The sequence below is a fragment of the Tetrao urogallus genome (assembly GCF_951394365.1).
Source record: "Tetrao urogallus genome assembly, chromosome: 12".
Taxonomy (NCBI): Eukaryota; Metazoa; Chordata; class Aves; order Galliformes; family Phasianidae; genus Tetrao; species Tetrao urogallus.
In genome coordinates this window covers 6,906,709-7,195,066 of record NC_136825.1, presented here as the reverse complement: position 1 = coordinate 7,195,066, position 288,358 = coordinate 6,906,709, and the positions used below count along the sequence as shown (strand labels likewise).

General features: G+C 35.6%; 1 protein-coding gene across 1 annotated transcript; it reads left to right on the top strand.

The window, feature by feature from the left end:
- Nucleotides 1–122,871: 122,871 nt before the first annotated feature.
- On the top strand, nt 122,872–246,719 carry CDH8 (cadherin 8; the record flags this gene model as incomplete). The annotated part of the gene is made up of 12 exons (XM_079541374.1): nt 122,872–122,953; nt 123,047–123,309; nt 160,717–161,011; nt 176,565–176,684; nt 188,093–188,260; nt 192,553–192,740; nt 195,451–195,704; nt 199,233–199,369; nt 215,634–215,755; nt 221,861–221,978; nt 244,929–245,180; nt 246,226–246,719. 12 exons carry the CDS (start codon nt 122,872–122,874, stop codon nt 246,717–246,719), a joined length of 2,493 nt encoding a protein of 830 aa, XP_079397500.1.
- Between the last annotated feature and the right edge of the window lie 41,639 nt (nt 246,720–288,358).

Below are 288,358 nucleotides of genomic sequence, written 5' to 3'. Positions count from 1 at the left end.
AGGTTTAGATGATCAGATTTAGCTGATAGATGACACATCACTCCTAGAAGTTTAGTAATTTTGTATATAATTCCTTTTGAACTCTTTGGTTAGTGGTTTCTTGTGCGTTTAATCTTTGACTTATTTTATCTGCCTTTTTTCTGTCATTTCCTTCACTGACATGTCAGACTGGGGTGGATCCAGAACTCGCTGGTTTTGAAGAATAGCCCTCATGTAAAAAATCTCTCTAACCTCCTTCATAGTGGAAAGACTGTTTAGCTTTTCTGTTCTGGTCTTAACATTAATTGTTCTATTTTCACTCCTTGATCATCTGTCAGATCAACCAACTCTGGCAGGCTTTCTGCCTGTGTGTTTGAAAAAGCTTTTATTGTTAGGTTGTTTTTTTTTTTTTTTTTTTAAGCCTTAAGCAAGTTGTGCTTCAAACCTTTTTTGGCCTTCCTTGTTTGTGATTCTATATAGAACTTACTGGAGTTCAAATGGAAAAAAAAAAAATTTCAAAGTGATAACTATGTTGAAAGAAAAAAGTTTGCTTTTTCTACTTACTGTACAGTGATTTGCCTGTCCCTCAATTTTGTCTGATGGTGCTACACTTCTGTGAATAAGAAATGAAAACAGGCAGTTATACAAGATCCATGGACTTTCTTTTATAGTCAGCATTAAGTCATGAAGAATAAGATGCATCAGTGTCTGAGAGATGGAGTAACCTAGCCGGAGGGAAAGGTTTTCTTTAAAGCCTGTCATCTATTTTCCTTTTTTACTCCCTTTCCTCTTTCAAAAGAGATAGCTTAATGATTGGTCATGAGAGCTTTAACAGCTTACGACTGCAGAGACATAGTCACTCGTTTTTATATGGCTTGCAGATGTTCTGTAGAGACTAGGAAGCATTCGTATGATAATTAGATAAGCTGGGGTTGTAGAGATATGAATAATCAAGTTTGTAAATACCAATTTGAATTCATTTATTGAGCCTGAGTTTATAAGTTAAACGTTTTTTAGTGCTATATCTGAGTTACATTTTACATGTATCTTTTATTTCTGAGCGTAAAGCAAGTTCAGTTATAAACTAGGTCTTACAACCTATGCAATTGCTCATTGCATCCCCACAATCTTTTTTCCCTTTTTATATCTTAAAAATTTGGAGTGCCTCTGTTGCACATACATGGCACTCTGGCTTTAATATGCTTTTGTGCATCAGAGCAGTAGCAAAACTAAATTCTGACATTTTTTTTTAAAGATAAACTTCATGTAATATGTCAAGAGCTGCTGAAAACTTTGGAATGTTTCATGTGACAGGGTGAATATTTTGAGCTTTCAACTTGAACTTCACAATTCTTCGCACAGTGCTAATATTTGGAGCCACACATCTGTGCTCATTGTCACTCAGAGCAACACAACCTGGATTTGTTAGAACGTAGGGAAATTGAAGCACTCAGCCTGGCAGACATCCTTTCTCCACAGGGATAATTCATCACTTTGCCTATCCCAGTTTTTCATGTGGTTCCAAATCCATTTGTATCCTCCAGCAGGAGGAATCAGCACATGTAAGGTACAGTCAAATTTATGTGTTCCTTCAGTCAGTTGTTTCAATCAGGTTTGTTTCCTTGCAGTTCTCCATAGCAACTACTGCCAAATCTGCAGTGCTACTTCTACTGGAGGTCTTTATAGGCAGCAGCAATTTGTTTCTTTATCTTTTGCAGATAGCTGTCAGATCACAAAACTGACATGAAAAAAACTATGTGAATTTCTTAGAGAAATGCTGTGCAGAAACACTTTCCAAACAGAAGTACTTTCAGCTCACATTTTCTGCGTTAGAATGGACATCAAGATGTTCGTTTTCTGGTGCTTAAAAGTAATTGAGGAAATTATATCAAATCTTTTTCTTGTGTAGTAGTCCCAATGCATGGTATTTGATTTTTGAACTCTTACTATCTCCTGTTTGTCAAATTAAGTCCAGAGCATTCCCAAACCACTTTATTTACCGACGTTCCAAAACAGGTATTCTGTCATCTCTCTTTTGAGGTTTCTAAGCATTCAGTGTTGTTGTACTAGATGCTGATTTGGAAAATAATAATTTTTACTCCCTAGATGACTTAGGGACAGCTGAACAGTTGATCCATCAGCTATGAGTATCTCCTGTTTGAATGGCCATCAGACTTCTCTTTGTGAAAATAAGCTTAAGTAACCTCTCTGTGCAGTTTATAGTAGAGCTTTCTAATCATCTGTTGAGAAGAGGAATGCAAAGAAATACATAAAATTCAGATTGCTCTTGATGTTTCTTTAGCTCTGTTTAGATCTTTGTCTTTACATCATTCTGAATCATCTAGAAGGATCAAGGGGTTAATCCCTTTCATCTTCCAGTTTCTCCTAAGTTATGGCAACATAGATGGACAACCAATACTGGCACTTGGTGCAGTGGCAAAGTATGCAAATGAGAAATGCAAAATAAAAAATGCAAGTATATAACATCATGGTTTTGCATTTCACTCTTTGACTGAAACTGTTCCAAAGGGTAGCAAGGACTCCATACAGGATAGGTAGCTGTAACATGGCAGACAATGGCTGTAACCTGCCACAGCCAACCTAAAGTGGTCTCAGTGGCTGCTTGGGTCTTCCCAGAGTCAAAGAATCCTGAAATGGCTGAGGGTCTTCGGAGGTCATCTAGTCTGAAGACCCAGCAGAAGCAGGTCCACGTAGATCTGCTTGCTCAGGACTGTGTCCAGACGGCCTTTCCCAGAAGAAGCTGTGATATGAAGGTTATTTCAATTGGAAATTAGAAATAAGGTTTGTGATAGTTAAGAATGAACCAATAATAAATTAAAATGCCATCAAACGTAACGATACAGCAGAAGTTAGATTTCTAAGATGTATATGCGCATATGTGTACAGTTTTACTTATTTTTCTTTTGTTCCCTCATCCTCCCATCACTTACTCTTTCGACAGAGGTTAGCTTCATATGCTTAAATCACAACATAAGTCTATTAGAAATTCAGTCTTACTTCAGGCTGTCATTCCATTCAAATCCTTTACAGAAAATGGGTGACGTGGACCTGCCAGACCTTCTTCAAAAATCTGACTTTTTTGAAGGCCTGAGGCAAACACATGTGACCAGTCACTAAAGGATTTGGTAACATTCCTGCAGTGCACTAAGTCTCTACCCCAGCAGCTGTTGTTTAGTGATAGATCAGTGAAGCAAAAAATTATGCTGGTATAAAAAATAGATCTTGAACCACAGCTCTCATTCTTATGCCTTTGTTCTGCATTAGTGGCAAACCTCTGGGATTCATTTAGCTGTAATCATTTGTTACTGAGGGGCAGAGCGTCTTTCAGATAGCAGTGATGAAGTCACCTTTGAAACAAGTGCAAATGAGTAGAAATCATTTACCAATCTACCCTCCCAGGATTACACTTGATAACTGGCACATACTCCAAGAGCATGTTCGGAATGTGTAACTCAAACATAAATATCAAAAAAACATTTTACTTTTCTATGACTATTTTTTTTCTGAGACAGTTTAATTAGTTTACTGCCTGGATTTTTAATCCTTTATTCAAGAACAGCAGACATATAAAGCAAGCACCGGGAGATGAATTTTGTCTGTGTTTGCAAAGGAGAAACAGGCACAGTGTCTACACACAAGAGGATACTGCTATATGTATATTTTTTTTTCTTTCAGTTAAACCATTTGTTCATTCTTATTCATTTTCCACAATTGAGTTATAAAATATGACTTTATTCATTTGTGGTTCACAGAAGAAGATAAGAAAGCTTGTAAGGTAGCTGGAAAGCATTATTATTCGTGGGTACCTATAAATTTTTTGATGCTTTTCTGCGTTTTTCATACTGAATAAAAATATGCTCAGCACAAACTTGTGTATCTTTAAATGCCCATCTGTAACTTTAAATTCTTTATTCAAGAGAAAAATTTATCATTAATTTAAAGCAGGAGTGGGAAAAGATCAAACTACTATTTTCAACAAAAGATTCTATTACTGTGAGCTCACTAGTTTTTGCCGGAACAGTGTCGTAGTGCTTAGCAAAGAACATAACCTTCAAAGAGGCATTATCTTGTATGACAGGGTGGGGCCTGAGTTACAAAGGCTAATCTGCTTTTAAGGATGGCTTTGTTACACTGGTTATTTTTACTAGACAGCAGCTCCTGTGGTATGTGGCCATCTTTCTTTATTTGCAATCAAAGCACTCCTAAGAGAACAGCATCACTCAGAAAAGGCATTCTGCCCAAGTTCACTGTTCCTTATAGCTGCGTATAGTCTATATCTGTCATTTACTGGGCTAATAAAAATGAAGATTGTGTTTCTTGTGGTGTCACAGCTAAAGCCATAAAATCCACTTTTTTTTTTTTCTTGACTGCATTGAATTGTGCAGCAATGATATTAGTGGCACCTCTTAAAGTTTGCTTGACCCTTTCAGGATAAGATCCTTCGCCAGCAGAGTCATATATACTGAAGCTTTCTAGCTTAGTTTCTTTAGCTTTCTGCTCCAAAAGCTGATACAGGACTTTCATAGGAATTGATGGTAGCCAAACGGTCAGTGATATGTTTACCACACTGGAACTGTTTCTTTAGTACTCACAGGGCTCAGAGGGGACCAAGGAGACTTAGGACTGTGACTTAGGATTCAGTAGCCAGGGAATGAGTAATTTCATATTTATGTTAATTTTCTTGAGATGGTGTTTTTTACCGAATAACAGCCCCTTTCAGAACAAAGACTGGACAGCTCTGGGTAGTGAACTAAATGCTATTTTGTTGCTCCTTGTGTTCTGTGTTCTCCACTCCTCACTGCTGTGCACTGGTTTCCCTTTTTCTCGGAGAGCTCAGCTGTTTCCTGGGATGGGTCCATTCCAGAGATTGCAGTGTCCCAGTGTTCAGGACAGGCCAAGCCTGAAGCTTCCCTGCTACCAAAACGTTACCACAGGCACCCAATACATTGGCACAGAACTTCTGCTTTATGCTGCAAATGTTTAAAAAAAAAAAAAAAAAAAAAAAAAAAAACAAAAACAAAAAAACAAAAAAAACAAAAACAAAAAAAAAAACAAAAAAACAAAAAAAAAAAACCTACACATTTACATAAAAGTTTTCAGTAGAACTAAAATGTGCTCTTTTTTTTTTTTTCCCTAACAGCTGGATTTTCTGAAGTGCAATTTAATGCTTACAACTGCAACCGAAATCATGGCAACTGCTCTTTGAATATACTCATGGCTATAAAAAAGGTAAGTGCTTTGAGCACCTCATATTCTGAATATTTAAGTTGGCAATTAAAATTATTGAAAACCTCTGGCAAATTTAGCTTTTCTGTCATTGTAATACAGTGCTCAGCATTAAAGAGAGATAATTCTATAATATACCACTGCTGGTAGCTGTGAAGCAGCAGTTAATAAAGCTTTAGAAATACTGAGCTATAACTTCGTCAGAAGGAAATGGTCTCAAGGAAATTAATACTGTTGTGCTCAGCATAGTTCTGTCATTAACCTGTATACTACAGACCATTATGTGAATTACAAGACCTATGAATAACTTGCAATTTATTGAATAAGATGTGGGTCCTGTGGGAAAGAAAAAAAGAATACAGTTATGTAATAATGTAATAGTGCACAGAGAAAATAGAGCTGAATTAGGATAATGTGAATGCTATCATGTATTAGTCAGAGTTTGATTAATTAATTGACTTCTCAGTTTCATCTTTTATTGCATGTTGTAAAAACCTTTTGTAGACTGCAAGGACATATGGATATTTGGTCTGTGATTTAAAAAGCAACCTTCAGAGTCAGTATTCGGTTCATCAAAAAAGTAACTTCAGAAAGTTTGTTAGTTCAGAAATTTACACATATATACGCAAGGTAAAGAGCTTATAACATGCTGCTTTGTGAGATTTGCTGATTTACAATCAGATCTTCATCTAGGGGTTAGACTACATACAGCATGAAACAAAAGCTTTACACAGATTTTTCAGTCAGGTAAAACTGAGGGCCACACCTTTAGTTAAACTCCACTGAAGTCAGCGATAGTATAGTGATCAAATTGTAAGAGTAACAAACAAAGTCAAAATGAACCAGAATTAAAAAACGAGCAAAAACCACCACCAACAAAAACCAGTGTGATTACCTTTGCTAAATACTCTGTTTCCTAGCTTCTTAAAAAAAAAAAAAAAAAAAAGGCATTTTATTCCTGTTATGATGTGGCAGATCCTTGGTATCTTCTACAGGTCTTCTTGAATTCCCATCTTTTGATTAGGAACCTAATCCATTAGCTGTATCTCCTCTGCAGACTCTTCCCAGTGAACAGAGGGTAGTTATGCAAAACTGCTTCACTTAGCAGTCATTGCTGTGACACATACAGCTCCCAGACTATAGATAACAAAAAGTTTTGACTTCAGTCTGTGCTAGTTGCATACGCAATCTGTTTTATGACCTTCTTTGTAGACTTAATTCACTAATTCTGTCATTGTCATAGGGATAGTGGTAGGAGAGCCAGCACTCCTACACTGAATATGAAGCTATTATTTCTAGGAGGTATCTCACATTAATTAGGAGATAGGACTGAGTGGCAGGATAAAGAAATAGGAATGCGAAAAATGAAGAAGCTAGAGGTCCTGGTCAATTTATATAAAGAAAAAATTTAGAGCCATATAAATTTGCAATTTGTTTCATGCTTGTTATCTAATGAAGACTTTTACTCCAGAATGGGCGCAAGTATTTTTGATCAAGGAAACTCTTCTCACTGTAAGCACTGACTGTTCAGCCTGCCTGCTGATAATATGTGCTTCATAATCAAGGCTGTAGACAGTGAGAAGCAAAGGAGAATCTTAGGTCTTCCAGTCAACCAGATACACATAAATAGCTGTGCTGAACAGCAGAGGAGAGAGAGAATGTGAGGCATTTCTGTACTTCATTGTTTTCTTTGTTAGTCGGAAGCATAAAGCACAATATGTAGACCTATGTACTGACCATATTTTTGCTGTGCTTAAGAATACTTTTAGCAACTGCTTTAGCTGTCCATTGGTCTGTGCATATCCCATTCATTCTTTTGAGGCTTACTGCTTCAGGAAAATTGAATCATGTCCTGCCATTCACAGGAGGGGAGATTAAGGAGGTATGATCTGTGAAATGTTTGTTATTTTAAGGTCCATTATAATTGTTAGCCTGATCTTTTTCCTTTCAAATAGTCAAAAATCATAGAATCTTAGAATGGCTTGGGTTGGAAAGAACCTCCAAGATCATTTAGTTTCAATCCCCTTGCCTTGGGCAGAGGCACCAACCACTAAATGCAAACTGATTTTGAACACCTTCAGGGATGAGACATAAAATTTAAGAAGTATTATAAAAAAATTAAAAAAAAAAAGATACTGCTTAAATGCATCAGTGAAATAAAAATAATGTTATAGATTGAATGGAAAGGATTTCAGTCCATAGCTCTGCCTGGAGACAACAAATTTAGAGTGCTGATATTAGGTAGTACTCAACTGTATCTGCTACACAAAACAATTTGCTTTTATCACAGTTCTCCTCTTTAAATGTGCTTTAATATGTGTCCTGAGTGCATAAGTAGACTTTAATGGCCTTGTTCCACAGGAAGCTGGGGTGTCTACCAAGCCTCTGCCCGTGGGCACTGGGGCTCTGGTTAAGCTCAACCCTTACCATTCAGTCCTCATTTGATATGTATCAGAGCTGCCTCTGTCTCCTTTGTAGTGTTCACCTGCCACGGTATTTAATGCGTGCAACTGGGGTGGTTCCCATCAGCTGGAATCTCTAAATTCTTATTCATATTCTAAGCAAACACCTTGGTACAGCTTGGTCTAATTTCTTTCAAGCATGGATCAATATTTAATCTTTGTGCCCAGTGCTAATTAGAATTGGTAACATGATACTATTTTCTCGTTACCTGTCTGCTGCTCGACTGAAACAGCTGTGAGAAATATTCTAGTAAAATTTAGAAAAGCATTATTTACTATAAAATAAATGTTTTTTAGGTAAAATAATATTATTCAGATTGAGCAGCATTTTCTGTATCACAGTATTTATATATACTCTTTAGATGTGTTGTATAGGATTGCTTCAGGTGCTGAAAAAAAATTCCATGTTAAAATAAAGAAATGTGGAAAAAATAATTCATCCTAATTTGTGGATTTGAGTTTGTAGATTCTAGTTTAAAAAAAATCGTAACAGCAGTTGACTGGCACTCCTACAAAACTAGAAGAAATACAGTTTATGGAGACTGAATTTATGTTAAGAAGTTATTTAAATCAATACAAAATATTCAACTTTTACGGTTCTGTAAACTTTCTGAGTTTTCTAAGTCCTTTACTACTCATTCCAGATAAAATATGGAGGACAGTCAACTTAGCAGAAAGATGGAATGGTTGACATTTCTGAGTTATATTCTATAAATTCAAAAACCTTGTTGATGTGATGAAACATTCCAGATAGCAGGATTGTCCTTTTCTGGATTTAAAGGAATCATTATTACTCTCCATTGTACCTAAAATAAGGAGGAAAACAGTTTTTCTTTGAATCAGTGTATATTAGGAGTCATCACTTGTGACTTGTGTTTGTGTGAGCACATTAAGACAATTTGTGTTCTTCCAGGTCTCTCTTGTCCCTAAAGGATGAATTTTTCAAATGGCAAAAGAGATGAACTGCATTGTTAATTAAAAAGTAAGAAAATCATCATAGTGCTTGCTTTAAAACTAGTGGAAAATAGCTTGGTTTTGGTTGGGGTCTCGTGAATGCAGTTGAAGTGAAAATGTCAATGTTCATGGAAGATTTTTCTACCTGTGAGCTGTTTTCTGTGGGTTTAACCTGCAATCAAAGTATTCTGATCTTCACTTTCAAGAGCTATGTAATGGCAGTTGAATGTATTATGCTCCCAAACGATACCTATTTTCAATGTTCTGCAAAGCTCTGTTTACATCCTATGCTTTTGTCATTGTTTATTTATATCAGTACTATGAGGCTTAGGCAGACTGGTTCTTTATTCCAGTTATCAGTACCTTAAACTAGCTGAGCAGGATTAGTCAGCAAGATGATAAACAAGTCTCTTGTGTTAAGGCTGTACTAGTGATCACTGTGTTGCTACTGTTGATGAAAACAGTGTTGGAAATTACTCAGCAGAGCAGTAGGAACCACTTGATATCTTCAAAAGGATACGCCAGAGCTAATCTGCCCACCAATTTTAAAGGCCATTATCTGTAATAGTATATCATGTTTTGTGTGTAAAGAGAATTTATGAGTAAAAAGTAGTTTTGCATTTGCTTTTTATCATAAAAAGACAGTAATGCTAGCAGAAATAACTACACTTGCTATGCATTTGAATTCTATTTAACTAGTCAGCAAAGAACAATTTTGCTAAAACCCCAACAAAATATTCTGAAATGATCATTCTGAATAATCCAACATGGCTTTGCATTTTTACCAGCATCTCCATAAACTCAATATGGCATTGGTGACAATTTACCACAATATCAGCCACAAAGTGTCATTTACAATTATTCTTTTAGCAATTTACTGTAAGTAATGAAATAATTAATTAGAGATAAATCAGGTTAAATATCTCTAAATGGTAAAACTTGATTTATGATATCAGTGATTTTCACAGTGAATTCATTTCCTAAGGATGATATGGCTAATAGCTGGTCTTCATGAAATTTTGAAGTGGGTATGTAGTAAACCTGGTGTTTTGATAAGTTCCCCCTTATGGCTGCTTTCTGTAGCTCGCATACACAACAACAGATGCCAGATTTCTGGGCATATTTTAGTTGTGGCTGTTCCTTTATTAAAAAAAAAAAAAATATCCATAAACACTGTCTTCATTGGCTGAAAGGGCAAAGTTGTAGACTGGTGTTTTACTGGTTAAAGAAATTTTGCTTTATTTAGCTTTGGAAAGTGTCAAGGAAGAGAAAGTGACTAAGAAGTGTGTTGTGCTTCTTACAGAAAGTAGCCACAGTTATTTTCAAGGTGTAAACTGACACTTTGACAGCGGATTTTATCCTTCATTTCTTCTATATGATGTAATTAAAAGAGAAAATAACAAATCTACCAGAAGAGGTTTTTACTTAAGTTAAAGCAAAGAACCTTTCAAGCTGAAAATACTTAGGTGTTAAATTGATATCTAGTACTCTTTGTGAACACTTAGCTGTGGCACACAAATTTTAATGTTAATAGCTGCTATAAGTTTGAATGTGTTGACAGTTACAAGTGGTGCACAGGGAAGTGCTTGCCCAAGTCTATGACAGGGTAAGAAGCCAAGCCTACTGCTTCCCCAGTCCCAATTCTTAACTTTAAAAGCTCTTCTAGGTAAGAAGGCTAGCATTAATAATGTTGTAACTGTGTAAGTCAAGTGTTGTATAGAAACCAGGCCTGGATCAGATCCCTGCTTACAGCAAATGAAAACAAAAGTGCAACTCTATGCATACAGATGAAAAAAACTGTACGTGAATCAAGTGAGAAATAATGTAGTCAGTTTTCCTCATGGCAGCGATCCTTAAGTTCCAGGTATGAAAAAGCATTTATGGAGTTGAAAAGTGTTAGTTTACCACACAGCATTTCTTGGGAAAGCATGGAGTAAACATAATGGAGGTTAGTGTCGATAGGAGCTAAGAAAGGAGTGTCAACATTTAAAAACAGTTATTTGCTGGAGTAGGGCAAGTGGCAAATAACTTGTCTTCCAACTACTTCTAAGCATTCTGTTTCTTTGTTATTGCCACCGTGCTCCTTGTGGGTTAGATGCTTTCTCAGTGTTCACATATAACCAGTTTTTTCAGCACCCAGTTGCCCAAGCTTCTGAGCTTTGTTACTCCTCAGCATGGAAAAGTCTTCTCTGGTGGTACTGATTGTACTGACAGGAGGTCTCTGTGACACTGTGCCTACAGGTCTTTGAATTTGTTTTCATAAACAATGGGTAATATTGTTGTTACATTTAAATGAACTTCTAGTTTCTGCAAGTTGAGCACTCATCTATGGGTGGTAATTACTTTGCATTTCCTCACCAATACTCAAAAGTGTATTGTATCTTCAGAATATTTACACTGATAATGATGTTTGGTATTGTTAATAATTCTGTGATGTGAGATGGTGGGGAAAAGTAAGCAAGTGTCAGTGAGTGGCACCTGTTTAAGCTCTTCATCATAAAAAAAAAAAAAAAAATGTTTGTCTTAGGCAGTCAACTGTGCAGTGTGGTTAACTGTTTAACATGCATTGAGTGCTAGTCAACTTCTGTAGTAGGAGATTGCTTCTTAACTAAGAAGAGCAAGTTCTTACATTTACTGTGAAGGTAGTGCTCAAGTTGCACACAGACAGCGTTGATGCAGCTGTAACCACTGAGAAGGTCTTTCTCACAAATAAGATAATTAGTAGGTGGGAAGATGTAATTGTTTCTCAAGCGAATTAGAACATATGTGAGAAACTGGATGGAAAGTGATTGTGGCACTTGCTCCCAGTGTAGGTGTACAGAACTAGAAAATGGGAAGTAGTACTTAAAAATGAGTGTTCAGTGTGAGATAATAATGTCTCTGCAAGCATCATTTGTTTTACTGCAGAAAATACTTGGAGTCTACAAGTAAGCCTTTACCAGGAACTGTGCTTTTTTTGTTCAGTTGTTGATTTCATTTAGGACTAGATTTTGCAAAGAAGTAATAGGTGTAGGTTATATAAAACATTGACAGTCAGGGATTTCTTTAAATGGTCAAAACACTGATAGTGGAATTCTAATACCAAGTTATGTTCAAAACTTCAGCTTAATTAAGTGTTTATGTAGTTACTTTATCTTTTGAGACATGCTTTTTTCCTTCATATTACAGTCTAAGATTTTATGTCACAGAAAATGTAGGCAATGACATTAGAAGTCAAGACCTACATTTTGTAGCTCTCAGTGATAGCTTGAACCTAAGTAGTCAGTGAATTAGGAAATTCTATTATATGAGTTTTTTGTAGTTCTACTTTTGGTTGATGTATCACAGTAAAACTGAACCTGTACAGGAGCAAGTGAAGACTTGTGAAGCTATGCTTTACTGAAGAAGATTAACGTATTTACAAAGCAGTGTAAAAGGAATTACTAAAAGTTTCATCTTTATTTCTGTATCTATTCAAAGATACACACCAGAGAGAGAGAGGATTTCTGAATTCTTAGCGCAAATACTTGTTATTTTTAATTACTGCAGAAGTAAAAAATTACCATGAATTGTGGTGTTTTTTGTTTTGTTTTGTTTTTTACCAGGAATTACCAGGAATTCTGGTAAAATATTTCTAGTCAGAGGGCTTCTTTACTTTAAATTTACTTTGAAGTCTGTGAGTGAAAAGTCATTTTTAATCTATTGCTATACTTTAAATTCAACTGTACCTTTCAGATTACAAAGGTGTAAGCATATTTTTGTGCTCATTTCCATGGGCTACTGGACTAGATTGTGACATTTATGTCACATTCGTGAATGGCAGATGAAGAAGACATTTTAAGAACAGAGGTTGCGAGATTGAACAGGCTGAAATTGCTTTTGCTGGCATTACGTTTTTGGGGGCTATTTACTCTTTTCCAGCCATAAATAGAGTAGGGACCTATTGCATATCAGCATACATACATGAACTCAGATCATAAAATCAAGGGTCATGATTGACTCCTGTTTTATTATGTCCTATCATCCAAGTGTTATGGGATACCACTAGAGGACAATTTTTGGAGCAATTATGCAATTATGGAGTATCTACCTCCTCTTAACCGAAGACATATGAATAAATAGGCAGGGAATAGAGAGTAATGTTCCTTGCTGGTGTATAACCATATCTCTTAGTCAAAGGCTGTCTCCTTGTATAACAGCTTAGAAAGCTTAGAGCTTTCATTACCTCTTGTACTTCGAGGTCTGGCAGTAAGTGTTCTGCTGCATTTGGAAAGTGGAGAGAAAAATGAAAGGTACTAGAATAGTATCTGCCATATTTTGTATCATATGTCCTGGTTGTACTCTGCAATCTTAAGTCTTTCAAGACAAGAGAAAAAGGGAATCTAAGGTAATTCCAATACTTCGAAAACTACACAAGCTACTCCAAAGACTTTTGAAATACTTTTTTATATAACTCCTGCATCATTTCATACAATTTTAAAGTACTGTATTATTTCCGTGCTTTGATTGTGTATTTTGTTGTAGACAGTACATGTGGGGTCTTGCAGAAATTGCTTGGTGGTATCTTCCATGTTCTACGAGTCAAAGGTCAGCAAATTTCTGTATTCTAAGTATCAAACACTAGAATTGCATAGGAAGAAGTTTCAAATTAAATTAGTATGATTTTATTTAAATACATTAATGAAATAAGGAAAAATGTCACATGCATTCAGCATGTCAGTTGTATTGCCTATATTGTGTTTGTAATTGCCAAGTTAGCCTCTTCCTTATTCGTTTGTTAAAAAGCTGAAACACTCAGATCTGATTTGTATCATCTTCCTGCATTCTTACATTCAAGTATTAACAACAAATAGTTCAATTTTTTCACATAAATTGGAATTCCAGATATAAAATGTGATTATTTGTTTTTAATACTTCAGTGTAGTGACAACACAGTAAATTGGTGCTTTATGATGCAACATAAGAAGAGTAAAATGATTCTAATCCTTCATTTAAGAAGATAACAGTTGTGCTCCATTATCAAATAAGGAACAAGGAATCACTATGTTATGAATGTTTACTTTCTTAACCATTCTATGTAGAAAATGAGGACACTCACAAATAGGATTTCTCTGTACTGCTTTTTTTTTTTTTTTAAAGGAAATTTGACTCTTTGTGGAAGTAGCAGTATATTTCTTATGTTTTGGTTGCGTAACCAAAACAAGAGTATCAAAGACCTCACTTATCTGTATGATAAAGAAAGATGAAGTTACTATCCCGTGCAGAAGGGGCTGTCAATTCTGTGCTTTCTGTTCTGACATGAACTTGAGGTCACTAAGCGCAGATTTGCAATTGGAGAGACACAGTCAAAACATGTTCTTCACTGACACTTGTTTACTGAAAATTATATCCTTTAGCATGCTAGCACTACCTATAAAAAGTGAAGCAGTCTAAACTATATTACTCGGTTTCAAGCTCTTCCCGTGATTAGGTGGAAGATGGAAAGATGCATGCATGTCTCTTCTAGTTTTACTTTCTGTAATTTGTTTTAATTGTGGGAGAATAGACAGGTTAAATAACTTTTTCTTAGTGGGCACATATACAAATGAACATGTGAAAACTTGTGAATCTGTAGGGTCAGTATGTCTGTATGTAAGATGTGTCCGAATCAGGTGTTGGTGAATACAATTAATATGCTAGCAATTAATCAAGTTACTGGTTTTAATATACATTATATTTTATTATATCTCATTGTCTTCAGTGTGAGAGGATCTCTTCACCACCACCAAAACACTGTTGGAAGAATTATACGATCATTGTCTATTGTAAGAAATTTTTCTGTATTTCTCCTGCTTTAGAAATCAGTAATAAAACACCACTATGAAAATTGTCAGATAGCACAGTTTTCCTTTCAAAATTACAATAAGTCCTACTGCAGTCATCAAGGCTTCTTTATATTCATTGGTCTCTGAACATCCCTTCTGACTTTTTTTTCTTTTAGTCTGATAAGATGACATGCAAATAAGTCAATGAATGCAGAAAATCATCAGTATAGGTTGAGTAATATTGCATTTACTTTTATACAGCTCTCCATCCAGTGAGTATTTTCATGGTTTTAGCGCAGAAAAAGTACTGCATAGTCATGATCTGATTTTCAGTGTCTCATCTTGTTCATTTGATTTCTTGTTCTACTTTAATTCAGAGTTTATTTAGAATTCTTGAGATGAGTTTCTCCACAAAGCTTGCTTCCATGTTTATGGAAACTAAAGACTGAAAACTTAAGTGGCCAAGAGATGCATTTGCTTATTAATAAACTAGCTTCAAAGACTTTACTTCCTCAGAGGCATTTTAGGACTGTTACTTGCCTTGAATATTTATAAGATGTATTTGATTCTTATTCTTTATCAACGTGACATATGTATCTTATCAAAGAATGTGACAAGAGTATTTCTTGTAGCAGTTAGGCATAGCTGTGGGAAGAGGATTGACTCTCAGATTCTTATGAAGTCATGATCAGCAACAAAAACGCTAGTTTTAACCACAGCCATATCTTGCATTTCAACTGATAACATTTGGTAGAGAATTTTATCCCTTCAGTGCTTTTGTTCAGTATTAATTAATCTTCATATTTAAAAATAAGGTTAGATGAACATAAGCAGACAGTACTTTACTGGAAACAGTTACTGTTTTTCTTCCAGAACTATTTTTAATATTTATTGTGTGGAATATAAAGTGACCCACAACTTAAATCTTAAAGGTATATTAATGTTGCTGTTTTTTTTGTTGTTGTTGTTGTGTTTTGTTTTGTTTTGTTTTGTTTTGTTTTTTTTTAGTAAACGGTGTAGTATAGAACCAAATATATTCTATTTACTTCCACATTAAAATAGTTTTAAGCTCAGTTCAGGTGGCTATGCTTGTTTTCTCATATTTGATCTTTGTAATATCCAGTTTCTTAGTGCTTGCTTTTTGCTGTTTGGTTTTTCTTTTTTCTTATTTTAATGTGTCTCTCTTACAAGATTATTTATGTCAGGAAGATGTCCTTTACCACACTTTTCATCCTTATTCCCTGACATTTTATTTTTGATGCATTGTAGTTATAAGTTTCCTATTTAATCTTTTCCTGGACTGCAGTCTACATTTCACTGCTTCCTGTACTATAATCGTTTTTCAAATTTACAGATTCATTGTAGTTTTTTTCCTCCTAAGTGATGTGTCATATCTTACATTTGCATCTTTTTTACTTTTGATTATTTTTAATTCATTCTTCTCCATCTAAATCTCCTTCTTTATGAATCAAATTCTTCAGAATCAAGTTGTTTTTCTTCCATTTCCTCTGTCTTTCCACTTAAAAAAAAAAAAAAAAAAAAGTCACTTAGTGTACTTCTGTGAGTGCAGAAAAGAAATTATATCCAAAGAGAAATGATTTTCCATAATAATAAGCATGCAGAAACCACTAACAAGCAAACTGTATATAAAGTGACAAGATCCTGATTTATTTTCAATTCAGTGATTGGAAGATTTTATTTAAAAAGTGTGTATATATATATATATATATATATATATATATATATATATATAGTGTATATGTATATATAGTCATTTAAATAGTCTTCCCACTGTTGCCTGAAGAACCTGAAATATTTCAGTATTGATAAACTTACTCAGTATCACAGAAATTACAGTAAAATTCCAGGTTTGTTATTCAGAATAGTAAAATACAGTGATTTTATTTTGGTAATTTATAACAGAAGTAATGCAAAACAAATGAAAGTAGGAATCCAAGTAAATAAAAGATAAGTGGGGCTTGACTGAAAAAGGCAGAATGAACAGCATTCTTTTGATATCATTTTTCATTTTAATAGACATACATACATTTTAGAGAATTAAAATTTTATGTCAGTGATCAGGGCTGGATAGAGAAATGTTTACAGTTACTAACATGGATTTTAAAGCTTTGCTGAGGTTAAAAAAAAAAAAAAAAAAAAAAAAAAGCGTTAGAAAGTTTTTCAAAATTCCTGCCTTAGAAGTGGTGATTTAATCCCTCTAGCAGTAGTTTTTGAAACTGACATGATTCCCAGATCTGGGAGCCGGACTGAATACAGTGGCAAAAGAAAGAAACAGCTTCTCAAGAAGATGAGAATTGCTGTGGCCTTCATTCATGACTTTTGCAGTTTTTCAGGCATGTCCCTTCCTTTTTCCCCCACCTATTTTTTTTAGGCTTTTCTTTGGAGCAGGGCTAGACCACTGAAATTTCAAGTTCCTACCCTAATATTTCTAAGCACTTTATACTTTCTTATCATTAAAAAGCATCATGAGAAAAATTACTATTTCATAGACAATTGCACAGGTTGGATCAACTCTTGGCACCATAGACTTGAAACTGAAGATATAAGGAAATGCTGGGTTACCAAAGTAGGACAGCATGTGAAATGTACAACAGCACTGCAGGCTTATATTTCTTCTCAAAGGAAATCTTGAGACATACATTCCTTTTGGGTTTTGAATGAATTGCAGTGACTTGAAAGATGCTCTGAATAAGACTGCAGGCAAGGGATGGTTCAGGCAAGAGACCAAACTGAGTGCAAAGGACCAAATAGAGGGAAAGAGAAGACAGATCAAAACTGAACATGTGACAGACTTCTTGAAAGTATTCTAATATTAAAAAAAAAAAAAAAAAAAAAAAGAAAAAGAAAAAAAAAAACCTCAGTCATCAGAACTGTTTGTGAAATTGCCAGGAAGAAAGTAGTTATTATTGACACATAATTGATTATGTTAGTTTAGCACTTTTGTACATTTTTGGAATATTACTCAGATGTGTTGCAAGTTTTGGAAATGAAGGTTGTGTAGTGTGGCTGACATCTGTTCCACATGAACAATTAATTTTCCTTTGAAAGAAGTGGATGAGAGAAATAGATTGGGAGTATGAGACAAGCATAAGTGATCAGAATCAGATTATTTGCATTGATTGTTACGTGTTATTTTAGTTGTGCTATGGAGAGGGATTTGGAAATTTATTCCACAAGAAAGATTTAATCCATATTGAAGTTGATTAAACAAGCCATTGATTCCTATATGACAAAAATTAAAATAATCTTTACCAGTGCATTCAATATGAAAGTATTTCAACCAGTATTGTCCACAGTACTTCGGTTTAGCAGACAAGATCTATTTTTTGTTAAGAGAAAACATTATGCTGATAGTCCTCTCAGTTTTCATGATAATCATGTTCATGTAATCATGAACATTCTTAAAAAAACACATTCAAATAAAATGGTGCTTAGTATTTACATAATGCTCCTCTTTTCTTCTTTTATAAGCATTAACTAATGGGTATTTTAAGTCAAGAGCAAATGCTGTAGTTTCAGATGCAGCTACAGGGATTCTCTTAAATTGGAGATTCCAGAATACTAGCTGCAATATGGCAATTTAATGTTGTTGGCTGATAGTTGCTCAGACCGGAACCGTAGTGAATTAATCAGATTTCTCTCTCACTTCTGCCCATTTGCTTTAATTAAATTGTCAGCTGAAACCTGCTTTAGATAGTATACAGGTTATATAAATGTGTACTACACAATGAGGCATTACAAATCAGAGTCCTTTCGTGTAGGAAATAACAGAGGGTAAAACCTGCAGTCTGCAGGCATCTATTTGTGAGACAGGGAACCTGATTTCATGCAGAAATGTGGAGGATTCCCCTGCTTCCCTAAGTTTCATGCTTGTAGCTTTTGAAATACACAACAGACTGAAAAAGTCCTCAACCTGATGAATAGCGGTAAGATTTTTGCAACGAGTGAAGTCTTCATAGCATTTTCTTTTTCCCACTGGCATGCTGCCTGGTCCTAATTGGAAGAGACTGCCTTACTGTGCTGCTCTGAGGCAGAGAAGGCTACATCAGCCGTAAGCCACCCCTCAGAGAAGAATATCAAATCTTGCCTTGAACATGTTTCAACAATTACACGTATCACTGTGTATTTGTTTTTGTAAGAAAATGTCTTATCCCAGAAGTACTGTAAGTACTATGGTTTGCAGAGATAGCCACATTAAATACACAGTTTTCATAGAACAAATGAATAAACAGCTGCTTCCAGCAAGGGATCATAGCAGTTTTGTTGCTAGACTTCTATCCAAGGGCTTTTCTTTGTACATGTATATATTCAGGCACAAACACATACCTATTTTAAGAAACACATAAAATACATACATATACACATTTTTAATGTGTGTATTATGTGTTGTAAACGAGCTATTTTGTAAACAAAATAAAAACTTTTCAAACTGTTTGGAACTGCAGATTTCATCATTCAAGTTCTGAGTTCTGTGTTTATGAATGTGAGGGAAACAGTAGATCCCACAAATCATTCAAGATCATAGGCTAAGTTAAAAGTATTCTTTGGGGTACCTAGGAAGGTTGTATTTGAAATAACAGAGGAATTGCACACAAGTGTTTTAGGAGTTAAATATAACTATGAATACATATGTTTGTCAACTTGTGGTAATTCATATTCAAGTATAGTAGCTAACATGCAATAATACACTTTCCAAAAGAATTCACAACATTTAAGAAAAGCCAAAATTTTCTTCTTTTGTTAGTACTGCCATCGTTTTTCACATTATAGTTCATAAACTAGAACAAAAAGTTTTAAATAGCAGCAGCTGCCCTTAACTATCTCTTTAATACAAAAAATGTTTATCATACTTTCTCCCTAGGAGAGAAAATTTTATCACAGGAAACAGAAATAATTTTCACTTATCTCCTAATGTGTTTTAAACTTATTCAGCATTTTACACTGGAAGAACGTGTTCAGTGAAAAAGAACTGAAGTATAATTAAATACGAAGGAGATCAAGGAAAACAAGAAAGGAGAAATGCTGGTTGGAACATATCATGCCACAGAAGAAGCTCAGAGCAGACAGAATTTTAGTCTCAAATGTTATAGATGAGAGTATATAGATGAGAAATAATGTTTTAAGTTTGTTATATTTTGAACCAATATTATCTTCACTACTGTCATCTGTGCCATAGGCCTTGGGTCTCAGAGAGGCTTTATTTGTTATTGCTGTTCTGGTAAAATTACCCGCTACAAAAGCAGGTTTCCTTCTCTGGCAAATACTGTCTTTAGAATGCTTTCTGCAGAAGTAAGAATATAATTATTTGAACACCATAAATGAAAAATTTCTTGTTTCTTAGTAATCAGGAGCTCTTATTAGGTTCTTAAATAACTGGTATAAACCAAGATGTTCATTAACAACTTTCTAAAAATTCTGACATCTATGTCCCAGCTACTTCTAGCAATATAAATTAGTCTGGAGTGGTGGTCTATCTGTTGAACCTTTTTCAGTGGAAGAACTAGATTGTTTTTTCAATTATTAGTAAACCAAACTCAGCATGTCTTATCTATACACAGCACTTAAAAGGATTTAAAAAAAAAAAAAAAAAAAAAAAAAAAAAAAAAAACCACGTTCTGTTCAAATAGTGCTAAACCTAATTGATAACAGAAAAGCGTCTCTAATAAGATTTCTACTGAAAGGCAGAAGTCCCATCATTGCTATCCAATCATTGTTTTGATACTAGACTAGCTGTGTGTATGGCGATCTTCCAAGCGCGTCAACACAAAATTTTTGAAAACACATTCTTTATATTAATTAAGAAAAAATTGGGAGTGGAGGGTTGTACTAGATGTGACTGTGAATTATGCTATAGCATACATCAGCTAGGCCTTCCATTCATTTGTAGAAGTGAAACAGTGGTTTTACTGCCTGGTAGTTAGGATAGCTTCCTTGGACTTGAGAACAAAATGGAAATGTTTGTCTTTAGCCTACTGTTTCTGTGACTCAAAAGCACAGCTTTCAGATGGTTAGCATATATTCACAATTGCTTTAGTAAATATTCCATACAGTTGAAAAAAAATACTACAATATCCTTTCTACAAACTTTTTTTTCTTTTTGAATCCAATACCATGTTCATTAGACCTGAGACAAATTACTGATAGAAAAAGGAAGATTCATTTCAGCTTGCCCTAACTTATTTACTTTTTCTGCTATTTTCATCTGTGAAACAAAAGGAAAGTAGTTTTCACTCAGCTTTGAAAATCACTGTGCTTTGACAAGGTCCAAATTCGTGGTTTTTTTCCTTCAGATTGACTAAATTTTCTTTCTTGTAACAGCTGGAAGCAATTATGCTTTGTCATTTAGTTGGCTAAATGGTTATTGTTCAAAAAGTCTCTAAAGTAAGTAGAATTTTAATGGATGAAACTAAAAAAATCACCAGCCACTCATGGATTAAAAAAAAAAAATAAAATTGTATCTCATTTCCATAGTATGATACAGCTTAGCATGTCAAAAGTCTGAATAAGGAAGTAAGGAAACAAATAAAGCACCAAACTCTTTCCCTAGTTGAAATTACAAGATGAATATATATATATATATTTTTTTCCCTACTAACAAAAAATGGGTTGGGACCTGAACAACATTGCTGTCTTTACTTTGAAGTTTGAGAACTCTTTCCCATGCTTGTTCTCAAATTTCAAACATATGTTGTCTATTAAGCTTCAAGGACTGCATGTATTCACAGGTGAGATCACGTGATTTTGGATTGGGAGTATAAATCTTCTGCAGAAAGTCTTAATTAAATAGGATGCTTCTTGGTAGTTGGCTCAACCAGGTCTCTTGAAAGAGACATTTGAATTGTTGACATGTCTAGTTGTCAGAAAGTAAAATGGAGTGGGCACTGTGATTATACAGTTAATTACTGTAGAGTACTATTCCTTTTCATCAGGGAGTTTCTTAAACCTATTGATTTCTTAATTTCCAAGGAAAAATTACTTTAAGGTCCCAATCCAAGGATTTCACCAACTCCAATAGAAGGCCACCATAAATATTGAGTCATTACCTTTTTTTTTCTTAATGAGATGAATCAAGGAAAAATCCAGGTTAATGTTCCAGGGAGCTTAATTAGAATCAGGTGAGAACTTGAAAAGACAGCTAATGTGATTTCAGGCACAGCTTTCATGAAAAGCTTTAATTAAGAAGACTGATGGCCTTTTACTGAAGTCTCTTCAAGAGTGTACAGAGTCCCATTTAATTTCTCCATGTCTGGTAACAAAAAATACTGAAAATTCCAGTTTGTTGGTGAATAAAGCAATAACAGTGTCTTTGTGGCAAGAACAGACTATAGGGTGGCCTAGTTCTCAAGGGTATCTGCAGAAACCCAATATCACAGAAGGGCGTGGAATAAAATACAATTAGATAGCAATTCAGTAAGAAGTTTACTAATAATTGAAGTATTCAGAACGTTAAGAATATTTCAATAGAATTGCAGTGCAAAGTATTTTATAGCTAAAATTGTGATTTTTTTTTTTTTTTGATGCTTGGATTACACGATCTCACTTGGAATTCATTTAGTCGTGTTAAAAATCTGCATCACCTTTACGTTTATCACTTCAGTCAACTTTTTTGGGGGGAGGGCAGGAAAAATGGGGGAGATTTTTTTTATATTCCCCCTCCTGTAAGAACAATAATGTATACGAAGTATCTTAGCTGCAGGGTGTATATTTGGAGAAAGTGTTTCCTGCAGAGCTCTTCTGTCTTTCTTGTAAATTAACTGCAAAAAAACCGTGGTCAAGTTACAGTATGACATTTAGTTTTCTAATCTGTTTAATGCCATGGTTTGCACATGATGTGTTCTGGTGTGCTTTTATGTTTTTGATACTAAAAAAACGCATTAGAGTTGCAGTAGGGATTCTTTTCACAGACAATATAACTTGTAACAAATTATATACTTCAGAAGAAATACAACAAAAGACCTAACCTTTTATCATTTTCATTATACTAAAAATACAGTCCCTCCTATCTTTTTTGGTTAATATAGTGTATTAGCACCATTTTTAACACATATGCGTGCTCCATTTCATAGCAATTGCACTAATGCATATTTTAATGACTTCAGACTTCAAAAAAATTTTTTTGAATGATCTAAAGTAGTTACTTTAGAATTTTTGTAATCAATAATTATGTACATATGTACCTGTGTGTGTGTATATATATATACACTTGCACATTTCAACTCTTTTTTTTTCTAAGATTGAAGTATTGTCTCGTGTTTTGCACATATCAGAATACAATTAAGTCATAATATTTTTAAATCTTGCAGTAATTCATGTGAAAGACTTCATAAAAGAAAGGTAAATGACTTAATATGGTCCATCTTTATCAACTTTTACTACTTCAGACTACCCTTACCTCTGTAGCAATGCCAGATTTCTTGAAGCAGTACTAGTAGATTTTATCTAGCTTTATGTAGCAAGTGTTTAAAAACTAGTACAAAAGGTTTGTTTCTTGAAAGGAAGCTTGCATTTTTGCTGTAAAATAACTTCTTTCCTCTAATTTTACAGAGGGAAAACTCTTTCTTGGATTGTTTTATGTAGTTGTAAGTCCATGTGAATAAGAGCAGGTCCAGTGTAGAGCCACATGGATACTTAAGGGGCTGGAGCATATAATGTATGAAGGGAAGTGGAGGGAGCTGTGGCTTTTTAACTAAAAGGAAGAGTATTTCACTGCAGTAATTCAGATAAACAGAGTATGTGTTTCTTCAGTGAAGATTTTTATTGTCATTCTATGAAGTGTTTTGTGAGTTGTCTATTGCAGACATACAGAGATTTGCTGTTCCCTTTATGACATAAGCTTTGTATAAAAAAAAGCCTTCTTTTTTTAAAGTCTTTTATCTACTGCACATATTTTTCATCCCCCTCAATTGCGTTCTATGTGTATAGAGTATTCATCAACAAAAACTCTGTTTTTGCAATCTCCTTTCTCAAAATATAAATTCTATCTCCTTAATTTCTGACATCCGCAGCTGCCGTCCACATGGGACAACTCCCACCTACCAGTTTAAATTAGAACCAGTGAACTAAATTTAGAAATGACATAAGGCGTAAAATTTAGTTTAAGGAAAAGTAAAACCATAGATATCTACTTGAGGTGCTAAAATAATCAAAGATATGCATGCATTATTGAGTTGCAAAGTTGTTCTCCATGGCCTCTGGCAACCCAGCCTGGTATCAAGAGCACCTTGACAGTATTTCATCTACATGTTTTGCTATATTAATTTTATCTTCTGATAATTCAAAGATATCCAGAAAGGTAGCACTTGTGACACCGCTGTTTTTGGGAAATAAAAGATTTTGGTTTATATTCTGACGAGTTTTCTCTCTCTGGATAAGAAACTGTGAAATCTAAATAGACAATATAAATAGGTTAAATAAAATCTGAACTGTTAGGGTAAAATACTAAATGAATAAACTCTGCTAAAAGTGCCGAGAGGGAAAAACCTTTGGATATGACAACTGCTAGTGATAAGCACAGACTCCTTCTAGTGAGGAGACCTGTATATGAAAAGCCCTGACTCTAAAATAAAAAAAAAAATGTTGAGGCAGGTGGCTTTTAACTTTATTATTATTTGTTAATTACTAGTTAGATATGGTACTGTGAATTAAAGCCGATAATATTAAAAATGGCCATCACTTTACGTATTCCTTTTTCTTTTTCTATGATTAAAGAATTCCCCATATCTTCACAGTTTCCAAATCACTAATCAGCATAATTGTTTCTCCTAGAATTTCCCCTAATTAGGAGATTCATTAGTCAGATCTCGCCTAAATGAAAAGTTTATTTTGTCTGTGGCTTCTTTCAGTTTGTCAAGGCTGTGTTTTGCCTTGGCACTGCCCTTTTCAAAAGAGTTGGCCAAAGCAATGTTTGTGCCAGAGGCATAGCCTTATCTAGACTAATTTTGGATAATGAAAGGTCATAGCCACAAAGGAACAGCAGGTACAATTACTGCCTCAGTAGAAGGGTGCAACAAATACATAGGAATACCCAACAGAGTCCAGTATTCTTTTGAAGTGGTACACATAAAGTCCTGATCTAGGAACATAATGGAAAGCAATAATTATGGCCTTTAATTTATCACTGAAATGTTAAAGTAACTCTGACAGTAAACATTAATTCTGACAAAAAAAAAAAAAAAAAAAAAAAAAAAAAAAACGATGAAGCCTTGCAGGGAGTTATTCTTCCACTGCTGGCCAGAAGTCACATTGACAGCTCCAGGAGATATTATTGTTATTTCTTCACTTTTTTTCTCAGAGTTTTGGGAAAAATGAACACAATATTTTTTGTGACTGATTCTGGTAACTAACAGAGGACCTAAGCCTGTTAATAAAGCATTAGCAGAGCACGGTACTTCTTTTCCAGCCATTTCATTACTTATACTCCAAGAAGAGACATAATTGGCAGTACTAATTTAATTCAGGTAGCTTTTCTTTTCCGTTCTCGTTCTGTTAATGTTGTAAAATAGTGCCCAAAGAAGTAATGCCGGGATGCAGAACAAGGGTTTTCTTCAAACATAAAGCTTCAAAACCTCAGAAATCAAGTAACTTATCTTAGTACCCTTAATTAGTTTTCTTTTCCAAAATATCTCATCATGATCTCGTTTGATTCAAAATGACCTCCTCTCCTCTAGAGCCGTTCAGAGGACTGCCTTTCAGTAAAGCAGATCAGAGAATATTTTTTGCAGACGCTGTTGAAATTTTGCCACTGTTTCTTCCTCATTGAATACAAAACCTTGTGATTGTTTTTATGGAAACAAAATAGCTGAAGTGTTAATTTATGGATTAAAGGCTTTTTTTTTTTTTTTTTAATTTGGAAGGAGTGTTCATGTGTGATATCAGTGATAATGAGACATTCTATTTCCTTTCTAAAAACTATGCTGGTCATTAGTAACTGTCTTGGTTCCATTCCTTTCCAGTGCTATGTTGCTACCTTCTGTAAGGGTATACATTTTGTTTACTCGATTGATTTTACTAAAAGTTAAATCAGATTACTGAATTTCTTTATACACTAAGCATAATAACATCGAGGCAGTCACTTACATCTCTTCAGTCTTTCCTTAATAAGGATTTGTTCTTGTCTCTTTGATCAAGACAGGCTGTGGTGTTTTGTTAATTTATTTGGGCTACTCATAACCACAGTTTAGTACGGGCACTTTATTTCCTTTTTTTCCACCTTGTATTCTGTCATTACTCTGAAGGAATTGGAAGAGTTTCGGTGCAAAGCTTTTTCTGTATTGTTCTACAGAAAAAGAGATTTTGCATCTGTATTTGTCTGTAATATCTTAGTTGAAATGACAGAATAAGTACAATCACTTTGGTAAATGTGCCAAATAATACAGAATCTATGGTTGTGAGAGAAGACTGGCTACTTGTGACACTTAATGGACCCCAGGCACCTGAAGTGGAGCTTTACCAGTTCGTTTAAAGTCGCAGTGTATTGACTGTGCTGGGTATGTCAGCAAAACTTTATGGCTTCTTTGTAGTATTTAGACAATAAAAAGTCCCAGTAGTTAATGCAGATTGAAGTATTTGCAGATTTGTTAAGCTCAATATGCAGTGCTATACCTATTGAGACCTGTCAAAACTGCAGTGTTGGATAAATAGAAATGTTGCAGTTTAAAGATTTTGCATACCCTTGGTCTCCAAACTTAGTACAGAGTATTTCTTAGGTGAGAAAGAGAAATCCAGCTACAAATGAAAGCATTTTTTAAAAATTAGGTCACTAAAAATGAAATGTAAAACAGCTGCAAGATTTGTGCTTTTTCTGAACCCATGCCCTGTGGGATGAATTTGACTGCCAACAGTATATTTGTTAATTGCTGCTGCTGTGATCCAAAGAGCTTCTCAGACCTTGACACTTATATGGAACATCTGAATTAAATTCCCTCTTGATGATCAATATCCAAAGATGTCTCAGAATAGCTTTTTAAATGTTCCGAGAATGGTTTCCGGTCCATAGGTATGTAGCAAGCTTTCTCCTTACTCATCTTGCTGCAGAGAGATGCACTGTCTATGGAGCTAGTGACAGCACTTTACAAAGTAACTGTATTCCAAATTCATTTCTGTCATCACTGAGATTTCACGTTAGTTTATAAATTTAGATGTTAGTGTAAGTTAGGTCAGTTTTTATTTATGCGGAAAACAGCAAGTGGAATATAAAAACGTAATTTATGTATCAGTAAATTAACTTGCAAAAAGGTTTCTGTTTCAATTAAATGAGATCATCTTTTCCCTTCTATATATTAATTGCGGTAGCTATGTAAAAACTCCCTGGATCTCTCAGGATATTGCTTAATAAATTATGGAAGTCCGAGAGAAAGAAATTACAGACATGACCTAACAACAACTGTGTCAGCCACAACGTCTGTTTCTTGCCCATTGTATTAATGTGTGTTTGCTACTTGCCTCTGAGGCCACAAGGTGAAAGTAAAAAATAACAAGAGAAAAGCCCAGACCTGAATTTCTGCCAGATATACAAGCTTTACAATAGAAAGAATTCTGCACTTTGTATTCCACATACATATGCATTGCCTTTTAGCAGGGTCAGCTTCAGCAAATTGCAGCCTATTCCATTGTGACTGTGTGCCTGGATGGAAAACACCTGTAGTTAGTGCTGTCTGCCATTTGTGAGGGAGTCCTAAATGCAGATTGAAGCATTATCTGCTTCAAGTAAATGTGAGATTTGTGGACAGCTTTGTAAGAAAGTTCTCACTGACATTTTGGGTAGCCATTTGTTCCCAAACATCAGTTAAGTTTCTTTGTTTCAATATATCTATTTCCAAGAGCAGAAACCTCTGTTCAGAATGAGAATACTGGTTTTAGAAACCATGGCACATTCATTAAAAAGAGAGGGGGACATATATTGTCTTTTTAAATAAACTCAGATGTTAAGAATGTTGAAAATGCAACATAATAAATTTACTCTTTTTTCTCTTGTTGAGTTAGCCTTCTATCTTTTCCTTTGTCCATTTCTGTAAGAGATCAGAGACCTTCTAAGCTTGTGGCTTACATACTCTATATCTAATAGGTATTTAAAATATAAGAAGCTTACTGAAGAGAGGTGCCATTAGAGTTGATTAATTTGTGTTTGGAACCTGCAAATAACTAGCTGTGCATATTGTGTAAATAAGAACACTATTGGCATTCTGAGCACAAGACTGATTTGGGGAAGGGATTGTTTGATTTTACAAATTTGGCAATTTCAGTACCATACAGTGATCAGTAGAAGGTGATAAGGACTCCTCTAAATGTAAGTTATTAACTGAACATAGCAGTGTGAGGAAAGACTGCAGTTTCACTTCAGCTTGCTAATACTTTAATACACAGCCAGTGTTCCTTTGGTGATTTTTTTTTTTCAATTTTCCTCATTTTATCATTTCTCTTCTCAAATTCTAGAAGAACTAGCTAAGTGCTAGTAGAATTTTTACTTTTAGGAATTCAGATACTGAAGTCTTACTTATTCTCACTCTTCCATGCTTCCAGCATAAGCATGCACACACCAACATACACACATGCAGTCAGAGCTAATCATGTGATTGTATGTGGTGTTTCTTTGCTGCCCAAATGCTGTTCTCCAAGAAGAAGGACATCAGAGAGCTCCCATGCTCTGCAGAGCAGCTAAGAATTTTTGGCTGTGCTCAGCAGTTTCAGTATTTATACGATGTCCAGAGTATTTGCCCAAGATGATCTTTCCCATGAACTGCAGTGACGGTAAGAACCTTCTGTTGCTTGCTCCAGAGCAAATTGGTCTCTCAGCTGTAAGAGTAACACTTGCGTGGCACCAAGGTCTCAGATAAAACCAACAGTAACAATAAGCATCTCTGTAATCCCTCAAACAGCAATGAAGAGAATAATTTTCTACAGTTCTTATTTTTTGGGAAGCTACAGACTAGTGCAATGTTTAGTATTAATTTCTGTGAGATAGTGTCCTATTGTAGACAGAACGTGGGTCAACACAAACAGCTTTTAACAGAGAATTACTTCCCTGGCTCAGTGTCAGCGAGGCAGCAAATGAGAGTGCAGCTCTACTAGGGCAAGTGAGCTGAGAGCTGCTGGTCACGCAGAGATCACCACCAAGAGGCTCAGTCCCACAGTAACCAACAAAGAGGAGCATGGCAGGTCTGCTACCAAGGTCAGCCAACAGCCCAGTGATTGCCAGATGTGTCTGTTGCAGTGAGGTGGATCTGCAGTCAAATCAGCAGGTGTGCAGCAGAATCAGCACTGTGCATGGCCAGACACAGACATGCTGCTACTGTAACTCAGTCAAGGTCCAGGTCAGAGGCCTGAGATTAAATATGGACCCTCAGCAAGATTTCTTACAGGTTTTTCTCAGGCTGCCTTCTTCCCTCCCCTCCCCTCCCCTCCCCTCCCCTCCCCTCCCCTCCCCTCCCTCCCTCCCTCCCTCCCTCCCTCCCTCCCTTCCTCCCTCCCTCCCTCCCTCCCTCCCTCCCTCCCTCCCTTCCTTCCTTCCTTCCTTCCTTCCTTCCTTCCTTCCTTCCTTCCTTCCTTCCTTCCTTCCTTCCTTCCTTCCTTCCTTCCTTCCTTCCTTCCTTCCTTCCTTCCTTCCTTCCTTCCTTCCTTCCTTCCTTCCTTCCTTCCTTCCTTCCTTCCTTCCTTCCTTCCTTCCTTCCTTCCTTCCTTCCTTCCTTCCTTCCTTCCTTCCTTCCTTCCTTCCTTCCTTCCTTCCTTCCTTCCTTCCTTCCTTCCTTCCTTCCTTTTTTTGTTTTGTTAACAAAAATATTATCAAAATGTATGTTCTACATCAGGGCTGTCCTGAAACACAGAAGTTAGTTGTCTTTGCACCTTTTTTGGTCCCTGATAGCAATGACCAGACATTAATGAGGATTCAATTGTACTTAATATAGCCTGATCAGAAGATTTGTATGCAACTGACACTCTTGGCTTCAGTTTTAGTCATTTTCAAGATTTCATAAATAGTGCTAGCACCTTGCATGGGACAAAATAGTTCTGGTCTATTATTTTTCAAATATAAACAACAGTTTCCTTCATTGTAGTTATTTTAACCTTCAGTTTCAAATTACTGCTTTTGCAGTAATTCTAGGAATCTTGTGACCACTCAGAACTAGTGCTCGTTGCTCACTAATAAACACAATTGGTTTTTGTAAGACTTCAGGATTGCTTTGGAAATTTTTACAATCAAGTTATTTTTGTAGTGTGAATTTGTCTAGAGAAATTCACTTACATCAAAGCCAGTCAAAAAAAAGAAAAAATCCCACAAAAAACCATTAGTAGACTGCCATAGCTGTGGGAGAAATTTAAAAATAATCTTTTTATGGATTTATCCTTCCTTTTCCTACCTTTTTTAGGTTGCTCTTAACATTGCCAAAAAATGTACCAAGAAATAAAGTTAATTGAAATAGACTTTCAGGCTCACTTGTAAATACAGCTAGGTACCTATCAGAGCTTGCACCATATTCCAGAAAATTTCAAGAATTCTCTGTGTCCAAATCCAAGTGGTCTTTCGTCCAAATGACTGAGTAACAGACACACTTCTGTTCTCTCCTCTTTTTTATCTCATTGTTTTACTTTTGTAATACATAAGCTCACTTGGAAAGTTACCTCAATGTACTCTTCTGCACAACTGATATCTTGTGTAATAACTTTACCTGAAGTCTTATTTCTCTGGAATGTTATTCTACGTGGATCTCACTGTTGCCTAAACACAGTATGCATGTATAATCATCAAAGTTCTTTCCCTGGCCTGTCACTGAAGGGATTTGATAGCTATTATGTGTAAAAACACGTTATGGCGTAAGTTGGAGTATTTGTTCTGAAGCTTGTGTTGGTAAATAAGGTCTCATATATTAGCATTACACAAATCCATATAAAAATATCATTTTGTCAGCAGCAGACTGCCAGCACTCCCTCGGAATGTTCATTTTTACTTCATTTCCTGAAGTGTTACTAATTCTCAGAACAGTTGCTTTTAACCACGTTTTCTCTTTTTATTTTTCACTGTGATTATTAATTAGAAGTACCAACAAATCACCTTTACAACTAAGTCTCAAACTCTGGATAGTTGTGTTGTATTATTGATGTTCTTTGGTTTCTCTTTTATTTAGCTCATGTGTTCCAAGCCTGTCTTGAAAAGTTTAGTGCCCTCCTTCTTTGTCTTGGTTCTTCCTCAGCTTTTACCATTTTTTCCTTCAGGTGGTATGCTTATAGCCTTAAGTTATCTCTGGAAATACATGCTGGTAATTCTTTAAGAGAATAATTTGGAAATTGTGCTAAAGGATCAATAATAATCAGAACTTCTGTCTTTATAGCTCTCTCTGTAACACTCAGACATTGGTTGTAATATCTCGATACATGGAAAACCTGGAGATTACCTGGATTGGAATCTCAGTCCCTGTGTTTGAAGATTCATTTAAGAGAACATTGGAACAAGACTTAAGAATGTCTTTAGATGAATAAGAATGCTACAAGGAAAAGTAATTATGTTATTTATCAGTACTATGCTGGGAAAAGTTTTCACCTTTTCATTATTTTCAGTGTCAGACCCATTGCCAAATTTTCTGTGAATTTTGGAGATTATATTCTTGAACAAACCACAGAGAACTCTAAAGTCACAAATCAAATAAGTAGGAAAATCAATTCATTTAAGTGAGGAAAATTGTATGAACAAGTAATCCTAATTGCATTTTTTTCTTGCAACCTTCCATCAGAATATTGTATACTGACATAAAAAGAGATTACAGTATCTCTAAAATTAAAAATGGATCTGTGTATATATATTTCCCAAGATAGCCTCATATTGCACAGTATTTGATCAATTCTTACCATCTTTCATAACTATTGATGAAACAACAAATTATCCAGAAATAACTGATCAATGTTAGAATCTGTTTCTAGGGTTTTTTTATTATCTGTATATGTTATTACTTTCTAGTTTGTGACTGTATTTCATTATTTAGGGTTTGAAGATGAATTTATATACTAAATCCATCAGTAAATTTTTTAACCACTGTTTCCTCTAAAAGTCTGCACGAACTCACTTAAATGTATGCACCGTAGCAACAGTAGTACTTCATTGTCTCTGTTCTCATCCATTTCTCCTAGGCAAATTCTCAACTTGTGTTTTCATCCACAGATTTTGAAACTAAAATGAAATAGTCCAAGTCAGCTGTATTAGAGGATGGGAAATAAAAAATTAGTCTGCCAGAAAATGTCTTCTCATTCTCTTAGTTGGTATGAAGCAAGTAAGTTGTCAGTATAAGGCTGTAGGGATAAATATGAAGGTTGTTTATAAGCATGATACCAAACTATCTTTCAGTGGAAAAGTGTGCTACAGTACTTATTTACATAATGTATACAGAAGTCCATCCACACGCCATTTTTAGAAATAGGACAAGTGTGTTTACTGGATACAGAATCACCAGCTGTGTATTGTGAAGCCTCGCATTAAACAGATTTTTTGAAGTGTACATCTACAACCAAAGCTCTTTCATTATAACATTTATTTTTAAGTAGGCTATGGCTTAGCATAGCACTTTCCATATTAAAGTTTTGAGAACAAGGGCATACCATTATAGATATTAATCCATTTGTGTTCAGAGAGGGATTTTCCAGGAAAAAAAAATAAAAATTGTTGGCACAAGAGTTACGGGAATTAATATTTTTATAGTCCAATTCCAGTTTCAGACTTAATATTTGGTGATCTAAATATTTGTATTTGTTGAAATGGAGGTATGAAGGCTAGACTGCTTTTCTGCAGCCTTTGAAAGGCATCTCAGTGGATTTTGTATGTGTGTGTGTGACCCTGCTGACATATATCATGTCCAAAAGGTTATGCAGTTCACAGCTGTTTAAATCCTCCTAAATTAGCAGATAAATGAGCCTTCCCTTTCTGTGTAATACTGTGCTACCTTAAAGTGTGGGCTGTGCAATGTAAAAACTGTCATCTAAGTTTCACAAGTGTCGCTCCTAGAAACATGAAAGAATGAGTGTTTTTGGAAGTACTTGTTCTAATCCAGAAAACATGACCCTGTCCAATATATTAGAGGAAAGCTAAGGTTTCAAAGACAGTCAAGAGTTCAGAAGTGCTGGAATTAAAGTTGTCTGAAAAGCTCTTTTAATATAATTCCATTAATGAAAAGCTGAACATTAGGGTTAAAGTTTTCTCCATTTTCAAAAAGCAGAAATTCTTTCACATACCACCTTGCCAACCGCTGTGTGATTCAGCAGACATTTGCTCCTTGAGCAGTTGGAGTAGTAATAAGGAGCCTGCATACCATGGTAGGTTGTAATCAAATACAGACCGACCACTTGACAATGTTGAAGTACTCAGCATAGGTACATTTTTCAGCTACTTATTGACCACAGAGGAGTATGGAGTCCTCAGTGCTATGTGGAGTGGTGAGGAGTCATCAGGTGTAGACACTCAGTTGCTACAGACTGCATAAAATTGACTTCTGGTAGGTCAGGTGGTAGGACACAGTCTTGAGGAATTAAGGAGCAAACAAGGCTTCATGGAACTCACAGAGTACCTGAAATGTGTATTTTCCTTCATTTCAATAATTAAACATTGGATTTCAACTCCTTGGTTAGAAAATGTTGTTTGTTCTATAGCTTATGTGATGCACAATGGCTCTATACTAAAATGTATCCTGTTAAAATGCTGATTTATATTGGGATAAACCATTTAGTTTCAGAGAAAGCCTGTCATTTTAAGAACTTGGAGAGAGAGGCAACAGCTATACTTACGTAGGAGTGTACTGCTTTAAGACTGACATTCTGATGGAACTGTAGCAGTAATATTTTCTATTTTCTAAATATAAGTAAAAGGTGACCAAAAGTTAGGAGAACAATGAACTTAATAGCTTTACTCAACAAATAGCTTCTAATTTTTTGAATTAGTCATAAAACCAGAAAAGTGGGTCTGAAGTGTTCTGCTTTCAGCAAATAGTTATTTACCATTGTTAATCCTGGAATTCCATCAACTGAAGATGTCAGCAAAACAGTGTGTAAAGGAGAACCACCTGACCTTTTAAACTCCTTAGGGCCGAATGACAGCGTCACAGAAGTTACTGAAAAGCTATGACTGGGTATTGTAAGACAGCATTTTCACAAATCAATAACAGCTTAGGGGAAAAAAAAAGAGTGGAAAGAAATGGCCACTTTATTTTTCACAGGAAGAAGATTTTATACTGAAGTTAAGTTCCAGTTTGAACCTGTACCTTCTGTATTGTGGGGAAAGGCAACTGAATAGAAAGCAAATCTATTTAGGATCATCTTGTCCAGGAAAGCATATCAAGTGGTCTTAACCATGCAAAATAGGGCAATATGATTAACATCAGTGTTAATAAATGCACCATTACAAGCTTATGAATATGAATCTTCCATAAAAATACTGATAAATAATAGAATATTTAAGAAATGGAGATGATGGAAAAAATGAAGTTGCTGTTCCAACTGCAATATAAGAACAACATCAGTAAGGTTTGCCTCATATTGTTTGGTTTGCCTCTTATAGTTGTTGCCACAGTAGCAATAAAAACTAATTTTAGTGTCTGCTTGAGTTTTAGATGGATCTCTTTATATTTGATATATTTGAATTTTTTTTTTTTTTTTTTTTTTTAAGTCTAGTATACATTTTAAATACACTGAGATAAAACCTGTGTAATACGTGTTCTCATTAGGTCTCTTGAAACTAAAACTGTTCTCACAACAGCTAAATAAAGTGCACATTATGTTGTCATGTGTTTTTAAAGTGAACAGAAGCAATCATCTTTAAAGATGTGCTAGTATAATTATATTTCTATTTTTAATCCATTTTTAATATATGATCCAATTTACATTTATCTATAGATAAGTGAATTTACATTCTACCCACCAAGATTACAGGAGGTAATTGTAGTGCTCCAGGAATTGTGCTGTGCAGATGTACAAAGAACATAAATGTTAAAGTTTAAATACTCCTTACACAATTTGGAATCAGAAGAAACTGAGGAAAACCTCCTCCCATTTTCATGAAATATTTAGAAATGAAGTGTCTAAAAGTGTAATACAGAATTCTTACAGATTCTGCATCTGTGTGTGTTATAGTAAGAAAATCCAGCAAAGTGCAAGACATTTCCCCTGATTTCCAGAAGAACAGACCTAACAATTCAGTGTACATAGTTCTTATCTGATTTTCACACAAAGCTGCAACTTGAACTTGAAAGCACTATTAAGTATCAAATAATGATAATAGTAATAACTGAGTAAAATGAGCGGGTGTTGGTAGTCAGCCAGGATCAAAATGGAGTACCCTCAGTTGTTTGTGTTCAGTTTTGAACCAAATGTGGATTGCAAAATTATATCCCCATTGAAAACAGGCCTGCTTTCTTCTACATTTTACATTATGATCTCTGATGTAAAGAAGTAACCTCCAATTTTTGACTGTTCTTAATGTAGCCATTGAACATAACTATATTTTTGCTGGTTATTCTTTTAGGTGTATGCAGTAAATTCAATATATTTGAAAAATAAATGTTAGTTTCAAATAATTGGGTAGTGCAGTGGCTTACACAAGGACACCTAAAAGAGTTTCTTCTTTCATGAACACAGGTAAAGGTCTCTGACACAAACACTGAATGTCCTTCTGCTCTTTAGTGTACTGACATTACTCACGTCATCATTTCTAGGTTAGATGAAACATAAGCCGAAAAGGTATGCTAGCACTAAAATTGAACACATTGTAGCCTTGTTCATTGATTTCATACCAGAGAGAGTTAATTCAGGTAAAAGTTCAGCAGAAACATACTTCATGAGATTCATTGATTAGATATGCAGCTAAGAATTTTGTGTTAAAGATTTAATGAAATATCTAGAGTCTTAATATTTATTCTAAAACTGTCTTAAAGTGTTAGTTATTGATGTAACTTGACTTAATCCACTTTGTTTTTTTTTTTTCTGCAGATACTTTAAAGTAAAAATTCCAAAGGAGTGCATCTCCTCTCTGTTTTTAAGTCAATAAAAATTCTGCTTCACAATATACTAAACATATTTTTTGCAGGCTTGTAAGCAAGCTTTGCCAGAAAATCTGAGTTAAACAGAAAAGGATAGATGGGCCTAAAATTTGAAGATAAAACTTCTGTTAGCTGGTATACAGAGGAAAAAAAGAAGTAATCTTTGCCATTCATATTTGCATTTTAAAGAATTCAAATATTTTTTTTCTGGCAAAGCCAACAGATTAACATAAGTGTTTGCACTAAGGAAAATATCTTGGAAGCTTGAGATTTGCAGGCCATGCTACATCAACACTTCATCTAAACTCCTAATTACTTTATCTAAACTGATATAGTTGCCAAACTGATGAAAGAACATACATTAACTAAGTAACTTTTACATTAATTAAAAAACATTTGTCCTTACTCTTCTCATTTGGTATTCATCGTCATGTTGACTCATTTACTTGAAAACATAGCTCTTGTGCAGTTTAAACCCAATATATTTATGGATGCAGCATTGACTGGCTGTACAAAAACAGCCTATCTTAGAAATTGTTAATCTTAGATCTAAATTTACACTTCAAACTCTTAGTTTATCAGATACGAGCATGTGGTGAGGCCATTAAGAAACTGCTCTTAAGGAAGTAAAACAGAAGAATAAGAGCAGTAGATAGTAAATAGAACTGCAAACCACAGCTGATAAATAAGCAAAATCATGAAACAAAGATTTCATATTTTTTAAGAAGATTCATTAGTCAGACATTTGAATAGAATTTATGTAGATATTCAGGATTAAGAATATGAATACATCAACTATAAATCTGAACTTTACAGTAAGTTTTACGATGAGCTGACAAGAAGGTCTCTAAATGGCAGTGCATAAAGGAAATGAAAAACCATAATACAGATAGCTCTTTTTAAAGTAAGCAGAAAAATCACAGTAATCCATATGATAGAGCATAATAGCAATGCTACAGAGGATTGGAAAACACTAGGGAAATTTAATTCAACTACTTTTTTCTTCAGGAGAGAAACAGTAGTGATTCATGATATTAATTCCTCTGACATCTTAGAATGTTAAAGGCTTAGGAAGTGAGATCAACATCTCTAGATGCTACTGTAAGTATTGGTTGTCTGTCAGGCTTAGATCTACAACCATTTTTAATGGCTGGATCCAAAGATCACTGGGGTGATACCATGTACTGATTAGACATTATATGATTATAATATAGTTTGCCCGGAGTAGGAGCATTTCATCTATGCTAGTGTCTTTAGGGAATGTTAGAATAGAGATAACAAAAAATATTTAACTGTCTACAGAAACACATTAAAATGTAACTTTGAATTGGAATTACAAGTATCCTAAACTATTATAGACAGACATAAAAATCATTAAGTGATAAAGAAGAAAAGAATGTGAAATTAACAAGGCTTACATTTTCAAGATGAAAGAATGTTTACTTATATGTTAAAAGAAGAAAGTTGTCAGTCAACTTCAAATTACAGAAGTTTCAGAAATAGAATAGTGAGACACACACAGTTTTGTAGACTACATTCTGCTTTCTTAATTAACTTCAGAAACATTTTCCATTTTAATTACTCAAATTTTAATTTATAAATTTGCTAACATGGTATATTGTCTTGATTAATTTTATTTAACTAATTAAGGTTACACTATATATTTTTGCAGTCCACATAGTTGCAGTTATTCCATTATTTTTTCTCTATGATATTTTGAAAGGGAACTTGAGAGAACATTTTTTTAAAACTTTGAGACCCTGTGCTACACTGTCATGCTCGTCATCATCAAAATGAAGTGTTTTCTAAAAAAAAAAAAAAAAAAAAAAAGTGAATATCCAGCACAAAAACATCATTGGTGATCTCCAGTTACCACTGTGATTCACATTTGAATAACTGGCTTGTCTTGGGTAGGAGCCATCTCTTTGTTCATTTAAATTAATGCTCAGCAGTGGTTTATGACTCTGTTCTGTGCCAGACAGAAATGTTTCCAGTCATAGGGTTTTATCTTTCCACAGAGTTGAAAACAGCTCTGGTGTATATCAAGAAAGTTATGTTATCTGAACTGTGCCCAGAGTGTTTTCTTAAATTTACTTGTCCCTGGATTTTATGAACCACATCACTGAATGGAGCATCACAAATAACAAATGATACTATTCACCAACATTTAGTCATTTTCAAGTGGGCTTCTGCCTTGAACCAGATTGCTACCTTCTTTATTTACATTTGGTTTGAATTCATAAGTACTGTTCATTTGAATGTTGACTAAAACAGACATTTTGCTGTAACTTAACTGTGGAACAAAAATTTTTTGGGACATCACAAAAAAATGAACATAGAATTAAAACCGATAATTTAAGTAATTTTTAAGGTCATCACTCCCTAAACAAAAACAATGGACTATGAATCAAGGAAGTGTTTGTGCAGCTCAGTTTGAAGTGTGATGTCTGGGTATTCTCAGTGCAAAAAAATTGAGTTCACTGTTTGGTAGCTATGCCTCCACAGTCACCAAATACTTCAGTAAAACTCTAGGATGTGTCTACAGGTCTATATTAAAAGTCTGCCTTTGCACAATCCAGATTTTCCATGAATCTCTCTGTGCGCAGCTTGAGCAAAGACATCAGCCCAGAAAGGCTGTTATTTTGACCATCCAAATTTGGATGTTCTGCATTGAAATCTATATAGACCATGCATAGTTATCTCATATTTGTATTATTTTCTGTTGTCTAAGTTACATTCTGAGAGAGAAGAGCAAAAGGATAGATAAACATGCCAATAAAAGGAGGCAAATATGCTATTATCTATCCCTTTGACAGTTCACATTGAATAAAATAGGAATTAGTATTCCAGGCTTGTGACTCTACCTCTTGGCTCTTAGACTTTTAAATGCAGATGCTAATAATCTCTATGCATTCATGCATGCTGACAGATATGCCACAACACTTTAATCAGCATTGGCTACAAGACTAATAAAGGTTAGTAATAAAATAAAATTCTGTAGGGGCTCCCTCTTTACAGGCAATATCAAGCCCTATGAACTTTTAATGCCTACTCTGTTTACGTAGATAGTCATGGCTCAAAGCCTGTATTAGAAATAGCAAGGAATGCTTATTCTGTAGCTTTTGAAAATACTGCAAATTACACTGTAGTATTGGCTTACTCCAAACTAATCTTATCCTTTACTGACCTTCGCAGAAACACTTCTCTTTCATTTGGCAGCTTCATTTCCTTTCTTTCCTTCTGTCTTATTCCCCTGTCTTTCTACCTGGAGTTTATTTAGTCATCAGGAATTGTTGTGATGGGGCTGCTGCTCTTTAACTATGTAGCTGATAGGTTTGTTGTGCTCACCCAGAAGCAAATACCTATTTCTCATTCCATTTCCATTGCAGCTTCATTTTCATCTCAATATTGTATTCCTCAGGAGCTGCACAATACATTTCTTTTGAGGAAAGCAATGAATCTATTTACTCTTTGCTTTACCTCTGTCTAAAGTACTGTGGATTTTCTGGTCTTTTATTTCCCTGTGCATATTATGAAAAAGCTAAATTCGTTGGGAAGCTAAAAATAGATGTGACAATGAGTCAAGGAAATAAATGTGTGCATATGCATTTGCAGTCAAGGCCTTTTGTTAACATTACTTATTAGAAATAGATAGAATACATTACAGAAGCAGTGAAAAAATTAATAAGCCTAGAGGAAAGCAAAAATCTTACAATGAAAGATGGATAAATCTTGTACTCTTTAAAATTGTGAGGCTCCTACAAGGTATAATTCTGTCCTGATAGGTGATATAAGCATCTGTACTTTGTAGTGAAATTTGAATCTTTTCAAAATGAAGGAAAAATTATACCTGGAGTAGTCTTAACAGAATGAGCGTGCGTAACCGTGGAACCTCTATTTTATTTCAACCCCCACAAAATATTCTGACATTGTTCTGTGCCATGTAGTTGTTTTTAGATCTGAGTCTCCCCCCATAGGACTAGGACACTGGATTCCTCTCTGCAGGCTCCCATCCCAATCCAGGAGCTGATGAGCCTGCCAAACTCATAAACCATGTCTAAAGCAGTCTAGCATTGATGAGTCTATTGCAACTATTGTTATTTAGGTAGTTTCTGAGTTTATAGATCTATTGCTTCATCCATCTGTAACTTCATTGTAATTGTATTGCGATACATAATGTAACACATTCCAGCTGTGCTAGAGCCAATGATGGGACACAGAGTTTTACCCAGTGCTCATAATCACTGTAGGAACCTTAGAATCCTAAAGGATATCAGTGAGTTCTGTTCTAGACATCTCCAGTTCCCATGAATGAGCACATAGAGGCATATCCATATCAACCTCTTCAATTTTATGTTCAAAATGCCTGGGAAAGAGCGTGCACTCAAAGGACAAACATATCTTCAGCACAGGGGTCAGAGGGTAGCTTTGTTGAAGCCTGCTTCACACTTTTTTACTAGATCCTGAATTTTTACCCTTGGCATTTCAGCTGAAGTGTTCTCAAGATAGTTCCAGAGCATCCTTGTATTGACCATATTGCAGGCTTGCTCACCCTGATTCTTAACTAGGGATGCTCTTACATCTGTGAGGCTGACAAATATCAAGCAGTTCTAGGAATGTCAGTAGTAAGAACAGAAAGACTAGGTGTTAAAAAACTGTTTTAGAAATATAACCAAAATAACAATAAATAATCCAAAACAAGAGGTCTTAATTTCATTTTGAAATTTGAGATCAACTACTTCGTATTATTTCATCAAGCGTAATTTTCATTCTCTTTCAATCAGTGTTCCCTAGTCAGGCCACAGACACTGAGTAATCACATCTAAGCATGAAATATCAAAACTCTAAAATCAGAACAAGACTAGCCGGCCACAAAATAAATGCTTATTTTGAAATGCGTAATCAAGATGCTTTAAAGAGTAAATCCATGATGTATTTAGGGACTTCTGAAAGAAAAACAAGACCGGATTTGTTTACAGTGTTTGTTCAGTCTTTGTTCGTTCACGTTAAATACTAATTCTCTTCCTTTCATTTAAGATTAGGAAAAAAAAACTTGATGAAATGAATGTCTGTGTGGAGGACCAGCAAAATGACTACTCTACTTACGTCTTATTTTCAGGGCTGAAGGATTTAATTCATGCCTAAGATTTTGTGATTGTTCTTAGTATGAGATTTTTCCAGCAGAATAATGCAAGAAAGAAAGGCAAATTTTCTTATCCATATATTAAAAATGGTTAAAAATGTTAATAGAACTACTTGCAGACACAAGGTTGTGACTTTTTTCCTTTCTGTTTTTAAATTGCTTCTATATTCATAATAGCTTTTCCACTTTCTTCATAAAAGAAAATCACATACCATCAGAGTTATCCTTACAGAGAAAGTCTTATGTTTTCTAATAATATTTATTTTTTGTACTATTTTTTTCAGTTTCTCTAGTTTTTAAGGCTTCACTATTCATCACAAAGTCAAATCAAATTCTCTCACTGCTTGATTTCTTCACTAGTACTACAATTAGCATGTCCTTCGTCCCATTCTTCTGTGTCTTTCTTTTTATCAACATCTGGCAAGCCCATAGCTTTTGTGTACTACAGTTCTGCAGACATTTACAATGGAATATTTTAAGCATATCTAGCTTGCAGCTCTGCATTCTAAAATACAAAGCCATTTCTCTGGCCAGGTTGAAGTCACTGGCTCTGGAGCAAAGGACCACACAAACACATTAGAACAGAAGAAATATGTCCCTAAATGTTTTTCTTTCCATGGTTACACTTGCCACACACCCTGCCATAGAGATGTCTAAAGAACTGTCTGACAAGTCCATCCACTCATTGATTATTGCAGCTTGGCAGGGAGGGTAATCAGTCACTAACAGGATGGTTTTTGTCAGGCTGATGTTAGCAAGGCAGGGTCTCAAAGCCAGTGTGTCTTGCAGATAAGCTTAAAAAAAAAAAGCAGAAGAAAACACAGCAGTAATCATGTCAGCCTGTCAGATACCCAGCTCTCACATAAAAACAAGATCCAAGATGGTCAAAGCTGAGTGACCCAAAAAACTCTTTCTGAAATTGTTGTACGTAGCCTGACAGTTATGGACAAGTCCTTCTTTAATGGAATAAAGCCACTGCAGAGGGGAGAGTAATATGAAGAGAAAATTACTATGTGAAGAATTTATATTTAATTCTAACACCTTCTTTCTTTCGTGTAATTATTAATGTGTTTTTTTTAAGTGCATTAAAATTTCATTCAGATTAAGATGAACTGTAAGAGCAGGAGTAAGAGTAATGCAATGAATGATCCTGTGTTGACAATCAGTTTTAGGCAGTAAAGGTTAGTCAAGGTTAATGTCATTTCACTGCCTCATCTCAGATCCTCATTTTGTGTCTTTGGCAAGCTGGCATTTTTCCTTCTTTTTCTGAGTAATCTTTTTTATACATGATATGTGCTGTAGACTAATTATTCAGGCTTATCATATGTTTAAATAGCATCTGTGGTAGAACTTCATAAAATATTTATTAATAAATGTAAGGTACCCAAGATCTAAAAATATTTTTGCATGATTTTATTTAAATGCAACAGTATTTTATGTAGACCTTCTTACCAAATTTTCAGTAATTTAAGTATGTTAGTTTCTTACTCCTACTGTTGAAAAATGTATGGAAAGTAATTCTGCTAGGAACTGTAACAAATAATTAATGTTTTTTTTACCTCTGCAATAAATGTGTACCTTACATTGTATTAATTGTAACTCATAAGGAGTATTTTACTAAAGCATGGTTTCCAATATAAGCCTCCTGATTCAGCTGCATCATACACTCTACTTAGATTATCTATACAACTGTCACATTGATATGCCCTGTTGACATTATGTAGTCTTAAATCCTTAATACTTTCAGCTGGCCACTGATATTTTCCCTAATGAAGAAGCAAAACAAATATGGATTATTTGATCCTTCAAGTAGGGAGAGGATGCTTATGAAAGTTCTCAAATATTTCAGTGGTTGATGATCAGAGTCTAAATTTGCAGTCTCCTTTCCTAGCAAAAAAGTCTAATCTTCCATTCAAAATGCTGATCTGCCAAATGTTGCTAGATGAGTCATCCTAATTATGTAAGTGACCTTACTTGTGTCACATGGCTGTGTGATTTTAAAAAAGATTAAAAGGTCTGGTCACCCACTGGAAGAGAGTAAATAATTTGGTGCATTTACTTCAAAATGTGAAATAGACTGGAACAACAGAACATTCTATCTTTTGTGTAGAATTAGCATTGTACTTACAGCTCACTGTGATTGAATTATACTGGTAATTACCATGAATGCTTGAGTACTGTCCAAGAGCATTCATGATTGAACTGGCCAGACCAATTATAGATTTGATATCAGATAATTCACATTTAACAAAGTTTTACTTCATGGAGAAGGTGATTTTTGCTAGGTGATGTAGTGCAGACAATTGGAATGCTCAATTTCCTAGATATTCCCTTTTTTGACTACATATTAATGTTGATCAATCGTTTTTGGATCTGCATGTTTTACTGAATGGAAGTTACTCAACAAAGTTGAAATGGGATGTATTCTTGGCAAATATGTTGGGGATCAGATCTTTGGGGCCTTAAGGAAGAGTAGGAGTAGCCTGTAAGGCAAAAATACACAGATGGTCATAATCTCCTATATCCATCTGACTTATTCTTTTTTAATCACAGTACATTCTGATTATAGGTTTGACTTTGCTCTGTCTTTGCTAGTTTTCTACTGCACATCAAAAAGTTTTTCTATTCTAAAAATACTGAACGATGGTCTAAGCTGCTCATCTGCTAAAAGCAACCCATATTTATCTACCTCTGTTGTTTACTGTCATTAATACCAATTGCATTTCACAATCTGACTTGGAAATGACAGTTTATGTGCAAAAATTCTCCCTCCCTCCAACACACATATAAATACATAGTGTTCATGAACACAAACATGAAGTCAAAAATATCTAATACTTAGGAGTGCAAGAAAAGTGAACTAAAATGCATGGGAGAGAGTAATGTAGAAACGTCTTTTTATTTTAACTTTACAAAAATAATTTTACATTATTTGTCTTTTTTTTTCTTTTTTTTTTAACAAAAAAAAACAGCAAGTGCAACTGCACAGTTATAACAGTGGCATTGTGTGATTGTGCAGCTGTTTCATACAAAGAATGGTAGAATAAACACTAGGAATTTTGTTTTCTAATAAAAACAAATACCCAGTTGGCTCACATATAGAAATTATCTGGAGACCACTTGATGCAAAACTGTTGTGCCTCCCACTTGGTAGTTAATTTTAGAAGTATATTCTATGTAAAGGTCTGTGTTCAATTCAAAACCTGTTTTCTGTTTCCCTCCTCCTCTGTGGGAGAGTTACAGTGTTGTGGATGGAAAAAAGATGCTTTGTCCATCCCACAGGCAGCTGTGTTTTTTGGGATAAGTGAAGTTAACCAGGGATACTACTCATTAAAACACCTAGGAATCCTTCAAGATAAAAAGCAGTATAGATTATCTTATGTGAGAATTTTGTAGTATGTTTAAGTCTGCATTTTCTAAGGAGTGTTGATAATGTTTCTCATTACAGTGAGCACATTAGATCTCCTAACTTTATATTCAGGTACCAGTGTGAAAGAAACAAAAGTAAACAAAGCTTATAAGTACTCAGATCCTCTTCTACCAGCTTTCTCTCGGGGCAAATGCATTTTCCTTACTATAATGAGGCTCATAAAGAAGAAAAATGGTGGGGTCTATTATAGATAGGGAGTCACATTACAGTAACTTTTCATTAGAATTAGAGCAGTTAGAGACTACTACATTACAGTAGTAGTGGGTAACTCTGCTATTGTTAAGGGCCAGCTGTCAACATTCATGTTATAAACCCCATTTTTCAGAGGTTTATGACACCTTTGGAAATTCCACTTGGAGTGAAGCTTAGTTTAGAAAGACTAAGTAAGAGAACGATCTTTTTAAGATGAAATAAAGGGGCAAATAAAATAAACCTGAAATCCATGCATTTTGGCTGTTTTCCTATTTCCTTTCCTTTCCTTTCTGTTTCTAGTATGGTTTCAGTTCTAGTCAGTAGGATTCACTGGAAATAATGTTCTTCAAACCATTTTACTGCTGATACAAGTAATTACTATATAGTTAGAAAACAGCCTCAGCTCCAATAAAGAGCTTTATCTTGTAGGTTGTTGTAGAAACTTTTTGCACCCCCAATACAATGTTTCCAAAAGACTTAGTCTTTCTGACCCAGTCAGCTTTTCCTGGCTTACCTCAGCTCCAACCTGTTTTCATGCAGAACTCCACTACACAATGAGTTTCTCTGGAGAATAGAAAGTGGCACAGACCATCTCTAAGACGCTTGTTTCATCATTGCCAAACAGAAGTTGAAATCTGGACAGTCATTAAGTAGACCACAGAAAATCAGAAAGGTATTTCAATAAGTGCCATTTTTTCTTCAGAACAGTGTCTTACTCTGGCATATAGAGAGCAATGAAGGCACTGCCTTTCCAACATGATATTAAATAGCCACTTGTAGGCTCTGGAGTTTCCATTGATCTCTTCTTTTAAGAGCCTGACCATTAACCTTGGTGTAGTAGCCAAGTCAAGTGATTGTTAGCACTAATAAATAATTAGTGACTGAACTGGGCAATAATAAAGTGGTGAGATCTCATTTAAATTTCAAAGCAAATGTATCACTATTTTTAGTAAGTTTTTTTAATAGATCTCAAGAAGTATCCTTGTACTCAAACTTTACCAGAATGCCCATTATGTGTCCAACTTTAAACTTAAATGTTTTGTAAGAACTAATGTCAATTTGCAGTGTATCTTTTGGTATAACCTGAAAAGATTGGTGAATTTTTGTAAAACAGTGAAAAGTACTAAGCTTGAAAATAGGTTAAATTTGCCTAGGTAATTATTTCTTTCAAATTACTCACCAGCTCTAGGGGTTGCCTCCTTACCCAGAATCTCTCCAGCAATTATTTTATGTGATGTCTTCTGTCATACAGACAGCTGCTATGTTCCACTCCGGAGGAGGAAATGTGGCAATGGTGAAAGAAGGTCCTCAGTTCCTCAAGGGCATTGTAACCCAATTTTACATGCTTAACTAATCATCACTATTACAGTAAGAGAAATAGGATAATATGTAAATGCAGGAAAAAAATTCTACATCCTTTATTCTCATGCAGTATTAACAATGGGAAAAGTATCTCCAAGATGGTAATCTTTCTTGTGCTGTTGAACATTCCTGATCTCATGACTTTTGGCATTTTATATTTCCATCTGTCAAATATTGACATGTTTTTTCTTGCCAGATACATAGGTGAATGTTGGGTCCATATGAAATTCATGGAAGCAGGCTTCTGGTGGGAAGTTATTTCAGGAAAGGCTGAAATAACTAATTGAATTTTGTATTTATTTATCTGAGCATTGCAAATCAGATCTTCCAGTACAGGATGACATAATGCTTGCTGAAGAGAAGAGGAAGCTTCCATAGAAGATTTTTTGCTTGATTTTTCTATTGATAATCTTCTAGAAGCATCACAATGATGTTACTGTAGTCTGGTTTTCATCCCAAACTCTTATGACCTTCACATTGGAGATCTGATTCAAGGTCTATCAATTTCTCTCTGTATAAAAACCATATAGAATGCCTGCCTTTTTCAGACTGTAGTTTCTTTGCTATTCCTTGAACTGAATTTGATTCTTTCCACTGTACCAGGAAGATATTTTTAATTATTTTCTATGTATTCAAATTAAATTTAATATAAAATAAATAATTGTTAATTTAATAGTTAAATATAGTAGTTAAATTTGTCACATGTAGTGACAAAGCCGTCAATAACTTTTGCACTGTTGTTTTATGTATATATGCCACTTGTTGACTGTGTGTTGAGTCAAGATACAGATGAACCATCATCTCCTATTTTTCTTCTCCTCACCTTTTATGATTCTTTGTTCTTTCCAGAACAGTAAGTAGGAATAAATACTGGGCCAGGTTTTTTTTTTGCTGGATATGCAAATAATTACGATATACCTGGCAGAACAAATATCTTATTATCACTTTTTTTTTTTTTTTTTTTTTTTTTATAATGCTCATAATAGGTAGAGAGCCATAAAAGGATAAGTAATTTTTTTTTTAATTTTTATCACTCACCTTGATTTTGACACAAAGAATGTGAAATGTTGGGCAGATTATCTTCTCTGCAGCATAGGGAGATACGCATATTTTGTAATGATCAAAGTCATGTTTTATTCTTCCTTGCTGCTGTGACTACATAAGATAATTGTTCCTTCTTATTCAAGGGTCAGAAAATGTATTTACAATCTCTTCCTTAGTTTCCTTCCATAAACTAAAAATCTTATTTTCTGAAACAGTCATTTAGTAATTACCATTAATGCAGTAATTTCAGTCTCCATTTTGATAAGGATTTTGTATTGCTAAAGTTCTGAAGAAAAAAAAAAAAAAAAAAAAAAAAAAAACACCAAACAACTAAGCAGCATTATACTAGTTGAAAAAGCTTTTGATAAAATTCTTCTCACAAATGGGGGAGTTCTTAAATATGCCTTTAATCAAATCAGAATCAACAGTAATTTTTATAATGACATTTTTGGTTTAAGTGATATATCAAACCATATAAAGCAGCAGGAATCTGTGACATGGCTAATAACTTAGGGAGATGAATTTACATTCTTCTGAGAAATGTGTATAAAATCAAGTGGTATAATCTACAGAACAATTAACCAAACAGGTTGTACAAGCATATCAGATAATCGGTATGAGAGAAATATGTGCTTTCAAAGATAATTATATCTATTAAAAAAACCCTTTTTGTTTGATTTATAATGGAAATATATTATGGATTGAATGCAAAAGTACATTTATAGGGATATGTTTAAATACTCTTTCTCCAGTTCTACATTCTAACCTTATGTTTTAATGCTGGGAGACTGAGAAACTGCCAGAACTAAAGTTTTATTTTCCTATTTCTGCTAATCCTGAACAGGGTAATGTAATCAGTAGAGATAATAATGCCTTAAATGACTTGGAATTTATTTGGTTCACAAAATCATACGGAAGACTGACAGCATCTTAAACAGCAGCAGTGAGGATGTGGCTTGAGTATTGACAGAAGTGATTTTTCAAGTAATGAAGAAGGTTATATGATTAAGTTTCCTGAAGCATACATTGCCTGCCGTGTGCTCTTACTGTATATTGTCACCCTTCTGAGTCATAGAAAAGCTTCACTTTTTTCAGAAGCAGGATCAATAGGATTAGGGGATTTGTGCTCAAAGCTTGCCTGTGGCTTCTTGTTAAGCATGTTGTATGCTTTATAGCTGCCTTTTTTTTTGCACTGTTCCGTGGCATTAATCATCCAAATTATATCCCTACATTGTGATATTTTGGCCAGGTTTTTTTTTTTTTTTTTTTTTTTGTATGTGTGTGTTTTTTAAATTAACACTCTAAAAAAATGTGTTTAAAAAGAACACATAAGTCATACTGAAATTTGTGCTTAGAATTTTTAAAATGGCCTTCTCCTCAGAAATGATTAATGTTCTTCAAATTTCATAGCAACTGATGATGATCACTATTTATTTACTTATTTTATTACAAAAGTTGTTTGTTTGTAACTGGTCCACAGAAGACCTTTTTTGTGTTACACAACATGCACACAAAGGTCAGCAAAACCAGATGAATAATGTTGTTTGGCAGACAAATCAAGTCAGATTTGCAGAGCATAGTTTAGCTGGTCCCATGCCTGTTTGCTAGCAGCACATCAGATCTCCTTGGTAAGCTGATGAATGTGCAATCCACAAGTATTTTGCGAGACATGATTTACATGAAATGGTGAAGTTTACTAGTACTCTGCAGTTTGATGGGATCAGTATGTTACCTACTTTAATCCAATATATAACTTTTATTCAGTGGCTAAAATCTGCCACTTTTTGGTAGATAAAGGCTGTTGAGACATACAGCCAGGTACTGGAGAAAAATTGCCAGAAGTTTAAGAGGAGAAAGTGTCAACTAAACCTGGAACAATGCGTATTTGTAGGCTCCCATCCCTACAGATAGTGGGAGAGAAAAGAAAGACAAATCTTGTTACTTGTGTGCTGTATTCTTAAAAGATTTGCTACTGAAGAGTTTAGAGAAAAGATGCAGCGTACCTGTAGCTTTGCAATTGAGTAGTTCATTAGAGAGCTAATTAGATGAAGTGCTTGATCAGTGATGGGTAAAATGTGTCAGAACTTATCTGAGGACTGATTTAAGAATAGGCTTATTCTTTTTCTAGGGTGAAACAGAAATAGACTTGAAAAGCAGAAAGCTTTTTCTCAGGAGAATTTGGCTTAAGAAATTCAATATTAAGGAAAGTCAGTTAACTCAAGTTTATTGTCTTGGAGTTGAATTAGTAGATATAAATTAAGCATTGTCGTACTATTGAGAGAAAAGGAGAAAGTGCATAATTGTGTGTAGAAGAGTTCAGGAGGATATGGATCCCACGTCAGACAGTTCTGTTGAAATTCAGTATGTAGACTTGAATATTTGACATTAGAAAACCAACAGGTAAAAGTGACTGAAACTGCAATAAAAATGGATATTGGTGCTAGTTCACTGAAAACAAATGTACTGGAAAAACTGGGCAGAACAAAAATCATAGTTATGTACATTCTCAAATACTTTAGAAAGGACAAAGGGACGTAGCAGACATTGAGAAAAGTAAGGTACCTATCTTCTAGAGGATTAAACTTTCTCTGATGCTCATAGTCTAGCAAACTGGAACGACTTCTGCAATGATACTATTCAACTGAAAAAAATGGTCAGCTAGAGAGTGAAGAAGAAACATCTTTTCTGCAGTTTTCTTACTAGCTTTTAATGAGAATGTTTGAGGTATTGTGCCATTACTTTTTTAATGATTTAATCAAAGGTTTAGGAAAGATGAGACCATTTTTGAAAGAAAGTAAATATATGTATTTATATTGCATGAACATTTTACAACTGAGTTTACTTCATTGATATCCTCCCAGGAAATTGCAGGCTAGATAGCACATAGTAATTACTTCTGTGTTAGCTATCTGATACCTAAACTGAATGGATTACTTCAGCTGTAGTAGTGATACAGTAGCAGCAGTGCCAGTCACAATGAAGTAAAGCTGCATGAGAGGAGTAATACTAATCAGAAAGTGTAAACAGGCAGCAGATCTGATAATATCTTTTTTTTTTTTTTTTTTTTTTTTTTTTTTTTAACTGTTGTGATTATAATCTTTGGGAAGACAAATGAAGTTGGGTGATGGTGATATTCTGTCCACCTCTGTGTTCAGTGCAGGTAAACTTAGATAAGTAATGAGGACCAATGTATATAGTTGAATTCCTGTTGCAGTAGTTTTCAGCTGCCTTTTCCCTTATTTTTTTATAGAATTTTAACTTTATATTTTTCACATTTACAGTATTTTCAGAGCACATTTGTATTATCTCTGGAGATAATAAAAACAGGGGTAGTCTGATCACAGTCATGGTTATACTTCAGATTATCAACTTTAAAATCCATTTTTTGAGGTCACACAGTAAATTCAGATAGGCCAATGAGTCAAGATTGCTTTGACTACTGGGTTGGCCGATTAATATGACTGCTGTGTTATCTGTCATAACTTGTTCATCATAAATGCAGGATTGTTATTCATAGTTGATGGCACAAAGTTGGTAGTGAGTTTGCCTTGAGCAAAAACACTATTGAAGTGCTTCTCTACTCTTGTATTTCAGTAGGCATCAGAAATTCTTCCTGTGTGAAATCACGTATTTTGGAAGAGAATGACAGCAAGCAGCAAAGAGCTAACAAATGCAACGAGTGTTTTAAAGGTTCTTTATGTACTAGGCCACCCTCAAGAAGACTGGAGAAGATTCACAGTATCAAGGCTTCAGGAGACTAGGAACATTAACAAAATTCTGTGTTAGCTTTGCAGATGTTAGTGTGAAGGGAAAGCGTATGTCTCAGAACAAGCTGCAGATTCTTCATTTCCTAAAGAAAATGCATAATTTATTACTGGAAAAATAACATATCAGGATTACCTTGTCTGACTGAGGGGTTATCTTACAGAATCATTAAGGTTGGGAAAGACCTCTAGGATCATCTAGTCCAACTACCACCAATACTGTACATTAAACCATTTTCCTTAGTACCATATCTACACATTTCTTCTACTGTATTTTTATATATTTCTACCCTATCTTTACATTTCAACGCCTCCAGGGATGGTACCTCAACTACCTCCCTGGGCAAACTCTTTCAGAGAAGTTTTTCTGGTATTCAGCATGAACCTCCTTGGCACAACCTGAGGCCATTCCCTCTCACCCTATTGCTAGTTACTCAGGAGAAGAGACCGGCCCCAGCCTTGCCAGAACTTCCCTTCCGGTAGTTATAAAGGGCAGTGAAGTCTCCCCTGAATCTCCTCTTCTCCAGACTAAACAATCCCAGTTCCCTCAGCTGCTCCTGTTAAAACTTGTGCTCCAGACCCAGCTTCTCTGCCCTTCTTGGACACGCTTCAGGGTCTCAATGCCTGTCTTGTAGTGAGAGGCTTGAAACTGAGCACAGTACTCAAGGTGCAAACTCACCAGAGCTGTGTAAAGGAAGTGATCAGTTCCCTGCTCCTGCTGGCAACACTGTTTCTGATACAAGCCAGGATGCATTGGCCTTCTTGATCACCTGGGCTCACTGCTTGTTGATGTTTATCTGAGTGTTGATCAACACCCCCAGGTCCTTTTCCTCTACACAGTCTTCCAGCCACTCTGTCCCAAGCCTATATAGCATTTTATAAGGTTTTTGTGACCAATGTGCAGGACCTGGCTCTTGGTCTTGTTAATCTTCCTCCCATTGACCTCAGCCCAGCTATCCAGCCTGTCCAAACCCCACTTCCTACTGTCAGGCACTTCCTCCCAACTTGGTGACATCTGCAAACTTACTCAGGGCACGCTCAATCCCATCTCTAGATCATCAATGAAGATATTGAGTAATATCTTGATAAATACAATATCTAAGTATATTATCAATGTTTATATAAATCTGGAGGGTAGGAATCAAGTGAATGCGGCCAGGCACTTATCAGAGGTTCCCAGTGACAGAACAAGGGGCAATGGACACAAACTGGAACATGGAAAGTTCCATACAAACATGAGAAAATTTTTTCTTGAGGGTTACAGAGCAATGGAACAAGGTGTCCAGAGAGGTGTTTCTTTTCTGTTTTCTTTTCTGGAGTTATACAACATCTGCCTGGATGCTTTCCTGTTTATCCTGCTCTTGGAAGCCTGCTTTAGCAGAGGTGTTGAGCTGGATGGTTGCCAGAAGTCTCTTCAACCCCTACAAATCTGTGATTAATCTTTGAGAACTGCTCCAAAAGTGCTGCCTCGTATTTTATTATGTTGGCACGTGATGTCAGTGGCAGGTGTTGGTGCTATAGCAGAAGAGGTTGAACCTTCCTGACAACATTCTATGACATTTTGTTGCCCTGTGACAGATGGCAGCAGAGGGGCAGTCTGACAAAATGGCATCTGACATTGAAGTGTGTATGAAGCAAAGATGTGGAATTAAATTCATTCCTCCACACAGAAAAAAAAATTTAAAAAAAAATGACATGCATTGACACTTGCTGAATGTTTATGGAGACCAAACAGTGAATGTGAGCACAGTGAGGCAGTGGGTGGTCTGTTTCAGCAGTGGTGACAGTGGGACAACTCCACTGGTACAGATTTTTACAAGCATAGCATGCGGGCACCTATTCATCACTGCCAAAAATGCATAGCTAATGATGATGATTTTCTCTATAGTGTTATGGTGCTTTTTGAATCAGTTGCAGTTTCCATGGAAATAAATTGGAGGCATGACTTTCAGAGCAACCTACGTAGATTGCCTAACCAAATCATGGTCTCCTATCAAGAATCAGTGGAAGTTTGCATTGCTATAGAACTTGATCAAGATTTATTCCTAGGCCCAGGTATGAGTAAAGGGAGCTATAACATTTCACCTTTGAAGTGTTTAAAAAAAACCAACAATGTTTCTTATTTAATACATCAAGGCCCAAATTATAAAGCTGTAGTTTGGATACAATGAAGAGTAGAATGGCTGTTTTGGTTCTAGAGGCTACGGAAAGTTATTATTTGATTATGGATCAAAGAGAAATCACTGTAACTCATTTTATAAATTCTTCTGAAAAGCAGTGAGTGGGAGAATCCTAGCTGCATTTTGCTAGGGCATTTAAGAAATCATTTGTTATACACAGTGGACATATTCAAAAGACTAATGTATCTAAATCAACCTAAAAATATAAAAGACTAATCCACAAGATCATTAAGTTACAATGATGAGCTACTGAAATAGGTACAGAATTTGATTGGATCTCAGTGACACAGAGGGCAAACAGGAAGGACAAGACTTCAGGAATTGAACATATAAATGCAGGTGCACAAAAGATCAGGTTCATAGCCTGTTTGAAAATATATTGGCTGATATACATGATAAATGCTTTGGAAGAAATATATAATAAGGTAAAGAAACTTTCTGAGGGAACAAATCCAAGGGAGGATGGTCAATACAAAGGGCAGTGCAGTAAGAGGAGGATGCTACTGGAGATGTTTTGTCTTGGACATGCTGGTTATTGATGAACTAATGTTGAAAGATTTGTTTTAGTTGAACAAAGACTGGAAAAGTTGAGCTGATAGCCCAATATTTAACCTTGTTATGAAATCCTAATCTGAAAAATCTGAAATCTGAAAAAGACAAACCTTCCGTGAATTTAATAAGCACTTTTTATTCTCTGCAGGAATTTGAAATTTTGCTGTTAGCTACCATGTAACTTTTAGCTTTGCTCTACTGTGTCCATCCAAGATGGGGAAAGATTTGAGAGGTATGATTGAAAGTCAATACCCTATATTCCACATACTTGAAAATCCATTTTCTGAGTTGTGATTCTTGCACTACATTATGACCAGAATATCAAGAATAAAATCAGATTTCATTTAAGTATTTCCTCTTGTTAATCCTTACCTAAGTTAATTTAAATGAAAATAAACATCATTACTCGTCAGCGGGATGAAAAATCGAGTCAAGTAAAAATGAAGAATTGTTTGTAAGATGAAGGCAAAATATAGCAGCTCCAATCTTCTTTATTCTTAAATCCTTTTATGATTTTGAGTCATTAATTATTACCCATATGGAATGACAGGCTGAAATGCATTTCAAGTAGTTACTTAGATCCAGTCATTTATGTAGGTATCCAGTACCATTTTCTTAGTAGATACAAAGAAGGAATGCAGTGGGAGGTAACTATCAACTTGTAATTCACTGTTCTCAATCAGACTAATGTTTTTGCTGTTGTTACCCTCATATTCCCTGTTCCAGTAGGTTTTACTTTTCCTTTTGTCTATGTCTGGAAGGTTTTGTTCCCATAATGTGCTGTCAGAAATATGAAAAATCAGAAAACTTTACTAATTCTTAGATTTGTGTTAGTTCTGTCCCCTGTGTTGTGGAACAGCAATCCAGCACTGACTTGCACTGAATCACTTGTGGACAGTTACTCACTTTATAAACAAAGTAATTAAAAAAAAACAAACAAAAAACCCACACACAAAAACCCTCAAACAACTTTGTTTAATCTTACTAGAGTGATGATCTTTTGAATTTTCCAGATATTTTCTGCTTAACATTTGAGTGGAAGCACCCAAAATCCTTTCTCAGTACTTTATAAAATGCATATATTATGATATTTATTTCCTTATCTGTCACCTGTTTTCCTACTAATTCTACTACACTGTTAAAATTCCACAAAAAAAACCAAAAAACAAACAAACAAACAAAAAAAAAGCACCCTAAAGAAATTAATATTCCTAAGAGATGATCCTGGAAAACAAAAGGAACAAAAAACTATTTAAAGATTAATTCAGTTTCTTTGAAACCTTGTCTTGAGATTCTGTGCATTTTTCTTCATACTTCCAACAGCAGGCAGTTAACATATCAGTGGAGTAGGCAGCTTTTGCAAAGAGCCATTTTGCTGCTTTAAATGACTGCGTTTCTAAAACCTCCATAAATAAATAAAATGTTCTAGCTAGATGTCAGTATACAAGTAAATTGAGAGCTGTTTCAACCACTTCCATATAACCTGTTTTAAAAACTAGGATTTGTCAGCTTTATGCCCAGTCATTCTACTGAAAGCTCCTTATCTAAATCTTATTATTAAATGTTTCTGCAGTACTGTTTTCTGTCAGCCTAACTGCATTTTCTCTCCATAGTCATCATTTTTTTTTCCACTCTTCCTGGGACAGATTTTAAAATGCATTGAGGACTTTGTACTGTGAAGGTTTTGTTCACATTTTCAGTAAAAGTAATGTTCATCAAACAGAAAAAAATCCTTAAATACCATGAAAGAGTTGTATGCACATTCCTTAGAAATCATTATTCTGTACTTTTAAGCACTTATTATTCTAGGGGAGGATGTGAATCTTAGAACTTTTAGAATTATAATTACAGTAGCAGCCCTGAAAGCACCTTCTTTTTGATTAGACTCTTATATTGTATTTAATGTGCACAACAGTTTTTTTGTGAAGATGAGAACCACCATCTATCATATGCAAACAAACAAGCTTCATATCATATCATTTTATTTTATGTTGTAATTATTTTGAAGCAACAACAAACAGGAGGATTTCTTCCTCACAGAAAAAATCACAGCATTAATCATGATGTAGAAATTCCTACAAGGTAGTGTGACATCTGCTAATAAAAGAGGAAATGCAGCATGCAGCTTTGTAGAAACCCATCAAAGCTTTATTTCTAAAGTCCTTTGTTTCAATTCTGACAGAATTTAAGCATGTATATATACATATTTAATCACGCACAAATGCACACGCTGCAAAGATTATTTTCAGAAAGGAGCATTTCTGTCATCAAATGCTTGAAATACACCCGAGTTCCAGAGTGCCAGTAGAAAAGTACAAATAAATCACCATGCTAACCCTCTGCTGAGGTGATTAGCAGAACAGGAATGACTCATTAAAAATAAGGAGAATTTTTTATTTGAGGCAGGGATTTTTGTACAGAGCATAAGTATCATTGTAGCTGAGTGGATGGACTCAGAGCACACCTATTGCTCATCTAAGAGTTCTACAGTGTGAAGTAAAATTATATATTTAATAAATGGCAGTCCTCTGGCAGCCTTTTGTTTTCCAGCTTTCTCTTTTCATAGCGATTATGATATTAAAACTTTAAAACAAATTTCAGCCTGTGTAGTAGTCTATTGTGATGTTTTCTACAAGTCAGTGCAAAATCAACTTATTGTGTAAATTGTGTGGGGTAGGCCTCTATGTTGTGGGGCCCTATGGTTGCTTTAATATAAAAAAATAATTCTCTTTCTTTGTATGTGTCTACCTCCGTTCTACCCACACACCCAGCAGAAGCTCAAAACAGCAAACAAATCGGATTTGGGTTTTTAAAAAAAGTCCTATTGGAGTCCAACACAGCTATAGAATAACTTACGGTAAAGGGAGAAGATAAGATTTTCAAATGTATTTGAAGTAGCTAATTATCAGTTATGTGTAAAACTTGAAAACACTTTCCATTTGAAATTATTTAGCTTCATGAAGTCATGTGTTTAAATGAGATCAAACGTAGTACTTGTCCATTTTTTTCTTGTCAGTATTTAATATCTGGGTATTTGTGTACTGATCAAAGCTAGAGATAGTTAAATTCTACTAATTCCCTATAGAAGGCTGCTAACAGCATCAGACATTTATCTATACCATATGTTAGACAAACAGAAAACTGTTGCAATATATTTATTTCTTCCCTGAGGGAAGCCATTTTAAAGATTTATCCTCCACCTCCCACTCATTTTCTTGTATTCATACTAAAAAAACACTTCCTGCTACTTTCTTCCTACTGTGTTTGACCTAAACACCCGTGGGCCTCATATCTTAAGCTCTCAAAACCAGTGCAAGATAAATATAGAGTCTGTTATATCTTAGCTAAGAGAATATCAAACATTAAGTACACAAACATTAATATCTAGTCTTAACTATTTAGAGAGGGAAGTTGGGGAAAGTACCTTTTTTTCACTTGGATCTCAAATACAGTCCCTGGAAGATAAAAGCAATATCTGAAAACTTTCTAAATAATGCAAAATAGCTTCTCACAGAAATAGAGCACTTAATTTTTGTTATCTGTACTTAATTTGCACACAGAAATTGCTATTGCAAGTGCTGATTAGCCCTGTTATTACGGGGTACTCCATGGAGTGCTGCAGCTCCACTGTAGTCCTTTTCACAGACCCACTGCAACACTTCCTGTTTTTTTCTTCACTACCTTCTACATTCACAAGTTCATTCCTCCTACTCTTGCCCCTACATTGAAAGCATTTTGCTCTCTCATAAGAACATTTTCTTCTGTTCAGCCTTGGGAAGAGAAGACTGAGAGGGGACCTGATCCAGGTCTATAAATATCTAAGGTGTGGGGGGCAGAATGGCGAGGCCAGACTGTTTTCAGTGGTGAGTGGAGACAGGACAAGGGGAAACGGCTGGAAACTGCAGCATAGGAAGTTCCGCACAAACATGCGCAAGAACTTCTTTACAGTGAGGTGACGGAGCACTGGAACAGGCTGCCCAGGGAGGTGGTGGAGTCTCCTTCTCTGGAGATGTTCAAGACCTGCCTGGATGCCTACCTGTGCGACCTGCTGTAGGGAACCTGCTTTGGCAGGGGGGTTGGACTCGATGATCTCTGGAGGTCCCTTCCAACCCCTACAATTCTGTGATTCTGTGATTCTGTGATTTTTACAGAGGTACCACCACCTGCTGTGTCACACCCCAAGATGTGACCATGGGAACCAGTCCCCTCACAAACCCAGGTGTATTAATCGGTTACATGCCTCAGCTGAGGCCAGGCTTGGCTGCAGTAGGTTAATGGAGCTGCACTCAAATCTATAAAACTATGCTAGGAGAAAATTTACAGCTATTTTGCTTTTATGATGGATGAAACAGAAGCAGGGAGTTCAGTTCCAGACAACACTTGGGAGTGCTAGAGAACTTCAGACTGCCTTCAAAGCAGAGGTGTGTCCAATGTAGTCCTTGTTTGCTTTTCAACCAATAATGTGTTAAAGATAATGTTTTCCAAGGTGGTAGGAGGGATTTATTTCTCCTGGAAGCTTTTTGAAATCATGCTGGGAAGCTGGAAGTTGTTCTATTCTTAGATATGTTAAGTTGAAAGTTCTTGGAAGTTATGAAGATTATGAGGTGGACTAAGTACAGAAACTGTGGCCTTCTAGCTTTGTGTAACTCCTTGTGTAACTGTAGTAATTTTGGTCTGTGCTGGTTTTGCTCTTTGGTGGTGTAAATCTTGGAGGCATCCATTTTGTTTCATAAGTAGTATAGTTAAGTTTGACTTTTAAAAATGCACCTATTTTTAAAATCAGTGCTTGAAGAAGCACTGAAGAAGATATCTTATTGCTGTATTTAATTAAATGCTATTCCTTAGTAGCATTTTTGTATGAATGCTGACTTTGTTTTGGTATTCAAATGAAGGAATAGTAGCTAGATTTTGGTGGTGAGTAAATCAACCATGGGAGCCTTTTTTTATACAAGTCACCACTGAAGGGCTTGTGCCTTGTTGTCAAAGTGTATGCTTTCCTCTTTTCAGAAAATAATTTTTTGGAAATTTATTGGAACTAAAATCACTTTCATTTCATTGTTTCAATTATTAGCCTTTAACTTTGTGTAATAATGCTGTTTTCCACAAAACACATGCATTGCCATTCCCTTCCTCGGTTACAAAACTCATCAGTGGCCTTAATTGCCTCATGGTACTTTTGTGTTGCTGTTGTGGACTTTAACGCATTCCTATAGACAGCATGGCTCATAAACCTTAATGAGAGTAAGCGCGTTAAATTAATCCCAGTAATTAACAAACTTGCTGCTTACTTCTCAGAAGTCTAATTTGTGACACAATCCTGGCAATTGGCTTCCACTGAAAGCAGGCCTTGCATCCAAAAAGGCCATTTAGGAGAACAGTAAATTAATCTTCATTAGGATTAGATTATTGAATTTAAAATCTGTTGCTGATACCTATTGACTTACACAGAGTTTTTCACCTAGGAAGAGTAATAAGAGGGAAGTTCATTCAAGTCACTTTTATTTCTGCGCACTCATGTCTAAAATGTATTTGGATAATGTAAGTATTCTACAGTTGAGTTCCTTCTGAATTCAGAGAATAAATCTGTGGTCTCTGCAAAGACCAAATAGAGCAAGTGGCTAAATGGCTAGGCTCTTTTAGAAAATGCCATATATAAAGAAAAGATGATGGATCTTCTTCACTAGCATTCTAATCTTAATAACAGGCTGATTGGGAAGGTGCTAAATATGCTTCTATTTTTATTTTTCTCCAATTGACTTTAATAAAATTGCTTGATTTATTCATGTTCCTGTGTTGGAAGCTAGAATTGGAACTTTGAGGGATGTAGTTTTGCTATTACTGTTAGTTGCTAAAATGTTTTATCCCTGAGATGAATTTTATCCTTTATTAGAACTATCTGCATGTTGATATGGGAGGAAAAAAAAGTATATCAGTCTTCTTTCTTTCTCCAAAAATGTCTTTAATGATTTAATTAATTAAAGCAACAAATTTCAGTTTGTGATATATATAAGGTTTTGCAATTTATATCTACTTGTGTTTTTTGTGATTGTTATTTGAAATAGTAAAAATAATAATAATAATAATAATAATAAAAATTGAGCTATATATAATGTGCATGGGAAGAGAATAGAAAACTTCATATTACTTTGGGCTTTTTAGTACCTGGAGCACTGTGCAAACTGTGGCTCAGGCTGTTGGTTGATGAGAGCCTGGTGCTATGATACTGAGCAGCCTGGGAATGGGGCATGCCAGCAGCATCAGGACAAGGGCTGACCTAAGGGAGGGTTCTGGTTGGGAGCCTTCTTCCTGATTGCTTCTGGTGGACAGTACCTATGTTACACTATGGAACAGGCCAGCAGCTAGCCAAAGAGAGTTGTGCATCTCAACTCTGTTTTCTGGAGCCTGGATATTAGACTGATAACAGATCTGTAACTTTCTAACAGTAAATGCCTGAAAGACATCTGAAAGAACTGAACATGATTTTCTGTCTTAAATTATAGCAATCTCATCTTTTATGTAATACCATACTCAATGTAATATCATATTCGTTAGACTACTTGCTGTGAAAGTAGGATTCCTGCTGCTAAAGTTAGTTCCTGACACTAAAGGCATTCAGAGATAGGTTTTCTTTCTAACTTATGGACCCCAAATGCAATCTGCTGAGGTACCCTGAACAGCTGTTTCTGAAGATGTGTGACTATTTAGCAATTATAAGTTCATGGGAGAAGAAGACAGTAGGGAATATGAGCATGTTAGCCATGGCTGCACTATTGAGGGAGTTAATGATGTAGAGGCATAGGATGCCCTTTCCAGGGCATCAGACAAGACGAGCATCTGTGATAATTTGAGTTGAAAATTTAAAAAACAAAAAACAAAAAACAAAAAACAAAAAACAAAAAAAAAAAAAAAAAAAAAACCAACTTTGTTTAAAATACTTTTTTCAAAGTTTAGATGCCTAAATGTGAGCCATTTGACTGATAGCCTGGTTCCAAAATGAAAAATTAACTTTAATTGCATTCAGTGGGGGTAAGAAGATTCATCCCTTTTTTAGAATGGCAGAGAAGTGATGACAACATCTATTGCACATGTGAATTTATTTTTAATTTTGCAGATGGGTGACTGGTTAGCTATTTTGGCTGTCCTAGTGTTCTTACAATTAGTTATTTTTATAGGCATTTGTCCACTGACTAGATTTATGGTGCTTTGAGGCAGGTTACTGATGGAAAAAATCTTCAGAAGTGACTTTCTTAACTTTTTTCATCAGCTTTATGGGTTTACAAATCAGTGGTATGCATGTGAAGGGAAATAATGATTTTCTTTTTTATCCTGATATAATTTGACTTTCCCAAGGTGATTTTTCTAATGATAATCTAACTCAAACTAGAATATTTGGTTCTAAGACTGGCAGAAACACTTATGGCATCATGTATCACACTTAAAACTTTTTTAAGAGCAATGATTCTCCTGAGATTATTAAAAACTAATAATTCAACAGAATATCTGAGATACTGACATAAAATGTCTCCTTTCTTCCTTGTCTGTTGATAAGAAGGTTCTGGTTTGTAAAGCACTACAATCTGGCTTGCTCTTGCTATCTGAAACTGTTAGTCTGTGAGAACTCAGAACATGGTGTACCATGTACAATAATTCAACAAATGTAATCATATTGTGGTGTTTCCCAGCTGATTTAGCAGAAATATCCATTTGATTACTAAGACTGTATGCATGTATGGACACTGAAACTGATTATCAATCAGCAGTATTTTATTTTCTTTCTCTTAAAGAAAATAAGTCTATTAAGTCTGTTAAGTCTAGTTTAATCTTGTTTTCTTGTTTCCCTGTAGACTGAGATAAAACATTAAAGGTGAAATAGTGATGAAGTGACAATGACAAAAAAGCTTGGTTTTTTTGCTGATTTCTATTTTTTTTTTTTTTTTCCTGTGCAGAATTTCAGGTTGAGGCATGTTATCCTAGCCCAACTTCTCTTTTGAGTGTTAGTGTAAGGTCATCATTTTATGTTGTCATCAAACCTTTCTTAAAGGCAAATCTTTCAGCATGTTTGAGAAAGAGGAACAGAACAAAACAATACAAGCTATTGTCAAAGTTGTAAATGGATCTACCTGCCAAAACACATCTGATAGAAAAATTGAAGCAGTCAAGAAAACAAGGAGTGTAAGAAACTGCAAAACTGTCTCAGAAGTGAGTGAGTTACTTTTAGTTCCTGGGAGGTGCATTGAAATACAGTATGCTCCTTGTTTCTGATATAATTACTCTGAAAATTCAGTGGACCACTTTCCACTTAGTTTTGTAGTTAAATGGACTGCTTATAGAGAGTGGACAAAATGGCCACGCGCCTTTTCCTTTGACTGTTTTCAAGTCTTATGGAAGTATGGATGAAGCTAAGGTGTGTCATTGAATTCCTCCATGCAGAAAAAAATGGCAACCATTGATCCTTATTAACTGCTGAATGTTTATGGCGACCAAACAGTGGGTGTGAGCACAGTGAGGCAGTAGGTGCTGAGTTTCAGCAGTGGTGACAGCAACAGGGGATCATGTCCACTGGTGAGGGTTTTTACAGGCGTGGCATGCAGGCTCAAACTCATTGCTGTGAAAAATACATAGCTAATGGTGGTGACTACAGTGAAAAATAGTGCTTTGTAGCTGAGAATTTATTCTTTCAAATAGTGCTGTTGTGCTGCTTGCATCAGATGTAGATTTCACAGAAATAAATAGGAGTCATTAATTGCAGAGCAACCTACATATGACATTATTGTTAGTTCTGTCTTTCTATTTTGGCAATGCTTATGCAGTACTTTGGTATACACTGAAAGAGCAGTGCCAGTAACAGCTATTCCATAGGCACGGCTTCAGACCCTAAATACGGAATTTCTGTGGTCTAGATATTTTAGTAAGAGAGAATATTCCCACTCTTCTACATAGCTTTTGTTCTTTGAAGAGTGCATCCTCTAGCCTGTTACCTTATGAGAGTGAATGTGATTTATCCATCCAGCAACCAGTGGTTGCTTTCAGCTCTACAGAACAACTCTTTTGAAGTGGTCGAGGTTATTTACGTCTTGTTGCAATAGAACTGCTTATATCTCTGCCTGGTGACTTCTACTTCAATTTATGTCACTGAGGAAAGCAGCTGGTTCTTCCTTCAGTACCCTGACAGTTCAGGTTTTTGTTTCACACTCTGCTCCTACTGTTTTCACATTTCTGCCTTCTTTGGCTGGCTGTTGTTATAAATCAATGTTTGGTCAATTTGCCTTCCATTCTATCTCAAGGCTCCCCTAGTTGCTGTTGATAGTCTGAAGTTGTTTCTTCATGCTAACTGAAATGGTTACTGTTTGCATGCAGAATGACTCGCCTTCCTTCCAGTATGAGGAAAAATGTGAATGAAGAAATTAAGCCTAAAGAGAATTCATTAGATAAACAGTATTGAAGTCTCTGGGATTCTTACACTACTTTAATATCACTCTGTATAAGCTGTATACTGTATAAACTCAGAAAATCAGTCTGTGGTACAGCTCTACAAATTCAGCAAACTGTTTTTAGGGCTGCATAGGAAAGATATAAGAAATGTTCACGAAAATTTTTATAAACTTAAATTAAAAATAATGGGAGTGAAACATTGTTTTATCCCATATGGCAGGAGACAAGTCTGGGAGATGAAAAACAAGCATTATTAGCAGCAGAAGCCTCTGGTGCATTATTTTATTTCATTTTAACTTGTAACTTGTCTATTTTGTGAAGATTTTTATCTCTTGCCTCTTGAATACAGTAATTCTCAGAGGAATAATCTTACCTCCTACACTGCTGATGTAGGAATATGCTGTATTTGATGATCAACAATAGTATACTGCAGAAAGTGCTTTAAGCCAGTTGTGCTTAGAGGAAACAGATCTTCTAACACTTGCAAATCAATACTTTCTTTTTTATTTGAGAAACATACACATTTGTGCTAGATAAGCACAGCACTGCTTATGTCTTTAGCTTAGTTATTTGCAGAACTTCCAGAGATCATATTTGTTTTGGTCATTATAATCTTGAAAATATTCAAATTGCTAGATTTGGCCCAGTTCTGTGACTAGTGGGGTGGAGGGACCCACATGATGTTATGATGTGGAGTACTGATAACCAAAAATCATAAAACCACAACATATTAAAAAAACACTTTTAACATACACTTTATGAGCATAAATGTAAACAGTCTGAAGAATAGTTCAGAACTAGTGGTAAACAAAATTGCCTTCTGTTAAGGCAGCTAATGTTGGAATTTAAGATGAAAAATAAATATATGTTAGAGCAGGAATTTAGCAATTTAAGTGGGATACCTCATAGATTATTGCTTTAAGCAAGAACAGCAAAGTAAATGCTATGTAATTCAAACCTGCAGCATTGCAATTCAAAATGAAAAAAATACAAAGTATGAAAATGAAAGAATGATGATCAAGTGCAAATTACATATCCGGTTTCACCTGTTTTGATGATTGTAGTTGCTTGACCAAGTCTATGTACTTAGAGCAATGTGTGAGGCAATTTACAAAAGAAGAGAGGGATCAGCAAGTTCAGTAGCTGTCCCAGTCTCACATCAGTTCAGCATCATGTTCCTTAGAAGTGTGGGTAACCGCAACACATACTGTGCATCCTGAAACTAAAAATTGCAGCTCAGAACTGCTTAGTGGATAAGTATGGTTTTGAGAAATAAGTACTATGTATGTTACAGGTGCTGCAAAAAGCAAATACCTTGAGCTAGAGGAACTGGAAGGAATGGAATGCTGAGTCCAGAAGATGTGGAGATCATTTTTTTAGATTTGTTTTAAGGGCATTGTGGACTGCAGAAGAAAAAGGGAGCATTTTGGTTGTACAGCATAGCTGTCAAGGGTCTTTTGTTCTGCTCCATTTCCAGAGCAGTGCCAGTATTTTCTCTAAACAGGATTCTGTCTAAAGGCATTGCTGATGATGTACAGGCAACAGGAGACTTTTGAACTTAAATGAAGCAACGGGGGGAGCATAGCTACTTGCTCTACAAAGGGGCATCTGAGAAGGAGGTGTGTTGTAGGATTACCAATTTTTCTACTGCTTATGTCCTAACAATGGGTTATTAATTGGAATGTTATTGATCTCCTTGCAAATGCTTGAGATAGGATACCGTTTGCATCCTAGGAATCTTGAAGTTAAAAAATTCATTTAGTATAAGGTAGGGAAATGCTAAAAATGTGAAGACATCTTTGTCTAAAATGTAATTCTTGAGGATTCCATATGTTGTATTCTAGATTTTGTCATGAATGTTGTGTCTAGTCTGCCTTAGAAATGTTACAACTTCAGCTGAATTAAGTGAATGGTGTCTGCATTCTGTGATTGGATTGAAAATGGTTAGATTCTGGCTTTGTCTGAAACTGAGAAAAAGGAGGGCTTCTTTTTGAGATAGCTGTCTAACTGTATAGTCCTTTTGAGATAAGGCATCAATAACTTTCTCATAATCTTAGTTGAGCTTAATCAAACGCCTCCCTTATCAGCTTTCACTGCTCTCAGGTAAAAGCCTCCTTATCTTGCATTCGCAGGATTTCACAGGAAGTTAGTTAACATCAAAAAGCACAGATTTTTAGCATGACAAAGTCACCTCTACTCCGTAGAATATAAGCAATCATGCTGTTCGCATCCATGAAAAGTAGTTAAATCTGAAATCTTGTGAGGTTCCAGTCACAATTGGTAAGAAAGTCTTTATTAACAGAATGGTTTAGTTTCCTTCTTTGGAAGGTAACATTGTTTTTGAAGTGAATAACGTGCTACATGTGCATACCAGATGGAATTTGCTTCAGAAAATGAAATCAAGGGGGCAGTGAAAAAGAAGAGGAAAAAAAAAATTCATCGTTGAAGGTATATTTTATAATTCAATACATCAGTGGGAGATACTCAAGGGCCTATATTACCAAAGCAAGCTATATTTAGCAAACCTACTGTTAATTTGAGTTTATGCATTTTATCTATGAATTTTCACTTAGTGTACTTACCAGCCCATTAAGCATAGGAAGGTTGCCTTCAATATCTGATTCTGGTAATTTAATTTAGAACAATGCCTCTTTTTCTGAGTCAATACAAAGGGGAGATTCAAAGGACAGATTTTGTTTTTTGTTTGCAAAACGGTAAAAGAGATGCTGGAGGACATGTACTACAGAAAGGGAATACATTTGAAACTGATGTAGGGTGATAAGGATGATAAAAAAGTCTAAGAAAAATGTTTCCTTTCAAAAGATGAAAAGCATTATGAAGACTTCAGAGTGCTACTGAACTAGATCTGGTGAAAGAGGACTGTGAAGCATTTGAAATGTTTTGTTCATATGGGAATTCATTTAAAATTGTTGATTTTTATTATGCAGTTCATGTTAATGGATTTTTGACTGTAAGGTTGATTAATAATGAAGGACAAATGAAATCTACACTTAATGTTATGCCATATCATATCACCTTGAAACTTCAATTGTAAATATGCAGTAGGACCAGACTTGATCAGTATTTCAACTGAAAGCCATGAGATGCGTGAAGTACTGCTGCCAACAGGCCTTGTGTTGGCTTAGTATGAACTCATACAGCTTTTAGAGAGACTATGAATTACTGTAGCTTTTGTTATCTCATTATTTTGAGGTGGGGGAACAGAATTCCTGGAAAGCTTGGTTGCCTACCGGTTGATAAAACCCGTGTAAACCTTCCCATAAATACAAATTTCTGATAAATATGTAGTTTCTGGCTTTTGCAGTCTTAACTAGCTGAAGTATTTTTTAAAAATTGTTCTGTAAATGTTAAGTGATTTGTTTATCACATGACTTTCAAGTGCAGATTTGCTTCAGAATTCAAGGTCTGCTTGTGGAGTGTTCTGCCATGATCCTGAAATACTCATGAAAGCGAGCCAAGAATGTTTCATGTCACTTGCTGATGTTGAAGGTGAAGCTGTTTCATTTCTTTGTTTCTGGTAGAAAGTATAAATTTGTCAAAAGTGAAGTCTTTCACCAAATATAAGATGTTGGATGATGAATTTTTTTCAGAGCTAAAGAAAAACTACCTTTATTCCCTTTCCACAGTCCCAGCTCCATATCCCAATAGCTTTTGTCAGTAACCTAGCACTACATAGCACCTTTGCTTTTAGAAACATTCATATAAAATGAGAACCCAGGAGACTAGATTATGAGCCTGGCAGTGTCAATGATCACCAATAATGCAGACTGATGGAAACAGAACTGTAGAACAAAATAGTTGTTTTAGAGAACTTATCATCCCCCCTATGTGCTTTTCTGTGTTTCTTTTTTTCCATTTTCTGTCATCTGGCTCTAAGGAAATAAGTGCACATTTGCAGTTGGAATGCTACACTGCCACGCTGTGGTTACTTTTAAGATCGATCATCAGCAAGATGCTCATCTCTGGACCCCTAAAACCACAGTGCAGAGCTTTGGTCCTTGTTACTCTCACTCAGATGACAAGTTTGAATAAGGTTGATACCTACAGGGATGTCAGCATGACTACTTTTTTCTCCTGGTTTTGTTTTGTTTCATTGAATCTAGCTCTTGTATTTGGGAAACTTTCATATTCTTGTGAATAACTTGATCTGAAAAGCAGTGGGTAATACAAGAACCAACATATTTAGTATCTTTATTCTTTTCAATTTTTTCCAAAGAAAAATAAAGTTCAATAGCCGGTTCTTTCACTCAGGCTTCATATGTAACCTGTACATTTAATTGAATCCAATATTCACGCAGCCTGTGGCTGTTCAGCAGCATGTGGTTTGTGGTCAATGCAGTGCTGTTGTGATGCTGTGCTCCCATGTTTGTATCTCCCTGTTCCTGATACAGTGGCGTAGTGGGATCACTTACAGAAGCTGTAACTTATGCTACTTGAGTGCAGGTGTCCCTTGACCAAGGGCTATGTAATACAGAGCATATCTTTACCACATGAAGACATTTTTTGGTACATGGCAAGTAAATGAGAGCCTGGTCACATCCTATCCAAAATAAAACAAGAGAGCCACATATTTGAAACATGGCCTTTGGTGAGCACTCATTAATTTGTCTTTTGCCTATTGAATCTGGGAGCAGTTCTCACAAGCATGTCCAAACTGCTGATTTATCTCAGCAGGAAAGGAGATACGCAAGCAATTATCAATCTATTTAAGCTTCTGTATCTCAAAACTGATTTCTTCAGCTGTGACTAGGAAGCAATGGAAAGCAAGTGTAGATCATTACTTTGTTATATTATTTAGTTCTCTCTTACAGGGCCTAGGGATGCTAATCGGACAAATTTCAAATCTTTTGAATGCTGGCAATTTGCAGATGGCTAAAGGCATAAAGAATAAAAGAAGCATAGTTATACAGTGGCTATATCAGAGCTAGAAAGAAATTAGGAGTTATTATTCTCTCTTCTCCAGCTTTAAACATTTGAGAGTATCCTATTATTATATCAGGTCTCAATTTTTGTTACTGAAATGAGGAAATCAATTTATTGCTCAAATTGATCAGAAATGTAAATGCTTTAAAATTAACGAATGAGTGTTTCTTTCTGTGATGTGGAATACCACTGGGACCTTTAGAACTGAGATGGATGGCCCTAGCCTATGCTAAGTAATTTGAGTGTAATTAACATTAGAGAAGTTTTCTCAAACTGTAATCGCAATTCCCTGTTTCAGATGGAGTCTTTCTCCATTCCTTGCTACCAGCAGCACACGTGTGACTTGGCACTTTAACCATATGGATTGTTCACCTTATATTGCATTAATAAGGTCAGTGCACATGTGGTAGAAGAACGCATTACACAGATATTTTTCCCCATCTCTGCTCCAGCAGGTGTCATAATACAGGCTCTGTGGGTCGTTGTGTTGGTATCTCTGGGCTTTTTTTCCACCAGATGGTTGGAATGTAAGTGTGAGGTTTCAGTCTTGTTCTGTGTTGTTTTTGTGTGTGTATGTGTGGTTTTTTTATTGTTGTTGTTGTTTTTTTTTTTTCCTCCTTCCTTTGGTATATCTTTAATTCTGAAGAGTTTGTTAAATCTGAGTACAGCATGTATAATTTTCTCATTAAGTCAATGGACAAGGTCATTATATGTTAAAGGGAGGAAATAACTAGTTCACACATGTTATCTTCACAAAAATATGAGCTGAGCAATTCTGTACTGACCTTTCAATATCATTCAAAATTAAATTTCATATGCACTCTGCTACTATTCCATTCTGATGCTGCTAGGATGTTCAAAATGGCTTTTAGAGGAAAGCTATATAATGTTCTGTTGCATTTGCTTGTCACTTTTGTTTGCCTACATTTAAGTTCATAATTTAACGTGCATTACTATGTTCCTGTATTGACCATTGAGCGTCAGGTGGTTGCTTATTAGAATAAAAATTGCTACAAACTTTGCATGTTCTACTGTCTCCGTAAATACAGGCATTGATATGGGAGGGCTTGCATCTTCAGATACTACAAAAAAGGCATTAATAAAGATTTCTAGTCATGAAATGAATTGGTCTGTCTCAGTGACAGGGAGAATGATTTCTTCAGGGTGTAATTCAGAACACAATAGAAGATTGCTATAGAGGTGCTGTAAAGATATAGAAGAGTAACAGATAAGCCCCTGGAGTACACATATTTATTGGAGGAATAGGGAGTGATGTGAGAATGAAGCAATGGAACAGTAACTTATAAGGCTGTAGTGTGGATGTGCTTAATTGTTTCATTTCAGTGCTCTAAATGCAGATCTTGACAAACAGAAATGTAAAATGTTTCCTTATTAGGATTTCACCAGAAGTCTTAGGACAGAAGCATTTGTCTTCGCTGGTGGGAAATTTCTGTGTTAGTTATTAGTGTATGAAAATGAATGGATACCATTCAAGGGGAATCGGATACTCCAAGGATACCTTTGTCTTGCTCTGTTCAGAGTGTAGTTCATTTAGCTTTTAATATTGCTGTGATTGTAGAAGAAAAAAAAAAAATTGGGGCATAGCTGACTGATAGAATCGAAAGGTAGAGCAAAGGATTTATTGATAGTTTTTTTTAAATGTTGGATATTAGTTTCTGTAACTAAACATTTTTGTGCATAACCAAAAGCAAAAATTATGTAAGAAAAACAGCCCTTTATACTGATGTAAACTCATGGTCTAAATATGTGCATGGAGTTCTGTAAACTTTCATTTGTATCATATAGCTAAGTATTGGAGATGACTTCCACTAAGAACTTGCAACACCTAAAAATGAAGCCTTGAGGCCAGGGACTGTGCTGAATAAATGTGTGCTATTTTACAGAGGAATCAGATTTTTGTTGACTGAGACTTGATCTCATGATGATGAAATTAGAGCTGGATAAGAGGTATTTCATCTTAATGCAGCTGCTTTCAAACTCAGATTTGCACAGGGAGAGAGTAAAACTTTGCCAAGGTTGAAGGGAAAATGTTAAGCAGCAGCAGCAGGTTATTCAGCAGCCAGACATGCTTCTGCCAAGATGCAAGAGTGCCATGTTCAGTCACTTCTGCTCTAGACAAGATTAATGTCCTGACCTTTGTATTCGTTAGCCTAGGATGTCTCCTTGTCTTCCCAGTTTTAACCAGAGACATCTTCTAGTGTTGCTGAAGCTGGTCTGTTCTCAATCTTTCATCTATTACGACTAAAAATAATTTAGTTGAGGTAGTCAAGAATTTGGCTGTTTTGAGTAAAGTCAAATAGGGTGAATTGCCAAACCAGAAGGAGCACAATGGAATGGTTTCAGTTTGAAGTTGAGTTCATGCCTTTGCTTTAGAGATAAGAAATTCGTGAAGCGAGAAAGCAGATACAACTTCCACTTTGAGAAAGGACACTGGGAAAGGTCAAAACAATTTAGAAGAGATTTGTCTCTTCAAATAAAGCAAGTAGTTATGTTGTTTTAAAAAAGGAAATGAAATCTTCATTGTGGAGGACTTATTCATGTAAAACAGATTAAAATATGCATTCATAATATGTAAATATAGAGTCAATTAACATGATGCTTTTTTACAGTATAAATGATTGTAACCTGCCAGTGTCCTCTGGGACGACTTTGAAACTGAAATGCTTCTCCTCTATAGTCCCAGTTAACAAAAATCAATAAACAGTAAACATAGAGCAGTCTCTTGCCAAGTGAGCAATGTCTGAATAGGACAGTTTAATTTTCAGCAGATGAGCAGAATTCACCCGGCTCCGGGGTCCCCAGTGCTGTGTGCATTCCAGGAGTAAAATTAAGAAAGAGAATTAAACCTTTTGAGTCTGGGCTGACTGCTGTCTGTTTTGCCCTCGATTTAATCACTCTTGCATAGTCAATATCAAGAGGTACAAAAGAAGAAGCATTTACCCAATTTGTTTGATCTTTTTTGAACCTGGAAAGAGTCTGCCAGAGGAGGATGATCTGGATATGTCAGGTGGTCTGCTAGTGAAGAAGGTCACGGTGTGTCTATTTGACAAAGTGACATTTCCCTCTGCCGGTGCTTTTGCTAGGAGTCTGAGAAGAGTTAGGGAGGCAAGAGGCCAAATTCCTATGAGCTCTTCACATTGCCACAGTTCTCTGTAAAAATGGTGCTATCAGGAACAATCAAGTAATAATAAAGAGATCACAGATTATACTTAAAGTTATGCAGGTGGATGCCTGACATTTTCTCCTTGAACAATTGCAGTAGTTCTAGAAATTCTACAATGTAACACTAGCATCTCAGTAACTCTTATATCTAGAATGCAATCTTTCTGAAGTATTCACATATGAAAACATATAGCATTTTGTACGTGAGGTTTGCACACGTACAAGTTCCTAATTATATGTAAAATGAAAATAGATTTTGATCCTTGGAATATTTATTACTGCATCTTTAATTGCATTAATTCAAGTTGCAAATAGCTTGCATGTTTCTGACAGTGCAGAGGTTGGCTCAACTAAGTACAAAACTCTTAAAATGAGGTAGATTGAGGGTTTTGCACATTTGCTATGTTCAGCATTTGAAAACAGTTTCTGTTGAAAGTCTGTCTACTTAAAATTCAAGCACTCTGCAACTAAGGAACTCCAAAAAGAGGTAATGAACCATAAATTATTGCCGTTAGATATTTAATACTCAATCAGTATGTGCTCTCTCATGCATATCCCACTGGCACTGCATTTATTCTGACAGTGTGGTACTGGTTCAATTACTTTGCTCATTTACAATAAAAGATTAATGAAAAGAGGTATATTTTAGTTCACAGAGATTAATTGCATCCCTTACTTTCCCTACACTAGAAATATTCAACCCATAATCCTGATAGCTTTTTCGTCAACAAGTACATGGAAAATTAATAGACTTACTTCTGCTGGAATCCTCAGTAGGCTTGCAGATACAAACATCCAGGGAAAAGCTGACTGAAAGTTGGCTTTCTCGTATGGAGGAATTAATTTACCTTCTCTCTTGCTTTTTCTCTTTCCTTCTCTTAAATCCACTCTGATGACATTTTGTATTAGCCAGAATAAAAATGCTTGTGGAGTAAGAGTCTGAAACCAGTGTGCTTTTTTTCTTATAGGCCAACTGACACAGGTTATGTGTTTCCCCAGTGAGGTACCACCAAACGCAGTTAGTCATTGGGAGGGTGGATAGATGTTTCAAGCACTTCCTAAGGTGGTGCTGCCTTGTAAAATTTAACAGCCTTTATAATCACAGAGTTAAGGCTACTAATAAATTATTTTTCATGTTGGTACAAATGTAGTTGATATTTCTGTAGTGGTACAATGGTTTTCATGTAAAGACTGAATAAACTCTTGGTCACTTTAACCTGTTTTTACTTCAGTGTATGAGTACGATAGGAAAAAAATAACAATGGATGTATTCATTTATGTTGCTGATGCAAGGAGAAGAAAATGATCTGTATTTCACAAAGTCTTACCTTTCTCTCCAGGAAAGCTAAGAGAACATAAAAACACAAATTGCGATATCAGGACAAAACCCACTGGTGTCAGTTATTTAAAAAAAAAATATGAAGTTGGAGTATCCATGTAGGGGCTACATGATCCTAGCGGTCTTATCCAGCCTCAATGATTCTGTGATAATCCTCTAACTACTGTAAAAGGAGTAAAAACTACCTTAAAGTCTATATGCACCTCAGCTTCAAAATGTAGTTTTAAGTATTAGATCCCTTTTAATTCTGTACTATTTTCCATCTCATTAAGGCTCATCATTAATTCAGGGTAAGCCTTGCTGACTTTGAGAGCAGAATGAAAACTGCACTGGTTTATGACTAGGTAGTACGATTTATGGGGCATTTTAGACTAAGGTAAATGAAGAAGCATGACTTAAGGGAGTCCAAGTCCTCAGTGGTCGTTACACAGCCAGATTTTTCTCTTGTGGGCTGAATGAAGATTTGGATAAAATGTTGTAATGTTGTAGCTGCTATCTTAATAGGGAAGACTTTACCGACCAATTCAATCCATCTGGGGTAGGACATACATCTGTAGAGTCACTTTGTCAGTACATTTGGACAGTATGAAGGGTTCTGGGTTTTCAGCTTAAAAAAGAGGACATATATCAGACAGATACAAATCTGAAGAGCAGAGGTTAGGGTGATATTGCTTATTGTGCTGTGCTCTCACTGTGTCTCACTGTTTGTTTTCCTTGTCTTACTAGGAGTAGGATCTTTTTGGAAATATTTTCCCTGGGGGAGGAGGAAAAAGAAGTTATATTCTGGCTGCTCTCCAGGATAAACTGGGTTTTCTTCTTTATTCATATAAATGAGAGCTGAATAGTTTGCTGGTAACTACATCTGATGTAGAAAACTGCAGCAGCATGCTATTGATGCATATAATTTTTCTGTGTGAAAATTGCTTTCTGGTATTTTAAATCTGAATAATTTAGTTTATTTCACTTCTTCATTTTCTTCTTATTTCAATTCTGTCTATGCTGACTATTTCTTTGAATACTGGATGTTTTTATATTTAATTTCTGATCTTTCTACTAGTGGATTTTTTTTTTTTAATTTAATAATACAATAATATACTTTAGAGCTGCCTGTAATTACTTGGAAGATATGACTTCTTTGTGAAAATTATATGCTTATAATTAAAGGCTCTTCAATATGTATCTCGAGTTAATAATACTCATGATAATAAAAAAAACTTACGTAGATTTTAATGGGAACAACTTTTTTTATTTGCTTTTTAAAATTCTGTATACATTAGCACAGAACTATTTATACACTATAGAATTGTAGAGCGTGTCTTAAGGAGTGGATTTGAGAAAAAGGCATTTTTGAACACTGTATATTAGATCCTGGTTTGAATGCCTTTGTAGGATGTCATGTGAAGCTGCACCTCACCATGAGATTTCTTTGCAGATACACGATGCAGCATCCTAAACCTGAAGTAGTTTCCAAGTCAAAACTTGTCATGCTGAAAATCACGGGTTGCTTAACTCTTCTGCATGCTGACATTGCATTCTCAACCTTGCAAAAGCCTTGAGTTCAAACTTTAATATTTGTTACTGTTTCACTCTCAGCAGCATGATAGCTCAGCCTTTGGAGTAGGACTGAAATGGAGTTTAAGTCCCTTGTAGCAGAACAAAGCTGGAGGAAGGTTTTAGTTGCTGAGTGCTGCGTGACAGCAGTCACTGCCAGAAGAAAAGGAGAAGTGGAAGCTTTTTTCCTCTTACACCACTCGTTTTCTTGACTAATGCTTTAGGAATACTCTTCTACCTTGTAGCCTATAGGACAGTCTGAGGGGAAAATAAACTGATGAAAGTCCGTTTTGTGGGCTTCTACACTATGAAGTGGTGATAAGATTACCTGCCCCAATATCCTTGGAGCGATACTACAGTTCATTCAACTGTCATTGCTCTTCTTATGCTTCTATCTGAAAGTGTTATGGCTGCATTGCTTACAGGAGTTCTTGATCTGGAAGGTAACTGTAATCTTTGCACTCCTTGCCTTCGTCTCAGTCTTCCAATGTGATTGCACAGCTTGTTGCTAATATTCTGAATGAATGTTTGTAAATCTATGCTTGCATTTCATGCCGGTCTTGTCACTTTTTCTGTGCTTTATGTTCTGCCTCCTCCAACATTACAACTGTCAAATATGACTATCTTTTATTTATACACACACACACTGAAAACATACACTCTGTTCTTCACTCATTTTTAATTTGAGCTAACTCAATGTAAAATTTTGGATGGATCATTTTCCACAACAGTCATTGAATAAATTGGAGCATCTGTTTCTATAGTAATTGATTTTTCTTTCTGGTACAATCAGGGCAGGACCAACCAAGAGACAAAAGAAGAACATTGATTTCTTTTCTGCTTGACTGTATGGATCTGTGGTGGTTTTTGCTTCTAGGATCTATTTCAAAGTTGAAGGAAATCACAAGTCTTTCCGTTCACTTCAGGTGAGTGAATAAGGCTCATAGTGGATGATTACACCTTTTATTTTATGTGTGTATATAAATACAAAATTTAAAAACAATGTTTGTATGGGATCAGCTTGTTTAATTAAAAATCAGGTTATACAGGTATTGATTGCAAAAATAAGGCAAAGAGCCAAACGATGAGAAATCCTGGGGGGAAAAAAACAGCATCGTGCTAAATCAAAGTGAGTAAATAGTGCTATGGAATGTTGAATTCTTTGTGTGATCTATGGAGTACGCAGGGTTGTGCATTTCTTTTTTTTGGGTGGAGGAGGAGGAAATGAGAGAGAATCACCCCACTGTTAAACAGTGCAATCAAATAACCAATCAGGTTGTGCTCATCTTTCAAGGAGGTAAGATGAGATTAATTTAAGTCATTTTACTTTATAACTCGGCCTTGCTAAAGCTTGGAGTTTTCAATTGCCTAATTAGTTGGTCTGCCTTAAAAAAAAAGCAGGAAAAACATCCCAGTAAATGAATGTTCCTATTGTTGGATGATTCTTAATGTATTCTCAGAACCATTGTCCTTATACAAAGATCACTTTTTTCCTTGGAACTGGATTAGGATGGTGGGAAAGGGAGAGCTTATATATATCCTTATTGAGTGTTGTCTGATTTTTTTTTTTTTTCCCTGAGTATGTCATTTGTTCTTCTTCCTCCTTTTCCCGATACTGCTTAACTCCATTATGAATTTAGAACTATATTATGGATTAAAGTGAATTGTGTGCTCAGGAAATTATTTCTACCTGTATATACCATGAATAGGAGAAAACAACAGTCAATTTGAATTTTAATGCGTAAGTAATTTTAAGCCTTATAAATCACACAAGCAGGGAGAACGCGTGATTAGGTGTCTTGTTCCAAAACTGTACTGCAGCATTTTCACTGATCACTCCTTCCATGGCTGAGATCCTGCAGTTCTTGAAATTGGTTTTTGTTGTTTTCCTATAGTTTCAATTAAAAAGAAATTATGGGTTTTGTCCTCCAAAAGAATTACTTCAGGCATGGTAAAAGTTGTTGCTGTTGGGAGGATTCATAGAAGTGAATTTAATCATCACATTGACTCGTTTGCATGTTTGCAAACAGTACATCTGAATCTGTCTCTTTTCAGAGATTGTTGTGTTCAATTTCATCTTCCCTTACCTGAATCTTCTGTATAAAAATGTTACTGCAAAACAATATATATTCAGATTCCATTGTATTTTGTTATATACATCAAATTCCAGTGTATTTTGTTATATTCTAATAGTTATTAATCAATATTTGTATTGGTTGACAGATGGACTACATTAATAAAATAATAAGAAACAAGTCTTTCTCACTTTCAAACCAGGTGACAAGAAAGAGAATTAGGGATCAAGCCTTTTGCCCTTTTTCCAAAGTAATGAAATACTGTTAAATACAGAATTGTGTGAACAAAGCTGAATGGCATTTTAGCTGAGTATACTAGGGAAGGAAAAAAAGGTAATTCACACTGTTGGGATAACTTGTTCTCTTTAGTAGCAATTCCCTGTAACATATTTAATGTTACTTAAAGAGATGCTGTTAACTGTGGTGGAAAAACAGAAAAATTCAGCAGCAGCATTCTTACAGCTTAGAAACTTGCCTGCCGCAGAAGGAGAAGGAAGCAAAATGGAGATAATAGGACAATGTGATTTAAGGGATGATAGTGTTGATGATGATAATATCTGTCTTAAGCAAAGAAAGGACATGAACTCTTAAGTGTTACTGAGATTTAAAGGACCATAAGACATAAGAATGGTTTTAGAAATAATTGGCATATATTAGCTGAACTGTTTGTTTTTCTGTGGCTGCTAGAAAAAAAATGTGAGTATTTGAAAGGAAACACTGCACTATTAGATGGAGAGTGGTTGCCCCTTCTCACAGTTTGAATTGTAACAGGGAAATACATCTGTGCTGCAGTCTTGTTGTTGTACTCTGCCCTGCATTTGTGTCAAACACAGTAATTAAAGTGAGGGATAGAAAGTAAATATCTGCATTCAAAATGAAAATAGTGGTGGAACTGACCCATCTGAGGTAAGACTGGTGAATCAAAATTAGTTTTAATGAACTAGTATAGATGATAGCTTTCATCAGCCAGCTGCATTCAGAGTGTGAACATTCTGCATATTGAAATCAAATGCTCCATGAGGTAAGGAGCCAAGCCCTGATGTGAATGAGTGCAGTTCTTTTGTTGACCTTTGAAATGTGACTTGTCTGTTAAAGGTGTGATACACCATACTTAAATCCTTTTAAACTTTAAACTGCAGGATTTGTATGATCACTATTCAGCAGGGGTCAATAGCTTTGTTATGGGAATAAAGAAAAAGGGGGAAAAAAAGAGTGAAGGGAAAACCTTTTACACCTCTTACATGTATCCCCTTGCAGTTAAGGCAGTGTTGCTTCTACAAAGTTGACTTGAACAGAGCCTAGCTTGAAAGAAATATGGTCATAAATGGAACAGCTCGCTGTAAATCTATAGATCCTGTGACAGTTGTAAAGTATTTTGTTACTAGTTCTGTTGGGGTGGCAAGGACAAGAAAACAAAATTCTTGGGCTGCCTTTTTTTTCTGTGTGGTCTTTGGCATAGCATTATTTCATTTAATCTTACTTTTAAATCAGGTCTTTGCACTTACTTGACTCCACAGGAGATTTACCATGTTAGTTTCTGTGCCTACTGAATATCTTGTTTATCATGTTGTCACTTAAGTGTGTGTGAGAGAGGAATCTTTAGAAGGCTTATGATTTATCCCTCCAGAGGAGATCTGTGCATTTCTTGTACAATTCTTGCATTTTTTGAGGTGACTTTTACACAGCAAAAGACAGTCGTAAGGAAAACCCATCTTTACGATGACTTGGAGGAGTTAACTGCTCAAAAGTAAAGAAAATGGTCCTACTTGAAAAGAAGACAATAATAGCTTCCAGGTGGTGATGGTGTAGTGGCTTTTCCTCAAAAAACAAAAACAAAAACAAAAAAACCCAGAGAGCCATTGTAGAGGAGAGTGGAGTCGGCCTCTTGCAGAGTGGATGGTGTGCTTGTGAGAAAAAGCCTCAGTAGGGTATAGCAGCCAGATTCAGACCCAGAGAGAAGCAAAAAAAAAAAACCAAAAAAACAAAACAAAACAAACAAACAAACAAACAAAACCCTATGAAAGCTAATGACATTCTTGACAAACTTTTGAAATGTAGTTAGAAACAAAGCTTTGTGTGAATACAACTGAAATGACCAGTTGGTGCATTTGTAATCACTGAACCTGTCAGTTTTATCCTCTTCCAAACTCTGTTGTGATTTGTGTTCTCTGAATTGTTTTTCTTTGCAATCTCTATCTCACTATAGGGTTCTCTATTCAGAACAGAAAATGAAAGGGGGAAGAAAGAGGAAACCAAACCATTTCACAAGAAATTTATTGCAGATAGCAATTTAGAAGACTCATTATCCCAGCATGAGAAAAATACAGTCGAGTCCTAAGAAAGCCAACAAAATACACATGCATTGAATTTATTTAGCAATTGAATACACAATATCATATTTTTTTCTGGTTAAATTAATAAGAATCCTTATTTGTGTTGTTTGTTTGTTTGTTTTGTAGTAGAATGTATTAAGTAAATATTAAGTGCTAATTATACGCAGCTTTTGAAAGAGAAGCAAATGTAGCATATGAGGATTTCTACCAGTTTTAACTAATCTCAAGTTACTGTTAATTGGGAATGGTGTAACTAATTTGTGGGGAAAAAGCCTGAGTAGAGGTTCAAGAATGCTTATAATAATTTTCTAGGGATTTCCAGAAATTTTTGGCTGGATGAAACTCAAATGTTTTGTAGTGGAAAGGTAGCTCCAGCATTGTGGGTTCTATTCACACTCCGTTCTTAATTGCAGCAGCTTCAGTGTACACTGATCTCTGATGGATTCCTTCTGGTCTCCCACTAAATACTTTTTTGAAATGCAAAGACTCTTGTAAATGGATTCAGTAGTGCTGGTCCCAAACAGTAAGAACAGCAGTTTTGTTGAACATATTCTGACTGGCTATAGAAATCAATAACACTTCAGACACTGCATTTAGATATATGTTCATCGCAGTGGTATACCTCAGCTTCAGCTTTTGCCTCAATAGGAGGTATTTTGTGCTGTGGAGGTGAAAGTCATGTAATAAACTCCAGTGTTTTGGAATGAATTGTATGTCAGCAAGCTTTGGCACTCAACTTTGCCTATCTTTGTAGAAACAGTAATTTTAATGTAGAAAGGTAAAGCACTGTAAACGTGCATAAGTTTGTACGAAATTTCAAATCAGTGTTACACCAATTACATGCACTAATACGATAATTTTGTTTGTGTAACCTGTAGTATACAAACTAGAGTGCTTTTCCTGCTGAGTAAACAGAATCCAACTTTGTCTGCTGACTCATGATGAATTAACGCATAAGTAATAAAAAATACTCCTGCTGTTACTGAAGTTCAGAAGATGCCTGTCACATAAAAATTGCATAACAGTAGTTCAAGTGGATTCAGCCTGGTAAGGGATAGTTCCCTAATGAAGCTGTAAAACGAAGATACCTGGGAACTGTGTAGCACATATCCTGAAAGCCATTATAGTTGACCTTTCCATCAGCTCAAGGCCCATTTTAGTTTGTGCTCTTTTAACTGCAGTGTATGTACATAGTGCAAGTATAATAGCAAGTGTTAGTGGAAGGGAAATACTGCCTAAAGTACTCCCTCATTTGTCCACTGGCTATAAATAGGATAAACTTGTAGTATGTGGCATGGCATGCTGAATGTGTCTGTTTCCTGCTTTTAAATTTACCTTCTTACCTTGGGGGTCCACTCATTGGCAAAGAAAAATACCTTCATCTCTAGGTTCCACGGTTACATATACACACTGCTACCGCTTTAAAGGTTTTCTTGTCACTTATCCTGACTAATAGTACAAAAACATGGGTATTCACTGCTTCCTGAGGGGTAGCACCTGTTAATAAAACTGTTACTGGCCATTCAGGGATCATTACGTCAGTTCTCTAAAAGCTATGTGCATATTTTCTGTGAAGCTATTGGGTTTGTCTGATCTTTATCAGTCTTTGAATGGCCTGAAGACTGTAAGAATAGATATATTAGCAGCATAGAGCAAACTGTAGAAATGCAGTCTGATGTCACATGTGGCTGCTTTGAATAATTTAAAATTGACAAGATAGACAAAAAATGTATGTTCTTATTAAATTTCATATAAAAAGAGAACAGATGAGCTTAATCCTGTCTCTGTCTGAATGAAAAATGTGGTTTTATAATTAGTTTTGTTAACTACTTGCCAAAGTCACTTTGTTCTATCCAAAGATCTTGTAAACCTGTAATAAATTGAGCAATTGTAATACGATTTTGGATAGGTTTCCTGGAATGGGTTTGAATTTATATTGCAATGCATTCAAGAAAAGTTACTGAGTCCTTCTGTTCCTCTTCATCCATTCATAAAACTAGTGCCCATAGAAAGTGTTTTCCAGTGCTAATACTATATTTTATGTGAATATACTTTTATGAACTTGTTAAAATGACATTTTATGTGAATATCTTTGCATGAAATTACAAGTATTCTGCTTCAGAATAAATCAAGTCTGTGTTGCAGTGCACGAGAGTTGCTTGGCTCTTTAGAGTACCATGCAGATGATATACATGAGGAACACCTATCTTGTACTGTAGTAAACACTTGGATATTCAAGTTGGGGGCTCTGTATGTAATGCAAACATTGGAGAAGAGTGTTGGTGCTGTACTGTTGCAAAATTGAGCATATGATTTTCATTGAGTTTCAATGTTATGATGAATTCAACAGTAATTTACAGACTTGAATTAAAATACTTCACAGCTAATCTTTGAACATTATCCATTTAATTATAAAAGACATCTGTTATATTAATAGCCTCTGAGACTACCTTATTTGCTTTAAAATGTAGGTGCATGTACAATTAAACTTTTGCCATGTTTCACTGTTCTGGATAGGATCAGTGACCATTATGTGTTACAAGGCTTACAGAGCTGTGATAATGAAGCAAATTTGTGCTGAAAACCTGTATTTCAAGGAAGTGTTAAACCTCATTAATTTAATTAGCTAAATGTATCTTTTTCAACACAACTTTAGAGAAATATTGCGGCGCCGTGTACAAGTGTTGTGGCACTGCAGCATAGACCAACTTGTTTAATAACTATAGCAGATAAACATTTTTGCATGATTAGTTTAATAGCATGCAAAAACAGAGTTTTTCTTTCCAAGTTAAGCATTCTCTTTTGCATATTTCTTAACTGCATTCAGTGGTCACACATCATATTCCACATCATTAGGACCTAGTAGAGCCTCAAGAAATGTCATTGGTTTGTACAGAACAAGTGAAGCTAGGAGTTATCCTGCACAGGCTCAAGGCATAAGCAAAGTTAGACAGTAGGATGGAAGGACAAATTAATTTGATATTTTAGGAGATTTGAATTGACTGCTTCCAGCTCAGATCTTCTAGCACTTACAACTGTTAGAACTCTTACTACTCCTTCAAACTTCAGCAGCTCCTTTGCTACAGTTACAAATCAACCTTATGGGACTGCTGCTCTGGTTGTGTACATCTTTCTTCATGAAGTAAAGAGCCGGAAAGAAAAAGTAGGTTGTAGATCTTACTCCATTCTTTTTGGTGTGAGCTGGGAAGGGTACATGGTGTGGAGAAAACAGGGAAGAAAAGCTGTTTCTTTTGTAGAGGCTGGAGAAGGCTTGAAGGTGCATAGCTGTAGTATAAGGGCAGACTGGAAGAGTCAGAGAGGATTTTGTGATCCCCAGGTGAAGTGGTGGGGAATATCAGGAGAGAAGTCAACTGATTAAGAAGGGAAAGATTGTTTCAATCCCTGATTTCTTCTGTCTTCTCTAAAATGCTGTTAAACTTGCCTTTTCTTCCTCTACCCACAACTGTCTTTAATTTGGGGTGGAATAGAAGGGTTGGGAATGGTTTTGTTTTTTTCCTTACCTGTGAATCTCTAAGTAGAAAAAGTTGTGGTTGTTTTTGTTTGTTTGTTTTAGACTTAAATCTCTAGGAAGCTTTGAGTTGGTTGTGTTCCTGTTCTGTGCAGTACCACAAAGAGGACACAGTTTTGCTTGGAGAGTAAAAAGATCCTTCCAGTGCAAAGGACATGCTGATGTGGCTGAAGCTGCAAGCAAGCAGGATCTGAGAAGGGCTCAGTTCTCTTCACAGAGATCTGAGAAAGAAGATAATCGTCTTGTTTGCCTAGTTCGTTCAAATCTATATCAAATCTAGGGGAGCTTTAAAAAAACGAACAAACAAACAAAAAAAACCTCTGATGATCTACTGAGACAGTTTTTCATTTAAAAAGGAAATGATAGGGACTATTTACACTGGACCTGTATACTAGACAACCATATATGTCATTCTGGTTTTGGTCAGCTACTGCATTGCATCTGTAAGGCCCCCCCAAACAGGGACTAAAAGAAAAACAAAACACAAAGCAACAACAACAAACGTGCTAAAGTCAGATCAGATGCAAAATAAGGTATCATATAATGACAACACAATGCAAAGATTCGTTGCTTTACTTTTTTAGCTGCTCAGCGTCAGCTACAGAAAGGGCAGGAGTTTTGACATGCAAGTAAGGATGCAGTAAGAGGTGCAGTAAGAGGAAACCAAAGCTGATCAGTGGGAAGAGACTTCCTACAAAATTACAGTAACTGCTGTTGTTGACCCAGAAGGCTATTCTGTGTTTGTTTCCTGCTCTAATTGCTGCCATGTGACATGAAGTTTTTGGTGTAAATCTCATCTCCAGGGTGGAAGAGTGTGTGTTTCAGTACCTTTTTATTGAACGGAATTGCTTGCCAGCCCCTGATTATTTTTTTTATTTCTTCCTACGAATCCATACCTGACTGATTTATGTGCTCTAGCCCAACATGTAGCATCTTCTCTAATTTAAAACTAAGAGAAACACTCAATTAGAAACCAGTTGTCATTAATGAGCATTACAGTGCCATGAAGACAAGTTCTTGAGTCTTTCTTTTGAAAAGTCGACTTTATTGTAATGTCCCTGCAGACTGCTTTCTCTGTCAAGTTTAGTAACATTAATGATAGTGAAGTCATTTGTGATTACTGTGATACAACTTTGGTTAACACAAGCTAACAAGAGAATAGACTTAGAATAGAGTTAGAAAATAGTGATCTTCTCCCTGTTCAGTAGTTGCTGTTACTAATGTATATTAGTGGAGAGTACATATGAGTTGTTATGCGGTAATAAGTTCACATGTTTAACTAAAATCAACATCGGTCATCTGAGTTTTCTGACATGGACTGTTTTTCAGTATGGTACAATCTTGGGCCATGTTCTCTGCTTGAGTTAGTTTTATTTCATCTTGCTGGAGTTGGAAAACTAACATTAGCTATGCAACTTCCAAAGTGACCTTAATGTATCCTTACTGAGAAAGGAAATACTTGAAGACCTGACTTGCTTTGTATAGCAACCCACTTTGCGGAAGAGAGGTCGTGCACCACCTACATTGTCATGTTGTCTTAACTTTTTTCTGAGAATATAACACTGCTTCCATTAGTGTTTCCAGTTTCACAATTCTTGTTAAAAGTAGCCTATGTTTTGAAGGGAAAAAGGTTTAAAATACCAGGCAGCAAATGTTATTTTTGATTTATTTATTTTTACAAATACATAAATCTAGTTACAGAATGGAGGGAGGTTTTCAGAACAATGTTGGTATTTGCAGGAATAATGTTACCTGTACTTATTTTGATAGAGGACTTAAAGTAAAAGGCTCTGAGGAATGGAAATAAGAGTTTTTGATCATCTTGCAAAGCATTGCTAACATTACCCATGGTTATACTGCTTCTCCTTCAATCTTGGTATTAAAGTGGTAGTTGTGTAGTACTGTGGCAAGTTGCTCTTGTGTCCAGTGAAGTGCTACTAGGTCCTGGTAATGGTCTTTTCTGTATTATCTGTTCTGACAATTCCAGAGGTCTTTTCAAGTCTGAATTAGAAGTGAACAGAATTATTCTGTTATGCTGTACTTCGCCACGTGTGTTTATTAACATGCACTGCATGTTTAAGTAATTTGTGGCTGACTTCTGATCGTCTCAGTTGCTCTTTGTGCCAGAAAGTCCTAGCAAAACATTTTTCTTAGCAGCACTTGCAGTTGAGATAGCAGATCAAATAATGCATTTGTCTGAAAAGTGAAAGAATTCATGCAATCTTAAAAGTATTTTAAGTTTTTTTTTGTTGTTTCTGACCTATGGCTGTTTTTGTGATTGTCATTTTGCTTTCTAGCTTGAGGATAAAAATACTGACATCGTTGGTATTTTCAGGGGTTTTAATTTAAAAATATCAGTCATACTAAAGTTATTACATCAGATGTCTTAATCTGAAGAGTCATTAGTTTCATCTAAAAAAGTAAGTGCCACTTTTCCTTTTATGAGCTAATTTAAATTGTGAAGGAGTGTGGTAGTCTGGTGTCAGCTTTGGCTGTGCTGTACTCTTTTTATTGCTGATAAAGCAGCTGACCTCCCTGAGCTGGAGGGAAGGATGTGCAGAAGTCTCCAAAGAAAGGCAGGAATGTAGCAAAGGAAAGATCAACGACTCTGTATAGTTCACTGAGCTGTTCTGTGACAGAGCAATTACATTTGCATATATAAGGACTTAGGAAGCATTAAGTACTTTGTAGTTCAAAAGTAACTTTAAGAAGTATTTCTAACAGTTAATATGAACTACTCTGAGGTAGCACATAGGCCTTTTCTTTTGCAGTCTGAGAAGTCGAAAGGACTGCTTTTCAAGGGCATTATCACTGTTGTTTAGTGTTCTTAGTTAAATATTGTTACTTGTCAAGACAGCTTGTATTCATTATAATTTAGTTAATTAATCAAGACTTTTAATTTTGTAGTGACTTAACATCCAGTACTCAATAGTAAACATTCAGTAGTTTGAAAATGGAGATTTTCTGTTAAGGTTCTGTTTGTTTGTTTTCTCAAAAGTAACAAATATGGGGATGCTGAAAGGCGAATCAAGGCTAATCCTAAGAGTACTAATGATAGTTGAGTAGCTTGTAGGAGGAGCCTTTCTTTGCATGCACTTTTATTGCTGTGACCCTGAAGCCCAAAAGCTGCATAGGATCTATATCCTTGATCCCACACTTGTGTTGGTAAAGTCAAGAACTTACAGTAAGTTTGGGACAGTTGGTTCTGGAGCAAGCACTCAGAGGCCAAGACAGATATTCTGCAAAGATATGTCTCAAGCATCCTGTAACAGTACCATACTATGCTTTGAATTTGCTATGTGATCTGATCGCTTTTGTTTCTGGACAAAAATCCAGCAAGGCCTTTAAAATAACTTGTCAACTATTCTGAGTTGGATAAATATTTGATGATTTGAAGTCCTGTGGGCATTGCAGTAATTATACAAATTGTGATGCCAATTGGTATCAATAAGGCCTTTGGAACAAATAGCATTATATACCTCTCTCGCAGAGAATAATAACAATATTAACGCAGTGCTGACACTTGGCAGCCTATGTTCACCTGGCAATTGGAATTGCAAAGAAGCATAGAAAGCACACATTTCTGGCTGTAGTTCTGCTTCTAGAGTGGGAAAAAGAATTTGGCATTTAATGATATGCAAAGTGTTGTTCCTGTTTGATTGTAGTATACTATACATGCCTTGGAGCATGACTTAAAGTAATTTAACAACTGGAATAACAGGCATTTGGGAAGAAACTAATTTCATACGAAAGCGGATCACAGACACTAGGCTTGTTCACAAAAGTGTTACCTTGTCATGCTGCACGCAGTTGTTTATCTAGCTAGCAAGACGATGTAAGGGCAGCATCCTTCGGTTCAGACTGGATGAGATCCACTTGACAAAATAACATAATTAGCAAAATATTGCAGCTAACTTGCTTTACAAATCCATAGTAAAGGTGGATTAAGTGTGGTTTTTATTCTTAAAAATTTCACTGAGGAGATGAGTTTGGACTTAGCATAATTGAAAATTCCCAAATTATTTTAGTTTTTTTCTTCCAGGTGACAATAAAAGCAGTGTAGCAAGGTAAATGGCCTTATAAGGATAACATGTATAGTATGGACTCTCCACTGCTTTGTGGCTGCCTGTTGCTGCCTGCTTTCTTGTTTTTATTAACTTGAAGAAGGATACATCTCACTTAATGAGAAGGGATTTTGGTTTTAGAGTCCATTTGTTTCTCAGCTGTTTTGCTGGTGGAGTTGTCAAATTGAATAATCATCAATAACTGTTGTCCACATATACTGGAAACAGTTGAATGTGTCAGTGTGTTCAAATAGTTGAAAGTGAATGTGGAAGTACAGGAGAAAAAATAAACAGGAGTAACAGCCTGTATTACTACCTCTCAATTTGTCATTCCCCTTGCCACAGCTGGATCTGCAGAGCTAATGGCTTATAGTTCAGCTCTCATGTCTTCATACTAGAATGGAGAATAGGGGCTGAGAAGCTCTGGGCTTTTTATTTATTTACTTAATGAATACTTAAATTCTTTCATTTATGGCCCTTCCTTCCACTCTCTTTCCAAAATAGTCTGACAGTTCATTTTATGCCAGTAAAAGTGAGGAGTACATTGGAAGTAGTGTGATGTTGTAAGAGAGCTTGGATGGAGATGACTGTTGAAACTGTTAGTGCTGTTCTTGCTCTTGCCATCAACGTGATTCAGGATTCTGCATTTGGGTGATTACCAAAACTGATTTATTTATTTATTTATTTATTTATTTATTTATTTACACCTGTGGCACTAATTAAGGCAGAACTGCAAACTTCCCTTTCAATAAATACCATGCATACATCCAAAATCTTAGTCTTCCATATTCATTAAGATTGTCACAAGAGCACTGTGAGATTTTTGAAGTACAACTCTGAGCTTAATCTTGTTTTTAAAATAGAAATTATTTGCACTTCTTTAGCAGCTTTTATTCAATAAATCAAATGTAATCTAGTGGTGAAGTAAGAAGGTGATGCAGCTCTTCTTGCTGTGGAAAAAAAAAAAATGGCATGGCAAAAATTGCAGAGTCCAACCTTTCGAGGAACAACCTCAAATTTGTTCTACTTCTACCTTCTGATGCAGCCCTATCATATAAATAGCTCTGAGATACATATGTGTATGTCTTTGAATACATACAGGATAACAATATGAAATAAGATTTATAAAAAGTATATATATAACCTAGCCATTGAACAGTGAACTTTACAATTTCTTGATATGTTTAAACATGAGCTATACACCATGGATGTTGTATAATGCCTGCTGTATATAGAGATAACTACTGTTTAATAGGAAAAAAGTGTGATGACTGATACAGTAATGATGTGTTAATTCCATAGTCCTTTAAATGGAATCTTAGGAAGTTGCATCCCATTTCTGTGTCCTTGTGATGACTGTTGTTTCTTTCGATGTGATGACTTTGTGTTGAGATGTTTTGCTTTTAAAAGCAAAACAAAACCTAAAAATTTAGGAAATGCAGAATTAAGATGGGAAGTGGTATTTTTTGACGTTTCTGTGTTGCTTTTCATATTCTGGAGCAGTAAAAGACAGGTGTTATGTCCTATTCTGAATTTTGTTGCAGTTACCATTTTTTGGTGAATATTAATTAAGTTCTAAGTGACACCTCTCCCAAAACATTAGAATTCACTGGCATAATGAAATTCATAGTAGAGCATGCCAGTGCTCATTTGAGACCTGTTTATCATATTCCCTTCAGTTAAATAAAAAAAGATCATTTAGGAAATGTTTTAGGTGAAATTATATATTAGTCTTCTACTTATTCATGCTTAAAATTGAGTTCTATTCCAGCTGTGGTGGCCAATAAATTATGTATTTGGGGCGTAGGGGGGTCAGGTACGGTTTCCACTGTAGTTCTTGAAGATCATTGTGTATCAGTAAGTGATCCTTTTTTCTGCATTTTTAGTAACTAATCTCTGATCAAAGGAGTACAAAAACCTAAACATCAAAGGTGCTGCTTAAAGGTTTAAAAAACTCTGCTTTTCTCTCCATCAGAAAACACGGGTGCTACTTTTAAGGATACTGCATTTTATCTGTCTGGGGGAAAAATCTTCAGTACTTAAACAATATCAGATCTACTGGTAATTTCATCTTTGTGTGTATTATATTAGCTTTTCCATTTCTTCAGCAAAGCCATCTGGATGATAGGCTGCAATAAAGGAGTGCATTGAATGTAATTACTATAACTCAGACCCAAAAAAGTGTTATTTCACCAAAAATTAACATTGTTAAAATTCTACTATGACTTTCAATTACTGAAAAATGCAGAAAAGTTGACTAGAATAAAGCGTATGAAAACAAGTAAAGCAGAGAAATCCATAAAAAGAATGGATTCCCTTTTGCTTATTCTTCCTCTATCACCCAAAGCATCAGGTTTCTATTTCTTCACTTTCTACAAGAGATTCTCACTTGTATTGTGCTTATTGGGATTTGAATTTATTCCCATTTAGTTTTCACCTCCCTGGTTTCTTCTCACCATGTGAGTGGTCCCTTTTCATAAGCATAAGGAAGAGTCATGATTACTTCCAACGTTTTCAAGTAGTTTGGCTGCCTGTGTGTTTGTAGCTTTTTGGGGGCGGTACCCTTGTGCTACTTCTTTGTGCAGTAGTAAACTGCATGCAGGAGAACATTGCCTTAGACCAGAACTGTGACAGGCCACATAGAAAAATTATTAAGGAGGATAAAGTACTAATGATCAATAGACAGGGAGAGGATCTGCAGCCAGAAAATACTGATGAGGGGCCTATGGCAAATTGCAATCCAATTGTATCAGCTGTTGGCAAGAAACTTCTTCCTGTGCTTCTGAATGTAACCGTAGTTTGATCTAGCACAAACCGTAGTTTGTGCCAGCCATAGGGCTTTTAGGAGCACTATAGCATCCTCATAACAATCTATTGTAAAGGCACATAATTCTGTATGAAGAGGCTGCATGGTTCTTTCCTTCTAACTGCTGCTGACATTAAAGGTGGTGTTAAACCCTCTGTTGATCTATATGGAACCTTAGCTGGACTAGCTCCAAATGCTTTTGAAAGTCCTGTTGGTTTTCCCTACAGTATGAGGATTTATCCACTCAATTTTAAAGGACAATTGCAATCTCTAAGGGATGCCATTGGTATTTTCAAATGAGGTACCTTTTAAAATGTAGAAATAGTGCTGAGAATAATTCCTAATAAAGTAAATGTTGAGTGCTAGCTTTCTGTTTTTGCTTGCAGAAAAATACAGTTTTGCCTGGGGTCGATAAGAGATTGAAAAAGTGTGGTTAATAATAAAAGCTGAAGTGGGAGTTACTTTAATAATGGGATGTCATGTGTAAGGCTATGAAATAAATAGTAATTATCGCATTTGAGAAACTACTCTGTTAGAATTTCTATTGCTCTTGACAGCTTCATCTGTACATCAAGCTCTTCTGGTTTATGCACTTTCTTGTTCTTAATGAGCAAACAAATGAAACAGGATTTCTTAGCCTGATAGAAGGTGTTGATTTCAACAAAACCTAAACAAAAATAGATAAAAGAGCCAGTACAGCAGACTGCAGGATTATTTTTTGTTGATGCATTTTCCTTTTACAAAAGAAGATGAAAAACACAGCAATAGTTTCATTATTTACATTTTCCCTCTGCCTTCCATATCGTTTATTTTTAAGGAAGTAGATTGTGCATTCTGTGGTTCAAAGCAGTATTACGAGCAGTAGTGAATTCAAAACAAACTGTAGGTTTTACTAAGAAATAGTCATATCTTAGTTTATAGATCCAGAAATCCAGTGTATCTAATTTAGAGGAGATTGAAAGAATGGTGTTTTGTTGCTCTGCTGTTGTCCTTCCAACCTTCCCATTGAGGATTCCAACCATATTGGGGAACATTTTTTGTGTACCATAGTATGCTGTTAAAACTATATTTTCAAGCACTCATCTGCAGTAAATACATCCAAGAAAATGTTTGTCCTGATCCTTTTTGATGACTTTTATCTAAATATCTATTTTTATTCACTTCTGCTGGGTGTTGTTCTATGTATGTTGTTAGGAGGAATGCACATTGAGTCTTCCTAAGTAAAACGTGCTTTATCTTATCTAAAAGAGCTTTATCAGCAAGTCATAAGAACATGCTTCAAAATATACTTTGGTACTAAATATCACATACTTGGTTCCTTTAAGGAGTAAGATAAAACTAACCATTAGCTACTTAAAGATAGATGGTTTATCTTCTACACATCGCTTCTGAGCCTTAGAGTCATAGTTAGTATTTGTCAAGGAACAGGAAAGTAAGTCAAATCAAGCAAAGAAAGCAGCAGAAATTAAATTATTGAATCACACTGTGCAGCCCTTCGGCAGAGTTTTTTTATGCTTTTTGTGGTGTTCTGCTATATGGGGCAACAAGTTCCTGTAAATAAGTCTGTGACATAGTATTGTTATGTGTAAAAGAGGATGCAGGACGCATACAGGTATATATGTGTTACCAAAATTGAATCACTACATCAGGTGTGATTGAGGATATGTGTTTTCAGTACAAGTTATGTGATGGGCAGTGTTTGTAAGCCTCTAACGAGTGCAGGAGTTGCTTTGGCAGCACTTAGGTAGCAGCAGTATTGCAGAAGCCTCCACTTCCTTGGTAATCCCATTACAGCCTGTGTCTGCTGCAGCAGAACCCCTCTGGGGATAAAGGTAGTGTGAGCTAAACTCCTAGTGCAAACCTATAAAATGAGAAGTATTTTATTTAAACAGCCAAGGCCCAAGTGCCAGTGTAGCAGGGCTGTTGGCTGTGTGCAGCTGTAATCCAGCTGTAGTACCCAGCTGTTTGTTTGTCATCATGATACTGGCCCTTAGCTCCTGGTTTAAATAAGGTGCAGTCAGATGTTTGCAGGCTTGGGAATGGAGCTTATGCCTCTCATGCTGAGGAGGGAGTCGGGACAAGGCAATACAGGTGGCATGAGCCTGAGAAACCCTGGTTACACATCATTGGTGTGGCAGTTGAGCAGTAAGTCTCTAGAGAGAAGCTATACCTGAAGCATGCAATCCAGTAGATAGAAGCTGAGGAATTTAAGTCCAGTTGTTCTTAACTACTCAGAGGGAAATTGGGTAATTGTGCCTCTATAGTGCCTGATCTTTAAGGCTCCTCTGGTTTTCTGGTGGCCCTGTTGCACTTGTCCTGCACTGGTATAGTATGCTGCATGCAATTTGTTAGTTGTATTTCAAGCAGTTAAGAGTTTTCACCTACTTGATGCATGTGTAAATCATTGTCTTTATGACAGTCCTATTTGTGATTATGATGCAAAAGCACAACTATAGTCAAGAAGGTGCAGATAACACAAAGAATAAAGAGATGTATGAGATTGATGGACTGCAGTAGTCTGGAAGAAATAATGTAGAATTAAAAAAAAAAACACCCTAAATTGACTGATGTGATTGATTTTTTTGTTATCCCTCCACTCCTGTAAGACAAAAATGAGAAAAACAAGGGGAAAATTTGGCTGTGTTTTTTAAAAGAGAATGAATGTTAGCTGATATTATGTGTGCTGTTCTGAGTACTGGATTTAGAAAATGTTCATGAAGGCAGAACTTTGAGCTAATCGTGGGGCCTATATCTTGTGCTCATTTTGTGCAGGTATACTGTTGTCCCCAAGTTATTGCACTTTAGTAGTTACTAAATCTCTCCAAAATTTTCTACAAAAATGTAGTAAGTGTAGTGAAAGACAGCGCAGTAATGAGAAATATGTTGCCAATCTACATAAACCATGTTACACAGATATGGATCTTCATGATCCATTCTGTTTGCATGTAAGCTTCTGTTTCAGCTCTTGTCTATAGTGACTTGGATCGCAGAGTGGGGAAAATTACGCCATTGGAAGTAACAAATGTAGCACTAAAAGTTAGGACAGGCTCACATTTGAGATATACACCTACAGCTAGCATTGATGCATCTGTATTTGGATATAAAAGTTATATTTGTGCTATAAAAGCCAAACACACACTTGCCTCAAAGTACAGATTTGTTCCAACAAAGATTAGCTGTCATCCTTAACTTACTGAATGCTCAGAGGTGATCTTTCTTCAAAACTCAAAAGCAAAGTAAGGTTTTGGTTCTCGTGTCACAGCTCTGTTCATTGTCTCGGAGCAGCTATGTTCTCTGCAGAGGCCTCCACACTGTGAGGGCACACGATAAGCGTTGTTATCGTAATTGCACTGCATTGATAATTGCAGTGAGAAGACACTTGCTTTACAAGTATCTCCTTTCAGTTATGGAGACCCAAAAAATGAAGACAACTTTCTGTAGCGTGCCTTTTTATTTTTGGTTAATGTAATAAGCGTTCTTTACTTCAGTCTTTTAAAAAGAAAATCTCACCCTTATGTGGTGGTGCTATACAGTGCTGCAGTAAACTGTAGCAGAACTCAAACACACAGGAGTTGGTGTGTGTTTGAAGTAAGGGCTAGGTTTTGCTTTAAAAATTAACATTCGTAGCTATAATTCTTATTTACCAGTGTCCTACTGTGATGAGAATAGCATTAACATACTACATAGCTTCAACTAAGCTAGATTTCCATTTTGTAATTGCATTTTTTATTTCCACATGAATTTTTCTGTCCCTCACTGTGAAAATGCTTTGTATTATACAGTAATGTTTTAAAAGCCTCAAACTGATCTGGATTTGCAGTCCATAATTTCTAGTCATTTTTATGTATATTAACACTAAATCATGTTTTTGATTTCCATAAATGGCCCACATAACATGCCAAACTTCTTCCACGTTTTAAACAGTCCTAGGCTTTGATGAACAAAATTGATGGGTATGAGATGAACAAAATAATACAGATGACATATAATGTAAGGCTTGATCAAAAATTGTGAACTTGTCAGATGGTCTCTGGAAAATGGATTAAAATTTGAAATATGGCTGAAATGCATGCTGGCCATTATTTGAAGCCTTTAATTTTTAACATTGATGCCGTTAGACAAGTGATAATCATAGGTTTTAATTTCTGCAGAATTGTGCAGAATTGTTAAATGCTTTATGTAATGTAATAAGAGAAAAGAACTTACATCCTTGTCATCATAGTTTGTCTAACTTGACAAATAGGTATTAATAGTTTAAATAAAATTGGAGTTTTCTTAGTTTTGTGGTATATTTCAGAGTTCATTATACTTACATTCAAAAAAATCTGTATTCAGTTCTGTGAACATGTTTTAGCTATATACAACTGCAGTACTTTGAATGTTCTTCTATATTTTGTTCTGACTTCATAACAGTCTTGTTCCATCTTTGCTCAGTTGTTGAAATCTCTGGTGGATTTTTTTAGTACATCATAGGCTCTTTTTCTCTTGTCTTTTTCTGCCGGTTAATAATAAAACATAGTACGTATTACAAATGTAACCTAGATTACTGTTTAGCTATGTATATTTTTTATACCCTTTAAGGTTCTGTACATTTTTGTTTTTGCAAAGAATAATAAAGCACAAGTTAGTTTACGAACAGTTTAGCTTAAAAAAAAAAAAGGGGGGAGGGGGGGTGACGACAAGGGCAAAACAAAGAAACAACCCAAACATAGATGTCTTTCATCACATTCTCTTCCAAAAAAAACCTGGTTCCATCAGGAAAAAGTTTTGTAGCTAACAGGCAATCTTACAAAACCATAGTGCGTTCAGCAGGGCTCACTGAACCACAGTGAGCATCCGATTTCCTAGCTGTCGGTGCAGCCCCCTTCTCATGGTCTGCGTTCTGCAGGCAGCTGTCCATGAGGCAGTGTGGAGCTGAGGTCAGGGATCTTGCTCAGTGTTAGATTATTCTGGAGATGAAATCCCTAATGAAATCACAAAGTCAGTGGCATAGGACTGATTAGACAAAGTAGAAAAGCCAATTGGCAAAGCACAGTGGAGAACCTGAGGTCCCCAGGGCATGCCTCTCTGCTCCCTTCTGGAGCAGCTGGATGAAATTGATATTCTCTGGGACTTAAAATATAAATTTTAATAAGTTACATGTACGATTCCAAAAGTTTTCAAAGAGCTTTTAGTTAAGTGTTGTTGTTTTTTTAAAAAAAAATTCTACAAAATAGTGTAAGTTTTGGCCAGTTTGACTCTACCTTATCTCAGAGCAGCTTGTTATATCTGCACAGACATAAGGATGCTTAACAAACACTACCAATCACACTTCCACAGACTTTAATTTGCTACTTGAGAATCTGACACAGTATTCTAGCAGGTAAAACATGTTTAGCATTTTTTGGGTTGGACTAACTACATATAAGGATCGTGGTGTAGAGGCAGAAAAGAACAGATTATATCTATTTGTAAGTTAAAAGCTAATGTTTTGCATTTTAACAGGGAAGGAAATGAACAGTGGCAGTAAAAACACATCTGCCGGAGCAGAGCCTAGTGGAAAAAGCTCTCTCTTGTTAGTGCAATGACAGTATCCAGATGTCACACAGTTAGGGGCGCTTGCTGAAATCCTTTTGAAGTATGCATGTCTGTGTCCGTCAAAAGTGATAAATATTAGATAATAAACTACAGTCCTGGTAGGTGTACTGTATAACCACTGTAGTTACTGACAAATTACAGTCAAATTGCCCACACTTTCAATCAAAACATTTGCTTCTATCTGTTTATTCCTGTTTTTACAGTACTTTCCCCTGGCCTGAATATTTGAGGGTCTCTTGATCTGTGTTCTTTGTAGGTATTACCTATATCTAATGTATACTATTGCATTGTTTCCAGGTGTTTTTCTGTGCTTTAGGCTGAAATTCTGCAAGTCTGAACTTGAAATGTATAGGACTTGAGATCTGGTTAACCACTGGGACTTTGGAGTTGATTTTTTGTACATTCGAGCACTTGCTTGGTGCAGTGCTGCCTCACTGCAAACAAAGAAATAATATGCAACGAACACATTGTCATAAGCTGTGCTTAAGCATGAATGTTTGAAGTATCATTCTATGGTCTTTGTTTTCCCCGGTTACAGTGACTTTGAAATAAAGTCTTATGCTTTTGTGCTAACCAATCCAGCAACAACTTTACTCGCTTGAGCTTGGTGTATTGCCTCACCTAAAACGCACGCACACAAAAAAGTAACATCCAACCATCTCAAGCTCATGTGCTTTGCAGTAGAGCATAAATGTTTAACTACTTACATTGTTCCCTCTTTTAGAAAGCTGGTGGGTGCTATTCCTAACTTCAAAATGCCTTGCTTTCTCTCTGCAACTTTAAAATTGTTTCCAACTCTTTCTGCTCTCCCCCCAAAAAGATGGGTGGCAAAATATTATCATATTGCCATAGAATAAGAATATTGTTTTCTATAACCAGACTGCTGTCAAATATGACTTTGCCTATTTTCACTTTTGAAAGAATATTGAGATATTCTGCGAGTATCTGTTTGTAAGTAGAGACAGATCCAGTTCTGTATTTCAGGAAAATTAATAATTGCTTTTAATTTTTGAATAAAAATTAAATAGCAGAGTTCTTTGTTATATCAAAATCTACTGCTTCTATTTGCATCTGTACTGACCTCTGGGGTTGTTTTGTTCTGCTTCTCAAGGGATTGTCTCCAGTACTATTTTGGCTGAACTCCAGGTTTGGATGACAATTTCAAGGTTACTCTTTTTTTTTTTTTTTCTTTCGTTAAAGCAGAGATGGGGAGATCAATCCTAATCTACAGACTGAATCACAAATACTGAAGTGCCAAAGGCTTGACCCTCAGAAGTACTCAGAAGTGCTGAGTACTCTGTGCTTGTAGGCTACCATGTGGCATTCCAGCATCAAACTTAATGTTGTTATTCCCTGCTTTGCCCTGGGAACTGTTGTGGTCTTATTTTGCGTTCATACTAGAGGATTTTCTTCCAATTTATATCATTAAGTAAAGTGGTTAGCAGTGTTGTTTAATTTCATTCTTGCAAGTAATATTCAATACTTACTGGATGTTTTTCTTTTTGCTTTGCTTTCCACAAGCCTTTTTTTGGACTTGCATCTTGTTTTCTGTGTTTTCTCAGAAATGTAAGAGAAGTAGGCCATGTGACTGGTTCAGTCAGCAGCATCTCTTTTATAGGAACTGACCTTTGGTCTTCAACAGACTTGAGACAAAGCTAAATAATGAAAGGCATGACTGTTCTAATGTTGTCAACAACTACAAAGAGAAACAGAAAAAACTTTGGTTTTCTCCATCACATCAGTTCTGAACATTTTTTTCCTAATGTTCTCTTAAATAAAGGTATCCCCTCATGCCCTATTGCTCTGTGACCTTTAGCAGTGCCGAAAGGAAGCTCAGTTCTGGTGACAGTAGGGAGATATCAACAGACTTCAGAGCCTGAGTAAAAACATCCAAGCACAGCCTTTCTCTGGAATGAATGCAATCCTATTTTTGTAGAAGAAAACATCATAACCTTTTAGTTTTCCTTTCACTCTTTTCTGGGTGACAGATGGACAAGACCAGAGAATGAAGTTGTCTATTCATACAACAGGTTTAGTGTGGGCAGTAGCACCAATTGCTTCCCATGTTAACCTGCCAGCATTTCTCAAACCTGACCTCAGGAGGCTGCTCCTGAGAATCCGTTTGGCCACCAGTCCAGAGTCCTCTCTACTGAGACTGCCAAGATGACTAATGTTCAGTGCCAGTGCAAAAGTGGTTATGTAAAGAGTGCTCTGCTAGCATTTGCGTTGATCGCAGAACTGCTGAGTTGTTCATAGCTTTCAGTCTCTAACAGCCGCCTCATTTCCTAGCCCCACCCACAGCCAATTCTTTCTGTTGTCTCCAACCTGCTGTGTTTATAACTACTACTACATGTCAGATGCTGTAGCTAAAATCTTGTAGCTGAACATCAGCCTGCTCTAGTGTACAGTTATTTTCAGTATTACTATTATAGTAAAACAAATTGACAAGAAAATGTGAAATTAGCTAGAAAGTTCTCTTTTATTTAACATGTATTTACTAAACACAGTAGACAATAACACAGTCTAAGAAAGACTGCCAAAGATTAATCTTCTAAGTTATCTTTTTACCCATTGCTAAGTCATTTTCTCAGTGTTGCTGTCACAATCATCTACATTTATTGTATGCGGAAGATACCACCTTCTGATTGAGCAGGTATTAATCATACAGTTAGCAGAATTGCTGCTTTTCAGTGGTTTATTAAAAAAAAAACAAAAAAAACTGGGGACTCTTGCAGCAAGGGGACAAAAGAATGTGCATGTTCCCAAGGAGGATGACTGCTGTCTCTGATCCTGCTCATGGGGATTGTCATCTATGGGCTTGCAGAACTAATAGCAGTAAAGAATGTCCAAAACCATGCTAGGATAATATCCAATAATTTCCTGCAAGGGAAAACCCTAAAGGAATATTTAGGATGGCGTTTGATGATATTACTATTAATTTGAATAATATGATATTTATACTAATTTAGAATCCTCAGCTTCTAAATGTTCTTAACCTCTGCTCTGAGCTCACACAAAACTGGTAAGTGAAAGTATCATTCTGGGCAAGAAAGAGCCATCAGTCAGCAGCACACAGTGTTTATCAGACATCACAGTTCCAGAAGTATCATTCATACATATACAGTAGAGAGTGCTCTGCAGCTTTTAATACCTCATCTAAAAGAAAGCCACAGTAAATCGCACTTTGCCTAGCTAAGGAGGAGGAAGAGAATCATGTGCTCTAAGATTTCTCGAGGATGACCACAATTTATGTCTGTTCAGACAGTGTTACTTGAGTTTATATTTGCTTATGGATCACTCTAGTTATTCCTTTAGGAAACAAAGCATTATACTGTCAGTCTTCAAAAATATGTATTGTTAACATTAGCTTTACTTTGCATTAAACATTTAAATTATATATGAGACAACTCAGTAAGGGTGTGCAGTGAACTGTGGTGTGGAGACTAAAAGTCTGTCTGAAAGCACTTTAACAGAAAGCTTTATGTGAAAACCATACACTCATCTAAACATGTCTGGGCTGAACTATAAAAAGCAAGTGGTAAATCCTATCTTATTCAATGACAGTAGTTGCTGGCTTTTCAGAAGTGATCTTACAATATACTGAGCAATTGTAAGCCTCTACAATGTAAGCAGTCTATATGTGCATTTGTGTACTCGTGCCCCTAGTTTTGGCAGTTACAAGGCTGGTGTATGGGAGGAAAAAGCATGGGGCATGCTGCTGAGAATCTTCCACTTTAGCTCTAGTCAAAGGGAAAGGCAGAATTACTATAGGAAAGCATCTTCGATGCAATTTCCATCATTCTTTTCTGCACTGGCAGTATCTTCACTCTTTCTTCTCCAGCTTAACCCATGTAGAGGCTAGATATGGCAGTGGAGCCTTTTACACACTGTTGTGTATAGCTGAGACATATTCCCAGGTGAAATTTTAGTGGCATGATGATAAGCACTCGCCAGGGGTTTTTCATACTTGGTTTAACTATGTTGGTTTGTAGGTACGTTAAGGAAGACTTCTATACCTTGTATTTCCGCAGTGATCCATTTTACCCATAGTAGATGCTGTATTCCTTATTTGTTCTACAGATTAGCCTTTTTAATCTTAAGTACCATGTAACTTGATTCTCTTGACAGTTGGAAACAGGTGCCTTATTTGTGAAAACTTTAAAGCAAAGCTAAACAACTCTTAAAAAAATAAATAGAATCTCTAATGGAAGCCTACTTATTATGTCTGCTGCTTCTTGAGTCTTAGTTTAATAAAGTAATATAATGTGGTGCTGCTCAAAAAAGATACTGCTCATTTTGGTAGGTATTCCAAGTAATGTCATGCTTTGTTTTCAGGAAGATACTGAAGTGAAGGCTCAGTGCTTGTTTGCTTTTTAACCCTGTTTTCCACTTGTTCATTGAAAGGAAAAAAACAGCTGTAACAATGTGATGTGACTCTCAACTATACGTACTGAAAGATGTCTACACCTGTTTATATTTGCAGTACCATGCATGTTAACTAAAAGACTTTGTATCTCCAGTGCACTTGGAGCTGCCAGATTGAAATAAATTTTACTTGGTTTTAGATGACAGTTGTCCAATGTGTAAACAAGAACCAGACTTAGTTCAGTGTTTGTTTTGGTAACTTGCAGAATACTCTTAGTAAAATTTAATTCCTATGATTCTTTAATATTCTGTACATTATTTGCACTGAATAATGGCAGTACTTCTGCCAGCATCCCTATGCATCTGTCTACCAGCAAATAACATTTCTGTAATTACAGTATGGATGATGACAGATATGTGAGTGGGAAATGGTGAGGGATAGTGGGAAGACAATTGTAGCAACAAAACACATAATCTACAGAAGACAAATCAAAAGAATATTACAAAAATAAACAGAATTTGTAGGGATGAAATCAGAAACAGCATTACTGTAGTAAACAGAAAAGAATGACTTAGCTGGAAAAAAGCAAAACAGCTGCATGGATAGGGCCTCATATTTGTGGGATTGTAAATGAAGAGAATTTCCACTAAAAGACCATTACGTTGTAGCCTTAGTGTGATAAATCTGTGATGTTGATATGGTAGATCTGATCTGTTAGAGTTTGCAGTTGATTTTAATCAATGTTTCTGCAAATACATGTAGCGCATAGCTTTCAACTGGAAAACTGGGGCTACCTGGATATGCAGCATAGACAAGGCACAAAGAACAGTGTGCTCAAGAAATGCTGCATTGAAATTCTGTAAGTATAGGAAGACATCAAAAGTTATGGAGGTGTGCTAGAGAAAAAAATTCTTCCAGGACCTTTGGCTTGTCTGGTGTGAGTTGAATAATTGCCTGGTGTTTGCTTTGATTTTCGCTGCAACTTAGGTTTTGTCTTTGAAGAGCACTAGCAATTTCTGGAGAAATAAGCCGAGATAAACTAATATAAGGAAAAGAACTTGTGACGTGGGCACAAGGATACTGGAGTCAGTTGTTTCCTTGCAAAGCTCGTGCCTTCCAGTTTTTGCAAACAGAGCAACCCTTTCTGTATCTTTCAAGATGCTAACTTCACTGAAGGTCTCCTTATCATTTCCTACTGTTGCTTTTACACCAGCTATTTGTCTGCAGTAGTAAGGGAGAACTTACCCATGCAGAATAGAAGCTGGTGTTTGAACGCTGTCCTCCATATTCTTTTTGTAATGTTACATGGTAAGAGCAAGACTAGAAACTTAATGATGAGCTTTACATGTATTATTTTAAGTAATTATTGTGGATAGAGCCAACCTAGTCTTAGAAAAACGAGGCATTACTGGAGGGAAGAGGGAAGCTTGAAGATGCAACCCCTCACCAGCCCTTCCAGGCCAGCAGTGGAGGCTTGCAGAAGTAAAGGTTGTTCTGTCCTGAAAGCTGACCTTGAAGACACGTGGCTCCTTTCTTCTCTCCTATCCTATTGCATGGATATCAAAAAAAGAAAGCTCTGCTGGCTTTTGTTTCCATCTCAAAGGCATTTTACTAAAGTAATAGATAAAAAAGAAATATGTTAAATAAAAACAACATTTATTAGAGGACATAATTTTAAATATTTTATGATATAATTAAGTCTTATTAATGTAATGGTCTTTATTCTTCAGCTAAAAAATTCACAAGCTTAATTTCCCTTTCATCTTTATTATGCAATGTTTGCCACAATTATTTGTTATATATTCTTATAAATATTAGATGAATATTAGAGGTTTTAATTTAAATAAAAATATGGGTCGCTTTTTACCAGTGTTACTCCAGTATTAAGCTAGAATTAGTGGAATTAACAAAACAGTGTATCAGGCCTTGCTATTTCTGAGTTCTGCCACAGCTGGCTTATTTGACTTGAGTAATTCATGAAATTCTGCCTTTTGCTTTTGTCTCTTTATTTAAATGGCCTGCAAAATAGCTGAGGGTCAACAAATAAAGAAAGTACTGGCCAAATTATTTTCATGGTGCTTCCTGTGGGAGACATTCTGAGACTGAAGTACTAGAAATATACTTATTTGCTCGATTTTACTATTACTTGGCAATAAAAACAACCTACCAATGATCTAAAATGACTGCAGAATACTTATTTCAGGAGGTATTTACTCGATTCCCTAAATTACTGGAATTAAAACTAGTTCTTTTCAGTAAAATGATTCTTTGTCTGTGTGCTCTTCTGCTTTTTTAGCTACTTACTGAAAAAGTAATTCAGCATTAAGTCCTGGGGATTTAAATGATTTATTTTCTCCTTCATTAGTGATATTTGTTGCATATGCATCAGGAAATATTTTTTAGGGGAAATGGATGTTTTATTTTACCACAGCATTGCTACTTAATCTTTTTAAGATCAATTTGCCAAATTATGTTGTCAGTAGTCGTTGAAAAAAAATGACTTTATGGGCAATATGCTGACTTACCTTCATAATTCTATAAAGAAACAAAGCAAATTTCTGGAGGACTACTCTCAGAAGTAAGCATATACTTATAACCTCCCTGTATTCAAAATGAAGAAACATATATGGTATGGACTAGCAGTCAAATTTCAGCATGTGTTGTGATTACATTTGGGCTCAGGGTGTATGCAAAACTTCCTATCTGGGAGTTTCTTCAGCACCTGGCATGTGCTGTTTTTTTTTTACTTCTGCTTTTGTTAGTAATCACACCTGCCTTTAATTTCATATAACTGCTCCCATTTGTTACCACCAAACGAACTTGTGGACCAATAATATGTGATTTCTACTCTAGTTAAGGAAGGTACATTTATGATGAGTTGGTCTGAACCTGGAGATCTCCTGTTCAGAACAGAAGGAGTAGTGCTGTTAATTTTTTAAAACCTGTCCAATTTACAGCAAGGAGATATCCTTGCCAGTGACTGTTTTTTTTGTTTTTGCTGTTTCCTTTTGTTATGTTTTAGAAGTAGTAGCCATAGCAGGCACGTTCTGCTGCTGCTGTAGTAACAGGTCATCCATGTATTTCTGCACTGCAAAGACAAGCTGAATGAAGTCTGTATTAACTTTATAAAAATCTGATGGAAATGAATGCAGTTCATTTTCCTAAACCACTCTACCCACGTAGTCACTACAAAGATATACATTAGGTCTTTACTTGTTCCAAAGTCTGAAAGTGACTTTACTGGTCTTGTTAATGGAATAAATGTAGTTGTTTTCATTACTACCACCATGCCTGGTTTCAGTGCTGGCCATAAGGTAAATTAAAACAGGCCACTAAGTGTGCCAAGCATACTGGCATGCTGTGTTGTTTAGCTTTCTATTGTATTAGTGCCATAGGAATGCCAAAACAGTGTTAGCAAACAGTTAACTATCCCTCATGCAATCCATAGAGAATTTGCAAAAAGAAGGCATTCAAAAGAGTCAACATGCTAAGCAAGGAAGAGTCTGAGCTGTTGAACTGGAAACAATCCTGTTTGCTTTTCTCAGTCCCTCACTTAGAAACCACAGCCCTAGCTCAGACACAGGGATGATAACTCTCTGTCTATATAAAGTCCTACTGATTTCAGAACTTTCAAAAGGTTCAATTCCCTCACCAGCTAGCATATCTCTAATACATGCAAGCATTGTGTTTCTTCTGGGATCCACCTGTCCTTTTTACATCAGCTCTCAGAAGTCCATTAAAAATCTGTTTTATTTAGAGAGCTTAAGCTTGCTATTATCATGGAACTTTATGGTAAGTCCTCCTTGAAAGTGAATAGTTGGCACTGAAGTCAGACCACAGTGAAATCAGAAAATACTTCTTGCATCAGTGGTTTCCCCCAGAATTAACTTGTACAGTAGAGAAAAGAGGGTACTTCATGTATTGTCTATTTTTTTTAAAATACAGGGCAGCTATTTAGAAATACAGTTAGATAAGTGAAATTACCTTAGCAGGTACTTTCATACTTTTTCTCTCAAGTCCTCTTAACATCCTCTCTCCTCCTTTCCTCCTTGTCTTCTTTTAGTTGTCAGGCATCCTTCTCCCTGTCCTGCTGATGTGGCAGTTACACAGCTAAAACTGCTTGGCTGCACACGTTGCCTCCTGCAGCGAGAAAAGCAGCACTGTGCAGAACTTCTGTCGCTGACAGGCGTGACACAGTTTGTCCAGCCAGGGAACTGCAACGTTTCCACCACGCACATCAGTGTAGCAGAAGGGCAGAGCAATGACACTGTTAGGAAGAGATGAGAACACGCAGAACTTGTAACACATTTCAGCAATTTTTGTTTGGATTGATATAGAATTACTTATGCTGTAAACTGGTGACCTGAAGTTCTCTCATTCTGGCCTTATTTAGCCACTTGCCAATGAAGAATGGGATATATGCATCTATAAAGAAGTACTTCAATTTCTCACAAATTAGTAGATATATTTTTAGTGGATAATTTGTTTGCCAAGAATAGCTAAAAATAATTTTCAGAGCTAGGATTATCAGTGGTGTCCAGCATTGGGGAAAAAAATATGTATAGATGCATAATTGGGAGATTTGCATTAAATCTTGTTGTAGGGTCATGTTTTGCTGATGAATATGTTAATTTCCTGTTTTGATTCTGATAACATTGAAAGCTGTTTGTATATCAACAACACTTGCACAATGGACAAAAGAATTATTGAGCTGTATTTATATAATACCCACCAGAATAAAAAAATTAACAATAAAGGCAGTGATTTGATTTCGCATAAAGGAGATAATTCATCTACATCCACACAATTAAAGCAGTGAATGTTTAATTTCTTTCCTCTGAGGAAAAAAAGCAGTGTCACACATTTCTTTGGTATTTAGAAGAATGTTAGCAAAGAGAGAAAGGAGGAGAAAAAGCAGTAATTGTAACCTTCTTAGTTACTGCACACTAGAGGGCACTTGAGGTAGAGCAAAAAATGTTTCCAGAGCTACCTAAAGTGATCCAGTTACCTGTATTGGCAAAGCATATTGAAAACTAAAAGCAAACACTATACATTAAAATTGCATTCAGAACATTACTATACAAAAGCACTTTGTTGATTGTCTTTCTTGATATAATTTGTTTTGTCTTTATCTTAGTATTTGATAGATAAAACAAAGATTACTTTTTTCTGATATTCCACTTGATAGTAACTGATAAAAATTGCAAATAATTCAACTTGATGGTTATTGTTATTTTGGTGCACTCCATAATATCATTGGTGTGTATGGCACACAAATTAGAAGCCAGGAGATTTATATTTCAAAACATCTAGATAATGAAGGAGTCTCAGAACGAGTTGTGTTTTGTTTTACAGAGTGGAGTAATTTGGGGATGGGAGAAGTACCACAGCCGTTGTGTTAATGACACGAAGGCCCTGTTGCTGCTGTTGGATTAAACCTTTGTTTCTCTTCTGCAGTCCATGGTCTGGAAATATAATTTGCGTGGATATAATTCATCTGACCAACCAAAGCAAAAGAAACTTAGTCACAATCAATGCATTTTTTTCATGAAGTGGGTTCAAGAGAAATTCAAGAAGGAGAATTTCAAGAGAATGGACTTTGATTATATGTTTGGCAGAAGTCTGGACTGGCAAGTAGAAATTGTATGTGATTAAGAATAATTTTTACCACATGTGTGAGTGTTGCTGATATGTGATCTGTTCCTTCTTCCATGGGATTTTTTCATGCTTTCTATTTTACTACTGGGTATTTCAACAATTTTTCATTTCTGTAAAGACATAGTAGGCACTCCACTGCAGCAAATTCCTCATGTAAGATTCTGCTTCTAGTTAGTCTTAGTTAAAATAAAACCATGAATTTCTACCAATACAAAATTAAACAACAACAAAACAGCAAACAACAGGACAACACAAAACCTAACCCAAACCATGCTTCTTCTCTTATGAACCTTTTGTACGATTGCCTTTGTTTTAATCTTATAGCATCAATTGTAAACATTATATAGCGGAACTTCTATGTCTTCAGTGACTTCACAAACACAGGGGATCATTATTTTTCATGATAACCAATTTGTGATAACTGTATACAAGCAGGCTTTGAAAGTGGCAAGAGAGTGATAAGAACCAATATTCTAAAGGTAATTACTTATCTGTGCTGGCATAGTGAACTGATAAGTGATATCTTACTCAGAAATGCTCTGGACTTATTTCTTTCTTGGTTTATGGGGTGTGAATTCTAGCTTTTTGAAGCAAACAAAATTTAGAAATAATCCCTCAAATAACATGTGGAAAAACTACAAACTAGACAGAGTGTTTGGATATTGTATGCATCAGATTGATCTAAAGTTTTAATGAAACAATTATAGGGTATGCCTATTGTGTAAACCCACTTCAGAAGGTTCAAATCAGTTATTAATTTTATATTAGTATTATTACTTTGAAGTGGCATGAAAATCCTTGTAAGCAAAAGTTGCTTGCTGTAAACTTATAATTTATCACAGCAGACTGATTAACCTCAGGTTATTTTGGATCAGGCCCTAAAAAGGGTATTAAAAACTGAAATCAGCTACTTTGAGGGAAGTAGCTCATTACTACTTGAGTATGAGGAATTACCACAATGGTTTCTTTTCCAAGCATGCTTTTCTCCAGTCTCCTCCCCATTGCCTTCAGGTTCCTGATTTTCTCATTGTTAGGTAGGTAAGATGACGATAAACATCTATATCAGTAGCAGCAACCCTTGTAAGGCTCTTGTGTGACTGAGTCGCACCTTAAAAAGCTAATTTCAAGTCATTTTTATTGAATATTTTTAAGCAGTAGGGTCTGAGCTCTCTGTCTGCAGAAAACAGTTTATTATACTGCTTTGCAGTGCTGAGGAACTATGTAGTACAATCACAACTGTTTCTGCAAAAATATGAAAGAGTGAAAATATACTTGTTTCATTATGTTCCAAACATTTTTAGACAGTAAACAGACATTGTCTGTATGTGAATGAGAAGGCACACTAAGCTTGTAATCCTTCTTAAGATGGAAGAAAATTTCCAAATTCTCTTTCAAGCAGAGGTTATTTTTTTGTCCTTATCAGTCACAGTTGCTCAAAAATTATGTACGAATATATATAATTTTAAAGACTGAATTCCAGTTAGATGCAGGTTGTATTCAGTCATGTACATTTTGTAGCTAATTTCCTTTCTTCTCTGCAATTTAACTGAAAATCTTTGCCTGTTTCAACTGGAGTCAGAGATGCTTTCTGCTTGCAGAATAAAACGACCATTCAAGAGATAAATATATATTATGAGGAAGATGATTTGTTTAAGGTATTTAAGGAAACCGTTTTTAGCCAGCATAATCATCAGTGCTCTATGATATTACGTGTGTGTGTGTGTATATATATATATATATATATATATCATTCTGATAAACATACATTAAGTCATTAAATTTGGATAGGATGCAGAAAGCTGTAAATATTTTGTTCTGAGATTATTTTAAATTTATGATGAATTCACATACTTTTCCTGTCAAGACTTATGCATCATTTTAAAGGCTTTCCATTAGGTGCATCCATGGATGACATAATCCATTTTAACAAGAGATTGACCACCTTTCTGTACAACTGAGGATGAAAGAGCATAGCATTTCCCCAGCCTTTCCTAATTGCAAGAAATTGAATAGAATATCACGACTCAAAGAATAAAATCAGAACAAAATCTTATGCTTGGAGGCACAACCTCTACCATTAGCTTTTGTCCCCCATACAACTTGCTTAGCAGAGACACATAAGAAATTTAACTTATTCTCATTAATTATACTTTTATTGGTTGCTTTCATGGAGTCTCTTTCAATGGGAAAGAAAACATGGTGTGCAACTACTTTTAGTGAAACTTTATTTAAAAAACAAAAAACAAAAAACAAAACTTTGCAAACTTATTAATTCCAATGTGTAAAACAAGACTAAAGCATCCTCATCTTTCTTTGCTCTACCATCTATATTCTCTTTGTGTTGTTCCATTCCTAAAAGAATAGGAGAGAAAAAATACCCTTTGTTTCAGTGGAACCCCAGGAAAAGGGAAGCCACATTTCTGATGTTGTCTATACGCTGCAAAATGTTATGTATTTCCCTCAAGGCTCTGTGCCTGCTTCGTCAAGTACTGTATATTTTGTATCTGTACTTCTCCAAGGAATCATCCCAGGTTCACAGCTTGGAAAGCAAATTCTTGGGCTGAGGGAAGAAATATGTAGGTCTCTCCTTATTGCCCTTGAAAAATGTCAAATTCCAGGTACATTTTCTTGTGCTGAGACTTTGCAGAATGAACACTTGTACAAGAAATGTACCTGTTATCTGTGATAACTTACTGGAGAATACAAGATTATTAAAAAAAAAAAAAAAAAAAAAGCATATAATGGACCTTCAAATGCAGGTGCTTCTGCTGTTTAGTCTCATGTGAAAGCACGTGTAGTATCAGCATGAAAAATAAGACTAACTTTAATGAAACTGAATTATACTGTATTTTTACTATATAGAGGAATATTAAGGTACACTTTCTGTAGGCCTTGGTGCATCTTCACATGTTAAAGGATTTTCAAGTGAATGAGTTGAAGATGATACTTCACCTGCGGTTGAACAACAAACCAGTTTGTGTAAGGCAAAACCACACTCAGTGCTTGTCTTAAACACAACAAAATGCAGCTGGTCAGGGAAAGGTGTAAAGTGCTCAGGGAAGTGAGTGTAATTCAGTTACCATGATGATATTAGTTGAGTGCCGAACCATATAAGACAGTTTATACGTGACTACGTCTATTCCTTCTGCTTTAGCACACTACTGACCCCTTCTCTATTAGTAAACATGAAATGTGGGAGGAAAAAAAGGGGTGGTGTCAACAGTAGAGTCATGATGTATGTAATGATTATATAAAAAAGCACTTCATCTGCTAATAGCTTATAAAAAAGGGAGAGGACTCTTAAGCTCAAAGTGGGCACAGGGGTCACTGCTGCTGCCTGGTGTGGCTCCTCAGCATTGCCTAGAGCCACCTTCAGCTTTTTGCAGGCACCTGGCGCTGAGTGTGCTTCTTGTCCCCTAACCTCTTTGCAGTACTTCACATGGTCGGACCTTCGGAGGTGGAAGCAGGGTGATGGTGACCACCCGTCTGTGTTGGGGTTGCCCTCCAGCTCCTTCTGTATGGAGACGTGTTGGCTGCGTTCTGCTTTTATGCGGCTTCAGGCTCCTGCTGTAACATTTCATTGCTACCCTTGCCTCGAAAGCAGTACAGGAGAGAATTTAAATGCCTGCAGTTCTCAGGGGTTTGTTTGGAGAAGGTGTTTAAATAATGCCCTCCCCATCCCCAGTGCGTCCGCCTGTCTCTCCCGCAGGCTCTGTGGCGGAGATGAACACCTGCCTCCCGTCCCACCCCGCTGCTCCCCTTCCGTAGCCCGGCGTCCTTTCCCCCCTCGCCTTCCCGCGCCGCAGCCCCGGGAATCACCTCAGCGCCGTGGGGCTCGCGCCCGCTGTCCCCCCGGGGCGTTTACCCTGGCTGGTCTTCCATCCCGGCGCTTCGCGCAAGTCCCGGCTCTGCCGTGCTGCTCGGTCGCACCGGTTCCCGGCGGACTCCTCCCCGGTGGCCTCGGCGAGCAGCACCCCCCCCCCCCTTCTCCCGCTTCCCTGCCGCCGGGTGCCGCCTGCCGCCCGCCCTCTCGCCCTGCCTGAGGGAGATGCCTGGGCGCGCGGTGAGCGCGCTCCCGAGCAGCGCGGGGCTCGGCGGTGTGTGGAAAAGTTGTGCGCTTACCGCCTGAACGGCTGGGTAGGGGGGTGCGAAGGAGAAGGGGAGGGAAAAAAAAAAAAAAAAAAAAAAAAAAAAAAAGGCAACAAAACAAAAAACCGCCCCAAACTGCTTACATGAATTTCCAAGCGCTAGACCTGCCTCCGAGATCAGCCCAATAAGAGCTGTCAGGGGAGGCTCCCAGCTCACTTTTCCACATCACTTCACAGTTACATTTGGCAGGCAGGCACGTTGGAGCGCTCAGACCCGGAATTAGTGGATTTATGTGGAATATCCCCGCTTTCACGGAGACGTGCTGCTGCCGCTGGCTTGTGCAAAGGGAGAAATTAATAACTGCACTTGAGCATGCAGCCACAGAAACCCGAGAAGCGAAATAACCAGCATCTCCTCCAGCATCAAAAAGCATGAGAAGAAAATCAGGAGAATCCTGCCTGTTCACAGGGACTGGCAAATGGTTGTTTTACCTCACCCTTTCTATCCGCGTGTGAAGAGGCTGCCAGCAGGCTGTTTCCTTGGTCCTTGAAAGAGTGAGTATTCATTTTATTAGTATTATTTATGTCTGGTTGGCAGAGGGCTGTCTCTCCATAGATTTCTTTTTGACTTAGTGCCTGTCTGTGTCCCTGCAAGGTGCGCTGTGCGAGTGCCTTCCTCCTTAGTAGGTGCGATCCTGGGCTGAGCGGGAGTGACTCATTAACTCTAATCTTTTGAATCATAAAAATGTCATAGGATGCTAGTTGGGATTTGTTCTATTTTTTTTTTTTTTTTTTTCCCTTGGGAGGAGGAATGGTGGTGTGGCTATTTCTCCTTTTTTTTTTTTTTTTTTTTTTTTTTTTTTTAATTATTCTTTTTTTCCTATGAAAGATGGAGAAGGCTTTGCATCACAGAGGTTTGCTTCTAATGCTAGAGAACCTGTTTCTTCTCCTTGGTTTCTTATTTAGTACCATAAATCTTTGGGCTATTTCACTGTGTTGAATAGATGCAGGGTTGCATTCATGCATTGAAATTGCAGTTTTCGTGCTGAGAATAAAAATCACCCACCAGCTATATATGTAAATGAGGAAGGAGGAGGTTTGAAGAGTCAAAAGGGGGGAAATCCCCATGGTTTATCACCGCTGTCTCCCCCAAAGCTTTGCACCCCTCAAATAAATAAATAAATAGAAACAGTATGACACCTTCCTTTCCTACTTTCAGAAAGGAAGGTGTCTCAGAAACACTACTTTTCCTCCTAAAAGCTGAGAGGAGAATGAATCTTTAGCTCTAACTAGCCAAGAGTCATTTCTGTCCCACAAGTTGTTTTCCTTCCCTTTCTTTGGTTGACTAAACAGATAATGTAGCCAGCTGAAACTTCGGAGAGGAAGAAAACCCCTTAGCTCCAGCAGCTCATTAGTTGCATCACTGCCAAGGCTCCCAGAGAAGAGATGCAGGCATCTGTCGACCCCTGAAACTGACAGTTCCACTAAATGCTTCATCTTCTCTTTGAGTAAGGCAGAAGAGTAATGCATCCTTAGATTCCGTTTGGCTACAGTATCTGCTGGGTGGCAGCATCCCAGTTGGGAGAGCAGATCTGTCAGACAGTATCCCTGCTAGACAGCATCAGACCTGTGTGCAGTGCTTGGCTGGGGAACCTGGGAGTTGCTGGATCAGGGTATAGTGCTGCAAAGCTTCTGCATGGAAAACCGATGGCAGTTTCTCTGTGGATATTATAGAAGAGATTAACTCAGATCCTTATTCAGACAGTGCCTACCGCCATGAAGGTGACACCACTTAACAGAGGCAGGAATTCCTTTGTGGTTCATTGCTGTTCAGTCATGCCTGGAATCTGTCTCAATTCAAACAGTTTATGTTTAGTACCAGACTAAATAGAGTGGAATCTATCCAACCTGGCACATAACGGCATTGAACAGACCTGCTTGTGTTGCCAACAGGTATCAAACTCCATGCACTCACTTCTCTCTCCCTCTTGCTCTCTTTCAGACAGGCACAAACACACATGCTCTGTTTCATGCAAATGGTTCTGTCTTTCTTTGCTCTGAATGTAGGAATAAATATTCATACAGTTTTCATAAAAGCTGATGCTTTTAGACAGCCAATTGATCGCTTAAATGTCTAGCTATTTGTCTCTGAGTATTGCAGCCAGATGTTTTTTGGGGGGCAGCTGAGTGTAAGAAATCAAACAGCATTAACTGTTTATTGTTTTGAATCTACCACATTAGTGATTAATAAAAGGGAAGCTAACAGCTGCTCCCTTCAGTTTCAATAAAAGAATAGAGCTGATAAGTACAATGGCTATAGATAAAGAATTTTCTTAACTTCACTCCTTATCTCTGGCAAATTCTTGGAGAGTTTCTGTGCAATGAGGATGAAGAGAAGTATAAGCAGTACTTATGTATGAGTGGTATACCTCATCTACGTTCAATACCAGACTGGTAGGAACAAGAGGAGACTTCATAATAGGCTTCTCAGTAAATATAAATAAATAAATACATTTGGAAGGTGGAAAAATTACCCCACTGTGCATTTTATCAGCCTTAAGTAAAATGATTAAGCAGCTAGAAGAAGTTAGTGTTTTACGTACTTGTGAAATTATCAAATTTCACACCCATAAAATGTAATAAGATCAAAAACCAAAGGCTTTCTGTACCGTCACCTCCCCAGCCTAACTGTCTGTATATTTGTGACAAGAAAACCCCAGGAAGGGAGCTGATTATTATGTAATATTCTAGTCTAAGGTTTTCATCCACTCCACCTTATTGTTCTACCTCACTGCATACACATTGAGCGCAACCTTCTGCTAACATTCTCCTAAGCTTGCTGTTTATTAGCTCTCCCTCCTTGTAAAACTTGCATCCTGGCTGCAAAGAACTTCCATTTGCATGCGTGGTTGTAAGCTGATGGTCTTCACTATACTCAGAAGTTGAAGTATTTCATGAAAGTTGGTTCTTAGAGTATGCAGGTGAGCAGTTTTTGAAAATGAGCAGACCACTAGCCAAAAGAATAACTTTTATTAATTTGCTTGCAATATTAAAAAAATCAATAAAAATGTGTGTCTTCTTAACAAATACATCCGCTTTGATAAGTACCTCTATGTAGGATATATAGTCATTTTTTACCTTTCATTAAAGAGAAGTCTTTATCTTTGTGGAAGATGAAGTCCTCCTTAGACAGTCACTTTGTGATTTTTCAGTATACCTCACTTGTTCACACCGGCACCTGCTGTTGAAGTACAAAACAGAGTTGCAAATGGGGAAGTAGTCCCATAATCAGATTTAAATTTACTTTCTTTGTCAGCTGCTTTCTTTAAATGCTTTCTGATAATATTGCACTTTAAAAAAAAATTAATCCCTTAAATGATATTTAGACATTTGCATCACTGTTAACGTATGCTGCAATCTTCTTTGCTAGGAAAAAAATACATCTAAATCCTTTCTTCATTATACAGAACTATTACAGGTAAAAGCACAGTCAACTGTGAATATATATTTAAGTCTATTACTCCTTGAAGTACTCCCTGAATTTTTACTTGGTTTCTTCAAATGCAGTTGCAGATTCTGTCTTTGAAAATACTCATTTTGGAAGACCTGAGTGTTCTACAGAATTTAGCTGGGACTTTTTCAGCCAGTTACTGAGATGAGGGGCCTGAAACCTTCCCACTTGACCCTTGATACAGATAATTTCATATTCAAAAGTTGAGAGAATTTCAAGGGGAAAAAAAATTCTGAACATGAAAGAGATGTGAATGCATGCTGTAATCTCTTGGTGTTGCACATCTCCAAGCGATGATTATGAATGCTCTGCAACAGAAAGCTGCTGTCAATGCCATGTAGTATAAACAGGTATTTTCATCACATATTGAATAACCATTGAGAAGCAGCATTCCTTTTGTATTCCTTTGTTTTCCTTGATGATATCATTAGAATCTGAGCTTTGAGTTATTAATAATGACAAGTTTATCTTTACATTATACACTGGAGTTGCATCTGCATTCCTGAAAATCATAGAAGCGTCTTTCAACTATGAGTTTAAAATAATGCAAACCAAATTCTTTCAGTGGGAGGGAAATGATATAGCATTTTGAGCTTGGAACACTTTAAGCATCATCGCAACCATAAAATCACATCAATAGGATTAAATTAGATGATGAAACTCAACATTTTTCTTAGTGTTGTTGCCATAGAAAAGGTAGCTTACTTCATAGCTGTCTGAACATAACTGTTTGAGCAGTAGATAGAAATAGAACAGTCAAGTCCAATTCAGTCTAAGATTTCAACTGATACATACATCTTTGTCCCCCCCTCAGATATACCCCATATTCCTTTTGTTCTGGAATCTGCTCAGCATGTTTCTCGTTTTGTCAGCTAAGTAAATGCTGACACAAAATGCAACACAGTGGCATTTTGGCTTTATAAATACAATTTTCTTCCCAAAAAAACACTGGGAACTGAAGTATTACACGCAAGCAGAAATGGAAAGGTAGCTTCTGAACCAGTTTAGTAACAATAGATAGAATTTAGAGTGCTTGACTCCAGGCAACAGAGTGATTTCTACTTTCCAGCCATGAGAGTAACCTTTATCCATGAGTTGCAACTATAATTCATGTAGAATCGATTCTCCAAGGTGTTGGGCATGATATGTCTTGTGAAAATCGTTTGAAATTGAGGATGATCAGCACTTTGGCTTGGACTTTAAATTAGTAATGTGAACCAATCTTAGATCCAAAGAAGCAAAACCACCCATGAGAAGTGTCTGCTGAGCCCCGTGGTGCTTAAGTTATAGACCTGCTCAGAAGGGTGTTTCTTCCCAGGGTACCTTGCTCAGGTCTTTGCAACCTACAAGTGGGAGTTCTGACTGTCCCAAAAGCAGTCAGTCTTTGCAGTCTCCAGTTCACAGCTTCAACATTTTTATGTATTATATGTTCACCTGAAGTATCTTAGGAAACAATGCTTAGCCTAGTTTGATGAACACAGGTAACTATTTAAATCCACTTCCTTTGCAGTCACTGATTATTGTAATCATATATGTGTCTCTATTATTATATATAAATATAACTTCAGTAATCATATATATGTATAAAACCATTAAAGACCCTAAATGCTAATGCAAATGGACTGTATGCATTGAGGTAATGATGTTTGTTATTTGTACTTTGCAGCTGACCCATCACTTCAGCTGTGAACCCATCTTATGGATGGAGTGTAGCAGTTACAATTGCATTTTGAGAACAAACCATCAGAACTTACTTCCTAAGGCCACTGAAATTTTTGTTTAGGTCTGTATTACACAGGCTATAATTTTTATGCTTCTCTAAAAGTGAGATTTAAAACAAACAAATAAAACCCAAGCAAACAAAGCCACAAAAAGCTGAACCACAACTGCAAAAGAAAAAAAAAAAAGTTTCATAGTTTCATTTCCTAAGCCTCTGTTCTTCCCAATACAATTCATCGAAGCTGATGCAAATTTAAAAACCTTTGCATCTTACTTATATGTTTCATCAAAAAGATTAGAGCTGGCTTCATGCAGCAGTGCCTTATGTAGTTAGAAAAGTCCAGTTATGTTCACACTTTTCCTTTTTTAACTTTTTTTTTAATCTATGCACACATTTGCGTACATGGCTGCCAAGTTTATATAGCTTCACTAAATCACGAGGAGCAGTCATGGTTTTATATTTTTAGTTTGATCAGATTACTTGTCAGGAAAAACTTTTGGGCTTTTCCTTAATTACTGTATTTTGCTTAATTATGTAGAGAATATCTGACATTCTTTAAAGTAAACCAGTGAAAATGAAAGCTTCAAAATCTATCTGTATATATATATAAAAACAAAACTGGAAAGGAAGCTTAGAAAGCAAGATATTTATGTCCTCCATTAATATTTAAACATTTTTCAGCAAGTACAGAATAAGCACATCCCAGCTGCTGAAATTCTCATGATAAACGATGCCCTAGGCAGAGCATGGTTAACACCTAATTCTCAGTCACAGGCCAATCTGTTTGCCTTTTTATGAGCTGTCTTCATGTTGTGCACAACTTGCCTTTTTTCCCCCTCTCTCTTTCTTAAGTGTTATAGGTCTTCAAATTATGTAATACACCCTCATAAAAATGAGCATTTGTTTGAGAGATGAGGTTGGCATGAGCTGAAGCTATTAAATCTATACGTAATTCAGTTCTATTTTAGTCAAGGAAAATCACTTTAATCAGTAGATAAAGAGTAGAGATGAAAATGTCTTTGTTTCTTTATCTTTACTACAGAATGAAAACAATGCAGATATGACTATTTTTGATATGTTTAAGTTTCTGGACCACCTTGGCTGTTCAAACGGATTTTGACTTTCTTCTCACTCTCTGTTTTGAGCAAGAACTGTGAGCTTCTCAGCATGATGGCGTAAGGTGAACTGATGTTCTGACACAGATCAGTAGGGCATCTACTTCCGAACACCCAAAAAGAAGTCTTTTTCTTTTTTTCTAAGCATGAGAGAATGAACAGCAAGTTCACAAGTACCTTTAGTTCTACAGTGGACCTAAAATAGCTATATTGTCATTTTAATGCCTGTTCTTTTGGTGTCATCTGCCATTTAAAAGGAAAAAAAACCAGACAAACAAAGAGACGCATCCACCTGAAGCATTACAGAAACTCATATCATTGATGCGGAAAAGCAATCAAACTAGTCGTATTACTTCAATTACAAACTCTGTGGAGCACTTAGTGCCTCTTTGTCCTCTATCTGCACAATGAGTTGCACAGTTGGATTCATGACTGGAATTCCTGAGCTCTACACAATGCAAGTAATAAAAAAATGTAGTAGAAAAGTAGTCAGAACTGTAGCAGTACAGGGTGTGTTTTTTTGTTTTGTTATGTTACTTTAATTTCAAGGCATTCTGATCCTCTAAAGTAGTGAACACTTTTGCATAGACTGAGAGGTGTATATCCAAAGTATCAGAGCTTTGGCAGCTTTAAGGTTGGCCTCTACTGGTTCTGCTATCAAAGCATAACAAAAATATCCCTGATAAGAAGTTCTGTTGATTCCATTAAAAGTTAAGCACTCTTTAATAAAAAGGGGAATTTCCTAAAAGTAAATATTTGCCAAACAATATAAATGAGATTTAGCTATGATAAAGAGTCATGTTAAGAAATCAGAGAATAATGTACGATGAGTTACAAAATTATTATTTGGTTGAAGGAGATGCATTTCAGTGTGATGTACATGCCATTTTCTCCAAATGCATTAGTCTAGTTGTGTAGCTTCCTCTCCAGAACACTGGTTATGGTGTTTTCTCGTTAAGGGAGAAAAATAAGGAAACTAAAAACTTCCTTCTCTCTGCCTCTGAAATGTACCCCTAAAACTGAAGTAATCCAATTTTACTAGTAATAAACTAATAATAAATTCCAGTGTATTCCTGCACTTGTTTTGTGTATGTCTGTGTCTCTATAGCCTTGGTGCAAGCACCTGTGTTCCATCAGCTGTTTGCTATGTGTAAGGATGAGAAATGCTGCTTGGAACATTGCCTAAACATTTGACAGAAGAATAAAAACTCCCCTAATAACCCGAAGAAGTGTTCAAATGTCTTAAACTTTAAAGAGCAACAATGCATGACTAAGCTTAGAAAATTAGGTGATATGTCTTTGCACAGTGAATTCCTCTGTGTGTACGTGCCTCTGTGTGTAAGACAGCCTCTAAGACCAAAAGAAAGAGAGAGGAAGTCTGCTACCATTGTTGCTGAAATAAGTAGTTCTTTGGATAATTGTGTTTGATTCTCTGAGTGACCGTAAGCAAATTGCCACACAATACTTAAAAATAAACTCAGACATTTGATTTGCACCAATAGGATTCTTTCCTGCGTATTTCTAACAACATAAAATACAATTCAAGTGTATGTCACCCTGAACAGTAGGATGGACTTAGCATCGTATTTCCCATCTCATTTTCTTTCCTTTGAAATTTCAGGTGCTTGACCAAGGGAAAGGATGTGTGAATAATGCTTTTGTGTGTTACATTTAACTCCAGGTGACATAACAGTCCCTTAAAATCACTGTGAGCCGGTGAAATTTAGAGCAACTACAAAGTATAATTATGATTTGGGGCCATGCCTAGAACATGCATGGCCCAGAGTCTGGCAGCTGACTCTCTGCCACTTTCTGCCCTTTCTGGCTGTGCATGGCCACCAGGAGCTCCCCTCCAAATGGAGGCCAACAAAACAGCACATCTGGCTGTGGGAAGTCAATGGGAAAGATTTCTGTCCCTAAACCTGCCTGCGTCAGACTGCCATGGGTATATCCTAGGAGTCTGTTGGAGTTTTCAGTAGTTTCTCTATCCCTAGCTTTTTGTTTCCTCCTTTTTCCAGAAGTTACCTTCTGCTCGGTTTTGTTGATTCAACTGTTTGTCTCACTGCTCTCTAAAGTACATAGGCAGCACAGCTGTTTTCAAAACTTTGTCATTGTCCTGTAGTTTATGGGCTCTTCAGTTGTGCTGATGCAACAGCTTGAGCAGCCGGGCTGTAAACTAGATTCGTGCAAGGATCTGGGTTATAAACTTAAAGGAAAAGACTTCTTGAAATGGGGCTTTGTTGTAATTTTTTTTTTTCTCACTCTCATCATTTCACTGCTCTGGCTTTCAGTGTTGTCTGACAAATAGTGCAACTGAGAGGACAGTGAATTGCAATGAAGAAAAAATTGAGAATGGCAAAGGATGACTGGAAACAAGCAGCTAGCATGTTGGGGGGGGGCCCTGTAAGAGCCTCTTAAATCGAAATTGTGGTTGGTGGAAGAATAGCGTGAGCAATGGCCTAACCCAGCTCTGTCAAAATAATTTGGTTTATAAGACACTTTCCTATTAAAAGTGTTTAAGTTAACGAGATGATTTTGACAGAACTGGGTTAGGGAGTGACTACACATGTAGTTACGCTGGCAGCACAAAGAGGCAGTAAGGTCTAGCCAGGGCATACGCCCTGGGCACCACAAGCACAACCTTAGCTACTGCCAAAATAGCATGTCTGGTGTCTGCCTCAGTCTCCCTTCACTTTACTGTGAGATGGAGAACCATTTTTTAATATTTTATTTTATTTTATTTTTGCATGGGAATAGTCTTTATGCAAACTGAAATAAAAAATAATAGTTATTTAGCAAAAAGTGTTTGTTTTTTTGCAAGATAAATATGGGACAGCTGCAGTTTAAAATCAAATTCAGGTATGATGTAGTGAGTATGTGCTAGAAACAGGATGGGTATGTAGCAAGTTTAGGGGACAAAGACAATTTGTTGTTTGTGGCATCTTAATCTATTCTGATGGACTTGGGTTTTGTTCTGCTTTTATGACAAGTTAAAGTGTTCTTTGAAGTTCTCTCATGAGTAGGAATTATTAATCCTACAAGGCTTTAGCTTTTGTAGGGACAGAAACATAGAAAGTAGAGAAATAATAAAAAAAGAAGGAGGGGGGAAAGATCGCTTGGATGCTAACAATGGAAATGCTAAAAAGTACAAAATATCTATGCCTGTGTACAGCTCCTGAGCATCCCAAGTTTGCAGCCCTATTGAGAGGGGAATGCAATACCTGGTCACAACCTGTGGGAATACTTAATGAATTCCAAACAAAGGAAGTCATGAGATGTACGTTTTTGTCCAAGAGCACATTATTAACCTTCCTATTTTATTCTCTTTTTCTGTATGAAAGCTATTACCCACAGCTTGAATTATTTTGCAAGAATAGCAATCCTTATTTTTGTTAGAAATTAAATTTATTCTTTTGGACACAAAAGCCCGCGTGGGTCAGATGGAATTTCAAGGCTCCAAAGAAGCATGCAAAATGTAAAGGCTGTCTGCCTGCTGTCCCGTAGTATAATGCTAGCTGGAACTCTCCAGGTGATCAGTAAATGAACACCTCTCATCAGCTACGGGAGGCTGCTTCAGTTGTGATGCTCGTACTGAATAAGCATCAAAGGTAGAGATAATGGATAAGGAGATCTAAAACATTTCCACTAGAACTCCATTGAATTTATGTATCATTTACCTTATGATTTTGTGGCACTTTCATACTAACCTTCTGAATGAACTTTGAAGGAGTCATTTAATGTCCAAAATGTAGAAGATTCTGTAAACTCTACAAGAAAGTTGCTTTAGGCAAAGATCATCAATTTTTGACTGGCATCCCTCCTGTAATTTCTGTGGTTAAAGTACTGCTTCTAAGATTTGTTTGCCGTAAATTTTGTAACAGCTGCTTTGCAATTGTCAAAATCTACCCTAATGAAACAGTGAGGTTGAATGACCTGGCTGTTACTTATTATCAGAATGAATACTCAGATAAATGCAAAATTAAATAAAGAAAAAAACTTGATTGCTAATCATAAAATAATCCCCTTTTACATGAAGAAATATAGGAATGGCTAAATCTCTTCTGCTAGGATCATGGTGTAAATCAATGCACTAGCCTGTTGATAAAGTGGTTTACATGACAAGACAGATATTCTGTGGTCTGAAATCTAAAAATAAATTGACTTTTTTTTAGAGCTTTTTGTGATCTTGCCCTGCTTCTTTTTCAGTGAGCAGTTTATGTATTAAACGACTTTTAAAACTTTATTCATCTTTTAAACGTTTCCTGCATTCCAGTGTCCACTTTGTAGCACTACAAGATGATTTTAAAATAGCTGTAATGAAATTACTTGTTTCACATATTCTAAAATTAGTTGTTGCAAATACACCAGCAACCATATAATTTCCCACTCCGCATTACACAAAATGAGAACTGTCGTCAATTTGAATATCTGCTATAACTGCCTGCTGTCGTACCTGATTCTGACTTTGTAGAGGCAACTTATACAAGTAATCTGCATAGAGTTTAGTTCCAAAGGAGGTGGCAGTGTGTATTATGGTAATTTCAGAAGTCAGTAGGCTGGACTTGTGTTGCAGTGTTAGCTTATGAACTTAATGGTAGTCATTTTATGTTTGTTCTTTTGTAAAACTTGTACAGTATTAGGCATGAGTTGTGCTCCATCGTGCATTTTCCTTCAATAGAATAATCTTTTCCTAAAAGTTCATCAGCACAGAGAATAAGTGGAAAACAAACTGCTTGGCTTTATCCTTGTTTTCCCCCTACGTTATGCGTGGAGAACCAAATTCACAAATACAGTCTTATGTTTTTGAAATGAGACATTTCTCTGACTTTGCTATCTGACATGGTGTTAACATTCTTTCATCTTTTTGATGCATTCTTTAAGTTTTATATAGCATTTTCACTTGTCAGAGATGCATGGTTGACAAAGGCTGTTTTGTATACAGTTTTGCAGGATTAGAGTTGTATCTGTGGTTCTACATATCATACACTTTGCTGGGAAATCACTTAAAAGAATTATGAACTTTTATTAAAGAAAACAGCCCAGAGGCATTTGAATACCTGAAAATTCAAAGTGAAAATTATGCTTCTATCAAAAGCAACAGAATTTTATGAGGATGAAAAGACTTACTTGACTGTCGTCTGGTGCTGGTCCTCTTCTGTTTGCTTAGCACAAGGCAGCTTTGGCCTTACTGCAGTAACTTCGCTGTCATTCCGGTCATTGCTCCTCTAGACCCCAGTGTAATAGCAGAAGGGAAAACAGTCCTGTTAGCTATCCCTGACTGCAAAATCTCCTTTTACAAGTGGCTATTTAGAATGTTACACTAGCCTGGTTCAGAAACCATATCACTTGCTCCTACACATCTAATCCAGCGGATTATAACTGAGCTACTCGGTACTTCTTGCTTCTTGTAATAACCTATATGAAAATGCAGGAATAAGCATTTAATGGAGAAGAAAAATCATTTCCAAATTTGTTGAAGACATTTGAGGACAGTACAGTCTTCATGCACTGCACCAAGTAAATGCCATGATTGACTGACAGAGCAGTGAAGCCCAAATAAATCTCTTTCTCAAATTAATCTCTAAAGGCTCCAACAGTCTAGGTCCAGTTGTAGAGGTATTCATACCCAGCTATACTGCTAAACACTGGTCATAATCCCCTGCATTACACAGATGCATGCCAAAGCCCCATCAGATTACCTACTTTATTTACCCTGCACTGCCTAGCATTGCCTATTTTCCTGCTGGTACCTGAGAATTTCTTGCAGTTCCATGTTCATTCACTTGTATTTACGTGCTTGCATAATGGTATTCTTTGCTGGATTATGTCATTTAGTGAGGTTCAGTGACGTGGTGTGTGCATTATTGTGTACTTTCAGTTCAGTTGCCTTAAGGTATTTCTCAATAGGGAACTACTGTGAGGATGATCCAGTCACAGTGAATTTTGATGGGTTATTGCTAGTGGCTACAACCTAAATGTGATTGGAGTAAGTGAAGAGTAATAAGAAGTCTGGGGAGGAGGGGAATGAGAGAGGTGTGCTGAAGTGAACATAGTGCTTGCCAGAGATTCAGAGAGGCAGCTTGAAAAACAAATATCCTGTTCTTGCTTCAAACAGAAGTGTTTCTGTGAGCATCATAGTGTTTTATCTCATTTGTTTCATCTCTTTTAGAAAAGAGAGCCTGTGCAGATTAATTAGGAAATGTTTTCAAAAAGCCTTTTGAATATGAAAAAGGTGTTTTAATTTATTATTATTTGGTCTTGTGAATACAAAGAAAATCTTCAGCAGTTTCAACTATTGCTAGTAAGAAGGTGACCCACTTTGGTCCATTGTAAGGCTTTCTGGAATTACAGAATAACATTCTGGCTGTTTCCTATGGGCCTTCATTTCTGGCGTAAGCATTGCTTTGGATATTAACACCAAAAATGCTCAGCTATAGAAAGGCTGTTGTGTTTTCAGTTTATGTCCCCAGTTTTGAATTTAATCCTGCATACTCATTGAAGACGACAGCTGTTGCTCTGTTTTACTGAGGTTCTATTTCTCCTCTGTTTCAAATCTTGCTCTACTGAAAAAATGATTTTTCTCGTTCTTGGTACATGTATGCACATGCAAGGCCACTCACATGCACAAGAACCCCACACAAACAAAGTATTTAGTGCTGTCATTGCAAGTTTGTCTGCTTCTCTCTTCTGATGCTTTCTACCACTGCCCCTGGAAAATGGCATTGTAACACCTGGCAGAAAGTGGCAGCAACAGCCTCCCTTCAGTTCCCTGGCCTGGGGCATTTCCAGAGGGTGTGTTGGCAGACCCTTCCTGCTGAGCGATTTGACTGTTGTTCCTTGTTCTCCCCTCTGGGATTTAAAGAAGTCTGAAAGATGGAAAGTCTTTCTTTCTTCTCTCACGTTTCCCTCGCAAAAGCACTTTGTATTCTCCATTTCCTTTCTTTCCATCTCAGTTAGCAATGAGGCCTAAACGGTGTTTCTAAGCTGCGTGGTTACTTCTGTAATGAGTATTCTCCTCATTCTTGATGCGTTGTCAAAGTGCTGCACTATTAGGTTACTGTTCTTCCATGGCACTTGAGATATTGAGTTTTAGTTTGATAACAACTCTTCTCCCGTTTTAACAAGACAAGTTTCTCACAGTTTCAGATTTTCATGCAGTAGATTTCACAGCTGCTTTGGCAATTACTCAAGTTTAAAAAACTATCTTCTTCCTTTGTTTGCTTTTAAAAAAACAGCTAACATGTATTGACGTTATTCACATTTTCAAATTTTTTCCTCCATGAGTTTGCCTGAATCCAAAAAATATAAACTGCAACACACACAGTGCCAAAAATAACAACCCCCTCCCCCCCCCCCAATATTTTGGTAGTCCTACAAAAATCCACTAGAAACTCATTTTAAAGGAAAAAACAGCCTAAGGTACAGTGTAAGGTTGTGAATACGCAGTTCTACCTACTTTGTAAACAGTGGTTTCTCTTGAGATTGCTCGGATATGAATCAGTCAATGAAAATGTATCAGGAATCTTTTTACAAAACTCCACTCTCATTAGAGTAGCTGTAATGTAGCCCTTCTCCCTGAGCTACCCTGCATTTATCTTGCTAAGTGATCTATGGCTGCCTTTCATGTTTTGCCTATCAGCATGGCATTAGCAAGCCCTGCTATGTTAACCCGCTTGTCCATTTCAGGGAATATTTACACTGAGCTAAAACCTGATGTGGACTTCTAATATGTGAAGGGGTGTGTGGGGAAAGGAAGACAAAGGGCTCCCAAGTGCCTATGAAGGAGAATGTCTTTGAGATAAAATCTGAGTGTGTATTTTGTCTGAAAGTGAGAGAGACGCTGAAGATCCTGGACTGCAGATGTGTGTAAATCAGCTTACTGGGGCTTTGGTAGAGATGTGGTTTGGGATTCGTGCATTTCACAATGGAATTTCCACCTTGTTCCTCTGTTGAATTGTGAAGGTTTGCTGAGCTGTTGTGCTGCTGCAGGTTCATGGTTGCTGATATAAAAACATAGTACCAGAGCTTTATACATTTACCAGGAGTAAATCTTTTTTTCTTGTGGAGGAAAAGAAGATAACTCCATATACAAGAACATTATTCAAATTTTTGTTACTTGACACACTAAATGTTTGAAATTTAACTATGTAAAAAGTATAGGATAGTAAGAGGGCCAAGAGCTGCATCAGGTGCCAATACAGACTGGAAGTAAAATGCATTCCTGAGTGTTTGTAAGCACTCACCTGAGTCTTCTTTGGCTATTGCAGGCAGTGGAGGAATTCAGAGTCACTTCATTTTCTTTTTAACCTGTTTAATGCACTCTAGTATGCATATTACAAATTTAAATCCTAGCAAGTTTTGTTTGTGATATTAAAGTAAGTAAGATTTTTTAAAACGTTTTTCCTAAGCTCCTTAGTCACTGATTTGACCTTTGTTTTTTCTCCCCCCACCAGGAATCCTTAATGACTGGAAAACTCAATGGATCATGTTTTTATAATCTAAGCTACTTTTACGTTGACTGTGCTGTAAACACATGGAGGAGCTGTAAGTAAATGTTCTGTACTGCATGATGAATTGGATTGCTACAGTCTGGAGGAAAGCAAAATAATAATTTCATTTCTGTGGTGATTTGCGTAGCTTGTGGTACAATGCCAGAAAGACTAACGGAAATGCTTATGGATACATGGACTCCATTAATAATACTATGGATTACTGTACTTCCTTCCATTTATATGGCTCCAATGAATCAATCTCAAGTACTACCAAGTGGATCCAGTACAGGACTAAAAAGGCTAACTGAAGAGCAAAGACTTTTGAACCGTTCCAAGAGAGGCTGGGTTTGGAATCAAATGTTTGTATTAGAAGAATTTTCTGGACCTGAACCAATACTAGTTGGCCGGGTAAGGCAAGATTCTTTTTATTTATTTGTTTATTTATTTATTTATTCTGAATATGTAAGTGTATGTCATGTGAAGGTCTGCTGTCATTTCATTCTGCTAAGAAATTCAAATTTGAAGTGGTCTATTATTCTAAAATTCTTCTCTAATACTCATAAATTTCTGCTTTAAATATACTGCTGTTTAAATATATGTTTTTTTTTCTGGTTAACTAACTTGCTGTTTACTACAAAATTACATTTTATTTCATTTTTATGAATTTTGTTTTTAGGACAGAAATACATGAATGTGTGCACATCTTTCTTTGGTATCAGTAGTCAACGCTTTCTATCTTTGTTACCTGAAGACTTTTCTCTAACATAGCTTTTTAGTACGTTCCTTTAATTCCAAACATGTTCCTATTTGTTCATTCAAAAAGCTTACTCCACTTATAGGTCATTTGCTACCTCCAGCTTTGCTAGAATTTCAGCAAAACAAAGAATCAAAATTATAAAAACGAAGGTGTGGTATAAACAGCAAATCGTAGGGTTCTAGTTTACAGAGAAGTCCTGATATACATGCTTGTTTATTATTATTGACACAGATTGCATAATCTAGTTTCAAAATTAGAAAGATGAAAAGATCAGAAGGAACGTTAATGTTTTTCCTTGTGTTCTTGTTTGAGTGTTGCCTTAAACTTTTGATTTTTACCACGCATTAGCTTATTTGTATCACTGTGTATTGCCACTGATTCTGTGAATCAGATTTGCACTTTCTCTGAAACAAGATTACGTTCCATCTGCATTCATGAGGAGTGAATTACCTTAGAATTACAGTTAGAAAATTATACAGTTAGAAAATACAGTTAGAAAATGCTTCTAAATTCATCTGGCCTATAGTGAGCAATTAAAAATACCATGTGTGTTTATTGCAAAAAATCAGTTCCTTTTGAAGAACTAAATATATTGTCATTGCGTTTCCCAGCCACTAAAATTGCGTAAAACAAACTAGCAAACAGAAATGATTGATGTCAATTAATCTCATGATAATTTTGGAAAAATGAACAGCATGTAGTATAACCTAGGGAGTATCAGTTGCTGTAGCAATCGTCAAAGAATCTACATATCAAGTGTATTCCTGAATTTTTCCTAATGTAGCCACTTCTTATCTAAATGCAGGGTCAGCCAGAATAATAAACTGTAGATTCAGTGCCTTTTGAGGGCTATGTTAGTTTACATGTAGATCAGGTGTTGTATGTCTGTTTTCATTTGTTTTTCTGTAGTTGGTCCCTCAATTTCAGAGGAACAGCACTATGTTTATTACAAATGTTAAATTTATTTCTTATTTTCTCCAACATATTATTTTCACAATGTTTTGTTATCTATCTGCAAATGATTTTTAGTTGCTTTTAACTGGCTGCAGAAAGTCCCAAGTTTGTACTTTGTAGCAGTTTGATTTTCAGAATATATCCAAGTCTTGAGATTTCTGCAATATAAAGTTTTGTTTTATTTAGTTTTGGTTGAGGAGAAGTTGGTTGTTTTATTTGGTTTGTTTGTTTTTGTGGATATAATGTCCTGAGTTGTTCACTTCATCAGTGAACAGAAGAGGTGGGTTAAACTAAGCCAAACCAATGAAGACATTATCCCATCTTCTGCTGGCAGTTAGAATAGAATTTGATAGTCTGAAATGCTGTGACAATCTATTTGTTGAGACTGCTGTGTAATTAAAACACTGCATGATTTAGATGGAAAAGAGCAAAAAATGAAATTCACTCTTACAGGAAGAAATCCATGGTTTACTCCAGAAAATAGCTTAAAATATTTTTGTAAATCTTGCCTGAGTTTATCACTCTATCCAGATAAATGCAGAAAGTATCTACACATAACAGCTTGCTGTTAAACAGGCAGTGCCAGCTAAAGCAGAGGTCCATATTTGGATCATCTTGAGCACAAGAAGCAGCATCTGGGTATAGATGTGGTTCTGTGCCATTACAGAGACAGTGCAGCCTGTATGCTATTTTTACATGTTCAAAGTACTCCAAATAAATACGTTCCTCGATAGTTCAGTACTTCAAAGAAAATGTTCTTGAAGCAAATCTCATTATGTAGGTTTAGGTTACTCATTTTTGTTTCCTTCTACAGTCTTATGGCATGTACATAGGAGTTTTCGTAGTCACATACAATTGGTATGGGCAGGTCATTAGCTGCTCTAGTTAAATAAAAACAGAAATAAATGTTTTTACCCTACCAGAAATAGTGTATGCACAAGTATAACTTGATATATCTTTTCAAATACGCCTTCAAAGCCCACTCAGAATTCAGCACTAGGGAAATGCTAAGGATAAAATTGATACTTAAGTAATGTTTTTTTGAGTCAGTGTTCTGAAAGGTGGGGACTAGAAGCATGTGATTAGCAACTAGTATCATCAAATTAAAACTGAAAATTTAAATTAATTAAATCTAAACACAATGCAGATCACATATTCAGGCTTCCATTTAAAATAAATTCTATGTTTTCATTGTATGAGTTATAAAGCTCACATACCCAAATTTCTGAAAACAGAGAAAGTTTGGTAAGACAGAGAGCGAGGTGGCATCTCTCCTAAGGCTGATAGGTTTTTCCAGGAGAAGCAGCTTCTAGATGGGAAGACACTTCTTCAAAATCTTAAGTGTTTCAGTACAGCCAGTGTCTTCAAAGTCACATATTAGTTTCTATTCTGCATGAGTACGTGTTAATAAATGCATTCCCAATTTATTTGCTCTAGTAAATGCAGTAATCTGGGGTGAGACTAATATGAGAATTTTATATGAATTCTTCTGTAAATGTATGTAAAGCATGGTACCATGTAAAGCATGGTAGTTTCCTACAGTGACAAGTAAAGGATGGGAAAAAAACTTTTGCTTTTATTCTTGAACTTCTTATAAGTTTTTAATGTCACTTTTCACCATTAGTTTGAGTACGGTCAAACTTAAACTCATGCAGCTCTACTTGAGTTCTCACATCTGTTTAAAAAAAAAAAAAAGTATATGAATCCATGCTTCCTCTGTGATTTCAGAATCTGAGGTTTCTTGTTTCCCTTTTTTGTCAGAATTAATATTGCATTGCATTTTGACAGATGGTATCGTAATAAATTCCATATTGTTTTGATCTATGCATGAAAAAAAGTAGACGTGCATTTTTGAGAAACCTACAAAGTAACCTTTTTCATGTTCCTGTGACATACTCAGATGAGTTTGGTTTTGTTCACAGCACTACAGCATAGAAAGGTAGATTTACAAATATCCTTTTTACTTCTCTTTCTTTTTTTTTTGCTTCTTCTGTAGAAGCAGATATGAACTTTCCAAAGCTATTCGATCTACTTTAGAAGACTCCACATACTGCATATTGCTGTCAGCAGTTTGCAGGCCTCCCAGTGGCTGACAACCTCATTCAACTGTAGAGTGATATGTTTTGTGACACTGCATGCTGTCCCTGTGGACTTGATTAGTTAGAAAGAACTTTTACTTGATATACACTGCTGCATTTTCTCAGTCTCCTCTGCATGCATTTACAGCACCATGGCAGATGTGCTATGAAATCTGTGGTGTAGCAAATGCTGCTGTTCTTTCACTGGAAACAGCCACTGAATTCACAATGAAATAGATAATATCATTAAGAAGCTTTAGGAAAGTAGGATTGACGTATAGGATTTTAGTTTCTTCTTTTTATGGTACATGAGGGTTTTTTTGTGATGTTTTAAATGGCATTGGACCCAATTTAATAGATGTTTTCAAGAAAAATCTCAGGCCAGTGAATGAGTTAACTGTTATGCTTTGTAAGTACAATGTACATAAAAGGGAATGAAGGTGACAGAAATCATCCCTAAATCATCATCAACACTAAATGAATTGGCACTTAAATTCAGACGTGGAAGAACAGAGCTTGTCAGTCAGATCAGTGCTGTTTCTGTGGTATCACTTCTGGTGCACTTCCCAGTTTCTCCTAGAACCTTCCTGAGACCTTTTCATTTACCTATTTCCAGTCTCAGGGTAACATTTGGCATATTTTGCATGCTTCCTTTTATGAGAGATTCATAAAATGACCTGATCAGATGAGGCCAGCTCCTCTGTCACAGGCACAGCTGCTGTGTTGCATCTGCAGCATGTAGTCGGTGGCAGAGCTGTGTTAGCTCTTGTGAAATTGCTCTGAAAACTCTGCAAAGGGGTAGAAACAAACCAGAAATTAGTGAGACACAGAAAGAATGTGGCCTGATCAGCTCTTACCCCCAGTGGAGTTTCACTTAGTTGTTTCTAATCTGTAGCCGGGGGGCTTTTCTTCCTTTCTTCCGTCTTAAATAGTATGTGTTTTTTCACTTTGCTAAATGCAAAACTTTTTTTCTTTATGGTCTGTAGAATTAGGGAGCCAGGCAGCTCTTTCCATTCAGAGCAATGAAGCTTTTTCCCTTGATATATGGGGCTTAGGTTCAGGCCTTTACAGAAGTAATTTTCCTGTAGGAGGAGCAGTAGAGAGGCATGATGATGTTTTTACAGTTAAGTGCTTCAGGCTGTGCTACTGTAAAAATCAAACCTGGAAATGTGGAGAGCACTTATAAATAGCTTCAAGCTGTATGTTCTACATTATAAATGTTTTATGCAATCTTTGATTTCATTGCCAACATACATTATATCTCTTAACAAGAAAATGGTAAAGTTTTACTGTTAAAAAATTTGAAATTGTTCTGTTGAAGTCCAGGCAATACATATATGCACAGTAGACAAGGTTTTAATTAAACAAATTCCTTTCATATGTTTTTCCTTTTGATTCCTGCATAAAGTTTGAGATCATGACTGCCTGAAAATGTTGTAGTATTCAAGATACAGAATAGAAATGTATGTAACTAAGAATCTCATTACATCAGGGTATAAATTATGTGTTGTTTCCCTGAATGGAAGGAATCATTGTGAAATATAGGTGTAGTAAAACTCTAGTGTAGTTTTCATGGGGTATTATATGGTTCTAAGTTAATGGACTTTGTCAGTTCTCATACTTAGGTACCTCAGTATAATACCTTAGATATTCTCACTCACAGCATCAGAACACCATAAAGATTCTATTCTAATTTACACTTGTATCTTTACTAGCTATGATTTAAATATGTGCTATAAAATATTGAATATCTGAAATGTTGCAAAGTCAACATTGCTTTCTAAGCTCTAGATTTTTGTTCTTTTGCAACTGTAATTATACACTAATTTGCCTACTTATGTTTAATAAACTCCCGGAAGTCGAAATGTATCACTTACTTTTCTACAGTATTCCTTATAGAAAATACTAATTCTGCGTGCCTTTTTTTTTGTGCTTCTGAAGGAGAAGAGATGACTGTATACTTCATAGAACCCTCCTGTTTCCATACTGTAAATCAGCTTAGTCAGCAGGAGTATAAGTAGCTTGGAAAAAAGCACGTCATAATTAAATATTGCTACAAAGCCAATAAATATAGTATGCAACATTTTAGGTAAGCTTGGTGAAAGTAGTATTTTTTATTAAATATATATATATTCCTGAGTATGCACAAGTTTCATGTGTGTTTTTTTTTTACTAGCTTCAAGCTCTGAGAATTTTGTTATTAAAAAGTAATAAATTTAAACAAGGACAAATAGTTTGAATCTCATTTCAGTATGTTTCAGGGAGTACCACTGACTAAGGCTGAACACTTTCATGCTCCCCCCATCTCCAATCTTGGGACTTATAAGCGCAATTTAAGTGGAATTACAACTTAGAACACTTGCTAACATAACTGGACTGGTAATAATTTCAAAGAGGCATTTTATCAGGTGGCTCCTGTGTTTCTGCTTTTTTGCTGGTAGAGCAGTAGTGTACGAAAGTGGCAAATATCAGTATGTGAAAAGCAGTTAAGGAGTGTTTGAAGTTTTTTATGAATATCAGGTCGCTTATGAATCCTGCACAGTAGTGTTCACCTATGAAACACCAGTCACCTTCTGAGCCATCTGTATTTTTCTCTAATAAAGTGAGAACATCTCTGTGATGTGATTTGCATCTTGAATTTTAAACAATAATTATAGGATAACTTTAAAGAGTTGTTTCGGTTTTGTTTTTATTTTAAACAATGAAGATAAGAACGATATATATAATGTATATAATTTGGGTCTCCTGATGTTACTTCAGCATTATCATCACTTTCCTTGTCATATTGTTCTGATGTCAGAAAGGTATCTTCTGAGGAAAAAAAAAAAAAAAGAAAAAAAAAATTGAGAATTGTTTTTGTTTATGAAGAATTAGAATCTTGTTAAGTTTTGCTCAATATATTGATCTAAACATCTTATCTTTCTCTCTATGAATTGAAATATTTTCCAAGCACTCAAAGAAAATGCAGAAGTTTCAGCATGAAAAATTAAGCAGAGCGTTCCATGTGATATTCTGCAGATGCCCTATAATTGTTTGGTCTTTCCAACATTGGTTTTGTAAACTGTTTTCAATTTCTACCTATAGGGCCCACCCCTGGTGCTGTCAGGGTGCTTCCGTTCCAGTTGTCAATTTAACTGCCAATTAGTGCCAATTGTGGTGGTGTTTCTTTGATAAAAGTTTGTCCTTTTTCAACTGGGCAAACAAATTTCCTATGAGTCACTGAAAAGCTATCAAATAGGAATGACTTCCGCAAAGTGACTGGACACATTTTTGATCAGTAAGGATGTATTTATTATTAGCAGATAGTGATAATAGTAAATTTTTCAAGGCTTCATATAATGAAAACCCCCAAAGGAATTTTACATTAAGGTGAGAAATACTTTGGGACTAATTAATTTAGTGTCTGTAGGCTTCCAGACAGATCTCTGGAACCTAAGTGCATAGCATCTCATGGGCTGAATTACGTGGGAATGGTTGGTCTTTTAGGTGGTGGGCAGCTCTGCCTGTTTAGTTTGTAATAAATACACATTCACAGTCATGACAAGAAAATACAGTTTGTGCGTGAAAATATCAGAAATGAGTTTGCATAATTTTTTTTTTTTCTTGAAAGCTCTGTTTTTAAAGTTTTTCTTTAGTAAAGTGAGAGGAGATATAAGAGGGAATAGCACACACTGAGCAACCAGCAGAGGACTTCCAGCTGAAGGTATTTTGTTTGGACAAACTCAGACCTGCCAGAGCTGTGTGACCTAATGTGGATGTGAAGCAATCAGCTTAATTGCAGAGATAATTTGCTGGAATAAGTATTTAAGGCAATGTTTAAAGGTAACTATTATTTAAAAGTAATGTGTAGAGCATTTGGCATTGAAAATAGATGTAGACTATTTTCCTGAAGATCCTTCAGCAAATATTTATGTATCTGAATAGCCTCTTGGTGATCCTTGAGGAACACCTGTGGTGACGCAGTATGAAATAAAGCTTTCTTTTTTTCCTGAGGAAACTCTATTAGTGTAAAGATTCCCTATCCATAATTTCTTTCAAAGCCTTTATTTTACAGCACTTGTGCCAGCAGCTAAGAAAAAGTATGTGCAGCTCTCCCTGGAGACTGTGTCACCCCTGAATTAAGTGGAGGAATCATTAGGAGCAACATAAGGAATGCCTTTTCTTGTTTCAGGTTCTGAGCTCAGGAACTGTTACACACCCAGCCCCTGATGAATAGAAGCCAAGCCGAGCGTTTGCGTTTCATCTTGATGGGCTGTGCATTGCTCTTAGATTGCCTCTATGAGACGGAATGTACAAAATAAAAGACTCAGAGACAATCAGGCAAGGAGCTCAGTTATAGGTAGACTCCAAAAATATATTTCTTAGCAGTTCAGAATGCTCTAGTCGTCTGCTGGTTTAAATCCACGAACCACCTTATCTCATTTTCTTCTCCCTCGCTGGGAGAGAATGACTTACATAGAACGGAGGTGTTGTCACCAAGTAAGGAAAGGTAGATTTTATTATATGTAGAATTGATGGGAGGCATCTAGGCATGAAGAATCAAGATTAGGGAAGCTTTCTGAGGGAAGGAGTGAAGGGCATTCAAACAAACCATAGCTGTTTTGTCACATTTTTTTCTAAGATCATCAAACTACAAACATCATTTAGAGCTATGCATGTTTTACATTCAACCTTAAGAAATCAGAAAATTAAATTTAATGGAAAATGAAACTCATTTTTTTTGTTAATTTGGGATTGTCTACAAAGTAATCGTGCATCATGATCCTGTATGCCATACCAGGATGCAGAATGCCTAGCTGTGATATTACTCAACTCCAACAACTAAATGAAGATCTACCATATTTTTATACAAAAACTTTTCTAAATATATTTACCAACATATTTACTATTAATTTTTCACTCCTTTTTTTTCTCTCTCTTTTTTTTTTTTTTAAATGTTATTTTCTAGGCAACTTGTTCTCTAATTACTATGTAGTCTAAAGCATTTAAAGGCGACCACTGGCACACTTTCCAAGTCCTATTGTTGCCTTGTCACACAGACAAGAAAAGAGGTAAAATGTTTGTGTTTCTTCCTTCATGAGAAATCATCGGAAGCAAGACTTAATGCCAATACAATATTTCAAATTATTAGGTTATTTCTGCTAATTAATGGGTCTTGATTAATTCACCCACATAATTGCTAGAATATTTGATAAACTGAGAGCAGGTGCTGAGCTAAATACACACAGACTATTACTTTTTATTGATTTATCCTACAACTAAATGACAGTACAAAAGTGGTTTAACACATATACCAGGAATTTACCTGTCAGAAAAAGATTTACAGACATAATTGAAATTTAAGCCCTGTGTATTTTTTAAAGAATCTCAATGTGGACTTGAGTGAATTTTGAAAACATTGTACATGCGCTCAAAGAACTCGCGGGGGTATTTTTATAAAGTGAACTACTGCACATGAGGAATGGCGCACTGTGTCAGTAAATGTGAAAGCTGTTAATGCTGCCATTTGTATTACAAAACCTTAGCCACAATTTTTCTCCTTTTTGTTGGGTAGGAGCCAATTCCTGTCTCAGAGCTGTTCCTGCAATGAATAGGATATGCAGATTGCAACTGAGGAGGAAAACATACATACAGAAAACTATGGGCAGAGAAGTGATTTTGAATGTCTGCAATTGGGTCTTAATACCTTGGTGTTGCTGTGGAAAAAGCTTTCTAATCCTCTGCCATTTCCTTAGATGTTGCTGTCTCCTACGAGCCAGTGGCAGTGTTACAGAGTGTACATCATTTGGAAGGCTGAGAAACCACATAATTACTTTTCAACTGTGTGGGGCATTCTGGAAGAGATGTATACTATGCAATTTAATAAAAAATTAAACTGTTAAGTTTAAATTCACTTTTTTTTTTTTTTTTTTTTTTTTTTTTTTAGTATATTGTATGTGAAATTCACTGACACCGTCTTAAAGTAAAGAAAGAAAATGCCTAAAACTCTGAAGGGTTAGGCAGAATTAGGCTTCTTGCTCTGTGCAGAAAGCAACAGCATCGATCATCCCATTAGGTAATCATTTAGTAATTGAACTAAATTCTGCCTCTCCAGAAGACCACCTGCTTGTTATTGCAAATTACAGATAAGCAAGGGAATGCTAGGAATCAAGCAGTATAAAAATATATATAAATAAATCTTGGGATTTTTAGGGAAACATTTTGTAGGTGAATATTTCAATCTACATCCAATGAGTGATGCACAAACACTGCAATGAACAATTCTCCATGGAACAAAATCTGACAGAAGCAAAGCAAAAAGTTGCTCTGCTAGCAGGACGGGAGGCCTTTTCTGAGGCAGTTGGCTCACTGCAGACATTTTAATGTGTTACTGAGATTTACACTTTCATACTGTAAGGTGAAAAAATAGTAATACAGTTGAGTCAATAATACAAGATATGTCAACAGACATGTCACGTGAGCACTTAGAAGCATGTTTGTAAATTCTGCAAAGTGCAGAAAGATTGGGAAACATTAGAGATGCTTTCTCAAGCCTGAAGCAAGCCAGTGTGGCTTCACTTTTTTGTAAGACTCAAAGTGGTGTCTCTGAGAGAGAAAACCTCTGATGTCCCTTTGGTTGAGGCAGGTTGGAAGTCTGTAAGAATATAAATCCCAGTTTCTCTGGTAGTCCGTGCTGTATGCAGGGCTCTGAGAATCGCTGTCACACAGGAGAGTTGAGACTCCTGTGGGACAAAGTAACCGACCTCCAGAGTCTATTCCCTTCATAACCTTCCCACTGCTATAACCTTGGTGCAGTCTTAGGGAACTGGCATCTTTCATTGTCCCCATGAGACACCATCAAAAGAAATCTGTCAGGATTGTTTGAGAATTCTCAGGAAGACCAAAAGACCAGCAGTAGTTAAACCTTAATTTATTCTTTTCTCAGCTGCTTACTTTATCTTGTATCTTGTCCTTTTTATACATTTTCTTATGCCATATGTTTTACATTATGTTATAGGGCTTGAATTTCTGCTTTGTGAAGCTGTATGCTTTACAGTACTGATTTTAATTGATAAAAAATTGTCTTGGGAGGGGTGAGGGAAAATCCAACCTTCCAGATACATTGTGTTCTTTCAGATCTAATAGACCAAATTCATTCCAGATTTGGATAGGAAAGTCACTAGGCAGTACATCTGTCTTAATGCACTTATTGCAAAACCTTTTATACAGTTTGTGCAGCATCTGGTGGAGGCTGGGAGTTGGCGGAGAGGGGGGGGAAAACAGAACAATTAGACCGAGATGAAAACTGGTGTACATATGTGCAGGTTGGTATGTATAGCTAAGGCAGTATTAAAAGATTTCCTGCTAAAAAGGGCCAATAATAATAATCGGTACAGAGAATGCTCTGTGTTACTGAAACTGTTGCTCTTCCCTAAAGGATAAGCATAAGAAAGCAATAGCGTTCAGCTTCCTGCCCACATACTCTGATCCCCGCAATTTCCATACCCTTTGTCATTCTTTTAGAAATACTGCTAACCTTTTCTGTTGTGACTGTGCCTTCACACTTGATACAGCAGTACTGGGAGCTGAAATTGCAAAAGTAGTGCACCAAAGGTAATTTTGCATGGTGTACCACATTCTGCTGTGCATCAGGAAAAGAGCTGCCACTGCTTGAAATCCTTTTAAAAATCTTCCCAATTGATGACACCTGTGATGAAATACTGCATGTAGGAGCTCAGATATTCCTTGCTAGAGCTTCTCAGGAATAATAATTATTTCTTAGTAGAATTGGAAAGTGGTTAGGAGACATAGTTTAATGAAATACTTTCAAGAAATTACAATTTATATCATTATATACCTTACCTTTCTAACATTAGACAGAATTCTTTCAGAAGTGCATATTGCTCATTAGAAATGAGTGAATTTTTTTTTAATGGGGAAACATTTATTCTTCATATTTCTAAATCACTATTTTCAATTGTCTCTTAATATGAAAATTTCTGATCAAGCTTGTTTTGAAAGGCATAAGGTTTTTTGGATGTCAAATAAAAGTTGATGCGGTTTCATGTGTAGCAATTAATGTAAGTAGGAAAGGTATTCTTGTGTATAATGTGTCACACTAAGATTGTAGAAAGATTCGTCCTTGGTACTGTCATTTATTATGAAGTGCAGGAAAAGCAGTCAATAACCACTTATTAATGTTTTTTGGTTCTTTTTTTCTTTCATTTATTGTAGATTTAGGTACATTAGGCTTTTATAATTATCTCATTCATAATCCTCTGTCACAAGTAATGTTTTCTGCATCTTGAGAAGCATAATTGGAAAATATTTTATTTGTATGGACACTTTCTGTTCTCTCTTTAATACAACTTTACCCAGGAGTATCTTGCCTAGGAAAAATGAGCAAGCATAATTTTATAGAGGTAATCAAATCTCTCAAATGTTGGCACATTTTCCTTTATCTCCATGGGACTAAAAGGTAACCTTCAAACGGGCCTAAGCATTAAAAGAGAGAATTTCAGCTCTCAATTAGAACTCAAATAAGCTTGTACAAGGCAACTTGAACAGAAGTGCTATATTGAGCTACTTAGTACTGTATTTCTTCTACAGGGTATTCTATTTGATTAATACAGAACTGCAAGGGAATATATATATATTAGGCTAAGTGTATGCATGTGTGTGTGTGTATAGATCTGTCTGGCATAGTCAGCACTGGTTATAGCAGGAGTTTTACTCCCTTTTTTAATAATTCTTTGTTGTTGTTTTATTCCCACGTAGAGCTCAAAACCACATCTCTATACAGATTTTTGTCTTATTATCAAGAACAAGATAATTGTTTAGGGAAAAAAAAGGAAAGAAATGGGATTTCTTTAGAATTATCTTTATTGCAGCACATTGTAGAACAGTTAATATGTTGTATATCTTCTGGCATAAATCACACTGAAGTGAGAGAAAGTGAAAGCCATGTAGATACAAAGCTAAGGAATGGTTTCAGGGAAAGAGATCTATTAATGGGACAGTTTCAAGGCCAGTATGTAGTAGACCTACAACCAAAGTTTTCAGACTATTTTTGTTGTGGAGCTGAACATTTTCATTTCTATTCTCACTCATTTCAGTACAAAGGACCTTTCTAATTACAAAACACAGGAAAAGACGACACAACTTTTTAGCTGTAAATAATTTATGGCTGTGGTGGTGTCTAATCCAGCAAAGCAGCTGCCATTTTTACAGTGTGTGTTTTAAAGGAGCCACTAGGTCCTTCACAGTGAAACTTCTTATCTTTCTGTTCTAGTTTAAAAGTTTGGCTTGATGCTAGTTGCAACTTTAAATGCAACATTCAGCTTATGTTGGTCATTTAGATCTTAATTAAAGGAATATTCTTGGCCATGGAATATTCAGCAATTTTCTTTTTAAATCTGGTGTAAATATGGTGGGAGAAAAAAAAAACAAAAACAAAAACAAAACCAAAAACAAACAAACAAACAAAAAACCCTACTAACCTCAATACAAAAGTTATGATTTTAACTTCAGTAAAAATCAGTGGAGATTAGCTAACTTGACTAATAGTTCTGCTAATTTGTTGGATATGTATGTATCCAATGATAGATCAAACCACCTGGCTATGCCTGGAACTTCAGCCCAGGCAGAAAGTACCCCTGGCACAGAGGCAGCATAGGGCCTTGATTGCAGTAGGCTCTTAGCTCAGGCTGGTACTCTTCCTCCAAAAGAGAGGAGGCCGTACTTTGGGGAGTCTTGATTGGTTGATATGGGTCATCTTTAAAGTTCTTCCTTTCATAAAAAATTCAGCATCGGTGAACATAGTAAAAATCAAGCAAAAGGAGAAATGGTGTAACTGTGAGGAAGGGAATTTAAAAGGGTAAAAAAATGTGCTTTGCTGTTCTGATCTTAGGTGCAGAACATTTTGAAATACCTGCCTAATAGTGTGAGTAAAATGTGGGATGAGGAAATTGGCAGTATGTTTCCCGTGCTCTCTGCAAGTCGGCTGCAGGATCCTGTCAGCTGGGCTTCTGTGAGAGGGTGTCTATTTTTATATCCTAAGTGATGTGGAAGGCTGAAACCTGTGAAAACGGAGGATTGTCAGCTTTTATACAGACCTGAGAAAAGGCACTTAGTTGTTTCAAGGCTACAGATACAGTTTAGATACAGTTGCCTAAAGCTGTGGATAGATTGCTAAGCCTCTTTGGCAATCTAAGAAGTCATCGCTAACTTCTGTGTTAATGCTGGACCTGAAATGATCCTGTACGTAATTGACTCTTAAGAAATAAAATTTTCTAATCCTCTTCTGGCACTTCTTTGTAGGTTATGTGACCTCTGACATTCCCTATTTTCCTCTCCGTGTTCCCTAAACCATACTTCATTCCATTTTGCGTGTAGTTGCTTTTAATGTTATTCAGTGTTTCAATTGCTCTTGCTAAGCTTATATATACTTCAGATTGTGCCTGTAAATCAGGCCTTTCAGGTAAGGGAGTGCATGTTGGTACAATTTGTCAAGCCGTAGGGCTTGATGATGCATTCATTTTTAAAAATACAGTTTAAGAATAAAGAAAAAGCAGCCTTAGAGTGCACCTCTAAATGCCACAGCAGTAGAGTTGGAGGTGTGGCATACACTTGCCAGAACATATGCCATACCATCTCTCTCAAGAGCTTCCCCACAAACTTGTACAGGCACACTGTATCATTTGCTGATAGAGAAATGGTTCTATATATCTCTTCCAATTTTATCGTGCTTCACTCTTGCTGAAATGAACTTCCACAAACTTCAGTTCAATATATTTGACATTTCTATTATGGTAGGATTTTTTTTTTTCCGTCATATGGAAGCGTCTTTCTGCACATTGTATTCATTATTCACTCGATCATCTTCAAAAGGTTCATGAACTTAACAGCTGTACTTCTGCTATAAGAATACACAACCTTTTTTCTTCAGACTTACTTTTCACTCATTTTGTATTCATTTATGCTGATAAGGAATCTGAAGTTTGAGAGATTTGAATAAGTAAACAGATAAAAATTCTTCTTTTTACCACTTGCTTTCAGTTGGTTCTAGTACAGTGTTTGTGTTGACCTCTTCTATTACAGTATTCTCATTCGTACTGGTTAGGCAATGGGAAGAAGGAATTATAAAAATCTCAAAAAAGGAAGACTCCAAAATTTTTCTTACTTACTTAAATGTATTTTTAAAAGTTGTCCATCTAATCGATGCTATTTCAGATGTTAATGAATCTCATGAATTAATGAGATTTTTACTGTTGGAGATAGGAATTTCTGAAAACTAGATTCTTTTTAAATTCAGGAGATTCATATTTGTGGTGAAAATAGGCTATGTGCTATTTTATTTATTTCACTAGAAAAGTGCATTGTTCTTGAAGAGCTATTTGAGTCAGTAAAGCTTGTGCATTATAACACATACGGTTTTTTCATATAGCTGTGCATGTTTCTGGCAGGGAACTTTCTGCTTCTCTATTTCTCTTAGTATTTATCTTAATTCATTATGTTGAGCTTATGTAGCATAGAAGTGTGATACTTCCCTGAAAAATTGGGAATATATGCTCAGAAATATATGGTTGTATGTACCCTGAGATGAGAGTGTCATCATCAGTATCTAGATTGGCTTTTCAAGCAGCAGTAATGCAAACTCAGTGAAAATAACTGAACGCTGGTGACTTGCAGATACAGCCAGAATATATTCCAGTTCTGAACTGCAGGGTGGACACCATGGGAGGCTGGCTCATTTCTGATGAAAACAATTCCTAACAGTGTGAATTTATGAATCTTCTCAGTGCAAATGAGAGTTCATTATGCTGAGAGTCTAAAAATGATGCTTCATTTATTAAATAATACAAAAATTATATTCAGATACTGTTGGAGATTTTTGTTAGACCTTTCTGAATGTCACAGCTGAGGCTGAAAACATTTAACTTCGGTTATGGGAGGCGACAGTGAGAACGGGACATACTGCCAAAAAATTCCAATTTTTTGCTTGATTTGAAATGAATGTGTTCTTGGAACAGCACCTGTCACTGTTTCCCAATCTTTGTACCAGAAAAAAATGATCCTTTCCCCATTTTGAAAATACTGAGATCATTTAATAAAAACTTTCGTGATTTTTTTTGCCTGACGAAAAAAGCCTTTGCACTTAACATTGTGCCTCCACAGCATGGGTCTGCTACATCCACTTGTTGTAACAGTGGAAGCAGCAATGGCATTTATGGTAGAATGTGAAGTAACTTCAAATTTACACTAAAACAGTATAAATTGTCACAGAAAATTCAGGAAAAATTGATACATAGTGACACATAATTCTAAGGCTTATTGCCAGATTTTGATATCCAGTTTGCCAGCTGTACTGTGCACTGCCCAGCTGATTCAAACCATATGCCTTGAACAAACAATCAGTTAAGTGTGTTAAAAGCCCTGAAAAGTACCATATTAGCAGCAAGTCAACCAGCTGCATGCACTGCACTATAAATTTGGATAAAAGCTACAGAAAAACTGTTGGTTTTTGTTGTGTTTTTTTTTTTACTTCTTTGTTCTAAAAATATGGCTTAAATCTAATCTGAGCATCTGCAGTTAGTGTTAGAGCAACAATTTCATACTAGCTGAAAAATATAATTGAAATTCTGCTTAGGCTTTAAAAGTTCCCCTAGAGACAGAAAAGTCCATTACAAGTTTCTCTATAGCTCAAAAGGAAGCTGTCATTCATAGAGCAGCCTAAAGCCTTTGTAGCATGTATTCTTCATACTCTTGAAAGAGCCTTGGTCAGAATAGACTTTGTTCTTGTGCTGTGGACAAAATGTGCATGCATCATTTTCATTCTGTGGTTGGATGTGGATGATGCTAACCTCGATGGAGTCACTGTCCTCTGGCTATTTGCAAGATCAAGTCAAGCTTTCACTGATAGTATGAAAGATATAAACTTGAAGCTGTATATGTATGTGTATGAGTTCTGTGTGTCTACAGTTCTATACATTTTTTATGTGTCCGGATTAACATGAATTCTCTGGTATTTATATTCATGTATGTATGGATCATTGTTATCTGCATATTAAAATAAAGGATGTGAAAATGAGGAGATAGTGCTGCCATTGTGGCTGATAGAAAATCATACCTTCTCAGCTACAGTCATATTCTAGAATCCAGAGTAATATTGTTTCAGACTGAATTTTTGGAAAGTTTGGAAAGGAAGAATACATATAAATAAAAATTTTAGCAGTATCTCTGAGCTGGAATGAAATGCTCCAGGCGATCTTGGCTAAATAAAAAGGGGTAGTATTTTATGAATGAAATATTTTCATTGCTTCTTCCAACCTCAGTCTTCTACTTTTATCTTCTGAAATATATTTTAAAGATAAACCAATGTTTCAGCTGACAACCCAGAATAGAAGTGTACCATACTGGGATTAGTCACCTGTTCTTTGTACTGCATATGGTTAGGACAAGGTGAGGCATAATTTTGCAAGCGAATTCCATCTTTTTTCATAGGATGGCTTTGGTTGGAAGAGACTTGAAAGATCATGCGGTTCCAATGCCTTTGCAGTTGGTAGGGTTGCCACCCACATCAGGCTGCCCAGGGCTCCATCCAGTCTGGTGTTGAATGCCTGCAGGGATAGGGCATCCACACCTTCTCTAGGAATTTCTTGCAGTCAAACTAAACTTTCACCATTATTTATATCATTCTAAAATGTTAGAATAAAATATTTCAATTTTAGGATAGTGAGAAACCTGGTAGACATTTATTGTTGTCTTATTTATCTGTTGACTCATGTACAAGAGTTCTCACTGAAATACCAACTAATTAAAAGCGGATAGTTCCACTCAGGGCTTAGAGCATATGCAACAGATGTTACTGTTCATCACATCACAGACCTATAGTGACTTTATTATAAAGTTTATTGACTCATCTTCCAGTTTTCTTTGACCTTTTATTCCATGAAATTGCAGATGGAATTTATCTTGGATAAATGTGCAAGATATTTTACTATTCTATTTATCTTAAAAAATACTTAAGTTCTTTTTCATCCTTGCAGCAGTTTTGAATTATTGCTGTCCTCCAGGTTCTGTTCCTCAGTACTGACAAATTTCTAGGACAGTGACATTCTCTTAGACTTATAGAAGTCTCTGGAAGTCAGAAGACATTTGTCAGGTGTTGACTTTTGGGTAGTAAGTTCTAGGACTTGGGTCTGCAGAGGCATACTGATATAAATACATGTTCATAATGTTCACATCAAAGTTCAGGATGTGCCTCCCTGGGAAGTATTCCTCCAGTGTTAAACAGATACTATGCTGGATGAGAGCCAACAGGTTCTTCACTTGCTTTTGAAAAACTGAATCTGGAAAGCTTTTCAGAAAATACATCTGTATTTCTAATTTGCACCTTGAAAGATGAAATTGACTGGAGGGATGGTGAGAATGAATAAATTGATTCACAGTGTGTTGACAACTCCCTGTGTCTCACTTTCTGTGAAACATCTGTGGGTGATGCCACCACAATATCTGACTGCTGGCTTGCAAGCTGGTCTACTAGTAATACGTGATTAAAAGCCTGATACTCAGATAAACGGAACTGAACTCGATGGCACTGCTTTCCAGATTATTTTGCGTGACTTTGAGTGGGTGATAAGAGGGCTGGAGCACAGCAAAGAAAGACCAGTTTCTACAAAAAATGTCATCTCTGCTCTGTTAACTTTCTCAGATGCGTAAGTGGAATAATGCAGTGGAAAATCCAGCTCAGCATTGAAAGTAATGATTTGTGAAGAAAATATTATTATGTTTTGAAAGCAGTTTCTTGTGATTATTTTTTTAACATCTTTAAGATGAAAAACAATGAAGACTAAGGCTTAGCAAATATTACAGGATACAAATTCTAACAGCCAAAGCAGTAGATGCATTCATTTCTAAATATAAGTGATGGAGATGACAAGCTGTATAGACTTCAGTTTCCCTCTTCTTGTCATGGGAAGTAGTAATTTGTTACTTGAGTTCTCACGCAACACAGGACAAAATTTAAGTTCCCCAAGAAAAAGATATACAGTACTTGTGAATGCATTACCATTTTAGTAGTTTTAAGAATTATAAACTCAGAAGAAGTCATCAGTTCGTAATATGTAATTAATGCATGTGCACTGAATGTAGCTATTGTATAAAATAGATTGGTAGACCTGTGCACAAATGCTCTTGCACATCATATAATAACTAATTCTGTTATTCTGTGATGAAGATGCAGAATGCACTCTATCAGAAAACATCCTTATGTTGAGCACGCTTGATAAATAGAATTGTGCTATTTGGCTTTCTTTCACCCCGTGAATGTTCAATTTCATGTAAAGATGAAATGAGACGAGACTCAGATGTCCAAACAGTCTGCACTTGGTGCTAAAAGATGAATTAATTAAATATGTAAAATTCTTAACCACTATCTTTTTACATGGGAAAACATAAAATTATATAATTATACAATATTAGCATTTAAACTCTTAACTCTTGTAGAATTTGCCCATGGTTTCCCCACCCTCCAAAACTGACATTATTGTAGCTTTATTGTAAGGAGCAATTTTCTGTATCACAGCTGGCCGTGAGAGGCATTGTAGAGTTAATTCCATAGTTGGCCTTCAGTTAGACATTGTATGATTCATTCTGAGAGAAATAGTGCCAGGACACATACTTGCTTACTAAAACAATGAGAAGCATTTCATATGTATGAGTGTTTGTGTGTGAGCTCATGCTGTAAGTTTATTTTTTCAGGCTAAAGGGAAGGACTATTAACCACAGGCTCTAGAGCCTCTGATTTTATAATTAGAAATCAATTGGGCAGAGCCTAGTTTTGCATATGTGACCTCTTCCCATAACTATCCCAGAAAGGCTTTCTGCTGAAATGATTTGCTTAACAATTTTACATTAACAACTAATCTATTTGCAAAATCAGTTTGAAAAACTAAATTACCTGTGTGCTTTTGGTGGCTGCATAGAAAAACTCTAACCAAGATGGAATTACTAGATTTTTTAAAAGTTTTTAATTTTTTTTTTTTTTTTTTTTTGTAATTTACATTTTAATCTCATTGTTTATTTGTTTTAATTAAAAGATGTCACATAGCTTTTTGGCACTGTGGAGTAGCATTGACTTTGGTAAGGGCACAGCAGGACCAGTCGTATCTAGAGTTTATGTTCATTTTTATCCACAGGGAGAGAAAGATGAAGCTGAACTGAGTTATGCCAGACATTGCTGAAAAACATTTACTCAATAGGTTTGGTCACTGTGGGCAAGCATGATGGTGTAGATTCATTTCTGTCTTGATTGTCCTGGTATTTGAGAATACTCAAGTGGGATAGATGTAGCATTTCCTATTCCACTTCTTTTGTGGTACCATGCACAAGGCAGTTTTAACTATTAAAAAGGAAGTGTTTGACCAGTGTCTTTCATTCCAATCATCTTCAAATTCAGAGCAGGGGGACCAGCAATCTATTTTTTTTCCAGGAAAGTATGCCAAACTATGCTGTAACTTAAAGTAGCTCACATCCTGTATTTCATCTCAGTTCCTAGCTTAGAGAGAACTTAATGCAGGGTAGTGCCACTGCTTATCTTTTCCCTTATGTGCAGTGTAAGCCAGCCACATTTCTTGATCTTAGCCAAATGTGCATAGGTCGCTCCAAAAATAATGCCTTGTATTTGCTTCCATGGAAACCACAACAGATATAAAGAACACAATAACTTTATTTAATAGAGCAAATTCTCAGCTAGAAAACAGTGTATTTCAATAAAGCCATCACCATTAGCTGTCCGTTTTCAATAGTGATGAACAAGAGCCTGCATTCCATACTAACATCCACTGTTTGGTCTCCATAAAAATTCAGCAAGTGTTGATGAATGTCAATGAGTGCCATTTTTTCCACATGGAGAAATTCAGTGAGACACCTTTGCTTCACCACCACTTCCTTGTTAGACATCATTTTGTCAGACTGCTGCCACCTTTTTCATGACAGCAACATTTAACTTAAGGTTCAGCCTCTACTGTCAAAGCACCAACATGTACCTCTGATGATGTGGGCCAACAGAGTAAAACAGGAGGCATTATTTTCAGAGCAGCCCTTGTGAATGTAATGGTGATGTAATGTATGAAAGACGTTGTTCCTCTCTTCACATTACTTTTGTGTTGATAATTGGGAAGAACTTCCCCTGTTCTATGGGAAAATTCTACACAGCAAAATGGGGATTTTTATTTCACAATGATGAATTTATTGTGGTAGCAACAATTCTAGGGGACAAGAGACTGGGAAACACTGTTCTGGGTGTTTCTTTTTGTTTTTTTGCTCTGAGATCTCATTATTCCTGCAGTCTTACTATTTACTACCCCACAGTAATACTGTTTTAAAATGCACAAGAACATCTGAAATATGTTGTGTGATTGGACTGAATGGAACCTAAGTAACTGGAGATGTGGCTGGTTTCATCTTATCAGTCTCAGCTTTTGATCTTAAAGGCTTCAACCAAGCACAGGCACTGCTTGGCTGAACAGTTAAATTGTGGTTGCACTTCTTGGCATTTCAAAGATAATGCTAACTTAATTCAAACTCAAATACTACAGAACTTGAAGGAATCTATATTTGAATCAAGTAAAAATTCCTTTCCACTTTTACAATGCAATGAAGCATCAAAAATAACTGCCATATCAAAGTCCTTCAAGTTTAATTTTAGTTTTGCAAAAAAATGCTTTTTTATTCCACGGATATAAATATGCTTTATGTTCCTCCCTAATCCTCTGCTTAAAATAAAGAAACTACCAAAATAAAAATCAAAACTTAGCATCAGAGAGAAATTCTGTCAGCACAGACATTTGTAAAGATTCTTAGAATGTTGGAATAATTATAAAATTGGATTTCTGTTCAGCATAGGCATGGACAAAAATTTACCACACATACCATAAATGAGATATTCTGTGTTTTCTATATTTGAAATGATGAGCCTTTTTTTTTATTTTATTTTTTTAAACTTTTAATCTTTTGTTGTTGTTGTTTTATCTCTGTTTTTGATAGTTTGCAAGTCAGCTAGAAGTTATTTCATATTCAGAGTTGAGCTGATACCCTTTTTTTGATTGCACTATTGAAAGGGCAAAAATATAGTCTGCTTCACAAACGTGTCATTTCAAAACAGCCTCAAAAATTAGAACTGGAGACTTTCAATAGCAAGAGCAAACTCAGCTCAATACATTTGCTTGCAAAATGTTTCCAAACTACTGACGAGATGTGCTGTGCACATGATTGTATTCGTACACCTGAATGTATATTCCAAAATACTTGGGCCAAGCTAGAATCTGTGCGAGGTAAGCTGGAAAAAAGTTTAGGAAGGGACCTTTGAAGAACTAAGAAGATATCATGTCTGAGCCTGTATTTTTGCTTTCTGAAACTCAGTCCATCAGCTTTCAGGCATGCACCATTTGGCTCAGGTTAGCTTTTCTGTGCTCTCTTATAGTACTCGATATTTACCAAAATTTGGCTTTCCTTATAACAGTGTGCCATGTAAGACGAGAGTGTGTTTTGAAAATAATATTTCTCCATTCCTGAAGAAAATTGCAAATGGTTTCTCAGCCTTCACTGAATTAGAGTGGAAGAAAAAGATCCAGCTGAAGGAAGTGCCTGTACTGCCTCACAGATCACTCTGATGGAGCCAGTGGTGCTCGTGTCCAAGAGATCATTGGTCTAGGATGGCCTCTGATATTGGTACAGAGGGGAAATCTGACCTTGGGAATGAGAGGCAACTAATGCAGAAGAATGTAGTATAGGGATGTTTATCAACCACTGATAAAGTTCAGTGACTTTCCTTGTATACTACAAAAGGATACTTAAATTAAAGGTCTTTCTAAAACCTACACAAGTTGATGAGTACTCTCCGCAGGTATTATAAATGTGGATTTTACTCCAGCCTTAATTCATCCTGCTCTGATTACTTACTCAAATTGTACGGACAGCTGTCAAATTATAGATGTGATGTCCTTTATCACAGAAGCAAGATACTTAATTCAGTTGGTTAAGATATACTAATCAGAGTTATCTTGATCTGTGTAAAATTCTAAAGCACAATCTAAGTTCTTATTTTAGAGATATCAGTGTGTACTAGATGAACGATTACAACAGTTGCTTAGATTTTGTTAATTTGAAGTGTTTCAAGCATTCGATAAAATAGTTGCTTGCTGTCCACCCCTGAGTGGAATGTCAATTCTTGTTTATAATGATATGAAGTTAAAAAGAAAGTCCAATAATTGTCTCCAGCAGGCTCATTTGCATTATTTCTTCATAGTAATTATGTGAACAATAAGGAATGTATACCTAAGAGCAAAATATATGGTGATCTGTATGCTGAAATATAATCACTGTAAATATGCTTTAATTGTGTTTGTGTTGCTTTTTAAGTAAAGGCATGACATAAAGTTCTCCTGGTATCTACAGAATGAGTCATAGCACTGAACACTGAAAAAGCCAAATAAAGCTGATAGTAATAAGAAAAATAATTCAATTATGCTAAACAAAATGAATTAAATTGCTTTATATCTGTTGGAAGAAATGATTAAACTGTAGAGTTTGTGTAGGCAGCAGGAATGATTTTGCTGATTTTGCTTTTAAAGTGAATAAGAAATTCTCCTAGATCGTGACTATTTCTTCTAAGGTAAGTAACATTTCGTGCTGGGGAGAAAAGTTAGTTCTGTGTCAATATGAACTTTTAGAATATCAAAAAATGTTTTGGGATTGGTATAACATATTTGTTATATCCAAACAAAATTCTAAATATGGTACAGAGTAGAATGAATTCAAAAGGCAACATTTGCTTCACATAATTTTAGCATATTAAAATGTAAATTGTTTTTAAAAATGAAATCAATGCCTGTGCAGGTATAAATGTTGAATGTAGAATAACTTAAGAGGCATTTGGGTTAGGAAAGATTCAGGAAAAAATGCATCACTATTCTTTTCCTCATCCTGTATTTGTTTCCTAAATGAACTTTGCAGTAATCTGCAGGTGCAGTGGCTGAGTTTCACTGAATCTTAACTCCTGTCCAAAAAATACAGGCAGAATTTTGGCCGGGCCTCAGTGATCTTGAGCACTTGTCCTGAGAACTTTCAAATATTTGGTTTGCTTTGTATATTGGAACCCTTCATTTCTCTGACTGTGTTCCACCACAGGCAGAGAATTAAAACTAAGTTCTGCTTAACAAGGGTGTGGCAATGCCAATTTAATTAATATGGTAATATCCTGAGGTGGTGAAGTAACTTACGTATCTCCATGCATCAGTACTAAGATGCCAATAGCATTACGTTGACTGAGGAAGACAAAAGAAAGGCCATCATTGTTATGTGCAAAAGCTCCAAGTGAATTGCTGGATGCATGACCGTTTCCAGCATTGCCTCCTGGGCTGGAAGACATGGCCAGTTTGATGATGATTCTTTGCTTGGTCTAACATTCTCTAGAAGAGAATCAGACCAGAAGAGAGCATTAGCAATGAGAAGTGAGGAGAAAGGAACTCAGCATTTCAGTGAGAAGAAATGAATTCCAGGCAGAATAAATGAGGTTTGGAAGTATTCTTATCAAAAGGCACACTTGCTATTGGGTGCTGTGAGATCCAAATCAGACAGCACTTACGGAAACAAAACAAAACCAAGAAACAACAGCAGCAAAAAATACACTCTTTTAGGCTTTCTGTTGATCTCATATTCTGTATCCATTCATTAGCTCTCATCTTCAACCAGTGAAAATGTTGAAATCTGTGTTATCTTTGCAAACATCTTGTAGCCCACCTTTTAGGAGTATATGCTAATGTCCTCATTCAGATTTCTTGCATGAGCTTCTTTGCATCAAGCAATCTCCTACCCTTTTGGTGGTGAGGGACTGATTCTCTAGTGTTTCTCCACACAGGCTTAAAAATTCAGTTACTGTCAAATCTCATTTATTCTGCCTCTTCACCCAGTCCCTCCTTTATATGTAGGTAAGAACAGGAAAAAGAAAGGAACAATATTTAGCAAGCGAATGAAGAATGAATAAAGTTAATATTATCACAAGCACATAGAGTTGTTCCTCAACGTTGTAGGTTTTTTCCTGGCTTCTGAATGAAAAAAAAACACCCATCTTGTAATCAGTAAAACGACATCTGGAAGTTCAGTTTCATTTTCTATGATAAAATTCAAATTGCTAACTGTCATATAACTTTCTGGTATGTGGTTTGTATGAACCTTACACTGGGCATTTGCATACTTCTGTTTCCTCTCTGCTTTCACATTTACATCTATTGTAGATTAATTTCTATGTCATGTTTTGTTTCATTTTGTTCCCTCCAAACTGGTTTGGTTATTATCTTTCTCTACCTATGTCCTTCTGGGACTGTATCCAACAGATAGAAGAAAGTTGAAATATGAGGTTTTTTTTATTGTAACAGCATAGCATGCTTTAGATGACAGTTCTTGCAAATTTTTCACATTTTCTTTTTTATCATCGACCACCTAATCTGCATAACTTCATTGATCAGATTTTTAATTATTTAACTCTTATATTGAAGTTCTTCCGTATATATACAACTTCTCCACTATCTTTCATTGCTTTGCATATTCTGTTCAGGTGTAGAGATGGTTAAAATTAATACAGTAATCACCTAAACTGTTAGCATGGGATTTAGTAGGGGCTGACCACACTAGCAAAAAGAGTACAAAGACTTAAAGTAACAGGTTAATTTTAAGAAGCACAAAGACTTGAAATAACAGGTTAGTTTTATGAAATTCATGGTGTTCACAAGTAAAGAAGTGGAACTAATATTTAAATGCTGATTTCTAGCAATACTTATGCATACTGAAGTCTCTGCAAATGCAGCTCATCTGTAAGGGACTGCTCAGGATCTGTGTTTTCACAACAATTGACAAACATAAGAATTTTTCAATCATTCTGGATTTCTTCCAACTTTTGAAACTGATTCTTAAACCTGCACATCAATAATATATGAACCAAAAGCAGAGCTTATAGCTCTCTCAGGGACTCTGTTTTTCCTAGGAGTTCCTGTTCTATTATAGGAAATGTAAGAATTGCATCCCCCTGGAAGTGCTGTTCTCTTTATTTCTGTTCTCTCTGTCAGGTTGAGATTCCTTGATTTTTGTGCTGGTTAAAAGAATGGGGTTATATTCAGATTAATTTTTTTTTCTTGAAAACAGTGTTTGGCCTATTCTACCACAACGTCATACTTTCTCAGAGCACATAATGAAAAAGGAAAGTGCAGAGCCTTTGAGGTTTTCCTGTTTTGCCTCATTGCTGACATGATGCTGTACAATCAAAAGCAGATAGGCACCACATTAGAGAAGATTATGGCTTCCAGCATTTCCCTTCCTGTGAGCTTCTGTCTCTTTTTGAGAAAAGTTACCTATTAGTGAAACTGGCACAGCTGAGACAGGGGACTATAGCATACCTGATATGAGTATACAAACTAAGAAACCAATTGTGATCTGTAATGAGATATTTAACGTGGTTTCAAAGTTTCAGTATGGGGAGGAGGAAAAGGTTTGGCTTAATCATGCTGTGGTTGCTATTTGATTGCCCATGATCTCAGCTTGTTTCAGAAAAAAATAGAAACATTTTCTAAGGCAAGACATGCTGGTTACCTGTATCAGTTTTAGCGTCAAAATATCTGTAAAGGAACTGAGCAGTAGTACATTTATACTTCTAATATTTTGCTGAAGAATGTAGTACAGAAGCTTATCTTTCCAGTTAACTTTGTCATTAGTGTTCATTTACATGCCCAATGATCTCATCTCCAAAGGCAAACAAAATATTCTATTTCCTATATCTTGGGTAAATGTGAAAAGGCAGCTTTACTGGCTTGATAAATAATTTCAAATATTTTACTTTACTTCAAGGTCTTGCTATTTTCAGTGCTTTATTATCTCACAGTCAGATAATTGTTAATCTTATTATTTATCTAGTTTATATTAAAGTCAGTTACACCTGATGTATTAGTTATCAGAAAAGTATTTAAAAGTATGCTAGTGGTAAGCTCTGATTGTAATTAACTATGGATTATGGAGTTATAATACGAATGAAAAACCACATATCATAAACAGCATGCCATAAGAATCTCACCAGCTGAAAATTCAGCAGATGTTATTTAAAGCTGGTCAGGCAAAGTTTAGATAAATTTTTAAGTGGAATTTGTTAACTTGGAAAATCAGAAGTGATTTTCGCTGAGAAGTGATTGATTTAGGTTCTCACCTAGGACAACATACAGGAGACAAGGCTTCCTGTTTCTGTGCTTCTAGGCTATCAAGTGGAAAAATGTTTCCAAGCATTAGTCAGGCAGAGCATCTCAGGTGTATAATTTCTGTCCCAGTCATCAGGAAGGCCAACCCATAACCAGTCTCTGCTCCATTCCCTAGAAAGCTTCAAAATTTTTACTTTTCACTGTTATTTTTGGGACAGGCCATACAAATGTTTAGACAATGGAGAAGAAGCATGGGGAAGCCATGTAAAGTGGATCTGGTTAAGATCTTGGGAAGCTAATCAAATACCTGAAGATAAGTGTGGAGGTTACTGGAAGCTGGATGAAGGCAAGGTTGAACTCAGCAGCCTTAATTTTCTCATTTCACAACCTGTGCTGCATTTTTTATTTTTTTTTTAAGTGGAACTCTTTGGTGTTGTCTTTCTCTGCAGCTCCATATATGTTTCAAATACAGAGTTTTGTCCAGTGTACGTGGAAATTTCAGACAGAGGACTCCTACTGAGTTGCTATTCCTTAGAACAGCTTCTAAAACCATTCAAATTAAAAAAAAAAAAAAAAAAAAAAAGCACTATTTTAAATATTTTTAGTATTCAGAATTCACTCTTATTTTTCCATATATTTTGAACCATACTGAATCTGTAGGTAGTAATTGCAGAAACTAGACAGTGTCTCAGAAACTCATTTCTGAAATGATGGGTTCTGGGTCCATTCTTCCTCACTGCTTTTACAGAAAAAATGGGGAGAGGAACAAAAGGTATTGATCTTTCTCCAATGTATGCTGTAGCAAGCTCTAGAACAGACTGGTACTGCCAACGAGAATCTCTGTGTGCTATTGTAATACAAGCAATTAATAAGCATTATTTGTAAATGACTACTGACTCCTCAAGCAGTCAGTTGTGCAGTTAACTAGATGTCATTTGGTTTTTCTCTCAGTTTAGTAAAGTTCTTTAAGATAAATAGCAAGGAGTGTATGTAAGATAGCAGGATTCTGTGTCATTTTTTGTATCTATGTTATCATGTGGATCATTTATAAACCTCAGTTCTCAATATTATAACTCTTTCTCAGGTCTTTGAAGGATTTTTGTGTGTATTCTTCATTACAATAAGTACCTCCACAGAGTCCTTGGAGTTCTTCAAGGATCTGCCTTATGCAACTGTTTCTCTTTTTTGATATTCCTTTTCCAGGCATTGTGTTCTCTAGGTGGATGTCTATAAGCAGCTCTTTGAGTGTGAGGGAATCCATTCATCAGCTGAAAAGAGGTCCTGAGAAATCATAATATGTTCTTCTACCTGTTAACTTCAATTAACTGAGCATTGTGCATCTTCTCCGCCATTGACCCCTAAAGGTATTAACACAGGATAGCTGGTCAACTATCCTTTGATAGAATGCCCCGTTGGAGAAATGCAAAGGACAGCTGTGTGGGGAGACAGTTATATAGTTTTTGGCTGTTCTGTGCCCACAGAGTGATATGAGTACTATAAGCTTGTGTGGGTAGAGAAATCCAACAGCGATTCAACTGTCATTAAATTAGTACAGATGACTTCTGCAGCCTCCAACTGTAATCTTCACTGTGAGCATGGACAATTTGGATGAAGGTCTAGCCTGAATCACTGCTAAGCCTGTATGGATTTGGGATGTTTTGAGAATGACATATGTTACATATGTACAGATTTTGTGATACTGGTTTGTATACAATTTATCTGTATTCATCATGAGCCAGCATTTCTTTTTTGATAATTCACAGGACCCCAGTGAATTACAAGCAGGTTAGATGTTTACAGCAAATGATATGAACACTCCAAAACCTGCCCACACTTATAATCCTAGCACTGCTATTATTTCACTTGTTGTAAACAGTTCAGGTTATCTGATGTGCCAAAAAAAAAAAAAAGTGATAAATGTTACTGATACTTTAGTCTCCACATGTACTGAGAAAAGGAACTGCAGGGCTCATTAAAAGTTGCTAGAGAATCAGATACATTACCATAAAAAACCCTACTGCAGTGACTGCAGTTGATGATTTCTGCATATCAAGAGGAATGTTTTCTATTCTCCACTCTTCTGTCAGTTCTTCCAGAAAAAAACATTAACGTAGGCATAAGCTGTGATCTATCTCTATTGGTTTACAGAATATTTCTAATTTAATGGTGTTACAAATTGTTTGCATCAGACAGATAACGTTAATAAGTCAGTCTGTAAGACAATCACACGAATGCATGACTTGGTGGAAACATAGGAGAAATTACATTAGGAAACTTTGGAGGCAACACAAGTGATGTGACAATTTTTTGTGAAAATGCATGAAATCATAGTAACTGCTTTCAAACAAATTCTTCCGAATAACATATAATTCTGCATGAGTTATCTCTAATGAACATCTAGCTGTGAGAGAACGTGGAGAAATAATCCAATTATCCACATCTTATATCTGTTAATTCTTGTAAACAATGCTCTGATGATAGTAAGTAACTAGAAACATAGCATCTCTGAAGAACTATCATTTGGTTTGGCATCTTTTAAGAAACTTGCTTTGTAGCATTTCCTAGCAGTGTTTCTTTTCACACTCCAAATAACCTGATTTCTTTGTTTGTGTGTTTGTTTGTTGAGAAAAAGCTCATACTTTACCCAGGTGCACAGGTCACAGGTTATTGTAAGTGCACTGAAAAGATAAGTACATTATCACATGGAAGCAGATAATTTGTAAGAATCAATATGTAGGTACTCACAATTTAATTTTTCAGTTCTCATCATTTCACTCTGTTACCTTCTCAACAGTTTTCAATTTTAGCTCAAAGCTGGCTGCATAGCTATGTTTGTATTTCTGCTCTGTGGATGTTTGACAGCCAATTGCTAGAAAAGAGCTTTCTATTTGCACTGCCAGCTTTACACATCATGTGGTTTTAGACAGAGTACTTACTTCCTTATGTTCAGATGCTGAAGTATTCTAAGCAGTCTTAAGTTTGAAAAATAACCTTCAAAATGATATTTTAATGCTTTCCAGTTTTTTTATGATGTTATTAAATAAGATAATGTATTCTGCATGAATTTGAAATTTTGCATTAAAAAGGAAGACAGGTTAAACGTATTATCTCTGGGACCCTGCTAATCATTGTGTGCTGAGCATGTTCAAAAGGCAGTGTGGTCAAAGCAGCTGATAGCAAAGTCTTGAAAGATTATAAAATCGTGACGACTTAAATATGCACAAATAAATAGAAATATTAATTCACCTTTGACCAAACTTTCCTACTGTAGTTTGTTCTTCTTTCACTGATCTAGGATATAGCTTGTCTAATGTGATGTATTTTGTAAGCAGGCTTCAAATTACTGCTGTGGGTGTGTAGTGATTAACTTTTTTATTCGTCTCCTGCAATCCTAAGAGTAAGTACTTATTATAAGATATCGTTCTACCAGTCACTTGAGAAGATCATTTGAAAAACACAAAGAGGTCTTAGTGCTCAAGTGCAACGTACTCTGCCTGAGAATGTAGCCTAGCAAGGTATAATAAGCTTTTAAAGAGGAAAGAAAAAATACAGCTCAAACAACATGGAAGAAAAGCTTAGAACAGTGTGAATAAGAGGATGATTATTGCAGGAATGAAAGAGAAGGATTTGGTATATAGGAACTGACCAACTTCTGGCTATCACTTTGAATGGGAAATTCCCACAGATCGTTATTTTTATAGCCTTCCTTATCTTTTGTCTGTATGGAGAAAAGGGAACCAAGACAGGATATACTGGCAATAGGAATTAGCAACCAAAATGGAACAGCTTTCTGAAGTCTTGTTTGGAGACCTCACACCATCTTAGAGGAAGCAGAAACTGCAGCAGGACTTGTAAGAACTTCAGTCTGGGACTGGCAAGCTGGAGAAGGGAATAAAAGGTTTTACTGCCATGTCATTGAGGTGAGGAAAGAGTGTCAAGCATAGGTAGCACTATTAATTATAATGCCTGAAATATTGGAATTGTTAATAAGTGTGCTTGACCCCCAAGAGTAGGAAATGACAGAGAGGTAATATTTTTCCTTGTAAAGATGCAGAAGAGAAACTGTTTTACATGACCAAAACTGCATGCAATATTTGTATTTGGCAGTATGATATAATATCATTGTATGATTCCATCTATCAGAAACACTTGGGCTAAAAAGTCAAGGCCTGTTTACTGGAGGCATGTCTGCTGGAGAACTCAAGAAAGGAACAGCAGCCTGGGTTCAGAAATAGTTACACGAACTCTAGGCAGAAAGCCAACTACAAAAAGGTGCCAAGCATCTAAGGCCACTTGACATGGGACATTTGGGCATTAAATTGCAGCAGAAAGCATCAAGGAAAGGCAACAGTCCAAGCTGTAATGGGACACAGGTCATATGTGGTGCCTGTGTTCTCAGGACAGAAGGGGAGGCAGATGGTATCCCCAAATGGAAAGGACCAAGGCCAGAGCAAAGGAAACAGAAGGCCTTCGTTATCATCTGGCTTAACATAAGGATTCGGAAGAAACAAGGTATGTAATAAATACAGAAAAATCAATCTAAGACCATGCACTGGTATGAAGATAGCAAAGAGAAGAAACAGATTATCTTGTCTTTGTTGCCATCACAACCACTGAAGAAAAATATTTGACTGGGGAAGACTGTGTGTCTGAGGGCACAGTTTCCTCCCTCTTAGGGAGTTTCCCTGTCAGGATTCTTCTGTTAAACAGCATCAGTACTACATAACTGTTTTAATTAAAAATTAGTACTTTGGTGAAGTGGAGATAAATATGTAGAGCTCTTTAGGAATGGCTTGGGCAGTTCTATGGTCTTGGTGTTTTTTTTCCTGATATGACTTTTAGTGAGACTGAAGGTGGGTATGTTTCTTCTGTTTTTATCTTTTGTAAAAGCAAGGGGAACTGTCATTTTTCTACCAAAATGTTGAGTGAAAATATTTATTAAAGATCATGAATTCAGCCTGATGAAGAAGATAATACATGACAGATGTATGGAAAGGATCAGTGGTGCTCTAACGAGGAAAGACTAGGATCAGATTCCTCAACTCTTTTCTGGAATCAGTTGGTCACAGTCACTGAACTAGAGCAAACAGTTTCTTAGATCTCAGTTTTGTCTCCAGATTATAAACAGTAGTTCACTCTAGTGTATTTTAAGATAATAATGAAAGATAAGCAGTAAAAAGCAGTTTGTGCTCAGTTGCAGTGTGAATATAAACAGAGACAAAATTAACAAATCAGTAGAATAAAAAAAAAAACCAACAGTAACAAAGAATAAACCAAAATGTAAACGAAGCCATATGGAGTCAAAGATTCTCAGATGACACAGTAGGAAACTGAGGCAGACAAAAGCAGTTATTTCACTCTTAAATGAAAGTGTTAGGAATATTATTGCTTTAATTCTCTTTGAATTTGGTTATGAAACTGCAGCTGAGATGTGTGAGCAGCAATGTATTTTGACAGTTACTCTAGAGGCTTCAAGTTACATGATTCTCATATCTTAAATGAAACCTTCATCATCTATGGACATGTCTGTCTCCTTTCTGAAACTGTTCCAAGTACTGACATTATGTCAGGTACATCAAGCCTGTGCTCCAATTTGTCATTACCCTGAATAATAATGCAGAATATTTTGGTTTTCCTCATCCCCATTGTGCAGCTATAATTCCCATTACTAAATATGGGACCAGCCCATCCTTGGAGAGAATGGAAGATTCTGTTAAGTTTACATCATGTCCAATTTATTAATTCTGCATTTTATGAAACTGAATTGATGGTATCTATAATAGTTTAATTACGATTGATTATTTATTTATTTATTTATTTTTAAATCAGAGTCATCAGTGAATGTCCTGATTGTCTGTTATGAGTCAGAACTTGTCAACACACAAAAACCTTCTGGAACACCTGATGATGTTCACATTTTTAGAAAATTTTAGTCAGATGCAGAAAGAAGTACATAATTTGTAAAGTGCATTACAGTTGTTGAAAGCTTTAATATTTATAAATGATTGTAAAATCCACTAAAATAGTTCTGTGCTCTTATGGAATGAGGTGGAGTTGCTCATAATTCAGTGGTTTTGGATAAGAGTGATAAAAACCAAAAAGTATGTTTCCTAAATGGGTCCTACTTCAGAAATAAGGAATTTTATTGCAAGGAACAGAGGAATAACATTAGGATAGTGTAGGTGTGTTGTATGCATATCTGTGTTACATCTGGTGAAAATCAGTGATTCTCTAATTATACCCTTAAAAACATCTCCTGAGTTAGGAACAAGAAAAATGATGCAAATTCTAAAATGAAGTTCTATAGATAGATTATGCCTTTTCTCCTGGAACAAGGAAGAGATAATTCTCTTGTAATTATATGAGGATAAATTAATTACTTTCTAACAAACTCAAATAAAAACTTGACTACATAGTACTGCCTTCTCTTTTTTTAGTTAAAAACATGCAGGTGCATTTTTATAGCATATAGATTTCTCCTACTTGTGTGAATTTTTGATGTATTTGAACTTTTCTATTAATATAAGAAAATAGGGGATACAAGTCTCTCTGTTGATGGTGCATCTCTGCACGGGCATCACTTCTCCAAATGCCCAGTCCCACCACAGAGGCCAGTCAGCCATGTTCTGCTCATTCTGGATATGGACCAGACCCAAGAGTGTTGTGTACTTTCCTGATGGTGAGCACATGGCTTGAATATGTGCTGAGCGAGCTGTTGTTTTGACTACTGTTGATTTGCCAGGTAGCTGACGGAGAGCAGGTGAGACATTTTCCATCTGCAGAAGGCACTCAAACCTCACTGTGTGCCCAGAACTGTGAAAGATCTTCATGAACCTTGCTTGAAGATTCTGTAGTTTTGGTCTGCGCATTAAGGTCTTGGCTGTGTGCCTGGTTTTAAACAGCATCTTTCTTAAGAAAATGTGGTTGAAAATAAAATGATTACCTGTAGAAAAAGAGGATTTAATATGAGTAATATTCTAAGGTGTTTTTGTGTTTTTGTTTTGTTGCAGAGTAGTCTAACGATTATAAAGACTCTCCGAGTGAGTTTCATCTCTGCAGTTCTCTTGCATTAATTGTGATTATGTATGCCTTTAATGTACGTGCATGGGAGACTATAAAGACATTATATATTTGAATAGTGTGTTGTCAGTACTTTCAGATATGCATTCAATGTTAGTGAAAATAATGTTAGTTTTGTGGGTATTCTGGTGTGCTGTTGCCATTAATACTGACTTCATTATCTGTGTTATAACACAGAATGACAAAGGAAGTAATAGCGATTAGAAATTGTGTCTGTAGGGCTCATTCTGAGTGAAGTTCATATTTTAGGAGAGAGCCTGTGCTGAGGCTACATGGTAGCCATTAGTTGGGTATTAATACAGTGCATCTGCATAACCATTAACACTAGGAGAGGGTCTAAAACCTCTCTTGTTGCCATAAATCAATGCAGAATTTGGGTGATGGGGTTCCATCTGCTACTTTAAGGGAAAGATGTTTGATTTTTGTAGTCCCACAGTCAGGGCAGCAATGGAGGTAGAAGGTACTGCTTCTTTTGAAGTCTAATTAACTGAATTTCGCATAAAGGAATTGAATTTGACTCACTCTGAACATACTGAATTTTTTCGGTAAACATAATTTTCTCTTCATTTTGGGATACTAGTGAGTAGTGAAACATAGGGATTAGCTGTAGATTTCCCTTTTTATTTTAAATAGAAATTCTTGTTAATTTCTCAGTATTGCTCAGATAAACAGGAGGTCAACTTTCAAGCACAGACACAACAAATAAAGCTAGAGTGTGGAAAAGCAGCTTCACATTTGCTGCATTTGTGAGGCTTTTTCTACAGAAACTGATATTCATTTATCATATTCATTATGTCTCTGTATCATTCACCTTAACCTCATATAATTATGTGTTTAATGATCTTTAACCTTTGCATGAACGCAGCTTGCTGAAGCTTGACAATGCCTGTAAATTATCATTCCCAATGGGTAGAAGATTGAAAATGTTACTTGTTAAAATATATTATGCTTTCTGCCTTAAATCACAGAACTCAATTGAAATTCTAACTTTTGACGAAGACGATGACATTTTAATCTTAAATCTAAATAATGAAATTGTTTTGAAAATATGGATTTTCTAGAGGTCATTTATTAGAATATTTTATTAGTAAGGGTGTAAGACCTTCAAAACTTGGAAAAGATCTTTTAATATATCGTCCCAGGTACTCACCACAAGTGCATGTGGTTTCAGTAAATGCCATGTGTATGGCTCATTTTTTATTACAGAACTGAAACTTTTTAACTGCTATTAATCTTTGGGTAAAAAACTGATTTTCACTGATCAGACTCAGGTTCAACTTTAACATTATGAAATGTTTCTAGCACTTCCACTTTCTGTTTAATTCTTAATTTTGTTTAGTTCATAATTTTGTAGTGTTTCAAAAAGCAATATGTATTTCTTTCTTTTGATTGAAAGGACTTTAACTTACTAGAAGAAGCAGTTAATACTAATCATATACCTTTTTTTTTTTTTTTTTTCTCTCATTTTAACAACTAGTACCTTGCTATCGCTGCAAAGGTTTTATTGCTTTACATTCATTTATCCCAGAACTGGTTTATGAACCATAACTTCTGTTGGATAATATGAGTAAAACTTACACTGGAGATTATACTGACAGCCTCTCCTACTTACTAGCAGATAGTAAATTGCAGGATCTTTGTGCATTCTCAAATATTGATGTGGAATATCTATTTTATCCAGCCAGTGCTGCCTTAGAAATTCGGAATACAGTTTTTCATTGTAACACTTTATATACTTGGGTGAACTGGAGGTGTTCCCAATTGCTTTGCTGAACTGCGTGTGTCCTGACAATGTTGTTACATGACATCACTGTAATTCAGCTAAGAATATTCTGCCAAAACTCTCATATGCAATGTTAATAACATATAGATTTTATCCAGGGATCAGACAGATGCTTAAAGTATAAACAACCTGTTTAAAACACAGATTCTGGATTGCTTCTTGACAGGTTCTGGAACCCTGGAAATAAATGTTTATGTTACCTAGATCAAGCGTTATCCCTCCCATAAGGACAATAACCTTCAAGACTTTTTTAATAAATATATCTCACTTAGCAGACAGAACTGCAGTACCAGTCTGCAGGAGAGTGTGTTAACTTTGGTTAACTTTGATTCTGTTGATTGTTGTCAAGTAAAAGTTGATTGCAACTACAGTAGGAAAGAAAAAACAACAGAGGACTCAGCTGTCATGTGACATCCGTGTGTACATTCATGTGGAGTGAGTAGAAAGAGTGAACTGGATTGAGTCATTCATATTCGCTGCTTAAAAATTCCTTTTTGAAATACTGATGTGGTAATAATGTGTTAAATTTAGCTCTTGGTGCTAAACAATTGTCAGGTATGATTTTATATGAGCACCTATCTGCAGAGCCTGCTTGTGGTATAACATAGAATCTACTTGTTGCTTGGCTGTAGCCAAGTCTACAAGTCTTATTTTCACACCAATTTTAGTATCTCCATGCTAGTTCGTGTAGCAAGTGACAACACTTCCAGGTCCAACCTGGAACAGCAACCAGCGTTTTCCATTTAAGAGTAAAATACACGGCCAGCAACAACTTCTGCTGAGCTATCTGCACAAAAATAGGCAAACAGGAACAAGTCTAGTGGTAGTTCTAAGTCACATTGAAACCATCCTAAAAAGGTGGTATGTATTTCCTTTAGAATACTTTTTGTGAGGTACAGAGAAGTAATGATAAAACAATGTATATATGTAATGCTATATTATTCACTTGTTCTTATTTTTCATGTTACGTGTGTTAAACAGTAAATAGTAGTTAAACATTATTATTGTGTATTTAAATTATTATCGTATTTTTAAATGTATTTACATGAAAACATTCGGTCTACCATTTAGTGCACTTGCCCTTGCAAATTAAAAATTATTGGAGATAATCTGATATTTAGGCCTTGGCTTTGAAGCTACAGAAAATCGATGGAAGTCTTTTCTCTAGTGTTCCTCACTTTAGGTTTTGAACTAACAACAACAGCAAAAATCAAAGAAAAATACCTGCTTTTCTTATGCTATTTTAGGTTGTTTTAATCCTACCTTGTTTTTTGAAAAGCTCAGTAATGGTATTATTTCTTCTAATGTTTTGAGGAAAATGGGTAGATATATGTTGGGCTTTTTCTTATATTTCTGGAAACCTACTTTAAAAGTATTTCAGATGAAGCAATAGGACCCTTTAAGTTAAGCTACCATCTGACCTGTGATACAGTTCTAAAATTCTGGAATGCTGTCCTTCAAAACATTTGCATAGATGACAGTGTTCAGCCATTTTAAGTCCCTTGAAAACAAAATGAAAGCAATACCTTAGAGTAACCAACTAGATTAAACTACGTATTATTTTTAATCCTTCATTCACCCTTTGATCTAAGGTTGATCTGAGGTTGAGGACATTTTGTGCTTGTTCATTTTAGCTGATAATAGTTTTGAAGACATTTAAATTTTAGAATGGAGATTTAAAATATATATAACAGCTGCTTTTTAAATAGAAAGTCTAATTATGCCTGTGATTGCATTCACATTTGATTAGTATGCATACAAATCCCTACTCTCCCTGTATATTCAAGCTGAGATATGGATCACTGGAGCTAAGATTAAAGTACAAAAGAATAGCTTGAGAAAATGTATGGCTAAACCAATGGGGGGGGGAAAAAAAAAAAAACTAAAAAGAAAAAGAAAATCAGATGTAATTTCTATCTCTAAAATGCTTATTTTACCTTTTAGTTGCATACAGACTTGGATCCTGGCAGCAGCAAAATCAAGTATATCCTATCAGGAGATGGTGCTGGAACTATCTTTGTGATCAATGACAAGACTGGCGACATTCATGCAATGAAAAGGCTTGACCGCGAGGAAAAAGCTGAGTACACTCTAACAGCTCAAGCAGTCGACAGGGACACAAACAAACCTCTGGAACCTCCTTCGGAATTCATTATAAAGGTTCAAGACATCAATGACAATGCCCCGGAGTTTGTTGATGGTCCTTATCATGCCACAGTTCCAGAGATGTCTGTTGTTGGTATGTATGTCTAAATATCAACCCATTTTGATTCCTTGCAATTAAAATATGCCAGTATATCATTGAGTTTTTGATGGATATTTATTATGTTGATAGCGTTAATTTGCATGTTTTCAAATCTCTTTTTAGCCAAAGCTTTCATCTGTAGCACAATAGAAGAATCCCTTAGTAGTAAGAAAAATGCCTAACGGATATATTAATGTGTCTTTATTTGTTCAACAGCACTTTAATGATCTAAATTTATGTTCCCCTTATGATGTTGTGGTTAGAGTATTGCTATTGAGAATGATTTATCAAGATTTGTTCCAACTTGACATTTTAATCCTATTGATATTTTGTTGATGTTTAATTATCTGTTTGTGTATTTTTGTACACAGATTTAGAAGTTGCAGTATGTTGATAAATACTTACTTGTTTTCCTCTAAGTGCAATTGCAATCATCCAAAAACAATGAGTTGAAAGATGCTGTGTCTGGGAATTGATGGTTAGACTCTAGAGTGGACTTAACCAAATATCTATATGATTTGCTGGAAAAGAATAAAGACTGCTATGTAAAAAGTTGATGAAAAGGGAAATTAAGCCTGTGCAGACATTGTGAGGAGAGAAAAAGGAGTAGGAAATAATCTTAGTGCATTTTACTTGTATTTATTTATGTTGTGGGATTAGTGTGCATCTATTTCTTGATGGATTAATATATTAGTTCCTTTTTTTTTTTTTTTTCTTGTGTAGTTACTCCTTCTCACATATTTGTTTACTCAGGTTTTTACTCCCTGCTGATATGTATGTATATCCAGTGCAGTATCTTTAGCTATCACAAAAGTAAAAGGGAAGTAAATCCATCAACCAGAAGAGTCAATTTCAGGGTAATACAAAAATTCACTGTAGGCAAAGATATCAAAATCTGACCATGAATGTTTAAGTAACTGCTAATATTTTTTAATGTTTGGTTGAGGATAATATGATTTTCAGCCATTTGAATGCATCTGTGAAAGCACAGTAATTGAAGGGCTGCCAAGTCTCTTTAGAAAACAAAATGGCAACCAAAATTTTGCAAACACCTCTCAGTTTTACCGTGGTTAAAAAGTGGAGCAATATGAGGAGTCAGAATTATCCTCTTTCTCGTGTACAGTACAATGTGTTGTACATGACCATTTTCAAATGAAAGCATGGTGTGCTGATTAGACTAGTAGTGGAGTTTTCATATTTTTATCTACATTTGTCCTCCAAATCTTCATATCCTGGTTGTATTAAATTACTTGTGGCAAAACTGATATGTGGATTTTCAAGTATGATGTCAGTTCTTTTACCAAAACACAGTATTAATTTCTGAAGTCACTTTTAATTATATAGCAACTCAAACAGAATGCAGACCTGCTTTCAGAAGATATTTTTGCCAAGCTAAAGACTGTTAATCCTTCATGGAAATAATTTGTTTGGTATTTTAGGAAGAAAAGAAAACAAAATAAATGCAGACACAGAAAGAAGGTTTCTGATCAGAAAGGCTATAATAAAAATAATTTATATCTGTACATATGAGCAATATTTTATAATGGCTAGCAAAAACAAGACCCTTCTCCTAGGAATATTCACTATCAAGAAGGTAAGAAAAAAAAACTTGACAGGAAACTGAACAGAAGATCAGACAAATTAAAATGTAATAAATTTGTTAACATAAGTTTTAAAAGGCGGTGCAAAGAAAGGAAGAAATTAAAAGAAGAAATCAACATTAATGCAAGAGATGGCAAGAGTAAGACCTCTGAGGTCATCTATCACAAATTTCTGCCTCTGTTTGTGTTGTTAATGTGAAAAGGTTTTGGACCATGTTTTCCAGGCTGCATAGGAATATGCACAAATATGAAAGTACAGAGTTTCAGATGTAGTTCAGTGATGAGCCGTATCTTTCCTGTTTTCTTCCATGTTGAGGGGAACTGCCAAGATAAATCCTGTCTTTAAATCCTCCAAAAGTCATCCCCATTCACTATCCCCTAAGCTAACAAGCTTTGCTAAATGTTAGGACCAAGCATTAGTCATTTCCTCTGCAATCTCCTACTATCAAGTTTTCCCAGATTTAATCTTTGTCTTTTACTTCTGCTCTTATGATTTCCTCTATTACTGAAACGACGCTAATTTTGCATGCTTATGCTTGATCCTTCTATGGTCTTTGTATGATATTCCTAGAGATGTATGTTTTCAAGCTGCCTCAGTGAATATGAACAAAAAATATTTATATATTTTTGCTCATTCATAGAAAAATGACACAAATTCTGAACTATCACTTCAAAACTCAGAGAACGTGCACATTACTGGACTTAGGAATAACTGTAAAATCTGTGCAGTCAGGCCTGCCTTGTACTTGCTGATGGAAGCAAATTTCAAGGCTGGAAAGCTGAACATGAGAAGGTTAAACCTTTACCAGTTTTGCTGTTAAAATTCTCTTCAGCCTTCTTCAGCTCACAGACAGAATCTGTCTTAAAAGCTGTACTAAATGGTTCTCTGTAAATTATTTCAACTTTCGTTACATTTTGTTAGTCCTCTTCAAATTAATTTGGGATTGCTTATGAGTAATCTGTCTCCTTTCAGAATTCAAGGATTGTTTCTTTTTTTTTTTTTTTTTTTCACAATAAGAGTATTTCACTCCATTATCCACTTACTTAATTCCCCTTAAAGAGATCTCCACCCACTGCCAATTTCAGCCTTGACATTTATACAACACAGTCATTACTAGGCACTGTTCTTATTCAGGGTATAACAAAGTTCTGCTAAACCTTTTTTTCCTCAAAATGGTGTACAAGTAATGACTTATCTGAAGTAAAAGTGGAAATCATGTGCTATATAAAAAGTATTTATGTAATGAGAATGCAGTACAATATATTTTATTTTTGGATCTCTATGGAAAAAAATAATACATAAAATACACATGAACAAATAAGAATTTCATTATTTTGTTGTATATTGTTGAGCTTCTAGCAAAATATGCTTTTTCTAGTAGGTATGTTCTCTGTAGTGTAGCAGCTGCTGGTCTTATGTTCCTTGCTAGAAGAGATGAATGTGTCAGTGGTATTTTTGCATGGATATCTAGTACATGAATGATATACTAAAGAGAGGGGATGTGAAAACCACGATATAATGCAGATCTTCTTACGTGATGAGCATGTGTGTATTTGTATTCCTACATGAAAGGTTATCACACTGATTTGGCCATGATCCAGCCTCCTTGTTTCTTATAGTATCTGTTAGTGATATCTGGAAAATTTTGCTTCTCTGCTAAGACAAAAGAAATGAATTTGCATGTCTTATTCCCACTACTTGGTGCAAAGACGATTAGCATCACACTGTGTTATCTCCAGTAGGAATGATGCTCACTTTTCAGCTGTCTTCACAGAACATACACCCACACACCTTCTGAATGATGTGTATCATCAGTGTATTCAGAGTTATTTTGAAATAACTTATTTCTCTCTTTGAAGAGCAAGAGGGACACATTCCAAAAAACATTTTGAGAAGAAAATTGAATATTCCCTTATTACAGCCACATATTCTTTTTTTTTTTTTTTTTTTTTTTTTTTTTTTAAGTAACTCCTAAGTAATCCAGCATTTTAAATCTGTATCCCAATTCCAAAATGATGAGTTTACTTGTGACAGCTAATGATGTATTTGGGGAATTTGTTCTCTGTTGAAATTGAACATTTTAATCTTTTAATTCTGATATTTCTTAGGGAATTAAAGGGCAAAAACCAGAATGTACGGAATCACCTCATTGTAACAGTACTGGATTTTACAAACAGGAAATAATTTGTCAACAAATCTTGTTTAATCACTTCCAGATATGAAAGGACACACAGGGAATGAAACCCAGTTAAAAACCCTTTAGAAATTGATTCAGCTAAGCTTCTAGGAGGAGGAATCCTGTAACATTTGCATATTATGTAAATAAGTGAGCAATCTTAAAAGATAAGATTCACAAGGGTAAGTGGAACTGGTCCTGTAGCCTGTTTAAAGAAAAGAAGAAAAAAGAAAGAACAACAGCAAAAAACAGTATGTTCTGTTTTTGTGTTGTCCTCTCAAGGATTAATGAAATCCCTTAAAACACCGCAGAGGTGATATGGGAGCAAAAGCAGATATTGTCTCCCAACAGGATAGCTTCAGGATCTTTTTTTCCTCAGGAATTAAGAATGAAATGAGGAAGAGAGAACAGAGGAATGAGAAGTGAAATTTCTTGATTTTGTTCTTGGTGAAGACAAGAATGTTTAGACAGCTGGTGTCATGTTAAATGATGGGAAGACAGAAGTAGAGTGACAAACGTGTTAGTGAAATCAGAGAGGGCACAGATGGAAAAAGAACAAAAGCCATAAGCATAGAGAATTATGTCTTGGATGCCTGAATTAAGGTAAACAGGCAAATTTTAAAAATTTCCAAATATTAAGAATTTCCCTGCCAGTCAGAAGAAAAGGTAATAACATGGAGTGGCATTGTGTGCCAGTGCTCTGGAAATGCCCCTTTAACACTTGAAAATATTAAAAAAGTGAAAAAGCTGGAACAATATCTCCGTCCTTAAGTGCTTCCATGAAAACTGTTCACCCTGGGAGGATGTCTTTATGAGAAAGAGTTCAGAGTTTTGGTTGAGTCAGGATATCAATTTCCAGTTTGGAATGAGCACATCTACTTAGTAACTTTTTTTTTTTTTTTTTTTTTTTTTTTTGGGCCTTTGCCCTTGATTACACTGCTGTATAGAAGAAACCATTCAATCATTTTTAATTATTTTTTCGACAGCAGAATGGTGATTTTGGATTGCTTTGCACAATAGAAGCACAAGTACATAGCACAGTTTTTCTTTTCCATTCTCCCAAACATGTTATTTCTCTTACAAAATGCTGGCAAAAGAACAGAATCTGCTGAATACTATGATATCAACGTGCAGTGTCTGGTATGAATAGTGATAAAGTAACTTGTAAATCAGAGTGTTGTGATAAAAATCTGACCTGAAATGTTATCGAAGTCCACCACACTCCTACTGTGTTCATTTTTTCCCTCCTATGTATTCATTGATTTTTAAGGCACTGAGCATGACTGTTAAATCAATGATAGTTTGTCACAAAATTGTAGAGTAAAAGGACTGTATTAGTGGGGTCAATTACAAATTAGCCCAAAGGGTAAATGTAAAAGGGTGTGCAAAAGCTAAGGAGGAAAGCAGCAGATGTTGTAAAATATGGCAACAATGTAACAGCTGTTGGAAAATGTATATTCTCCTGTAGTCTTGTTCCTCTGCTTGTTTCTCTTGTGCATAATCAGCTTCACGAGCTGTGTTCCTGAAGAACGTTTTACATTAGAGATTTCTTTAGGGATTGTGCATGTGTTTAAAATTTTCTGTACGTTCTGTGTGGTTGAGACAGTTGCCAAGGTACAATCACAAATAACCTTAGGAAATTGGTTAGGATATATTCAGTACCAGGGCTGTCTTCTCCCAGGTTTGACTGGTTATTGAGGCTTATAAAAACTTATTTCCAAGTATTTGCTTTTGTTTGTGTGCTCTCCGTTTCTCATGAGATCTGATTGAATACATCATTATCTTTTTATTGGTTTTAAATTACCATTATGAGCATGGAGCTATGATATTTCTCTTTGGGGATTTGTAATATTACCCTTTACTTTTACCAAACTATATAGTCCTCAACACATCAGACTCTTTCACTGACTTCATACATTGGTTTCTTTGACAGAACTTGCCTCTGTCTTTCCATCAACTCATCAGGAAAAAGCCATTTAAATCATATCAATGTCATAGCTCCTTCTGGCATTCCCTGTAGGGGAATCTGTCTTCCTGTAGTGCTCTGGTTACACAGAATGAGGAAAGACAGACAGACATAGCTGTACATTGATCATATGATGCCAGAGCAGAGAGAATTTTGGCAGTCTTAGGTACGTCCCTCTCCAGTTCTCTGTAATCTACAAGAATCTGTTCTACAATCTTTTTTTTTTTCAGAAGATTCTTGTATTCACACAGTCAGAGTTTGTTCTTAGTGTTCTGCATCTGAAATTCCATCCTTGTGGTTGCTTTCATTTCTACATGCTTGAATTTCTGCTCTGTGACAATGCAAAAATAAATCCTTGACTCAGATTTCTGATTCATTCTCTTTTGGCTACAACTTTAAATCCATACTTTGCAACAATTTTTTTCAAATTCCAAATCTTAATTAAAAAAAAAATGTTTAAAGAGGTAATGGGGTTCTTATTTTGTTGATTTTGAAAGTTTGCCATTCCATTTTCTGGACAGGTATGCTTGTGACATGAGCCCATTTGCTGGCCAATGGATAATGCTTGAGTGGAAAACAGACAGATGAGAGGAAGCAGACCAGTGCAGATTTCTGCCATACTGAGGTTCTTTTAAATGCCACAGAACTAAGGGCTGGAATTTGTTCTCTTAGTTTTTTGATTGCAGGAAAGTAGTCTAACTACAGGGTAGAAAGTTCTGTCAGAAAATTATGTTCAGTGTGGTACTATTCTCATAGAAACTTTCATTAGGATTACTTACGTCATTCTATTAATGTGAAAGATTTAGCTTTACAGCACTGAAATCCAGTACTCCTCTAGCACTGCTAATTCAGATGACCTGAGTTTTTTAGGCATCTCTTTGATGGACACCCTTGACATTTGGGAAAATGGGATTCAGATGCAATTTAGAGTCCATTTTTTTCTGTCACCCCTCCCCTGAACTGGTACTTCTTTCTTTGTTTAGCTGCTGAATCTGCAGTACTTAATGTTTCTTCTTGAATACAGATAAGCAATTGCCTGTGGATCTGATGTCACTATGGCTTTCTCATGAATTGCCCAGTAGAGTACTGCTGGGCAGCTGATTCAACTGCACCCTTTCCCAGGGGCAGTGGTTTCTGCTGCCATGTGCTTGCTTCACAATGACCTGAGGAACCAATAGTTCAGACTCTGCTGTTGCAACCTGGGTTATCATTGCTGGCATTTTGGGCTACACTCTACCAAACAAAGCAAGCACGTCATCAAAAAGCTGCAAGATTATACCAGTCGCTTGCTCTTTCCACAACAGAAAGATATAAATGAAAGAATTTCTGCTGTAAACAGCCAGGACTGCTTTTTAATTTATTTCTATTTTTTTATATAATACACCTGAGCATAACCTGAAACTTCCATTGAAATCAGCAAGCCTTATGGTACATTTTTTCTGCTTGGAAATAAAGTGTACAGTGATTGTCCAATTTTACTGTCTTCGCTTGGGGACCTCACACAGACTGAATGCTGATGAAACAGCCAATTGATTAGAGACAAACAATCTTTCCAAAAGTCCTGAACAAAAGAACAACTGTTTCCCACATCTTTTGCGAATTTCAATTAATATTCCATAGTGAAGGTGATATCTTAACGGAGAATAAATAGTAACTGAAAAGAAAACATAACTCTAATAGTTGAATATAGAATGTATTTTACACTTCTGCTGTTACTGGTGTTACAAACTTTATTCTAATCCTTACAGTTACCCAGGGGAATTTATAAAGGAATACCTGCAGGCTCTAATAGCACCATTTTATAAGTTGCAACAGGAACAAGCTGTCAATCCTAAAACTGAAAATAGTGTCCTTTCTTATTAGATATATGTGAGGTAAATCCAAGCAGTAAGTAACATTAGTAAGGATAATTGCCAAAGAATTATTTGTATCGTTAGATCTAAAAATGTGTTTTCAGTGTAAAACAATTTTATTTCCCAGAAGGTACTGTTAAAAAGGCAACATCAGAGTTCTCAAAACAATTAATTTATGCATAAAAACATTGTAAAATATGCAGCTTATTAGATTTTACAGTCATGCTTCCTACAGTCCTCATTATACAGCCACAAAATGCTGAAGGCTGCCAGTTTGTTCCATTGTCTGTGGGATGTACAGAAGGGATTTTTCTCCTATGCTTAGTAATTATCTTTCATACCTCTACACTTACGTATTTACATACAGTATATTATTCATAATTTGCCTTGCATGATCAAACATCCTTAAAATCGTATATGAGCAATCTAGAAAGTTTCTAACATGTTGAAAGGTATTCAGTTTTCCAGAGATCTTGACTTACACATGAGCTGCACATTAACATTTTAAAAACATTTCATTAGCTTTGTAAGCAATCTAGAGGAAGCGAACAACTTGGATTCCTCTCCTCATTAAGAATCTAATCCTGACTTGGTTTCCACACTCGTGAAAAAGTTTTCCCAGTGGAAACAGTTTATTTAATTTGCCTTCGTGTTATTTCATAGTTTATCATAGTGATAATTTTGGCTAGTGACCAAGCTGATCCTGTTTGATCCAGGTCTCTTTGTTAATCGAGGCTGTGGATGTACTCAGACTTCTGCTTTAAACTCTCTTTTCTTTTCTTAAACTCTTAAACTTGCTTTTTTTTTTTTTTTTTTGTATCTACCATTGTCTGTAGGTCTGTGGTGTACTGATTTCTCAAATCTCAAAACGAGGAAACAGTACTTTGTTGCTTGAATGCTTAAGATTAGTTTTTAATTGATTATTAAATATATCAAATGCAGTCCATTTCAGAAAATATATGTGTTTGTATTAGTATGTAAATTCCCATAGGTATGTATATATGGAATATAATGTAAATGAAACTATTGCAATATCTGCACTTGCATGTTGGTGTGACAGCATACTTGAATGAAGTTCTGGTTATGGACTGGTATGATCTATGTTGATATATATGCATATAAAAGAGTAGACATACAACTCAAACTTAGTCATTTGTGTTATCTGAGCAGTAATTTTGGTTTATATATGGTCAACCAAGAAAATTCTTTCTCCCTCCCTTGGATATAGAAGAAGCTGAGTACAACCAGATGTCTAATTTAGCCAGTTGAGCCTAAACTGCGTTGTATGAATAATGCTCTTTTCCTCCTTTCTTTCCTTAATCATCATAAACAAGTTCATGACAGCATCACAGTATTTCACTACTTAGAGTCAAATAAATTATAGCCAGGAAAGACAAATTACTCTATTAGTTAATTTTCCTGTCTTTCCAGGGTTTTCCTTTAGAACACATTCTCTAGCATCCTGTGCAATAAAGTGAACTTTTCAGTGAGTTGTGAGAAGGATTCTGTTATTTCCCTTGGGGAGTTATTTCTCCTTGTACAATATCTCATTGTAGGGAAGATTTTGCTGTTGTTTTTCTCTTTGCAGAAGATTAAGTGAATGCTTGTATCTATCTATGTATTTATATGGTTCTCATCACCCACATAACACCATTGTGTCTGTAAAGTACACAAATTTTCCTTCTCGTTTCTCCCTCTAAGGGTGGCTGTGTACAGGATTCTACTATAGATATAATAGTACAGATTTTTGATCTTTGCCTCCATTCTTTCTAGCATGACAAGCATACATTGTCCTTTGTTTGTTTGTTTCTTGTGGACCATTCTGGCCCATAACTCTACTCCTTACCACCTCTCAGAGTGCCCTCTTCCACCAGCATTAAAGTCTCCAGCACTGCAAAGTGTCTGCTGGACACTTGAAAAGCAAATACCTTTCTATTTATTTGCTCTAACTGTGCAGTGATCTCCTGAAAAACTTATAGAAGGGTTCTGTCTTTTGCTTTCAAAGCAATCCTTAAAAATCTTCCATAATGCCTACGTATCGGCAGCTCTACCTGAGAGGTAGGTCAAGCAGCACCATAGTGTGCTGGCAGCATTGCTTCCCTGAGTGATTTGCATCTTCTTGTCATCTCTTTGTCTCTCTTCTGCCGTCTCAGTTAGCCTTTCCTGGTACTCAGCTCACAGAATGTTTGGGAGAGGACTTGCACTGTGAGATCTGATGCATGTGTTGGGACCTTTGAAATGAAAAAGCCCTTAATAATAAGAAAAATAAGTTAAAGGACTGATTTAGAAGGTAGAATTGAAATAACATACAAAAGAGCCCTTAAACACTCGTACAGTGTACCTGCATAATATGCATGTTTACATAGTTTGTGCTTCAAATATGCGTATGTATCTGCATACGCACCAAGATATGCAATTTAAAATATCAGTCATAATATTATGTGTGTATTTTGCATATGTTAGGAAGTGCTGAAGTGCATTATGCAGATTTCTATTCCATATGTAAACTGTTTATTTGGCTAGTGAAAATTCTAATTCATAGATTTTGTGTTTAAGAAATGGCCTCCTGCAGAATCACATAGGACAATAAAGCTTAAAACTATGGTTTTATATTTTAAAAAAATCAGTGACAGCAAAAAAAACAAATAAGAATAACTTTCTCCAGCTTTGAGGCAGTAATAATTTACATGTCAAGAAGTTATACAGGTTTTTATGAGATTATTGTAGTTTTATTCAATAAAAAATAGTTACCATGGCAACAACTGTCATGCTACCTGTGAGATTATAGCAAAGAAGGACAGTGAAGAAAAAGCTTCATTTTGGAAAGAATGCTTATCTGACCTGCTCAATACAAACAATGCTTTGCTTTGACCATTGATGATTGCATGGCTACTATCAGCCAAACTCAAAATCTAGCTGGAGATTTTGAAGCACAATGATCCTCTTAGAAAAACAAAACAGTTGTTAAATAATGGTAGCTCTTTTTCATGCAAATATACTCTTAATGCCCTGTCAGATTTGTAATCAGATCTCTTGAATGAAACGGAGATTTTGGCCCATCAAGGTCTGAAAAGGAGAGAGAGAGAGCAGACTAAAAAGGACGTCAGAAAAGCAAAGAAAACAGAAGTTCCGTGGAAAATGAGAAAACATAGTCCTACTGACTTGCATCATGGCCACATTTTTCAGTTCTACCAGCCATTGCAGTCTTTCAGCAGAATGGTTGGTTCATTGAATATGGATTCATGTTAATTTTCGGCACTGACTGTATGTTACATCCTCTAAACATGCAAGTTTGATTTCTTTTCAGTGCACTTATTTCATTCCACTCAAAAAAATCTTTGCTTTCCTACTCTGTGTGGCAGCATATGCATTTTTCTTTCTGACTAATGTGCAGAATCTGTATCTGACTTGCACATAAAAACACATGCACAACAACAGAAGAGCTCTGGCTGAGCACACATCTTACTTTTATGAAGGCTTTTAATCTTTGTTTGCCAGCAAACACATATTTTCTTACCTAACTATATAAAAATGCCTTTATTTTTAATTGTGTCTCTGATTGCTAGCCTGTTGCAAAGAGAAGCTATGAAACCTGACTCTAACAGAGTAAAACATCCAGCAATGGTTTATGGCTAAATCATGTTAGAAGTGTTCATTAATTAAAATCTGATTAAACTCCTTACAGTCCATACTTAATCGCAGGGTCATTAGCATTGCAAAAGTGTACCTTAGAAAAAAATGCAGAAAGTTTTTAACTGAATATCTTAAAATTTGCATCATTTATCTAAAAAAAAAATGTTTTATATTACATAAGACAATATTAAGTATATAAAAAAAGAAGTAATAGTGATTAGGTTGTTGGGCCAGATTATATAAACCTGCTGTATTACTGTAATTAGGGCAACAGTGACTTGGACTATAATAGCAGCTTTCTTGTAAAAATGGCACCATTTCAAATTTATAGTCCCTAGCTAAATGAGTTTGTTGTAGCATTGATGAAGAAGCAAACACAAGCCAAATGCAGTCAAAATTAAACAGAAACAGAAACCTTAGCTTTTTATTTGTTGAGTAGAAAGCAGAACATTGCTTTTTAAAGAGCATTTACTACAGAAATGGATTCTTACTGCTTTTTCAATGCAAAAGTTTTATCTTTAAAACTTTAAGTACATTATGCATGTAAAAATATTTCTGTACATGTAGTTTCTAACTACAGTGTCTGTAGGGCTGTAAAATGCTTTTCAAATATTGATAATCCAAAAATCTAGTCCAAGGCATAGGGAGTTCTGCTGCATTAGAGATGGCTTAATATCTATGGTGGCTGAGTTCCTTTTTTCTCTTTCTTTCTTTTTTTTTTTTTCTTTTGTGTTATTTTGCACCCTCAGAATGTTATCAATTCTCCAAATCTTCAGTTCATGCTTGGCTGAAAAAGGCTCTGTCACTCAGTGGCATAAGGTGCTATTTCTTCTGGACCCTGAGCATCTTGCAGTGGGACCAGGGCAGCACTATGTAGCAACATACTCTGCATCTGCAAATGGAACCTAGTTGGCTCCTTATGTACTTACTATTGCCAGTGTGAATATACTTATGTGGCATGTTTCACATCTGCACAAGACATGAATAATAGCATAAACCAAAAGTTCTCATGGAAGGTGATAAGATTTAATATAGCTTAAATTTTAACTATCTAATTTCAGTAGTAGAGGTAATTAATTTTTGTTTCATGATTGCTTTTATAAACAATTCTTATCTATATGATTGTGGGGAGCAAACAACTGAATTTCAGACACTTCAGAACAGTGTATGATAGTAGGAAATGAAGTGCAGAGTGGCAGAGACTGGCAGTCAAAAAATTTGGTTTTAGGAGCTGGGAGAATACTTTATTTTTCTCTTCCCTTCATTAGTTTTATTAGGCAAGATTATAGCCACACTTCAAGTGACCTGGAAAAGGAAAAGAAGGGTATGCTATTTTTTGCCTCCTCTTATCTATATAACGAACAGTGAATGGGAATACTCAGTTTTATGTATGTTTTTATATATGTATAAATTCTGGATTAGCTTGGTGCTTCGGTAAGGGATTACATTGTTTTCTATCACAAGAAAAAAATCTTAATATTGGAATATCAGAATTGGAAAAGCTGCTAGACGCTGATTGCTTGTTTTATTAAGACATTCAACTTTAATGTCTAACGAACACTTGGGATAAAGGATGCATTTATCAAAGAATCAGCATACCCATTCAAGTTTTGAAATCTTGAAACAAATATCTCTAAAAGTCTTATGGAATTCTCTAGTGAAATAAGAAAAGAAAAGACATTATATATCAAATCTTTCTAAACAAGCAATGTAATTATTTCTAAAGTCCTTTGAAATGAAAGCCAGCTAAGAAAATCAAACACAGTCTCAAAGAAGTCAACTATTTCAATTCTTTATTTTCCTTTGTGTATAGAATTGAATATCATGGAAAGAAAATGGTGCAGCCACTAGAGAAAATACACTAGCAAAAAAGTTCATTGTTCTGTGAATGAACCTTATCATATTCCAGTCGTGTCCCATTGTATGATGTTCTTCATGAACATTTTCTGTTTTATTAGGTTACAAAACAAAAATTTCATAATAGCTGCCACTCCCACAGAACCATCACCTGTTTTCATTCAGTGTTGAAGCACTGACTTCTGTAATCATAATTAGCATTACATGCAGGACAGCAGCTCTGAACTGTGGGACATGTCTTGCTGGGTTATTAGGGCTGTAAACTGAATTCTGCATAAGTGAAAGCACAAACTGATAGGAGATTGCTTTCTGTAGGAACTACAAAGTAATAAATTTTCAGTTGGAATATGAGTTGTATAAGGTGAGCCAACACAATTTAAATATGTGAGACAATTCTAGTAACTACAGCTTTTCATGCTTTGAGACTACCGTGGTCAAGTCACAGAGGATCCTTTTATTCCTCTGGTCCTGCAATATCCAAATTCAGGCTTAATACATACTTCTTCTCTGTTGTCACCCATTTCATTCATTTACTGTAGCCTGCACGATGGCCTCTGAGTGTGCCTCATGGTTGTTTCCCTGTCACTGTTTTTCTTCTCCTGTATGTCATTCATCATATGTAGTCTGTAGGTACTGTATTTGTTGCAGGTATTCTCTGTTTGTAATTTGTAGTTGGTCAGAGAACAAACTTCCAGTGTTAATTCCATACAATCAAACTATCAACTTGAGGATAAAGTCCTTTCATTGTGCCCAGTGGAAGGTTAAAGGGTAAGCTGCTCAACTTTCAACATCAGAAATTGCTAAGCCTCAAAACCGATAACCTGTAGAAGTTTCTGTGTACAGAATCTGCAAACATCTGTCTAAGCCAGAAGCAATTTGATATTCACTAGCATTGTGTTCCTCTTCCACATTGTGTACAACTGCTGCAGGCCACCTTGATTCTTCAGGACACTAGAGAGCAGCAGGAGAGAAATTGCTGGGGCACTTTCTTGCCTTATGGGGCCATGGTAGAGCTTGCATGACAGCTGGCTGATGATCTTTTCTTCTTGAAAGACTGAATAAATTTGTAGCCAAAATTAGTGACCAGTACAGTGCTTGGGTTTTTTTTTTTTCTCCCCCTCTCTAATGAGCTATGTTTCTTCCACTCTTCTACCCATATTCTCTCCCCTGGAAATTATCTCATACAGCAAACCTTCCACAACTTCAGGCTCTGCAGAACTTCCAATCCATGAGTATTGTGGCCAAATCCTGTCAGCCGTATATTTTGCTCTACTGCTTGAAATGGACAAATATGAAATCCTGAAATGGAAGCTATTGGCTGGGATGCAAATTATCTCAAAATGTGCAAATATTCTCTAAATAATTTGCATGCACTCTAATACTCAGAACTGTCCAAAACCATGGCAGCAATGTGACATACGGAGCGAGAAGAACACAATGAAGTAACATGCCAAAGGGATCTCTTCCACTTCTAGTTTACTGTTCCTGCCCAAAAGGGAGGTATAACTTGGATTCAGCAGCACAAAGTTTAAGAAAGAAGAAGAGGTATTTTACAGGCACATCTAGAAAGGGAAATTATTTTGTTGGGAGCTATAAGTATTTTTAAACATGAGAAATGTGATTCTGCCTTTAAGCTCTTTCCTACTATTGTCCACTGTAGAGACTGTCTTTATTGCTAGTCTAATTAATGTCATCATTGTCTTTTTAAGTCATCATAAAAATTAAAAAAAGAAAAGCTTTCTGCACCAAGCTTAACAGAACCTGCTGAGTTTTATTCAGTTTTGCTAATTATATAAATTGAATATGCTATGTTGCCTAAAAGTAAATAGAGTAATTTCTTTAAATTTTTCTTCCTTGTTTTTGGATGGAGTATGGAATTTATGACTCTGGCTAGGCAATGGACCCCTCAGTGGCGGCAACTCATTTCAGAAACAATAAATGTTGTCCTTACACTGCTACTGTGGCCACATCAAACCATTTATATGGCTGTAAGCCAAGAGAAGAAAAAAGAATCCCTTTCATTATTGCTTTTCTGTGCAGTCGCTGTAAATTTGCAAGGTTCTTTCAAATGTAATTTTGCAAATCTTAAATGTAGCATATTATATTGTATTATTAACCTTGTATTTCATATTCCTTTGATAGGATTCTTGAAGTCTATACAGATCTACCAGGTAGCTTTAAATTCATTCTACAAAGAAACCTTAAATGATACAGGTTCTAGAAAGTTTTTTCCTTCGCTCAGAAATTCAGTCTAGTGGCATATATCATCTGGGAGGAAAACGTTACGTTTGAGTTCAGTGAATATTGTTTTAGGTTATTATTGTGGATTTTCTTTATTTTTAATCTTTGTATACCTTACACATTTCTTTAGAGCTTCAAATAAATGAATTATTTTAGAATAAATTATGCACATATCTAGGAAGACTGTAAAAGTTAATCATATCCATTCTTTCTATTTAGGCACCTTTGTTACTAAAGTAACAGCTACAGATGCTGATGATCCAGTTTATGGAAACAGTGCCAAGCTGGTTTATAGCATTCTGGAAGGACAGCCTTACTTTTCTATTGAACCACATACAGGTAGGCAACTGAATATGATTCCATGGGTTATATTTACTCAAATGACTGTACTTCTTACGTGGTACATATAATGCGCATGATCAGGGAGCATAAGTATATGTCTGTCAGCATTACTGAGTTATAACATGTCTCACACTTAGAGACTGATCATGTAAAAAGACAAAGCAAAATCTGTATTAATGATAATGCAAGTAATAGAAATGATATTATTACAGAAGTTACTGAAGCAAAACTGAAGGTAGTGGAAGTGCTGTGTGACTTATAAGTGATTAGGTACAGAAGACTTGGCCTGAGGAATTTAATGAACACAACGTGATTTTCAAAAAGAGACAGTAGTATTTCCAGCTAAAGTAGTCTTTAGCATGGGAATTTCATTGAATATGTTGTGTGTTCTTATTAAAAATATTTTTCTTTCTTGACTGGATGGATCTGAAGAAAGAAAGAACATGGTACAGAATATATGAAGTTTTATTAGCATGCATTTAGCATGCGTGACTTTATTTCTCTGTGATTTTAAAGTCTTGAGTGACTCATCTGAAAGAGGTGGTAATAAATCCATTCCTGTCCATTTGCTGTACATCTGTCACACTTAAAGAGAATTCACTTAGTTATATCTGAGATGCGTTCTTTTAAAGCCATATGATATCATTTGTTATATTCTTTCATTTGTTACTTGATGCTGCTTTTAATCACTCTGAGTAAAGCAGCTGTGGTCTCCTAAAGAGAATAAAACTATAAGTCACTTTATTGCATACCAGAAAATCAACGGAATTTATGCAGCCGTAAAGAAGTAAAGCAGAAGTAAACATTCGTGTACTTGTGCAGATTAACAGGGTTATGAAACAAATACTAGGATAAATTATTAAAGGATATTTTGATAGATCAAATGTGCACGATTTTCTGAACAAGAGCACTCTTTAAAATCTGGATATCTTTAATACTTTTTATTGAGACTGTGTAGGAAAAAGGTAAGTAGTGTAGATCAATAAATGGGATTCATCCATTAAATTATTTTCTTCTGGCTGAAGGAAAACTGTTCTGAGTCTAAAAACAGTCTCAGAAACATAATTCATTACTTGATTTTATGCTGAATGTAAAAGAAGAGTTCTACAAAAAATAATTCCAGCACAGTGCTGTGAAGAAACATTTGCTTATTCCAAAAATATGTGTATCAAGAGGTTATTATCAGTGAAGCTGATACTGACTGACTTGTCAAATGTCACGTGGAAATACAACTATGCTAAGTTCGCTGACATCAAATGTCAAATTACATGATTTTGTTTTCATTTCTACTACAAATTATTGTCTACAGTAATGGCTTGTGTTAGCTGTATTAATTAGAGGAGAATTAACTATAGGCTCTTTCACAGTTTCTACCATGGAAAGTTCATAAAGTACTTACTGTTATTGCTTTAACCCTTCACATCAGTTGAAATGGAGTATATTCTCCAACTACTTAAAACATTTTTCAATCCTTTCACATGAAATAGCCTGAAAGAAAATTTCCCAGACCTAAAAAATTGTTTAATTTGACTCTGGTTTATTATTTGCATTGTGTTAAAAACTTATGCTTAATCCAACAAAATAACCGTTCATTGCACTGGAAAGTCATTTACATTATCATGAAAGCCAGAGAAAACTCAAAGCTTTTTGGTGAACCTGAAAATCATGATTTTTCTCCTGTTTCACTAGCATTAAATTCCTCCTCCTACCTTCATTTCCAGTTATAAATATGCCTTTCAGTAGCAGTTCAGCTACCATGAAAATAACATGTTACTTTCCAAAGGGAATGTAATCATAAAGAATTCAACAGTCTCTGTTGAATTTGCCACAGTCTCTGAGTAAGTGGCTCCATATAATGGAGCTGCTTTGGAATGAGTAAATGGTTCCTGATTCCCTGTTTTTTTAGATTTTTGTAGAGCATCGATTATGTTCTTCTGTAAATCATTACAACTAGATGAGTTTATGTACTGAGACCATCTTCTCTTTCTTTGCCATCTACATGTAGCAGTCTTCATCTGTAATACAACTACAGTACTACTCTTACAGCTGCACACAGGACGGTTTGCTAAACTGAAGAGCATGCAGCTGTTTCTGTCATATTCAAAGCTTTATTCATTGTTCGTAATGCTTAATGTTTTAAATTTTTCAAAATTTGTGACGTATCTTTAAATACTTGGAGAATTAGAAATCTGTTAGCTATACTAAATGTAAAAATAGGGATAGACCTCCAGTATCCATTTGTTGTCTAGAATTTATGAACAACAAACATACATAAAAATCTAAGCAAACCAGTTGTAGGTAGTCCTGTAGATACTGCAGCCATATACTGTGCATGATGAAATGGATTGCTTTAAAAGGCAGCCAACCTAAGTCTTTGGTTTGTCTGAAGTATTTCAGAAGAATATGACCACACAGTTCATTTTCTTGGTAATACGTTAATTTTAGAGCAAGGGTATAATAAGGTTTATTATATACCAGGCAGAGTTTGTGATTTGTTACATACAGTCTCAAAATGCTAGCAGTACTATACTAAGATAACTAAGATAGCTTTGCAGTATCTTGTGGCACCGAATATTTTACCTTTTAGAGGTAGTAGTGCATAAAATGCGTGCACTTGTTTAGCAGCTGTATTATTTGGACAGTGTTGCTGTTACCATGGACAGACAGGGTAGAAGGTGCATTTTAACAGAAAGAATATTTCCAAAAGTAACAGAAAGTATATAGGTATTCAATTGTTTCCTCATATTTATCTAACACCAGCAATGTGAACCACAACTAATATTTTTTCTCCTAGTAAGTAGGCCAAGAAAGAGCATTATATTACGCATTCATTTGTAGCACTAAGGAACCCAGTTAAAGTTTCCATGTGGGAATGTGCTTAGACACTATGGTGAAAGACCAGAAAAGTTAGGAGCTTTCTTAAGTGGGAAGTCTTTCCAATACATTTGAAACAAAATTGATTTTGAACACAGATATTGTCTTCCCCAGAACTGAATCAATATTCAAAGAAGTGGACTGTGTTAAAGTGATCCCCTTAAGGATGTAGATGTTTTCTTTCATTTATAGAAGTGCTTCAAATGTTGAAGTATAGCTACTTACTAACTCTTTTTCTAGACAAATTGACTTTTATTAGCTTTGTTTAGTAGAAATCAAGACTAGATTTAGACCTTGTGCAGCTACCAACACCAGGATAGGCATAGATAAGCTATAATAACCTATAGATTACCTATAGATAACCTATAATTTTTTGCTGGCTCAAAGTAAAGATCATCTTACCTCCCTGCTTTGTTTTAATGGCACACAGACAGTACTCCACCAGGAATAGTTCAAAGTTTCTCTTCCATAGTACTTGAGCATCATCAAAAAGAGGGAGTAGAGGTTTGAGATGCCTATGGCATCCTTGATGCCTATGGTAGAAAGAGCTGCAACACCTGAGGATAAATCCAAAGAAGGAAGCAGGTATATACTCTTCTGCTTTTTCCTTTTTTTTCTCTTGCTAACTTAACATTAACTAGGTTTAGTTCCTGTGTAAGTCAATTCTTGGTTGAAATTTTAGCAGTACTCTCAACCTCCTTACAGAAACAATTCTATAATACTGGGTGTGCAGAAAGAATTACTGATAAGTGACCCATAAAACAATAATTTTCCATTACTGTAGATGAAAAATACATATACTGCTGCAGTTCTAGTTTGCAAATTCTTTGGTATGAGTTATAGGCACATGAAAGAAGGTAATTCAGAAGTTATTTTTCACTCAGTACTCTGAATATGGCTTAGGGTAAATGCTTTTTTAATGGCTTGTTCTGAATATTTTTACCCTTATCACAGGTGAATTATAACGTGACCATTGGTTAGAGAGAAAACATAAATAATGCATTACAAAGATTCAGATTTTCTATGGAAAGCTATGCTTGCAATTTGGTGATATCATATGAATAACAGAACTCACAGTGAACTAAAATATAGTCATTATTGTTTCATCTGACTAACTGATGTCAGGTTTGCTGACTGCTGTGTATTATTATACAAGTTGTGTGTATTCTCTTGTCATCAAAACACTGACAGTCAAAATGCTGAGAGGGGGGCTTCCTAGAAGTAACTGAAGTATACTTCTCATTTCTAAGCTTTTTCAGATGTATTAAATAATGACTGTCAACTTCAAAATAAGATTACCATAATGGAACATAATATGAAGTGACACTGTGTTCTACAATATAGAAATGGCAGAGAAAATACATTTTTGGCTGTATCTCACTTATTTACATTTCACATGAACTTACTTAAATAATGTCACTCCTACACATACATGAAATATATGAACAAGGCAAATTACACAAAATGCACTGGAAAATGCAATGTATTATTCATGAATAAAGCCTTAAAATATATGAAAAAGAGCAGATTTTAAATCATAGAATCATAGAATTATTAAGGTTGGAAAAGAACACTAAGATCACCTTGTCCAACCATTAGCCTATCATCACCATGCCAACTAAACCATGTCCCTCAGTGCCACATCTATGCTTTTCTTGAAAATCTTCAGGGATGGTGACTCTGCCACTTCCCGGGGCAGCCTGTGACAATATTTCAGTGTCCTTTTCAGAAAATTTTTTTCTTAATATCCACTTGCACCTCCCTTTGTGCAATTAAAGCCATTACATCTTGTCCTATCACTAGTTACCTGGGAGGTCAAATCCTGCTCCTCTACATACTCCTTTTGGGTGGCTCAGAGGAGAGCTTATCATTCTCTACAGCCTCCTGAAAGAGGTTCCCTCATCTGCTCTTCATAAGACTTATGTTCCAGACTGTTCACCAGCTTGGTTGTCCTTATTAGAAACACTCCAGAGCCTCAATTTCTTTCTTATAGTGAGAGACCCAAAACTAAACAAAGTATATGAGGTGCAGCCTCATTAGTGCCAAGTACAGAGGGACAATCACCTTCTTAGTTTTGCTGACTACACTGCAAGGAAGGATGCGGTTGGCCTTCTAGGCACCTTCTAGGCCACCGAGGCAGACTGCTGGCTCATGTTCAGCCAACTGTCAAGAACTCTTAACTAATATCCCCAGATCCCCAGCTTTCCAGCCACTCCATCCCAAACGTGTATTGTTGCATGGGATTGTTGTGACCAGTGTGCAAAACCTGACTGTTATGTTGAATCTCATGCAATTGCCTCAGCCCACTGATTCAGATAGTCCAGATTCCTCCATAGGCCCTTCTTACCCTCAAGCAGATTAACACTTCCTTCCAAATTAGTGTCATCTGTAAATTTACTGAGTGTGAACTTGATTCCCTCATCCAGATCACCAACAGAGATGTTCAGCAGTACTTTTAATGGCCATATCTGGACCACAGTGTTTAATGTGAGACTCCCTGTGGTTCTGAAATTTGGAATATAAGATTGTAGGCCAAGGAGGACTGAAAATGGCATTCAGCTGGAGTCAGGTCTGAATGTTCTGTTTTTATTTGCATTCTTTATTATCTTCCTATATCGAGTCCTTGAAATACAATTCAGCAGAATAAAACTAAGGTAATGAGAGTAAGTGTCCGCAACTTTTGAGCTTCTGGTGTTTTTGTGATATTATATACTCTCCCTCTATCCAGTTCTCAGTGCCCATTTTTTTAATGCTAGTATCAATAGTAGTACAAGCTGCCCTCACAGTACTGTATGTAGTGCTGATGAAGCACATCATCATCATAAAAAGTACTGAGATGCTGAAGATAGTTCAAAGCAGTATAGCTAAGGTGAGAGGGATGAAGTAACATGACTTAGAATACAAGATTGATTGTACTTAATTTGTATAAACTGGGTAAAAGGTGATTGAAGGAGAATATAAAATCACTCTACAAATATTTGAGAGGTGTTAGGAAAAAAGAGGCATGGAGACTGTTTCTGTAGTTACTAATCATAAAATGACAAGGTAGCACTTTCAGATTACAGAGAGAGAGGAAAATGGTTTTGATACAGGAAATAACATTCAGCTGTAAGGAGAAGTCATGATTTTTTTAGGAACAGAGCTAATTCATGGTCAACAGACTTCTTCCAAATAGCTTGGTTTCCAAATAGTTTAGCTTTAAACTCTGGTGAGATTGGTGGAGAGATAGAACTTGCTCAATTTTAGTCACAGCCTGGATTGAACTACTGCCTTCTACATTAACTGGAGCAGCTGTGATATCCCTGCCAATTACTAATCTTTAACTGAAACAATTGTGGAAGTACAAGCTGGGATGGGTAGATGTTGTTCTGTCTTAGCTAGTAAGTTGTACGAACTAATTTCCTGGGCAAGAAGGCAGATGTGTGCATTAGCATATGGAAAATAGGTTCATGCAGCCCTAACAGTGTTGTTTCCAGTGTAGCAGGATCACCTCCAACACATGCTGGATTTCTGGAGTTTATATATTTGATCACTAACACTTGCTTACAGCACCTTTCATTCTGTCTGTGTAGAACTTACTGCATTTAGGTGCAATAATGCAAACAGAGTATATTCAGAGTATTTTTTCAAACTAGTAGGAACCTTTTCTTATCATTACATGCTGAATATGCTGTGCAGCATTTGGAGTTGTGGCAGGGTGTTTGTACAGAGAACTGTTGATGATTCTGAGAGTTGTCTTGGTGACAGCCCATTAGAGAGAGAATTGTAGTGATAAACTGCTGGTGCAGCAGACCCAAGGGTCAGCCCTACAGTTCTTGCTTTTTACTTGTAAAGTGCAACCGTTATGGGTAAGGTTTGTAGGATTGGGTCCTTCAACAGTGGGAAAAGCTGTCTTTTCTGATTAATGAAGAAAATATAACATCATTCTGGAGTGATCTGAAAACAGTTTTGACAGGCTGTGGTTGGCAAAGATGAGTGACTTAAGATCAAGACAGACTGACATTTGAAAAACGTGATTTCTGCACCTAGAGTATATCTAATAATAGTAGTAGCAAAAAAATGGATACCACATTTATGTCTTGCATTTCAGAGTAATACCTCGATCACTTTAGAAAGCTAGTGAGATAATTAGTGTGACAATTTTCCTCATGCTGAGAAGAAAAACAGGGGATTTATATATAAATAATGACTTTCAAGAGGCTGAAAGAGAGAGTAGAATTGAGCTACACAGCTAGATTTGGAAAACATCTGAAAAAGAAGCAAAAGCTACTTTCTGTAAAGTGTCTAGGAAAATTATTAGAAAATCATGAAAAATGAAATCCTAAAAAAGCAAGTTTCTAAGTGCTGTGCTATATGGTTATTGACTGCACTCATTCCTGATTGGTGAGAGGGTGACCCTTTCACTATGCCCATGAAAACTTGTTCCCAGGGAAAAAGAACTGGTAAGTTTCTAGTAGGAGATGAAAGCATTTTTTCCTTGCTATAAAACTCAGATCCAAGATCATCTGAAATGGAAATGGCAGTACTATAGTAGGTTCTATCTGATTGTGATATTCTTGAACAATAACATATCTAGTGAAAGAAAGGTAGCGTTCATTTATTCACAATGGCAAGCTTGCAAGGTCTACTTCAAAAAGAAAGTGAAAATAGAAAAAATGCATAAATGGAGGTAATGTGAACTGAAAAAGAAGATAAAATAGTTTGTAGGTAACATAAGAAGTAACAGACTTAATAGAACAATATTCGACCTTCCTCTCTCTGTTTAGCAGAGAGACAGATGGTGCCACCTTCCCCATACAATTTTAAAAAGTAAACATTTTAATAAATTATGCACACTGTTAGCTTCTCTCTTAAAATAATTTTTAAGATGTCACAGAATCACTCCACATGGAATTGTGTAACATAGCATTCAATTACTCTCCTAGTCACTATTTTTAATGTATCTAATGGCTTTGATTTTAAATACATCTCCATCTGAAGGTAGTTCAGATACTCCTGTAATTGATAATTTTTCTACAAAGTTAACCAACTTATGTAGCAAATACAGATATTTTTCTTGTCTTCCTAGAATAAAAGTCCTAGAGGCATTAAAACTTAGTAAGAAATGTGAATATTTGATGATAATTTTTATTTAAAAGATTATGATTTATTTGAAGGGTAAATTGAATTTTAAAATAGTAGAAACACGCTTGTATGACATCCTCAAAGGACTTGAATTTCTTTAAATTTCAAGAAACTTAGTCGTGCTCTATTCATTTCTTAGGAATTATATTACTGGTTTTCCAGAGGTCTCAAAGTGAATATTTTTTTATGGGCTCTAAAATATCTGAACTCAGTGTGTTTCAGGGGAGAACAAAGAATATATCTTGTAGCTCTCTGAAGAAATCACAAGATTGATTTTGCAGAAGTTTTGGTCCTAAATGGCTGTTGTATTTAATAAGAAACTCTATGAAGTTTTTAGCATGGAAGATCAAAGTAATTACTTAGCTCTTCCAAAATGAAGAAGGGAAAGTTCCAAAGCATGCTAGTTGAAATAGCAGGAAGTCTTTATCAAAACACGTGAAACAAATGAGATTCTTAAGACCACCTTTCAGGGTCAGATTCCAATTTTGCATAGTGCTTGCTTGGATTTATTCCACGTTCTCAATTATTATTATGTGTACCTTTTTAGTGTTATTATAAAGAGATTCTTAAAAAAAGAAGAGGAAATTGAAAAGTGGAAAACAAATCCCTTCTCCTGTCGTTCTTCTTGCTTCTCTTCCTCTTCACCAGTTATCGCCTCTGTAACATTGCTTCTTTTCCCCTGATCTTTTTCAGTGTGAGACGGTGTATATTCTTCCAAATAGCTTCTTGAAAGTAGTCCACAGGGGAGCATTTTAACCGATTCAAGTTGTGAGGCAGATTGTGTGAATTGCTCAGTGTGTGTATTTAGGATTACTGTAAAAGTAAATCCCATTCTGCAGCTGTTTTATTTGCTATTGAGCAGTGTGACACCAATAGCTGTTTAGGCAAAGCAAGTCAGTGGAAAAAAAAAAAAAAAAGAGTAACTTTTAAGATTGAGGATATTCTCATTATTTGAAGAAATAGCTTTGAATCATAGATCACGTAAGTTGGAGGGCACCATCATCTAGTTGGATCCTTCCTGCCAGGGGAAGAGTTGCTGGCCACCAGATCAGGCTGCCCAAGGTCTCAGTTCTTTTCCCAGTCTGGATTCATTTCTGGGATTGCCTTGACACAAGTGCAACACCTTGCACTTGCCCCTGTTACATTTCATTATATTCTTGTGTGCCCAGTTTTGGAGTTCAAATATATTCCTGATTTATTTTCCAGCCCATTTCCTCATGTTTCCAGCTTTAGTTAGAGGATCTGTAGCCAAATTGTAATTCCTTGGACTACACATGTCCATTGCATTTTTTTGGAGACCAAAGGTTTGTAAATTATTTTAGAGCACAAAGAGATGAAGCCTTATCTTAAACAAAATGAAGAGACCTTAAGAAGACAGGCATCACTGCATAGCGAGCACCCTTACCCCCAGATCATCAGATCTGCCCCTTCTCATTCTCAACCTATACTGGTCTGTTAGGTTCTTAAAAGACCTTCAGTGATGGAAATGCTATGAATTCTGCAAGCAGCCTTTTCCATCTGTACTTTCTTAGCCTTCTCTGGTTGAAAGTGTTCTAATGTTCTAGTAAAATCTGATATGCTTCAGTTTAAACCCATTTTTTCATTTACTTTTTAGGCCCATCATTTTCCCTCTTATCCTCAGTGGGATAGGAAAGTAGCTTTCAGTAATTTTCACATATTTGGCTGCAGAGTCTATGTTCATTGTTCCCCAAATGATGCAAAGAAGATTTTTTTTTCTCATGGGCTTGGACACTCCTTATCAGTTGCAATACAGAAGAGGAACACCCAAAACTGGACCCAGCTGTAGGGTTACCAATATAAGTGGACTGAAAAGATTGTTCCACCATTCTTGCATATTACGTACTAGATAATATATCATCAGAAAAGGTTTGAACATTTTTTACAACAAAATGCAGTTGACTCATATTCAGCTCTTTTTGACACCACATTCTTTTCTTTCTCATGAGTCATCTGCTCCATTGTAGTTGTGAAGTTAATTGTTTCATCCACACAAAATACTTTTTACTTGCCAAACTGAGTTACACCCTACTTTTTTAGACTAGCCAATCTGTCAGAATTATTTGAACTCTAATCCTGTTCTTCCAGTGATTGCAACTACTCCCAACTTTGTGCCATCTGAAAGACTTGATAAGTTTTTGCTGTCTTCCATCATTCAAAAAACACTGAATGTTTCTAGAAGCAGAAAAAACCATATGAACCACTTCATCCATCTGTCCATTTTGACAGTAAGCCATTGATAACTTTTCTGAATACAATTTTCAACATCGTCTACATGCCTTAAATTAGTTTTTTAGTAATTCTCTTATCTCACTTTTAAACTACGCTCCTGTTTGACACATATCATTGTTATCCATCATAGCATGCTGAAAGTGATTATGGTTTTGTTCTCAATATGTTTCTGGGTTGAAGTAGAGCAGGTTGCATGTTCAATGAGTTAATGTTCTGTGTGCTGCATGCCTATTAGTATTCAATGAGTGGAATTGTTTTTTAAAAACAGAAACTTTATGTTTGATTCAGCCTCTACTAAAAAATTTCTGATTAAGACAGTAGATAGGAATATTGAAATTACAGATTGTGTTAGTATTTTCATCGAGAAAAAATCCCAAGTTTTATTCTTTAAAAGTTACATGCTGGAATTCTGATGCAGATGCTTTTTAAGGTATTTTAATCTTTCTTTTATCTTTCATGCCATAGACAAGGGGTGTAGAGTTTTATACATCAAATGACAAATTAAAATACAAGCCTAGGAAAAAATGATCACTTCATTGAAATAGTTAAGTTGAGTTAACTTGAGTCTTAGAGTAAAATGAAGAACAGTAAATGTGGCATCTTTTTAATAAGTCCTTTGTAGGCCTGGTTTTACAATGTAAATTACAGTGTTGGTTTTTTAAGACATAAAATAAAAACAGTAAAGCTGTCTGCCTAAAAACAATAATGGAAAAAACTTCTAATAGGCTTAATACAAAACTAATTGAAATAATGTTTCAGGTCTACTAAGGAAAAAAATTAACGTAGACCAAATTCTGATGGCAAACTCATTTAAAACTGTGAATTGCAGGGTGGATCATTATTATTCCTAATTTTTTAATTCTATGGGAAAATGATTGATTTCTGTGAGGGATAGGAAGGGAACCAAAGTGTTTATCAAGAAAAAAGATTCTCAGTTTTGACTATAATTTCCTTGCCTTTTTAATTAAATCAAAGTAAAAAACCACGAATACACTGTTTTAAAAAACCTGAATTTCTTCTTTGTCCTTGGAACTAAAAGACAACTTAACTGGACCTTTAGTGTTTTTATACCAAAATTTACCTATGTACATAAAATTACCTGCAAAAATGAATTTGGATCTCTAGCTGATGGTCTTCTTCCCCTGTCCTTATTCTAGCTATAATTAAGACAGCTCTTCCCAACATGGACAGAGAAGCCAAAGAAGAATACTTTGTGGTTATCCAAGCAAAAGACATGGGAGGACATATGGGAGGACTTTCTGGAACTACAACGGTGACAATTACACTCACTGATGTTAATGACAATCCTCCTAAGTTTGCACAGAGTAAGTGCCATTACGTATATATATTTTTTTTTATAAGACTGTTATATAGCACTTTTCATAATTTTTTTTAATCTAGATTTTTTTTTAATCATCATATTGTCTGGGTTTGTAATGTAATTTAAAAATATGTAGCTGGTACCAGAGAAAGATTAATAGTCCTTTATCTGATTAATAGCATAAGGAGGGAAGGGATTATGCCCATTACAATCTACACAGTCCTGTCTTCCTTCTTATCTCTTATGTATACATACAAAAGGCCTCGGGTTGTTTTTTTTTCCATTTTTTTTTATTATGGTGGTTTTCCTTTCAGTGCAGTTTTAGTTGCTTTTATATGTGCTTCCATCTCATGCCGACGAAGGACACTACCAGTAAAAGACATATGTAACTGATAAAAAGAAAGAAAGATTTGACTAATTAGGTAACAGTGAAGAAAACAAAATAAGTCTGAATCTAGATAATTGTTGATGTCTAATTCAAAATCCATATTTACTTCTGTGGTTCCAATACGTATCTTGCTGGGCCAGGTTAAAATGATTTGGCATCCTGCTGAGATTCTCAACAAGCTTTGTAGTCTATTTCAAAGATGAAGACAAAAAGAAAAATAGAAAAGGAAAGAGCATAATGACTGGTTCGATTTTGTTTGGAACAGGTGCAATCTAATACGCTATCAGAAACTTACCTTGTTATCCAATCTGTTCTGAAAAAACTTGTATAATATTAAGAGTCTGTATTGGGTTAGGAGAGTGTTTACATCTCAACTTTGTGTAATTTTTTCTTTTGTAGAAGCATATTTTTCTAACAAGGTACTTATACACCATATGTAAAATTATTTCTTCTCCATAAGTACATCAATTAAAGTCCACTTTTGTGGTGTTCTGAAGGCACAAAGAGAGAAATGGACTTGACTCATTACTCAGCATGTGATAAATGTTAACCCCATAAAAAAGCACATAAAAATATATACAGAGAAGGATTATAAAATAAATAAGCAGAGGTAAAAACTATTTGCAAAAAAAAAGGAAAAAAAAGAAAATTAACTCATTGAAGTGTTTTTTAACAGATAACAACTCTATGCACAGTAAATGGTTTTCTCTTTATAAAAGATGAATGCATGTATTTTTTATTCTGAGAATGCATGGCTTGCACTTGTGGAGTAGTGTTTCTCAACACATGATGACAAGTCCCCTAATAACATACACATGTAAAGATGAGATTCCTGGTTGAATCATATCACCAGAAAGCAGAGGAACACTTCTTTTACACCTGCAGTGTACAGTAGCTCTACCTGTGATTGTGGATCTACTTCTACCAACTTGCCTAGCTTTTGTATTTGTATCACTACCTTCTGTGTGAAAAAGCCTTTGCCAGCCAGTTTGAAAAAAGCTGATCAAAAAGTCAGCAACAGAAGTGATGCTAGTTGGTACATTTGCTGAAGGGCTCAGCAGGAAGCACAGAATTGAATGCATATGGAGATGAAACTGTATTTTCCCTGTGCAGTTTACTCATATCTGTTCTCCTATAGTTTGCATACGGTGACATGTTGACTGGGTAGGATGAGGAAAGCTGCATCACAAATCCCTGAAATATATTTTCTGCATGGAAAATGTAGTTTAGTTTTCCTTCAACAAAGTGTGAATTGCTGTCTTCAAAGCTGTTATAGCAAGTGGGTTGCGGCATAGAATTCAAACTGCCATCTAGGAATAACAACTTTGTTGTAATGCTGATGATTGTAAAACTTCATTAGAAAAAGAAAATTGTGTGTACTATAGCTTTATAATATGTATATAATGCATTTAATGAGAGCATGCTGTAGTAAATTCTATAAGTAGATCCTATTACAAATTCTGCTTTTAAAACTGAGTATTCCAAGCATGCTGCCAAACGTTACAGATTAGTCATGATTCTAACCTTGCAGAAGATCTGATCAAGTCTGTAACATTTTTTACATTGTTAAAGCACAGTTTGCATTTGCCTGGAAAGGAAAATAAGAAAGGATCAAACTTACAATAGAGTCTAACCAGAATGAAATAGAAATTCATAAGATGTAATACATGCTGCTTTCACAATAAATTGTAATGAACTCAGAAAGCAGCGTGTTTTATAGGTTTATTGTTTCCAGGCAGGACAGAAATGTATATTTATAGTTAGATTTCAAAGAGTGTTAGCCTCCTGGGTTTTAGAAATGAAAAAGATGAACTTTCGCTACTTCTATGATCTCTCTAAAATCACTTTAGAGGCATTTTAAAAGTTGTTGAAGTTTTTAACCTGGCAGTTTACCATAGATTATACTGAGAAGAAATGTGAACTGCTGTGAAAATCAAAGCTTTTCAGAGATGCATAATGTTTATTTTTGGTCAGCTCTGAACTGTGATATCTTGACAGGACATTTCATAATACTTGAGAATAATTTATGTAAAAGAGTCACCTGCATCATAATAATAACATTTTTACAGTACTTTGTAAGCTATATTAATAAATCTGATAAAAAATGTATCAACCAAAAATGCAGCCACCTGTCTGGAGAGTTAATCCACAAATCATGGGTAGCAGCATAAATTACAATACATAATTTCGTGTACGGAGGCGCTTTCTGTACTAGGGCTGCTTACCAGCTTCCTGTTAGTGAGCCATTCTGAATGTTCTGGAGCAATTTTGATAGTCTCCAAATTATCTCCAGTAATTTAGCCTAGAAATTGAAATGAAATAGAAATCACCTTAGAAAAGGCTATACATAAAGCTCATGTATTGATTTGTGCATTTCTTATGGTTTCTTTCCTATTTTCTACTGTTGCTGTGGTAATCAGCCCACAAACACTTTAAACGAAAGCATTGGAAAACATCTGGTTTTAGAAAACTTGCAGTTGCACATTACAAGATTTCGTAGAACTTCTGTGACAAAAAAAACAAGTCCAGCTTCAAAGTGTGTTGATATTGTTCTTAACAGTCTTACCTCCCAAACTTCAGTTCTTTATTGACTAATTTAGCTACTAAGTATCACTGCAGTTGGTTGGATTGTGTATTAACCATCACATCATTAAGACCGAGTTATCAAAAGTTTTTTAAAAAAGGCATTTTGTAAAACTTTTTTAATGTAAAACATGCACGTGCCTTTTTAAGACAGATGGGTTAAAGAGTGTGGTACAAAAAAAAAAATTGCTGAGGATTTGAACAGCCCTTTCTATCAGACTTTAGTCAAAATCTACAAATAATAAATGCAGTAATCAACAGAATGAGAAGTTATTATTTCTTTTACAATATAAAGTTGGTGGCTTTCTGTCATGGTTCTATGTTTTTGTTTTTGTTTTTTTGTTTTTGGGTTTCAGTATTCCACATCAAAACATCATGTAGTGTACGGGGCATTAAAGTGTCACTGCCCCAATCCCAAGTACCTATCCCTGTACATTACAGCAGTCACGGGATCTGGCCCTTCCGGGTGGAGGGGGCGCTCTCTTGCTGCCTTGCAGTGGGTGCTGGAGGTGCTTTCCTAGCCGTTCCAAGCTTTTCAGGTTTGAATCGGTCCTGGGAACTCTCTCATCTTGTCTGATTTATTCATCTCAATTTCAATTAAATTGTATATATAGTGTTATCTTGTATTCCGATATTATAGTAAAATAAGTTTTCCTCCATAGATTGTTGCCGCTGCTCTTTTCCTCCCTTCCTTCCTTCCCATTTTGTGGGACTGAGGTGGGGGGGGGGAGGGCAGAGGCCTGTCGCCCCTGTCACGGACATAGATTGATCTGGTCAACTCCGTGACACTTTCCTTGAACATTTATTGAGTAATTTTTACTACAGAAGTGACATAGAAAGTGATTGAAGCCAAAACCAGATCAAAGTAAAAGTTAAGGGTAAAAAGGTTAATAAAGATCAGAAATTGTAAATGACGTCTTTACAGTACTACTGTGTAAAAAACCAAAGTTTTGTATTTGAGTTCCATCAAAACCATAGCTGCAAGCCTGTAAATACAAAGGTAAGTTCACCAGTACCTGCAGTAGATGACATATGACATATTTGTGGTGTTGAAATTAGCTTAATATTTATGTTCAGCAACAGTGAGCATCCGTGCAATAGGAGGCGGAATGCAATTGTAATGAAAAGAACATTCATGTGCAGTAAACTGAGTATTCCTATGAAAGAAACACGTTTTGCTGCTTTCAGTAAAGAACTCCTATAAATATGATTTGTATCATTTGCACATCTCAGGAGTTTGTATTGGGGAAATATAAACAAATGAAGAGCACACCAGAGATACTGGAATCAGATGTAATGTTTAGTCTTTTCCTCTTATTCTTAAGGTCTGTATCACTTCTCAGTAATGGAAGATGTTGCTCTTGGTGAACCCATAGGAAGGGTGAAAGCAAATGACCTGGATATTGGAGAAAATGCTAAATCATCGTATGATATTATTGAGGGCGATGGAATGGATATATTTGAAATCACTACAGATGCCCAAACTCAAGATGGCGTTATTAGAGTGAGAAAGGTAAATTGTATCTCTTAAATAAAAGTTTATTCTAAGACTATGGGAACGTGCTGGATTTCCAAAGGTCCTTTAATCTATGAACGAGATGTCAAACCACGCTGATAAAAGTAGGGATGTATAAGCAATGTCCATCAGAGCTGCTGTTTAGGTGGCAGCTGGGAAGATTTCCATGGCAGTATTTTCTATTGTGGGCATGACTGAATCTGCTTTGGGCTTCCTGAGTCCAGCCACTGCTTCATGTGCTCAAATGATAATGTTTTTCTTCCTTGGTTCTGAAAGGGAAGAGTGTATCAGAATTTGCCTAGTTGGTGATGTAAATTTTCATAAAATCTTAGATGAGTACTCATCAAATGCTTCTCTCACTTATTTCATTTGCTATATTACTGGTCAAATGCTGCTTAGAGAAAAAAAAAAGTATCATACCTTATTACGTAAATTGCCGATGTATAATAGGCTCAGTCTTCTAAATTTTATTTTGTTGAACCCTATTTGCTCAAGGAATAGTGATTTCAGTGAACCTTTTCAATTTTAAAATGAGGACTGCCAAATTTGGGCCTGAGGAAAAACTACATCTCTGTTTCCTTTTCTATGCTCATAGTCTTAATGTACGTGTGGTGTGGTATTTACGTGTACAGAACCAAAGGGGCATCCAATTATATACATAAATATTGTGGGATACAGCAAATCTAGAACACAATGTGGCTAGTAAGGTCAATGATATAGTAATTGCAGGATTGATTTTTATTATTTTCTGTGGAAGGAGAGCAGAGCAGATACTCATGCTGTGTTCTAAGGAAGGATTTGAATATAACTCATAGTGCTGGTATAAAGAGTTTTAAATATGTAGCATAAAGCACAGTAAATGATTCCTTGTTTAAAATAAATAAAAACAAGTGAAAAAGAAAACATGACATCCCAATACAAAAGAGGAATCCAGTGAGTACTGCTAACGAATATTCAAGTTTTACCTGTGATTAAAGAGGTCAGACAGAATAGCTGTCAGAAGTTTATGCTGTCTGTTTCTCAGTGAGGCAGTTAGCACCCTAGAAAAATAATAATATGGTGTATATCTAAATTTAGATCTGTTTTCATAAAGAGTAAATGATGATATACATCCCTGATCTTCCTTATTGTGATTTATCATATGTTGTGGTTTCCTTTCTAAACTAAGGCAATTAGCCTTTTGCCCCAGTTCCCTTGACTTCATTTCATAATACGTCTCTAGATAATGTTGTTTCAAATATTCATTTTGACGGCAATTTGGTTCTACCGCAGTAGGTGATGTATGTAGGGTATTGTTCACCAGTAGAATTTCTCCAGCACAAATTTATGGGTTTTAGACAATTCAGAGTAAATTTTCGATATGGTAGTCTGATTAAGGATGGCTACATGTATTGAGGTGCTGTCATTTCTATAAAGCATGTGAAATGCAATTGAAGAAATGATACAGGAGCTATGATTGGCAAATTGTGAATATTGGATTTATAAATCACAATTCATAAGTATTAAAGCTTGCTAATTTAAGACCTGCTAAAGAAGCATGGTTTTCTCATGTTTACTAGAGTTTGTGTGAAAGAGCAAATCCCATTAGAATTAGATTCATACCTGAAAAAAAAAAAAACACCCAAAATTCAAAAGTACACATATTTAATGCTTTGACAGAAAGATTTGCTTTTCCTATTTGTGTTCTTGCTGGTATTTGCATTGCAGATTCAGAGTTTCTATGTCTTTTTCTTTCTATCCCTGGGACATTGTAATGCAAATCTTAATATCTTTCCAGTGCTTGGCAATTTGCATCTTTGAAACTTGAATCATTGTGAGACACAAGAGAATAATACAGTGAATATACTGGTGTGCTTCAAGATACAAACTTGAATCTCGTATAATGAAAAATTCTATAATTCAGAACTGTTGCAGATTTGGTTTTTATTTGGCTTTTCGTTTCTTTAAATCCACTGTGTTTTCATCTTCTCTGTTTTAATATGTGGCTGTAAAATAGTAAAAACAGTGGTGACATGGCAGATATATTGGTAGAATAAAGTAATCAGTTTCGTGTTTCTACCTCTGAAAAAAATATAGCATGTAGAAATGGGAATTGCTACAGTTGGAAGAAATTCCTGAGAGATGTCTTCCTCATTTACCCTTTTAAACAGAAATGCAGAGTTATCTGAAGTGTAATAATATTGAAGTACATTCTTATATGATTAGCTCTAAGTTTTTCCATCTAATGCCTATCATGTCCAACAAATTATAACTGCTAGATATTTGCCTTTCTTATGTAGTTCTGGAAATAATTAAATATTTATTCCTCATGGCAATAATATCTTGTATACAGTATTTTCTTATCTACAACTAACAAAGCACTGATTAAATGCATGATTATTATGCAAGTCACATCACCACCAACAAATTTGCTCTATTTATCTGGTATGTAATTGTAGTAGTATAATTCATGAAAGAGAGTATTGTGATAAGTTCATAGTGAAAAGCAAGAAAACAGAGTCTTGTTTTCTTTGAGGCTGGTTAATAAACAAGTATCAATATATGCCTAGAAAATTTGCCGTTTGGATTTTTGGGAGTAGGAAGTGGTTGCATAAAAACTCACTGAATGTGCTTAAATGCACATAACTTTCATCCATCAGCATTATATTAATTTGCTCTTTCTCTGCGGCCATTAGTAAAAGACATTTATCTTTGTCATTCTTAACAGCCTCTGGACTTTGAGACCAAAAAATCCTATACTCTGAAGGTAGAAGCAGCCAACATTCATATTGATCCTCGCTTCATCAGTGGAGGACCTTTCAAGGATACAGCAACCGTAAAAATTGTAGTAGAGGATGCTGATGAGCCACCAGTCTTTTCATCACCTACATACCTACTGGAAGTGCATGAAAATGCTGCTATTAACTCTGTGATTGGTCAGGTGACAGCCCATGACCCTGACGTGTCTTCCAGTCCTATAAGGTAGTGCTGCTCTAAAGTTCTCATAGAAAAAACTGCTGGCAGAGTACTAAGTATATTTTTCTATACACTGTATGTATGATGCTGTTCTCCATCTGTTTTCATTCTATAAAATGCTTGTATAGGATTTCATCGCCTTATGAATTTAGATGTATCAGTTTGTATCATTTTCAAAATCACAAAAATATTCCTTTCCACACAAATAATCTTACCAAACAGTAGGAATGCAATGACATTAAAAAATAAGGGCTAAGAGGTCTGATAGGTTGAATTTGCAATGTATTTATTTTAAATAATCTGCTAGTTTCTACACTGACAATACTGAGTTTGTTCCATGCAGCTGTAAGACTGTAAAATCATATTCAGTATTCATTTGACTAAACTCTTCCCTGGTTTTGTTAAAGGAAATCAGAAATTATGATGCCCATATGACTTTTGCACTTTCGTTTTGTATGATTTCCCTTGCTATCTATTTTGAACAAAATCTATTGTTCCAGTTTCATTAGATCTGTGTCATTTGTCTCATTTCCATGATAACACATCTTACCCTCCCATTTTGTTAAACAGTGATGTGTCTGTTACCAAACCATATTTTATTTCCTATGCATTGTACTGCAAAAAGCATTATGAAAACAAACAGCATAGCATCATATTTATAGTAAAAGTAAATTTGGGGGAAAAAAGGTGTACTGATGTAGTTAATAATTGGTTAGTGGTCTTATTCCAGTATATGCATTTCAGAAGCATGTGTTGTCGTGTCTCCAGGCTCACCTCTTACCGCATATAGACTACATGCATCTCCCTTTGGAAAAGGACACAGTGAATTCTCAGCTGAGCTACTTGTAGAGCTTTGCTGTAGTTTAGTAAGGGTGTAATAAAATAATTTAGTAATTGTGTAATAAGGCTTGAAAGATTATCATCTATTAGCATACAAATCTATTGATTCCAGTAGTATTTATTTCATGTTTCTGTTGTTATTTTATAACCATGGTCTTTTTATCTGCAGTAAATTATCTTGGATAAAGCTTGATCCAAGTGCGTAGCAAAAAGCATGAGTAATAATCGTTCCTCCTATGCTGTCTCTGCCCTCCTATAAATCACTGCCTTTCAGTGTCTTTCTCTGTGGAGAGATAAGCTTCACAGTGGCAGGTTTTCCCCATTCATATTGGAAGAGATTTCATCACCAGCAGTAGTGGATCATTTTCTTAATTCACAGCAGTCCTTAAAACCCTAGATTCTATATTTTCTGCCTCTGTAACAGCACAGCCATTTATCTGTCACTAAGTAGCATGTCCTGTCTGCCTGTCATTAACTGACAGTGGTGATTAAACACTGACAATGTAGCAGTCTTCTGATTTGAATCTCAGTAGGTGCAGCAAAAATAGTTCTTGCTCTTATTTACATTTGTGCAAATAAAGAATAGACCAAAATAAGTCATAACAGCAGTATTAATAGTGCAGAATCACTTTAAGTCTTCTGTTAAACCACTTTGGAGTTGTTCCTATAATTGCCATACCAGATCCATAAACTAACTCAAACTTCTCAATAACTTGTGCTGGTTTTATGGCAATTTGAAAACAGATATTATGTCCCAAGATATTCTTCTCTCATTTTTAGAGAAATGTACATTTTATGTTTAGCTTATGGATCTGACAATACGCTCTCATTAAAAAGAGTTATAATACAATTAGCATGAAAAGGAAACTGCGAATGTATTATTAGTTTTCCCACATTTATGACTTGGCAGATTTTTTATTTTGTTTTATTTTATTTTATTTTGTACCAAATATTTATCAAATTGAAATCAGGAGAGGATTTTACCTCTTCGTGGTCTTGTAAACCTGAGTAACTGATGTTACAAAAGTTTCTTTTCGAATGCTGTTTTTGCATTGTGAGTACATACTGTTGGGATGAGATAAAGTGCAGTACAACAAACTCACAGATGTTATGCTCACACCTCTGTAACTTCAGAAAATGTACTGCAAGGAAGACTGCAAATGGAAGTTTAAAAACGCACTGACTCTTGGAGAAAAAATGTGTCTTAATGGAATTTACGTCAAGCCCAAGTCAACTAAATAGCATATAAGCATTTCATTTTATTTCATTTATGGAATGTAAGAATTTCATAAAAGTTTGTTACCAGAGCTGTGGTAATCATTTCTGCAGCCTTACATAAACTGCAAGAACTAAAAATTTAGGTTTACGTAATGATATCTTTAAAATAATTGTCTCAATTGCTGTCTTTGTCTAATTTTCTTGAATGAAATTTTAGACCTGTAAGTTTAAACATATAATTCTGTAAGATATTTTTTTGTACTAACTTTACTAGTATCACAGTTTCCACTTGTAATACTTACCTAGGAACTAAGGAGGCATTAAAGTAAGGTTAAGATACGTCTTCAAATGTGATTGCCTAAGGTTAGGCACCTGCAGCTTTATTCCTCCACAGAAGTGACCTCATTTTCAGAACTGCTGAGGATAGTACAGTTTGTATGAAACTGTTGAGTACTGAATGTGTGAAGTTCTCTAGAAAATCAGTTTACTTGAATGTCCAAATATGTGTGTGCCTAGCTTTAGGCACATACACTTCAAATTAGAATTCATAATTTTTATCATACTTTTTTATGAAACACCTCATTTTTAAGAGTAAAATTTTTTCTTCTGATAGTTTAAAAACAGAAAACTTCAGTGTGTAGCAAATCAAACTTCCTAGTTAAATGGGTTTTCGTTCTTAAGTCCTATCACACCTTACCAGTGTGGTTATGCTAGCCTTGCTAATAAACACAGTCTTTAAACATTTACACTATAACTTTGAACTAATTTTTGAAAGTGAGTTGTATTTAAAATGCATTGCACAAACATCTAAATGCAACATTCTTTGGCTCTGTTTCGGCTGCATAATTTACCTAGAAATTTACATTTGCAAACTCTGACTACCTGTCAGAGAAAACTTGTTTTCTTAAAAAACAGTGATGTCAATCTATAAAACAATCAGTCCTTCAGCATTTCAAGTGTTCTACAGGTAAGCAGTGATTCACTGACTGACTTCTGCCCATGGAGCCACTTGATTTGTAACCAAATAATTGGTGTGGTGAATAGTTCACAGATCATTACTCTGAAATTTATTATTAAAATATTTTTCATCCTTTTTAAAAATAACCATGAAGTCCACGATTTTTGTGTGCTTGATGCATTACACTTGAAATTATCAGCAGTTACTGTGAAATGTCGTAGAAACTGTCTAATAAATATGATGGATTATGTAATTAACTCTTGATCAGCACTGTCTTTGAAAGATGTTACTTAGTGAACCTGAGGGCATTTTATGACCTTCATACTGGTTCCATACAGCTAATCACTCCTTGGGCAATAATTGATAACTTTTTTAGTCTGAGTTTGTCATATTGTCTTATAAATTATTATTCTATTGAGCTATGAAACTGCAGATCTCAGAGGGCTCCATAAAATGTATTGTGATTGTATGGATTCATTAACTTCATTAAGTAGATTACAGGGATGTGTATTTTGCAGGTTTTCCATTGATCGTCATACTGACCTTGAGAGACAGTTCAACATTAATGCAGAAGATGGAAAAATAACTTTGGCAACACCACTTGACAGAGAAACAAATATGTGGCACAATATAACGATTGTAGCTACTGAAACTAGTAAGTATTTGTATATACTGGAGTTTGGTTGGTTTTATTGCCATTACTTCTAATAGTGTGTGCAGTGGAAACAATACATAACTGTAAAAAGTGAAACTGAATTTTTAAGTACAACTTTTTTTTTTTGTTTGTTTGTTTGTTTTGTTTTTTTTTTTAAGAGAACAATTTCTGCTGAAGATCTGTTTCTTTTAGCTCTTCAAAACTGCGTTTGTTTCAGTGAATAAAGTATATAGAGTTTGAAGAGATACATGATGACATTTGTAGAGGTTTTATAGGGTAAATGAAGAAAAAAACGTCACAGTGAGTTTTTATTATAAGACAGAAGAAATAAAGCTTTGCTACTGTGGAAGTAGAGCATAGATTGAACCCCCAGTTTCTTTACACTGAAAAATATTTTGTTTCAATACAATAAATGATTAAGTACATGGGTAATAGTGAATAAAAGTAGCTCTCTTTGATGCCTATGAATAAATTACACAGCTGTAGACAAGAACACGCATTATTGAGACTGATCAGTATTCTCAAGCCAAGGCATGAGCCAGGAGAATCACCCTGCCTAGGAATATGGGTCCTAGATTTGTAATCCAGGAGAGTTCTTGATTAATTCATGCTGTTGGCAGGCTCTGATAAGCCACCATAATTTATGATTAATATTAGCTCTATATTTTATACTATACATTTTGCAGTCATAGCGCAGCAAAAAACGGATTCTGGAAGTAGGTCTGTCATCTGTCTGAAACACAAACTAAGAAAATATTTCTGCTAAAGTATTTATTCAGCAATCAGTATATATATGTATAATTCTCATAAGAACATGCACACTGGACACATTGTTGTGAGAATAATTAGAGCTTGATGAACTGTGCTGCTAATCCTTGCATATAGAAAACAAGATGATTTTGATGCTTTCTTTTCACCCAGAGTATCTTTTTTGAGTATATAGTGTTATGATCCAAAACTCTTAGTGCTCAATATCATAGTGCTGTACCTATGAACGTATGAATGAATGGGAGAATAAAAGCTGCTTACTTGGCTCATATTGGATGATTACTTTTCCAATATTTTTTGATGGTACTTGCTTTTAGATACAAACATGTTAGGAATCTGTGAGGGATAACTGAAATGCATGTATATATGAGAGAGAGATGTCTGAATATAAAATAAGCTCTCCATTTATAACCTCTGTAAACTGTGATCTATCTTAATAATCTGTGCATTTCATTGCTAACAGTGCAATAATACCAACAATGCTTCAATAATTATTATTAAATCTTATGTGTAAACACTATCTTGATAAATTTGTGACAATACTGGCAGGAAAGCCAAGGCAAGACAGTTAATTAAATTGCATAAAGAAAGAAAGCAAGCTCCAGTTTTCTCAAACTGGCAGTTTAACAATTGCCAAGTTGATATCAAGCCACTTAATAATTCAGCTAGTTTTGAAGGAGAAAGGTATAAAAAGCTCCATGCCAGTTTTCCCAAGACTTGAGCAATCTCGGATTGTAGGATTTACCAATAGCATCAAGAGAAGAATTGTTAATCTATAATTCAAATCATTTGAGACATCAAAAGATGTAAAGTGAAGTAACTTTAAAAGTTACTTCCAAAAGTCTGAAAAGGAAAAAATAAAAAGAATAATTTTTCAAGAAAGTAATCCAATTCACTTCTTTGACCTCCTTTATATGCGTGAACCAGAACAAAGTTAACAGAATTCCATTTTTCTAAGTCAGATCAGAATAAAGTCTGCCTTCTTCAGATTTAAAAAATGTAATTGTATTTAAGAATTATTATTGTATTCAAGAAGTAAGCCTTATCATTAAACTTTGTTGGAGCCTCAACACCTATCAGTGTTGTAAAATTGCTTCTTTTCAGACTGGCTATGAAAATAATAATGCCAATCCAGAGCTAAGCTTTTGAGTTCCTGCTCATGACTGAGTTGATTGAGTTGGGTTTTTATTGTTGTTTTGGCTTTGTTTTTACATTCCTAATATGATTATCTGACCTTTACATAATACAAGAGCTGAATTTCATAGATGCTATGTCTGCTTCTTTAAGAGACAATACTATAAACTCCTGATGCAGAAACTAAATGTGTTCATAGAATTGTAAAGCTGGGTAAAACGGTCATTTTCACATTTTTTTACAACACAGTAATAAGCAAGATCTCTGCTATGAAATAGCAGAAATCTGTTAAAGGCAGACACAGGCAGCAAATGAAAATACAAACAGTGTCATCTCTATGCTTTTACTGAGAGTAACATTAATGTACTGCTTATCTCTCCCATAAATATATCTCTATCATTTATACAGGAGCATTTTCTCTTCCTTACCAGGCTGCTTTCCAGGTTCAGTTCAGGGCTCACCTCTATTCATACAGGCAATGATTGGACCATTTCATTGCCATCATAACTGCTTACCAATCATAAGTAATGGGGTTTTTTTTCATCATGGTTGCCAACACAATGGGCATACATCCTGACTTATCAACTCTTTCATAGATAGACACCAAGTATTGCCAAAACCTAAATAATTTTTTTGGAACTTTGTGCTGGTACATTTCCTGCACCTACATTTGTGCCTTAAGAAAGATTTTTGAGTTTTCTGCTGTCAGCTTTACAGAGTTATTCTTTTGTATCAACCCTCAACCACTGTCCTGAATTGGAATCTTTCTGGATGAGATTGCTCTGGATGGACTGAGATTACTTCTGCATTTTCAGAAGTTACCTCATTTAGCTTGAGAATGGAGAGATTAAAATTCAGATAATTTTAAATGTTACTTGATTTTATTCTTTCTGAGTGCCCAGATGGTAATCTAAACCTTCCTTGTCTAGCAAAACTAGAAGCAGAAACTAGGAGCAGAAAGCATGAGCTAATGGGGACTTTTTAATGTAAGTAGTTAGCAGGCAAAAAAAGTGATTTAGTTTATTTTCATTCACAAGAACATTTTCTATTCACAGGCAAGCATCTTTCTAGCTCTAATTCAAATATATTTGTACTACTGGTGTCACATATAGTATTACCTTCCTATTCTGAGACCTGTGCAAAGTGGTAGATTTTGGAAGCATTTCCCTGCTTTTTTCCCATCATTGGAAGACACCTTCTAGCCTCTGTGAAGTGATTTCTAGTTGCTTTCATTGTATAGAATCATAGAATACTTGAGTTTGGAAGGACCTTTAAATGTCATCTAGTTCAACTCCCCTGCAATAAACAGGGACACCTGCATCTCCATCAGGTGCTTGGAGCCCCATCCAGCCTGACCTTGTGTGTCTGCAGGGGTGGAGCATCTATCATCTCTCTGGACAACCTTTGCTAGTGCCTTATTACCCTCGTAATAAAAAATCTTTTCCTTATAGCCAGTCTAAAACTCCCCTGTTTTAGTTTGAACCCATTTCCCTTTGTCCTATCACAACAGCCCCTGCTAAAGAGTCTATCCCCTTCTTTCTTATAGCCCTCACTTATATAATGAAAGGCCATTATCAGGTCTCCCAAGAGCTTTCTCTTCTCCATGCTGAATAGCCTCAGCTCTTTCAATCTGTCCTTGTAAAGGTATTCCATCCCTTGGATCATTTCTGTGGCCTTCCTCTGGATGTGCTGCAGCAGATCCATGTGTGTCCTGAGGACAACACATCTGGACACACTACTCCCGGTGAGGTCTCACCAGCTCAAAGCAGAGGGCAGGAGCACCTTCCATGACCTACTGGCCATACTTTTTTTGTGCACTTGACCCCACTGATGATATCATTGATAACAATATTAAAGGGCCACAGTACTCACCCCTGCAGGGCACCACTCGTCACTGATCTCCATATTTAATGTAAATAAATGCTTACATTCTTCATGATATATTTAAATTAATATTTTCTTGTTTGTGGTTTGAATTTTTTTCTCTCTGGCCATGTAGTGACGCCATTATATTGATGACTTATATCACAGGATTGGTAAGAAAAGAGAATGTTAAAAGAACCTTGGCCTCTTTGAAAAATGACTCTGAAATACAGCTTAGAATTCACTGAAGAAATACACAGATTTATGCTTATTGCATGAGAGATATCCAAAATTATTAAACCTCTGAACTGATTCTTAAATTTTCTTTCTACACTGGCATGCAGCCAAGTTTACCCTGCTGAACGAGTTTAGAGTGTGAGTATCTAGGAGATCACAGCAAATATGAAACAGGCGCATTGGCAAAATGACTCTTCCTTTGAATATACCTTCTGATCTGTGGATGTGAGAGGTGAACTTTATTTTCAGTCGCTGATTGGATTTTAAATACTGAATTAATGAGATTTTTTGTTGTTGTTGTATGGTTAGGACTTATATGACTGAAGGCTAAGGAGCTTAAAGTTGTTTGCCACAGTTGTGAGGTTTTCTGAGCTGGATGCTTGAGAGAACGATGAATGGACATAGCCTTGCCTTGTAAGTCAGGACTGAATCTACTTCTCTTATGTTTGGGCCCTCTGAAGCCGAGACCCGAACAGAGAAAAAATCTGTGGGCATACACAAGTAGTCTGAACTGCAGTGCAGTAAGTATGAATGATTAACTTACAGACATTTCTTTTGTTGTCTTTTTTTTCAAATGTATGTATGTCCACAAAGGCATATCACATTTTTGTTACTTGGTACTTTTTTGTAATGGAATTTCTGGCATTCAGGAAAGTCTAGAAAAGTGAGGATCCATATAGTCATATGTAAGCCTACTCATCTGAACACATAAATACAGCTTTCAGTTTGTATAAGGTACAATTATAGCTGTAACTACTGTTCACATTGACATGCTTGTGTTGCTTGCATTAACTAGTTGGCAATTTTGCTGGGCAGCGAAGCAGAGCAGAGTTCAAGCTGAGCTAACCTCCTCAGTATTCTCTCAGGTTCTTATATAGGTTTTGCAGTACTTATGGAGTTATGTGTTGTCAATGGTTCTCAGCTACTACAGGAAAATCAAATAGACATGATTTATTTATTAGAACATTTTTGCTACAGTTTGCACAGATTCTGAATGGAGTTCATCCAGATCATGCAAGCTATCAAATTGTCATACATGCACAAAGCATATAGTAATTGTACTCTGTCAACTATATGCCTCCATCTCCATGGATTCCCATTTCCATTAACTACACTGACGATATTTCCTCAGTGTCCTCACTGTGTTACTCATTAATAGTAAGGAACACCCTATACTTCAGTGATTAATTGATATATCAAGAGCAACAATAAGTGGAGAAGTAATGTAGTTTGAAACTAAAACCAAGACTTATCCCTGAAGAGCTAACTTAGGCAAGAGAGGTGTGTATTAATGCAATTAATATTCCTCCAACTTAAATATGAATATCCTGATATTTGCATTTTCATCTCTCTTAAACAATATCTGAGATCTGCTTGATACAGGATTCTATTTATTTTTTATTTTTTTTTAAGTATGCTAGAATGAATCCTGTTTACCTGAAGTTATCTTTTAAAAGTGAAGTAATCCTTTTCTCAAGCATATGTGTACTACGCAGTGGGAATTTATTGAATAATATCACAGATTTAACTAGAAATTTTCTAAACATATTTCAATTTGTAGTCTGTGAGATTTGTGAAAAGCACACCAACAAATGGCAGAAATCATAGCTCACAGACTCTACAGAGAACTAAATGATGATACCTTTATATTTCCCAAGCTTTCTGGTGTAGCACTGGGTGGATTGAGAGTTTGAGATCGGTGTTTTCTTCCCAACCTTCTTCTGACCATTTGCAGTACTGGATTTCTTCGATTGCATTCAGACCAAATCTCTGTAACAGTTTATGAGATACACCCCTGTGAGCATATTCAAGCATAGGCAAGTTCTTTTATAATTAGTATAGACTCCAGCCTTTTCAGATACAGTAGGAGATAGAGGGATGAAGTGTGCATCCATTTGAGCTTCATTAGATTACACAAAGTCTCTTCCAGAATTTCTCTTTTCTCACACATGCACAGACATGCAGCAAATCAGTCACTGGGGCAATTCCAAGCCTAGTGCAGGACTGCATGGGAGAAGATATTTGTTAGCCTAAAGCAATCCTTTTAGCTGAGTTGTAAATTTATGAATGAGGGTTTTTAATTGAATTTCTGTTTTCCTTACACTCCAGACAATGTAGTCATGGAGCTATTATTTTGATGTTGATTGACTGCTTTTATCAAGAGACCCTTGTTATTCAGCTACACTTGCCAAACAAAAAGCATGCCACTGGCTTGTTAGCGTCCATCTCCCTCCACCAAAATGTCTGGCAAAGTACCAGAGCTGCCCCAACTAGTGGAAATTCTGGTGAATTATTAATCAAAGCAGAGGATGAAAATAAAGACAAAATCTTGAAATCGAAATGGTGATTTGGCCATATAAAATATTTTCCAAGCATGGAGAATAGGAATCTCAAGGACAAAGCTGCGGGTTCTATTTGACAAAGGTAATTACCCATATACCAACTGCATTCTTTTGAAATGAAGAAGTATGAGGCAATTTTATCACGTAATGGGAAAAGGCATAAAGCCAAGAGGACTTTTTATGGTTTACCAAGAATATAAATGCAATAATTGAATCATCGCCTAACACATGCACTAATAAAGTTATCTACATTTTATATTACCTTAAAAAATACAAAGGCAATAATTAAAAAAGAAAAGAGACATAATTACTCTTTAGAATATGCCTTCAGCTATGATGTATTTAAATGCCATGAAAACCTTTGCTCATGGTTTCATTTATTTTATTTAGCCTTTTATTGTAAAAATGACTATAGGCATTCTTTGCAATAATTCCAACATTTTAAGGGGTTAGTTTGGTGTATTATGTAATTGCCTCTAATTTAGAGCTGAGTAAATCTCAGTAAGTTTTAAAAAGATAAGGAAATAAGCCATTATGGAGGTATAAACAGGTGAATGGTGACTTGGACTGGATGCCAGCCACCAGATCAGGCTGCCCAGGGTCCCACCTAACCTGGCTTTGAGATCCTCCAGGGATAGGTCATCCACAACTTCTCTGGGCAGCCTTTGCCATGGCCTCACCAACCTCTGAGTAAGAACATTAACCTTTTTCACTTCACTTTTTTTTTCTGACTTACTGGAACTCAAACTAGATAATACATCATTTTTGCACTAGCAGAGTGTAGCACGGTGGTTTTTATTCATTGGCGTGTAAATAGAGGACTACACAGAACTCCATAGGTTCTAGTGGGTTGCAGAGAATTATTCAGCGGAAGAGTGGCATGATGTGTAAAGTAGTTTGCTGGTCTTAGCTATTAAATGACATTAAGACATGCAGCAGGCTTTCCCATCAGTGCTTTTCATAGCTCATGAATGGCAGTAAATAGGATCCACATGGATAATAGTATGGGAGTGGCTGTATTATGAAGGAATATGAATAGGAAAGGAGGGCACTAATGAAATAATCTGTATATAAAGTAGACTCATTAGTTTAGGATATAGAATTAAAATCCAGGTATGAGGAACAAAATAAAAGACTGTAATCTCTGATTTCAGAGAAAAGAATGTAAGACAGCTACAAATAAAGCATCTGAGTAATTAAAAGGGTGAAAAATTGAAGAGGTGGTAAACATAAGAAGGACAGAGAGATCTGCATCAAGAATCTAGCTCCTTTCATCTTTGTTCTCAGGCCTAGATATCTTAGTTCTAGCAAATATTATTCTTCTTAAAAATCATGTCAGTATTCTTCTAGTTTGATAAGAACTGATTTATTACTTATAAGCAGAATGTGACTATCATCTATTTTTTTTCCTGTAAGACTGAAGTATGAGAGTAAGTCAGAGTAGAGGTTTTTGAGTAGACTTGCTTTAGTCAATCTTCTTTGAGAACTTTTTTTTTTTTCTAGAATAAAGAGTCAGGGAAGCATGTGAAGTTGCTGGATGGCAATGATGGTGTTGTCAGGCTGACAAACAGAGGATTTGTAAAGATACATACTGATATGTTAATGAGGTCTTTTTGCCATTGATGTGCAAGTAAAAATTGTTTAATTCTGAACGTGATTTAATATCTAGCACATCTAGCAAAGTTTTATCCATGAAGGGAACATAAAATCAGTGAATAGCACTGCTAAGAAATAAATATGAACTCTGAAAATGATGAAATTTAAATACTTCTGTAATAAAGACATGTTTGATAAAAAGTTTTATTAAAGCGTTTTGATGTTTTGTCTAACAGTAAGAAAAAGAGGGGTTTAATTTAAACTATTAATTATTATTCTTTAATCATGAAATCATTTAAAATCAAAATCCCCAAATATTCCCAACGTTCTCAATCACTCTGCTTATTGTTGTTATTATTGCTGCTAGTCATTACAAAATTTCAAAGCTAATTAAAATTGACAGTAAGACCTTGCATATCTGAGTCAATATTTTATAACATTTTAATATGCATGAGGCATTAGCATATTAACAATGTAATTGCTCTAAGGTGTGGGCCAGATTCCTGACTTTTCTATGCTAGCGCAACGCTCTTGATTAACTTGGAATCAAGCAAATCATGCCATTGTACATTTGTTTCATCTTAAACTTTTCTTCAGTTTGCTTCCACCCTGTTTGCTGGTTTGTTTTTTGAGACCGATCCTATTCAGTTACTCAGTAGTACCATATTTTCTGGACATCTTCTCAGTGTGATATTTAGAAATGAAAACTTACAACTTCCTAGCAACAATTTACGTGTTACACTGCCTCAGAAGTTCTGAAATTTTAATTAGTTTGTGTTTGTGGTGATCTATAAGAAGCAAAGATCTAGCAGCATTTCCATTGTGCTGTTGCTATTGGAAGCTTACGTAATAAAGGTAGCAGATAGATGTGGTTTCCTGTTGTCTGCCTCTTTTGTCCTTACTGGTAGATGCCAAAAGGATGAAGGAAGACAACTTTTCAGAAGCCTATAGTGGGCTCTGCCTTCTGTTACAATTATGGGCCTGTGAAACTGTAAAATTGTCCTACTAGCAGATGCATCCAGAGATCACAGTTGTGGTTAGTTTTGCTGTTGCTTATTCTTGAAGTAACTTATAATGTTAAACAAACTTGATTTTTCTTTTATTTACATTGCTTTTGAAGAAAAAAAAAAAAAAAAAAAGATGTAACTTCAAACATTTCTAGCTTGCCTTTCTTTATGGCTTGCAAGTCCACTATTAATGGTTGTTAAGCCTTAGACCATACTTTTAATTTCTGTACTCCTTAACAGTTCACCACTTACATATGTAACACAGTTAATTTGCTGAAAGTGGCATAATTGCAATCTGCAGGTTGGCTTGCATTCTCAACAGAAAAAATAATTTTCAACAATGCAATACTGTATCGGAAATACAGATTGTTTTCTGCCAACATTTGTTTCAGCATGGTTTCTGGATAGATGTGTGGGTGGAAGGATGTTAGCAGTGTACTTTTTTTTTTTTTTTCCTAAGGATTTATTTAGGATCTGTGAATAAAACAGCATTGTTTTCACTGTCAAATAGCTGACGTGACTGTAGCAGCTTCAAATACAACCCGCTCAAGCAGCTATACTAATAATTTATTTTGAATTATGTATTTGTTTACTCATATTGATGTGTCACATATATCTTGATTATGTATCACTGTGAATATAAAGCTCACTGTGGTCAAAATTAGATATGCAGAAGTATAGTCTCTAAGGACATAGTGTTTGCAAGCAGAGCTTCTGACAAGAGACAAGTACCCGTAATTGGTACTCAAATATTGAAAAGGTGCTACAGTTCCTGATTAGAATGCCCCTTCTAAATCTTTTTTCAAGCCTTACCCCATCTCTTTGTTCCCCCAAATTTAATAACTGCCTTTCTCTCCTAGTGCTTCTCCAATGCAGTCTAATCACTTGTAATGCAGTATGTAGATTACATGTAATGAGACTCATGTTACCTAGTACATCTACTATTTACTTTGTCTACTTCACTACAAAGCCTGAGAAAAAATAGAGGTGATTTTTCACTGGATTTTTTGAAACACAAGTATGGTGATTTAAGGGAGGTCACCATTCAATGTGATTTATAATAACCTGAAATTTGAATTTCTGGGTTGTTGGATGTGCTGGAGAGTTGCATAGGCTTGACATTTGCCTCCAGCTCTTAAGTGAATACAATATAGTTTTGTATCAGTTGTTTACTTCAGCTCCTTTAAGGACAAAACTATAGCTCACCATGGCCTCTCTTCTCTGACACACTGCAGCAGCAGAGAACTTTTCCTCTCTTAACTTGCATGGTTAAATTTAAACAAAGCGATGTTTTTTGATTACCTCTTATAGCTAGAGTTCTGGTAGAAGAAACCTTCTTCACAGCTGTAAACTACATTTGAGTGTTCTTTTGCTGTTCTAAGCTAGTTTTGCCTTCCCAAGGCTCTTTTATCTATCTCATACATTCAAAGAAGACAATGCCATTCATACACACCAATCAAAATATGGAACTTCTACAAAAAATTACGAATATTTCCCAGTTTTGCAAACGGATCTTTCAATTTACTGAGGATCAGAGGTAATTATGGAGTAACTATGTTTTAGGCTGCTGAATAACTGCACAGCTTAATGAATATGAAAAATAACAAAGAGGTTGCATTTGAATATCAAATTATAGCCTACCTGCAGTTATGCAAAATGGGAGCTAACCGTTTCCATCAATACATATTGTGTCTATATGAAAATAATATACGAATATTTTAAAAAGCGTTCTTTGATATAGAGGTTACAGTTTCATAAATTTTTGAATTTAACAAAGTACCCAGTTGAGGTCCTGGTTTTAATTTAAATTGTATTTAAATTTTAAATCTTGTATTATTTAACATTTAGGAAATAGGTAATGTAATGTAATGTAAGGAAATGTAATTAAACATAAGGACTGGATTAAGCATCCAGAGTAGAAGAGAGCTGATTAACCTCAGCAGAAGTGAAATCAGGCCTTGAAGTGAAAGGGAGAAACAAATACAAATGCAGTCAGTTTGAGTTATTTGGCTACTACAATAGCAAGCAGAGAACTCCGCGCTGGGTTAGGTGAATGTCACAAATAAGAAAATGATCTGTTTGGTCTTTTTGCAGACGTTTCATTTTTCTGCAAATTCATGGTAACTGCTTCAAATTTTCTATTCTTTATGGGCTATATTAAATAATTTTTGTCTTACATGAAAAAAAAAAAACCCACAGAAAATGAAAGTGAAGACTTTGTCTGAGCAAGGCCTGAATAATATGAATTTCTGTAAGTAACATTTTCTGTCATTGCTTTTGCATCTATCACAGAAATTTTACTCTTTGTTTTTGTGTTAGCAGCAAGCCTAAAGAGTAATATGGCCTTTTATCCCAAATCATACATCTACGTATTGATTAAAGTAGGTAGGTGGCCTATCTTAGTCAGTCTTTACAGATGGAGCTACTGAGATCTGGAAACCTTTTAAGTATATATTTAGTTTTGAAGTCATTTACTTGAAAATATGCTCTGTCCTCAGTTTCCCCTTCTCCTTGTCCTGTCCAGGATATGCAGTCAAAATACACTTCTCACATGTTAGCTGGGCGGCCATCGTTGTTGTGAGAACATGCATTTTCTGATTATTTTTCATGGCATTGAGGTAGAAAAGTGAACAAAAACGAAAGAGGTAGAGGTGTTGAGCAAGTCCTTTGTGAAACTTGCGACAGTTATCAGTGCTGAAATAGAAGCAGAATTTAATGTAGCTTTGTTCTTAATTTATTCTTTGTTTCTTCTGGAGACGATAAGAAATAAACTGAGGGATCAATTGAAAGATGGCAAAACTTTTGAAAGCCATTGTTATTTTTCTTCCAAAGAATGACTTATGGAACAAATCTGATAAATATGTTTCACATCTTTTTCTTCCTCCCTCCCTCCTACACACTTGTACATGCAGAGATTCACCACAATCTGTCCCAGTGAGCTGAAATAAATATAAATTGAAGATTAATTTTGAAGAAGAGCTTGTTTCTTGTCTCAGCTTCATACAGAAAAGCCATTCTACTATGCATTGATGTGTTCTATGCACATACGGATATTCAACAACTCTCAGTATTTTCTTGTTCTTTAAAAATTTAAGAATGTTTTGTGAGGTTTGAAATCTTCATGGAGACCCATTTGTTTGTCTGTTTTATGGTTTGATGGTTACATTTTATCCTAATTGAGAAATAGCTTATGGTCCGTTCTTTTTAAAAGAAGTTATGCCAATTGCTGTTGTTTTTTTCCTGACAATTTCAGAGTCTGTTTCAGGCAGTCAATCTCTTTTGAATCAGATCATTATGCAACACTTCAGACAAATGAGCACAGCTTTTACTGCAGTATGTGATTTCTACAGTTAAACATCAACACAAATAAAATTTGTTTTACAGTATCATCTCTGCTTCTCAGGATACTTCAAGTTAGACTTGCCAGTTTCATATGGCAAAAGAATTGTAGAAGCAGTATTACAGAGATAAAGGGTTGCACAAAGAAAGCAACAACTTAAAAACAAAAAGGGAAGATAAGTTTGTCCTGCATTTAGACTGCCTTACTAATGTCATTGGATAAAACTTTGATAAAGGCTTGGGGAATAGAACAGTTAAAATACAACTTAATAAGTTTGAAGTATGAGAGATATAAAGCAAGTGCTGTTGTTTTTATTAAGTCAGTGATTCAGATTTTGTTTTGATTTTTCTGTTAGAACTAGGACTTCTAATTTAAAATATTATTAGAGTAGAAATTTCACTGAATCAGAGAAGCATGAAATCACCATTTCCAAGACCGTATGATGATGATAATACCAATAAAATACGTATTATTCTGCAAGAGTCTACTTCTATACAGGTACTTAATTTTACTTAAAATGCAAGACGGTTTATGACTTTTTAAAGAGAACCTTGATGTGATTTTGGGTGCTTTAATTTCAATGAGGGAAAAGTGGATCAAACTGGTTTTCTTTTTGTTAAATAAATGATGAACTTACATTATTTTGGCAGACAATAATTCTGTTTCTTAGTGAGCACTGCTTTTTAAGACCAGTGATTATCAAGTAGAGATATGCTTAATATTTTCAGATATTTCATCACAATGTTCTAAACTTTCAAACCAAGCTTTTGCTTCTCAGGTGACAGTCCCAGTGATGCACTTGTTTTGCAAGATCAAAGGTAGGTGTCTAAGTTGTGCATCACCATAAATACAGCTGATGAAATCTTTACAAATTCAGTTAGTTTGTTAACAGATAATGACTCTATCTTTATACTCTTTGCAACATCAGTAACCAGTCTTACAATCTACCTGAAAAATGAATGATTTAGTCTAATTCTAATTCTGATGACTTTGTGGCTCAATGGAAAAGCAAGCAAACAAACAAGATATTAAATTTTAAAAAATATTTGAAATTTAATTTTGTCATTATTTTAGAGTATAACTGACTATTCACAAATAAGGAACATTTCTGAGCATTAAATACTGATCAGTGTGAAGACAAGCTGTATACGATGGCAAGGATGTAGCATTCTCTTCATTCACTGCTGGGAGTATGTAGGGATATGCTTTACATAATGGGTTTCCAACCTTTTTGCTTGCCTGGGCCACAAATGAGTGAAGGGGAATTGTCTTCAGCTGCAGTATAGTGGATACGTATTTTATTTCTGTATATTTTTTATTAAAACATAAAGAAAAGAGAGCAGCAAAACCATAAAACTAGACGGATATTTGACCTTGTTTTTGTGAATCTAATCAAGTTTGCTTCAGTGGAATTGGTTGAAATTCTTAGTGAGCTCTCCAAGTGTTTTTCTGCTTCGAACTTTGCAGTCATTTTAAGTTTGAAAACAGGCAGGTGAAACCATTTTGTCTTGTCAGTGCTTGGTACTTACTTGCCATAATACGTATACATGGGGTGTTTCTTATTTACTGTGATTCTTATTTAATTATTAATTATTTTTCATTTAGCATGAAGTGAATAATTATTGAAAACGTTACAATGACAAAATAATGTTATGTATTCAGTGTGGTGGGCAGTACAAGCAGTAGATAAGATTTCCCTCTCTTTCTCAGCAATAAACTTCATCATAGTCACCAGAACCCTAATAGGTAGTGGATATCCCCTTGTTCAGACATTTCCAAACCAGTTGGGTCTCACTTGTGTTTAGTAAATTAATTTTTTAAATGAATTCTCATCAAGTTTCTAATTATAATATCTTTAAATTTAGTATTTGTATTTCTGATGAAAGACAAACATTTTGGGGGCAGTCATAAGAGACATGAATAATTTCTTTAGAAGCTTATCTAATTAATTACATTTCTCTGTAATGTCTTTAAAATTTGAACTGCCATCATTTCTTTAATTTAGATAAAAGCAAATCTTTAGTGTTTAAATATGACACTGGTGCTTAGAATTCTGATAAGCTAGAGATTTTATAGTCTGTATTTTTATCAAGATTTTAAAAAGTGTTTTATATTTTCAGTTTCTTGATTTGCATATTAGTGTTTATTTGATGACATGTATGCTCACTTCACCTGTTAATAAAGAAAATCATCACGTGAAACTGACATAAATATTACTATTACAGTATTTTGATAGGGATTTCTTTTTCTTCTGTGACACATCTCTTTCTAAATAAAGACTTGTAAGTCCTATGACTAGAAAGCATTTAAAATTTGATGCCTTGTAATCTTCCATATCCTACATGGATAGAATTTGTGTATTTCCATCTATCTAGAAAATATATAGACCTTACTTGTAGCACAAGTACATTTAGTGATAATGTGATTTTATTTTTTGAAATAGAAAATTTTATATTATTTAAAATTAATGTTATTAGAGATATTGAAATTTACACAAATTTAGATTTATCAGTGAAACCTCAAAATAATGTATTGTTTTAACATACAAGGAAAAAAAGAATGCAAGACATAGGATATGCTTAGGTTACAGTACAGTTAACTTGAATCAAAATCACAAAAAAATACACACTGTGGTTTCTTCCTTTACTCACCTCTACAAATTGTAGAGCTGCTACAAGTCAAATCACTAGCCTCCAGCCCACTGGCATAGCCTAACTAGTTCTATTTTTTGACACTTCTTCTTACAGTTCTATTGAGTATAAATCAATAGTTTTTGTCTTGCCCCCAGAATTAACGCTGTCTTCTCCTAAGCTATTTCTGCACTGCCAGAGACTAGAACCCAAATGGACAGCTAAGTTATCACAGCTGTGCATACATTAACAGCCTGACTTGATGCAGGAGCTTTCTTGCCTGCGCTAACAATTCAGGCAAAAGCATATAGTTAAATAAAAAGTCCAACCTGCAGTTTAATTTGCAGTATGCAATTATTAGAATTCTTGATGACGCAACCAAGATATTGTGTTTGTAAAATAATATTCAGTAAGAGATGGATTTTGAAACTAGGATTGGATTACTTGTAAGTGTATGCATGTCCTATAGAACATTTCTTGAGTCCTCAGATCAGCTGATCACCTGAGTTTATAAGGAATTCATGTATTTGCTTTTTGAAGAAAAATCATAAAATTTAAAATATTGATTAATAATCCCTTAGAATGATTATGCTGAACTGGAGGAAAGACAGTAGGATGTGACGGTGAAATTTATTCAAAGTGGAATGTGAACTGTTGCTTTAGCTTTTCTTTCCTTACAGCTTAATAAGATCATTCTACTCTGCAATGAAAAAAAATTCTTTACGCAAAATAGCTTTACACTACAAATTAGGAGACTTTACTTCAGCAAAGAAAGAAGTTCACAGGTCATTTTCTTGGATAGCTGTAGATGAATCAGAACTTATCCAAAGTACAATCTAGTTTTGCCTATGTCAATCTGCAGTTTCTTTTTCACTGTGTGTTTTCACATTAATAGTATTTATAATGGAGAAATAATAGATGTGCAGTCTGAACAACTAATAGAGTAAAGCATTCTGTGCTCTGTGAAAGATAAACAAAGAAATAAATCTATGTTGTTTACAGCCTTTCCTTTTTCCATGTATAATGGACTTTATCAGTAAAACAATACAAACTTCATCAAAGAAAAATCTTACCAATTTAGTCCAAGAAAGGTCTTCATGGAGATAATCTCCAACAAATACTGTTTGCAGTAGGGATGTATTTATTCTTTTCAGCCACAAGATACTCGCCATCCTTCTTTATCTCATGCTCCAACTACAAGTCACATCATTACAGATCAGTCACAGCATTACAGATAAGACAACTCAATTAAGGAAGGAAAGAAAGAATATGGTTTCTAGTTAAGAATTTATATATAAAACCCAAATAAAATATACTTACCTTTTATGCTATGATTTCTTTTCTTAGGGAACCACAGTCAAGTGTCCCGGGTGCCTGTTACTATCAAAGTTCTTGATGTAAATGACAACGCTCCTGAATTTGCATCAGAGCATGAAGCCTTTTTATGTGAGAATGGGAAGCCTGGACAAGTAAATATCTCCATGTTTTTTATGCTGTATAATTTAGAGTGTTAGAATGGGGTGCAGTTTCTCCCTGTCGTTTTATCTTTAATCCAAAAATATGTGCCTATTTGTTCATGGTAACTGTTAACATTCCTTTAAGATATATCTATAATCATATTCCCTGGTACGTCTCCTTATATATGAACATATATGTTTTTGAAATATAGATTTTTAAGGTGAAGTTGGTATCTTGAAACAATATCCAGAAAAAATGCTGAGTGTCTGTAAGCTTCCCATGTTTCCAGTGTTCTTGATGGAGCTCATTCCTTCATAAGTTCATGTACTTTAATAGCTAAAAGTGTAATCCAGCCTGAATCTCAGGGAATGAACTGGATTGCTGCTTGTCCCATATATAATTTAGGAGTAATGCTTAAAACAATCAAACCATTTTCCCTTGCCTATATCTCTGTCTATCTAATTCTTACTCACTTTTCCAAGATAATTGGGAAGAAAAAAGAAATCAAGAAAGCCAAACAGAGTTTGATGGAAAGTCAAGTGATTTGTAACTGAGTTTAAAGTATCTAAAGAGGGACAGAGTGTTGGAGAACTTGAGTTTGAGATTTTCCTTATATCTCAGAGGAGAAAAAGAAAACTGATTTAGCAGGTTATTTCCTTCATAATTTGATGAAATTAGAGTGCTAGCAGAGAAATGTATACAACACCCTACAAGGTGAAATATGCCTAGCTAGACTTCAAAAGTGAAGTTTAACCTGTGTAGCCTTTTTCAAAGGAAATCAAGCAGATTTCTTAGAAGGCATTTATTTTGTAGACAAGTGCACAGAGTTAGGGAAGAATATATCATATGCCAAATAAACTGCAAGATAAAAATTCAAGAAAATATTCAAACTTAGAAAGTAAAGCAGCATAATAAAGATTTAACTTTTGTCCATCTTGAGGAACACAGCATGTTACAGCAATTCGCTGTTTTGAAACTTTCTAATTTATTTCTGGCTTGTGACATTTTATTTAAATAAACAGCAGCTGACAGCATGACACTAGACTTGTTAATCCAACTATTCCTGTGTCTCATGTGGGTGTTAGGCATTGAATTCACTATTTTCCAAAGTAGGTTACCTGACAATAGAGTTAGAAATGATTTTCTTTTACTAGTACTAAATGACAACTCCATTGTAGTACATGACAATCTACCTCTACCAAGGCTGGATTGTTACTGTTGATTTAACTTTCTAGCACCTCTATTTGTTTAATAAAAAGATGTCAAATGTGTGTCACTTAAGAATTAAGAATGCTTTCTACCCACTGAAAAGATTGGAATGTGCCCTTATGGGCAGACATTTCTCAGGAAACAGTTATGTTACTGTTGGTACTGAAGCTCCTCTAGCTCAGAGTGGGTTTCTGTTTAGCTCAGGTGGATTTCAGAGGCTGAATAGTTATGTTTTGTATGCTATCTTAAATTGTTATGAGTATACTTCTTTAATTTTTTTAATCCAGAACTTGGTAAGCTTCCTTCAACTCACAAATTCAGCTGCATAGTGTATTCTGAATATATTTATCAGCCTTCAGATGGCTTAAAAAACTTGAAAAACCTTCCCAACATTTTCACTTTGTAATAAAACCAAATTTTTATTTGAAAAATAAAAGATGATTGGGAGTAAGCTCATAAAAGGGGCTTTTGCTTAAGCACTTATGGACAACTTGTGTTAAGAAATATGTTCGACTTACCATCTACCTCTTATGCTCTCATTCTGATGGCAGATGTCTGTTGAGCATGAATTCTTTTGTGAACTTTATAGGTGGTTTTTCAGTATTTGGCTGACAGCATGGATGAGGTGACACCAATTCTGCAATTCAGTGTTTTAAACAAACAAAATTACGAGAACATTAAGCATGCACCAGTCCCAAGTAATCAAGGTTAGATTCTGAATTTGTCATTTAAAATTTATTTGCTCCTGTAAAGGGTTTAGTATCTGCACCACTGGATTAGTTTTTCTTCTGCTTAGTATTTTATATTAAAGTTCTCTCTATATTCATATAGGAATAAATCCTATTAATCAGTCAAGTTGTAGAATTCCAGAAACGAAGTATGTCTCAGCTACAAAATGTGAGTAGAAATACCTTTTCACACAGGAGCAAAAGCTTAATTTGGATAGTTCTCCAAAGTTTAAACTGAAATATTACAGGTACAGGAAAGGCACAATCAAGTTTTGATATTTCAATATATTTACATTTATAAAATTAAATATAAATCGTATTTGAATCAACATAAAGGAATTATATCCAAACCTTTTATGGAACCCTATTTGCAGCCCCTACGTGTGTTGACTGAACCATCCAGTTCAGTTTCTTAAGTGTTCTGGTTTGGGTTCTGATATAATTGCAAGTGGCAAGTGCAGCTGCTGATGATGTGACAGAACGTATTAAAAACTGTTGACATAGAATGTTACCAGATGTGTGTGCTTTGTTTTATCCTACCTGTAACGGTAGTATTGCCAGTAGGAGATGACGAGGGGTGAAGTGGAAGTGGAGGGGAGGAGATGTGTTCTTCTGTTCTCATGTGCTCCTTGCACATTTTTGCACACAAAGGAAAGTTGTCATAAGTGTTTTCTGTCGGTCTCAGGAAAAAAGACTTGAACATAATGTTACAATACTTCCAATTTAGCAATAAAGCAGCTCATAATTCTCCCTTTATTACTTTTTTCACACAAGTCACTAACTCAAGCCAGAACATTTATGATTTTGCTGGTTCCTCCTGCACTGTTCTCAGGTCCACAGTAAAGTGCCGTTTTCTCAAAACTAAGGTACAAGAATTTCAAACACTTCAATTGCATAGACAGTGATGTACCAGAGTGCAAACTTGTGTGTAAACTTGAGCAGTATAAAACAGAATACAATTCTCTCTCAGCCTCTGTCAATTTTATTTAGTTCTTCTAATCTATTTTATTAGATTGGCTTTTTCTAATGTTAGAAATTGTCAGATAGATCGTTGTAGATCCTTGTAGAGGGTTGGCTCTACGTGCAAAGTAAAGTATAAATGCTATCATAAGCCTACTGCTCATAGTATTATGGACCTGCAAAGTAATTAAAAATAATCATGTACAATACTGTCACTTCAGAAGTATTTTCAGAGTTGGAAGAACAATGTACTAATTATTAGGAAATATTCAGTCTGCTGAGCTACATCACAAGGAAGGACTTTTAAACAGTACCATATATAATAGTCACACGTAGGTAATATTTATAATGCATTGATAACACTGGTGATAACTTTGTTTTTCTATTTATCCCTCTGCATCATTCATTATCATTATACAGGTAATCTTTTTATAGGTATTATTTCACAGTGGCTTTGTAGAAATGCAACACAAATTTGCAGACTATAATGATGAGTTGTCCTAGGGGATCATTTAACTATTATTTTCAATCCTGAGTTGCTTGTTGAGCAAAATATGCTCATTTACTGTTTTCCCAGTAAGTATATGTACAGATTCAAATATATACATGAATTTTTAATACAACATCAAAGTTGAAATTTTATATGGGATAATTTTAGAAATATTGAACAGCTAAAGAGATATAAACTTCCAGTCCAGTTCTTAGAGATAAGCAATGCAAAAATCTGTTCTCATTTGGTTACTATTGATCGTTTTTATTATAGGAACACACATTTGTTCTGTATGCTATTACATGGAAAAAAATATATATATACCATGTTATGAACAACAAGTCAACAGTTGGAGTATTACTTAAATAATATTTCATTAAATGATTACACAGCAGTGACCAATAAATCATGCTCATCAGCATACTAGCATGTAGTCATGAGTACCACTGGACTTTACTCACATCCTTTTTTTTTTTTTTTTTAAACCCTCGTGTTAATGCAAGCACACAAAAAAAATAAGGTTGCTATGGGAACACTAACTCTTAATTCCTTTATGTGTGCATGTAACCCAACAACTGTAGTATTTCACTAAGCTTGTCTTTTGCACATGATGTTATGTGCATTTTTTGAGAACAAATGATTTGGTAAACAGTGAGAGGAATTGTTGGAAAAATTGAGGGATATCTCTTTTTCCTGTAACAATATACACTTATATACATATATATATATATATTCAGATTCTATATCTTGAAAATTTCCGGTCTAGAATAATGCAAGAAAGAATTAACGCTCATGTAAACAGTGAAGATTAAATTGCAAAACCATTGGAAAAACTGTGCCTATTAAGTGCACTTCACTGTGCCATTTTCCTTTTTCCTTTACACATTCTAGCAGTGTTTGAGAACTTGAATGATTCTAAAACATACATGTCTAAAAACTACCTGTTTGAAATTTCATTCCAGATTGTACTAACCTAAGATGCAGAATTTGTGGTACCTAGTCTCAACCTGGAGACAGACACACATAGCTATTTCAGTACCATATGTGTCTGCAAGGAGCAAGCTGAGAATGTTCCACACCTGTAAATGGAGTGTCTGCATATAGTTTTTCAGCCAGTTACATTTTATCACACTCTAGGTGAAATCCTAGCTCTCTAGTACTCATTATGCAGTTATTAAATTGGAGACCTGCTTCTTTAACCAAAAGCTTGATTATTTTTTCTTCCCCAGTATCTTCTAATACATGCATTTGAAATCATGACAATCAAAGGTTTAAACTTGGCAGATAGATTTAACCCTCCCCCACCCCCCCAAAAAAAAGAGTATTTAGACCATCAACATTTTTTTCCAATACTTTTTTGATCATAAGTCTGCCCTGTCCAGAATGTAATATTTGGCAAGGAAGGAATTCACTGCTTGGATTTTTTCCTAGAACATCCTACACATTATGAATCCTTATATCAGAACCTGCTCAAATATTTTTACCTACATAATATTAAATATTTATGTTTTGATGCTGGTCCTTGTGTTTGTCTAGTAAGATTTTGTGCTTTCTTTGATACTTGAAGAACATAGAAGACTGAGTGCTATCTTATATGTAACATACATGTTGAATAGTCATAATTCTAGCATGTTTTATTGAAGCTTTGAAGATCTGAAGTATGTTAATTTGTTTACATTTTTTGTTCTAATCTTTAAAAATGAAATTTGTACTGTTTTGTAATTTGAAATTAATTGTCCAAGAAATTATTGGTAAACGGCTTCAGTCATTACAGAAATAAATACACAAGAAAGAAATGTTGTTAAACTCAACAAACATGTCAAAATTCAATAATCCTCATTAAATGTCTAATAAACCCCTTCTAGCATGAACTAACCACCACTGAAATTCAGGTCTGAACGCTGGATATAGATTCATAGTTTTCTTTGTTTCTACTCCAATAGAAAATCACATGGAATGAAAAGCAACTGCATTATTGTATTATAATATATATATCAAAACACTTTAGTGATTATTTTAAAATGTTTTTTCATCCCTTCTTTTTCCATACAGCCTTGTATGATTTGAAGATGATCAACTGCAGTATCATTCTGAGTAGTGCTGGAGGTGAACAATGTCAGTGATGCTGCAGATAGTTGAGGTACATACACTGCAGATGCTGTGGTTGATCATATAAATCGTACAAGGTACTTCATACAGAGTTATTCAAAGGTATTCAGCCTATCCAAACTTGTTCCTATTTTAACTTAAGTATCCTGCATTATTCTAGGAATCACTTGCTGACAATAATATTAAAAAAAGTAAATAAATAAAAATAAATCCACCTGCATTCCTAGTATAGTAATAGTTGAGGTTTCATTAAAATTAAGGAAAAAAAATCCTATTTTCTTCTAAATTCCAAATACAGTGTTTCTGAAACACTCTGTCTCTTCTTTATTAATGAATAATAATTTATTACTTGCCTAAACTTCAGCAGTCTTAGCTGCCCCTTTATGTACCCATCTCTCCTTATTCTCAACCTCCTATTTCCAAAAACAATGTAATGGGCTAGATCTACTCTCCATTTTCCAAATGTTTAATCCAACACCTTTAACAAACTTGCAGGCTTATACATTTGCAGTTTTAGCCTGTCGTGTAAAGAAGCAAAGATGTGTCCTACAGAACGAAGTGTTCTTTGGAATACTGTATGTTTATTGAGTGTGAATTTATGAAACTATTTTCTGTTATAGGTAATTCAGATTATCAGTGCTGTTGACAAAGATGATCCTAAAAATGGGCATTATTTCTTGTATAGTCTTCTTCCTGAAATGGTCAACAATCCAAATTTTACTATCAAGAAAAATGAAGGTAAATATAAAATATATGTTTTATATACCTGAATAACTGTTTTGAATTATTTGACTGAGTTCAAGTTTATTTACCAGTTTGTTCCTTGGGCAGTATCAGTGTAGGTATTATATTGAGTGGTACCTTAATTACATCTTTTACATCATTCCTGGTATCTTTAGTGTGGATAAAAAGAAAGTATAATGTATGCAAAATTAAGATCCAGCAAACAGCTCATTGTTTTAAATAAAATTTTAAAGAATCAATTGTATTTCTAGTAAGTTGAAATTCCAGAGATAAACTCTAAAATGAAAATCTGAAACTGTTGATAAATATCATCAAATGGTCTTACAGGGATGTAGATGGGAGAATAAATGGAAATGTCTATTAAATCCCACAAAAGAAACACATTTTAAGCCTGTTCATTGTCTGTGTAAGGGTTCCAGAGTATTTTAGTTGAGCGTTTTTACTAGAAAGAGGAATTTGCTAAGTCATCAAAGCCCAGAAAGGCACTTTGTATCATTGTGCTTTAGAGCTCTTCTGAAAGGGCATGATATCATTTTGTAGTACTACAGAAGTAGAATTTCATGCACAATTGAAAAAATACCCATTTAATATTGTTAAACAGCAGCATTAGACTGATCCTTTTTTTTTGACACGCATACTTAAAGGTCATATGAGAAAGAGCTGGGAATGATCACAAGAATGTTACAAACAGTGCTTTATGTATTTGTACTTAAGTGAATATTCAAAAAAGTTCTTCCATTTTGGATTTTTGTTTTGTTTTAAAATAAATGTTACCCAGTTGGGAATTTTAGTTAAGTTCACTCTATTATTTCTCTTATTTGCAATGACAGTGGAGGAAATCCTTGTTATAATAAGATGTATTTATGCAGCATATGTGCACAGGTGTAAGAGTAATGTATTCAATGTCAAATAAAAAGAAACTGTTGCTTTCATTTTTATTATTCTAGCCATTCCAACGAAGAAGAATGATGGCATCCTTTTTAAATGCTACTGTAAAAACCTAAATTCTTAAAAATGTTTAAATATATGCAGATTTTTTTTTCCTTTCATTAGACGTTTTCTCTTGCAGCATTCACTAAGTATATCTCTACTTATACCTGTACTTCACGTGGGAAATGTCTCAATGTTTTCTGCATTTACTGAAGAAGATTAAAAATTCTCTTCAAAATCCATTTCATAATCATCAGTAGTGTAACACAAATTGAATTAAGCATCGTGAATGTTAGGTGGCTTGCTTTGCATAAAATCAACAAAGGTCTTAGCATTTCTCATCATGTTTAAATACTTAGCTCCCATAACTAATTAGCTTTGTCCTTCCAATCTGCTACATATTTAAGACTGACTCTTACTTCTCGTCACACTGCACCTGACCTGAGTAGGAGTGAGGAACCTTTCTGTACAGCATTCTAAAAAAATAAGTCCAGTTTTATTGCCACATCACTACTCAGTTTTGCACTGATACATTTTAATGCATTTTAATTGGTTAAATATGTAAATAATTTTATAACTACCACCTGAAATCTCTCAAAAGTAAAAGTCCACTTCAAGAGACTTTTCTGATTTAATCTTTCATTATCCATTAATAAAATTTCCTCTACACATACCACCCTTTTCTATCAAGATCACTCAGCAAGTGATTCAGTCCATGGCTGATGCTAGAACATGATCTCCCACAAGAATCAGGTATTCCTGTCAAATCCAAATCAGAGTATAATTTGGTTGAAGTGAGGTTTCTTGTCATTTAAATATAATAAATCTCTAATAAATTATTTATTTATGCCACTTAAAGACTGAACTTGGTCATATCTTTGTATTGCATATATCTGCCAGATAAGCATGAGCAATTATTTGTATTGAAAAAGTCCATTGTGCCTTTAAAAAAAAAAGAAAACTGAAGTGACAAGTCAAAATTCTCCTTATTCATACTAATGCATGTATGGGCTGTCCAAAAGCCAGTTTGCTTTGTAAGGAAATGCCTATAACAAAACCTGTTCTGATTTCTGAAGAATTTTCTTTCTGAGGATTAGATCAGTGCACAAGCTGCTTAGGTTTGGAACTGAAAAACATTTCCTCATGCTGGTGGGCAAATTTCTTCACATCTTCCTCTGACATCACAGCTTTGCCTTCCTCCCCTTTTCTTGGCCTCCTGGTGGATTTCTTCAATAGAGAGTACCATGATGGCTGCTGAAGAAATGCTGTCTTCTTCTGGAGCTTACAGATTAATTCCATTATCTCAGGAAATCTAATACAGGAATATCATTTTTTATTTGCCAGCATTAATGATTTTTTAAATTTATTTAAATTGTTTTTCAAGTTTTGCCTTCCTACAAAATTCTCTCCAAAGCAGAGGTAAACAAAAACACCCCTGAAGAGCTTTTCTGAAATGGTATTACCCTTTTGGATTCTTACTTTGTGTTTCTGTTGTTATTGTTGTTGTTTTGTGGCATTTGGCAATTGCTTCTGTACTTCATGAAATAATGACATTATTTATCTGATGGCATTAGTATGCAAACTATGCAATCTGGCTTCTTCTGTGGGAAGAAGACTAATGCTCTGTTTCCATCCTTCATACAGAAGAATATTTAAGAGAAATATATTTTGGAATTTTATTCTGCTATTTGGGCCATAACCACAACAATTAATTCATTTAGTTTGTTGCCTATGGGATAATTCTGTTGTTAAATCTTTCCAGATTGCCCCAAGGCAAATTCACAAGATACTTCAGTAATTAACTGTGCTGCCCAATTATGCTACAAATATTCTGGTAACTACTTTGTCATTAACAAATATGTTTACTGGCATGACAAATGGTGTATCTTCATCAGAAACAAAAATTTTTAAAAAATTTTTAAAAAAAAACACCAAACATTTATCTAAAATTAAGTTATTTTATAGAAATTACCCCATGATTGTAGTAGAATCTGTTCCTTTAATTGATATACTGGCATACTTTCTTTGTTTCCACTGTTAAACTTGCATATTTACAATCTCTTCTGTGTAGACAGGATGTCCTAAAAGAACCGTAGAGGCTGTAGTGCCTTTCCGAAGTAAGTAATGTAAAAATGTAAGTTTAACTGTCATCGTACATCTCATCAAATGTCTGTACATCATCTCTCAGCTGTGTTTATTTCTCATAGCTCTTGATCTGTTCTTCCTGTTCTTTTTCCAGCTCAAATGTCTTTTACAGAGTAGTTTTTCTTAGGTTTTGTGCCATGTCTAAATAGGCAGCTACTAATATGGAATCAATTGATCCTAGTTACTGTCTCAAACTGGTTTGCAAGGAACGATGCTCGTTTATCTTGCCAGATGCATAAAATTCAGGCCCATCAGGAGATAAATAATGAAATTGTGGTAAAAATGTAAGAAGTTAATACAACAGGAGAAGTCATGTAATACTATCTGTGTTAATGCAGGTGACTAAACCTGTGAGTCTATGCCATATCAATGCCTTGACTGCGTGCTCAGACAGTGATCATCTACTTTTCACTTGTCTTTGGGCTGGGCCAGTATGTAGAAGCAAAAGTGGGAAAAATGAGAGTAAGTGCTTTGTGTAGTGCTTCTGACAAAATTCAAACCAGCAAGAACCTAAAACTTCACATTGAAATATCTGATGTTTAGACAGAATTGATATACACTAGCAATGTGTAGTTGAATCCATAGCTGAATGTAATTAACCCTTCTGAAAAGCTGTAGGAGCACAATGAATAACAAAAAAACTGATGGAAATTCAGATGACTGTTAAGTATTTTGTATGGTCATGGCATCAGAAATTTGAAATGAGGCCTCTAGAAATGGAATTAGCATTTGTTGGCATTGCTTTTTTTAAGGTGAGTAATCTTCACAAAGCGTAACCTAAAACCTAATGCCAGTAGATGGATTGTCTCCTGCATTCCAAACAATATGCTTACAGCAGTACCTGTTGTCAGCATTCACTTCCTACTATTCTTATGGTTTCTTTAGTTTGTTCAAGTGAGAACAGAATTTTATGCTAAAAGCTTCTCCACAGATGTAAACATTTTGATATGCTGCCAATGCAATTTTTCTTTCAAAAGCTAGCAAATACATCTTTGCCATAAAGTGACTTCAAGTTTTTCCCAAAAGGTGTTTCCATTGCATTTCCATTTTTCTCATGCCACATTCTGTTTCCTAATGGATTAAACTCTGAATCAAATGTTCTACGGTGCCTTTGATGCGCAGCTCTTCTGAAAGAAGTAATGGTGCATCACTACTGTATAAATGTGGTATTATGTACCTAAAACTAGGACTCATATGGGCAGCAGTAACCACAGGGTTTTTGGGAACATGGGCAGACCTTACCCTTATGAACCACCTTAATGGCATGCATTTGTATTCCTGCAAAACTTCAGTAGCTTTGTAAGTAATCAGCCTGTCCTCTAACTAGAATACTCAATGTGTGTCTGGAGATTTGAACTCTGAATTTCGGCCAATTTGATTTTTGGGAGTAAAAATGAAAATGGTTGTTAGTTTGCCTTTTAAGTATTATTATTTTTTTTTTATTGCAGTATTATATATACTTCAGTGATTAATTGTTTTGTTGATTCTCTGTATCGAACTTTATTCTCAACCATGCATAGTCTGTAATACTTAGGATATCTATAAAAGCTCCAAGAATATTCATGTTTAAATGTCCATTTCTTTTGTGCTTACCATCCAGCAAGTCTAATCTGTCATTTGATCTGTGGTGTCTTGAAAGTAGTAGGCAAAATGTCACTCACTTAAAAGGAAATAATGTAGTAGTATAATAACTTCAGTCACTAACAGGCTTGCATGCATTTCTATAATATTGCACATCTTATTCAAAATTTGCTATTTCTCGTCACCTCTTTGCTACTGATAAAAAAATGTTTCTAAACTGTTCAGAAATAGCCAGAAACATGATATATGCAACCATTCTTTTTGATATTCTAAATAATAATTAAAAAAAAAAGATTAGTTTTTGACACTCTTCTATATCACTGTGTTTTTAATATAATGAAACCAAGAATTTTTCCACATCTTTTCCTGAAAATATTTTTAGCAACGTCTGTCAAATGCATATTTGGAGGGCAAATCTTTTGTTCCCACAAGAGTAACTCATGCTAAATGAGTTTCTTTCCCTGCCTTCCGCATTTCTTCGTAAGTCTCTGCCATTGTCTCAGCTAGAGCTAAAGTGCCTTCTGTGGTTTTGATTGACTTTTCTTTCCAAATATGTACCTCAGAGCTAAGAGGTGGCACCACTTCTTCGTTGTCCTCCTTCCACTTTGCCCAATTTCAAAGTTAACCCCCTGACCTCTGGTACAAATTGCCTTAGCAAAGACATCATTAAACCCATCATTTCTTGATGGATGTACAGTGAGCATCTGGAATAACAACACCCATATGGTCCCTTGGATATTAGCTGTAAATCCTCTCTTTTTTTACAGTTTCATGCAATTTTTCTTGAGCTTCAGGAAACTTCATGGCCCAGCTGCCATCCGTGCCAGAGGATGTTTCATGATGGCAGTTCTCCAGGGAAAGCACATGCTTATACATTTCTGATGTGTATAATTATCATCATCATATTTATACGTAAATATCCGGACTTTCAAAATATGATTCTAAAATGTGCCAAATTACGTTCTTGTTGTTTTCTTGAAAAGTAAAATTAATAATTAGTGCTATTTCTTACAAACTATTTTTCTATCAGTATTAGGGGCATGGAATTGCATTTTAAAAGACCACAGCGAAAATTATAAAGGAATGTGTTGCATAATCTGAGGTACGATATTGATCAACCTCTCCCTTAACGGATGTAGTTTTGTCAATGGAAATCACAGGAAACACTTGCATAGCCATTGTAAAAGTAGTAGAGTTAAAAATAAATTATGCCTATGTGTTAACAAACAACAAGTACAAACTGCTCTATAATCTGGCATTTCTGTTCCAGGTCTGCCATCCACAGACAGAGGTCATGTTTCTTCCAGGAGTTGCTCATAGAGTAAAAAATGATATTATAAATATCATACTATCAGTTTTTTCCTCAGCATGGTATTAAAACCAGAGCTGTGTAAATAGCAAAGTTCAACATTTATATAAATAGAGGTTAAGAGATTATTTCTATTTTTAGGAGCAGTATAGTTAATGATGCACTGATTAATATCAAATTATTAAAATACTTCTATTTTAATTTGGTTGAAAGATTTTATAAGCACTTTAATTTGTTTTATTATAAATGATATATTACAGAATTTAGAAGATGAAGGTACAAGGATGATGTTGATGTTTTTCTGAGTACAAAGGGCTCAGTTTTACCAAAACAAAAAATATAATAGATAGTGAAGTTCCATGAAACATTTTAGTTTTGTCAACTCAGAATACTCTGATGTGAAATTGTATTTCTGAAAGCTCTTACGTGCATTTTGGATACATAATTAACTTTCTGATTAAAAAATAAAAATGTGACTTATTGGCTCCAACCACCACATTCTATGGATGATCTACTAGTTAGATTACACTCCAGGATCCAAGCACCTTTCATAGAAAAATGTCTCAAATCTTTCTTGGTCTACATGCTGGAAAGCAGGTAATAATTGTAATCCAGTGGTGTGGTGGTAAGAAAACACTGTGCTACCTTACCTCCTTCACAACGGGAGCAGGCAGACAGAGATCCTGGCTTGACAGGAAAGGGCAGATTCTAGCTTCCAATCCGTTAATTTCATGAAGTGATATTCAGCCAGTGCAAATACTTTTCCTAGACAGTTGTTGTGCCTTAGGTGGTAAGATTTGGATCCCTAGAATAATTTGTTTTTACAACAGAGGAAATGCAGTTCCATATTTCTAAACTTTAGATTCCTTCATTCTTAGTTGGCCGTATTGAAACTGATTTGGATCAGAAAATATGTTAAGTCATTCTTTGTAGGAAAAGTAATAATTTTCTTGTATACATATCTGATGGAATTCTAAGTTGTAAAGTCAACTTGTAAAGTAGTAGACTAAGTTTAATGACTGAAAAAGATGAGCCCTTTCTGCTAATGATAAGGCGATAAGTGAAACAAGGTGGATTTCAGTACTAGAAGTCTTTAAAGTGTTCTAAAATGCTAGAAGAGAGCATAATTTTGAGTTAATTGTAATATTACCCTGGGACCCCAATGCATTCCAGTAGCACTCAGAAGTTCTGTCTTCCCAGATAGTGAGTGCATTTCCATTACCACTGTACAATTTCATATTCCTGTTGAAGTACTGTATTCAACTCCTTTCAACTATACTGTTTTGCAGTCCTAGCAAGGTTGTGATTTCCATGGTGGGGCACTATTAGTCCCATCTAGTCTAAGAATGCCAGTGAAAATATTCTCAGTATATATCTTTCATAGCTAATAGCTTTCTGCTTCCTTTTCCCTTTCTTTCTTTACTATCATCACTATTGACTGTGTTCTGTTGTTCTCTGATGTTCTGTTTTCCCTTGATGTTGAATATCAATTGAGTGCTATTTGAAACAACTTTGCTGGCATAGAAGGATGTGATGTTATATTCTGAAGTGAAGATTCCATTAATGTGGATGGGAAACCAGCGTTTTTCTACTCCAGTTCTTTTCGTGCCACTTCCTCCACTGACACCTGCTTCTGCTGTCTTTCCCATCTTTCTTCTTGCATGCAGATCACTGCTCTTTCTGGATTCCCGTCTAATTAGAAGCATAGAGCAGGTGAAGACTAAGTGCAGTTCCTCTGCAAACATACTTTTCAACCTTATCCAGATGGTTTTCACATTCTTACAATGGTTATGTGCTTTTCACCACTTTGATAAAAAGCTAAAAAAGAGGTGAACTCTTCTTGGTGCACATAGCTACTCTAGCTGAATGTGTATGTCAGAAAAATAGGATCAGCTCCTCAAAGGCTAACTCAGCTACCAGCTTCCTCCACGCTTTGACCATTCTGCCTATTCTGTCCATCTGAAACCTTATTCACTCCTCTCCTGTATTCAGGATGCAGGGCTCCAGACAGACAGATTCCCTCTCTCCTCCGCCCTAAGCCAGAAGTGATCCACCAAGTCTTCATTCGACTGGAAAGGCCAACCTGATGAATGAACCAGCAAGGAGGGGGCCATCTGGTAAGCCAATTGTCCACTTTTAGGCATCTTTAGGCTCTTCCTCAGCTCTTCTGTGTTCCCCAGCACATCTGTACTTTCACAGTATTGTTGCTGGCAATGCATTTCTTTTGGAGCATTTCTGTTCCTAATGCTGTTTAACTTTTCAGTGCTGTTTTAGTTTATCTCTGTGATGACAACTTCTTTCCAACCCTCACAAATGTAAACTTTTCTACAACTAGAGAAGAGTTATATGTACAGAGTGGAAAGTAAAACTCATTTCCACAGCATCATATTCTTGCAGCAAAAGCATTTTTTATCGTATGAGTCAATCACAATTAGGTAGATATTTTGGTACATTTGTGTAAACATGACCCAGCTCAAGCAACAGAAAATGTGAGTGATGAAACACAAGATAATAGTGTGTATATGCCGCATACCGTTACATATACACCACCAAAGAGACTTTTACTTCACATATTTGTATTTTATTAATTGTGCTGCTACCAACATAATGCTGCAAAGGCATCAATTATGTTTCATCTTTTAAATCAAACTAATTAAGAACCAGATGTAAACTGAATGAAAAAGATCTGAGGTCAGTGTTGTGCACCATATGTATGACAGTGCTTACTCATGATGAAGAGATGGATTGGACAGCTGTGAATTTTCCTGCTGTAGGAGTTTCATCATGCCCAGAAGGTGTCACGTACTTCTCTTTTTTGAGCTTATTTCTTTAATTTCACAACAAAAGTAAAGGGAGGTAAGCAATGCTGACATTACTTTTTAAAAAAAGCAAGTAAGATATAAAAGGTTACGAAAAAAAAAGAAAAGATTTTGGTCAGATAATTAACACAAAAATAAAAGTATTTTAGTAGTGATTATGTAGAACATGGATGAAAGAAATAATAGAGGTACAAATAAAATCTTCAGTATGACAATTTCAGCAACATAGTGGAGAAAATAATAGTAATAATAGAGTGTCTCGAGACTGCAGTACTTAGCAGAAAGGCCTTGTCCTTACTGACCACAAAACTTCTAAGCTAAGAGTTATCAAGACAACAGCAGGATTCACAGTACCAGCTCTCTGGAATTTTTAAAGGCTCCTGTAAAACATAACTTCTTGAAACAAAAAAAACCAACCATGACTAGTTACAGTCTAGGACTTTAAAGGTATTCCATAGCAGTATTTACCTCTTCTCTTATGTACATCAACTTTTAAAATCACCAATCTCTAGTCAAATATGACACCAAACACATCTATTTTGTGAAATATTTTTGCGTATCAAAATGGAATTTCTTTCTCTTTCTTCTTGCTTCTCAATTCATTGCTTTATTATGAATGTTAAATTTATTTATTTTTCTTACACAAGCAAACAAGACAGAACAAAAATTTATGCATGTAGAAGCTGGAAAACAAGTTCCAGTCTTTTTAACATGGTAATATCTGTTTGGACAGTTTCCAATGTCTACAGCAGTTACATGGCTCCTTGCATTTCACAAGTGTTCTAACTATGATTATATATGCAGGCTAGTAAGCTTGGTATTATCTCATTACATTCAAAAATGTTCTGACATACATGTTGCTTTAATGTTAGGAGAATTAGCCAAATTGTTGTCCTACATGTGCAGGCAGATCAATTTTCTGAATGCACGGGTCTTAATCAAATGAGAGTGAAAGGAGAAGCCTGATAATTGTTCTGTGCCATCATTTGTCATGTTGGGTAGGACTAATAGGTTCTCTGAATGATATAAGCATTTCTTCTGCTAGCTGACAGTTTGCACTGAGAATATAAGGTTCTTACAAAAAAGAAATATCTTTCTCACCAAAATAAATCACAGGTTCTGTTGAAGAGAATTTTAAAATCTCCAAAATGAATTGTGTCATTTAGAACTCAGACTATGCAGGAGAAATCCTCTCCACCATTCCTTGTATATTTTTTCTTGGTTGTTTGTGTTTTATTGTTGTTTTATTATTAATTGCGTGTAGAATATTTGGAGAGAAGTTTATACAATTTTAATCAGCTGTTGTCTGCCAAAGTAGCAACTTTGCTTTTGTAGATAGATCTCATTCTTCCACTTTTTTTGCAGGAAACACCTCCTGCAGTGCAAATAGGTTTGATTCGCTGTGTAGGAGTAATGATGTCCTAGAGCTGAAGTTTCTGGTAGGGCATCAACCTATCCTTTCACCATCTTAATATCTTAATATATTCACCATCTAAACAATATAACCTTGTTATTTTAATAGTTCTCCTTAGCTTTCAGTTCACTGTTGTGTTTTGTTTTGTTCTATTTTGAATATATGCATTTTCTAAGTAGCTTATTGGTAATGATAGTACAAAGCCCTGTTCTTCCTGATTTTGAACCTCATAAATGTACTGGTTGCTTACATTACGGCATACTTTGTTCCATCATGCTCTAATACATTCTGTTTAGGAAAAAATGCAATTAATTTATTATTTACTTTAATTGAATATTTATTCTATTGATTAATTAGAAAGTTTCACCTATAGTAAGGATTAAGAAAACACCCACTCTTCCACTACAGCAAGAATCTAAAAAGGCTAAAAATTAAAACAACATAAGAGGAAAACATCACCTATTAACTATTAAAGATTTCCACTAATTAGTGAAATTCTCATTTTATAAAACTGAATTTTAATAAATCCACCATACAGAAAATATAAAGCATGCAGACTATTTGCACATGGTTCCTCCATTAAGATAAAAGGTACTCATTTTTCTCTCTTAGCCTAAAGGATCGTCTAGATAAACTACTGCAAAACAGTTTAATGCGAATTAAAAGAAATAAGAATATGTTCCAGTTTGCATCCCATATTGAACCAATTACACAAGTGGTGTATAGCAAGGAAGGAATTATTTGAATTATAGTCATTCTTCATAGGGGGTGACTATTACGTTCCTTATTATTTGAACTCTGTGTCTGTGCACTCTCCTGAGGTTGTCTCGTATGGTCACATTTCACCCTCACTCCCTTAGAGATGACAATTTAGCAAAGGGCTGTATTTCTCCAGCAAGAAAAAATACAGCAGTGACTTTTCCTTTTTTAAACATGTTGGCCAGTTTTTCATATACCAAGCTTTAAAGAATAAGAGAGACAAAGCCTCCTTTGGTTATTTAGGTTCTTGTATTTGTTTTTCTTTTTTCTTTTTGTGCCACTTATAATATTTTTCCAGTAACTTATGATTTTTTACTTTGTTTAGGTGGTCTTGTTATAAAATGAGTCACATTGTTGGTCTTCACTTAATTCTATCTAATTAGGATGCATTCTGGTGGAAAGAAGGTAGGAGACTTGATGTTCCTGATTGCCAACATTTTACATTCTGTACCAAATACAGAAAGTAAATGAAAAAGAAGTTGACTTCTCTAGTTTAGGCAGAGAGAGTAGCTAACGTGATAAGATGTGCATACTTGATAATCAGTGCCGATTACAGGGATTGAAGATGGGCCCTTGTTTGAAGTGAGGTAATAAGGCAGCTTATTAAGGGGAGATAAATAGAAGAACTTCAAGAAAAGCTCCAGACTTCAGCTTGGTAGTGTTGGAGTGGAAGAGCTAGTGGGATCCTTGGAATGTAGCATGAGTGGATATGTAGCCAGATTAACATGAATCAGCTGAGCAGTGATAGCTGTCTGGCCATATTAAGATAGGAAAGTCATATCACTTCGCTTCATCTAACCTCTATTTGTGTGCTCAGGTAAATAAACTTCACATTTGCTGTATGTTGAGGGCTATGTTGTGGAGTAACTGTTATACTACAGTAATTTTTTCATGGATTTGGTTCTATAATAAAAAATAAAGTATTATGCGTAGTTATGAATGGTGTAAACATTGCAGTCATAAACCTTAAAAAGGAACATTAGGAATAATCACGGAATGATGATGCAAGTGCTCTGCTTGTACTCTGCAGGCTATTAGCCTAGTTATAAAATCTCTGTGTTTGTCATTGTGCCATGCATACAGTACAGATGTTCTTTTAAAAGGTTTTTCTGATGGTCACGTATGACATAAGTAGCACCTATTAGCTGCTCCCTATACATCACTAAGGAATGAGATTTTCAAGAGTGCGTGATGGTGTCTTTTTTGTTTTTTGTTTCTGAATCTCCCAATTTGAAAACATGTAAAAGTGATTCTATAGCTCAAGTAGGGAAATGACGGAGACCAGACTGAAAACCTGGAATACTAAATTCAGAGGAAGGTACTTTAAACTCAGTTCTACACCATCTGTCACCTTTTACGTTGTCTTTATCTATCCCACAGCTTCTGTCCTTGTGCAACCACTTTCTATTTTTAATTAGAAAAATAATGTCTTAAAACATATTTCCTTTGTTTTGTGCTTCTCTAACACACAGATGTATTTGCTAAAAACTTTGTGGGGTTTAAGTACAATCTGTCTACCAGAACCACTTGCTTCAAAACTTTGTATAAAGAACTTGGCTTATTCTAAACTTAATTCCATTTTTATTCATCTTTTTTCTTTTCCTTTTTTTTTTTTTCACAGCAAAGAAACTTATCTTTCTCAAAGTATCTGTTGTTTTTTTCTGCTCTCTGTTTGCACTTCTGCAGTCTTCTTTCACAATCATAATTGTTTTTGGTATATTGAGATGTATTCTCCTTTGCAGTAGAATTGCCCAGTTTCTTGTGATGCTATTATATGACCCTGCTTCATATTTTTACTGCAGCTCTTGGCTATACACTTAATTTGTGCTTTGGCAGACTCTTCATCATGAATTAGAAGACAACAGGAAACAATTTCACTGTGATATACAACTTTTCTCTTTGCATGGAGATGTATTATGAATTTTTCCCTTATTAATCCTCAGATTCATGTGAAGAAAATGACTGAACATTTTTTTTTTTCTGTTTTATTGCATGCGTATTTCAACTGTGACTGACAGTCTTTACTATTTGCAGAATCTCCGTCACTGGGGATATTAAAAGGCATGTGGACACTCTCCTGCTGTAGATGCCCTGCTTAAACACAATTTGATTCTGTGAAAATTCTAGATCTTATGGACTAATGCTATAAATTGGCTTGCAGAGCTATAATATTTATCAATATAAGCACTGAGTTTGTAATAACTCCATGGCTTGATGTAGAATTCGAATGCCGGCATCTCTTCTCTCCTTCTTCTTTCCTAGCTATGGTGTTAATAGCATGTATGCAAAGTTAGGGTCCTATAGTAGGAATAGGTCTTGAAATTTACAGATGTGCCCATATGTTCCTGTGGACCTCAGTAACCTTTGCATATTCGCTTGGAGTTTCTGGCTATGTCTGTACATAATGCTTACAGGGTGTACAAGTATTCCTGAGAGCATCTGGGATGTTTTGTTTGGAAATGTAATACCATATATTCCACTCTACATGCAGGAATATTTTTTTCCCACTTACTGATATTCCTTTAGATGTATTTTACTGTGGCCAGTGTTTCAACCGAACATTAATCTTTACCATAGGAGACTTGTCCTCACTGAGAGGTGTGCACATAATAACTTACTGTGGATGCTTTAGGTGTAAGACAGGAGTATAAATTACTGCTATTAATGTTATGATGATAAAAAATTGTTATTGTTATATGTAATCTGCATAGAAGATAGTCTTCAAAAAGTCATTATCAGTCTGCCTGTGTGCCCGGGGGCAATCTTCTACCATAGCATTTAAGTCTTTCAAATTACAGAAAGCTAATGTAACTCTTGATGACATTTACAAAAACATATTATAGCACTTCTTTCAGGCCTCTCACAGAAATTTTTCTCATTGAAGTTAAAGGGAGTTCTGTGTATACAGAAACTGCATGGCCTGGCACTTTTTAAAATCAAAGCCACGCTTTTTTTCCTAAGCCACTCCATTTCAAGAAAATGTTAAGTAAATATATTTTTTTTTTAAATCTATTTTTTGATTTAAAGGGCTTCAGCCAAAGTAAGTTGCATTTAGCTTTCAGTGCTCTTTGGCAGAGAGTACACATTCTAGATTTCTTCTCATAGCAAGTTGTTATGTCAGATTAATAAATATTAGAAAAATGTTGTTTTGTAATGGAGATTCTGACAAGACCTTTATTGCACCAGTACCAGTAGGCAGCATCCCTGTAGATGCAGATTATGTTCGTTTGATCGGGGTTTTCTTGAGTGTTTCCTTTTTTCCTAACAAATCCATGGTTACAAAAAAACCCCCACGTCATAATGGAAGTACGTTGGTGTGGCCTGAATATATGTCTATGACTTATAACTAGTTCTAGGTTCATAGGTCTAATTCCAGATTCAGTTTTAAAGGAGTGTTAAATGATCTACCAGTGAATTAGTCTAAACTCCTGTGGTGTGCATATGCATGTTCCGCAGCATAGGGATGGAAAAAATAATCACTGTGGCATGGGGAAGCGCATGTTAATTTCGTTAGTGCGAAACTACTTCACTTAAATGCCAAAAACGTGTCACATTTTAAAACTAGAGATATTCCTACTTTTATTGTTTTCTTTTTAATGTTGAATTCATAGTTTAAATTCTAGAAAAGAATTCATCTCAAACATCTGTGATTGCATTAATTTTCCTGAAAACTCTGAACTTTTGTGGATGCAGGAATTAAATCACTGGATTGAGAATTGAGGAAGGTGAGGAACATAGGATCCTTGGAACTCTTCCATCAGCTATCAAAAGTAGTATAAATTTCACTGAATCTCCTTGAGATTTATCATTACACATAATAGATCTCCAAGTCAACGTAATGTGTAAAACTGTAAATCTTTGTGACCTAAAGGGCTTAAATATCTGTCTTTCATTAGTTTCTTTCACTTCCTAGATTGCACTTGTAAGTATGCAGTTATAGAAAGAACAAGAATCTATTATCTATAATGAGAAATACAGATGACAAATCCTAGGAATGTTTTGGCTCTATTTATCTTCTAAGTATCCTACTGGAGTCTGGTAAAACAATAAAAAAGAGTTCTTGGTTTAAATGGAAAATATTGCCATTATTCTATCAAAGCATCACAATACACGGTATTACTTTCTGAAACTTTTTGGTTAAAATAACAAGATAATGGAATTAACTAGAATATGTAGATTTCAAAAATGATCCATCAGTCTATGCAAATTGCTGTGTTAATAATGTATTTTTAATGCTAAGCACATTTGACAGCCATTTCATCTCTCTTTCTAAACTGGAGCTTGGCAACCTGCGTTAATTCTTATACTTTACAGATGTAACATTCAATGCACATGCCATGTAGTGATGTGATCTGAATAAAATAAAGCATGTCATAGCAATGTGATTATTAGTAAACAAGTTTGTGACTGGCTTGTTGAATCCAAAGCAGAAAAATGAGAGGCAAAAGCCAGTGCTGTTTTAGCGTATCTTGCATCTTCACTGGCCTGAATTTTCTTCAGATATGGAAGTGTCAATCATAACTGGCACAATGGAGCTTGGAAGAGATAAACAGGCATAAAATCAAAGTGGATGAGATTGAAATCATGGCTGCTGAGTAAAGTGCAGTGAGAACTGTGGTAACTGTATAGCTTGAACAGACCCAGAGCCCAAGGTTTCCTTTTCTGACTTGCCATTATTACCTGTAAATTAAAAGAGAGAGGGAAAAGAAGCATTTTATCCTAATTATTTCTCTTCCCTGTTAATAATAAAACTAATAATATTTCATTCCATGCATGCCTCAGCATGATTATTTCAGCAACTGGGATTTTCCTTCCTTCAGTGGGTTAAAAAAAACCAAGGTACAAAAATCCAGTAGTTGCTGTTGTACTGCAAGTGACCATATAGATATGTTTGATTATAGCTCTGCTGTACTAAAGGTCAAAGGAAAGTTTTAGAATACTTAAGAGACAATTATCTAAAGTTCAGACTTTTCCAAAGGAACAGAACTAGAAATTATACAGACTGTTATCTAAAGTTCACATTTTTCAAAGGAAAAAGGTAGGGGGAAATGCCTATGCCATCCCTTTGCTGTTATATGTCTGGTTTTGTGTTTGTTTTTTAATTCTCTCAAGAATTTATTTACTGCACGTTCTGTGTGACATTAGTTTTAATGTGATTATTCCCTCTTCAAGAAATTTTAATGTAACGATGTAACCTTGTACATGATTGAATGTTACTTTGCTCATGATTCTAAATTCTCCACAGCACTTTTTATTTCTGCAAAGAAAATGTGCTTGGTTGCTTTATTCACTACTAGATTCAGCAGTTCAATTCTGGGATAGGCTATCATTACTTCACTCAATTGGTAAAGAAAAAAATCAAAATACAAAATGCATTACACGTTCTGATTCTTTACCTCATCAATATATTTTCTGCCATGAAATATTTTCTTTTCTTGTGTTCTTATTCATGTCTAAAGTGAGTATAGGAAGCCTAGGTAACTAGAGAAATAGAAGCTCATTAAGATATTTGATAGTACGTCACAGGCATGTTTTGTGAATTGTCGCTATGCATCGGTACGGCGCAGCCAAGAGACTTTGATCAGCACAAAAGCTTTTTACTTTTGAACCTGACATCTGCAATCAAACACGATAGCAGTCATCAATCTAGTTTTTGGAAGATATCACAGGTTTTTGACATTCATAAAAAGCGTGCCAGTTTGAACAATATCCTTTTATTATTATTATTTTGAGATGCTCTCTGGTCATACTCTAGCACATATGTCAAATTTCACACAACAGTTGTGAACATAAGTTCTATAGAAATTTTGTATTTTGTGAATATATACACCAATGTTGATATATGTACTGTGTTTAGTTATAAAACAAAACTGTTATACTAATGAACAAATAATGTTTTCTTCACCTACTAATGATTGGGTAACCTTTTAACAAGCAAACTTAGAATCACTCCCTTTTAAAAAGGTATTCTTGCAGTGTTACAGCCAAAGACAGAAACAAAATGTGTCCTGTCTTCAAACACAAACACAGTTGTATCTTTCAAAACACATTAAAAGCATTATTTTGGAAGCAAGTTACTGATGTTACTGATGTAGAATGGTTTAGATTGAAAGGAAGCCTTAAAGGTCATCTAGTCCCATCCAGGAGCACATCTTTCACTAGATCAAAATACTCAAAGCCCTGTCCAGCCTGAGTTTGAACACTTACAATGATGGGGCATCCACAACTGTTCTGGGGAACCTGCTCCAGTGTCTATCCACTTTCATCATGAAAAATTTCCTGCTGATAGCAAATCCACACTGAATGGTTTAAAACCATTGCCCCTTCTCCAGTTACTGTAAGCCTTTCAGTGTCTTTCTCACAAGTGCAGTATATGTATACAAAGGCAACACTGTGGTTTCCCCACAGCTTTCTTTTCTCCATGATGTACAATTGATGCTTTGTGTTGCCTCCTCTGTTTTTGTGCTAGATCAGCAGGTACTGAATATTCTTTCACACTGCTCTTGTTATTGCCAGAATAAAGGCAAATATGGATATTCTTTCTGCTCTTCTATTTTTGCCAAATCACCCTCTGTTTTTAGACTAAACATGTACACAAAACGCCCTTAAGATAATGACTTCTGAAAATAGTTTTGAAGATCTAATAAACATAAAGAAACACATTAATTTTCTTCTGGATTATGTAGCTGTGAAGTTTCCAACTACGATTTTCTTTCTTCACGTAAGTAACATATGCAGCATAGATTTCTACCACAAAGTCCTTAATGCCATTAATGATTTGATCTTTCTGAGAAAATTATATCAGATAGAGAAAAAGAAAGAAAAATGTCTGTGTAGTTATAAGGTTGAACATCAGGAAAGTCCGCTCATCTCAAAAGTATTATAGCAATCATCAGGAAATTAAAGAATTGCAGTAGTGTGTGCAGAGAAAATGACACTAGGATATAAAGTGAGTGCTTCTGTTTTCGTTTTTCTTTTTTTGTTGTTGTTCTACCATTTTATTATCTGACTTAAACTTGCAACATATGTGTCTAGTGCAAAGTGGGAGATGAAAAAGTTGACTCCTGACTCTTAATTTCACATCAAGCTTGGTGTCAATGCCATTAGAGTCACTCATGTCTGAAAAATACAAAAGTTGCTTTGTATTAAAGATATTACATTTACTTTCAAAATATTTTATCCAAAAACCTCAAAAGAGATCAGGGATTCTTGAGAACAGTTGGAAATCTGCATTAAGCACATGGCCCTGTTTTAAGCATGGCCTCAGTTATGCTTATTGAAACCACTTTTATCTAGAAATCACACTGGGCATCTTCTGAAGAGCTACCATACTGTCACGCTTTGTTTCAGCTGTGACAGAGATATTCCCACAGCAGTCTATTTAATGGTTGTTTCACAAATCTGCTTGTAGGCAGATCTAGTAGAAGCAGTCTCCAGAGAAAACTGAAATGTATTCATTGATCTTGATTTTAAACCAAGATTTGGGAAAACTGTAAGGTACGGCTAGTTACTGTATGCAGTTAGTTAATTTATTATAGAACTGGAATAAATAACAGTGCCTGACAGTTTCACCCTCTAATTGCTCAGAAGTTCTTTACTTCCTTCATTTTTGGTTGAAGTATTCCTTGATAAAAAAATAATTCTACCTCCTAAATGTTTCTTTGTTTAATAGTATGGAAAATAATTCAGCCATTCAGAAATCAGCAAAACACTTCAAAACACAACAAATAATTTCAGACATTAGTCTGCATAAAATAAAGGAAACAGTGTGAAATTCGCTGAATGCATTACTAGTATACCAACATCATCCTCTGAGAGAAGTAGCTTACAGCATGATCCACAGATATCGTGGTGTCCTAGTCAGCTCTTTTGTATTAACTGTAAATTTTGGAAACTGAGAGTTATCTAAATGACTGATTTGATTTTAAGTTTAAAGAACATGGTAAAAATGAGCTGCAGGTCAAAGTTCTAGTTATGTATTTTTGGAGATGTGTTTTATGTGACCTCATGCTGATGGAAAAAATTGTGATGAGTTAAGAAAATTATTAAGATCACTTAACTTATTATCCTTTAAGCTTGAGAGATGGAATACAGATACTAGTCCATTCTGTGGATTTGGTACATGATCAATGAAATGGAATTTAAAAGGACTGTGGCATTTCAATCAAGTTCTTCAGTCCTTTCACTTATAGAAGAGTAGAGCATTTAGGGAGGCTTACTTTGATACTGAGAATGTCAAAGAACTTTCTGAATATGCCTGCCTGTCAGTAAGGACTTAATGTCTCTCTCTACCCATGGCAGGTTGCCTCAGAGCTTTGTTAATAGAGAGGGTTGAGGCTTTTTGTCTATGTGTGATTTTCCCCGCTTTGTTAAAAGTAACGTGAATAAATAAGTAACCTGAACAGCGCTACAATGAAGGATCAGCAGGTTAATTGGAAAGATGAGTGGAAAGTGATCGTCCCCTCTCCTGCTGAGAACCTGCTGCCAAGTTAATTCATGCAGCAGTGCTGGAGGTTATTCCTGGAGGAGATTCCTGCTGTTTTCTCAGCTATGGGTAAAGAGAATGTCCACAGAGAATAGAAAGCAAATCAGATAAATTGAGTTTATTGCAAATCAGCTGCTAGAATTTATTTGCAAGTTCTGAGAATCAACTAAAAAGTCAATTGGAGAGTCATTGTTCTTCACTCAAGAGTCCTATTTCCAGCAGCATCAAAGGATATTTAGTATTAGAAGACAGCAAAGAAGGGGAAAACATTTGTTGCTAAACAAAATCATTGACAAAGTTATTTGGTTAGTTTTGCTTTTTTGCTTATTTGGTTGGTTGTTTTTTGTTTTTTTTTTTTCTTTTCCTGTTGGCTCCTTCTTACTGCTATTGCTTATTTCCTCTCTTGGGAAAACAAATTGTCTAACACAGTAGTTTTTTTCTTCTATTCTCTTGATACCTTATTATATGATGTTAACTATTCAGCCATTATAACATCTTTTACACTTAAATAATGGGGATAGATGTCCCAAATATCTTCCTTATCTCATTTCTTCTGAACCAGAATTGATAACCATTATAGGTGCTTGGTAGTTCGTAATACACAGCGTAGCTTCACTGGTTGGCAGAAATAGGCACTTTGTTTTCCCTATCCCACTTCAGTCCTCTTGTTTTTGTCACTTATAATAATCTTCCTTTTTGCTTTTTTCTTTTTACTCTCTTCTTCTGGCTTACTAGATTTTTCTGAACCAAGCTGAATAGCAGTGAGTGATTCAGAAAGTAAAGTTGTCATCAACAAGAGCAGGGTTTTTGTCACTTCTCTCTAAATGAGGTGCCATACCTCTTCCACATGTCTGTAAAGGGCAAAGATGCGAGTGTTCAGCATATCAATCCATTCTTCTGTCTTGGACAGATAAGAACTGTACCAGGCTTATAGGAAGGAAGAAGCTATATTGGTGTGGATTTCCAGAACATAAAATCTCTGTGTAATATAACTGTAGAAGTCTTTGGAGTTCTGAATAAATGACTACAGATGTGACAGTATTCTGAGTGGGACTTCTCACAGAGAGCTGTAAACTGAGCCTCACACCATTTTCTCTCTTAAAAGGTTAAAGTGAAAGGATTAAGGTTGCAACTCATGCTGAGATATTTTTAATTTTTCAGGAGACAGTCAAGTGGGCAGGCAAATTTTTCAATGTTTGAAAATGATGTGTGAGTGCTGAGGAGGAAAAGAATGCTATCCCATAAGAAGTGCACATTAGTCACGTATTTTGGTAAAGCTATATGCTGATATTCAGGAAAACATAACTTTTTTTTTTTTTTCTGGCTAATGTAATGTAATGTGATGTTCTTTGTCAGTTAGATAGCAAGTATGACACTGAGACTGGTATGTCTTTCACATGCATGCATTAAATCATCAATACATTCAGGCAGCAAGAAGGAGTGCAGGTTTTTCTTAATTTGAAAGGTGTGCTAGTTTTTTGACTTGAAACATACTTGTCTTTTCTACTTCATCATAGAAGCAGATAAAATAATGGGCTATCATCAAGGAGTTGCATCCTGCTTGAGTTGTCAGAATCCTTAAGAGCTCATTCTCTGAAATTTATCTGTAGTAGAAACATATGCTTCCTTTAATTTTAAAAAGAGCACAAGAAAGGACTGGTCTATTTATTTGGCCCCAGGGTGCTATCAGTTGTGATGTGACTGCGTCTAACTTGAATAGATAAAAACTCTGGATTCCTGGAAAGAAAAGTCTACAGAATTCTTTTTGTTCTGCAAAGGAATTCTGAAGTCTTCATATGAACACCTCTTTACAAAGTAGTTAATTTGTAGGTAGATCTTCACTTGTTATGCATTCTAAATGCTATGAAGATCTCTGATACCAATATATAACTTGTGATGTAAGTTGTAGGAAAAACTTCTCTAGGTTGTATGAATGTGATTGGTAAGTTCTTCCACCAAGGGAGACAGAAAGACTACAAAACCAAAGACCCTGAACTTCAGATGAAGACGGCTTAAAGTTCAGTTTCATGGTCACTGAATGAGAAAGCAAGCCTCCTGTGTTCCTTTGTGAGAATCAGCTCCCCCATATTCTTAACTATCATAAAGTTTTCCTTCATCTTTGGTTTTATGTCAGTAATAAATTAATAGTTGTCCACTGATACAGGTTCAACTTGATACAGGTCCAAACCGTGATAATATTTAGTAATCATATTCTGTAACTGCTGTTATTTTCCTTACTAATATATATCCAAAAGACATCAAGAGTAAGATATTGCATGTAATTTTTGTTGTTGTTGTTGGAGGGGGAGAGAGGCTGTAGTGTTAAAAACGTCTATACAGTGTTAGTTTTTCTGAATGTTTTCCCCTTCTTTCTCTGCATCTTTCTTTTGTACTTCATGAACAGCCAGCTCTTTGGAACATACTTGTGTCTTTCATGTTGTGGGAGTGATATATGCTGCACAAATACCATGGGCTGTCAGAAATGTTTGTGGTGATCATAATCAGTGCAAATTAAACATCTCTAAACTACTTCATGTTTCCAAGTGAGCAAATAAATAAACAAGTCAGTGGCTTGCATATTTGGCATGCTCACTGACCATTGATATTTGAAAGGAGTATGTTGTTGAATTGCTAGAATCTTTAATTACCTAAAGGCACTAGAAGATCTCAGGTGCACACCCAGGGGTATTCTTACATATACATATATAGGTCTTTTCCAACCTTGGTGATTCTATGATTCTATGATTCTATATATGATATAACCTATATGATTTCTCTAAGCAAAATCACATTTATTGGGATAATTTATTGGAGCAATCAATTACAATTTTTAGTATTTCAAATAGCATTTAAAGTATCAGAGATACCATGTTTGAATGACACTGAGATCGGTGTGATTGTAAGAAATTTAACTGTGTAGGAGAAAGAGGGCAAACGTACATGTATAGTTAACACGTCAAATGTTCAGCTTGACACACAGAAAAAGCAAATGTCTGCATTTGCAAGTAAATGGACTGAGTCTTAATACCATCACGTCTCCAGTCATTGCTGTATTTAACTCTAAGGCTAAACTTAAAATGCTCTGTTGGCATCTTGTAAAAAGTTCAACTTAGTACCTTACTAAAATGGTATTAAATCATTAAGAAAAAAGAAAACAAGTACATCTAAGTAAAAACAAGCATATACATGACTGCCTAACTTAAAAAATTAGTGATGAATAATGATGAAAAAACATCAGTAAGGATGTGCACAGAGAGGAAAGTGAGGGATTGCCATTAGGTTCATTACTCTTGACACAACAATGAATATGTTGCACTTATTCAACTGGGGCATGGCAAGCCAGACAGGGAGGGGAATGGCTACTCTATCACATGCTGATGATTTGATGAGTACTGTGTAATGCATTTGTTTGCGTAGAGGTTTTGATGAATGTCTTACGAAAAAGCAGTGGCTTTAGCAGTTATACTATGCAGTGAAACAATGCAAATTTTCCCTCTTTCAGATAATACTCTCAGCATTTTGGCAAAGCACAATGGATTCAGTCGGCAGAAACAAGAAGTGTACCTACTGCCAATCATAATAAGCGATAGTGGAAATCCTCCCATGAGCAGTACTAGCACTCTTACTATTAGAGTCTGTGGTTGCAGCAGTGATGGTATTGTCCAGTCCTGCAATGTTGAAGCATATGTACTTCCTATTGGACTCAGCATGGGAGCCCTAATTGCAATATTAGCATGCATCATTTTGCTATTAGGTAAGTATTCATTTCACACCGGATGTTCAAAATTTTTCTGATTCATAGGCAGCTGTAAGCAGAGAAGTCATGTATAAGGACATAGAATCTAATGGAATCTGCAGCAGTACTGAAGGACATTTCAGAACTGTGTCTCTTCTGTACTAAGAACTGAAGAAAGGCATACCAAAAAAATCCCAGATTGAAAGAGTGTTACATATAAAATACATAAAAAATTACGAGACCAAAAGCCAATTCACATAAGTAAAAAGGTGAACAGAGTGTAAACTGCACCAAATGAAAATAGTTTTGTTGTACCTGTTAGACCTGTATGAGTTTACTCTGGATTGTAATGGCATAAGAGATATTACAGTTGTAAAAGATAAGAAGCACTGTGTATTTTAATTAAATAAAACATGTCTGATAGAACAGTGAAAGACAGTTTCTGTACTTAGCAGCTTCAGTTTATAATGGAGATTTACTTTAGCAACTGAAATTTTAATATTAAACTACAAAACAGCAAGTATAACCAATTCAGAGCTTATGCATCTGTCCATGATTCTGGAACTGATGTATCTGAGGTTTTTCTTTCTCTCTTGCTGTTTTATTCTCTTTTCAATTATATCAGAAACACCAATTTCCTTCTGTCATTAGGGCTCTGTTTTCAGAAAAGCACCCTCAAATTCTTGAAAACTTCATCCTAAGTGCGGACAACTATAGACTGAAGTTCATTGAATGATGTTAGTTTGACATTACCTAGATTGTATCTTTTTTCAAATGGAAAAAGGGAAAAGTTGCTTAAATTTGAGATTCGAAAGTGGAAATATGCATTATCTTATTGCTTGTAAAAAATTGAGTATCAAATGTAAATTTGAACTGATAATAAAAAACCGGATGAACCAGAGGTTCTGATCAAATTTTCATCACTTCAGTGAAGTGGTCTTTCTTCTTTTTTCTATCCTTATTACCTTTATTTTCACAAAAAGCAACCTATTATCATCCCTAACTATTTTTTTGAATTTTATGAATTTTTTTTACTTAATTGGCTTGTGATGTTTTTTTGCAGTCATTGTAGTGCTGTTTGTAACACTAAGAAGACATAAGAATGAGCCTTTAATCATCAAAGATGATGAAGATGTGAGAGAAAATATTATTCGCTATGATGATGAAGGAGGTGGAGAAGAAGATACAGAAGCTTTTGACATTGCAACGTTGCAAAATCCAGATGGAATTAATGGATTTTTGCCTCGTAAGGATATTAAACCTGATCTTCAATTTATGCCGAGGCAGGGTCTTGCGCCTGTTCCTAATGGTGTTGATGTTGATGAATTTATTAATGTAAGGCTTCATGAAGCTGATAATGATCCCACAGCTCCACCATATGACTCTATCCAGATTTATGGCTATGAAGGAAGAGGTTCAGCTGCTGGTTCCCTTAGTTCATTGGAGTCCTCTGCATCAGACTCAGATCAGAATTTCGACTACCTCAGTGAATGGGGTCCTCGCTTTAAAAGACTTGGAGAACTTTACTCAGTTGGAGAAAGTGACAAAGAAACTTGACAGTGGATTACAAACTTTTTCACTGTTGACTTAATGATCATGTAATATTCTAGGGCCACTGCTGTTAGTTAAAACTAATGTGGCTTTTTGTTTTAGAGGCAAGTTTAGCGCCAGTCATCTATAAAATCAACTACATTGTAATGTTGAACCAAATAAAAAAGTATATGTTAGGAGGTTAAGTCTTGTGGAGTGTGAAGTAAAGTATGTGGAGTGTCTAGAAGTCTTTGGATATTTGATATTCACTTGACCACTCTGAAGATGGAGATTTAGATCTTTGATTATCTTCAGTGAATTGAAAAGAATGAATTGGTGCTTTCTTAGGAAATGGACTTGCAGGGATTTTACTGTTGAACAGTAGCTCCTGCCAGTATGTGTAAAGCTAATGGTTTGTTTCTGCATTACCAACAAAGATCCTGACTCAGAAATGTTAAAAGCAATATCTTGGTCTTCTTAGCAATGCTGAATAGAAATAGCACTGGAAATCCTTACTGGCTTCTACTGTGCAGTGACCATGCATTGTACATACAGTAATTGTTGGCCACATAACCACAGACTGAATATCATCTTTAAATATTGTGTCAAGCCTTAAAATATTCACATGTTCTTAATCCATTCCAGTTATGGGTAATAAATCCTACTCACGTGCAAAGATTCAGATGCAGGGGTCCAAAACCTTGCTTTACGAAAGGAGCTTTTTTCTAAAAGAAGGATCAATCCTGTACTTCTGAAAGGAAAGAAAAACTGTGAAAGGGGATGGACTTACATATATGAAAGAATTACTGATTTTATTGCTAAAGATCGGATTTATTTGTTTAATCTTTGAAATAAATATTTTATCGGTGTCCATTACTGCTTTTATTTATGAAGATTGATAATCTATAGAATAAGATTATAAAGAAAACTAAATTGTATCATTTAGATTTTTTTCTATATATAGTGAATGTTTAATACATGTACATTTTGAGAAGAAAAATGACAAATTGCTGTAGGTTAAAGCAGTAACCTCTCCATTTGCAGTAGCAGAATTTTAAGAGATTGATGGCAGGAAATAAAACTTTCCCAGAAAAAAAACTTTTGACAGTTTTGTATCTTCTTCATAAATCTAATACCTGGTGTTTTTAATACAAGCACAAACAGCTGGAAGTAAACTGGTTCATGTGAATATTTAAACTATAGACTTTTAGAAATCCACACATAACACAGTACAGTAAAAAAAAAAACATGCTTATAGTTCTCCACTGTATTAGAGCAGGAACCAGTGTGTACATAATTTTACTGCTTATGTTATTAGCATTTCTTTTCTATAATATTCATAGTGATGCACCAGGGCTCTTGCACACAGAGAAAGAACAGCACTAGAAGTTGCAAGCATACTCAATTTGTAATGCAAACTTGCCATTTAGAAGTAGCAATTGTATAATAAAACTATGTATTACATGCAAATCATTTTAATTTTCTACTTTGTTTTGATGCTATATTACTGTTTGTTTATTTACTCCATGTATTGTATTCAGAGAAACTCCTGTATTGTTTCCTACTTTGTGAAATATATTTTTATAAATACTTTTCTTGTTATTGCTTTTCTTTCAGTTCTACCTGTACACTGCAGAAAGGAATCTGCTTGAATAACTTCATAGTCTGTGGAGGAATGTAGCTTCTCCAAAATCATTTATTTATTAGATGAATACAGTCAAAATAAAAAGGAGAATGTTTGAAGCAATTTTTGACAGTGTTTGGAAAATTAGATATGCAGCAGGCTGTGACCACAGGAGTTATGTGTGTCTAATTTACTGCACCATGCTGAAAAATAACCTTTCTTTTCTTTTCTTTTCTTTTCTTTTCTTTTCTTTTCTTTTCTTTTCTTTTCTTTTCTTTTCTTTTCTTTTCTTTTCTTTTCTTTTCTTTTCTTTTCTTTTCTTTTCTTTTCTTTTCTTTTCTTTTCTTTTCTTCTCTTCTCTTCTCTTCTCTTCTCTTCTCTTCTCTTCTCTTCTCTTCTCTTCTCTTCTCTTCTCTTCTCTTTTCTTTCCTTTTCTTTCCTTTTCTTTTCTTTTTTTTCTTTTCTTTTCTTTTTCTGTTTCTCTCCTCTCCTCTCCTCTCCTCTCCTCTCCTCTCCTCTCCTCTCCTCTCCTCTCCTCTCCTCTCCTCTCCTCTCCTCTCCTCTCCTCTCCTCTCCTCTCCTCTCCTCTCCTCTCCTCTCCTCTCCTCTCCTCTCCTCTCCTCTCCTCTCCTCTCCTCTCTTTTTTCAAGTAGTGGAAATAAAAACAACATTTCCTCCTTAGGTTCCTGAGAAACATCTGTTCCACAGAGGTAAACATCTGGATGCATCATCCAAGTTTATCTATCTTTCAAAACAAAAAAAGAATTTGCTTCAGCGTTGGCATGTCAGGTGTTAATGACTCCAGACTGCAGACAACTTATATGCTAACACCACTTCTACATGAATTTTATTTGAATGAGGCATCTAATTCATTTAAATTATGTATTGTTTAAAAGCTCTGTATCTGAGAATCTCTAAGCAATTTTAATAATACTGTTAACTCATCAACCCTGGGACAATGGAAGGTGCTGTGAGATATGGATCACATTACTGTTTATAGTCATGTAATCATTTAGGACTAGTAGCTCTGACTATGTGTTATATAGTGTTCACTGTAGAGTTTTGCAAAAATCCTTTGTAGAAAAACTCACAAATAGATAACCTTCTGATTGCCATTTTGATTGAAAGTTCCATCTGAGACCTTGACAGCACATCCAGTAATAAGATTTTCAGAAAAAAAATCCCATCACTGGCACTGTGGGAGAGGCAAAGCATGACAGAAATCTCATCATTGTCAGTCAAACAGAGATGGTAGTTACTTTGGTAGGCATAGCTTTAAACTGTGCATTTATACAGGCTTTAAACATGAATATTTAAAATGCACAAGGGAGAAAAAATGTAATAAATGTATGGACTCTGCCAATAGCCACATGCTATTTTTTTGAGTCATTGCTACCCCACAAAAGGAAAAAGACTCATTCTGCAAACGAATTCAATGTCATTTGAATATAAATCTTAGAGCAATACATAGTAGAAGTTTAAATGTGGATCACTGAGTTGTCCAATATTTGCTCCTTTCTTTGACAATGAAATTAATTCAGTGTAAAATTGTTTTGGATAACAATGGTATTTAGGGGGATTAGAATCATACCACTCTACATTTGACATCTAGATTTAGACATATTAGTAACATTCTTTTTAAGCATGTAGAATGGTAATTCATCTTCTTCAACAACTTTTAATTAGCAATTGAGTCATTGTAAGTGACAAGGAAAATGCATTAAATTAGAATTATTAATACTGATAAATTTGAGAATTTAATTCTGAAAATCTTTTACAAGTGCCAAGCGCCTTAGAGTCCCATTGATTCTGGCTTGCCTTTACCTAGCTATGCCTCACACGCATTTGTCAGAACTGCTAAAGTAAATCATCTCACACATTAAAGCTGGGATTATGCATTTTTGGCCTGGACATTGTCCAGACCAGAAATTCAGCTCAGGCATTTAAATATGGAACTGCTGTGAAGTGAACATGTACATTTTTACTAATTATAACTCAGATGACTGAAGTTCTTCAACATGTTCTGTTCTGTAAAGCAGCTGAAAGCAGATGCTATTTGTGCGCTGTGACCTTGAAAACAAATCATGGAAAGCTCATTTAGATATAATGTATTTTATCTGGTATCATTTATACCTTTTTGTCTATGATGAATCTGAAATGACTGTGAAATATGCAGCGGAGAAAATGGCTGAAGATTTTCATTTAAATCAGCAGTTGCTGATCACAGAAGAAGCATTTAACACTATGGCAACTCCAAATACCATCAACTGTATCTCAGCGTCGCAGTAACAATTCTCAATCTGGAGATCAGACAAAATGTCTGCAAAATAGTACGTTCTAAAAACATTTATTTGTACAGCTCGACTAGAGATAAACCTGCTGATTTTGATAGAGAAGACTAAATCAACTATATTCTATGCATGCAGTTGTATATATACCTGTGTTTGTATGGATTCTTTTTTTAATTATTACTATTTTAACTGCCTGCATTGTCATTACATGCTAGAAAGGAATAGATGGATTTTACAAAGCTTTTCCAAGATCTGTCCAGCTTTAGGAAATTGCTGTGTGCTGTGTATGTTTTTTCTTGGAATATAACCTCTGTCTTAATTGAGCTGTTTGACTGCTTCTCTCCTCCCTGCCCCTCAATTGTCTTCAGCTGTGATACCATGAATGTAATGTCAGTAAGTTCAATATGACCACATAGCTCTTCTTTTCAGCCAGTTTCAGATGATGTTCAGTAACTGGAAGCAAACAGGTAAGCCAGAGCAGTCACTTTCACAAAACTATTTTAAATCTCTCTTATTCTATTTGAATTTTTTTAACTACAGGTGTATATTTTTATTCTGTAATACAAGCAACTTGCTTTTCAGATGTAGTCACAGGGCTGTGCTGTCACTTCAGGGAGTTCAAGCACCACATTTAAAAAATATGAAAACAAAACAACCAAAACAACAACAACAAAACCCACCATGATTGGAAGCAGTACAAAGCCTGTTGTAGGAGAACTTAGAGTTCACAGCCTTGGTTACTTATACCAAAGAATTGCTTCTGTGCCTAAAATGATGCTGAAAAATCCAAAGCCAATGATGGTAATGTTTTGTTCATTGAAAGAATATACAGCAGCATCACATGTTCACAGGTATTTCTGACCAAGAGAAATGAAAGGAGGTTACTGAAAAAAAAATAATAATTTTCAGAGTTGGAGAGTTTTTTGCAGTGGTAGGCTGCCCTGGTAAATTGAAGCTTAATAAAGAAAAAAATGTGGGACCATTCACCATTATTAGTTTTCAGAATGTAGCAGGTGTCGTTAGCAGCACAGAGTATTGATGGAGTGAACAGTAGAAGCTTTCTGTAGTCTATCATTCAGATAAGTTGGACTTGTATTATTTCTACATTTGTCCACTATTTGTGCAAGATAATATTCTGGCTTTGAAGAAGGTGGAAACCAATTTAACTTGCAGTATAATTCACTGTGATGGGTTTTGTAATCACACTGCAAAATGAGTCTAGCTGCTGCATTATACAATACTGATACTGGCTTATGTGCTGCAGAACTAGTCCTTCTCCAAATAATGTCATAGCATTCTAAATGAGAAAATATAAAAGCACTGACAATGCTTTTTGTACAACTGCAAGTAAGATATCTTTCAAAATGGCTAATAAAAGCAAGCTGAAGCACACAGTTTCTGGCAGAGCCTTCTAAATGTGCTCATTAGCATTGCAACACAACTATTTTTTCTTTTTTCTTCTCTTATCCCTCTTTCTACCTCACCCATTACAAAAATTAAACCAATGAAATGAACAAAATGAAAATTTCAGCCTTCCTTCAGAGGGAATACGTAATAATTTACAATATTCTCTTTCTTTTCCTTCCAGTATTTCAGAGGCTTGCATGAATGAAATCTATGTGATAATAACAGACAGACGGAATGGATGAGTAGAGGTTACCTCTTTCCTTATATGAATGGACCATTTCTATTTTGAGGGCAGTAGTACGCTCTACTTAAAATCTACTCAAAATAGAAACTCTAGAAAAGTTCTTCTTGGGCATTGTCAACACCCCACATATATCCAAGGAAAAATGCTCTTCAGCATATACAAAACAGAACTGTTCTTTTCCTGTGCATTTCCAAACAACTCTTAAAATACTGGCATCTCAAATTCCCATTCGTGAAATTTGTTCTGTGGAACATATCCATATACAGACTCACTCCGTGGTGCTCATGAACACGTAGCTGTGTTTCTTTACTGTGGTAGAAAGGTTTTGATTTGTGATATCTGGAAAAAACAGGAAGACAGAAGGCAGACAGCACAGGTAACTTGTTCCCTTACATGTTGTTGAGAAATAGGTTAGCTATATGTTATCAAAGAAGTACATCATGACTTAAAGCTATGGTCAAAGAAAAAGATGGCTTTATGATGAACAAAACTATAGTTTCAGACTCACAGTCACATGTACAAGTATAATCCACAGCTGAATACCAAAGTCCTGATCTCAGCTGTGTGACACAAGCAAGTAGAAAAATAATTGAAGGTAAGTGACAGATTGTTCTGGCAATGCATACAATGCTCACCCCCTCCACACAGACTGCTCTTGTTGCAGCAATCAAGTGAATGCTTATTTTGTAGGCTACTGAAGGAGGTTATCTAGGCTTCTGCCAGGGAAGTTCCAAAGTGATGAAGGTAGCCAAGAGTCTGATGTCTACAAAGGTGCGGATGTAGCCTTTTAGTCCTTGTATTAACGCAGTTCTTACAGTCTTCCAGTCAGCACTGGCTTCTTTTCAATTTTTGCAGTTTCAGGTCTAACTGTTCCAAGCTGTAGCAATACAGTATAACCTGTTATACCAAATAAAGGCAGAGTATTGTTAGGTAAAATGTCATTGCAACACAGAGCAGGAGATACAATTAATCCCTACAGAAAAAGGCCAAGTATGAATCATCAGATGCTGTAGGGTTTTAACAGATATTTTCCAACCCTTTTTTCACATGAAACAGCAGCCATTTATTTTATTGTACATAACATTTCTTCTTTAAATAAAAGCAACAACTGATGATAAAAGGTCTCTATGTAGACTGTCACAGTGCCTGCTATTCTTCTTTTATAATTTACAAAGCAAACTGGATTTTTTTCCATTCTATACCCATGATGGTATAGAACCAGAACAACATCTGATTAGAGCAGAAGACTACATTTCTGACTTCTCTCTGTCCCATCTTCATGAACACTTCTGTCTTGTTTTAGCCATTAATTATGTTTAGCATTGTCTTGTCTTTTCCACGATAGCTCATTTTAGAGCTGTTTGACTCAGATTCTGTTAAGAACCCTTCCTTTCAGGCAGTGTGTTAATAACAGGGAAGAAAAGCAATTTCTTACGAATTTGTGATTGCCTCAATAACTGCTTTTCATGTTTTTTCACAGTTTCTGTTTCTGAATATATTTTATCAGTTAAACATACAAGAAAGAATGAGGTGAGTGGTTTTTTGGTTGTTTTTTTTTCTTTTTTTTCTTTTTTTTCTTTTTTTTTTCTGTCAACCCTAATGTGGCACAAACAGAATCTATTAACGAGGAAAATTTACTTCCCTTTATGTTACTGTGATTGTCAGATGAGGAAAAAATGATGGGAAGAGCTCTTGTTTGGTTTTGTTTTGTTTTTGTCACAAACAGACTTCTAGTTGATAATGGAAAGAAGAAAAGTAGAAGACACTAAAAAACAATAATAAAAGATAACTTTTCCTAAATCTTCAGAATGATTCTGTCCAGTTTCAATTTGAACTCCACATATAAATTCCAGTTCCAGAAGCTACATGTAGCAAAATCCATAGTTGTTGGCTAACTGCCCCAAGAAATAAATGCTAAACCAAATGTTTGCATTGTAGAACAGAGTACACAAATAAATTCCTTATTCTGTACTCAGGAGGTAACACAATGCTCTGAAAGTACTGCCTCCTATTTTATTATGTTGGGCCACAACATCAGAGGCAGATGTTGGTGCTATGGCAGTAGAGGTTGAACTTTCCTAGCAATATTCCCTTAAATTTTGATGCTGTGCAACAGATGGCAGCAGAGGGACAGCCTGACAGAATGGTGTCTGACATGCAATGGTGTAAGAAGCAAAGATGTGGAACTGAATTCCTTCATGTGGACAAAATTGCCCCCCATTGACATTCATTGATACTTGCTGAATATCTATGAAGACAGAAGAGTGGATGCGAGGGCAGTGAGGTGGTGGGTGGTGCATTTCAGCAGTGATGACAGTGACTAACAAGCCATATTCTAGAACACCATGTAAAGCTTTCATATCAAGAAATGAAGAGTATTTCAGTCAGATAATATATGCAAATCAGCTAACAGTGACTATGGTGGAAACTAATGTTTTGTAGATGAGACTTAGCTCTATGAAATAGTGTTACTGTGCTCTTTCAGCTATTGTAGTTTCCATGGAAATAAGCCATGGTTGTGGCATTATTTTCTGACTGACCTATCAGAGTTCAGGTAAATTCATTTTATATTGAAAACCATGTTGCCATTGCTGCGTTGTTCCTATATCATTCAAACCTAATTATGAGCACCAGTATACACACAATTCTTTTGCAAACTGAAATCTAGTGTCTTTAAGAAAGATTGAGCAGTGACTACAGAATCATATTTTAAGTGTGATTTGTGGAATATTCTGTGGGAATTAGTAGAGGTACTGACAGTCACTGAAACATTACTTATATTAAAGGAACATTATTGCTGCAAATGATCCTTGTATGTGGATTATGAAAAATGATAGCCTAATATCTATTTGGTATTCAGAAAGGAATTGTGTGACCTATAGTCCTCAAGGATAGTTTGGTTACACTGGATTGCTGGAAGTCAGGACAGGTAAAAGCTGTGAAAACTTCAGAGAAAACAGGTTTACAGAATATAGGAAAAAAAATTTGGGAAGACACAGATGGTTATGATTTCTTTCCAAAATGAGAAGAATTTTACTGGAGTGGCGGCAGTTTTCAGTAATCTGTTGGCACTGTTGCTTAAATAACTAAAAATTAGGTAGTGCTCCTGTATGCTGTTACAAACTTCCTGATCCTAATTTTCTATTTCCATATGGGTCTAGAAAGCAGCAGGCTGATCAGTATTTCAAGAAGTGAACTTAGGATTCTATCAGTTATAAATTTGGGGTCCTAAGTAAGCATTTTGTCACTTAGCATCCTAAAAGAGAGGAGTGACTGATGAGTAAAAGGGTAACAAATTTAGTAGTCCTATCAAGGGCCAATTGCACAAAAGTGTGAGTATTTTAGCCTGAAAAATGCTAACCACAGACTTGTGTTTTGATATTTGCTTTTGATTGCTTTTATGGGGAATGTGAAGCACAATAAACGGATCAAGAAAAAAAAAAACTGGTATAAGCCAGTCATAGTACAACATATCTTGATCTGATGCAATGCACAATCAGGTAAGAGCATAGCGAATTATTATTATTTTTTTTTTCAAAGCTGAAATTCAAATTAAGAATATCTTTCAGCATGTAGATAATGTGGTTTATATTCATGGCTCTAGATGATTCATGTAAAACATTCTAGCACGTTTCTAGAAGTTGTGGAGGGCTACTGAAAAAGGGGTGCAGCTGGGAGAAAACAACAGAACCCCAAAAAATTCAACCCTGCTGTGACTTGTTCACCTGGCTGAAATCATAAAACTTCCCTGTTCAAGGAAACAGGCTGAGACCTATATACCACTTAATTAACACTTAAACCCACAACACTTAAGCCCTCAGCACTACAATGATTTTCTCTGAGGACATAAATGTAGAGAATAAGCTTCAAACTTGCAGGCTATTGCTGTTATGTTGGCAGTCTCATATATCATTGTAACTTCCATGCTTTTACTCAGTGGCTTTACAATTCTGTAGTGCAGTATAAGCTGAAAATGTTCAAAATTGTGCCAGTCAGCTGGTGAGAATTCAAATAATGTACAAGAGTTGAAAATGAACAAACATCTAAAACATAAGGTGTCACTTATAATCAAATCACTGTGTTGCAATCTGAGTCTGAATATAATTGTTTTTAGTGTGTATGCAGTAAAACCCAAAACAGATTGGGAATGTAGTGATTTCTGGCATGAGTAGCAGAGCAGAAAGCAGAATAAAAGAGAATAGCATAGTATGAATTTCTTTCTCCCAAATATACTAAAGTGTAAGGGAGTATGCGTGCAGAATATAGGAGAGAATAACAAAGAAAAATAATTTGAAAAATAATTGTAAGCATGAACGTTTAATGTCCTGACATTCTGTCTTTATAAGTAGGAATAAAAGTCTGGCTTCCACAATCATTGAATATTTCCTTTCTAAGTAGCTAACAATTGAAAATTTTAGAGCCTGCTTAAGCTTTTTAATTCACTGCTCTTATTTGTAAAACAAGCAATTTCTAGTTTTCTTGTTTTAAAACAAGTCACCATCACAGTTAATCTGAGCACTAAAATACATCTGGTCATCTAATCAAGCTTCAAACAGGGTTTCATGTTTCAGGTTGCCTGTCATCAAAGGGTAGTGACAGTCAAACATCCTTATTTCTTTCTGATGTTCTGTATTTCATCTCTGATTTGATATTTATACAGTTTTTTGTTTTTTTGTTTTTTTTTTTCTGTAGCAACCTGAAGGAAATATATCTGAGGATATATATATATATTTTATGCTGCTTAAAATGGAATCATCTTCAAAAACAGATGGATTTCCCTGACAACACTGATCTGTACTCACACCAGGGAGAGCTACAATGATCCTGATGTTAATATCGACACTAGAGAAGAGAGGGGCAATTCAGAATTTTTCTTGAAGTTCTAGGTTTAAGCCTGATCTTGGTTGACAATGAGTCCTTCAGAGTAATACACAGACAGTGGACAGGACTATGACTGAGTTAAGAGTTATAAGCATCCATACTGCACAGCTGCCTGTGCATAGCAGCTAGTGAATACCACAGAAGCATAATGCCAGAGAGCGTTCTTCTTTCTTCTATAGAATCATAAAAATTGTATTTTGGAAGGGGACCTCTTGAGGTCTCTATTCAAATCTCCTGTTCAAAGACCAAAACTTCAAAATTAGAAAATGTTCAGGAATTTATGTAGTTAAATTCTGAAAATATCCAATATTACATGACTTCTCTGTGCATCCAACCCTCTGCAAGCCCTTTTTAGTTGCATATATTAATATTCTGTTCACTTGTGAAAATCATGCTGGAGAATAAAAAACACTTTTTACCATGGAAAAGAGAAGGCTAATGGGGAAATTAGTGTTCATGTACCTGAAGAAGTATTAAAAATTTTCAAGAAGTCAGAAAAAGAAAAGTGGAAATCAATTCACCAAGAATCATGCATCTCAGTTAAGTATGGGAAGAGGAAGGGAAAGATTCTCAGATATATAGAGAGATTTGCACCCAGTTGGTACAAGTTCCAAGTAAGTCCAAACTATGTAGTGGCTTCCTGATGAGTCTGGAATGATTTTACATGGAAATCAGTGCATGAGGACAGGCTGTACATGGAAGTAGGACTGTGAATCATAGATGCATTCTTGGCATTGTCTATTTAGATTAGCGTAAATGAGTTCAGGTTGGACAAAAAGCATTATCCTGTCTCATCAGGAGACCTGAATATGACTTTGTTCTCACAGTAGCACTGAGTGCATAATTAAGTGTGAGTAAAGTCATCAGAATCAGAGCCACAGAAGAAACAATGTTTCTAGTCTGTTGCAAGATTAATTCCTCTTGAGATTTAAGAAAGATCTTGTTTTCAGATCTTGTTTTGTTAAAAAAGAAATATATATATATAGATACATATGCAGTAAGCTTAAAGAAGTTATGGTACTATAAATAACTTGAATTTTTGGCTAGGAATTGTCACTGTAATACATGGATCAATAAGGAGGATTTATATAGTTCCCAAGTAGATACTTCAGAACAATGGTCAATTTCTCATTACCTTTTACTCTGTGCTGTCCTATTTTATGTGTTATTCTTTCAAAGACTATTTCTGGCTTGTTTGTGTGCTTTGTTGATATTCCTGTAGAATGTATTGGATACCGACCCTTTCATTTAATGGGAAGTGGCCAAAAAAAAAAAAAAAATCCCCTCCCTTGCCAATTCTCCTCTCCCTGTCAATCTTTACCCTGTTCTCTGACACACAGGTAGATGCATTTTACTAAGGCAAATACCATTCTGTCTGTTGTTTGTTTATTACATCAGCTTAAACTACTCAACAAAATACACCGAAAGTATAATAGGAATCTATTCTTTTAATGTTGTGATGTTCTCCAGCTTCTACTGAAGAGTAGTCCTCTGCTGAGTTTAATGTCAGTGCGACTGACTGATTAACGGTAGATCACTATTCAGTTGTATGATCTGCCTTGTATCTAAAATTTTGTGCTTGCTTCAAAATCGTGATTTTATTCATTTATTTTTATTAATAATTTGCATGTCTGCACTCTGGGGCACCTGAGTAGGATGGAACTGTGTAGAAAAATAGTCCAAATGGGGATGGTAGTCTCGATAGATGAGAAAATGACTCTGGCTTGCTCTTTATACCAAAAAGATGCTTTGGACAAGCATTTGAAATGCATGTGAAAAATGTCTTCAAAAATTTTAGAATCATCCTTGCATCCTAAAAGGAGTTTTCTGCATCACATCAATGAGATAAAATGAAGATGAAGGTTGCTCTATTTAAAATTATTTCTTTTTCACATTAGTTTGAATTAGTCTTTTATTCACTCTGAAGCAATCTCTGTGGAGATAATGTGGCAAAGGCTTCCATTCCTATGCTTAGAAGTTTTACACTTCAATGACACACTTGTACTTCTAGATATAAGACATACAGATAAGTAGTGATTTGAGCATGCCCGGAATCCAGAATGTGCTGCCCACAAGCCAGAGAATAAATATACTTATTATGGGTTAGTCATTCCCATTCCTGAGGGAATGGAGAATAGAGAAGGGAAGACTTCTAAACAACAGCAACATCCAGCTTAGCTCTGCCCTGCATGCACTATGAATGTGACGAATCCTTGGGTAATTCAGTCCCTCTGAGCATCTACTCTCAAGTTGACTGGCATAAACATCAAGGAGCTATGCTAGGGACTGAGCTGCTTTGACACATGGAGTTCTTGGACAAATGACTATTATCACTTGTTCTTAGCTGATTTGCAAGCAGGTAACACAGGATGCCTTATTTGGGGGGAAACAACACAAAGGGTGTGTCTTTGTGAAAGGAAATAACACAGTCCTTGTAAAACTGCAAGAAATTTTGCATTTAAATCTTTGCAATACAACATGCATGACAACTTTGCTAGTCTTCTGTTTTGTTATAATGTGTCAGGCTGACAACTAGCCTACAGAGAGTGGATGAAACAACCTCCATCTAGACACGTGAAATTCCATAATCTTTCCAGATTCCTACCCATTTCTTACACAAATATGAATCTTCAGTAATGTCAATGAAGTGAATTTGTGATCCAAAGCTAGCTGAAGCCAATTAAAAAAAGAAACCTGACATCAGTCATCAGTAAGCTTGCCTACAATCCTACTTCTCAATTTACATCAGAGTAATCATGCCCCTATATGGACACTGATCCCTGGAAACATCTGTGTAACAAATGCTATCCTTGATAGCAATTTTGCTTTCATCATATTTTTTTTTTTCATTTGTCCCATGTAAGAAAAGGTCCTAGGTACTATTCCTACTATTCCTGAGTGTTTTAAGGAAAAACAGCAGGCCTGGAGAGAATGTCTACAAATGACTTCTTCTTTGCTTTTTGTGATGATTATAGATAAAAGGATAAGAGTAGCTCCTTGAAGAGTTACATTCTTTAAAGGTATGACATTTCCTTGTTATTTGTTTATCTAAATATTTCCTTCTCCCTGTTCTCTGTGTTTTGGAAATAAGAGAAGTTATCAATCACTGGGAACTGTGCTGATGTTTCCATGGCAGTTTTGTAATTAGGTCTGTTCACCAGGGGCTCCCATTAGTCCAATAAAATCATTTATATAATTCTTTCAGATGAAGTATTACACTGTGTTGCTAGCCTGAAAATAAAAGAATTATCCAAGACACAGATACTTATTTTCTTATTGGTAAAAACACTCAAGGTCTTTATTGTGTGTTTTTAGGTTTCTCAGTCTGATCTATAAATGCAGGCTCTGACCTAACAACATACTCCTGAGCAGAGAACAAGCAGTTAACAACTCCTACTCTAAAAAATGCTAACAACTGGACAGCTTTTGCTCCCAAATGACCGAGGCCATTATTATTTAACTAGAAGACAATTTTCATTAAGAAGAAAGAGAAGAACAGCTCTGTAAAGAGATCACATCGTTTGCATAACTGCGTTGTAAATCAGCATCTAACAATGGTCTTTCTGCTGAACCAAGATACGCCAAAGCAGCACCTACATCTGGTAGGAAAGGGATCATTAAGATAAACTCAACCTATTGCATAGATTCTTCTGCATACTGCCAATGTGCCATCAAAGCTGAGATGTGACCCCTTCTTGATTTGACTTGCCCTTACACAAGTAAATTGGATTCATCCAGTTGTGACACATGGAAGGATTTTCAATTGTATTTCTATTCATTCTCGTATCTTCAATACTGCCATGTGAAACTGCTGAAGTGCGATGTTTGCTAGGAAGGAGCTGACATGACTGAGCTGTGGGAGAATCTTCAAATACACACTGGACAGAGTGAGTGAGCTTGTTTCCATTTTGGCATCTAATGGGAACTCTGGTGACTTGAGATTTAATGTAAATTTTTGGTACTGAAGAAAATCATAAGGCCTCTGTATAGTACTTATCAGTGTCCAATTCTTTCTCAATCTCGCTATCTCTCATATGCACTATTCAAATAGTTATAACACAAAAACTTGCAGATTATTTTATTTTCTCCAATAACACTGAACAATCAATTCTTGTCATGAAAAGATTTCAATTGCTCTTTACATTTAAATATTGTTTGCAGACAATTCTTCATTTTACCAGAAATTTCTGCCATAAATATGGTGCATAGAAATACGTTTTCCTCAATGGTATTATTCGTTGTTTTCTGCAGCAGTATAAATGTAGTTCATTATATTAAGAACTCCAAACAGATATGCAGACACATAATGAAGTGTCCATATATGCTATATTCAAAATGGCAAAGGAATGGAAATCACCAGCAGTGTTTCACTAAAAATCAAAAGTATCAGAAAAAACCTGTTGAAAGTTAAATTTTTTAGCCTTCTGATAAAAAACACATGACTTTTTAGAAGTCAAATGGCATTCAGAAAGGAGCACTATTTTGGCTGAAACACCTATGTTTGCCTGTGATACTTTCACCTCTCGTTCTTTACTCCTTTCCAGGTTTCAGTCCACAAAACCCGTTTCCTGTTTCCTGTTTCTAGGGCAGTAAAATGGGACAAATTTCAAGGAAATTGAAAATATTCATTTTACAGAAGCTTTATTCTGAGAAATACAAGTTTCAGTCTAGTTGGTCTTCTCATGTTGTGATCTTCTCTTTTATTAAGGAGAGGGGAAAAGAAGATAGAGAAACAGAAGAAGTCCTCAGAAGCAGAACTGTAAAGTCCTAAATAGAGGGACAACAGTGTGAAATCTTGGCTGTGCAAGACACCAGCAAGGTAAGAAGCAAACTCCTAAAACAGTCTAGGAGTTGCATTTAATGCAGTAGTGCTATGGATGTTTAAGGCAACTCTATACAATTTCTAAACAAAATACCACTGTGGAGAATGAAACTGTGGAAAAAAGCAGCCCTTCTGCTGAAAATTAGGCAAAAAAAGACTAAGAAAAAGTGATACTGCTTGCCTGTCACTGAATGTCTCCAAATTAAAAAAGAAATTGAACTTATTTGAATATCTGATTACCTTTGAACAGGAAATTCAAGAATATAACTAGATCTTTTCTGAAAATTATTGTAATCTTTACCCTTTTTTTCTGTCAAGCAGTTTTTGTTTTTCCTTTCTAACAATTAATATGATCTCTTCTAAGAAAAAATGTATATAAGGGAAAATATGATGAAGAAATCAAGAATTTCTTCTTGAGAAGAGATAACCAATGCCAAGTAGAACAAAAATACGACCATAGTTTTTAATATATATTTTTTTTAATTCAGAGGAAAAAGATGTTCAACCCATGTCATTGCCATAGAGACCTTGAATTCTGAATACCCTGTTGTACCTTTAGAGATGTAAATGGGACATGCAGAGCACACAGCTCTTATTAAGTTCAGAATATGCATAAATGTAAAAATGAGGTATCATCTACCTACATACAGCCTGTAATTTTTGTCAGATAATTTTTTAGTACTACTTCTGATTTTAGCCTTTTTGTTAGCATATGTTAATTTGCTATGAACTAAAAGGCATGGATTGCCCGTTTAAAGCACAATTGCATTTTCAAATGTGTACCCAAAAGATGGAATCATGAACAAAGTTATCTTGTTTAAAAACAGCCTACTTTTTCCATGTATTCCTTTGTTTTTGTTTGTTTAATATAACGTTCAGTGTAGTTATTTCTTCCTACAGTCCATTTGAGAGCCACGTGTTCATCAGCTCATTGCCTTAGTAGCATTTCAATACAAACCAGAAGATTTTTCCCAAAGAAAAAACAATAGCATAGTTCTACCAGTAAAGTACATCTATATATATGTTTATCTCTCTATATGTATTTCATTTCTCATCACATTATGTTTGAATGTAGTTAGATGAAATGAAAATCCTTAAGCAAACAATGGGGGACTCTGCTATCATAACCTTTAGGGTCAACCATCTCATTGACAGTCAACTTTTACAACTGGATGTTGTTTATAGGACAGGAATTTACAAGCTGTTAAACTAAACAACGAATTAAATTGTCCATGAGCCATCATCATCTGATATAGAAACTCCCCCTGGGTAACAAGATGCTGCTTTTTCAATGGGAAGTTTTGGAAGGATTTAATACATTTTATTTTTTGCCAGTCTTATCTTTACAGTGAAAAATCCCTTTTTTATTATGACAAAAAACTGTGCCATCAGTGTAAAAGCTCCAGATGCACAGTGAAAATTCAGCAGTCACAATCCACAAGCCTCATTTTAATGAATGCTCACAGGCATCTCTCTTTTCTGCTAATTGTTTTCAATCAAATTTAAGATACCACAAATAGAAAGTAACTCAGTAGTGCATTTACAGTCTCCATTAACAATTTTTATTAAATATATTTAAGAAACAATAATCTGAGAAGATACCTTTAGGAAAGGATTTCATCTTTGCATTTTGAAAACAGTAGTATTGTTTGAAATAACCTGGCAGCCCAAGAAAGTTGTTGAGAAAATAAATAAATACATTGTGACATCATATGTGCTATGTTCTTAAAAGTACACAGACCAGATTCCTAACATGCCTAATGATGCTGTTTTGCAGTGACTTAAGTGTACAAGCACTTCATCGCAGGGACTGTTTATTTTACACACTTTGATGTAATATTTCAGACATCATTTTTTCAGATACTTCATTTGTAAGTACTAGCCTTCTCATACAAATTGTACAGTTTTTGTTTTATTCAAATTATGTACTACATTGATAATTCTAAGTTATTTTTCCACTGTTTCAGCTCCCCTCACTTTTCTGCTTTTAACTTTTCACTATTGTCTTTATGAAGGAAACAGTCCAATCCTAATATTTTATTTTTCCTTTAGAAACATTTGCATCATAATGACTCCAAAGAAAATCATCTTTTGTTACTCACTGTTCTTTGTGTTCGTTCTGACCGCTTTATGTTGCCATATGTGTAGGCAGAGAAATAGAAGGCTGCCTCTGTGAATTCCAAAGTTCCTTATAGTCAACTGTTTCTGGAAAAGATAGCCAGAGTTAGATGCTTACTCAAGACAAAAAAACCCACAGACTTTTCCAGTTTTATTATTTTATTTGTGTTGTTAGATGCTTAAGGAGGAATAAAGCAACAAAAAACCCAACCAACATGATATTTTAAGTGCAAGTGAAAAAATGTTCAGTCACTTTTCATAGGAACTAAATGTAATTTATGAAATCTTTTATAAATAATCTGTGTCATATTCTAAACAAGTCAGCAAACCTCAGAGACCTTAACGTATGGGACCATAATCAATTTCAATCAATTAATTAATTTCACACCTTTAATGAAAGTCTGTAATTTTTTGAGAAGTCTGGTGATCCTGTAACATGGAACATTACCAACATCCAGTCTACTTGCTAACCTTATGCTTAAATTCATGACAAGTGCACCAAAAATGTCTTGCAGGATGCAAAATGTCCCATAAAAATATTCTAATTCATCACATAGTATGAATATATACTCACTAATTTGCAGGGAGAACTTTATGTCTAGCGAATGTACTGGTTCTGCAAAGCTGTGACAGAGTTCAAAAGGAGGAAAGGAAGCCATCAGCTCTGATAAAAGCCTTGGATTCCTTAGTCTGTATCATCTTAAATATTTTCACACAGATACGTCTGCCTGCACAGTATATACACTCAATGTGGGAGAAGTAAACAGGGAGAAATAATAGAAACTTCTGCAGATTTTGGGTAAGGCACCAGCTGTTTGTTTTTTGGGGGAGAGTTGCTTGGTTGATTTTGTTAGGTAAGCAAGATACATTGCTTTGCCTTGAGTTGCAGAATGCAAAATCAAGTTCTGACAGGAAATAGTTGCTCCAGCATTACTATAGAAAAAAATGTAATTCTTCACAACTTCAACTTGATAGAAGGGCTTTACAGGATTATATAAGATGAAACAGATAAGCACATTAATAGCCTGTACTGGACTGCCAAACAAACAACAAACAAACAAAAACACCTAAAATAAACTTCTAATGTTCTCAGTAACTTGAAGATCTGGCTGCAGTGACTGTTTGGCAGTCACCAGAATGAATATTGCTGAGTTTTAATTCCAATTTTAAAATCAGTATTTCCTCTTTAAGATGTTACATTGATTAAGGATTTGTCTAATGTGGTGTTTTGACTTCAAATTCTGTTTGACAGTAAGTATAAAGCCACTCTGTATACATCCCACAGCACTATCTAGGGTGAAAATTTTCAGTCGCAGGTTAAAGCTCATTCAGTGGCATTTTCTGGATCATTCCAGCTTTAGCTCATGCTTCCTACAGTACCAATTTGTTAACAGAAAAGATAAATGCTTGTCTCTATCTGCAACTTAGCTTACAGATAAGTCGCATGAATGAAGACAGAAGACTTCTTATCCCCCATTTAAGTCAGTATACCAAAAATAAAACCACAGTCAACGAAGTCTCACAAAGTAGATTATAGGAACTAATAGATACGTCATCAAAGAGTCATTGGTTCGTGAACTGTGGGGGCTTACTGCTGTGCTTCCATGTCAAGGAAAATCTATCTACAGACTAGCAAGAAGTCAAGGAGGATATGAAGTTTTCATAGTAAGAAGGATATGGTCTATACCTCTCTGACTCCTTCTAACATTTAGCACAGTCTACACAATACAAGTTAGAATGTTCCTAATCTTATTCAGGACAGTTTCTCAAGTAATGGATATGCTTTAATATTGCTATAAAAGGGAAAACTTGGGAACAATGCAGGGCCTCCAGTACGTACAGCAGCAAAGAGAATCACCATTTTGCTAGTGGTTGAACACTACCTGTGGATGGCTGCTGGTAATCTTCATCCTGGCAGAAAGTTTTTAAGAAGACCTGTGCTCTGTACTGTGGGGTAGCTCTCAGATGAATTAAATGAAACAGGCTGTTGGTTAAGATTCTCTTCGTTTTTTCCATTATATGTCAGAAGAGCATTTTTTAAACCCTGCAGTGAAAGTCTGCATTAAAGAAGGCACTATATTTAATGACAGTTTTGAAAGGTTGGAAACCAACTCAGGAGAAAACAGCAAAATATGAAACACTCCTTCAAACCAGTGAAAAGGTTTTGAAACTATTTCCTCTCCATTCTTTTGTACACAGTACTAAGCTCCAGAAATTAAATTGTCTACAGGAAAGACTTCTGCTAGATACTAGGCATAAGGTACTGACAACATTGCTTGGTCCCAGGTGATTAATTCATGTCACTCACAGTCACTGAATGACAGCTAGTTTTTACTTCTGTTATGACTGTAGAGCCAATGGTATTATGAGCTGGTATATATTTTGTTGCATGCGTCATCAGCAGAATTGCAGCTGGGTCTCACTTTTATTAGAAAGATGATGTATGAAGCAGAAGGAACACAGCTTGACTTTCAGAGCCCAGACTGAGTTTGCTGCTCTAGCAGTTGGAGAAGTGGGAGAAAGGCTTTTGACATGCAAATGTTGTATCATTTTTGTACAAAAACAAATGATGGATGATAAATACCATATCTCATTATATATACTTTACACTTTGCAGACAGAATCGCACTTTGATATGCAGAACCAAGAGAAAAGGAGTCAAAGGGGGGGGGGAGGGCTATGATAGGGACATAACTGTCTACAAATAATTGAGCAGCAAGAATCCCTGTTGTGTTATTGGTAGAGGCTGAAAATGGCATAATAAGGAGCAATAGCGTGAAATTACCGCATAAAAGGAAATATTTAAATCAGACATTAGGAAAAAAAGTGCTTAACAATGAGAAAAATTGGGCAGTGGAAGTACATATTTGCAGAGATATTTAAAACATCACTGTGAAGTGTTCCCAACTTTGATTTCACCTGACAGGTAGTTATGAAAGTGGCAGTTTCATTACCCAGTTAATCTGTTTATTTGATCATATTTATTGATCTTAAGTGAGAAAAAAATTGTTTATATATCACGCTGTTCTCCTATGGGCACTGGCTAGTAACAAAGTGAGGAGAATAAGGTGAAGTTTACTGAGGTTCAGTTATAATCAAGGAAATTGGTGCTCTTTGAAGGAAGATGACAGTATTTTTTGAGCTCCTGAAAGATGTTGATTTCAGTATGTTGAAGTGACAGAAGCTTGTCACACTACTTAAAATGCAGATTTAAATGTATGGTTATTCTAAGCAGAAAAGTAACTTTAAAGAGTGCAGCAGTCATACTGAGATTTGTGTAAGAACATAAGAGAATCAAGGTCTATTGGGAGAAATAATAGCTTTAATTAAACTGCTGAGTCTCTTATTATAATGTAGCATTTTAGTAGCTTTTAGGTCTCATCCTTCTTTCACAGGTCGAAATAAAAAATGGAATCATTTCCAAAGTTTGGAGAAGTATGTAAGGGAAGAAGAAATGTAAAAGTTAACAGTAATTCATCTCTGTAAGGTAAAACGATGTCTTACTCAGATAGAGTCTTCTGTGTAATGAACTGTGATGGAGAGAAATTTTTATGAAAGTATCCTGAGGACAAGAGAACAGGTTAGTTGTATTGCTAAGATTTCGTATGAGTAAGTAGAGAACATTTGCTTCTGGTTTCAGAGTTCTGTTTTTAAGTTTTCAGCTACTGTAGAAAGTGTTTATTTCACACTTTGGGAGTGTAAGGGCAAATTAAGACATACTGCATATTCTCCTAATGTTGGCCATAGCAGATAAGACATCCTTAATGCCTTCTCCTGGGAAATGTGGTTTTCCTAATGGAAACAAATCCTTATACAGAGTGAATTTTGTGAAGAACTTCACATAAGTTGTAGAAAGTGTGGTAGCAGAAGGGAAATAATTTCATTTCCTAGGTATTTGCTAGAAACGTTATTCTTGTATGAAGTGGGAGGATATCTCTCAGAATTGGGCAAGTCAGTCCTCTGCTTATTAGTGAGGCTAAAATATCATTATGTTGAAATTTCCCAGAAAGCATTCTCTAATTTCTTCCTTGTTTCTTGCTTTTATTTAATTCTTTTGTAAGGAAGCTTCCTGCATATTTTTTGAAAATGCAGAGTATTTTAGAATTTGGAGTCTGTTGAGACTCCTCTGTCGCCCTAATTCGTGCTAGATTCTATTACGAACAGTCAATACTTGAAGCTTACTTAGGAACCACAAGAAATCCATTATATGTGATAGGTTACAACCTTTAACGTTGTAGTATACTGTATGTGTTTAGCTTAGACTTTTATAATTTAGCTTAGTTTATTTTAGGTCAGATCAATACCACCTACTGAATTTTGTACTGTTTCCAAGACACTGACTGCCACTGCAGCTAAGAATAGGGCCATCCAATTACAATGTAGGAGGGCTGCTCCGAAAGTAATGCCTCCTATTTTATAATGTTGGTCCATGGCATCAGAGGCAATATTGGAGGTAGGGCAGTAGAAGTTGAACCTCCTCAAAAACACTCCTTTAGATTTGGTTGCCATGTGACAGGTTGCAGTAGAGAGGTGGTCCAACAAAATGGCATCTGACACGAACGTATGGATTAAGCAAAGGTATGGAATTCAGTACCTCCGTGCAGAAAAAAATTGCACCCACTGACATTCATCAATGCTTGATGAACGGTTTTTGAGGCCAAGCAGCACACATTAGCACACTGAGGTGGTGGGTGGTGCATTTCAGCAGTTGTTATTGCAACCTGATGGGTCTTTACAGACTGTATTACTCTCCAGAATGGGAACCTAGCTGACAGTACGGAAAATTCAGGCTGTATTCTGAGATTCACACAGGTGGATTTTCTTTCACCATCTCAAGCATTATTATTAGCAGTAAAGAGACAGTTTGCTGAATTAGGCCCCTGTTGTCTCCTCTGTAACCTAGTGTACGATTATAACTGATTGGAACCAAGCAGACTATTTCAATGAGGTACTGGCAGTAACACCTTTAAGTCAACTCTAAATTATTTTGGCTCCCCAGGCGTAATAGGAATAAATTTTTGTCACTAACTAGATATGACTGGATACATACATAGATCAGAGTTACAGAGAAAGAAGGTGCCATTTAATCTTGTCACTTTCCAGAGAAGAGCAATACTTTAAATAAGACCTGACAGAGCGCTGCTCTTTCTGGTGTCTGAATGGACAACTTGATACATTACTGTGTAACATCACCATTTGTTTGCAGTTCCTCAGCCAACTTCCAGTCCAGCTGGCTTGCATCCAAGCCATTTTGAATTGCTTTTGAAAGATTGTGTAAGGCACTCTGTCCAATGGTTTACTACCATAGAGATTTTCAGACAGATCATCCTTTTAGAAGCTTTTTTTTTTTTTTTTTAAATCTATATTTCTATATGGGCAGCAGCCCTGAAGCCAATTTAAACAACCTTTGGGGGACATCATTCAAAATATACTCTTTTGACAGACATGCTGCAGCCCATTCCCTTTTCGTGTTTGTTGTCTTCTCCCTTTCTTCCATGTTCTGGAAATATTCCATGTTCTGGAAATATTAGTTTACTTGTTTGTTAAAAGTACCCCTTAAAATCAAAATTAAAATTAATGGAGACAAGTATATATGTTGCTGAAAACTTGTTATCTTCTTAAACTCACCCAGTTTCTGCATGGCAGAATGATATGGTGCATAGGTTTTTGAGTTAAGGCCTCAATTCAGCTTCTTTGCAAAGAGCTCTTTGCCAAGCTTTGTGCCCCTGGTCCTCTCCCTAAAATAAGAATTAAAAAACCTGACCTTTGAGATTTGTGATAAAAAGAATGTGTTGAAGTTATAATTATTCTTTTTCCAGTTTGTAACCTCTGATTTTTTTTCTGTTATTTTCTTACTTTTTTTTTTTTTTTTTTTAGGAGAAAGTAGTACTGAAGTTTTGTGTTTGTTTGTTCCTTTTGGGGACACCCAGAGACATGCTCCCTTTACATGAGACACTGAAAGGTACCTGGAAACACTGTTCTTTTGAGGCTACTCTTTCTGAAGAGTTGAATTAATATGAATAAAAATAATAATACAATAAAAGGTCTTGTTTTCATATTAGAAAGCATCTTCATTCCTTTTTCCGGTAAAGATGATAAGAAAAGCCGCTGGTGCAAATGGAGCAAATTTTGGTGTTTTTTAATGCTTCAGTGGGTAACTTTTCAGTAAGATGACAATGTTTCTTGCATTGCTGAGAAAGGAAATAATAGATTATATAATTTTTAGCTCTCTCTTCATCTAAAAATGTAATGTCATAACTCTTCCATTTCCATGTTTTCTGCTTCCCGTTATTTCTAAAAGAATGAGTCAGAGAAATGGAAACATAGCTGCTGTGAATAATTTAAAAGTGGTCTGAGAATAGCTAACCATTACTTCTGGTGATGCTGCTTGTGATGGTTACACAATGATAAGATTATCAAAAGAATTGTGGGAGACAGAAAAATGGAAGAGCTGCATTAAGTCATGCAGTCATTTTTGCTATTGTATGATTATGCCCTACATTAGTTTTACTAATGGCTTGTCTGGCTACCTCTGAAAAGTCAGAGAAAATGGATTTCCAGTATTTCACCAAAACCATTTCTATACCTTCTGTATCCAGTGAAAGATTCTTTATAAAAAAATTTCATCGTACTACTCCTAAAGTCTGCTGCTACCAAAGACACTCCAGGTCAACAGAGACAGTGATCATTCCCATTCCCTTTCATACAAGAAATGAAGAAACATATTTCATATTTCATATTTGTTCCATTACTAAAATGCATGACAATACCCATGAAGGATTCCACAGCATTTCATAAAAATTAGTGAACTTATTCAATACATTTCCTGATATTTTTTCTCTCATCTATTCTGTCCTTGCTCTTTCCATCACAAGTGAGTGGAATGCACAGCCCAGAGTTTAGAGTTTTTGTCCAGCCAAACTATTTCTGTTTCTCTCTGAAAATAGGATGACACCATGCTCATCCTAAATATTCTCTCATTAGCAAAAGGATAGGATAAATTTACTTTTCTCCATCTTCAGTAATTGCAAACAAATTGTGTAGTCCTGATTCTGTACATGACTGATACTGAGGTTAAAGATGGGAAAGAATATCACTTGTTCCTTCATACTTGCTTTGAAGGCTAATACCATAAAAAGCAACTAATTTATTCTTTTTTTTTTTCTGATTTCACTGTTAGGTAAAAAGAAATTTTGGCCTTGCCATAAGCTAGAATGCGCTGAGAACTGTAAGATCAAATTAGACTGGGGTGGGAGGATACCATTTTCCTGACTGCAAATTCAAAACTTAACTGCCATTTCAAAACCAAGATATTCTGTTTGCTTTTCTTCTGTTAACACTGTTTTCATAAAAGATTTTAATCCTTAGCTCAGACAGAGAAAAGGTCTGGAATTATAGATATAAATGGCTCAGGGATACATGAAAGCAGTGGATAATTTTTTCTCTGTTGCCTGCCAAAACAGAACAGTGGATATTTCCCATTTGGCATTACTTTAATTAGCTGATTCCATTGTAACTACACAATTACCTATCCATTAGTATTGCTTAAGCTCTGTTAATTTTCTGAAAAAGTCTACCTGTGAAACAGAGCCCCTTCTTACAGCTCTACAGTGAGCCATTTTCTGGCTCAAAACCAGGCAACCACCAGCATATAAATATGAAATGATAGAGAAAACTGAGTTCCAAGGAGCTGTATGATTGCAGGATTGTGGAAATCAGATTTCATGTTTGCCTGACAGCTGACTTAACTGGGAGAAGCTGATCACCTCTGGTCTTCTGAGAACTGAGCGGACACCAGGAAGCAGTCTGATCATCTCTTCATTCTTGAACAGCACATTGCCTCATCAAGCCCTCCATTAGAAAAAATCTCTCTTGCACCTGTGTTTGACAAAAATCATATGTTCTGTTTGAGATTTGAAATTTCTCTGGTTCCATATTCCATAAATTCCAAGTTCCCAGCCAAAGCTGTACCTTATCTTTAATCAATGGTGTTGCATTTCCAGCAAAAAAAAAAAAAAGGAGTTGGGCAGCTCTGTTGCTTCCCCTCTGCAGTCTACTGAACTTATGTATAATAAGCATATACAAAACTGAGACCAATGCCTTGGAAATCCTTCTAAGCTCCCCCTGAAGGCCAAGCAGTTGTATTCCCCTCAAATTATCTGTGCTTTAAGCCTAACAACTGCAGATTTTTCTCCAGCTTCTCTATTTATCCTTCTACCAACATTTTCCCCCTCAAAGATTCAAGCAACGGTTTTGTCCTTAAGGGAACTGGTCATTTGTAATTGTTCTCTTTCTACAGGATAAATTCAGTTTCAGGGGGAAAAAAACAACAAAAAACAAAAAGTCACCTATCATTAAAGCTTTCTGATGTTGTACTCTGTCAGAAACAATTTCAATTTTGTTCTGACTTTGGTAAATTTCACTTATGGAACTTAATAGGTTAGCAGTTTAGATGTTCCTCTGAACGTGGGGAGAAGAGCAGGAGGTGAGGCAGGACAAAGGGCTTCTCAGGCAGCGACTGAAGCAGCTGCTTCTTCAGCTTGTGCTGAAGGACACCGGGCAACCTTTTTCTCTGAAAGTACAGGCAGTTTTATACACGTTCACTTATTTTTTCTCCTTTCTTGTCTAGAAGATATCAATGGATGAATCTTAATATTTCCATGAATTTTCCCAACTTAAAAACGGCTCGTCTCCAAAACACCACAGAGATGAGCCAAGGAAGGAAAAGCAAAACTGATGCATGTCAGCTGCACTCAGCATCTGCACAGCTTTCCCAGGCAATGGGATGATTGGCTGACCGAAAGTTGCTAAACAATCATTCCATGCTATGCTCTGCTTTGCTTGCAGATGCATCACCAGGTAGCTTACATCTCAAGCATTCTCCTGCAGCCCTTACATACCAGCATAATTTTCCACTAGCTGCCACACCTTCAAGGATTATTGAGAGGAGACAGCAGTCCTCAGCCTCTCACTTGTTAGTGAGAGCTGGACAGAATTAGCCCACGCTGAGGGGAGTTTGAATGCACCAATCAGAAAAAATCACTTCCCTCAGCCCGCATGGGATTGGCTGAACACAGTGGGCACCACGAGAATATGAGAAGCTTTAAGTCAAAGTCTGCCTAGCAACCCAGAACGTTCTGGAAGCATTAACGGTTGATGGGCAGCAGGTGCTGGTTTCTGCCTGCTGCACTGCAGCTGGGTGCTGTGGGTGCCTGCAGTGTTTAGTCCCTTGCACTTCCAGCTGTGGTGTAATTGTGCTGTTTCACTTGCCTTCTTTTATTCATCCTTGTGAACTTGATGTGTTTCTTCTTGGTAAATGTGGTGGCTTGCTCCTTTGGGAAACTGGTGCTGTGAGGAGATGGCTGCTGTAAAACTTGCCTGAAGAAAAGGTGGGAATTGCTGTCCCAGCTGCTGTGGGTTCCATGATGGTGTTAAGCTTTTCTAAATACAGTTGCACAGTGCTGGCAATTCCAGCCCGTGCTGTGCAAGCAGCTCACCTGCACTGAGATGGTCTCTGTCCAGAAAATAGTTTTGTGTTTAAAACTCGGCCCGGCCGTGTGCTTTCTATAGTTGATTCCACCAGGTGTCCAGCCTGCAGTCCTCTTTTGATATTTATGAGGTCAAAGTTTTACACTTTCAGTGACTCATTTTCTGTGCTGTGCTGTTGAGTTAATTTAAAGCTGAGCAAAAGGATGAAACCGTGGATTGAGGGGTCAGAGCAAAAAGGTAAATCGATAGCTTCCATATTCAAATAGGCTTTGATAACTTACTGCAGCCTGTTTTCTATTCCTTTTTGTTTCATCCTCTCTAAAATATAACAGACTGTTTCTTATTTTGGTAATAATTCACTACATTTAAGGAATGTTGAATTCAGCCAAAAACCATCTTGCAGAGCAGATCATTCACTAATGGAGAAAAAGGACTCCAGTCTGTTCATAAAAGTAGCCTATCAGCTTCACTGGGGATTTTAATTTAAATAATCACTGAGAGGTGGGACTGAGAGACTTGGATTTTTGCCTGTTAATGAAAATTTAAAGAGTAATTACACTGTTAATACATATCACATCCTTTTTTTTTTTTCATTTTGAAACACTTTAAAATGCAGTGTAAAATACTAGCACTTTTGCTCAAGGGGGCAGGGAGGAATATTTTTGTTTCATATCCATGGCAACTCTTATTTTTATTAGTCTTTAAAAAGAATTTGCTAGTCTTAAACCTCTTTTTTAAAAAGTTATTGAATCATAGCCTCTTTGTTTTCTATTAAAATATATTTTCTGTTTATTGAGACATTGAATAGCTCTTCCTTTTTAAAAGAGTATAAATATAAAAATGACTATTAAAGAAAAAAGAATTCTTTAAAGAATTTTTCTCACTTCAGTTCAACAGCCTTAAATATTTCAATACTGGGTAACTCCCAGTATATTCATTTTTTAGGCTAAGGAGCTGAGGCCTTTCCCTTTTAAGAGAATCAGAATTTTGGGTTAATCTCTAACTTCTGATAAAATTCTTGCCCTTTACCCTGGAGATACGTGTCCCATATATTAATTACTCTGTCTTTACCTTCTTCATATTTAATAGGTGAAATTTATGTTGTGGCTCAGACTTAACATTTATTGTAGGGAAGGAAAGGAACACTTTAATATAGCCTTTTATGGTTGTTTGTTTTGTTTTAATGAATTATTCAGTATTAGAAAATAAGAAGACCAAAATTTGTGTTATGTAAAAGTACTAAAGCAAGGTTCCTTTTCTTGTAGGCTCAAGAACATGAAATGTTGAATTGATTTTAGTAATGCTTTTCAAGTGAAATTAGATTTTTGGGAAACTTGTAAGAGTAGAAGGAATCAACATTAGTAACAGTTCATAGTATCAGTGGGAATCCCTGGCAATGATTCTGATATGAACTGGAAATAACTTGTGGCTTCATCAGTGTGTGCACTTCAGCAGCATCCTCAAGTTAAGCTGCTCTAAGCTTGCAGGTTTTACTAGTAAGCTCTCCTTGGATTAGCCTCAAAGTTTAACTTTCATCAACCTTGCCACATTTTTCATTAAAAGTCAGTCTAAATACTCTTTCACTGTGGAAAAATGCAAACGACATTAACTTAGGACCTGTGTCGTGGTAAATGACTTCTGAAAACTGGCCTTTCATATGCTATACCCCTTCTTTCTGAAAGAAAGGGATAAATTGGGAACAAATAGATGAAGCAGAATGTATACATTGGGATTTTGTATAAGTTGGGATTTTGCTTAATAGCCTTCTTACCTTCTATCAGAAAGGGAGTATCTGGGATGAGCTTCTAGATGTGAAAGTACTGAGTCTTACATGTGTAGGAATGGCGTTCTTTCATATGTTTGCTAATGTTCACAGCTTATATGAATCTGAAAAATGAAGCCAAGTAATGTGCTATAAAGTCTTATCACTTGACTAATTTAAATGTTGGAGCTGCATGTACATTTTGCATGCCCCAAAGAATACTTCAGGAAAAAATCTTTTTCTGAGATGAGCAACTCATTCCTTGCTTTTCATTTGTGTTTTTCCATTTCTTTTGTGTCCTTCCCAGCGCAATTCTTGTTACAGGCAAAGGATCAATATTGCATTTTCAGAACTAAATTTTAAAATACATATATTAAAAAAGTGAAAGTTTGTGACAGGAATATTTTTCTTTTGCCATGTGTTAGGCTGCATTCATTCTCTGGGGAAGATTGTTTGCCAGAGGTTCTCTGAGCATACATTCCATAAGCAAGGAACCTTGCTGAGAAGTGTGCCACTGGACCTACCTGTGCAGGTGGAGAGAGCCAGCCAGCCAAGTGTCAGTGCAAGAGGGGCTTCCCATGCACTGTTTAGTGGGCAAAGCTTGCTGCAGCTGAGGAAATCATGGAATTGGCATCATGAACCCAGGGCGTGGAGAACTGATGGAGGAATGCAATAGGTAGGGAGATGCATCTTCTTTCTGTCTTATACATCACTGCATTTAAAACTGTTTTAGTCTCATGCTGCAATTGAGTTTGTGAACTCCTTGGTCTTTGTGGAGTTGATGGCAGGAGAAAGCTGACAGCTTGGAGACTGGATATTCTGCCTTCTTGTCAGCTAAGCTAATCAGTTATGAAGAAATAAACATTAAAAAAAACCCTCTTTTGTCTATCTCCTGCTAAAAATAGTCATGTAAAACAATAAAATTCACAGCAGCTTAGAAGTGCTTTTTAATTTAATATTAAATTAAATTAAGATACTTGCTTAAATACAAGACCTAAAAGTGGACATTGTATTCCCCATCATTTTTTGAAAATAAATCCTTTGTTATTTTTAGGTTCCAGAGTCTTAACTGATTAAATAGATATAATTGTGCATTATAATAATCAATATTTTAAAAGACATTTTGTGGTAAATTAAGCCTGTGAAATCAATGTTGAATAGGTGTTTTAAAAAAAAAAAAAAAAAAAGCTGTGAAAAGCGAATTAGCTGTTTGTTTTCACCTGAGGGCATTTGATAGGCTGTATTACTTGTTTTCAGATCTGACTGGAAAATGTTTATTTTTCTCATGATACCATTGTTTTGATGATGAATGCTCTTGGATGTTATGCTTGTGAATTGTTTCCAACATTTCTAGTCAGGTAGGTGTGCTGATATGTTTAACTTATGTGAAAGTGTAGTATTTGCTCAGAGATACAGCCCAGTTTGACCTGATGCAGCGTAAAAATGGATTTGAGTACATAAAATTACAAATTCCATGTTGTGTGAACGTGTTCTAGAGTTCAAATTCCTAGCAGTGGAAAAAATATATTGTATATAGGATTGGTATTTTGAATGGCATGTGCTTGTGTTTATCTTTTGTGCCTACCTTTGTAATTGAGAAAGTCAGCGGAGGAAGAGTACCTAACCAAGTGTTGAAGATGAGTTATAAGAAAACATTGGTTACTATTGTGTTGTTTTGGAAGTGTTCTAATCTGAGAAACACAGGTTTGATTTGCTTTCTGCACTAAGACTGCTTTTCAAGTCAGAATTCAGTCATGCATACTAATCTTAGTATATCAGCTGTGAATGAGGTTTCTTTTGAGTTTGCTCAGTAACTCTGTGACTGACACGGAATGGGAACATGGGAGGACATTGAGGCAATGTGTTATGGCAAGGTGATCCGATAAAAATTTCATCAGACTGAGAAGGATGATGCAATAAAAAGAGGACCTGAGCCAGTTGCCTATATGAATATATATATATATAATATATATATTATACACATATATATAGGGAAGTCCTGCTCACCACAAAACAAACAAACAAATACAAACTGATTCCATGGTGTCTTAAATTTAAGTGGGGCTTGATTTTCTCTACAGTATCTGTTGCCACAGTGCCATCTGAAGAAGTTTCTTTTACAATATAAAGCTTGAGCTGTTTAAAAAGCTCTTTTAGTAGTGTGATATGTCATGCACCAGTGTTGAATGTTAACTGTGATGAAATGAATGTGTTGTGAGGAAAAAGTACTATTAAGAATTCAAAGGGGGGAAAAAAAAAAACAAAAACAAAAACACCACAACCAACCTTCCAGAACTTAAGGTCATTGCACTCCTGTTCTTTATTGAGTGCATCTTCTGCACATTGTGTGTGGGAACTCTTCTTTTTGGTATCCCAAATAAAATCTGTTGGTATATTGGAAGTGCAGAAATCTAGGTGATAATGAATTCCAAACATGCTTTTTATTTGCTTTTAAATTTTCAGTTCATGAGAAAAAGAAACTATTTAGGTGGATATATGTATTCTCATTTATAAAATGGTGTGGAAAATTGTGCTTTAAAGAATGCATTGCTTTCAAGCGATTCCCATAAAATCAATCTACAGTGTACTTCTCTCAGTAGTGGAGATCTTGCTTTCAGAACTTAGAAACACCTTTAATCAACAGTTACCTCCAGCTCAGGTTTTTTGCCATTTATTTTTGTGGGTCAGATAAATTAGAAAGGAGTTTGACTCAATTAAGGAGCAGCAATCACAACTGTAAAAACTTCAGCAATTTTTTTTTTTTTAAATCAACACTATGCAATATTTTTAGAAACTCTTGTCCCCACTAGAACCATGAAAGAATTCTGCAAGCAACTGATTTCTTTTTTTTTCCTTCCATGTCTGTTGTTCAAAGAGCATCTGGAAAGTTCTGTTTTTAGTGTAGTGTGAGTAGTATTTCTGGCTACTACATGTAGGAGTCCAGTTCACATCTGCAGTCTGTCCTTGGAGCACAAGTTCTCTACTGCTTTCTAAATCTTCTGAACTGTTTTGAACATGTTGCAGAGTGAAGTCCTTGGGACCTGGTAGGCTTAATGCTAGGGTACAGATCCTGTAGAAAGTCACCTGGTTCAAGTTGCTACACGTGTTTCACACGGTGTGTATGATTGTTTCTGTTCAGCAGATACTCTGGTACAGAAGTATGGAAGTCTGCACCAAGAGGAAAACCTTGCATTTAAGTTTTCCTGTTTCAAATTGGTTTTCCAACTGACCAGGCTGCAGTAGTTAGGGTGGTGGCAGGAATGTTGTTTTTTTTTTTTCTCACCTGAGAACAGCAGACTGTAATTTACACAAATGTCAAATGAAGTTTTACAGCAAATCCAGTCATATTAAGTCATGTCTACGTATTACATAGTCAGGGGGTGTGTGATCTATACTTTTGTTTTCTAATTAGTTATGCAGTGCATTGAAACATTAGGATTTGAAGACTCAATCATAAATGTTCCTCACAAATATCTGTATTTGCTGCATGGGGAGAAGAGGAGAGAGAGAAGCTATTTGTTTTCAAAAACTAAAGTTTCTGAAGTGGAAAATATTTTCTTTAGGTCAATTGATTATTGACATCAAATATTTCCATTTCTCAGATGATGAGCTCAAACAAGTCCTGCTTGATGAGAACAAAGGCTGCTCTATTATAGTGGATGATTAGACTTCCAAACCTAATTATCCCCTTTGGGACTCAGCACAGACCTAATGCAGCTTGGATTATGGAGGCAGGTTCTTCCTTTCAACTTTGTTCAATAGATTTCTGACAAGTCTGTTCTTACAGATGATTGTGCTTCAGCATAATGATTATAGAAATCTCTGTAAAGGAATCACTGGATTTATTTATTTATTTTTTTTTTTTACCTTTTTTGGTAGTTAGAAGGGAACAGCTATTATGTTTACCTTTGTGGCTTCTTTTTTCCACATTATTTTTATTCAGATATTTTTTTCAAGCACATCCACCCTTACGTTCAATATATTAGAAGTGATTGATGCATTGAGTGTCTACCATCTGTATAACATTTTCATTTGCAAAACAAAATTGTCATCTAAAAGTGCATTTGTGTGATCAATTGAAGTGGTCATTGAGCAGTTTAATTGCCACGTCTAATTATAGCTTGATGTGCTGATGAATGGCATAGGAGTTAAGATAAACTGGGGAGTTGCTGAGAGTTGCATTTGTGTGTAGACAGACTGTGTGACATTCAGACAAGAACATGGCTGCTCAGTGATCCCTTAAGGCTACCAGTGAAGAAATAATAGGTTGCAGGTAGGCCCTGGAGCTTCAGTGATGAAGTCAACTGATCAGCATTAGGTGTTTCCAGTAACTGATCCATACTGCAGATCCTAAAACATTAAGGCATGTTTGATTTTTCAGAGAAGGATAATAAAAAAAAAATATATATATAAAGTTTAAATCCTAAGCTTCACTGTAAACATTAGTGCTTTTTTTGCAGTCCACACTTAACACAGAATACATTTTTAAAATAACTGTAAGTCCTGTAGCAAAGTACATCTACCCAACTGTTTTAGTTCTTTACTCAGCACTTCCATTACTGCATTTTTTTGTAGTTAAGGTATGAATAGTTACAAACAACAGACAGGGAAAACAGAAAAATTTTTCTACACTTGTGAATAACAGGAACTCAGTTTGCATTTAGTGGTTTTATATTTTGCTGGTCCAAAGTTAGAGTGAGTACAGATTCAAAAAACTTTGTTCTAAAATAATAATTAAAACATTTGTTGATTAGTTTGTAATTTACTTTTTATTACTAAAGCAGCTGTCTTTTTCTTGAAGACCAAAAAATTGATTGTCAATGTTTTAAACAATAATAATTTAAATGATTGTAATAAATAATTTATTGAAATGATTATAAGATGATAGTTAAAATGCTGACTGCCTTGCTTTGCTGATTTCCTTGATTCACTTCTTGAGGAATTTTTAAACAAGCATTAGGATTTCAATAAACCTGCTCATTTTTTAAAGCAGTGTATGAAGCAACCCCAGCTTTGGCAAGTATCCTGGGAGATGAGAAAATGTAAATTGAGTATTTGCTGGTAGAAAATCAAAGTAGAAGGTGGTAGTTTTGATAACATCATAATTATTATTCTTGAATATAGAGTTCAAATTTTACTTTAAGGTATTTTAAAGATGAGGATCATTGTATCCTTTTGTGCTATTTTGTGCAGTTGAACACTGACAGACAACATAGAAAACTTGTATTTTTCATGTATTTGAGACCAAATTATAACATCAGTTCTTTGTGTTTATCCAAACAATCCATTGCTCCAGTACTGGTGGAGTTTGGCTGGGTGTCTCATAGCAACAGTCCTTTAAGAATCTCCAGTCATCCTCTGTGATTTGGATCTTGCTTGTTATTGAGAATAGGAGAAAGAAAAAATAAATAAAAAAATACCATGGAAGTTTTAAGGTGCTTTTATTAGATGTGGCAGAGAAAGGGGCTGAATTCTGAATTTGTTTGTAGTGTTGTTGGTGGTGGTGGTTGGTTGTTTTTGTTTTTTTTTTTTTTTATAATACTGTTTCAACTATGTCTTGAGGCTCAAAGAACATGGGAAAGAATGGAGGGGGGAAGGAGGGAAAAATGCCTTGACATCTAAAACGTTTCCAGCCTGCTTGTAAATATGGGTACACCCACACCTACACTTCAAAAGCAGCATGCAAAATTTTTCTCTTATGCTTGCACAAACTTAATGGGAGTCCAACAGCTAAATTACCATGTCAGTGTTTTAAAGTGTTTGATTTTCATTATTTGTTTGGAGGGTTGCCTTCTGTAAACTCTGCAACTTTCTTATCGTAGAACTTTTTCATTAAAAAAAAAAAAAAAAAGTAGAGATGAGTACAGATTAAAACTTGATAAAGTTTTGGCTATATTTAGAGTTCTTTGCCAGGCTTCTTGCTTACTGACATATAAGAATTTGGTTTGGTGATTAGTGATTATCTGAGATTTTAAGCCTTGTTAGCTTAACATTTACACACAGTGCTGCTGTATGGGAAGAAAAAGTAAATTGAATAGGGACCTTTCCAGATGATCAGTGAGAGAAACACTTGTTTCAGACATTTCATGTATGAAGAGGATATTGTACAGTACTGCCCAAATATATTCAGTGCAGGGCATTCTCTCCAGGTACCTTAGTGCTCTGTTACAGATTGTAATTATTACAGTAGTGTCTAACTAGAGCCTGGAAATAAAGATTTGACATTGTTTTTTCATTAAAAGAAGTGCTGAAAATTTCTCATATATGAAGATATGTTCTAGGGAATAAAAACAAAGTATGCCTGTTTATATCCATAGTACAGATACTAGTATAAAAAAAAAAAAAAGTGGTAAAATGCATAGCAAGTTATTTCCTCTGCTATGACTGTTGAATGAATGTGTGGTATGCACACACCTGGTATCTTATTTCATTTCAATATCAAAAGTATTTCACTTTTGATATGGAAAGACAGCCAAACTATTACAAATTTCTACAGTACTGCATAGGAAATCCCCCCCATCTTTGTACCAGATAAAGAAGAATATAATGTGATATCCCTTATATTTCCTGCTAGTGGTCTGATGAGTGAAATTTGAAGTGAGTTCTTTCAGTGAATGAATCTTAAAATAATTTTTCAAGACCTGCATAGGTTTGTAGGATGGAGCTTTGCTATTGGCATGATGGTCTTAAGGAAGTAGACAAGACCAAGGCTTATAATACCTTGTAGGAGCAAATGTTAAGGTTGGAAAACTTTAGATGAGTTTTAAAGCACATAAGCCTTTCCTGTAGGCTGAAATATAAATACCAGATCTCAAAGCCTAATGCAAGTGCAGAGTTATTGCTCAGTTTGCCTTGGTTTTATAGAAAACTTTTCATATCCAGGATGAAGTTAAATAAGATCTCAGTTCTGTGGTGGACTTGATACTTGGATGCAAGTTAGGCTGTTTGAATCTATGTCCCCTGCCTCTGTCTAATATTTGGCTTCAGATGCATGTTTTCATGCATCAGTTTTAGTAGTTTTTAATACTAAAATCAGTTTTAGTAGTAGCCAAACTTCCAAAACACTTGAGAAGAATTGGAGTCTCTGTCTAGAAGGTAAAGATGTGGAGACTCTGGGCAGAATGTCCAACAGCATGGGCTATTACGTCTCTGTTTGTTTGTGTCAAGTTTTTTTATGTATTGTTTTTCACTTAAGAGGATGTGGTGCAATTCTCAAAAATCCTTATTGTGGCAGCTGATGCCCTGTTTCTAAGACTGTACAAACTTTGGTTGATACCCATTACCACGTAGGAAATAGTTTCACTCTTCTACTTCATAAAATTCCATGTAGTAAAACTCCAGACTTGCCAGAGTGTATTTACTGCAAATATCCTTTAGTACCATTTTAACTTGTTATTTTGCCATTTTGTCACAAGTTTTTGAAAGTAAAAATACATTTAAAACCTCAGCATGCTCTCTTTCCATTGGTGATGCCTTAAAGTACAGTGACAGGCTCTGTGTGTCTTTCAAAACTGCTTGTTACTTCCTCAATTGCAAGTAAAACATAGTGTAGATGTACTGCCTATTTTCAGCAGGAAAGATTTGAACCCACTTGTTTAAAAGGCTGAAACTCTCTTAGCTAGCAACAGTTTTTTTAATGACTGTAGTAGTTAAACTGCAAATAGAATGTAATTAAGTAGAAAATCATTATAGCATGGAATCTAACACACAAACAAAGCTCACATTCTGGGAGGAGGAAAGAATATTAAATGTAAAGCCATTTAATTCAGTAGGAGAGGTTTACAGCTTTCCATCTTGAAATACAGATGAGAACTGGATTGTTGGAACCTTAACACACAATGCTCCTTTAAGACAGAAGTGACTTACATTTAAGTGTTCTATAAAAACAATCAGAGAACACACGTTTTCATAAATGTTTTTTCACAAAGCACGCAGGATAATAAAGTTGCTAAGCCTTCTAAAGCCTGTTATCACTTGTGTCCTTAATACTCTAGTTTTTGGCTTTTAAAGTTGTAGTATTAGTTTAACTAGAATTTACCAAAGTCTGCCTGTTTCGTGGAACTAACTCAAATTCAAAACCAACAATTAACCATATAATTCAGATGCTAAAAATCCTATCAAAATTCTAGTATGTTGATTGTGTAAGAACAACAACAACAACAAAACTAAAAAGAAAAAGCAAAAAAAAAAAAAAGCAGAGCAATCACTACAACGAAAGCTATAGGAGAACAGTCCTTATATATTTAGTGGAAAAAGATAATCAGTGTCCTGTTACTAGGTCTGAAAACTTCTGTGATGTCTGAGGTAGTGGCAGTATTCCCTTTGAGCTTTTTATGTTTAAGTATATCTAGTAACCTTGGTGTGTTTTTCATTGAAAGTGATATTAATCATGGGCTGATGTAATGCAGAAGTCTTTGAAGCCTACAGAAGTATTTATCAACAGTTAGAAGACTTTACATTCTCTGTTCTTGCTCGCTGTTCTCTGTAAGGACTGAGCTCCTGTACCTCTTGATCTTGTCATAGAACATTCTTTATTACTGATGGACTACCTGCCGTTCTGTTTACAGTAAGCACAAAAAGTACTGGGTTTTTCTTCCTGTGGAGGTAATGGATAAGAACTAAGAGGTTCTTGTATCAGAATGTTTTCTGTTGCTTGAATGAGAAACTCAGTAACTTATTTTTAAGATTCAGTTGTAATTAACGTGGGTTTTTGTATTCTTTGGATTCTTTGCTGCAGCATAGTTCAATCCATTTGATTTTCCCAGGGGTCATATGTTCTACCTCTGGCAGGGCAGAGTAAGACAGAGGTTTTATTGGTAGGGCATCAGAACATGTTTTGTGGAATGATCTAGTTAGGACAAATAGTTACTGCGCTACATGGTGCTGCCAAATCTCAGTGGATATTAAGGTGAAATGTGTTTGTGTTGTAAATTCTATCAATGCAAGAGAGAAAGCTTTCTGGGGCATATGGAGTTGGTGATCACAGTTTATGAAGTTTAAAGTTTGATTCAGCAAACCGAATTGTGTAGCCTGAGTTGTTGATATGATCCTTCTGGGCCCTAGATTGGAGAGACAGCACTGGTAAATTCTGGCTCCTGGGCATTTTCAGTTCTCCTTTTTATTCCTAAAAAAAAAAAAAAAAAACAACCAAAAAAAAAGACAATTGGTCTGTTTCGTGCTGGTATCAAATGTGCTTTAAAAGGTATTCCCTCTGTGTGGCTGTTCAGAGACAGCCTGAGATTTCAGAAGTTTTAAATAGTAATATTTTTTTTCTGGAACAAATAGGCTGTTCATCAGAATGGCTGAACGGCTCTGACACTCAAAAAGCATCTGGGATAGGAGCTCTTGGGACAGTGATGGGAAGAAGCAAAAATTGAGGCACAGGTTTCAATTGTGACATAGCTGCTCAGTAGGTAACTTTTAAGTTCTTTATTTGGCAGAAGGTTGCACATGAGAGATGGACAATACAGACTGGGTGGCACAGGAGGTCAGTACTGAATCCCCAAATGGTGACAACTCTCATGGCTTGGAGCTGGTAGTATGAGAGGATCCTGGTGAAAGGATTATTATTAGAAAAATACAAGGCCCATCTTCTGTTTGTTGGAGCCCATGATTGTTTTATTAGCACTGTCATGACTGCCTGGTTTCTTATCTTGAAGATAAATTTATGATTCTATGGCGTTCCCCAGGGTCAGACAAGGGAGAAACCAACAGGGGTGGGGGCAGTAACTTCAACTGCTTTGTTGGTAACAGAGATTTTTTTCTTTTTTTAGTTCTTTTATTTTTTTTATTTTTTTATCTCAGAAGCTGACTGAAAGTTTGATGTTTGCCTCCCAGTCCACCTGAGCCATGGTCTGTAGTTGGTGATGGGGCATCAGCCTAGTGCTGCTTCTGGGGTTGCCTCTGTGGGATGGGGGCAAGCGCAGGGGGATGCTGCTGCTGATCTTCCTTTTCAGGAGATGCTGGGGCCTTCCAAGTGAGCGGTCTGTCCCCTGGGCAGGTAGGCCAGCTACCACTGACTGTCCCGGCTCCTCCTCTGAGGGTGCAGTGGTGGTGATGGGATGCCCAGGACCTCCATAAAAGATACCAGGAAGCTTCTTAGTGCTGGGGCCTGCAAGGCTGGTGGAGTGGCCCGGACCAGAGGCAGAAGGCTCCTGATGGGAGGTACCAAGACTGGGGATGATTGCAGGACCATCCTCCTGTAGCACAGGCATTCTGGTGGTCCTGCTGCTGGTGGAACTCTGGTCATTCAGGGCTGCAGCCACGGTAATGAGCCTCCTCATGAAGCACAGTTTGGCCACCAAGACTTGGCTGTGACTTCCACAACAAGACCCACCTTGTCAAGCCCATACTTACACTGGAAGCCCAGAATGATGCTGTGTCTTGTGTGTGTCTTCCACCACCCATCAACAGGGATAGTTTTGATCTCTTGTTGGAGGCACCGAAGCAGGAATCCTCAACTTCAGTCCAGGTATGAGTTCACACTGGTCTCTGCCATTGCTCAAATTCATACAGTCAGGGTCTATGATGTTAGTCACCTCTCTCTGACTTTGCAACCAGTTGGGTGGTGACCTCACTGTCAATAATTGCTGCTTTTTTTTTTTTTTTTTTTTTTTTTTTAAGTTTCATTCATTTAGTAAGTTGGTAGTATGCTTACCTGGTCAAATCTGAATGCAGTACCTAGAAATCTCTGCACAGAGCATATGGAATCACTGTTCTATTTTAGAATTTGCATTATTGTGAGAGGTTGTAAATACTGCTTTTTATTTTATTTGAAATTTAGAAATTATTGATTTGCTAGCACCTTTTTATTACTTAATGATATTATTAGGTGGAAGTGATATAATGGGTTCATGTAGTATTAATGCACTAATGGATACTGTGTGCTATATTCATGTCTGCTTTCAATAAATTTCAGTAGTTTGTTTTTAGGGGGTTAGAGTACATGTTATTTCAGAGTGGCTTAAATGTTTGCTGCTGCAATTCTGGGATATGATGATGATGAACTAGACTGTTACTTTCAATAGAGTGAGGGACATTTGTAGCATATTTAGGACTTTTTTTTTTTTTTTAACCTTTGAAGAGTAATAAATTGGCAATTCACTTTCAAAATCTTCTGTACCTGGTTAAATCCTCATGCCTGGACTGAAGTTGAGGATTCCTGCTTCAGTGCCTCCAACAAGAGATCAAAACAATCCTTGATGCGTGGTGGGTGATGCACACAAGACACAGCATCATTCTGGGCTTCCAGTGTAAGTATGGGCTTGACAAGGTGGGTCTTGTTGTGGAAGTTGCAGCCAAGCCTTGGTGGCCAAACAGTGTGCTTCATGAGGAGGCTTATTACCATTGCTACAGTCCTCAATGACCAGAAATCCACCACTTCATCATTATCAATATTCTATATTCTGTTTGATCAGAGGCTTGCGCTGAGTGTGTCCAAAATCCTCTGCAGTCCATATGTACTGCTAGAAGTGTTTCTAGGTTCACCGAATATTTTGTTTCACAGTTGAATTATTTGAGTGTCAATTGAATACCCAGAGAAGCTGACGTGAGTGGAGGTGAACTTACTGGAGCTTTTGAAATGGTTGGTAAATGCATGCACATCCCCAATTTCAGCAGCAGGCAAGAACAAGAATGACTGTTCTTGAAGAACATCTTGGAGTTGGCAAGGCAAAATTCCATGATATAAGAAAACCATGCTGGCCTTTCACAAATGATTTCCATTTCATCTCTTCTGTTTTTTGTCTGGAAAATGAAGTAGATCTACTTCTGAATGTTCACAGGAAATCTTAGAAATTCAGTGAAAAAATCATGTATAGAGGAGAAGACATCACTATGCCACTGATATTTTTAATAGTCATGCATTCTCAGTACTTTGCACTGACGTATTTTCCTTGTTCACCTAGTTGTGATTATTCACAAGATATATTATCCCTAACAATCTTCACATTACTGGTGAAAATAGCATTACTTTCAGTTGCAACTCTGGGTTCTCCTTATCTGGTATTCTCATTTGACATCCATTATTGTTTGCTGTTCTGAAAAAGTATTTTCCTTTGCTAGACAGTTTAAAACAAAGCAGGTAATGTTCTCTTGAGTTGAATAGATGGTGAAGGAAGAAGAAAGGATTTCCATAATGGTTCAACAAGAGCACTTAATAAATAATTTATCATCATCAAGTGCCAGCCTTATCTGAAACTTGACAGGTCTTTCTTTTATGATTCAGTAGTGTCTGTGATGACCTGCTGTACACGTTGGCCGTCTCTTGATGTTATGAATGCATTCTGGTGTCATCCAGCCACAGTTCCTTTCTAAAATGTCAGAAGCAGTAGTTTGATGTTGCTACTGATATCCATGAACTATGTGTTAATAAATGAAGTTCTCTCAGGAAAATACTATTAAGCATTAAAATACTTTCTCATACAATATTTGAATTTGCAGTCATCTTGCTTTATGTAAGAAAGTGGTTTTCTTTATTGATTGACGTTATCATACAGTCAGGCAGACACTGTAGAAGGTAGAGTTACTTTTTTGCATTGATATATGTCAGAAGTTAACAGAGAAAGTGTCCTTTCTGCTAGCGAGAGTTAATATGCAGGAAGATAATGGGTTATAGAAATGTTGCAAACCTTAATAGTGTGAGATCAATATTATTGCTAAAATGCTGCTACATACATTATTAAGACCTTCTTCAGAATTGAATTACTTGGAGCACAGTTGGACTGTTAGAGGATTCAGTATTTATCTTTATGAAAAAACACTAATGGATCTGAATTTAGGGAAATAGCACTTGCATTTTTCTTCTAGTTTAGGAATGTGAAAAAGTACTTCAGGAGTGTAGTGATGAACACATTATTAGACAGAACTATTTATTGCTTTGATACTAAATAATGTTTGACATTTAGAGAGCTAAATTAGCTGATAGTGGAGCTAGGCTATGTTGCAAGAATTACATGTATGCTTGTGTATGTATTTGTCTGATGGGAAGAGAATGAGCAAGATAATCCTAGTTTGTTCTATTAGCAGTA